Source organism: Adelges cooleyi, unplaced genomic scaffold (genome assembly GCF_023614345.1).
Source record: "Adelges cooleyi isolate 19-005CV unplaced genomic scaffold, UGA_ACOO_1.1 ACOO_flye_CR_arks_rails_tigmint_CR_PRNA_2, whole genome shotgun sequence".
Taxonomy (NCBI): Eukaryota; Metazoa; Arthropoda; class Insecta; order Hemiptera; family Adelgidae; genus Adelges; species Adelges cooleyi.
The window spans coordinates 10,254,222-10,537,613 of record NW_026095860.1 but is presented as its reverse complement, the minus strand read 5'-3'; the positions used below and the strand labels follow the sequence as shown (position 1 = coordinate 10,537,613).

The following is a 283,392-nucleotide window of genomic DNA, read 5'->3' as shown; positions in this document are numbered from 1 at the left end:
TGACATAAACCCCTATTAAAGAGCCACGTCAAATCGACAAAAAGAAAATGTCCAACACCAAATCACCATTTAAAAAAAAAAAAAAAAAGGCACTTACTCGTTTTTCCTTGTACCGTTCAAATGTGGTGGACGATGGTAAACATATCAAACACACAGCGAATTAATTATACCGTTATTAAATGTAATTTTATTGTTTTTAATTTGTATTATAGGAAAATAAGAGGTGATCAATATAGAAAACACTAACGCTAGTTAGTCAAGAAAATAAAGGTACACAACATTTCGAATTTCGTATTGGTTCGTAAAAATGTATTGGAAAAAAAACAAGTTCATAATTGTAAATATAGCAGAGTATTATTTGTAAATATCAAACTCTTTTTTTTTTTTAGCGACGGTGAGAAAGTTTTGTTAAGTCGAAGTCACTTGTACCTAAATTACCGTATCCTACTACCTATATATTCAGCCAAAGCATTACATTCGGAGGTAGAATAAAAACACAATTATATAGGTATGATTTTTATATTATACAAAAATACTATGTTCTAAGGTTATCCTAACATTTGGAAACGACACGAGGACTGACGTTGGAAACTCGTTACATCTGAAGTGTATAGTAATAACCATCGACTCTGATGGTTACTATTTTTTACAACAACATAATAATAAGATGCACACGTACACAATATCATTATTATGGTCAATATGTACTGTCAGCTTATACAAGTTTATTTTTCTATGCTCTAGACCGTTCTATTTTCGACCATAAAAATCATCCAAATCACAAAAATTTGCATTTTATTCAAATTTTCTAGACCGTCCAATTTACACACACAAATAATAATATTGTTATTATTCTATTTTTTAACTTGTTTTTTTTTTCTATTTAAAAGATTATAATATATTTATACTGTTATTTTTGAAGCGGCAACGTGATTCCTTTGTTGCACCTTAAAGGTAATAATATGTAGAAAAAAAACTACCGTCTTCTAACTAGGTTTTGGGCTTCTAATATGATGGCGATCCATCAATATAGGAATACACTACATTAACATAATTATGAGTCTACTTACATTATGCGTACAAGATTATTGGAATTTCATGTTATTTAAATACCCATGTATATTTTAACGCGCAATGCACTAAATTCACAATAATTATTAATAATCTTAAAGTAACAATCTTGAGAAAAAAATGTTTTCAAGCTCTTTAAATCAACTCTCCTTATAAATAATTAACCCGTTTTCAAAGTTTTTTTAAAATTAATTATTCCTACCTGCTAATACGTGTGGTCTTTTTTTATACCTATACCTAACTTACCTTAACCCGTGAGAATTTAATTATATTAAACAAGTTCGGGAAAGTTTGAACCATCCGATACTTGTCTTAACTAATGACATCAACTCACTCCTTGTTCAGTCTCATAGTTCCCGGAAGCTTCAGCTATGATCTCTCCGAGTTACTGATTAGTTAAAAATTACCTTCCCAGTAAAATAATAAAGAAATTATATTTTATGAAAATTATTTTTAGAAATTTTGTCCTACTAAAAATCGCAATTAAAAATTTCAAAAATAATTATTAAAATTCGAAAAATACATTTTTTTATGAAACGCACTATTTACATTTGTTATACATGTCAATAATATTTTTTTTTTAAACTTCTCAATTCTCATTACCTAGTCGTTATAATAAACAAAAAAAAGGTAGATGTGGGGTAGTGTTTCTTTAAAAGCATCCAAGAACTAAAGACATTTAATTTTAATTTTAAAGCTCTTATAACCAACGAATAGACTATTCATTGGTGTTGAGCACAAAGACTACTTGCCAGCTACCACTTTAAGTATAGTAGTGTTATAAATGCATAAGATAATCTATTCTATACATTTTATAACAGCCATAATAAATTATTTCATGTAAATTGTTATTTAATTGAATTTAAACAATTATAATTATATACTTTATACAGTTGATCATAATTAACGGTTAACCATTAGTTTACTATTATAATTATAAAATTAAATTAACATATATTAACAGACATATTATATTTGTAGCCACAGGTCAAATATTATCGTATTTAAAAATTTGGTATTTTTCTTATAAGTAAAATTATGATTGTAATGCAAAAAAAAAAACGAATGTTCGTAATCAATAAATACACCTAATTCGTGCAGTCTATATATCTATTTGAAGCCAAAATGGAAATACTTGTTAAATAATTTCATAAACATTAAAATTTTGTTTTCATTTTGTGAATACACATAATATGTTAATAATCTGTTAGCAAAATATTATAAAATGTTTATTATATTGCTGATTACATTACTTGCAATTAATTTTTCGAGTACGATTTCAAACATCAACATTTTTCTTTTCATTAATTAAGACGCGTAATAACATATTTAGTTATTTAAAACTATATAAATTATGTCATCTAATACGTAAATAACAACTACAATATTAGTTGAAATTAACCATTAAATAACCATAATTTTATAATGTACAAGAGGATGTGGCTGATAAGTACAAAACCAATTATATTCTCATTCATAATTTAATGTTATAATTTACCAAAATGACCTAGTATTCAATAATATAGCGAATTAGGATTTGAATGAACCATAAAATAACATAATTTAATAGAATATAAAATGAAATAAATATTATAATGTGATATCACTGAGTTGGTGAAAACGGGGTAGGATGTAATATTTTTGACTGCATTTCTTTGATTAACGGTACTGTATAAGCGACGCATTCGTCCCATCCAGGTGACCTCCAGGCCGCTTCTCTAGTTTGAGTACGAACTTCTAAATTTTTATAGCCTGAAAACATTGTAAAATAAATCGTTTTGACTTAAATAGAAAACAAATTTTTTCAAAAATACTTACACCAAAAATGATGAACATTATAAAGTCGGCCAACTTGAGAAAAAAAGCCAGCAAATGGCTCATCGTTTGATCGACGATGATTTATAGCTCGTGCCCAATTATTGCCCCATTCAATCATTGTTCCTGGTTTTAAACTGTAACTACGAATTTCGTATATGTTGGAGCCAGATTTTAGTTCAATCGCAGGCCAAAAACTGAAAGCTAACATATACTGCAAATGTCTTGATCGTAAATACCCACCACATTCTCTACGTAGTTTTTCAAATTCCTTAAAGAACATTATTTATAATTATAGTATAATATAACAACCGTAAAACTCAATTCTAAATTTCAAAGCTACTGAACTTCTTACTTTGTTACAAAAAAGAATTTCTTTGGTTTTGTCTATCGCAGCATAACCTCCTTTGTACTTCCACAAATGAACATATTGATCGAGATCACCAACATGAACCGACCACGAACCGACTAATTCATATTTTATACCCGACGTTTTTTTACATAATTCTACCACTTTTTCGCTGTAAAAGTTATCATTTTTCATATAATTCAAACATTTAACATCAATATTTAATGTATTATCAATTATCATGAATAGTTGAATTCATGCCTTACTAATTTTTGATATAACCGTCTACAGAGTCTGGTCGAACATTATGTGTCTGTAATTCATAAACAACTTCCTTGTCAGACAGCATACGGGAATGTTGTTCTTTAGTAGGTTCTATCCGTCTGACGAGTAATTTTTTCAACCAACCCTCATTGTTGTTGGCATCTGAATCTTTTAATACTACAGTGCTTCGAGTGAAACACCTTTGTTTTCGAAAAAACATATTTTAGTTGATATATATATATATATATATATATATAGAGATTTATTTCGTTATTAAATTGTCATAATATTTTTTGTTGTAACGGCCTCACCTGATATGTGATGAAATAGATAGTTGTTTGGTGCATATAATAGCATGTTTTGCTATTGAATTAAACATTTTTGTGTAAGGATACAAAACAAAAACAATCGAATAACTTAAATAAACATAACACACTGACGCCTTAATAAATAGAAAACAAATTAATTAAGCATGTACTTCGATCTGACAGTACCGGCTCCCCTCTGCCAAACTATCAAAGATAATATCTATTTACTGTTATCACCAAGCCGCTGTTATTTGATTTTAAAAGTGATAAGGGACAAGGGTCAATATTATTAATACAACCGACCACGGTCAAGTGCCTCGATACTTATCTCTTTCATGTTTTCCCTAAATTGTTCTACTCTTGTCTTATAGCCTATTATTATTAGAATTAAAAATACGAATGTAATAATTCAATATATTATTATTGTGCACCAATATAATTTAAAGCCAGCAATGTGGTGGCAAGGTTACAGAAATTGAAGCTTTAGAAATTGAAAAACTGAAAGTGATAAAATTACTTTGAAATAAACGCTTCGATTCAATAGTAAAAACAAAAAATACAATGTATTAATTATAAGGACGTATAAATCATTTTTAAATAAAAAAAGTGTTAATAGTAGTAGATAAAATCACTTTCAAATAAACGCTTCGATGCGAATTTGTGGATAGTAAGCTCAAACCAGCACAATAAGAAAGTATTTAAGTGAGTTGCAGTGTCGATAGATTAGCATCGAAACGTTAATTTTAAGTGATTTTATCACTTTCAGTTATAGTAATTCTTGAGGACCTGTGACCTCTCCGTCCCCACTGCATTGGTATTTTTATATTTAAGGTGTAATTATCATAACCAACACATTTTGTATTTATCGTATTATCTTTTGCTTAGTTTAGAATGTACATACGTTTTAAAGTAAAATATTCAATTATTTTTTGTTCGTTATTATTTTTTTATGATACATAGGGCATATCTGTTTAAAAAAATTGTCTACGATTTCTGAAGAATTTGTTGCTGCATAGGCTTACAGCAGATGTTCTTTTAATATTTATTTTCAGACTTTAGGTCCTGTACTAACTACTACACATTTGTTGTAAGATAAACATATTATTGTTTTCGGTCTGAGTTATAATCAGTTGTGCGGTAATTGTTCTCGTCGTTTTCCATGTGTTGTTTTTACTTCTGTTTTAATAAACGTTACTTAAAGTTATAATATTTTAGTTACAGATACAACACCTAAATACATAATAGATGCTGAGAAACTAAAAAAAGGTAGTTTCGCTATATTGAACTAGATTCTAAAACCAAAATACAAACATGTGATGTTTCCACGATTTATTCGTAACAATCGTACACGAAATGAACTTTATTCGGCCAAACATTTTTACAAACAATAATAATAAAAAAAAATAAGCAATATACATTCCAAGTATAAAATGAGATTAACATTTTCCAATTTTATGCAGCACAAACTGTAGTCTGTACCTTATTGCAATGCAAGCAAATGTACTATTTGCTTTAGTATAATATTCAACTTCTGTGGTATTTTACTTTAACTTTAAATACCTACGAAAATTAAAAATACATTTAGTGTTTCCGTTATAAAAAAAAAAACTATAAGAAATCTTAAATATAAATTAAAAAAACATAATTTTGTTTTTAAGAGCAATGTTGTTTATTAATATGTCAGTGTCTACAAGTGCATAAAAAAAATCTTGTGAAAAAATGTAATGATAATAAAATTGTTTTTAATAAAATGGTAAGTTTTGATTCCTTGATTTTTTTGTTATTTTTAAAAAAAGTAAAATTGAGTCGGTATACATTTTGCTTATTCGTTTTTCGAATGACTGTAAGTTGGATGACAATATCAGTTTTGGTGCTTTACTAAGACACTAAAATTATTTTCAATAAAGCTTAAAATGTGTATAACATGCTACAAATGCCTTACATTGTTCAAAATAAGAATAAGTTTGCTATGTTAATGAGATATTATTAAATAAAATTGTGTGTTTAGTTGAAAAATTATTTAAAAACTCATTCGTAGTGAATAAAGTTAAACGCTTTAGATCAACAATTAAAAATACTTATACCAATATAAGTACTTCAAAATAAAAATAAAATAGAAAAAACAAGTTTTTGATTTTTTTTTTTTATGTTTTAGATTCTCTAGGAGGTTAACCAACCTTGATTCCATTAACACATAAAACATGAAAAATAGATTTTTCTAAAAAAGCATCAGATATTTTATTCACGTGGATAGTAATCTAAACATTAAACACAACTTTTTTTAAATTACAAAACAATCAACGAATCAAAACTTAACATTTAATTAAACATTTTTTTAACATAATTTTATTATTATTACATTTTTTTACTAAATTGTTTTTATGTACCTGTAGACACTGACATAATAATGAAAAACATTGCTTTTAAAAACAAAATGGTGCTTTTTAAATTTATATTTTAGATATTTTCTTATAGGTTTTTTTTCAAACGGAAATACTAAATGCATTTTAAATTTTCGGGTTTAAAGTTAAAGTAAAATACCAAGGAAGTTGAATACTATACTAAAACAAACAGTACATTTGTTTACATTACAAAGATAGTTTGTGCTGCTTACAATTTAAAAATATTTATCTCATTTTGTATGTGAAGTGTATATTGTTTTTTGGTTTTAGAATCTAGTTCAGTACAGCGAAACTTTAAACCTAACCTTCTTAACTAAGCAATAAGATAATAAACGAAGTAGGTATCTATAAATGTTCTTTCTGTGTAATAACAAATTTGAAAAAAAATCCTCGTCTTCAATATCATTAAAAATTGTATAGTTATTATTAGTATATTTGTAAAAATTAATACATGTAAATAGAGTTTATGATTAGAATTGTGTTAAACTAAATCGCGCATATGTGTTCCTAAATGTTATCGACGAAATTACATATAGTATTAAATCATTAATATTTAATCCAACATGTTATAGATAATTAATAGTATGTATAGGTAACTATAATAATATATCACTATTCACTATAATAGTGATATAATAATTGTGTCTTACTGTTGATTAACCTTACTATACGTACCCTACTACTTAAGGTAATTTTTTGCTGGCCGATTCTGTTACCACAGCATCAAGACAATATTCAGAAAAATACTTAACAGTCCAATGGGCTCGTTTAAAAACTTTGGTCGCCAAAAGTAAAACAAAAATAGCATCTCGCTGCTCTGCATGGTAGCTAAAATGATATCATTTGTTGGGATAATGTTTATTGTTTATTGTACAATATTCAAAGTAAACCTATGTTAACTAATTAAACATAACACGAAAAACGAATAAGAAGTGTGATCAATAAGTGGCTGCTTTTATCAAGCAGTTCATGATTTTTTTTGTTTTTCTTAGCTTACACTCTTTATGTAGCCTTTATGTGTCTTATGTGCCTGAAGTTTTCTCATTATTTTAAATGCCTACACAGCAATACACATATAAAGTATGTGTAGTATTCAAAGTTATAAAACATAAGGGATATACTATTATTAAGTTTCATTCAATGAGGCAACATAAATAATTGACTGTATGTTTTCACACAATGTTTTCCGAAGCAGACTAAGATTTGAGCAGTTGCCGCCACCACTGCCGCCGCCGCGTCACACCGCATGTGTTTTAAAGTCGCCGCTAGGATCGCCACAAACTGGCACTAATAACTACTAAAATTTGACTAAAACATGTCTCAGAATATGCAAATTTCTGAGAAACTGAGTGGTTTTAGCGCATACTTGCCTATTAACAAAATTAAAGATGAAGAGTTTATCTACATATTAACATAGGTTTTTTTCGATAAAATGTTTTAAAACGAAGATATACGCTATTGAAAAATGAAAACTTCAAAGATCTATAACTCGGTTCCTAGTAACATAATCGAAAAAAACCTCTGTTATTATGTAGATAAACTCTTAATCTTTAATTTTGTTCATTAGCAAGTATACGCTAAACCCACTCGGTTTCCTAGAAAATCGCATATCCTGAGACATGTTTTACGCGCCGAAAAAAAGTGGTGTGACACCCTCTTAATTGATCATTATAGTTGCTTGCGTTCAGTACTACAGTCCTGATGGTTTCAATATTTAGTAAATAACTTAAAACAAAAATTCATTAAATAATCTACGTGATTCAAATTAAAAGCTAGAAGTGCATAAGTTGCATTTGATCCGGTCGCCGGTCGGTATTAAAAGTGACGGATTACAACAAACGATTTACAATGCAAATTTTACGCCTATGGTAAAATGAGAATCACGGCCTAAGAAGATATCTTCGTAATTTTGTAAACAAATTTATGAAATGTGATGTTTTCACCCATCGTTAGTACGTATAACTTATAACCAACTGTCGGTTTCCTTAGGTACCCACACATCACTATTAGTGATGTAAGTCATATTTGCCTAACTTAACCTTAATGTTTACAAATAACAGTTAACTGTTTAGATTTTCTAGTATTTATATTTTATTTCTAATACGGAATACCATTTAGATTTTTGAAATCAATCGTTTAGTTGCTAGTTTTTTTCATTCCATTACGATTTGGTACCTTTTTTTTTTTTAAATTAACTATAGTTTATACAAACACAATAATGGTTTTCATTCATGTTATGTAAGCGACTTATTTGGTTATTATGGTTTAAATCTAATGATTTATCCATATTATTAAAAGTTACACAGACATTTAAGAATGGAAGGTAAAAATCAATTAACTATGTTGTGTCGTTCTCTTTAAGCCTCGTTTATTTGAAAACACATTTGCGTAACTGTATTTCAGTCTATACATATTTCTCCAATTTAGTAAGGTTAAACAACATTAGGACACAATTATTGTAGATATAAATTATATACATACTATTAACTATCTATAAATGGTTTATTATTATAAGTATTTTAGTCAGTAACGCCAAAAACATACAAACACGTTTTAGTTGAGTTCTAATCATAAACTCTATTTACAAATATTAATTTTGATTTTTTTTTTTTACTTATGTACAATTTTTAATAATATATATGGTTCTTCATGATATTATTAAAAACGAAGATTTTTTTGTCATTACTCATTGATCTTAAAATATACAGATAAACGGTGCTGACTGCTGTGCACAAGAATGACTACAGATTTTATGTGGGATGTCTATTGTAAAAATAGGTACTATTGCTATAGTTTATGGACTGGCGGATGGTAAACTATGACCGTTGAGGTGGGTACCCCACATAAAATTGGTTACTGGTCTTGTGTATGGCACTGCTAATCTGTGTATTATAAAACCAATTGGTTTTGTTTATAATTTTTAAAATAAAAACATTTAATAATTTATACATAAAAAAACGGAATACAGAAATTAAGAATGTAAATAAAATTAAAAATCCTAACCTGTCAATTAAGTGTATTAAAACAAAAAGCGTTAACATAAAAAGTTGTGGTATTATATAATTATAATAATAAACATTGTTTGGAAGACATAAAATAAATATACTTAAAAAAAACAATTAAATAATCATAATCATACAAAGTCTATAAATTATCACAGTCATAAACTTATTGCACATTTAAAAAATATAAATTATACATCTTAACATTCAGCCGAAATAGCGGTATAAGTATTTATAATTTTGTACCTGGAAAATTGCATATAAAGTTTTCTAAACCAAATGTACTGAGAAGTATGAGCTTGCATTGCTCTCTGCAATAAATAAAAACATAATGTATTTTAACAAGTAAAAATAACATACAATTTGTATTATATATTTTAATACTGACGTTGACGCAATCTTGTTCCGCTGCTGTTAGTATATACTTCATATCAGAAGTCCTACTGAATAATCGGTCGATACATTTAACATACTTGCGAACTATATTAACTGAATCTAACGTGTACGAACGACAGTCTGTTTATTGATTATTTAATGAACAAACAAAATAAATTAATAATTATTGTTAAACTATTATAAATATTTGAGTTAAACTAGTCATATACTTACAACTTGGAAGCATATTGTGGCACATTAAATGAATAATTGCCATGTAAATAGATACGTGATTACGATGACCGCTCACACCGTAGTTATCAAACGTTAATATGATATTAATATCTAATTGTTCTACGTGTTCAGCAATCTTATCAGATAAAATGCTTGTTTCCCAATAAGCATTTGGGTCATCCAAAAATTGACTATTTCTATAGTAGACACCGTCAATACAAGTTACGCTATAAATACTTATGAAGTAAAAATATGTATTGTAAAATATTTACTTGCAAAGGACAATATTTCCTTCGTTTATTCCGAGAATCTCACAACTTTTGTAAAGTTCTGTTTTGCGGACTTGACCTTGACCTTCGTAATCGCCTAATAATGAAAAAAAATGTAATTACAACTTTTGTATTTTTATTTTTCTATTTATAAACAAAAATGAATGAACACTTTGTGTACACGTTGGCACAGATTAAGTACTTAATCTGTAATATCTAAATAATTAATAATTGTTGTTTATTTGTTTAGAACTATTGCAGAGTCTGAAGAGCTAGGAATATATATGATTGCAGCAAGAAGACAGCAACATTTTGAACATAAACTCTGCAATTATTCTGAAACATCAGTGGAAATCTGAATAGGACTGTTGGCTAGGCTGAAGCGACCGTGATTAGTTTAATTAGTGGATTCTAACGACTAGGCCATCCGTTCAGTTAAATAATTTCCGATCACTTGAAAAAGCTACCTTTAATAACTCTAAAGGATCATTTTGAAATTTAATATATTGCCTGAAAAGCTTAACAGGCGATCATACATTTACTTTACTGGATATCGTTTTTTCCCCCTCCATATTATAGTGTTTTTTACGCTGATTACGAGTCAGAATCAGGCGGACTTTTCTAGTTCAAAAGTTAGAGCTATTTGAGCTCTAACTTTGAAGTTTTCCCCATATAACAGTAGGCAATGGGCAGGGCGGCCGTGCCATGTGGCGGCAACAGCTAGTGGCTAAAGCGACAATGCGTGGTCCATTTTTCTTCGGCCCTTTTTTGAGGGGTAAGTTGAGGCCTAGATATGGTTAAATTAGGTCGCTGACCTTTTCCAAAGCCTGCCGCTAAGGGGGGCTACGGTCGTTTTGCGCAACAATATTCTTAGTAGCTGCAACTTTTAAAAGAGGTGAGTCCGCTAATTTCTGAATTCAGACTCGTAATCAGTGTAAAAAAACACTATGATACGGCAAAAAAAAAGGCATGCGGTAAAGTAAATTTTTTTTAAAAATAAAACTTAAGTGAGCAACGGTTATCAATTTTATAGTCAAGAATATGTATTTATTAAACCTCTATTAGGATCCTAAAGCGTTCTCTGTAATTAGTCCGGGTAATGGCGGTGTTGAAAGGACGAGATCAAAATCCAAAAAAATATAAGTAAAAGAAAATAGTATTATGGTTAAAATAACAAGTTAAAACATTAGTTTTTATTAATGTTATTAATGTTAATTACTGTTTTATACAACAGTATAATGGTAATAATATAAAAATCCATAAAAAAGTAAAATATACAATGAAACCTGTCTAGCATAGATCCTGAAGAAACTGTTTAATGAGACCATATACACATTTTGTCTTGCACAGTTTTCCGGTTTATTCAGGATCTGTCTTGGTCGGGTTTTACATTATAATTAGCTTGAGTTCATTCTTAAACGAATATCTACTTACCGACAGACAGGCACATCAAGTACAATCGTACACCGTCGATTTTCGACAATTTTTGTATAGTAGGTCCGAAAAACATACACTCGTCATCGGGATGTGCTGTAATCAGCAAAACTCTATGTTTCTCGTTAACCAAATCGATCATTTTCCATTTACTGGATGCTCTCAAGTACGTCCAAACAAATGCAACGACAAGAACCGACGCTGTCATCAATACGGCAGAATTGAAATTAAAAGTTTCAACCAACTGTGACATTATATCTATTGAATAAATACATCAATACTCGACGATCGTCGAAAAAGTTCTTCATTAGAACTCGGATGACAGTTTATGTTTAAAAAATCAAATCAAAACGTATTGTAATATTCTATAAATTCCTCTTATTATATTTTTATTTTACTTGTAATATGCGATGACAAGGTAAAAGTTATAGCTAGTAGCTACACTTTTAGGTTTGGCTGAGTGGACTGTTGTGAAGATTTTTTTTATCAATAATAGCTGTTTACATTCTTATCTTCATTTTTCCATGTAATCACATTAAATAAGTAACATTTCTCTTGCAACGACATACGGCCTGATGGTCTAGGGGTATGATTCTCGCTTCGGGTGCGAGAGGTCCCGGGTTCAAATCCCGGTCAGGCCCGTTAATTTTTGCATTGTTTTCCGTTGACTATTACAATTTATCAGAGATTTAAGTATTATACACCAGAGTTGCAAAACTTTAAATTAGAATGGTCCAAATGTCTAAATATTTAGATCTAACAAATTGTTTTACAATGCAACTCAATAAAAGTCAACGACCCAAAAAATAAAATTTATTTTCAGAAGAACACTTCTGGATTTTAATAAAAAAAAAGTGTTAAAGTTTTTCCATTTTTGGTATAAAAAATTATCTTTTATGTAATATTTCTGATCATAGACTTGTTACATGAAAAAATTGAACTAGTGGTTTAAACAATATTGTTAGTTCACAAAAAAAACAAAAAAAATCATTGTAAAACAGTATCTTCTTAGCAACTAAAAAAAAATAACTTTTTATCTGTAAACATAAATAAATATACATATATGATTTATTAAGGATTAGCATAGATTTTAGTTATTAAACCTTTAAAAATAATAATAAATATAAATGATCAAAAACAAAATATATGCAGGTACAAGGCATTAATTTTACAGGTACAAAAAAAAATCTATATGTACCAAAACATTCTGAATAAAACAAAGTGTGTGCTATTTTGTCATAAAATAAAATTTCAAAATCTGAAGTTAATTTTTTAAAAAAATGTGGAACCTCATTTTTGGTATTGTAATTTTTTTTTACTAACGCTTTTGTTTTGTCGTGTTGTTCGCTTAAAAACTTCCACTTCATCACTTTCACTGTCTTCGTTCATTTTAGATTTGAGGACTCTTTTTATAGTACTATTTCTAGTTGTACGAGCTGGTTCCTCTTCTTCATTGCTTCCAACATCATCTTTCTCTTTTTCTTCTTCTTCACTGTTGTCGACCATAAGGCGTCTTTTGACTGTAGTCCGACATCTAGCACTTCGTTTAGTCACAGTTTGAGAAGGTTCTTCGACATCCGTTTCCAGATTAGTACGATTCTTTATTGGATTCTTTTTAACTGTATTACAACCTATTTTTTTAAATAAAAAATATACATCAAATAAATATTGTAAAATTTATATTTTAGATTATAAAATTTATTAAGTTATTTAATTTTAATACAATTTTCTTAAAATGTTTTGTAAACATTTATGCAGTTTATATTATACAATATTGTATTTAAATTGATATAATTACGTTTTACTGGTGTTTTTTGTGATAGTGGAACGACCATATTTTCGTCAATTACTATTTTTTCAATCTTGTCAGAAAGTTCGTTTAAAATGTCTTTGGTCGTAGGTTTTGCCATTCTGGAATTATTGCTGATGAGGATATTAAAATTATTGTAAACCAAAGGATTTTTCAACTTTTCACTGTAATGAGATATGTTGTCCAAGAGCTTAGTCAAGCTTTTGTCTGAATATTTAATAAACATCAAACAAAACGATAAGTAAGAAGCTTGGATATCGTGTGTAGACTCTTTTAGTCGCAAGCATAATTTTTCGACTAATGATTCAAGTTGACGTTCCTTAGTGATAAAGGGAAGTAAAATTCTAGAAAAAAATTATAAAAAAAAAATTATGAGGAAAATGTATTAAGTCTTGAACGTACTTCATAATAGTTTGAAAATCATTTTCTGGTAATAGATCGTCTGGATTTGAAAGTATTGATATAATGTCCGATAAAACGTTATACAAAGAATTTCCCTTTTCAGATATAACTCCAAAAAATTGTTTTGTAATTTCTAGAATTAAATATATATTATATTATTACACACAAGTATTATGAAATGATTTACTTTTTTTACCACTATTAAAAACATACGTTTGATTTTTTCGTCTTCATCCACCAGTAACTTAGCAATACCAGCAATTTGTCCTCTGACTTTGATCATTTCTTGACGTATTAGATCGACGATAGTAAGTAAAGCAGTGTATCGTACCTTGACACAATCGTCTTTTAATCTAACAAAATTATAAAAATGAAACATCTTTAAATATTTATTTATAAATATGAATTCATATGTTTAGTAAATGTATGTACCGAGCATAAAGCCTATCGGTATAAGGTTCCATCAAATTAGGATGCTTGAAAACTAACGAGCCAAATCCAATGACAAGGTCAATACGTGTAGCCGAATCTTCCGACTTTTCCATGAGATCCATAAACATCTAACAGCATGTTAGAAATAATTATTGAACAAAAAGTAAATAATTTAATGTCGGATATATATGTTGTATCGTGACAAAATTTTTTCGTCACAAATATTGTATTTAAATGTATTATGTACCTGTAAATTTTTTTGACAGAACGAACCCGAGACCAACATAAATTTAATCAGCGTTATCATTGAGTTACACTTTAAATTTTGATGTTCTGAATTACATGCATTTAATACATGTTTTCTAAAAAAAAACAATATTAATATAATATTATTTAGCTATAAATCAATGTTTTTAAAAGTCTTACGAAAAATGAGATAACATTCCATTCCCTGTAATTAGCTGTTTATCGCAAATCTGACGAATTTGTTCATTGATAGCTTCAACTTCGGCCGCTTCCGAATCATGAATACTCTATATGATAAACATTATATATTGGAAAACCTCAAAATATTTTTTTTTTTATAAAAACTAAAAGATTATTTTACTTCGTCTTCTTTGGTTTCTTTAGATTTTGTTTTTTTTGATTGATACTTTACCCTTACGCAACAAATTAACTCCTTAGAAACGTAATTTTCCAAATGGTTACACTGCCTATAATTACATAATTAACAATAAATATTTAATGATGTGGGTTCCTCCATGTCACATTCCTATCACATTAGTATAGTGGTAAAAAAATACATACAAATTATTGACAATATACGTGTTATTTAGACAGAGATACTAAAATTTTACTTACTGTAAAGCAGTGTGTCCGACAACAAATATATACTTAGCCAATAAGTCGGCATCTAAGTCAATAGTTTGTTCTTCTTGACCTAAAAAATTAAAGAAAATTAATTAAATTGAACAAACTTTGAAAAGTATGTTGGAAATTGAGAGGAATGTGTAGAATAAAAATAATAACATTAAATTTGAATACCTTGACTTAGGTTTTTCATAATGTCATATAATTTAATTAACAACAATTTACATGTTACGTCTGGTTTTACGGTCAACTGAAAAATAATATTATTAATATTGATTATTTCAAAATATTAATAACAAAACAAACTTTATATATTATATTAATAGCATTGGAAGCGACATCGTTGAATAAATCCACGCCGCAATCGGTAAAACTTTTTTGACACGCTTTTAATATTTTGACAACCAATTCGTGATTGTTTGGTAGTCTAAAATGAACAATGTAGAACGTTGAATATTTATACATTAACTTATATATTATTTCATTTCATCATCATCAATACCTTTTGAATTCTTCTTTGCCAATATTTTCTAAAATTTGACAAGTATATATAAATAGCTGATAATTGTCGTTTAAACCATACTGAATGCAATTTTCAAGATTTCCTTTTGCAATACAAGGTTTTGCACTAAAATATAATAATGATCAATTGACATCAGTAAACATATTTTTTTTTTTAAAATTAAATCAATCTTTAATTAATACCTGGCAAACATAGAAATAAGTAGAGCGGCAACAACTCGATCTTCCCGAGGTATAGAGATGGACTTAGTGAACCATGCCCACAACAGCATGATACAATCATCGTCTATTGTTTTATTTTTAACCCATTCGTACAATAACATTTTAAATGCTTTTCTATTTGTTACATTTAAAGTTTTCACTAAATTCAAAAGTTTTTTCATAATCTAAAAACAGAAATACACTTTTAAAGAAAAGTATTAACAAAGTATTTATTTTTAATAAATATCACTAAAAACTTACAATTTGCGGCTGATTAGTGGACGTCTCGTTATCTTCTTCGATATTTAAGTATATTGTTTTGTAAGAGTTCATCATAGCCTCCTTTATATTTGATTCGTTTGAATATATCAATGTGATCATTGCATCAATCCCTAACTGAGCGTGTGGTACGCCAAACTGATGAGCGGTCGTAAAGAAATCTATAGCCTCTAAACATTCGGATGTAGTATTGCCTAACATCAATTGACTGATAGTTGTCAATGATTTTTTTATGGTACTTAAATATGCTGCACAGTCCTGAAATTGGAAAGATTTTGAAAATCAAAAGTCCAATCAGTCAAATTAATATAGTTTAGTTAAACAAAAAAGTAGTTTTTTTTTATTAAAAAAATTACTTGATTTACTCAAGATTAAATATTCAGCTTAAATAATTTTACTTTTTGTAGTTTTAGTGTAAAATGCAAATACACTGACCGTGAACAAATTTGCAATGCTCTCGCCAATAAAAGGCAACTTTCCACCAACATTTTTGAAAAACATTGTACGTAACACTCTTATCTTATATGAATAAATAAGAAATTTAATTGATTTTGGTTTAAAAAAAATATATCAAAGAACAATAATACAGTGAACCCTATCCATATCTATTCTAGTCTTCACTGTTTCTTATTTTGGGAAGTTTAACTTAATGACACTTTAAAGTTAAAGTTAGTTTAATTTAAAATAAATGGTTCAATTTAGATTTTTCGTCAGTATCACGCTCACTAATAAATACAAATAAAAATGATGAATTACATGAAGATACGTGATCTTGGCCTCAGCAGAATATATTTTGCTGCTCAATTCTTCAGGAGTCATTTGTTCAAAGTTTTCAAAACTACAATTGGATATTGAACTTTTATTCCACCAAATATTTTTCATGCACAAAAAAAACTGTTCTGTAAATGAATTATTATCGTTTGGCAATCTGAAATATTTAAGTAGAATTATAACATGACTCAATAAATTAATTAATAGCTCAATACATTATTTTTAATATTATATCAACGCCTATTGCGAAAAATTAAATGTTCCATTTGCCTCGCAAAAAACTGAAAGTAATAAATAAGGTACTATTGATATTTATTACATAGTAAACGTTGAAATAAAATATTCATATGGTGTATTGACCGGGATTAGGACTTTATAGCTAACAATGCCTATTCGGTCGCCTGGGTGGGCGCATCACCGCATGGCATTTCTGCCATGCATAGCGGGGGGTTAATGGTATGGGTCGCCGCTAAAAATCCCGGGTGGTCACCCATCCGGGATCAAGCAGCAACGGACAAAGCTTAACCTCAGGTGCCACGCGGCAGCTGAGGTGTCCACTGCGCCACACCACGCCACAGTGAAATATACTGTAAAATTAAGTTTTCCTTAGCAACTGAATTGCACTGTTTCCAAAGGCTAATGGAACAGATTATTACTTTGTAACAGTCGCCAATATAATATAACTAATTTTATCAGACACTTTTTTTTTTCCAATGGGATATTATACCTAGAATGAATAAACTGGAAATGCAAAAAAAAAACCATTATACATACTTAAACAGCGGTTGATCTTTGAACGTTTCTCTAGCACGTAATAACAATTTTAAAGCGACTTTGAATTTTCGAAGGGTTATATAACTTTTAATTCTCATCAAAACTTCACTTAAGGGCATATCCTCCAGCGGCTCGAAGCTTTTAAACGAATTTATATTGCGCCCTAAATAAATTTTAATTTTATTTCTTTAATTAAAATGGATATTGACATATTTATCTTTTTATTTCTATATACCTTCAAGTTTTTTCTCCAAATACATTTTCAACTGGGGTTCAATTGTTGGCCACAATTCATCTTTAGAAAGTCCGCCATCAGTTTTCTCCTCTAGTACTTCTTTCATTTTGTCTAACGTATGGTTTTCTATTTCTAATTTTTCCATCAAATTTTTTTCTGTAAACTATAAATTCAAAATGAAATATCAATATTCAATATCAATCATGTTAGGTACATATTTTTTTGAAAAATTAAAAGTACAATAATAATTTATTTATTACATCTGAACTGTAAGGATTTAGTCGAATTAATGTTTTAGTCAAATTAATTGCGCTTTTGGTAACATAAGAACTTTTGTCGCTGAGTTTTTCTTCTGCACAATTCAGAATTTCTTTGTACATTTGTTTTGGCAAACAGTCAGCATTTATTATGGCCGTAAGTAGCTGTAAAGCCTAAAACAATTGATTAGTATATAAATGACAAACCAATTGTTTAAAAGAGTAAATTTTATTACCTTGGATCTCACGTAAGCATTGATGTCAAGTAAATGGTCTTGTATTATTGATAAATAATCGTCTCGTGTTTTACGTCCTAATTCGTCCAATTCGTCATTATTCAAAACATGAATTATGAGTTCTTTTAATACGCTGAGAACACAAATTCTCATAGTGTAGGGCTGTTAAAAAAAAACACCATATAAACATCTGAAATATATAAACGAGTCATAACTTACATCAGATTCCAAGCATGGCAACATATGTTCAATGTTGGACAAAAGTAATTCCGGGCTGTGTTTGGCGATTTCCACAAGAAATGCGCAACAAGACTTGCCTCCTGTTATTTCTTGAGAGTTGGTTTCTTTGATGCCTTCAACAACTCCCGTTTCTGCTATTTCTTTTACAATTAATTCGATTAAAGATGATCGGTTATTACCAGATTCGACAACTTCTAACACTACTTTTGCCATAGGCAATGCTAAATGTTCATACATTTTTAACAACTAGAATAAACATTAAATTAGAAATTAAAAATTACCTCATTAAACAAAAGTTGAATACTATTTACTTGAACTGCTTTGACTTTAAAATGTTGAGAATGATCGTAATTTGTAATTAGTAAAATTAATATCTGCATTACACTGTCCCTAAGAGGTTTGGTACGTACAAAAGCTATGCTTGGATTTTCTAATTGAGAATAGCAACAGGAAGCTAAATACCTGATAAAAATTTACAAAATATAGATTTTAACAATAACTATAAAAAATCATTCTTATAACTTACGATACAAATGTATGATCTATATATGGAGGGTCGTACAATTGAGTAATGTCATTTGTAATAATGGAAAAAATTGCTTTAAATCCAATACTCATTTCTTCTTCCCAATTCCAATCATAATCAGAAGTGTGTTTTTGAATCATGTCTTGTTTTTTATTTCGACCCTAAATATAAAAATTTAAGTTGAAATAATTTTGGTAAATCAATTAGCACTATAATTCAGAATTCAGTAAAAAACACAAGTCAGTACCGTAAATGACCGCGACGCACGAATCAACAGTATTTGTCAGCTGCTCGGCGGCCAGTCATGTCCCTACCTACGAGTTCCGAAATCGCTCGAGTCGGCACAAATTATTTCAGCTTAAGACTATGATGTAGAGGGGGAAGTCATGCGCGAGAAAAACGAGTTTCGGACAGCCGCCGTAAGCGTTCTCTCGTGGCACATAGTATATAATATCTAAGAGCAATAAGGTGAGAGCTGTATTTGCTATAAGAATTTTATAGGGACAGAGAGGAGAGATATCATAAATGTGTGCACTTGAAAAAGCAAAATGTATAAATATGACTGTAGTTCAGGTAACATATAAAATAAGTAACTGGTTTCCAGATCATTGAGAAATTTTAACTAAATAAGTGTTATAATTTTTAAAAAATATCTTTACTTAAAAACATACTTTTGTTTCCAACAGTAATAATTTGTAATCAGTTTCAATTTTTGCATTAAAACTATTCACAAATTCTACAAACAAATAAACAGTCATCTTTATAATGTTTACATATTGTTGTTTCATATCCGTTTGAATGTCTTCAATATTTCCATAATTAAATAAAAATGATGCAATAATATTTAAACCTGAAATATATAAAACAACAAGTAGTTTAAAAAATATAATAAAGCTAATAAATATCAATCAATTTTAAAATGACATCAATTACTACATTTCTATGAAGTGATTTTGTTTTGTAAGAAAAAAACTCACATTGGATTAATATTTCAACCCGTTTTGAAATATTTAAAAATTATTTAGTATCAAAATCCTCAGTTAGTCCCAATTTAATAAAAAAAATATTTAAAAACAATATAACTAAATTAACTATTATAAAAAGTAAACTGAAGGAAAACACAAAAAAAAAAGTGCTATTACCTATGTGAAAAACTATATTATATATGAAGGGCTGCGGGGAAAAAAAGATCAATGTCAATTTTTTTTGAAAATAAAATTTTGGTATCAAATTATTTGTATTGATGTATTGTATCTTTTATGCCCTCGAACCAGGGAAAAAAACAGATAAGTCGAGAGTAACGATCCCCGGAAGTTTAGGCATAAAGGCAAAATGTATTACATTTTGAAATTAAAAGACATGATTTTCTCAGAATGTTAAAAAATTGACATTGATCGTTTTTCCCCGCAGCCCTTCATATAATTATTCGTTACGGTCCAAGTGGACAAATGGCCAATGTAAGCACTAATCATGGTGTGTACCATGGTCTATTTTGTTCAGCCATGTGAATAATTATACACAATGACCAGACATTATATACAACGGCCAGTACTAAAGGTGCCAAGTGAACAAAATAGTTTTTATTGTAATTATTGTAATTATTAAGTTTTTATGATTAATATGTAACATGATTTAAGTTAGTTTTATTTTTTAAACTATTAATTTATTTAACAAATTTTATTGTGAAATATCAAGAGAGTGATTTTAAAGTGTCATACTTCAGTTTTGAAAATGTTTGTTTAAATTGTAAAAAGTTTGATTAGTTTTCAAGTTAGAATGAAATATTAAAATTTTCCATGCTAATCAAATGAAAAAAAAAACATAAGGAAATATTGAAAGTTAAGGATCTGAAATTCTAGGAATTTTTTTATTGAATATGCAAATATCAATTGGAAGGGGGATAAGTAAACAAAAGTATTTTTTAGATAGTCCAATTTATAAACAATAATGAAGTGAGTAATTTTTATCAGTAAAAAACTAAGGAAATAAAATTATTGACGGGTCCTCATTGGAAGGAGAGTCTACAATATGCCGTATATTATATTTATTAAAAAAAAGTGGCCACCAGCAAAGCTAGATAAGTCCAACAATTGGCTGATGATTATGTACTTGTAGGTGGGGGGATATGGGACTTTAAGGACAAACAAATCATATCTTAAATATGTTCTCTGCACCCATTTATTGATCATAAAATCATAAAGAATCAACTCAAAAGAGTCAACTCCAGTAAGGATCTGACAAGGGCACAGTAGAGAATTTTCAGACACAAACAGTTTAAATTCACAGGCAATCTGTTGGACCAAATCATGAGTTTTAAGTGCTTTAGCAATGTGCATTGAGAACTTACAATTTTTGAAAAACAGAAGTCAAGTTTACAGACCTAATCAACAGCGTGTGGGACCGTTAATGATTTAGTTAAACTGGCACTTTTATATATTATATTATACTACTTACTTTTAACAAGTATTTCGTCATAAACATAATGTAAATCTCTGTATTCAAGCTGATCAACATATTCAATAACGGAAAACAATTTATCGAAATTGTTTAAAACGAAAACTGCTCCATCTACATTTAATTCGTTTTTACATGCTGAAATAAAATAATTAAATATTATTACGATTTAAAAATACATGTAATTAATAAAATACTTACATTTTATGGCTGGTTTAAGTTCTTTTGGTTTCAGCAATTTGTCAACTCTATATTCTGTGTTTGACGGCGTACGCAATTTATTTCGATCGGTATAAATGAAAAACTCTTTACAAGCCATTGTGGTAATGTATTGGACAATTTTAAACAAATACTATAACTCCCGCAAAACAATGTACAGCTAGTGAAATACCAAATATTTAAAGCATAAGCTGAATGCGAACAGTGAAATAGAAAAATCCATCAATGAAAAAATTAAATTTATTGAATGCAAAAAAGCCGTTTATTGTTTATTATCATTATAACCGCCATTGTCTTATCAGCATTTATATTTCACTTATCTACAAAAACCGCAGTTGAGGATATATGGTTGCCACAGATATATATAATAAATACTATTATATATATCTATGATGGTTGCCCAGTTCGTGACGCTCTCTCTGTTAGTTGAATTTTGCTATTACCAAATCATTTAGACATATTAGCGCGCCTTATAGTATACTTTTGTGGCCGCTTAAATATTGCCCATTGGGCAACCATATTCTTTAATCGTGACTAAAACCATCATAACACAAACGCGTATCAGCAACTCTTGTTACTGTTCTTAACAATTTAGTTATTCATTTTCTCTCGTAAAAAATGTACTGTCGTCTAGATAAACCGGCATTAATTTTGCTGTTATCAAAAACTTCTGACATACCTGTGTTTTTGTTGTTTATGATCCAAACAACGTTATCAAATAGTGTAAAAATTACTCTTTGGTTTTTAAACCGTGGTCGTACATATTATTTCTTCTGACTTCTCTTGACATTATATTTCGCTGCCGGCTGCCGGACCCAGCCTCCCAGGGCAGGTTGACAACGACCCACTGCCGCTGCCCAAAATCGCTAATGGCAAATTGCGTATTCTGTTAAAGTGGGTTAGTGACAGTGGTTACACGAATTGTAGAGATTTTTTTAAGTCGAGTAGTTAAGAGGTCTCGAGAAAACGAAGCGGTGTAAACTAAAAAGTGAAGCATGTCGCAGATAAATAACCATTATTGGCATACCTAAATTTGTCGAATAGGTTATAACTGGTACGGCAAAAGGTGTGAAACTAAAGAGAACCTCAGTCACTTCTGAATCTAAATCATAGGATAATTCAAACACGAATAATATGATGTTACATATTCATAAGAAATAATTAGAATATCTTGAGCTAAGGTTCAGATAAAATTTGGCAACGGAATTTTTTTGTGCTAAAAGACTTACTAAATCACAAAAAAATTAAACTACCTAGTAAAATTAAAATTTGTAGTCGTTTTGGTAGGTGCTTAATTTGTACGTTTGTAGTCTATTTCTTTAGAAATCAGATTCAGGTGTTGTTTATCATAAATTGAGTATATGTATCAATTTGTATTTTGTATCATAATCATAATTTAAATTATGATAATGTAGTTAAACATTGAGGTTATCGTTTGAATTTGTCCGCTCTAAACATTGATAGTAAATTTGTTTGAAATACATAGCGTTGAAAATTAGTTCAATTTTTTTCAAGAGTTAATCAAACAGTTTTATTACTTTAATAAATGAAGAATACAACACATTATTTTAGTGTCAGTTTTACTTTGTTTAATTTACAATGCTCATACTAATCAAAGTTACTAATGATTGTGTCCGACTAACAATATTTTCAGTGCTGAAATGTGTTTGTTTTTTAATACACACAAGTTGAAAATACTATAAAATAAATATTACAGCAGAAAAGTTATTATGGCAGCTGTTAAAAGTGAAATAGTGTTGGATGAAACTGCAATAATGGAGAAGTATCGATCTGACATAACTATGCTCGCCGATCCAAATGTTGAAGATGAACAAAAATTGAAGATTGTTCAAACTCTCAATGAAAATTTTGAAGTAAACAAAAATAATAACAAAACTCAAAGATTTGATTTTAATACTGTTTTTAATCAACTTTCAAGTTTAGCAGCTAGTCAGAATATTATAAAACTTGAAATTAAAATAAAGGAATAAATGTATTAGTTTGTATACGAAAACATTAACTTTATTACTATACATATATTTCATTTATGAAGTTTAAAGAATTAATTATTACAAATCAAATTTGAACAATAGAAAATGTCTTATTTTTAATTTATTTGTCCTATTACCTACAGCTTATATGTTTGTATAGTTAAAAACAGTTCTTAAACCAAAGAATGACTACTTAACTCATAACATTATTGTAATAACAATTTAATTGTTTACTGAAATATAATTGTAACTAATACACTAAATTTATTCTAAATCAATCTATTTCAATCTAGAACAATATCTAATTCATTACGCTACATAGATTTACATAACTTACTAAAAAAAATTTTCAGATGATTGTATCTTCGCCAAACTATCCTGTGTTTTTGGAGCATATGATTAAGAATTTTGTTCGTATTTTAGTAGATGGAGAACCATATTTTATAGCCGAGTATCATATATTTGTGAGTAAAAAATGTAGGTTAGTTTAAAATTCATTTACATTGTGTTTGTTTAATTTACAGCAAGTACGGAAGGTAGTGTTGGAGATGCTTTATAGGCTACCGTGTAATGAGTATTTAAAACCATATGTCGATCGGCTAGTAACATTATGCATGAAGCTCATTGAAAACGATAATGAACAAAATGGTATCATTTGTATACGCATAATTGTTGAACTATTAAAAAATTTTAGACCTCCGTACAATTCAGAAGTAATTTTCATGTATTTTTTAAATGAACAGCTAATTTTTATATATTTTAATGTTGTTTGTAATAGATAAGCAAATTCCTACAACTAACCAAAAAAATTTATTGGGATATACCTGACAGTATGGATAAAATATTCAGCATGAGAACTCAACAAAAATTGCGTATTAATGATTTATCCACTGTTGATATTAGTGAAATATTGGATAATACCTATTCTACAATAGTCATAAACTGTGAAACTACTGAAAATAATATAGAAACGGTAAATACAATATTATTGTTTCAGATTTCTTTTTTTATTATTTCTATTATTTCTAAATTAGTATTTATTTGGGTTTGAGGTTTATATTTTTACTCACATAAATATCCAGAGATGGACAAAATATTTTAATTATGTATTTGAGCTGAAAATAGTATGATAAAACATACTAAAAATACAAAATACATATTTTAAAAATAAGTTATTTGATTATAAGTGACTTAAATCATTCCAAGTCATTGGCAAATTTCTCCCATTTTTTGTATTCTGTAGCAGTTACATTTATCATCTTTTATGTTTCAATTTTTCCTAATTTTACCTAACTATTTTGTTTAAGGGGGGCGGAAAGCGCTATTTAGTAAGGGGCAAAGAATAAGCAATATTTGACAAAAATTTATCTAGTGGCCATTTTTAGTATGCCGACTATTTGAAGGTGAAAAAATTTGAAGTTTTTCTAGTTATACTACTTTCAAAGTTATTTTTCTCCGAGTTATGGCAAAAGTTTAATCAAAAATGACTTTCGTAGAAGTACTTTTCTGGCGAATCTATTGGACAGATTTTATTTTTATTTTTTTTAAGTGAAGCTTACTATTTTTCTATAGGGGCTAAAAGGCCTATTTTTTATTTAGTAATAAGAAAATTAGCTAGATTAATTTCTGGAGGAAGTGAAGAGTGTGTCTGAGGACAATACTATTACAATTGCAACCTAGGAAATTTGGAATTTTTTATTGTCTCCTATAGTTTATTTTGAGTATTATTACATCAGAAAAAGTTAAATCTTTTTTTAATTGTTATCATTAATTACAGTATATTTTTTAGTAACAATTACCTAATTTGTTTGCTATTATTTATTATTTTAGTATAATGTTATTCCACGCAGTATATCATCATTAAAAATACTACAAGAATTACCAATAGCAATCGTACTCATTTATCAACTCTACAAAGACAACGTAAAGCGCGAACTCAGTGAATACATACCGACTATTATTCGCATCATACCTTTGCAACCGTCTTTACACTACAAGTAATAAATATCTTTAACTACTAAATCTAATTGTTTTGAATTTATATGTATATATTTTTAATTTTTTTAAGATCTCATCCCAATTACAGCAAAGAAATCTTAGTCGAGTTGATATCGGCTCAAATAAAAGTATTGTCGTACTTAGCTTTTGTTATTAAACCGTTTACGGACATAGTAACTCTGCATTCGACACAACTGGTCGAAGGGATGATTGGAATGCTGGAATCATGTCCGATGGAAGTAACACATCTGAGAAAAGAATTACTGATTGCATCCAGGCATATTCTGAATACCGATTTGAGAATAAGTACGCATTTCATAAGGAATAAAAATATCAACAAAAATTATTTTCTTATATTATATTATGAATAATGGATATATTATATCCATTGTTTTTTTAGAATTTATTCCTTATATGGAAAAATTATTAGATGAAGATACTCTTCTTGGCCGTGGGTGGACTACTACAGAAAACTTAAAGCCATTAGCATATAGCACTATTGCTGATCTTATTCATCATGTTCGAGTACATTTATCACTTCCTACTATTGTGAAAGCTATCAACTTATTTGCAATAAATGTTCACGATCATAGTTTGACGCCTAGGTATAACAATAATAATAATAATATACAAAAATCATACATATTTTTTTTAAATTTATAATAAGTTGTTAATATATAAATATTTTTTTTTAGTATTCAGTTAATGTGTTGCAAAATGTTAATGAATTTAGTGGATTGTATTCGACAAAGAAACGGAGAACAAGTTCCTGATTTAAAATTCACAGTGGGAGAGACTGTCAGTTTTGATTTGTTAATACGTATTCTTCAGGTTTATGTGCTTAAACTAAAAGTAGTAGCAAAATTGTATATACCAGCAATACTTTCGAAGAAGTAAGTTGATATGTTAGGTATGTAGTTTTGTTAAACGATAATTTATTTCTTACTTTTCTTTTTGTATATAGCTCAAATAAAGTTTCGCAATTGGATATGTTACAAAGTATCGATAATGAAAGTGAAATTATTGAAGAAAATATAAAAAAAGAACAAAAAGATAACTTGGATAATCCTGTAGAAACAAAGCTAAATGAAAAAAGTAAATATGTGTTCCCATCAACACAAACTGCCCTATTTACTTTACCTGAATGTAGAACATTGGTTAAAGTCATTATATGTGGCATAAAAACAGCAGCTTGGGGCTTAGCAACATTAAAGGTAAGTCAATATAAATAATATAGAATATATGATAAACTATATAAATAGAGCTTTTTTATTCAAGAAAATAAAAAACCAAACTTATTGAATTATTTGTATAATAATCATAAAATTATTCATATTAAGATATTAGTACCGAGCAAATACAACATAATTGTTAACTAATAGTAATAAATAAATACTTTTTGAGGTTTATTTGAAGTATCTTGCCGACATTTGTCATCCTCTTTGAATGCTGGTTTTTTGTTAAACCTTCCAATTTCTATACTTTTTAATACATTAAAATTGTTATCGTAAAAAAACTGTAATAGAATTGAATAACAAGAATAATTTGTTTTAAATGTAATCATTTCAATTTTTTTCTTAAACTTTGTTATTTGTAATTTTTAGACTGCCAAAGAAGAAGACTCTGGAAATGTGCCAAAGCTACCTGCAAAGCCACAAATTGTTAAAATGTATTTAGGGCTTGTTAAGTGGTCTCTGCAAGCAATGGATGTACATATGGTTAATCCGTTGAATAGTCAAAGTACAAATGCCAATGTTGTGAGACCCCGATCGAAAGAAGAAAAAGAAGCAATGGACCATTTAAGTGGAATTGTGAGTACATTATTTTATCTACCATTACTTACTTATACATTAGTCGGGAATATCAACTACTGTCAGGCTACACATAACAACATTATGCTATTTTATTTAAAGCATTTGATAGGTCTTTTAAAAAAATTACTTAAATGATTATTACTTAGATTTACTGTGAATTCAGATATTAGTAATTTAAATAACTTTTTAAATGTATTGCTATGAAAACTAAAAAAGAAATAGCATTCACATAGATCCAACAAACTTTATCTAAAACATTTTTTTCAAAATAGATGAAAACTACAAATTTGAATTTTCATATTGAAGTAATGCTTGTGACCTCTAAATTTTTGTTATATATTCACTAGAGTTTATTTTTTTTTTAAACTATTAACATTCCAAGGATAATTATTAAGAAGGAGGAGTGGCTGATTGGGTAAGGTGTCATTGTGTTTGGCGCTCACTATCACCAGTTCGACCCTCAGTCACGGTAATCTGTTTAATGGGAGAGAAATCGTCTGGTTTAAAAGACATCCTCCTCTCCGGCGACCGGCTGATGGGTCCTCCCTGATAGCGAATACGTCTGGAAATTATTTCATGAGGGCAGCGTTGCGCCTTCAAGGCCCGCTAAGCTACATGATGATGAACAAACTATTAAGATACGGAACAAAAACAAATTAATTTAGACCGTCTTAATATAAATATATTTTTATTATTGTTTTTCACACATATTGTACAATGTATTTACAAAACTGATCACAGGGTAACGTATTTTATCACACTCCTTAGTTGACCCAACCACGAGCTCTCACTCAATATATATAATATACATATATACTATTTTAACACAATTAATTGTTTTGTTTGTTTGTTTTATATAGTTTTCTCTTTTACATCAAAATACATTTAAAGAAATATTTTCAACAAGAATTGCATATTTTGTTGAACGAGTCGAAAAAAATCACGCTTTAATGTATATTAGTGAATCACTTTTAAATAATAGCCTCAATACATCAGATACCGCATCCATATTTGCAAAACTTCTGTTAGAACATTTACTCAATAAAATGGAAGACATGGGCAGTGGAAATGCAGAACGTAGTAATTTATACTTGAAACTTTTCAAACAAGTTTTTGATACAGTAAATCAGTATTCAATTGAAAGTGAACAAACGCTACAACCATATTTAAATCAAATTGTTAACAGGTAAGAATTAATATTTATCTGTAAAATCATTGCATATTATGATATACTTATTTATTATTGTAACATTGTTTTAATCATAGCTCAATGAAAATGGCGTTAACCGCAAAAGATCCTTATTATTATTTTTTGTTGTTACGTCCGCTTTTTCGTTGTATTGGCGGAGGGGCCCATGGTGTTTTGTATCAAGAATTTTTACCTCTTCTACCAAACTTACTTAAGAGTTTAAATAGTCTTCAGTCAGGTCTTCACAAACAAGATATGAAAGATTTATTTGTGGAACTGTGTCTAACCGTTCCCGTACGTTTAAGTTCGCTACTCCCTCATTTACCTTTACTTATGGACCCTTTGGTTTCTGCGTTAAATGGCTCGCCATCACTGATCATACAAGTAAATAATATATTTTAATTTTATATACATTAGAAAACTTGTAGTAATTTGTTGTACTTATATTTTACTTTAGGGTCTTAGAACATTGGAATTATGTGTTGATAATTTACAAACAGATTTTCTTTATGAACATATTCAACCGGTAAGAGCAGACTTAATGCAAGCTTTGTGGCGTTCATTACACAATACAAATGATAATGTATATCCCGTAGCATTTAGGTAATAAACTGTTTAAATCTTCTATATTTATAAATTGTTATAATATATTAAATTGAAGATAACATAACTTATAGGGTATTAGGAAAATTTGGTGGTGGTAACCGCAAAATGATGACTGAACCTCAGCGATTAGATTATTCAATACACAAACAATCAAAAAAGCCAGCTATCATTGTTAATTTTATCGAACACGCCCAGCCTGTAATACTCAATGTCGATATGGTAATATTAAGCAAAATATCTATATCTAGATTTACCATAAGTATTTATTATCTGTATTTTATTAAAAGGCTATTGAAACAGCTGCAGAGTCTCTTAAGTCCTCCACAGATCCTTATTATCGTAAAAAGTGTTGGGAAGTCATTAAATCATTTTTGGCGGCGTCTGTTTTATCAAATGATGATAAATCGCTTTTAATGAAATTTTTTTCTCATCCTAGGTAAAAAAAAAAAAAGGTTCTATTACAAATTAAATTAAATAACAATTGTTTGTTAAATTATGTAATTTTAGTTTTAAAGAAGGGAAAATATCAAATTTTCAATCAACTGTGTACAAATATCCAGATCCAGTCGTACGAAATACTTATGTAATGGCGTTAAACGGTATGAATATTTATTACGTTTTAACACTATCAGAGTTGGCAAAAATAAAAACCAGCTGGTATTATCCCAAAAATATAGGTTATGCTTATTTAAGAAAACTTAATTGGGTCCAGCTTTTTTTTAAAAAAATTTGGGTTATTGTCAACTCTGATTACGGTACATGCTGTTTTTGCATCATGCTGTATGTGTGTGTGGTTCTGAAATAATTGTTTTTATTAGGTATTTTTGTGAGTGCAGCTGTAAAAGAACTTAGGGACACAGCTCTAGGAACATTATTAGATATCGTAATGAGATATACCATGGTAGCTGTTTCACAGCAAGCGGGACCTTTAGTAAATAGTGAAAAAAGTGAAAGATGTTCATTTGGAATGGATCCTTTAGTTTTAATTGATTCAATGGCAACTGTTATGAGTTACCAAGAAAAAGAACTTCTAAAGCCTGCACGATTAGCTCTGACTATTATTCTTAACACGGCGACTATTATTATGGGCTCCAAAGAACGAGTAAATTAAACTACAAACAAATATTGTTAAATATTCAATGGTATTATAATTATTTAATATACATTATTGTAATTTAAGGCTTGTCAATTACCTTTTATGGAATATATGGTAGACAAATTATGCGCTTTGTGTTATGATCGTGCATGGTACACTAAATTTGGAGGATGTTACGCCATACAATTTTTCTACAGCAGTATGTCTTTGCAATGGGTTTTCGAACATTTATACTTGTTTGTTAAAGCCCAACTTTTCGTCATTATGGATTTATCTGGAGACGTAAGTTGTAATAAAATATTAAGTTAAAAAAAAAATACACTCGTTTGTTTATTATAAATAGGTTTCAAATGGAGTTTTGGATGAAGCCAAAAAGAATTTGGAAAATATGTTGAGAAAAGCTGCATCCCCGTTAGATCAAAATGCTGGTTCTCAGCTTCAAGCTTTGCAAAAAAAAGCAATACACGAAGTGACGTACGAGCTTATTCGTCAAGTCACTAGCCCTAATGATCTACTCAGAAATCATGTGTGTATTCTAATAGATTATTAAATCTACAATGTTTTTATCGAGGCCCAAATAGCGAATAAATGTTTGTTTCGGTTATCATTTGAATTTCAAAAGTTTATTAAGTTTCAAAAATAACACTACATTATTTTGAAGATTATCTCCAATTATATTGGAAGACACACTTGACAATATTTATTTATCGCTTATTTTAAATTTCTGGTATCAGTTTTTCACTATTATTGCATTGTTGTTTGTTTTTGTATTCGTTATTTTGGTTGGATCCATGTTTTAACTTTGTTTAATGTCTTTTCTTATTGCGATTTATATAGTCAACTCATTTATTGGGAGTAATTGCTAACGCTCAAGGAACTACCATAACTCAGGTCATGGAACCTCATAAGGAGGGGTTGTCTGAAATTATACCCTTGAGAAAACATTTACTACGACATCAAGGATTTAAAGCCCAAATTGGAATGATGGAAGGAAATACCTTTTGCACGTCTTTATTACCACGATTGTTTACAATAGGTATAATCTGCATAATATTATATTTATTTAACATCTTATAATATCTACATCTAGTAATAAAGACAGGAATGTTTGATCGAGTGTATAGCGCTCACTGGTCACCGGTTCGACACTCTAGCACAGGAACCCGCATTTACTGTGTGAGAAATCATCTAGTGCCATCATCCTGACTGCCAATGTTTCAAACATGCAGGTGGCACGGTAGGTCCTGAGAGTTTGGGCCCTATTTAATTTTGTTAATTGTTCATATTTTTTTATATTCCTTAATTGGTTATTCTTTAAATTAAATTAAAATATCTCATTTTCTCCTATTACACTTGCCAATAATAATAATAACCTATTGATGTTAAGCTAAATAGGTTTAAAAGTTTGGTTTTTTTTTTTTTAGTTTAATACTATCTAACTATTTGGATTACTAATCATAAATCTTACATTAAAGATCTTGGATATTAATATTAATATAAATTAAAAGACATTTAAAATTATCAAGTTTTCCAAATTTTAACCATGATTTTATTGACAAACAATCTTTTACCAAGAAACAATAAGAAACCAAATATTTTTCGAATGGTTTTCCTATAGAATTTTTTTCTTCAATTTTAACAGTATTAATTTTTAAACAAATAATGTGTTTTTTTTTTAAATAATAGTATAATAATTCATTTTTTCCTCTAGATTTAAACATTAAAGAACATAATTTATTCTATCATGAAGTATCCAATTTATGTGAAGCTAGTGATTCTGCAATGTCTAAATTACCTGGTTACAAAACAATGAATCCTGGACAGATGTTATTGTTGCGACAAGCTGGAATGCGAGCGCTTGCCGCGTGCTATTATATTCCTCAGCCTGAAGTTAAAAGTAGAATATTTCATGCTTTATATGCTGCTCTGGATAAAAACAATCAAGATTTGCAAGAGACTGCTTTTCAATGTTTACGAAAATTTGTATCGACATCACAAATTGATATGCCAATGGTAAAAAAAGATTTAATTACGTTTTTGAATTTATGTTGTAAATATCCTACATAAATTGTATTATTATTATTATAAAAAAAAAATGTTTTGTTAAAATAACTATAAATAATAAATACTTTTTTTTCTTTGTTTTCAACAATATTAATCAATGATATATTGTTTTTAATTTTAGGTTCACGAGTTAATGAAAAAGCAATTAGGCGATTTGGGAGATTATAGAAATTTAACATTAAGTGGTACACGTCGCCTATGGTATTTAGTTCAATTATTCCCGACAAGTTTTAGTGATATGTTTTGTACACATTTAATGGAAATAATGAAAAAAATGTTTGAAGTTTTGATTCAAATGAAAAAAGGTAATTTTGATTCCCAAAAAATACCTTTCTACTTAATTTGTTAATACATGTGTATTTTTTTTGATAAATAATTTTCAGGAATTAGTAAAGATGGAAATTATGAATCAATCATGGTAATAATCATTGAGATGTATAGACAACTTCCAGTAGCCAATTATAGACATATCGAGTCTTTGTGTCGTCTAGTATTAGATAGCGAGAAAAGTCTTCAAGTTTGCATATTATCTCCATTTCATATGCCATTACTTGGTTGCTTACTCAAGTATCCGTCTCAAATTCTACAACTCTTTTTACAAGATAACCACATAAAAGTAAGACAAAAATTAAATATCAGCTTATTGTAAAATATTAATTTTAATGTTTTATATTTATACAGGAAGCTAATTGGGTAAAGTATTTACACATGATGATAAACAACGACAAGTGTCAGTCGATTAGAGAAGCATTGCAAAACAGTGGTCGTAGACTTAATGAATTGATAACCATTTCCCATTCCGGTAAGTTTAAAATAAATAAAAAGCTAGCAAAGTAAGGTTGGCCTAGTGAGGATGGGGATGACACAGGTCTTCAGAAAATACTAGATAGATGGTAAAAACCAAGGGTTTGGATAAAGTTCCTAGCAAAAACCACATTTTACTCAATACTAAAAAATTTAATTTTTTTCCAGAACCAGATAATTATTTTTCACATTTATAAAAAAAAAGTTTGAAACAAATATTTTTGACAAATTTATTCTATTCAGAAAAAATTGTATTTAAGTATAAACTGTTTATTGTATAATTAATGAGTTAATTTTTTTTTTTTTTTTTTCTCAAAAACTGTATACATTATATAGCCTTGCTAAATCTACCTTCAGCTTAATTTTCAGTCCTTTTTTCCTAAAACTACACCCAATATAGAAAATATTTTCGACCCTCCAAAGTAAAGTTAATATTTTCTTAGTTTTTTTTTATTATAGGTTTTTCTAAAGAATATGCCACAAATTCAACTATTTCCCAAAAAGTTTTTTTAAGTTGGAAAATGAGTAAATTTTGGATGGTTATTTTTTTTAGTTTTTTAAGGAAAAATGGTAAACTTTTTCTATTTTTAACTTTACAAAGTACCTTACATGTAAGATTTCGGATCTATAGACTTGCTAAATGAAGAAATCGGTGTGGCGTCCTAAAAAGCATGATGGGTTTATAAACAAAAAAAAAACATCATTGTTACAATGATTGAATAATTTCTTTATATTAAAAAATGATTTGCTTTTAAAATTTATTGTAAATAGATCCAACTAAAGCGATTCAATATGAAGCAGTAAAACTTATTTACGTTCTTGTCAGACTGGATAAATCTTGGATAGCAAATCAAACAGATCTAATTATTGCATTATCAGAATTGTGGGCCTCGGACTGCTATCAAGTAATTTTTAATATTTTTATTTCATTTTTTTTTTATATAATTTAATTTTTTTAATTTTTTTGTTAGGACCATTTCCTAAATCCTGGTTATCTTGAATTTGACCATTGGAACGAACCTAAAATGCTAGCTAAAATATTGCTTCAATATTTCATCCATAACCCAAACCAAGTAGATCTACTGTTCCACTTGATAAAAGCATTCTGTTTTAGATTCATATCTGATTTCCAAGTAAGTAAAATATTTATCTTTAAAAGTAAATACTAAATTGAACATTGTTAATATTTTCAACAATTTTTGTTTTTAGTTTTTACGCGTTTACTTGGAGGACACGGTTGCCAAAACATTTTCACCTTTATGGAAAAGAACAGCATTTTTCCGTTTTGTAGAAATATTTCAAGACAACAACATGAGCAACCATTTTAAATCTAAAATTCTCCAATATATTATATTGCCTTCTGTGTCGACTAGTTATGAAAAAAACGAACAACATGCGCTAATACATGGTACATCAGATCCGTCAGATACCTCAGGAAACATAGTAACTTCTTACATATACCAAGTAATAATAAACAAATATTTTAAACATAAATAAATTGTAAATTTGTATTCCATTGTAGTTATTAATTACTATATTTATTTATTAGCTAATTGTACATGAAATACCATCCGGAATCGGTGAAGATAGTATACGGATTCATTTATTACAGTTAGGCTGTATGTTAGTAGATGATTTTCCAGTCAACAAAGACAGTGCATTTAGTCCTGATGGGTTGTGCGAGAACTTAAAAAGAGTAATGAGTTACGCTTGGCCGTGTTTGTTAGAAAAATCTTGTGTTGACCCAACTGCTCGTTACAGCGGACACCTATTACTTTCTTATATAGTAGCTTCGTATCATGTTAATAGCCGTATTATTTTACAAGGTAAAATAATTTCCATGCGCAATTAATATTTTCAAGAAAAGTATCTAATAATAAAATGTATATTTAGTCTTCCATGAGCTACTAAAAGCTTATCACGTCGAAGTTCGCAATGTCGTACGACAAGCTTTGGATTTAATAACTCCAGCGTTGTCTATTCGTATGAATAACGGCAACAAAATGTTATGCCAGTGTACAAAAAAAATCATTGTCGAGGAAGCACATTTAATGCAACAATTATTCCACGTACTACATTTGGTGGTTAGACATTATAAAGTAAGTCATAATACAATTTAGAAAACAGTTTCCTTAAAATGTTATGGTTTATTTTAACAAATGGTGTGATAATAAAACAATATATTGTATATTTGTTTAGGTGTATTATCCAATCAGACATCGATTAATTCAGCACATGCTGTCTGCAATGCAGAGATTAGGTTTTATGTCGTCTGCTACTTTTGAACATAAAAAATTGGCTGTAGAAATGGCCGAAGTCATTATAAAATGGGAACTGCAGAGAATTAGAGATGAAAACAATGCTCCAGAGGTAATTTTTGTATTGTTATAATACAACTTTAAGTTTTTACAAAACTAAGTTGCAACAATCTTTTTTTTTGTTAAAAACATTTTGATTAGGTTAACATTTTTATTTCTTTAAATGATCAAGAAAAATTCATTCTTGTTCCACAAGAAACTAAACTTTTAAAATCATTTTCATTTTTGAAAGTGTGAAAACTAAAATATGTTTGTTGATATCCATTACAAAAACTAATATGCTTCATTTGTGTTAAGAAACGCCATACATTTCATCTTAACAAAGGTCGTGTGAATGCAAACTTATTGCGTTTCAGGGCAAAGAGTGAAAAATATTAGTGTTTTTGTAGCAACTGAGATATTGTACTGTTTTGTAAGGCAAAAGAGAGAAAGAGAGTGCATGGACATTATGTCATATATTAAAAAATGTATTACATAAAAATTATAGTTATTATTAACTGTAAACTGTATGTTATAAATTATTTATAGAGTACAATGGAAGAGGGCATAAAAAAAATTAAACTAGAACCGGCGATTCCTTTGCAGTCTGATGACATTGATAAAGGAGTGCCTATAAACAAAAATGATTTAGGAATAGTTTTCAACTTTTTAGCGAAAATTGCTTGTCAAGTGAGTTCATATTAGAAGAACTAACATTTAGTATAAAATATTGTAACATTTCTTTCAATAATTTTATTAGGTAAATGATGGTGTAGCCGGAGGTATGGCTGAACTTTTATCAAAGCGCTGTATCGCTTTATTGAGGACAGCTTTGAAGTCGGAAGCTATTATGTCCAGGTGTATTGATTTGATGAAATTAGGATGGATGGAAAAAGTATTTTGCACAGTTTCTAGTTTAGAATCAGCTGCTAGTAATCCAGCCACTGCAGTTGCTGTTGCAAATATAGCATCAGCGTTTGATCTGTTAGCATTTTTCTTAACGATTTTACCCAAAGAACAACTGTTGAGTACAATTAAACCTCTTCAAAAATCATTGTTTGACTGCATTAGTACTACTAATATGAAAGTAATTAAATTAAAAATAGTACAACAATTTCACAAATGGTTACTAATGTATAGCTCTTTTTTGGTTTTAGATTGGCAGAATGGCTCATGCATTCCTTAGTCGTTTAATTTTTAATTTCCCAATGGTAAAACCATATCTCAATGAACTGGAAGAACTTTATATTTTGATAAATGTGGTATGTTATTAATTATTGTAAAATATAAAATATAGTTTGTATATACTATCTTTAATCTATGTAATTGTTGAGCTGTTAAATTTATAATAAAGACTATAAAAAAAAATATATATATATAAAATAGATTAATTTTTTTTTTTGTACATTTCAGTTGATCGATGAGAGTTTAAATAATTTTGAAAAAAACATCTCGCAAAATTACAATCGATTTTTAACGTGTGTCATCATGTTAAAAGCGGCTAGTGCAAATAATGCAGCGTTTATTGATAATCTGTCTTCCCGTTTTGTACACGTTTTGCAAAAAGTGTGCCGTGAACAACCACAATCGACTAACACCGAATCTTCATTAGGAATCAGCGAGTTAGTTATACAAAGTTTAGATTTAATGAAGAATAGAGTTACTAACATGCATATAGAAACTCGTAAAACATTTATTGGCACTATTCTTGTTGGACTAATCGAAAAAACTAACGACACAAGAATAATGAAAACAATATTAAAGGTGATATTTTGGTTATTAAAATAAAATATGTGTCATTTAATAAATTGAATAGTTTAACTGAAGAACTTGAGTTATACTTAAATATGGTTTTAGATGCTAGAAGAATGGATGCATAACCCACCTGAAGAAGGACCAAATTTGCGTGAAAAATCTATACTTTTGGTGAAAATAATGCAACATATCGAAAAGAAATTTCCAGATTTGAACGCTCAGTATCTCGATATTATTATCTACATTTATAGGTATAAATATTATGATTTCTCTATAACTACTACTACATGGAAAAATGTAATTTTAGTAACGTTAATAAATTTAAAAATTACTTAATAGTCATTTAAACATAATTAAAAACACAAGTTTTATTTGATACTACCACTAGTATGTTTTTTTACACTTACCGTCCTTTTAAAATAATTAAAAAAAAAAAAAACACCAACCGACCTGTCCGTAAGATAAATTTTTGAAAATATGGTTGCTTTTTTCATATTTATATTTACTGCATCAATTAAACTTGTATTTGAAATACATTATACTGTTTCAAAAAAACTCTTATTTTAAATAAAAATGTATTTGAATTTATTAATTAATATTAAATAAATACTTATGTACTAATTATGTAAAGTAAAAAAATTAAATAGGTGACTATTCATAAAAAGGGACTTATTAAGAGGTCTGTTAAATATTACTGAAATCGTAACGAGGGTGTTCCATAGCTGGAGTTTTATGATTGTATAAATAATTTTTATTATTTTTAATTAATTGTTTAGAGATGAAGAACTACGCAATTCAGAGCTCGGAAGTAAATTAGAAGCTGCGTATTTAAGTGGTTTACGCTGTTCACAACCTGCTGTTCGTGAAAAATTCTTTTCCTTGTTCAATCAGCAACTAAACACTAGACTTCCAGAAAGGTTATTGTACATAGTAAGCTCTCAAAATTGGGAACCGATGATGACACATTATTGGATTAAGCAGTGTATTGAACTTATTTTAGCCACAGTCGACCCAAGTAAATTATACCAAAATTTAACAAAAACAATTTTTTTTATCTAAATACTATACTTTGAATATTTTTCAACTATCAAATAATAATTATATTTAAACAATTATATTTTTTACCTTTTACAGATTTGCCTGTTATTTTAGAAGACGCCAATTCATCAACTTCTTCCAAATTACCAACAATTAGAGAATTGGTCAACAATTGTGATGTTACATTTAGGGATGAAATTCTAAACACCAACGAAGATATCGCAGTGAAATCAGAATTTGCAATGGAAACTGATCAGATGGTGACTGATAATATTGAAGTTGTTGAAGGTGGAAAATTAGAACCATTAATTAGCAGACATATAAAATTTATGGATAATTTAAATACCATGAAAATTGGAGATATTTGTTCAGCTATTGCTCAACTATGTCACATGGATTCGAGTTTAGCCGAAAAAATCTGGCTCGTATTATTTCCGGCTATATGGTTGTCATTGAATTCCACACAACAAACTGTAATTTATACACACACTTTTCAAAGTATCATTTAATTAAATACAAATTAACTATTTTTTTTTTTTAGATACTCCTTCCTGAAATCAATCAATTTATTGTGAGTGGCATTCATGTTGTCCAAAGAGATGTTCATCCGAGTGTGATTTCCACATTTTTTGAAGCATTATTCCAATGTGATCCGAAAATAAATTTTAAACCAAGTGTTATGATGTATATTGGAAAATCTCATAATTTATGGCACAGGGTTACTTTATCTTTGGAAAAAATGATGATCGACAATAACTTTGAAGTTTCCAAACAAGATTGCTACGAGTTTGAACCCGAAATATCTCCTCAAAGGGTAAATTAATTTTTAAAAAAAAAATCATTTAAATGTAATTTTTTTTTTGCTCTTTTAGGATGCAATCGATACGTTAGCCGAAATGTACAAACAACTTAAAGAAGAAGATATGTGGGCAGGGTTATGGCAGAAACACGCTCAGTATCGCGAGACCAAAGTGGCCCTTGCTTTAGAACAACAAGGATTATTTGAACAAGCACTGTCTACTTACGAATCTTTAATTGAAAAGTATCAAAATGAATTTTCTAGTTCTCCAGCGTCAGTTATGGCTTTGAGTGAAGCACGTTTGTGGGAATCGCAATGGATAAGGTCAGTAAATTAACAACACAGTTATAGTAGAACGTCAAGCATATACGGATGAAGCAAAAAACTAAAAATTTTTTTCCCCTACAGGATACTCAAAATATTTTTTAACGGTACTACTTACTTTATTTTAATACATTCTATTTTTCGAAAAAGTCAACAATTTTCCTCATTTTTTGGATTAGATAAATGGATATAGTTTTTCAGAAAATACCCTTATTGCCCAATGTTGTATTACTAGTACAAAATACTACATTTGTCATAATAAAAAAAAGTTCAAAACCGCTTTGTGCCACCTCTAAATATCAACTTATTTCACAAAAAATATGGCGACCCAAATTTTTTTTACCATGTTAGATTTTTGCATAATGTTAATCAATAAGTTTGTAAAATTTACCTAATGTTTGTAATATTGTTTGCCTTTTACTTGTACACAAAATAGATGTTCGAAAGAACTAAATCAGTGGGATATTTTATTGGAGTATTCAAAGCTCAATGGTCATTTGAATCCATTTTTAATACTAGATAGTGCTTGGCGAATACCTGATTGGCACGTAATGAGCGAAGCATTAAGTTGTGTTGACAATACCTGTCCCAAAGAATTTTTATGGAAGGTAATGCAAATACTAATAACAGATTTAAATTACCAGTACCTCATAAAAAATGAATTTGTGTATTTAGATGTATTTATACAGAGGATTTTTGGCAATATGTCATCCAGACGACCCAAATTTACCAGTAGTTGTTCGTAATGTAGAAATGGCTAGTATACACGTGATTAGAGAATGGAGACGATTACCACATATTGTATCTCATATTCATATACCATATCTTCAAGCTGCTCAGCAGGTAAGAAACCTTGTTGTTATAGAAAAAAGGAATAGTGTTCACTCTCATCAGTTTAAAGTTTAATCATTTAAATATTCCTTCGGTGGGAAGACTTTTTATCTGTGACTGTCACAAATGAGAGGAGTGTATGGTGATAGTAAAGCAGTAGTGTTTGACAAGTTTTGGTTACAGTGCAGAAGTCTTCCCTCGCTAGACATAGTGAAGATCATACATTTTTCTTGAAAATACAGACTTTAAACATGAGGAAGTGAGCAAACTTTACTATTAAGTTTTAAGTTAATAAAATGAATCTAGTATTTAAAAATAATTTTTTATATTCATGAAATTTGTTCAATAGATGTTTCAAAACAAAACAAACTTAAAAAATAATTTAAGATAGACAAATTGAACACAAATACATTATTTCTAATACATATATAATTAAACCCTGAATAACTATTTTTACCATAGACACATACATCATACATGCTAACATAATATATAATGGTATGTATTACAAATATAATCAGACTTCTCTTTTATAATTTAACTTTTAATCTAATTTTGTCATAAGTAGAGTAATAGGATTTAAAATGTTACCAAACTTACCAGGTGAATAAACCTTTTTATATTGTTCCAGTGTATTTTTTAGTAATGTTTTCAATTCTCGATTTAAAAACAATTTATATAATTAAAGCTAAAACAAGTAATAATAATTAATAAACATTTTGACTTCATAGGCTTACTAATATTCTAGTGTACAATGGTAATTTTTGGTTCAATATTAATTTGTACGTAACCGAGTTCACTCCATCCGTTTTGAATCGTTGGTAGCCTTTTCTTAGTTGATTCATTCGGTTCTCGTTTGGTGTTTCTTTGCTATGTGCTAACATGGTATACCTGGATATGTACGATTGATATCGGCAAACTTTATAACCTTCATGAAAAACTCTATTGAACATATCATCATCCTCACCACCCCACCCGTAGAACACGTTAGAAAAACCATTAATATTGTAGTATTGGTTTCGTGTTAAAGCAATTGCACCTCCGAATATAGTGCGATATGGTAAAGTATAATTGAAAATGTTAATACTAGTGCTCATGTGTCTGGGGTAAATTGTACAGCCATAAATATTATTGATATTTTCTGGCATCAGGTCGACGTCATGAAAAATGAAACAACCAGCTGACGATTGCATTGTAATTTCACGATAACCGACATTAAATAATTTTCCTCGATTAAACTCTTCATCAAATGTTTGTTCAATAACAAATATTTCATATTGTATATTTTGTTTTTGTAAAAACGAATGCATATGATATAAGAATATGTTGAGTTGTTCTGTTCGATTACGATAGCAAATCACAATTGCTGTATGATGTTGAGATATACAATTGCTAGGAGCCCATTTTCCACCAGGTGAAACCGATTGTGACAGCAAGTTTAATTGTTCTTCACTAACATTGTCATGTACATGTAAAAGTTCGAGTTGATCGTTAATTTGAGCTATTGGACAAATGCTCATGTTCGACATCTCATTTTCACCAGTGTTGGTGTTGACTAAATAATTTGGTATATCATTGGATTTGATGTAAATTATTGCTGGAAAGAACACAATATAAGCGACGATTCCAACTATTAAAAACGCACATAATGCACATATTTTGAATAGCCAATGTAGTAATACTCTTCTTTTTATGTAATGTAAAATTAATTTCATTTTGCATTATTCTATCAACTTTTGTAATTAGTAGGTAATTATAGGAGCATTATATAACTATAGATGTAATTTTGAAGGCTTAAATTAAGCATAATGATTACAGTTACCGGCATAAGGCATTGTTGATGACTGAAAACAATAATAGTTTTACGACTTAATTGAACTAAACAAAACGTAAAACTACTCGCGTAGTCCACAAATTGACAAATTATGCTGAAGTTTGCTCTCTTGACATTTTATTAAGTTATCATATGGTAAATAAATGATAAGATTTTAAAATTTAAACAGGTCTGACAATCGTTTAGAATACAATTTTATCAGTAGAACGACCCCTCTACGAAATTTCAGGGGTTCCCAAATGTATCTAATGGAACACGGAAGAATTCCAAAATTATTGTTGGACCGTTTTCAGGTTTCTCATTTTTCTCGAATAATATTAACTTAATTTTACATGTTTGATGTTATAAGAAGAATAAGATGCATTTCATGTTTCACCATTCAATGAGAAAATTAATAAGTACCAATATGAGTGACAACAATAAGTTTCCACTTTCCAATTTATATGGCTGTACAAAATCTAATCTATGGTACTACCATGTTATAGTCTGAGTCATAGAGTAATAAAAATATGAATTCACTTGTGTAAAAATTAATTAGTCATGATTTATATTTCTTAAATATTAACAATGCTAACTTAGATAATTTATTATCTATGCTTGTAAGAATTAAGATGATAACTTTTGCCGGTGCCGTGTTGCCAATTCACGCCGTTCTGTTTACCTATACTGTCTACAGCAGTCGACAATTAATGACAGTAGGAAAAATTAACAATGTATCTTGAGAGTTGAGTTATTCCATTGTATTCTTCTACAAATGAAATTTTTTTCTAGAATCTAAATTTGCCTTCGACCTTATTTTCGGACTTCGCCAAAAAAGAGCAAAAAATGTATATAGTTCTCACCAGTTTTAACTCTGGGGGAAAGGGTTTATACTTTATGATATTTTTTTGGTTTGTAAACGTTTATCGTTTATTCTATGTCAAGAATGTTCTATACAAATTTGAAACTAATAATTCGACTATTTTTTTAAAAAAATAATAGAGCGCCGCGCCGTAATCTCAAGTTGAAAGTTTTGTACATTTTTTGAGTGTTTTCACGATTTTGAAAGGGAAGGAGTGGGTTAACTTTTTACATTTTTAGCCCATTAAAGGACCTTTTAGGTACAATTACTGTGTCTATAGACTTGCTACTTGAAGAAATCGGTCCAGACATTAAAAAAAAAAAGTTATACCTTCTCTACATTGCATCGGAAAGTTTTCGCGAGCCATCAAATCTGAGTGTGTTATGTACACATTAAATTTTACCAAATAAAATAAAGGCAAGACATTTTTTATTCTTGTCTAATAAGTTAGTTCTCCGGCCGCCATTTGGTTATGACCCTATAGCCTAAAACTGATTTTATTTTTTTTCTGTATTCAAGTCTAGTATACCCATATTTTAGCCCGACTATTATGGCGTTTAATTTTGAATATGAATTTTGTCTAGAGTTTAAAACACAAGAATTAACACAAATATATATTATAGTTTTACAATTCTGGGAAATTTAGCAATTTTAACATTAAATATATATTCTGCAATATTAAATTATGTATTTTATACATTTAATTGTTCAAGATGTTTTATAAAACACAATTGCTTTTAAAATGTTTGGTTTTATGTAACGTTATAATCCTACTGAAAAAACCCTTTTATTAGTTTTTTTAATAATTAGGGACAGTAGGCATTTAAAAAGATAATATTCTTCTATTTTTACGAGTGTACTATACATTTCAAAAGTTGATTAATATTTAAAAAATTTAATTAGAATGCATTATAATTCAATTAATTTTAATTTTTTTAAAACTAATAAGTACTAGATATAAATAAATATATATTTACTATTGCACTAAAATTTGAAAATGTATTTCTATTTTAATTACAATGCACTATTATATATTTTAGATTATGGAATTACACGAGGCTTATCAAATTCATCAAGGTTTACAAGAAAAAGATACAAATAATTCATTACACAATATGAAAGCCATCTTAAAGACATGGAAAAATCGTTTACCAGTCGTAGCTGACGATTTAAGCCATTGGAGTGATGTGTTCGTGTGGCGTCAACATCATTATCAATTTGTCATTGAATATTGTTCCAGACCTGAACAGTCCACCAATGCTGTTCTGGGTGTCCATGCGTCTGCTCAGGTAAAAGGTAAAATTTATTTTTTTGTATTTAATATTTCATTTTTTTTTTTTTTATAGGCAATAATTCATTTTGGGAAAGTTAGTCGAAAACATAATCTTACCGGTGTATGCCTCCAAACACTTTCTCGTCTCTATACAATACCTAATGTACCTGTAGTGGACTGTTTTCACAAAATTAGACAACAAGTAAAATGTTATATGCAAATGGCTTCTATATCGTCAAATAAACATGAAATACAAGATGTAAATATTTTTTAAGAAATAATAATTTAAATCGTAAAAAATTTTAATTGTTATTTTCATTACAGTGTTTGGAAGCTATAGAAAGAACAAATTTAAAATTCTTCCAAAGCGAGATGACTGCTGAATTTTATGCACTAAAGGGCATGCTACTTGGCCAGATTGGTAATTTTTATTTCTAAATCTATGACACATAACTGCACTTTTGTGGTATGTGGGTTTGATATAATGCAACATTCCTATACAAAAACTCTTTACTCTTTAAAAAACATACATTACATTTAAATGTAATATATTTTTTTTTTTTATTGATACAGTGTTAAATAAAAATAAGTTTTGTGCAAACCACATTATAAAATATTAATTTTTGGCTGTGATTGAAGTTTTGTTTGTTCTAAAATGTTGAATTGCTGCCCTATTTAAGTAAATGGCAAGAAGTTTCGACTAGCAAATAAAAATTTGTTTTTTAATTATTATCGACATTTTTGTTATATTAAAGAACTTGCCCTAAAATGCATAGATCTTTTTTTATCGATAACAAATAAAACATAACGCTATTAAATTGATATCTTTGACAGGAAAATCTGAAGAAGCGCATAAAGCATTTTCGGCAGCTGTTCAACTTCACGATTCTATGGTAAAAGCGTGGGCTTTATGGGGTGAATATATGGAAGAATATTTCACCAAGAGTTATCCCAATCAGACAATGCAGACTGGTGTTGCAGCTATTATTTGTTTCCTTCAAGCCTGTCGACAACAGAATGAATCAAAATATCGAAAATACTTGGCTAAAGTTTTGTGGTTATTAACTTATGACGACAAGGAATACTCTTTACTTAGTACTGTAGACACACATTTTAGTGGAGTACCTCCAGCATTGTGGCTACCTTGGGTTCCTCAATTACTGACTACTCTAGCAAGTGATGGTGGTTCGCTTTTACAAAATTTATTAATTCAAGTGAGTTATATATTATTAAAATAAATATGGAAAAAAATATATAACTTATTCAGATCATTAGACAGCTTTACCTAATCCTGATTTACAATTTTGGACCGTAGTCTTGCTTGCTTTTCACTTGTACATACTACTGAGTACTGAACTTTTTCTGCAAATGTTCACAAGCCAATCAGAGGCATAATGTTAATACGCTAGTGTTTTGTGTTTAAAAAACTCCTCAACTGATTTGGGATTTCTTGGTTAACACCATTTATTCTTATTACCAATACATAATATTATATTTAGGTTGGAAGACTGTACCCACAAGCTGTATATTTTCCGACAAGAACACTATACTTTACGCACAAAATTGAATACAGAGAACGTTGCAGAAATGCTGAACTATTAGCAGCAGCCAATAAACAAGGTCAAATGAATGAACCCACGACCCAAAGTATTAATTTAAAAATTCTTTTAAATGTATGAATTGTTTGTGAATAAATTAACTTAATATATTTTAGGTTCTACGAGTACTCAAAATACTGGCATAACTGATTCTTCTTTGAGAGCTACGCCGGCTATGGTGAGGTTCTCGAAAGTGATGCATCAACAACGTGAAGTTCATCCAACAATTGTACTGACATTAGAAGGCATAGTCGATCAGGTAAAATGTCGATTGTGAAATAACAATGTTTTAATTTCTTTGTGAAATAAATTACCTCATCACTCAACTAAAATAATTTAAATTAAATTTTATTATAGATGGTATGGTTCAGAGAAAATTGGTATGAAGAAGTTTTGAGACAACTTCGTCTAGGTTTAGCAAAATGTTACAATATAGCTTTTGACAGTCGAGGTTCGGTTGCTGATGCACAAATAACACCTCATACGCTAAATTTCATTAAGAAATTAGTATCAACGTTTGGAATAGGAATAGGTAATTTGATTATATTAATCATGTTTTTAAAATACTTAAACCCTTTAAAGACAGACCCTTAGGTACTCCAAGATACATGACTTTTTCATAGTATTTAAAAAAATTATTTAAATAATAAAATAAAGGTTTTTTTTAAGTTCTTATATTGTTCTAACAAATAAAATGACTATATCTATGCATAAATTCATATAGTTCACACAAAAATGTTGTGTATTAATAATAATTACAATGGCAATTGTTTTTCTTGTAGAATTATTAGCAAACAATATGGCTGCTAATAGTGCAGCAATATCGACTAAAGGATCTTTCCCAGGCTCTGGGTCTGAGAGTTTAGCTAAACGAGCGCAAACCACTATACAAGACCCAGTTTTTCAAAAAATGAAACAGCAGTTTTCAATCGATTTTGATTTCACATTACCCGGTGCGATGAAACTACATAATATGATTTTAAAAATGAAGAAGTGGATTAAAATATTAGAAACAAAAATCAGACTTCTACCAAAGTATTATTTGTATAATTTTTAAACTTGCTTCATTATATTCATATTATTTTTTTATGTTTTCCCAGATCTTTTTTAATTGAAGAAAAATGTAGATTCCTAAGTAATTTTAGTCTTCAGACTGCTGAAATTGAAATACCGGGAGAATTTCTTCTTCCAAAAGTATGGCCATTTACTTCATAGTCAATCCGTGATTATTTATTATTATTATTTTATTTTACACAGCATTCCCATTACTACGTGAAAATAGCACGTTTCATGCCCAGAGTACAAATAGTTGAAAAACATAATACGTCGGCAAGACGATTAGTTATGAGAGGTCATAACGGTAAACTATATTCCTACCTAGTGATGCACGACGCAGGACTAGGCGATACAAGACGTGAAGAACGCGTTTTGCAACTTTTGAGGATGTTAAATCATTATTTGACTAAACAAAAAGTACAATAATTACTTTCTAAATTTATATTCATAAATTACAACCTTTGTGTTTTTATTTTAGGAAACGTCTCGACGATTTTTATATTATACAGTACCACGAGTAGTTGCTGTTTCACCTCAACAACGTTTGGTCGAAGACAATCCATCGTCTTTATCATTATTAGACATTTATAAATCCATGAGCACCACCCAACCGTACGATGATTGTATTGAACATTATTACCAACGTTTAGCAAATATACAAGTAATGAGACCTTGTACATTAATTAAAAATAAAATATACAATTTAATATTGTGATTATTTTTTCACTTTTTTAGAACCAAGGAACTCAAGCGAATATCCAAATGCTATTAGATGTATTTTTAGAAGTACAAAAGATTTATTGTCCAAGTGATACATTAAAAAATTGGGCGTCTTTAACATATGCTTCACCTACCGATTATTGGACGTTTAGAAAAATGGTAAAAGTTATCAAATTACCTTGTCTTTTATACACTGTACTAATTTTATTTTCATATCTTTTAGCTCACACTTCAGTTATCATTATCATGTTTAGCAGAGTATGTACTACATCTGACTAGACTCAATCCAGACATGATGTATATTCATCAGGATTCTGGTTTGTTAAACGCTTCATACTTTAAGTTTGATGTTGATGATAAAAAAGGTACGAATTACATAAAATTTGAAATAACTGTCATAATATCCAATTAAAAATTATGTTTTTATTTTAAAATAGGCGAATTAGTTTCAAATCGTCCAGTGCCCTTCAGATTAACACCCAATTTTGTTGAACTAATGACAGATATTGGTCAAAACGGCCCTCTCACCGCAAGTATTATGGCAACAGCACGTTGTTTTAATCAGCCCAATAATAAAGTTCAAGCAATTCTTAGAGCGATATTAAGGGACGAAATGATTACGTCTTACAAAAAGGTACACCATAATATTAACTGTTAACTAATTAAATGATGAGTGGTGGCAGTATGTTAAAGTTTATTATCACCACCTTCCTTCTCTCCAGAAACCTACTGATGACCCATTTCGGATACCTAATTCGTTTAGAAACTTCCTCCCTAGGCTTTTTAAACTATATATTTTTTCACCTAAAAATTAATCGGCATATTTAAAATGGCTTTTAGACTAACTTTTACAAATATTGCCTGTCCTTTGCCTCTTAATAAATTGCCCTTTGTGTTCCCCTTAACTAACACGCTGTATTTTTTGTATAGAAACTTGAAGACGAATTATCAACAGATAGAGATGATATATCTGGTGATATAATAATAAGTATGGTGACTAAAGCAGTAAATTCAATAATGCACAGATTGAATAGTTTAGCCAATTTTGATGGAACTGATAATAAAGTGAGTACAATTGTAAGTGCCGCATCTTCAGTGGATAATTTATGTAGAATGGACCCAGCGTGGTACCCTTGGCTCTAATTCTTATATGTATAAAATTAGGTTATGGCTTTTAAACCCTGATCTCTTATATGTTTAGTGCCAACTCAATTTTACTTAAAACTACATGTAGTTAATAAAATATTTTATTTTATATATATATATTTATGATATCAATGTGAATATTGCACATAATTTTAAAATAAATACTTAATTTATAATTAATTAAAAACTTTTTTATTCTTTGTATTATAATTTGACTTTATTGTAATTTCAATTTACTTGAAAGTATTTTAACTACTGTATTTATTAAATATATTTAAAAAAAATAAATACTATGAAAATAAGAAGTTATTTTTTTTTACTACAATAATTTAATTGGATATTATTAGCACAGAATATTCAGTGTTATTACAACACGTGCAGTAGCCATGTGTCTAATAAAATTACATTTATTCGACGGTATTCCCTGCAAAATTCTCTTGGAAATTTATATCGCTTGACATTTTAAAAATTCTTATTTTTTTGAAATTTAAAAAATTTATTGGTGTAACAATTTGTATGTAAGAAGATTTTGCCAAAATGATCGTGAAATTATTGTCACCCTAAGTAGATTTAAGAATATTTTCTAAATTTGATGTATTTTATTGCAAAACTTAAATCGAAAAAAAAATTTATAAAATGATGATCGTGTCAAAATAAATGCTGAACTAATATTATACAATTTGATTTTTCGTTTTGCTCAGAAATGTGGCCACATAAGTATATTGATTGACAATCTGGTGACCGTTTGTGATTAAAATAATAATGATGCAACACATCACTTTAGAAGAGTTTCATACAGAATTTTTTCGGTTTTTTTCATTTAATTTATTAATACTAGAAAAAACTGTTAAGCAAACTTATAGTTAAATATATAGTAAAGATATAAAATCTACTTGAACCTTAAACCATAAAAATTATACACTTCTTGCGTACACGTGTTACGACAACGATGTTGTCATCTTCAGCGCTAACAACAGACTCAACATCGTTGTCGTAACACGTGTATGCAAGAAGTGTATAATTTTTATGGTTTAGGGTTCAAGTAGATTTTATATCTTTACTATAATTTATTAATAATGATCAGTAAGTGATTTTTCAGTTCAAATAGATTTTTTCCCCATTTCAAATATCATTATCTTTTGACTCGGTAAGTATTTATTTAAGGAATTTAAGGGTTGCTGAATGCATTATATAATGAGTGGATTACAAATTTAAGACTAATGAATGTCGTTTAAAAAATAATTGTTTTTAAAACTAATAATATAAGAGAAATAACAATTTTTAAAAAAAATATGTCATTGTTTTAATCTTAAAACTTAATCATAATATTGTGAATTGAAAGTACAAACTTCAAGATGATAACACAACTTATCTATGTATAATCTGTAACTACTACTTAATGATTCTATGTAAGACTATGAGCGCAAGAAAACATTAAAATATATTTAAAATTACCTTTATAGGTAGGAGGTAAATTATTTTATTAGGAAGTATATATATATATATATATATATAAATTAATTGTTTTTATATAAGTACACATAATAAAAAAATTAATTAAATTATATGATTAAGATAGTTCAAAGTTTAAATAACACGTTTAAGTGATTTGATTTATTTTTGTAATTATAGCAAACAAAATATTATTAAGTAAGAATTCTTATTGCCTAATACTTATAATCAAATGGCCTGATGCACACTTTTTTATAACCTTTTTTGTATATAACTAATCAGTATAATTTGATCCGTATATTGATGATGATACATCAACTTTTTTTGTTCTATTATATAACGGACGTCTATTTACGTAAATGTTTATACAATCGTAAAATTATTAATTAAAATTGCAATGATAACCCATAAAGTAAAATATGTATAATAATTAAGGTATAGCGTGAACACCAGACACTAATCACTAATACAGTGATGTTAACCTTTTGATAATTATTGTAATAGCACAATCATAATAGCATTTAATTTATTATTTAATGCCTTATACATTATATATTTCTTGTAACATTAATAATTTAAACACGCTGTTTATACTGAAACAATTATAAAATTCATTATTGTAGTTTATATTTTAAGCAAACAATCTTCGAGTAAATTGTACATTTATGTATTTTTGTTATGTAAAATGTTACTTAAATAATTAATAATACCAAATCTGAAGAAAAATATCCTTCCAAACGAAATTATATAGTAGTCGCTTTTATAATCATAACAGAATGTGTCTCGCGTCAAGGGCGGATACAGAGGTCCTAAACGAGGGGGGCAATATATTATATAAATGAATAAAACAAATTAATAGAAATCGCTAGGCATAGGAATTGTCTTATTATTCAGTCGACATGAAAATTAGTTGTGTACAGAAATCAGTCATACTGGTGAATGTGATGAGTCTTATTGCTTTAGAAGACACCTACTTTTAATTTTGAATGAAAAACTTAGGGGTTAGGGGTAGTTAGGATTTCCAAAAATTCTATTTTTTTATTTGTACTTTCCTAAAGTATGATGTCTCGAAAATATTATCTGAAAATTTCAAGTTAATGAAAGGAATAGATGACTCGATGTAAGTAATTAAATAATTTATTTTCCTATACATAAATCGAGTATAAAACTTTTAAAATGAGTTTTTCTCGAAACTATTTGTTCAAATCGGTGACCACTGTAATTCAAAAACCACTTCACAGATTTGAATGAAATTTAAACAGCTTATTAAAAGCATAAAAAACTAGTGCCTGATCGAGGGTTTTTTTTTTTTATTAAAAATTATATTTTTTATAAACAATAAATTAGTGCTTTTTTCCTTGAAAATCCACGAGTAAATGGTCAGAGGTCACCATTTTGTTTAATTTCAAAAAAAGCTTCGTTCAGGGCTCAGGCACTAGATTAACTATTAAACTAATGATTTTTTTAGGTTTGGTTTAATTTAGATGATTCAGTAAAATTTTATGTTGGTCACCGCAAAACAAAACTTGTGAGATAGGGTCCAACATATATAGCGATAACTTGGTCTACAATACTTTTTTTTTTTAATTCTTGTCAAATAAAGTTAAACCATAATATAATAACTTTATATTATTTGTTTTATGAAATAAATTAAACTACTGTCAATACAAAAATAACGGCAAGCAGTGCGGAGCGGTAAAGCAATTGTAGTACGGCATATTAATTTAAAAATAGATCGAATTAGTGACTGGTGTTATCGCAAAATCGTAGAATATTTCAGGTAATATCATAATATATCTTTGTACTGTGTCAAACCCCAGTAATAACCGGTTGTAGATAAAATGTGGCGCCTCGGATGCCGTGATCACTATTTCAATAAAATAAAAATGGAAAATGTTAAATAATTAAATGTTCATGGTTAATACAATAACGACCCTCTCTCGATAACTTGCATGAACAAAATTTTAGTCACAATTAATTACAAATGGAATATTTGATACTTTTTTTGTGAACGGGAAGGGCAATTACCCCTATTGCCCCCCCCTTGTCACGCGTTATAAGATTAGTTTTAGACGTACAATATTTGTATGATGCTTCTGTAATAGAAATTCTTTCATCTATATCATTCATCAATCTACGGACTTTGAATAGATATTTATTCGCTTATCCGACTTATAGGCAAAGCAATAAATAGCTAACATGTTAAGCAACTAATTAGAGCTAATACGCCATAATAAATAAGTAGGATAAAAAATAAAAGTACGGATGTGAAATTTGAACAATTATGAATGATAATTAGAAAATAATCACGACTCATTATAACAGATTTTATGCATTCTCGACCAACCTGAATACAAGGTTAGCAACCCAACTCGGCCTATAACTTACTGTACAAGTATATTACCGCTATTAATAATTTATGACTTTGTTTTGAATATTATGCATATTACAGAAGAAACCGGTCGTATGATTTATGTTTATAAACACAACTTCGATATGTTTTTTAAACGCTTTACTGTATAATTTACACTATTGAAACTTTAATCTTGATAGTTTTTTTTTACTATATTGTTTTAAAATAAAACTACACGCTTCCGTGTTGTGAAGTCATTTACCAATGTTCAATATCGGGAGCTGTAGTTTTTAAATTACTTAATATTTAACTATAATACAAACCGTAATTAGGAGAACATTTCTTAGATATTACTCATATTCCTAATTACACAGCTCAGAATAATAAACGTACCCAGCTAATTTTTAAAGTATACTTAACTACTTAAATAATTCTAATACTTAGATTAGATTACATATCACAACATTTTGACCTCCTTGTTATTTTTTTATCATTGCTCGAGGTTTTCACTAACCTAGTTATAAAATATGTAACTGAAAAAAAAAAATACTACCCATATTTGGATATTACTTAAACAACTGTCAACCAATTCGAATTATTAAAAATAAATCAAGCAAGCTATTCTTAACGAAACCAAGTGTAAGAAAAATGCAGAAAACTCCGATATTTAAAGATCAAATTTTGTAGAATTTTGCTTAAAAATATACTGTTTTATTAAAAATATTAGTTAAAAAAATAAATTAAACTGACTGAATTCAATACTTGACAAGTACCTACATATTTATAATAGTAGAATGTAAATCGGTGCGTTTTACCATAAAACTCATACCATTTTTTTACTTTATTTGCAAGACATCCGTGCATGACCCTAATAGGTACAGGTCTTGTATTTAACATTGATATAAATCATTCCAAATGATTTTTAGCAAGCATTAAAACAAGTATAGTGTTTATAAACAGCTGTATAATTTATATTAATAAAAAAAAAAACAATAAAAAGCAAATTATAATAATTCTAAGATGCAGTTTATTTTGAAAATATTAAAAAAAAATGTTTCTTTCAATGTAAATAATAAAAAAAATTATTATCTTTTTTGCACACTGATTCATATTTAAAGAAATAATCAGACCAAGAATATAACTGTTTTAGCTTTTATAAATAATTAACATGGTTTTGGTGTTTTCAAAAAAAATAAATGAACATTTCATCAGTCTTGTTAAATTATAATAATTTAGTTACCAAAACTATACCTACTATAAATTGAACTAAAATAACATAAACAAAATTATCTACCACCAATCTTTAAATATATGTAAAATTCATGGCTTAATTAGTTGGAATAAATCCAAACTATTATTTAAAAATAAATAAATATAATAAATTATTGTTCATTTGAATAAAACAAAGAAAATTCATTTGATTATTAAATAGTTGTATAACTACGTAGTATTTAATTACTATTTACAAGTAATTTTTAATTTCAGTTTTAAATTTTCAGCCAGCTTGTCGATAAACTCAAAAGTATTAAGATAATCAGATCTTTGAACCCCGTTCATTCCTTTAATACATATAGCCAAATCCTTAGTCATGAAACCAGCTTCTATTGTTTCAACGCAAACTGATTCCAGTTTGTTGGCGAAATCTTCTAGTTGCTGGTTATTATCTAAATGTGCTCTATGCAACAACCCACGGGTCCAAGCAAATATTGATGCAATTGGATTTGTGGAAGTCTCTTTGCCTTGTTGATGCATACGATAATGTCTAGTAACAGTACCATGGGCTGCTTCAGATTCGACTGTCTTACCATCGGGGCAAATTAACACAGACGTCATAAGACCTAAGGATCCGTATCCCTGTGCGACTGAATCTGATTGGACATCACCATCATAGTTCTTGCATGCCCATACAAAGCCACCTTCAGATTTCATTGCATAAGCCACCATATCATCGATTAGTCGATGTTCATACCAAATTCCCTTAGCTTCATAAAGAGACTTATACTGGGTATCATATATTTCTTGGAAAATATCCTTAAAGCGTCCATCGTATTTCTTCAAAATAGTATTTTTCGTGCTTAAATACATAGGAAGGCCTCTAGATAAAGCAAACTTTAATGACGAATGTGCAAAATCAATAATAGAAGAATCGGTGTTAAACATTCCTAATGCTACTCCGGCACCTTTGAAATTGTTGATGACCTCTTCAATTTTTTCACTGCCTTTAAAAAAAAATATATATATATATATATATAATGTATGTTGTTAAAAAATAATACTTATTGAACTTATATTAATAAGGAAACTTACCATCACTGGAGGTCCACGTTAATGTAAGTTTGCCTGCTCCAGGAACAACAAAGTCCTTGGCCATGTATTGATCGGCGTGAGCGTGACGTCCGATAATAATCGGTTTCTCCCATCCGGTCACCAATCTCGGTATATTTTTGCAGACGATGGCTTCTCTGAAGACTGTTCCACCGAGTACGTTTCTAATGGTGCCATTTGGACTTTTCCACATTTTCTTCAGATTAAACTCTTCCACACGTTTTTCATCTGGAGTAATTGTGGCACATTTAATACCGACATTGTACTTCTTGACAGCTTCGGCACAATCCAGAGTGACTTGGTCGTCGGTTTTGTCTCGGTTTTCCATTCCCAAGTCGTATACGTGCAATTCAATGTCCAAAAATGGCAGGATCAGTTTGTCTTTGATCAAGTCCCAAATAATACGGGTCATTTCGTCGCCCAAAATGTCTACAACCGGTCCCGCGGGGATTTTGGCCATTTTCGACGTTTTACGAATATAAATGTAAAAATAGAATAAAATTAAAAATACTAAACCACAACGTCAATACTAAACGCTCGCGCTACGAGAAATGACTAATGTTATTCGTAAACCGATATATTTAAATAACTAATACGGACGGGCTGGGTAATTAAATCAAATACTGGAATTTGAATACAACACAACAATGTTTTATGAGTTCTGGCTATTGACTACGTGGACGACGCGACTCATTAATAATTATTCATACGAACCAACCCAACATAATATTGGTATATGCCATACGGTAACTTAGATCCCATGCCCCACCGGTCGCCCCCCCCCCCCGAACTACCCTTTATATCAACAACAGACAAGCTTATCAACACTTCTCCCACTCTAAAGACTGTGCCGATTCCTATATAGTGCATTAGGTGTGTTTCTATTCTGTATTCTATTTCCATATTAATTAATTTTGTGGCTTGGAGCAAGAAGAGCCAATGTCACTTTTTGCAACTTTCGGAAAATGAGCTTTGAAGTATTTATTTTCCATTAGGCTTTATGTTAATTTTTTTATCAAACTCTTCATGAGTAATTCATTTTTTGGCCTCAGAGTGTGATTTTTTCACAATATATAAAGAGTTATTAAATTTTTCTTAGCGGACTAATTCGTTTATGCACAAAATTGACATTGGCCCTTCTTGCTCCAAGCCACAAAATTATTATGTAGTGTTTGGAAAGAATGTCCAGGAAGGCATTCCATGGAAATGGAGAGTTCTAATTGAAAACAAGCGGACAATTAAAATATTGAAAAATAATGTCATAAAATCTTTGAACTGTACTTTGAATACTTTTTTAAATATTAATAGCCTAACTATTGACATCAGTACCATATTCAGCACTTTTTTTTATAGGATATGAATTATTAACCGTCAACATTTTAAGTAGAGGCATGTGTCTTTGGTTAGGTTAGGTTTCTAACCAGTTAGGTAAGACCTCCTAGCTATACTACTAGCTATGGCTTACGACATTGCAATTATATATAAATTCACTATACAGTAAACCATAGAAATATATTTGTAATTAAACTGTTATCCAATTTTTTGAAAAATGCGTGTGCAATATAAACACGCATTAATTATATTTTCTTTAAAATTAAGGGATAATTGTGAATACTTGGGGTTAATGAAAATACAAATTTTAAGAGCTTGTCATTATATAAAATATACAATTACTTCAGCAGTGTATTTCAAATGTACACTTCACAAGATTTAAGCTCAAAAATTTCCTATAATGCCTCTCACTTAGTCATTTTTATTTTATTCTAAAAATAATAATCACATTGTTAGTACTTAAAAGTTTAAGATAATAATACGATGATTATTATCTGTGACCTCGGTTACACTGAAATATGTGTATATAGAAGCGTTGAGTTATTATATATTTTTAATAAATTCTATATTACCACCACACACTTTAATTTTTTACTCAAATCTAAATTTGTTTTATTTTGAATGCATTTCATTTTTAAATAAATGAGAATGTTAATACAATTATTGTACAATTTTGAAAAATGACTGTGAATTATGAATGAGTTATGAAAATCATTAATTTTTAAAAATAATTTCCAAACACTGTAATTATGCCAATAATGCTATTTAGGAAGTAAATTATCAATGGTATGCAAATAAGGTTCATTTGCAGTCAGTTTTTTATAAGGAAAGTCGTTTATAAAATGAGACCATTTGGCCCGCTATAACCGCAGGGGCATCTAGCAACTTCTCTGAAAAATATGAATATTAAAAAAATAATTTTGACTTATGTTATGTACAACTATGCTTACATAGAATGAAACATGAAATCATGTTGTTTTTCTTTTTCTTTAATATCTCTATTGTACCAAAAAGTAAAAATTATGTTTTATATTATATTACTGTGATTTTTTTTTTGACACTAGAAAATGTTTAATATTATTAAATAGCGTGACAAAATAAATAGGTATGTCGGTAACCTATGTTATCAATCTTTTCAATATGGTAGTCTGTTTTTATCGGCAGTCATTTGACGGCCATTACAACTTGCTGACTTACCTATCTATTTCATCATGATCAATGGTAAATTTTGATAACAGTGTGTCACGTACTTTGAGTGTGCTATACATTTTGTTCAATAGTTGGAGAAACTGTGTTTAATTTAAAATGGCGTCAGAGTGATTAATTTTTATTACAATAATAATATGATTATGATTATTAAATATCTATGTAATAAAATGTAATATATTACTTTATTATTGTTATTGCTAGAAAAGTGTGTCTGCTTAATGTTTATTCGTAATTCGCCAATTTCTTGTACTACCGAAATTGTTTATATGCGTTCCTTGCATTTAATTTGCAGTGTAGTGTTACATAGGTAGTTATGATCACAGCTAATTATTTTCAACAAATATACACAAACAGGATTAAAATATAAGCGGCACGTTCAGGTATTTAATTCTATAAATTATATTATGTTTATATAAGTTTTATAGTTGGATAGTTACTTATTATTGCAATCTAATCGCTTTAATAAATGCTCGTGTTATTAACATGAAAACTATACTGACTGCATCATTATTTTTAATTTTGTATTAGGTTCAATTAAATTAATCTTCTATAAAAAGGCATCTTAATGTTTTTTAACTGTTATCATTTAACTTGGTACTTTATTAGATACTTGTTTGTTTTAGATAATAATAAATTATCTAATCTTACTTAATATATATACTATATATATATATATATATAATATATAATAATTATAGTATTACTTCTAAACAAAAATCTAAAGAAACTTAAATTATCCAAGGTTTCCATTAAGATTTAATTAGTTAGCTTCATTACTTTAATACTAATTTATATTCAGTTATTATAAGTTTTAAAAAATTGGTTTTAGTAATATGTTATAGTAAAACATGATAATAGTACAAAAGGAAGAATGATGTAGCTTACAGTGGATTTTGAGACATTTTTTTTTTTTTAATAATGTTGAAACACTAAAAATGACCTAAGGTAGTATAAGTTAAAAATCCATTTCTTTCACATAAAATCTAGACATAATTGATATCAAATTTTATAATTATTTTGATAAGTGGGATTATTTAAAAAAATTGCGTACTTGTTATTTGAACATTGCTATGAATGTGTTTTCTGCGTATAATTTCTCAACTGCCAGATATTGTAGCAAAGTTGAGCTCGGGGTATTTTTAAATATTCTAAAAGATTTGAACTTCTTATTAGCTTAATAAGTATTCAACTTTGGCGAATTAACAATAGTTTTTCACAATTAATGATCGGTTACAAGTCTTTAAAATGTATACAAACCTATTTAGCAAATCGCTTTGAATCTCAGTAATATTGCCCTACAAAAAGTGTATATTTGTGGCAAATTAGCAAAATGTTACTTTTATTATTTATGAGTAATTGTTTTTCCTTTTGATTATTATCCTATAATTGTAAAAAACTATTATTATTTTGGTAAAAACTATATAAATACTTAACAAATACCAATTTGTTTCATGTGTCATTTAAAATACTCATCCTTATATATATCCTTATATATCCTAATATATTTAATATATATTTAATGCCCACGGTGTTGTTAAAAATATTATTAAGTTTCAAGTTGTGGCTTAACTTTTATTCCCTACGTACATTAATTGTATTATACGGGTCAATAGATTACCTAGAAATCAAAATTGGAAATTTTACTAATTTTGATTATATTTATGTATAATACATATTTAATGCCCACTAAATATGTATTCACATAATATGTTCACATAATACTGTAACGGTTACATTATCTAACCGTTCCTGTTGACTCCGGACCACACGTACACAGACACTAATTAACCCGTTTAGGGGGGAGAGCAGTGTTGACACACAGAGATGACGGCTAGCGCGTCATCCCATTGCAAGACCAGTTGATAACTACCATCCGTGCTAACACATTTCGCAACGACCTTGTGTTCTAATTCGCGCACCCGCCTACTGCCGTACGCCATCATCTGTGTGTGCACCTCAACTCCGCTCTGCCCCGTCATACCACAATCATCCGGACTCAGGTCAGAGTGTAAATATTTATATATTTATTTTGTGCGTGTACTATAACTTTATTTTATTTAGTAACTTTAATAAATACCTTGTAGCTTGCACTTGAGAGTCGACTACCTTATTAGCGTGACCACCCGTTTAAGCCCTTCGGGCGATATACTAAGTTTTAAAAGGGACTTTAAGGTTATTGCGTGTAGCACACGGCTTAGCCAACCGTTTTCCGTGCCAGGGATCCACATCCTTAGCCTTATCGACGACCACTGCACTTAACCAGACAGTAGGTACGTTACAATACTGAATACAACTTTATCATTGCTATCAATAATCAATATAACAAACTATTTATGTGTTTGGCTCGGAAAGTACTATATTAAATGATAACCTATTACTGTATGTATCATTTAATTGAATAGTAAACATATAAAAGATAGTATTCATGTGATTACCAATTATTTAAATATTTAGTTTTATGACTTAATGGTTATGGAACTAATGTGTTTGGCGAGTTTGTATAATGACATAGTAAACCATCATTAAGTGGGTATTTTATAAATCAGATAAGTTAAATGAACCTATAATACAATTCAAAAAATATTTTTTCAGGAGACTTTAAGTATAACATTAATCTTCAGTGACCCTGCAGTATGATTTAGTAAAGTGGAAACCGTAATAACCCGAATGAACAATGGGCTCGACCCAAGGGGAGATTAGAGTTGGGCCTTCACATCAGGTAATAATATTTTATTCATTTTATTATTCGTTAATTATACATTGTTAATTTAAAACAACTTTGTAAATTAGGCAAGGTTACCAGATTTTCGAACAGCTGGCACGAGTACCAATGGAATAGTCGGAGAAGATCGAGAAGAAGCCCGTTGGGTATCGGGTACCGTTAGAGATAGAGATTTGTTAGTATATTTACGAGCTGCACGTTCAATGGCCGCATACGCTGGTATGTGTGATGGTGGATCAGCTGACGAGGGCTGTATAGCCGCGTCACGTGATGATACTACTATAAACGCTTTTCACATTGTAAGTAAAAACTAAAATTATAATAAGTAATTTTGAATTGCACAATTATTAAAAGTTTAAACCACCATGTAATTCACTATTTCATAAGTTCTTGGAGTTTTATTAAAAATTGGATATTAACTAATCCATGTTAAAATTTGAAAATACTTTAAAAATGGTATTTGCCCAAAATAATTAATTAAAATTTAATTCTGGTTTAAGATAATATACTTAAAAAATACTATTTTATTTAAATAATCTATTTGTTTTTATTTTTTAGTTGCATGATTCCGGTTACGATCCTGGAAAAGCTCTACAGGCTTTAGTAAAATGTCCTATGCCTAAAGGAATAGACAAGAAGTGGTCTGAAGAAGAAACTGTAATAATAATACAATTTAAGCATTGTTCTATAATTATTTTATAATTTTTAAAAATATTTTTTTAGAAAAAATTTGTAAAAGGATTAAGACAATATGGGAAAAATTTCCATAGAATCAGAAAGGACTTACTTCCGCATAAAGATACTGTGAGTGTTAAATGAGATTTTTTTTTAATTTAATAAAAATATCATCTATTTAGTTTTAATTTTAACTTATTTTTGAATCGTAGCCAGAATTAGTGGAATATTACTATTTATGGAAGAAAACACCGGGTGCAAATAATAATAGACCACATCGTAGAAGAAGACAAGGTTCTCTGAGAAGAATCAGAGCTACTAGAGCAACAAGACCTTCAAGTGCACAGAAAGATGATGCCAGTAAGAACTATTACCTATAATAATTATATAAATAATAAACATTTTTAGATTAATGTGGATTGAAAACCATTATTTTTCAGTTTTGTTTTGTATGCTAAATATTTTATAATTTTGTATGTATTATTCTGTATTAAAAAATGATTACTTCATTCAAATTTTCAGGTACAGGACCTCGCCCATCGCCAATCTCAAAAGAAACAGGTATGTTTTCTAACATTTTTTATTAAAACCTTAAAAATTTTAAATTTTAATTTCCCGAAAATGTATTTTAAAGGTGATGGAAGTTCTGGTGTTAGTGAAGACGATGGTGGAAATACTGAAGATGATTCTGACTCAAGAGATAACACTACGTTATTTAGATGTCATCATTGTTTTGCAACAAGTAAATATAAAAATTAGCGTAGTGCATAAATTTTCTTAGTATGAAATTTAATACTTGTTAAAATTTATTTAGGTACCAGGGATTGGCAAAATGCAGCAATTGGACCTAAACAAGGAAATCTACTATGTTTTGAGTGTCGAAGTTACAACAAGAAATATGGGGAATTGCCTCCAACACCACAATCGCCTGCTGAGTGTCCAAGTCCAGCAACTTCTGATGTCACAGTCACTGCTGATTCGCCCAGCAGGATGCGTACACGCAATAAATCAAAAGAAACAGTAATTACTATTCAGAATATTTATTTGTATTATTAAATTTAATTGTGTGTATTTGATTTTTTTGAACAGCCTACTAAAAGTACACAAGGTCGTTCTAAACGCAGTAGAGCTAATACACCTGAAATAAGTCAAGAGAATGAGAAAAAAGAAGCATCCGTGGCGTCACCTTCAACTGAAAAAATAAAAGCCAAAGTAAGTCTGTCCTTAATTTTGTTTACGCTCAAACTTGAGCCAAAACATAATTTTTAGTTTATTGAAATAAAAAAATTGAATCTTTTTATGTTAATCTTATATCGTTATGATCGTAATGATTTCATTATAAAGGTTTTAAATCAATATATTTTTTGAGGGGTTTAGGTTTTGTGGGTACTGATTAGAGTTTTTATTTTTCACTAGATAATACCAGAGTACAAGATTTTTGGGGGGTACCCATTGGGTTCAAATATCTATTATTTTTGTTAATATTTTTTTAAAGCTAACTGTCATAATACCGCTATAATCAATGCGAACAATTTTAGAGTAACATGTCCTTGGTGTATATATTATTGTAAACAGTCAGTATGATCACCATCAGGTATTTGGTGGTTCACATTTTAATAACTTTTATTAAAATGGGTATTTAAACCGAACGGGTAGCTAACACAAAAAGCCCTGCTCATTATCAAGTAACTCAACTTAAATCATTTAAATTTATTTAGGTAAATTTAAATGAAACGCCTAAAAAACGATCATTAGATACTGATGGCGAAGAAGAGAGTCCTATGAAAAGAGAGTCCAATAATTCAGAAAGCACTAGTTCGGATGGTTATTCTGCTAATGATGATGATACACAAATTGCTACGATAGCTTCAAGTGAATCGACAAATCAAGAAGCTGAAGTATCTGAAGCTATGCAAATTGAACCCATTCCCGATTCTGAGCTGTCATCTGACGTTGTTCCTAAAGAAGAACCAATCCAAGAACAAAACACTGAATCTCAACCGGAAGATACAGTTTTAGTTTCAGCCGAAAATGTTAATAAGAATGAAAATGTAGCTATTAAAGATGAAACTAATGAAGAACCAATGAACATCGATGCTCCTGAGGAATCTCAACAATCCGTAACCTCAACTGAAGAAACCGAAAAAGAATCTGCGGAAAAATGTATGTTTAGTTCGCAAAATCTTCATTTAACCTCTGACAACGCAACAGTTACAGATACCAATGTGGACGTGAAACTTGAATTAAATACTGCTAATTCATCTGAAGAGACGTCTCATGTACAAGTAGAGCCACCTATTCAAGAAGATAGCATGAATTCGCCAATTGCTCTAACTTCGTACTCGCCAAGACGATCAGAGCCCACTAAACCTCCTACTCCAAACCCATCTCAAATACTTGTATCAACATATCAACAACCGTTTAATGATTCAGAAAGAGTCAGTGATAAACACCTGTTAAATGTTTCTTCTGGGCCTACTCCGGTCACACAACCTTTTAATTCTTCGTTTTACCCTTATAGCAATCAAATGCCGGACAAAATACATGCACCTATGTATGAAACACAATTAGAACCTCAAAACTTAAAAATTAAGCAAGAAATCTCAGACCCATTACAATCTTTGAAAGAGGTTAAAGTGCCAGGCTACACTGGTGCCGGTTCTGTATCTCAGCCATTACAAGCTACCAACTCTAATATTAGTGTTAATACAGACTTGGCTAACATGTCAGTTGAGAGTATTAAAAAAGAACCGGAAATGAAATCTCCATTGCAGGCTAAAGCGCATACACAAAATTCATCTGCCCCTATGTTTGCTCCCCCGTCATCTGTTCCTCAACCAACTATGCATCCATCTCAACAAATATCTCCCCTCAATCGAATGTCTCCAGCCGGTGGAGTTCCTCCTCACCATCCATTTGCTGCTATGCATCCACACCATCCATTAATGCATCCACATTCGTTAATTGCTGCCGCAGCATTGGGCCATCCACCTCTTCCTTTTCATCCACATGCTCATCCTGCATATGCTGGGTATCCTCCTTATGGTTTTCCATACGCCCCATATCCTATTCCGCCGCCAACCAAACGAGGTCCTGATGAAACTACAACAATGACCGCTCATCATCATCATTCAGTCAGTACGAGCAGCCGTATAGATGAAGAAATAACTCATCATTCAAGTTCGACTTCAGTACAGCATCTTTCGAGTTCAACGGATAAGCACACCTTATCGCATTCTACTACCTCGTCATCACAGTTAGTCCAGCACAAATTGAAAAGAGGGAATAGTCCTCAGTCTGGTTCGAGTCATATATCTGCAACACTTTCCCATACTACCTCTTCGTCTTTATCTACACACGGTGGTACTGGTAACGTGGGTAATGGTAGTCATACACACCATCATCAGCATACACATCATCACCAGCACGCCTCTTCTTCTGTACACGGTAAGTTTTTTTTTGGAAATAATTATATAAATTTAAACATTTAAAAAAATATTTAAAACTATTAATTCAGGATCAAGTCGAAATTTACCTCCTCAAGCTGCTGCTATTAAAAGTATGCCACACCACACACCATTATCTTTGGAAGCTCTTAGAGCTCATACAGCATTACATGGTAAAAATTTAAAACTAGATTATTATGATTTATCTTTTAATATACAAACACACAGTTTTAAGTTTCTTATTTAAACATTTTATAAGTTTTCACTAAGTCAAAATAAAATGCATATTAAAAGATACATAAATCATGTACCGATTAAATGTATATATTTTGTACTCATGTAACATATTTTGTTGTCCCTCAATACAAGGTTACATGGGAGCTATGGAACTAGCTACGGGAATGCCGCCTAGCATGGAAATGATAAAACCAGATCAAATAATGAGTCAGAGTACTGACGATGGAAATAATGATGACGAGCGATTATCAAGCCCAAATGTACATATTCCACGAGGACCGTCACCTGAATCTAAGATAGAGGATAGCGAATGTCATCGTAGTAACAATGCAATGTAAGTTATTTTGTTAATTAATTTATAAATTGTATGTAGTAATAAAGGGATTGGAAATGGTAATTTTCTGTTTTTGTCCAGTTATTTATTATAAAGAGGGAATCAAAAAACTAAGTGAATCTTTAAAAACTGAAATGTTTTGAGACCCTAAACCAGATTATATATATCATATTTGTTATCAAAAAAAAAAAAAAATAGTTCCACTACACAAAACCAAAAAACTCAAAAAGAGTTGTCTATCCAAATCTAGAAAACTTTCCCCAGTTATAAATAAGTTATTTTAGACACGTCACAGACACTTATCTTCTAAGTTCAGAGTTGCCAAAGATTTTCATTTAAAAGTATGTTCACTATTTTCCATCTTCTATAAAATTATGGTTGTTATTATTATAATGTCACCCTGTGGGGCAGGAGTACAGACAAATCTTAAAGTTATACATTACTAAAAACATTGTAAAAAAATTATAAAAATGATTAAATGAACTTAGCGTTCTATCAATCAGATTATTGCAACTATATTTTTGGTGGTGGAATGGAATATAGAAGGGCTTGCTATCATACTGTTAAAACTAGGTACTTTAAATCCTATTCTCATAATTGACTCAGGACAATCAAGATATCTATTTAATAATTAAAAATACACGCAATATCTTAAGTAGTCTTCTAATGGATATAAAATTTAAATAGTTAGTGAAAAAACATGCTGGACGTTTTAAAATAAACAGAACTAATGTCTTGAAAGCTTAAAAAATTATTACTGAACATTACAAGAAATATTATTGAAACCCCAAAAACTTTTTTTTTTATTATTAATCACAATTTATTTAATTCATATATGCAAGGTGTAAAATAATATAAGTTATAACAATACCTATTTATTCATTTCCATTTATTTATAACATATATGAATAGTACTTTTTCACACACATAACCATTTGTTAATTGCTTTTTCATTAAAATGTTTTATTTTAGATTTTTGAGGCATTGGAATAGAGGAGAACACAATTCTTGCTGTCGTACGGACTTAACATTTAAGCCAGTTCCAGAATCAAAACTCAGTAGGAAGCGAGAAGAACGTACCAGGCGACAAGCTGAGAAAGAACGAGATGAACGTGATAAATCACATTCGGTAGTACATTTTAACATTATTAAAACAATAATTAAAATCTTTATAATGTTAATTTAAATCAATATTAAATTTTCTAGAGAAAAAGTTCAAACAGTGATAAACACATGCAAGCCTCTAATGAACAAATATCAAAACCACCTTCTCGAGGAGGTATTGAATCTCTCCAATCACCTTATGATAGAGTGAGTAGTTACCAACATCGTGGAACACCAGCAAATGCACCAGTTTATCCAGATACACCTGCATTGCGACAGCTTAGGTAATACTTTTACTATTTGATAAACAGTGGTGCAACTAGCTAATAAGTTAACAAAGTGAAACTTTGGATTCTCAAAAATGACAACCACAGTACAAGTAAAAAAAAAAAGTAGATAAACATTTTATAATATTATATCAACCTTAAAAATATATATTTAATAATATATATGTAGTATGCCATGCCAAATTGTATTCCAATTGACTTTGCATCTAGGAGTTTTCTGAATTTTGTTTACACCAACATTAAATTTTGTATGCTGTTTTAAACAAATTTAAAGAATGATTTTAAAACATATTTAAATAACATTTTAAATTAATAACTCAAATAATTTTTTTATCCAAATGAAAATTTAAATAATAATTAAGTTATAATAATAATAATTATATATAATAAATATATATTTTAATAAAGTATAATTTGAGTTAAGTAATTAACTATTTTTAATAATTAAATTTCATAATACTATAAGGCCCCCCAGATGTCTAGTAGTGCCACTGTTAATATTATGTTTAAATATTTATTGTGTTATTTCAATTTCAATTTATATTATCATTTAACGATTACATCAATATAGTTTTTTTAAAAACATTTTTGGTTTACTACATGTGAGATATTTTGGAATAAACAACAAAATTAAATTTTACAGTGAATATGCAAGACCGCATGCAGGTTTTTCTCCATTGTCATTACAGCGTTCTGCACCTGGTTTGGGATTACCACCACATTGTATTGATCCCATGTTGCATTACCAGTTCAACATGTATCCAAGAGACAGGTATTTTTATAGTTATATATGTATATTAAAACTGTATAATTATTTCATGTTCTAATTCTGGTTTAGATTCGAGTATGAACAGATGGAAAGAGAAAAACGTGAAAGAGAATTAAGGGAGTTGCGAGAAAAAGAATTAAACGAAAGACTAAAGGATGAATTTTTAAAATCTGGGTCGTCTGGTCCACCTAGAATTGATCCGCATTGGATAGAACTACAACGTAGATACGGAGGTACACCAGGATTACATCCGTTTGGATTATATCCGTCGCCTGGAGCTCCTAGTCAACCTCCAACGCCAGGTAATCTAAATCCAATGGAACGAGAAAGAATGGACAGGCTTGGTATGTAATATTTTTATATACATTATATTATACTTGATAATCAAAAATGTTCACTTTGATTGCTATAGCGAATGGTCCTAATGCAAACCCAAACCAAAATAATTCAAGTGGTGGCCCACCAGGGTCTGCTGCAGAAGAAGCTAATCGTTTAGCGTTGGCAACAGATCCGATGGTGAGATTGCAGCTTGCTGGAATTTCTCCTGAATATCACGCACATACTCATGCACATTCACATACACACTTACACCTTCATCCAGGACAACAAGCAGCCGCTGCTGCAGCTGCCGATAGTGCAGCTGTATCTGCAACTTCACCATCAGTTTTCCCACTTGGCTGTAAGTTTTTTTTTTAGAAACTCCTTATAACTCGTACCCAAAAAGTTAATAAAACAATTTGATCTTAACATATCCCGCAAATTTAAGAAACTCAACAGTGAACTTAATAAAAATTACAGTTATAAAAATCAAATACTTTTCTGTTTTACAGCAAAGCTAATAGTAAATATATTTTTTGGAGGAATTTCCTAAGAGAATATTTTATTATTTTTCTTTTTAATCACACTGTACTCAAAAACATTTAGTGTTCAGCATTTGACCTTTACTAAAAAAAAATTGAATCAATGCTTTTAAAAGAAAAAGTAAACTAAATATAATACATTTTTATACGTTTTTTTTTTTTTAGCTTCTGGTCCAGGAGTATACCCTCGACCTAATCTTATGGCAGGTCGTGATCCTTCGTTAGGTCTTCATCATCCAAGTGATGTTTTAGCTCGGCCATTCGCGGATCAAGTATGAACAACAAATTTAGCATCATCCAAAAAATTGTTTTAAAAAAATATTTTCACTCTTACCTTTTTTTATTGTCATTAGTGAGAACTCCACTTACAATATTATTTTATGTATGTATTAATCATTAATATTGACAAAACAATTTAGGTTGCACATGAACATTTCCAAAGACAAATGATGATGGAACGTGAACGATTTCCACATCCCGCACTAATGGCTCATGAAGAGTTTATTAGGTATAACACAATAATGTAAATATATTTTTTTATTACAATTATTCTCCTCAAATTTTAAACATTTGACTATTAAAATGTTTAATGTAGCGACAGTTGATAATTTTTTTTCATATATATATATAAGTGTTGTGTTTGTAATTTAACCCTCATTTTTTGTCATTAAGAAGACTTAAGTCCAATTATTTTCCTATTTAAGACTAATAATAAATAATTTTAGAATTGGAATCTTTTATTACATCCAAAAAATTTAAATAATAAGACTTATTGCCATTTTCACTAGTGTTATACCATTACACTTGTGATGACGGCTATCAGTGAGATTTTTAATGAGTTTTATTACATTTCTGTATTGAAAAAAAGTTATATAACTCCCATTCAACATTTATTTGTGTTTTTTTAAGAATTAAGCGTGTTAATTTTTGTTTTAAGGCAACAACAACAAAGAGAACGAGAAATGAAAGTTCGTGCTCTTGAAGAAGCTGCCCGCGGTAGACCCTAATTATTTAAGTCTTTATCAATTAACCACAGGTACATGATAAATGAATCTAATTTTAATGTATTCTAAAAACAGAATTTTAAAAGGTATCAATAGTTGTACTGATTTAAAATTTCTAATATAATAATGATTAAAAATACCTGCTTTAGAATAACAAGACTAATAAAGTATAAATTATCTATTCTAATCCCGAGAGTTAGAATATTTTTAACTCGCATGTTGGGCCTTTTAAAGTATTGATCAATATTTTTTTTATGTTAGCTTATAATTAAGCTTATATAATTTATTGTATAGTTGTAACTTATACATTTTCGCATATATCTTTAAAAATATATTGTTTAAAAAAAAAAAAAGTATAATACTTAAATAATTATTAGTTATTTTCTTAATCAAATTTTAAATTAGTTTACTATTTTGTAAAAAATAAATTGCCCAAATTTATAATTACTTTTTATTAATACTTGTTTAAAATTTTTAATTAAAGAAAATATAAATTATTTATATAAATATGTAATTAGCAACTAGATAATTTCTATGAGCAATATACATTTTTGTATTTGCCGCACCCTTATCAAATTTAATCCGTCGCACTTAAAAATTAGGAATGCTTATTTAATTGATGTTTTCAATAGGTCGTAGCATTTTTTTGTATTGTTAGCTCAAAGTTCAAAAGTAGTTTTTTAATTAATTAATTTTTAAATATATAAAACAAACTATTAAGTGTTTTGATGTGGTTTTTTTCTTCGGTTTTATTACCAATTTAAAAAATTGATTTATTAGTATTTAAAATTTTAACACATATATTATAAATATAAATTATTTAATTATGGTATTTTTTTAAAAAAAAATATTAAATATGTATCTTAGATAATTTTCTATTAGTTAAAAGTTTGACCCAATTGTACTTACTTTTTTTTTTATAAAGACTATGCTTGACTAATAATGTATTTAATATATTTAAAAAACTAATCACTAGTTTTTTGATGGATTAATTGATTAATAAATACCGTTGTAAAATGCTTATTTTATTAATTTAGAAGTTTTTTTCTTAAAATCTATGTTCATTTACTTAATTATAACAAAATTTTACTGAATGCTCTTTTTTAACTTGTTTTATTCCTTGTAAAAATTACTCTAAATAAAGTGTATTATTATTAATATATCATATTTGTATAAACTAGTCTATAAAAAAATCTCTTAAGTATAACTAATCGCTATTACAAAAAAAAAAAAAAAACTTTAGAACACTTACCAACAATTTATGGTGCTATTATATTGTAGCGAAATTTTAATTCAATAATCTGCTGTAGTTAAATTAAATATAGCTGTTGATATGCATAATATAATTTCTATTTGCGATTATTTAGATAAATATTATTATTATCACATATAAATTGATTATAAAGAGTTAAAAGTATGGTTTGTTTTGTTTTTCAATTGTTCTTCTTATTGTATTAGTGTAATGGACAAGGAATAAATAAGTAACATACGCAATAATCAGTTTAAATAAAAAAATGTATTTATATTTATAAAGTTTGGTTTATAATTAATTGTGTTTGTTTATTTTAGCGTGGTCTCCATTTTTTTTTTTTTTTTAAATAGTATAAGTTTGGTCTAAATACCTTGCACAGCATTATTTATAATTAATTTTAAAAATAAATAACATAATTTAAACTATATTTTTTTATATAATTTAATGTAAGTGATGTACATACACACATATTTTTTTAGTTTAACATTTGTTTGATTTATGAAGAGTAAAAAAAAATATCGAAAGTGTATCATAATAAACCATTTTTGGTGATTATACATTGTGTATCATTTTGTTCATTATTTGTAATGGGTTTATTTGCTAAGCAAAATATACATATTTCATATGCACTGCAGTCTTCTTCATCATTTCCTACAACATAGGAAATTAATTTAGAACTACAACGTAGTTTAAGGCTTCAATTTTGAGACCAGTTCTGAATTTAGCAAAGAAATAGAATTAAAAACACTACTATTGAAATATCCAAATGTTTTTGACAGTCTAAAATTCCCAGGATAATTTTTAAAGAAAGTTACAGGCTAAAATTATAAAACATGAAACATGTTTTAGTCTGCTGGCTCCTGAATAGTGATTATTTGTGAACTATAATCTCTTTGTGATTTATGAAGATTGTATAGTCTTAGTTATAATATTGTTGTTTAGTTATTGTGCTACTTTAGTGTCGTTTTCGGGCTGGGGGGCCAAGGCTAAAGCATGTTCCATGCTAAAATCGTTTAACTTGTAGAGGGTAGTTTTTAGGGGTGATGGGGTGGTATAAGTCCTAGCTGCAACACTGTGAAATTGCAGTATTTAATAGAAGCCCAATATTTATTAATCATAATAATTACCGCAAGACGAGATTCGAGATAAATGATTTATGTACTTCATGGCCAACTGTAGAGTTTCGATTTTAGAAAGACTGCGATCTGGTGGATCAATGGGTATGGTCGATCGGAGTAGATCAAAGGCCGCATTTACGCTATGGACAATAGTCAATAGTTATAATATTACTTAAAATTCAATAAATAAGTCTGGATCAATACTTACCTTTGAGTCCGGTCTCGTTCTCTGGCATTGGCTCCCGTTCTGATTCTTTTATGTGTAACGCCGCAGTCATTTGTTGGTCTGACTTTAACAATTTATTATTAATCAAATTATTATCTATGTTTATAATTAATACACAAATTATTATTGTAGTTAATATAATAGACCAATTTTACTTGAATCTCCCCGTATGTAATTGTCTAATCCGTCGATAAGTTCTGTGTTATTGTGCATGATGGAATCATCGATGTTTTCGTCTGAAGCATCGCTTGCACACTTTAAACTGAATGATAAACAGATTTGTTTTGTAATAATAATGATAATAACAATAATAATTGTAGTAATATAATGTGTGTAATATATCTTATCTATAGGAATGGTTTATTTTAGGAGCGGTTCAAACGATGCTTAAATCCTACTGATGCTATGTGTCTATACAGTAGAAAACAAAATATATGTATATATGTATGGCTCGCTCTCTTAAAATTGTTTTAATAAATCAACCGTTTTGTTATCGTCGTTGGAATAATAACTGCTCCTCGTGTGTGTGTTATGAGCGTATAATTAATTTTTACAACATTGAATATAAAAATAAGTAAATCACATATATAATTGCACTGTGGTACACGTAAACATAATAACAAAAATGTTTTTCTGACTAATTGGTGTTGTGTCATTATTTGATTATATCTATTCACTATACAGTTTCTTGTTACACATTGCATTTAATATAATATATACCCACCCATTTACGGTCACCTGATACCGTTTTGAAGCCGTTCAAATGCCCGTGTATTTCTGGAGAGAATACACCACCAAAGCTTAGTGTACTCATATAATAATAATAATACTACGAAGCCGAGTAGAGCTTTTGAAAAATACTACTACAAAGTGCTTTTTTTTTTTGAAAAATGGAAAATCAACCAGGTCCTAGTGCACCGTCTAAACCTGAGCCCACCGTGGTCATCCAAAAACCGTTGTACAATTCATCCATTTCACCGGTAAGTCTACTAGGTTTGATGATAATTAAACAATCAGTAATAACATTTATTTTAAAAATGTATTCACAAATAATTTGTCAATGAAAATGTGTTTTTTTTTTACAGGGTATATTAGCTATACTATCGTTATTGCCGTGTATTTTGTCAGGAGCCATTTTGGGATTCACCGGTGTCACACTTTCGGAATTGCCAATTTCTTACAGTAATAAAACATGGTTCGGTAAGATTTTTGTCATTCGTTTATTATCATCACCCCCACACATTAGCTGGTCTAAGCCATAATTAAAATAAAGCCGCCAAAACTAAAATGAAAAACGTTTAACGTAATCATTGTTAGAAAAAGAAATAATTTTGTCTAATGCGTTTAGATTGAAAAAATTACAAAGCTCCCGTCTTTGTTACTATTAATATAAGAAACGCAAACAATTTTGAGGTTGATAATTTAAAAAACTGGATATGCTAAGTAACCACGACAATAGTATATTGATTAAAGTATTAGTTAAGAGTGCTTTAAGGTTCTTTGGATTTTTCATATTTTTGGGAATTAATATTTTCCATTGAAATCAATCGATGTTATCGAAATAAACCTTAAAAAATCTTTCGAACGATTAATTTAAAAATTCATCGTTATAACTATAGTTTTGAAATTTGAATAATTACCATTAATCTACCTCGCCTTCAATAATAACATTGAAAGTACTGTCAAATCGGGTTTATACCCTATCGAAGTCATTATTTGTATTACCTATATCATCATGATATTAGTAGGCAAATCAAATATGCATGTTGCAGTTTGATTTTTAAATGTTTAGAGTAGTCTAAAACTAAACTTTAAAATAATATTTTCAATTTGAACGTTAAGAGGGCGTCGCACCGCCATTTTTAAGGAGTAAAGTATAGGCAATTTTTTACAAAATCTTAATTTAAAGGTTTAACTGTGATGTGTAATTATTAGTTCAACGAGTAAGACTCTATTTTAGTAGTTAATTCATTTTTCGGACTATCACAGCATCCTTGATAGCGATTTAAAAATGTTTTTTCATCTATACATGTTTAAGCAGACTGAAAATAACTCGCTTAATTTTGGTTTTAGAGTAAAAGCACCCATAATAAAATTAAAAGAGAACAATATTCCGGTTGGCACCACGGTGCGTTTTTTTCATTATTCCAAGTATAACGCTCAATACATCGTTTAGAAATAACGAATATTTTAACATTGTTAAATTACTGTAACTTTTCAAAAAATGAATTTTAAAACTCACCGTGGTGCCCTCCGGAATATTGATCTCTTTTAATTTTATAATGGGTGCTTTCACTCCAAAACCAAAATTAAGGGAGTTATTTTCAGTTGGCGTAAACAAGTTTTTACCACTGAAAATCACCGGTGCGACGCCCTCTTATAAGCTATTTTTGATTATAGACGACTTTGTATGTTAAAACAATTTTTTTCATTTATAAAATTACTACAACATGACATTTCCACAACTCTGCACAGTAAGAGTGTCTGAAAACTATGTAACAATAATATGATCGACGTTATATTTTCAGCAAGTCTCGCCGCCCTAGGAGCTGCTGGAGGATGCCTTGTGTGCCACAGCATGATCAACGCGTTCGGACCTCGAGGCACCACTGTCCTCAGTCACGTAGTCGGCATAATCGGCTGGATCCTAACCATCAGCAGTTTGACTACGGTCAATTTCCTCATAGGCCGCTTTCTAACCGGATGCTTTGTGGGCATCACGTCGATATCCGTCAGCGCGTATTGTACCGAGTGTTTTCCCAAACGTCTTTCGGCCCGACCCGTCGTTTACACGGCACTGGGCGTGTTGAGCGTCTACTTTGTCGGTTCACTGCTCAACTACAGACAGACGGCCTTGTTGGCGGTAGTCGGCACGGCCGTGTCGTTTGTGCTGGTCAGAACGTACGTGCCGGAAAGCCCGGCTTGGTTGGAGTCTCGCGGTAGAATGGGCGACGCCGAGTACTCCAAGCTGAAACTCAAAATTACTGAAACGCCGGCGGCGGTCGCAGACTCCAACGACCAGCCCGGACTGAATTTTGTCCGGAACCTAAGGCAGCCCAATGTGTACAAACCGTTCATGGCGTTGTGTCTGCACCTGACCCTCCAACAGTTGTCCGGTCCGTTGGCCGTCCTGTCGTACGCCGTTGACGTCGTCGGTGATTCGGGCGTGAGAATACTGAACTCTTACTTTATCGTCATCGTGCTGTCCGCGTTCATGGTGATGGGAGCTTTGATATCGACCGCCATGGACCATCGGGAATCCACTACCATACTGTCCTCGACGGGCATCCTGATATCCGGCGCCGTCATCGGCTCGTACAACTTGATCAGGCGTCTAGTGCTCAACCGGTTTGGCGCGCAGCTGTTGAGCTTCGTACCGTTGCTGGGCATGTTGTTGTTGGTCACGTCGTGTTGCGTGGCGCTCGTGCCCACCCTGCCGACCAACAACACCAAAGGCGAACACGTCGCGTTGGGTTTCAGCTATCTCGTCGGGTTTGCAGTCGTCAAGTGTTATCCGTACGCGCACGCCTATCTGGGTTGGTGGATATTCGTGTTCTTCGCGTTTATGGCCGCTCTGAACATCATAACGAACGTGCTGTTGTTTTCCGAACAAAAAAAGAAAGTTCAGCCAACAGCTGACATCGACACTAGACCGTCCGTTTAAATTGAACAACAATGCGCATTACAATCATAGTTTTTAATGCACTTTTTATACATGATATTCCTTTTCCCATACATGTTATAATTTTTTACTCTTAAACTATATTGTTTGTATAAACGTGTAATTATATTATTTGCATTTTTCGCTGTTCGTTGTAAAATATAATAAAAGTGTTTTTTTTTTACTATATTAAAATAGCAAAATCTAGCTTGCTCTTTTAAAATTAATTATTATTGTTGTGCTGTGCAACAAAGGCAATAATAAAATGTTAGTGCCTTACATTTTACAGTACTAAACTGAACTGGTATCGAAAAAACAATGACTAATGTATCTTTACACTAATCAATCGTATAAAAATTATTATTTTTTTATTATTAGAAATTAGCATTTATTTATCAAGTTATTATGAATTATGATTATTCAAATATACATTCTGAAAATTGAAATATTTGTTATAACTTAAACAATATCAAACAGTTTGTATCCAAGGCAAGAGTAGTACGGAATATTATATTTGAAGGTTTGGTCCAAATAAAACATGCTATTGATCACTTTTTCGGTTTTTATTTTTTTACGGATTATTGTGCTCCAAACCAAATCATAACACTTCCCAGAATTTTCTTATCGCACATAATTAACGTGCATAGGCATGAAACTATTAATAAAAGTTTTGGCACTATTTGGACTAAACTTTCAACTGTAGAGTTGGTAAATATATTAAAAATGTTGATACATTTAAAATTTAATATTTTTATTTATATTTAGACATATATACTAAATAACATTTGTTTACACAAAATATTACACTTTTTACTTATACTTTCCAAAATAAAAATGGTCGATTCGTTTAATTTTGCGTTGCAAATCATCCATATTGTTTTTTATTAAGTATTCCATCGTGTAAGGATTTTTATTGTTTTCTTCTTTCCATTTTTCATTTGCATTATCCCATTCCAATGTTTCTTGACTAACAGCCTGAGCTTTAAAAGGAAGTTTTTCCGCAATTTTACTTAAAATATCTTTTACCTGTAATACAGAAATATATAAATAAAAAAAAAATGTACAAATTACAGGTCATCTAAAAATTATACGTACTTCTATATACTCGCAATGACCAGCCACTTCAACAATTATTCTTCCAGCCTTAACAGGAGTTACATAATGATCGATGCTTCCCTTGCCGCCGCCCATACGTTGTCCTTGACCCTAATAATATTAATTTTAGAGTTAAAAATTAAGATTTTAATTAACAAATTCAATACAAAACACTTTATTTAGTGCTTCTAATAGGATTTTGTAGTAGGTAGATTTATATAGATTAAAAATACTACCGATAATATTGTTACTAATGTAACAACTGATCCAAAATAAAAAATATCAAATCAATTTTTTTTTTTACTTATATAAAAGTGTTGTTCATCTTTAGTTTATTTTTAAATCTATGATAGAAATACATAATACATATATTACTTAGTTAAAATACTCAACTTTTTTAGTAACTGCTTGCCATGGTGAATCTACCCTCCAAATTGCAAATATTCTAGACCAATCTAATTTTCTTAATATACCCATTCGAATCATTTCAAAGTGAACAAACTTCATACGACCTCCTCCGGTTGCCTAAAATAATTACTTCATGAAGGTTTACTCAATGTAACAGCTAGAATATTAAATATTTTTTGACTTCAACTAAGCATAATTTACAGAAGACAAGTTGCAATGCATTTAGTTATGAGCGGCTCTGTTAGCTGGTTGTGAAATCGTCTCTTTTTTTCTGTCTCACGAGAGACTACAGTACTGCGCAGAAATCAAAACGCATCACTGTCGTAAGCACTCGAGTAGACAAAAGTAAATAGGAATAACAGGAGTTTTAATTTTTACGCAGTACCTTTCTCTCATGAGAGTATATGTTGAATTTATTGCGAATACTTAAAAGAAACATCTTCTTTGGATGATTTTCTAGCCCAGAAAACAGGACTGCCCACATAACTGAACGTCGACCAAGCTACAGTGAGAACTGCACACTGCAACTATATGACCTTCTACACACTCTATGATAATTTAAATCATTATAATATTTATATTACCTGTATCCCATATTGTTTGTGTATTAATTTATTATGAATCAGTTCTGGACCTCTCATTAAATTTAACATTTTATGCATTTTGGGAGGCTTCAAATTGGTATTGTACACAGGATGACGATCAATATAGTGAAGTTTAGGTCTTTCGGGCATCTGAATGTCTATAATTTTAAGTTATATACATTTTAAAGCATATTTTATTCTTAATTATAAGACATACTTACGGTCATATTTTACAGGAGGCTTGAAGTTTTTAAGACCTCGAACGGTGCTTACCAAAGGACTAGCGATACCTGATAATTACCATACATTGTTTACATAATAATAACTTAAAAACTTACATGATTTTATTTTACGACTAAAAACTTACTTTTAACCAATTTGCAAGTCACGTTTTTACTGTGACCCAACATATTTTCTTTTTGTTATTTTTCCAGCTCAATAACCGAAACTGTTTTTAATAAATATTTTTTAACTAATGATCACTTTTCCAAATTATATAAAACTTTTATTGTTCATTGGGTCATTGAAATGATTTTAGTTTAATGATTATACACTATTATTCATTACATATATTATAATTTAGGTAACAAATACAAGAAAATTAATGTAAGAACTAAGAACACCAATTTAAAATTTGTAATCTTTCTATCAAGGTGGAAAATGTCTATTAACAACACAAAATAAATAGGTATTTCAACAGTTCGTGTTATCAATTTTTACAATGGCCGCTAGTGTTCTGTCGGATGAAATACACGTCCGTTGAAAACACCGGCAGCCATTTTTTGGTTACAAGAGTGTCTAATACACCTATTACTTTTGATATGATTCTAAAATACTTTGCTAATTCGAATATACCTTCATACTGTAATATGCTGGCTGAGCACATTTTTACCCACGATGTAGAGAAGATAAGGTGACACCACTCAACTTCTTATCAGTAAAAATCTGGGGTCGAATGCTTCAGGCACTTTGGTAGTTCAGCTTCGCTGTACAGGTGGCGCCACCATTCGCCCGGAGGCCGATATTTTCTATGCGGCTTAGGAACAATAAACGTTTTATTTTTTATTTTTATGTTAATTATTCTTTATTTGGAGTTTTTATTATTTTTATTGTCTTATTTAGTATTAAGTAATTATTTTGTTAACTTTTTAATTGCGAAAACTGTGTTTTTTAACGGCATTAAAGTAAATATTAGCACTAGAATATAGCTTTCATAATTAATTAAATTAAATTTATTCTGATCTAGTCTTTGCCCAGCACAGTTATTTATTTTATTATTTTAGCTACTCTACTAATATAAAGTAGTATTCCAATACTAATTAGTCATTAGTATACATGGTCATAATTTCTAAATTCTAGATCAGAGTAATAGAATAAAACAATAGTAGAGCAAATATTGCCAATAAATTATAAATCTAAAAGAGCTACATTAGTCAATGAATGTTATTTGTAAAAATGAATAAGAACAACAGTATTTTATAATTATATATGCCGCGGTTTATTATGTAGACACAAAATATAAACAATTATTTGTGATGCAAATATCATCTCTAGGAACACAATGCAGGGAATATGTCACTACTTCGTCCCTAGGCATTGCACGTATGGTTGGGCTTGAATTACACGGTAGTCAGGCTTTCGAAGACACTTAATTGGGGTTTATTAAGTAATTAATATCCACCTTACACAAGCGATGCTTATTTTTCGGGGGTAAATTAAAATAATCGGAAAGAATGTATTGTTATGTACAGTGGTGTATTACAGGGGGGGGGGTCGGGTTTTAACCCCCCAGAGCCAAAAAAAAATGTGTTTTAAGTAATATATTATAGGTATTTATTATATAACTGTTACAATGTTACTCTCTGAAGTAATTTAGAACTTGAAGTAAATAAATAATAATTTAATAATTATATTTTAATTATTAAGTGTTAAGGGGAATTGCGGCTACCTAAGTAAGAATTAAAATATCTTCGGAACTATAAGTCCAAAAATTTCGTTATTCTTTATAACGAATTATTCGTTAGACCTTCAACAACTATAAACTCAATTTGAAAAAACTTCTCTGGTGCTTAAAATTCGATATAGGAAGGGGGAGGGAGGGGTTGAAGAAATTTTTTTTCTTGTACATAATACGTGTTATTATATAATATATCGTATAGAATAATTTCATGTATTGTTATAAAAGGATAGTCATCGTTCGACTATAAACGTATTTTGTGGAATAGGAATTAGAATAAATAGTACATTAGATTAGACTACATATACGAATATTGTGGTTTTTAAAATAATATATAATCTATAGTCCTGTAATCAAATAAAATGACATGTAATATATTTTTATTTAGTAATAAAAATGACAGTAACGTATAATAATGTGTAAAAAACCCTATTAGCTCCATGTAAAAGTCGGCCTACGGGCGAATGGTGGCGCTATCTGCGTGACAAAACTGTACTACCAAAATGCCGTAATTTCTTGACCCACTGATTTGGTTGGAGTGGCGTCACCTTATCTTCTCTACATCGTGTTTTTACCTAACCATACCCGCCGGTTAGGTTGTAGGAAATATTGTAAACGTTCCCAACTTCTGTTTAGTTTAAAAGAAACTGTATTTGACGCAGGTCGTTATCAAACGTTCCGACTTGAGTTTTAACTTCTATTAAGCATTATTACTATTTACTTCGGTTCCTCGGAAATTGCAATTTATGTTACTTGACTCATAATACCTACCTATAAGTAAAAATTATTTTGCGTTTGGTTTTTAACGTGTTAATGAATATTTTGCAGACCGAACACAACTGTTATAAACCGTAAGATATACAAGAATTTTTCGTCAACAATAATATTAATATAAATTTATCTTTCAGGAGATTTTGAAAATGATTGACGGTGAGAACATGGTTGTAGACAGTAATAATTATAAGTCAGATGCATTTATATTTCAAACTTATAAACTGAATAAAAGGGATGTAGAATTCGAACAAGATATCTTGAGAAATCCAAATTCCGTAAAATGTTGGATGAGGTACATTGACAACTATAAATTGGGACCTTACAATAAGGTGTGTGTACTTTATGAACGTGCATTAAAACAACTTCCAGGCAGTTATAAACTATGGCACAATTACTTGAAAATTCGTCGCAAGTATTTAAAAAAAATTGATAATCCAGATTATGAAGAGATCAACAATGTGTATGAAAGAGCTTTAGTTTATATGAATAAGATGCCTCGGATATGGATTGAGTTTTGTACATTCATGGTAAAACAGCCAAAACTTACTGTGGCGCGGCGATTATTTGATCGAGCGCTCAGAGCGTTGCCTATCACACAACATGTTCGTATCTGGCCATTGTATTTGAGTTTTATTAAACAAAATCATGATCCTGAAGTTGCTGTCAAAATATATAGGAGGTATTTGAAACTTTTTCCAGAAGATGCCGAAGATTATATTGAGTATCTGACAACCTCTGGTAGGCTGGACGAAGCTGCTGTTCAACTGTCCGAAATAGTCAATAATGATAGTTTTGTCTCTAAACATGGAAAATCTAAACACCAGCTTTGGAATGAGCTATGTAATTTAATTTCTAAAAATCCTCTTGAAATTAAATCCTTAAATGTAGATGCGATAATTCGTAGTGGATTAAGACGTTACACTGATCAATTAGGTCATTTATGGAATTCATTGGCAGATTATTACATACGAAGTGGTTTATTTGAACGAGCCAGAGATATATATGAAGAAGCGATTCAAACAGTTACAACTGTTCGTGATTTTACACAAGTGTATGATGCTTATGCTCAATTTGAAGAATTAAGTTTACAAAAACGTATGGAAGTGGTACACTCTAACCAAAACAGTACGGAAAAAGACGATCGCGAAATTGATTTACGCATGGCTAGATTGGAGAATTTAATTGAAAGACGATTGTTACTTTTGAATTCCGTTCTGCTTAGACAAAACCCTCACAATGTTAAAGAATGGCTAAAACGTGTCCAGTTATACGAAGGCAATGATGTACAAGTAATAAATACATTTACGGAAGCTGTAGAAACAGTCGATCCCCAAAAAGCTGTTGGCCGTTTGCATACAGTTTGGGTAGAATTCGCTAAATTTTATGAAAAAGCTAATCAACTAGAAGAAGCACGATTAGTGTTCAAGAAAGCTGTGTTGGTTCATTATATAAAAGTTGAGCATCTGGCTAGTGTTTGGTGTGAATGGGTAGAAATGGAATTAAGACATGATAACTTTAATGAAGCAATGAAGTTAATGAGACAAGCCACGGCCATGCCGTCTCGCAAAGTTGCTTATCACGACGATACAGAAACTGTACAAATACGATTGCATAAATCATTAAAGTTGTGGTCTTTGTATCTAGATATGGAAGAAAGTTTTGGAACGGTTAAGTCCACAATGGCTTGTTATGATCGTGTTATTGATTTACGAATTGCTACTCCTCAAACTATTATTAACTATGGGTTATTTTTGGAGGAAAATAAGTATTTTGAAGAAATGTTTAAAGCATACGAAAAAGGAGTAGCTTTATTTAAATGGCCAAATGTTTTTGACATATGGAATACATACTTAACAAAGTTTTTGGATCGTTATGGTGGAACAAAATTGGAAAGAGCTCGTGATTTATTTGAAGAATGTTTAGAAGGTTGTCCTCCGCAGTTTGCCAAGTGCATTTTCCTATTGTATGCCAAACTCGAAGAGAAACATGGTTTAGGCAGACGAGCAATGGCTGTCTATGAAAGGGCTACCGAAGCCGTTCTACCAGAAGAGAAGTTTGAAATGTTCAATATATACATTAAAAAAGCAGCTGAAATATCTGGAATACCTAAAACCAGAGAAATATATATGAAAGCTCTAGAAGTTTTAAGTAATAACCAAGCGCGAATCATGTATCAAAGATTTGCAGAACTCGAAACAAAATTAGGTGAAATTGACCGTGCAAGAGCTATTTACTCGCATTGTAGTCAAATATGTGACCCTCGAGTGACTGAAGAATTTTGGCAAACCTGGACTAATTTTGAAGTTGCACATGGTAATGAAGATACACTTCGCGAAATGTTGAGAATAAAACGAAGTGTTCAAGCAATGTACAACATTCAAGTAAATATGATGTCTGCTCAGATGATGTCTGTAATTAACGTTGAGCCAGAAAAGAGTGGAATGAAATTGTTAGAAGAAAAGGCATTAGAAACCAAAGAAAAAACTTTAGAGCCTATCAGTTTTGTTTTGGGTAGTGAACAGGAATGTCTTCCTAAAGCATCAGTGAAAAATCCAGATGAAATTGAATTCAGTGATGATGATGATGATGATAATGATGGTGATGACGAAGAAGCTGACGGAGATAAAGAAAATGAGGTCAAAGATAAAGATCTACCTACTAAAAAAGAAGTACCAGCTGAACTATTCGGCAATTTAGGAGCATTTACTGAATAATACTTATTTTGTTTAATAACTTTATAACTAGGGACATAATTTTTATAAGTGCGATGATTGTAAATAGTTGAATACAATTTTTTTATACTTATATATGAGTACACTTTTATTCAACACCAGTCCGAGAATTGAGTTTTATCCAAACTGTAAAAATATTTTTTTGACATTATGTAATTATATACAATTATACTCTGTTTGCCGGGCGAGCAACGTCCAGTGAAAAGGAACCACAACTCTCCTCTCCGGCGACGGACTGACGACTCGTCCCTGACAGCGAATTCGTCTAGAAACCATCATCTCATGATGATAGCATTGGGCCTTAAAGGCTCGTTAAGCTTGATGATGAAGAATAAATTTTAAGCTATTGTAATTTTTAGATCCATAAAATAATGCTATAATTTCTCATAGTAAAAAAATTAATATTTAAACCCTTAACCATAAAAATAAAAATCTATGCTTATACAAAAACGGTGATTTATATTTTTGTGTGAACATTATAATTGTTTTTGAAACCATTGTGTGTGTGTTTAATCACCAAATTTTTAATAATATAATAATTTAAAAAAAATTATCAACACTGATTATTGTCAAGTTCCATTATTTTATTATAACTCTAATAATAATACTCACAAAATTGTAAGGTATTTGAATAAATCAATTTAAATAGTTTTTAAGTACTATATTAGTATCAAATACTATTTTACTAAAAAATTTGAAAAACAAAGTTCTCTACTAATTACATAAAATATTTTAAATGATCATATATGTTAAACTTAAAAACCTGGCTTTCTTTAAAAGTATTTTTTTAGTTTTTTCTCTATCAGTAATTATTCAATAAACCAATTTTATATTCTTAGTTCATTTTTAAAGTATCAATGTATTTTAATAAACAATTTTAACAATCAATTGGTACTAATTAAATACGTAGCTCAAAAATTTATTTAAATATTATTTTGAAAAATTAAGAGAAAGAATTTACTGACTGGTTTTTTAATTTATGAGATGAGTACCTACAATTTCTTTAGCAGTACAGGTATATGCTATTAATAATATTCATTTTATCACGATAAATAATATTTACAAATTAATATGGTCAAATAAGTAAGATAGATCTTCAGTGTCATATTTTACATATCGACACTGAAAAGCGCTTTTTTGGTTAGTGAACTTTTGTCGAGTATACCTTTTTTTTGGGCGGGGTTTTGAGGTGTAGACATAAAAAAATTATTTGATAATTTATTAACAATAATCATCAGGCTCCGGTCACTGATAAAAATTAACATGGGGAAGATACTTATCACCACGATGTAGAGAAGATACCTTCTCTACATCGTGCTTATCACATAAAAACGCGACGGCCATAGTCTTAGAGCGTCGCAATGTGACCATTTTCGTAAAACTTAAAGCAGAATATAATTTTTATACGAAAGTCCAAAACAATAATTCATTTAATGACTAGAAAAATTGCTTTAAGAGGTTTTAACATGTATTGGCAATTCAAACATTTAAGTTATAACTAATATATATAAAATATATTTTATAAAATACAAACCGTAGTATCAATATTTTAAATTGATTTCAACATGGCCGTCAAGTTTTTGTTTACTTTAAGAGTGACCCTTCTTCTTTTATCTATTCTGTGTTATCATCACTATATTATCACAGAATTGAATAAATTTAGTCTATTCTGTGATATTATGATACCTTCAAAATCCAGCATTAACATGAGGCAGCCGAATTTTCTATTTCGATTTTCGTGCTCGATATAAATTATATATTATATGCTCTATTCTCTAAAGCTTAAACTAATTACAACTCTGTAATTACACTCTGTCACATTTTGTGTATCATATTATAAACATGTTTGCATCTTTTGGAATGTCTTCTTTAAGATGCTCAGTGTTAGTAGAATCGACAAAATTAAATTCGGTGTTTTTCAATTCAATACGAAATAAATGGAATTTCACACACATGGAGCTACCAGATCCAAAATCTAGAAATTTCAGGCGAGAAATTGAATGGCCTGAAAAGTATACTGTCAAACCATTAAACAATAAACATTTAGCAGGAAGAGATCCCGTGACAGGTGTGTTATACATCATAATTTAACACTTTATTTAAGTGAGTATTGTTCTTTAAACGTTTGTATTTCACAGGGAGAGTTGTCGTCAAAGGCCTAGGTGGTGGTATAAAACAAAAGTACCATTGGGTAGATCTTAAACGGTTCGGACCAACTGGCGAGAATGATCCTCCAAAAATTGATAAGGTCATCGAATTATTAGATTGTGGCTGTCGTACAGCCAAAGTTGCCCTAGTCGGAAGTGGAACAAATTTAAAATACATTTTAGCAACAGTGAACATGAAACCAGGAGATTTGTTAGTTACTTCTGGATTTATTCCTCGTATTCCAGGTATCCAGATATATATAACTCATTATTTTTCGATACGTATTTTATTAAAATAATCATTATTAAAGGTATTAACTTTATACCTTTTGTTTTTGTACTCTATGAATTCTAATCACTGAATAGTTTTTTAACTCGTATTCTCCAGTAAATCCAAACGAAGGTGATTGCTATCCACTTGGTGCATTATCCAAAGGAACTCTTGTGCACTGTGTAGAAAAAGTGCCTGGTCAAGGTGGACATTTTGTTATGACAGCAGGATCAGCCGCTACAGTATTGAGACACGTAGATGATAGAGTTATTGTACAATTGCCTTCAAAATTACAAGTCTCACTTCCTAAACACTGTATGGCTACAGTTGGTACGTAGAAGCACACAATATTTGTCTCTTAAATTCCATTATACTTGCCATACAATTTGTACTGTTTTTAGCTGTTAAAAAATCACTCTTGTAATATATATTCTGCTCCATGTGAAAAATAGTACAATTCAAATTGTGTGTTTGCACATTATCACATAAACTGGTTACGTAGCTCTTAAAACAAAGTTCATCAGTATCGGTATTTTGTTTACAGGTCAATTGTCAAATGAAAATCATTTCAAAGAACACATTGGCAGTCCGAATCGTAATCGAGAGTTAGGTAATCGGCCAAGATCAGGACTCTGGCAAAGAAAAACAGGTCGTTTTGGTCGTAAAATTAAACCTTTACCGCCAATCAAAATTATCAACGAGGTCACACAAAAAAAACCACAAAAACTAGAATTATCTATTAGGAGTATCTTTTAAGAAGATTAAGTTATGGTTTTCACTTTACGTTATAGCTATTATAGCATAATATTTCAAATAAACAACTATATTTTGTTAACATTAGTTTAATACTCAACTTACAAGTACTAAAATTGAAAAAATACAGTGTAATAATGTGTGTTACCTAATCCCAAGAATCCATTTGAGCCTAAAATTCGGCATGAGACGAGTCGTTTTTTCTTTTTACACTGTTAGTCATCGTTTTCTAATCAACACACCGGCGCAAGTTTGCAAAAGAAAAATTGCCATAGCCAATTTACCGACCTATTGACTTTCAGTTTTATTTCACTATTGTGTAAATTTTTTAAAATTAAAAAAATATATTATTTCTTTTTATTTAACACCAAATACTGTAGAATATATTATTTTAATTTTCGTAATTCACATCTCACTGTAATTCATTAAATATATTTTTTTTTTATTCGTTTGTCAATAATTTGTACACATTTTCAAATAGGATTTTGAAAGACGAGTTTTTATTTTTGAAAAAAAAAAAAAATTGTCTAGTCTAAACTTATTTACAATATTCGTAGTAAATATAACTAATATTATTATTATAATCGAATGACGTAGATAATGTCGTAAAAACAGGTAAACACACAACAAAGCGAATCACACGAGTAAAACAAAAAGAATTCGGAAAACAAATTATTATTACAATAAAGATGGAAAGGCTCGAGTTTGATTACTTTTTTTTTTTTTTTTACACCTTTAAAATAAGTAAGTATATATTATGTATACAAATACATGTGTATAATGCGACCGAGAGAAAAGTAAATTAATATAACGCTGAGAAAAGAGGACTAATATATTATTCTTATGTACAAATTACGAGGAACAGAAACTTGGTCGACCACTAATCGACGATGCCACACGATCTCCATCGAGCGGTATAATAATAATAATAATAATTGTCATTATACATAATAATGAAAAAAAAAATAATAGATTTACAATTTTTAAAAAAAATGAACAAAATAAATAAATCAAAATTATTATAACCTCAATTGGATCGTTTATGTTTAATATAATCGCGTAATAGTGAACGTGTCGCAATCGCTTATTATTTTTTCTAATTGAGGTATACATTAACGATTAAAGGAAACCTCTTCAGCCTCTTTCCTCAGTTAAGAGTATTCTTAAAAAAAAAAATTATTATTATTTACACCTAAAATATGTAATTATTATTATTATTATTTATGAACACACAAAAGATATTATATAATAATAAAAATAAAACAAATATAGTTAGAATTTAAAAGAAACGGATACTGTCCGTTGTGAAATAGTTTAATGATATTAATCAATAAAATATGACGGGCGTCCATTTTAAACGGTTTCAAAGGGGAAAAAAAATAATTTTTTAAACGACACCTAATTTACTTATGTTAACACATCTAAAGTTTGCTTGTTTTGTTAAAATTGTTTTGCCGGCTTGCATAAAACCAAAAAAAATCAGCCACCGGCTTTTTAAAAACCCGAAAAATTTGACATAAATTGATATATATGTATGTAATTTTTTTATATATTGTTATATTCATATTATAACAAAAATGAACTGAGAAAACCGTTGTCTGTTTTATACTTTTATATAATCATTTTATGCAATTCTCGGCTTGTACACAATAATAATAATAATATACGTAACGATAATAGATAATAGAACTAACTAAAATATAATAGTAATTGTATATAATTATGAATTTATATATAATATTACATAAAATTAAAAAAAAAAAAACGAGGTCTTGGCTGCAAATATCACTCATATCACGTGTGCCGTTTACTAAACAGCCGTTGCCGTTACCTTCTTCTTCTTCATTTTTTTTTTTTTTTTATACAATACATTGTGAGAAATACAAACGTGTCCAAACGCATTACCAGCAAAAACAAATCGCAACTTGCATTTTTTTTTTTATAGGAATTTTCTTATCTTTAGAAATATTATATTTTTATACAAATAAAAAAAATAATAATAATAAAAAAAAAATATTACAATCGTAAGCTTTTTGAAAGAGAAAAAAAAATTATATAAATTTACAAAATGTGTGCCCTGGAAGAGTTTATGGGTGGGGGTGGTGGGCTGGTGAGATCGTAAGTCTGCATCACCGCTGTGGACGGTACGTTGTTTCAGCTTTGTTTAACCCGTTTTCGAGGTGGTCCGATCGGCGGTATTTGCTGTGTGGCTAGCGCACGAAACGCTTCGGCTATCAGGTGCGGATGCGACTGTATCATAGTTTTCCAGCCTGTGGTATCCATCACGTCAGTCGCATGGCTAAACGATATAAAAAGCAAAAAAAAAATTAACACATGAGAAACCAAATCAGAATTTATTTATATAATATGTACGTATAAACATAACAAAATGAATTATAAATTGAAATTATTATAATTTACATATATAAAAACAGTGCTGTTTCAACCGGGATACGTACGTATTTATGAACTCAATCGTTTGTACTTTAAGCTGGTCGGCGCTGTGCAGGTCGGCCAATATCAGTATGTCGGCAGCGTTATCTACCGACAGATTGTTACACAAGGCTTCTTCGCACATCACTTTTAGCCTTTCCAGGGCGTACTAGAATGGAGAAAGAAAACATTAGTAATGACAACTATAACAACCGGCACAGTAGTGGGGTCGAGCTTGGGTTAGGGGAAGGAGGGGAAGAGAAAAAACATATCTACGATTCTGTTTTTCGGTGTAGCAGTGATATCTTTTTTCTTGGGGTTTCATTCATTGTATAGACTCTATAACCATTGAATGTCCCCCCACACCAGCTGTTTGCAAAAGTACCTACTGTCCGACCCGTTAAAATAACAAGTCCATTTGGAAAAACTTACTTTGTCTGCGGCCGCCAACAAGTCGTCAGCCATTCGTTCCAGGTTTGCTGCCCGGCCGGTGTATATAAACCGGAGCATCTCTCTGAGAACTTCGTGGTCTACGTCGGTGATGGCAACGCGATTCTGTTTCCGTTCTTCCATCTCGTGTTCAAACATGGCGGCGAACACAGGACTTCTCGCTGAAGGCAAATAAAACAACACAGTTGAAAATAACGCAATTTCAGAGGGAGACTAGAAATATATGAACCCCTAAAACATTATTTAAAATTGTTCAAGAAGCCTAGGTTATTCAATTGAAAATTTTGATATATTGTTGACTAATTTGATGGTCTAAGGCCTAAGAAGCTAACCAAAACTCACAGAGTTATATATTACAGAGTTTATATAGCTGTATTTTCCGGTAAATAAATTCCAAGTAAATTCCATGGGACTAGTAGAATTCTAGTTTTGAAAGATTTTTAATAAATGCAAGACCAAGACAAATTTTACTCATCATTTATCACTTAGTGAAGACACAGAATAGAAAAAAGCAAAAGGGTCACTCTTAAAGTAAGCAAAAACATGACGGCCATGTTGAAAGGGCATACAATGACCATAACCTTACCTTTTTTTATCTTTTTAGTATTACCAGTTTAAATTATTGATAATACGGTTTGTCTTTTATAAAATATATTTGTTTAAATTAGCTATAACTTAATTTTTTTAATTGCTAATACATATTATAACCTCTTAAAGCAATTTTTCTAGTCATTAAATGAATTATTGTTTTGGACTTTCGTATAAACATTATATTCTACTTTAAGTTTTACGAAAATGGTCACACTGCGACGCTCTAAGACTATGGCCATCGCGTTTTTATGTGATAAGTATCTTCCCTATGCAAAGTGGATTTATAATCCACCTTGTCCCCATGTTAATTTTTATCAGTGTCCGGAGCCTGATGATTATTGATAAGAAATTATCAAATAGTTTTTTTATGTCAACACCTCAAAACCCCGCCCGATAAAAAGCTACTCGACAAAAGTTCACTAACCAAAAAAGCGCTTTTCAGTGACGATATGTAAAATATGACACTGAAGATCTATCTAACTTATTTGACCATATTAATTTGTAAATATTATTTATCGTGATAAAATGAATATTATTAATAGCATATACATGTACTGCTAAAGAAATTGTAGGTACTCATCTCATAAATTAAAAAACCAGTCAGTAAATTCTTTCTCTTAATTTTTCAAAATAATATTTAAATAAATTTTTGAGCTACGTATTTAATTAGTACCAATTGATTGTTAAAATTGTTTATTAAAATACTATTGCCGTCGCGTTTTTATGTAATGAGTTTCTTCCCCTTGTTCATTTTTATCAGTGTCTGGGGCCTGATAAGAGTATTGTAAGCCAATTGACTGAGGGGGAGAGAGGGGATTATTGATAAGAAAATCAGTTGATAAAGAGATTATCGAGGAAAATGAACCTTCTTATATAAGACTAAGTTTTTTTCTTTATAAATGCTCTGACTTTTCACACTTTATTTAAAAATAACCAGGCTTACCTGCAAGTATGGCTTTGTGCGCTTGGAACTCGCGGCCGCTAACCGACAGGGTGACGTCGCTGAACTTTTGTATTTCAAACAGATTGCCCAGATCGTCCGGTAAACGGCACTCGGGAACTTTGAATTGAACCGCGTTGGACTGGCCTGATATGTTGACGCTGTCGGCTACAACGCTAACCTGCAAACGAGCCATCTGTCAAGTCATTACTCGTGCCACTTTTTTGTTAAATTCAATAACCGTTTAGACCATTGTGTGTAAATGTATAAATATAGTATGTTAAGACACAGTCAGATAGCTAACTAGGATACCGAGCAAATTCCGGTAGGTCTTATATTTATAAACTATACAGTGTTTGTTGCTATTAGGGCCCAACCAATAGTAATGCTGTTTTCTGTAAAAATAAATTACCTCGCAGAATATGGTAAGTTTATCGTCGGGCAGTAAGCCGTTGGCTTCGTCTAATAGGAAATCGCGTCTAATGAACTTTTTGAAGCCCCAGTCCTTGCCTTGAACGAATCTGTAGGCTCTTTGGCTTTCTGAAAACGAAAAAAAAACATTTATACACTTTTCTTGTAGGTTGTATCTTGGCTAGATACAGCAGCTAAAACAATTAAAAGTAATTATGTATAGTTAAGACAGTGTTAACTCACCCATCGCCTTAGTTTCTTCGCGTTTGGCGTTCAGTATGGAAAATTTGAATTTCGCTCTGACCTCAGTCTTATTGCACGAGACTAGTAATAAATACAAAGACAGGTAGTCTTTGCTCTCCTCGTCCAAGCCTTTAGGATTAACTCGCAAACACCTAAAAAAAACAACATAAACACCAACTTATAGTCTAGTATAAATACAAAACGCATGTTAGGTACCCGTTTTTACACAAACACAAATCGTTTGCACACATCGTTATCTTAATATATACACGACCATAACCTCCTGTACTAGGAATTAATATTTTTGCTTATTAATACGAAAAAAAATCGTGTAAGCCACTTAAACTGTAATAATATATATTGGTGATTTTAAATGTAAGTATATTATTTAATACTACTTTTTTTTTTAAATTTATGAATTGATGGGTAACTGTTCTGTTAAACCAACTAGCCCGGGCATTTTAGTTGCCAGACAGAAGGTCCTAAAGCCTTTTACAAAAAGATGGATACGCTGTTTTAACCAGGGGTAGCAATAAGTAAAATAGTATTATGAAATAAGCTAAAGGGCGAGCTGCAGTCTGACCAAAATGACGAAATTAAATTTCTCTGGTAAATATTTTCAATTTGCTTCGCTACTGCAACCATGTGATACACAAAAAGCATATAACTTATCAGTTATAGTACTGTCACATTATCATATTATGAAATTAATTGATCAGGACTATACCGTGCAGTGTTTAACATATTATTACAAAAAATTATTTATTTTTATCTAAGTTGGTCACACTGTCGGTCGCCTTCTTCGCCTACTTCGTTGAACTGTATTGTTTATTTTAAATTATTATAATAAACGTTAAATCTACCTAAAAATGGGCGCTACCTAACAGCTATATAATATTTACCTGTGCAAATACTATTGTTCATAATTTAAAATGTGCAAACGAGTCACAATTATTGGCAAATTAGTTGTTTTTTGTTTTTTTTCCTAGTAAATGTGCGCGGCCAAGTGGATGACAACAACCAATTATCATGTGAATTTTAATGAAAGGTGTCAGGTAAAAGATTACTACTATACATACCATTTTAATTTGTCGTTGACTCCGGCGGAGAATGTGGACGATTTCAACACCTCGCCCATCTCTTCGCGGCAAAAGCTAAAATTATTTATCGTCCACATATAGCTAAACTTCACGACCTTCACCTGTAAAAAAAAAAATTAGATTTAATTAAATAAAAATACAATAGCAATAAAATCTAGTGCGAAAATAACCACCACGCACCGTTCGGCTAACGAAACCAATTTTATAAAAAATTGCACGATGCAAAAACTATAATCATCACTGTCGCATATCAAAATATAAAGAAGCATTGGTCGGTGGTGCTAGTGGAACAAACGTTATTTATACTGTAATAATAATATTTGTTAATCGTTTCTAATCACCGACACACCAACACTTAGAATAATATTACACTACTATAACAATACCAATATATCAATAAAACATTTTTGTCGCCTTGACCCAAATGTAATTGCAGTTATTATAATTTTTTTTTTGATATCTGTTTTTTGTTTTAACAGTGCCGATCGGAGTTGGCGATCATTTTCAAAACTGTTTCCAAATTCCAAATTTGAAAATCGCACTTAATGTCGTCGAAAAAAACCACCAAAATGTTGCCACTAATTTCTTAACAGGTAACCGCAAAGTATAAAAATTTGCATAAAATATATTTTTAGATATATCAATTTATTTTGTTCTTGCAAATTTTTAAAGTTTAGGTTTTTTCTGATTTATTAAAAAAATACTTCTACTTAGTTAAATTATTTCAATAGGTTCATTCTGTGGGAAAAAATTATTATTTATATCCTAACCTATCAGCATAAACGTCCACGATTTACATAATTAAATCTCCGCCTAATGTTGGTATAATTTTCGGACACTACCTACCTCAAAAGACACGATAATTATACTAATATCTGTGGGAAATAAAACAGCGTTGTTTCCGTTATAAACACAATAGCCTCAAAATATGTGTATAAAACAATTTTTATACTTATATATATTTATACAAAAAAAAAAAAAATCATCACTGTAATTTTTTATCAATCATTTTTTTTTTTTTGTAACACTTTGGAGTGTGTGTGTGTAACATCATTGTTTCGCATAAGATTATTTTATACCGAAAGTGAACGTGCTAAAATAAAATCATAATATATTAAATAATTTGATCGTTGATAGATACGCGAAAGGTCATAGCCGAAAAGGTCACATCAATAATAATACCACAATACATTGTATATATATAATGATTGTCGTTTGAATCCCAACTGTCGCCGCTTTTTATCAATGGTAAAAAAGATAAGTGGACAAGTACTCGTGTTGTTTGGTCAATAACATTGTACTTGTTAATAAATACTTTACACAAGTGTTTAGGTAAGGTTTGAACGAAAAATATTCAATAATAATATCTAGAAAACAAAATAAAAAACTCTACTACAATAGTATTGGCAAAATCCAATGTGATATGTGTGCGCGTTTCTTGAGCCGCAAGCTGCGGCTGTGGCTGGGCCAAACGCGTTGTAACAATTATTTGGTTTATGTAAAGGGCCCGAAAAACACACGCACCGGCGACCTTGACAGCGGCGCTTGAAACGGCTGCGGCGGCGTGTCGGGGTCATACGCCGCCGCCGTCACATCGCCCGGGACTAACAGTGAGACAGAGAGAGAAAGAGAAAGAGGGAGTACCGGCGGCCCGCGAACGCGCGGCTCTGGGCGCCGGTGACGGAGCGGAGGGGAGAACGCCGGTCATCGGCCCCACCCCCGATCATCGTCGCCGCCAGCGCTTTTTCTTTCGGCCCATTATCTCACACACACACACACACGGTGTCTAACTCTCCAAGGCCAACGTACTCGGTACGCCACTACCGTTGACCTTGCCGGTCGTCACACACACACACACACAGCACAATCGGTCTAATATATCCGGAAGAAGGGAAGTACCGGAAAAGCTATTTAATCAAAATAATACACATCGGAAGTACCTCCTTCTTCTCCTCTTGGACGGGTTCCGTCTAAAACCGAAACTTAAGAGGGGGCAAGCGGGGAGCGATGAACCTCGGAGGCTCCCGGTCGGGCCATAGGCCGGTCTCGAGTCGTTGCCACCCCCAGAACTTGGCCCTCACCGCTGGAATAACACAGTAGTAGGGTGGGGGTCGACAATGTTTTGTTTGAAATTGTTTAAAAGCATATTTGGAAAGAAAAGAACACGTGCTGTAAAAAATGTATTAGGATTTATTTATCCACAACGTAAATTAATTTGATAATAAAACGACGGGAATTTTTTTTTAAACAATAACGCAATGGAGTGTAAGCGATTTATTATGTCACAGCACACTATTAATTTGAGCAATACCACGTTTTTGATAAAAAAAAAACTGCTCAAAATAACAATACATTTTTGAATGATTTAAAAATAATATAATTACTTTGTAGGAAAAAAGTTAAATAGGAAAATAATTGTACAGGTAAAGTGTATAATTGTAAATAAACACTAGCTAATGAGTATTTTGTAAAATCTTAAAATGGTTAATTATTTTTCAAAACAGAAAAAAATATGACTAAAATACACGTATCTAATTGATACATCTAAGCAATTGTATCACGGAAGCGAGCTACATATTTTTATAGGGCTTGACAAGAGATTGACATTGTACAAATTGAATAATAATAAGGGAAAAAAAATCCTCAAATTAATCAAAGAAAAAATTTAAAATATTTTATTTCGGTATGTTTGGTCCCAAATCCTGATCAGGCCTCCTTAAAAAAAAAAAACAAGTCTGGCGCCATTTCACTAGTTAAATTAGGAGGTACATAATTTATATTTTTATGTAATGTTTATTATTATCGCAGAGGTGTTTTTTATTTTGTACCCAGATAATTTTCGGATAGTCTTATCTTTTTTTCATTATTATTAGAGAAAAGACAGACACTTATGTGTGTGTATGTGTAGTGACGCGGGGAGAGGTCGTCGACCGGCGGCGGTCGGTCAGGGGTTCATAAAAACAAGGCCGGCCGTTATAATAAATTATAATAATATATACATTTTAATTATTTTTACAAGCGACGGCGGGGTAGTAGTTGGGATGGTAGGGGTGTGTGTGCGTCTGTGATGCCGCATCTCGCCACCACTGCCGCCGTCCTAGGCGGTGACCCGTTATGGAAAGTGTGCGAACTTTTGAACTCGAACTTTTGGCCTTTGAGCCACCGGCTACCACATTCCGTCCGCCCGGCTGGGCGCGGTTATTGATCGCTACCGCGTTCAAGGGCCGGACGGTCGGCGAGCGGACCGCGGTATCTGCAGAGCGCAAAAACAGCTTCGGCCCAGGTCGCCTCGCCTCGCCTCCGACCGACAAAGGGTGCCTCGTCGCTCAAAAGGTTTGACCCGCAACGCGAGATCGATTCGCCGCTGCCTCTTCTGTCATAGTTTCATCCGCGCACGCACAATTTTACCCAAAAAAATAAAAACGCCCAAGTACACAAAACCTCCCAAGTATAGAAAATACAGCATATTATAAGCGCGCGTCCTTGGGACCTGTGCGAGTAGCGACACATGTGACATCAGCCACAAGAGTGGGCGACAACCACCATTATCGGCGGTCGACCCGCGTACACATAACAATATTCTAATCCAATTGTTTTTCTCGCGTTCTTCTCGATTTGGAGGCATTAAACAAATCCTACCGTGTCCGCCGGACGGTTAAAATAATAATAATAATGTAATATACAAAACGATGACGATGGTACTAATAGGCGTGGCCCCGACCACGTTGTATAGAGGCCAATGGCTTCGGAGGTCCGTACGATGGGCCAACGAACTTTAAATACCGTCGCCGCCCGGGAAGCTGTTTCATACATATTACACACAACATACAGTCGTCCAAACTCCAAGGGTAAGGACGTTCACCTGCTGCTGCTGCTGTTTGCAGTCATAGTCGAGTCTCTTCTAAGAGTTGTATAACGGGAGACCCTCACTAAAATATCTATCTCATAATGTGTGTGTGTGTTTGCAAATAATATATAACGGCCGGGCAACGACACAAACAATGACGACGATGGTAGTGTATGTATAGTAGTAATGGGTAACGTCCGTCCGGGGCAAAAAAAGAAATAAATAATAATAACAACACCGTTACCCGTCAACACGGTTAGGTATAATAATTATTGCTACCTATCATCATCGACGACAACAATTACTATATTATGTGCGAAAATACGTTTCGGCCGGTCGGAAGCAGAAATACTACGGTACCTATTTGTAATGTGTATTATATACATTTAAAATGTTTTTTTTTTACAGTCATCGTTTCCTTCGTCGGTAGACCAGCGACAATGACCTCTGGGGCATTCCGTCGTGGATATCACAACCGCCGTTAGAACTCAGTAACTCGAGTAACTATCCGAATGGTTTATGTGCAATATATAATTATCAGGTCTTTGACTTTAAACAGCGTATAGGGGACACCAAAGTCAAATTTCAGGCTTAATAGTGTAGTAAGTATATGGACTTTACTAACCTGTGTGTAACACCAGTTCTCCGCCACGGGTGTGTTCGCCTCGGACGAAGGAGGCGGGCTGGGTACCCGGGATACGGACATGGTGCTGCTGCTGGGAGCGCCGGCCACGACGGCGGCCGCGGCGGCAGCCGATGCGGCCGCGCTCACCGATCCAGAAGATCCCGCTGCCACCGACACTCTGGCTGTCTGCTGCGGCGAGCACTCACTCACCACTGGCAGCCTAAAAAACAAAACAAAAAAACAAAAGACGTTAACGGGTGACGTAAAGAAGGTACAGAGAGAGTATGAGTAGTAATATAGAGCTAAGGAAAGTGCTACAATCGAGCAATAGGACTCGTGACTTGCCCACGATAGGCTGCCAATACAATCTGCGTTACGGAGTAGGGGAACCCCCTCGGGAAGCCTGACTCGGTTTTGGGTTCTTTTTGTGTGTAAACCGGGCTGCTGTTGGGTTTGGATTTTTTTCCCAAATCTAAAACTCCTCGAGCACACTTCATCAACAACCACCTGTTGGATTTCAATATATTACACTAGAGCACAGAGAAAAATACTTAAAGCGACGTTATAGTAATAATATTCATTCCAACGGCTATACACGACGTTCAAGGGGGTGAGATTTGACATTGGTGTGTATGTATGTAAATCGAGTAAGGTTTTCCGTCGTCAGTGATTTATATAAATATAATATATATTTCTATAGAATACAATACCAGTATGAGCACTACAAGTGATTCTTAATGTACACGCAACAACATATGCGACGTCTAATTTTATTTCCAGTATTATATATTGCCGTGTCTAAGAAATACCTATATAATAATTTATCGTTAAAGGATAATTATGTTTTGTCGTTGGCGAGTGACAAAAACACATACACACACACACAAACTTATGTGTATTTTTAGGACTTCTCATTGTTTCAACCACTTAAAACGGACGGGACCCTTTGAATGACACGAGCGACAACGCCAAAACCGCCGCGACCTATGCTTACAAGAAATGTACCAGAACTCGATTTAGATATTTTCCGGTCGTCCGACATGCAACATGAAATATCACAGACCGGCGAGGCTTTATGGAAATCACTTGGACCGACACCAGTGTTTTCAATTTAACTAGTACAAAGACTTTTAAGGGGACCAGCCAATAGAGACCGTTTTAGATCCGAGTCGACCCGACCCAATTTTTTTGGTGTAGGTATACAAAACCAATATTTAAGGCTCTTTATTGAACGACAGACAGACAAAATACTAGGCTGACGAACGTTTTGGAATAGTTTCAACAACGTCAACCGACCTAAGCGCAAATTGGACACACGACCGATCATCGGCGGATTGCACCAGGAAAGGTTTTTTCAGAGTATTAATAAAATAATCAAGTTGCGTTGCCGTCGTTGGGATGGCGAAATCGGTTTCTTTTGTTCGGAGACTGGCGTAAAATAAAACCTATTTTTCGCGAGCAAAAGTGACGTTTAACAGTGACGGTTTGCAACACACGGCCAAGCGAGTAAACAACAGCAGCAATGGTTACGCGAGCAGCGTACAAATATAATACAAATTATTTTCGCACAAACGCGCTTATAGTTCTTTTCCAACAGGCTCAAAATAGAAAAAGTTCAACACACAAGAAGCTCGTTCCCCTATTTTTCAACGACGTTGGTTGGTAAAATAAACTCAAATAAATTAAAAAATTCCTTCTTCAGTAGGGGTATCCACATTTCGTTTAAATTCTATTTTATTTTACTCTGTCCGCGTGCCAAACTATTCGACAAACGTTCTTCTTATTTAAGACCGACCCGGCCCCTGTTAGAAAAAATATACATATGTATACATATATATATATAATAAAAATATTGGTCCCGGTCCAGAAGTCGTTCACCTCCGTTGTGGAGGAGAAGAGTAGGAGGTGGAGAAAGAGGAGGAGGTGGAGATGACATCCCGATGAACCGGTCGGTCTTTGTCCGCCACCGAAGCCACGCGCCCGCCCGGTCAAAGACATCCGCGGCGGAGGCCGTTTCTCGCTGAAGAAGAAAAGGAGACGAGATGAGAAGTTACATGGGTTCAAGAACGTACGTTCACACACCGCCACTAAAATTAAAAAACTTCCCGTCCCATTCCTACGGTGTATATTATTTTTAATACACACACACACACACACACACACACACTGTGATCCAAGAATATCTATTGTGATCCGACCGAATTCTCTTGTCTGTGCGTTTCTCGACGGCCATCGAGACATCATTGTTTCAAGAGTAAAGCAAAAACACCAAAACCCAAACCACCAACATTTGATATTATTTTTTAACTAAAAATCTGCGCTATATCCTGTGTAAGTGATGCAAACCTTTGAACATTCTTTAATAAAACACAATGTGGCGTACCAAACATTGGCTGGTCAAGTTAGGTAGGATAAAACAGGAGTTATAGGGAACGTTTTGTTGTTAACAAACTTCAGTGGTCAAGCTAACTAGTGTGCCCACCACCCATTAGCAGGTTTGGAATATCACACGATGAAGAGAAACAACACAAGTATTTAGCAAATCGAGAAATCGCGAAATGCTCAGTGAAGAAGAAGTAAGTAGTGACACTAGGGCTTCAGGTGAAATCATGGCGGGGCAGTGTTGTGGCAATGTACACAGCAGCACTTTTCTAATATAATGATTGTGTTATTTTACAAGACAGTAAGAGCAAACGCGGTGAAACCGTTTAGAAAGCGACGGCTGATCACGAAAAACTGTGCGCGTCGCTAATGTCTTCGTTTCGAAATCGCCGGTTAATATTTTATATTTCTACAAAAAAAGAAAGAAAAAAATACATACAAAAAAAAATTGAAACATGACAAATCGACAAATGACGTTTTTATGTTGTGTAATAAATACGAATTAATCACAATTTTTGCAATGTATTACATAATAAAAACTTTGCTGGGGGGGGGAGGGTAGTTGAAGAACCCAAAAGACCTAGTGGTTCTCCGAGGAAAATGGGATTTTACAATTTTTGGCTAGATCCGGCCGATTATGATCTATTATTTTATTCAGAGGGTTTCACACGGTTGAGGAGGTGAGGGATGGTAAAAGGACTTTTGCAACCGTTTTTTTATCCATGTGGTTTACAGGCACAAAACATAAAGGCATTACCGTGAAAACCGAGCGAAACATGTGGCAACTTATGAACGTTGCTCTAGTGCACCCAGCTATAACAATCATGGAACAACCCAAATTCCTATCAGAGAAACTAGTGTTTTTATTTTCCACTTAAACAAGCTACGACCCAGTTCACCTGAAATTTCTTTGTATAGTCCGCCGCCGAGAGCACCTCAATAATGTGTGTGCTCGTGCAAATGGGTACTGCTGTTTCAGATCGGTCAGTTTGCAAAAAAAATTCAAAATTGTCACGACAGGCAATGGCGGCGTAGTGGGGGACACTTGTTGCCATTTCCGTTACACACGCGGATATTAATCGCGACCACATGCCGTTATACTCACGACCGCCGCAGTCAGTCGCGTTTTTCTCCCATACCGTCATGTATATAATACCAAACTATATAGGTATACACAGTAGTAGTACACACACATATGTATTAGAAATGCGAAACCAGATTAACGGTGCACACACACACACGGCCGCTGGAGGCGATGGTAGCCGGAACAAGGGCAATCCTCTCTCGATTACCGGTCACCTCTCGGGTTGTGTGTGTACTTGAGCGAAAACACACACACACACAAGCCATATACGTATAAAAAAACTGAACCGAATGGACACTAAGCTCGAACATGACAAAAGTAGTTCTTCTACCAAAAAATTCTAAGTGGACCCCCGAGTAACTAACAGGGTGATCCAAATTCATTGACCAAAGCAACGTACAACACACAATGTGCGATTATTATCCTAGGTTAGGAGACTTGGAGGCGACATTGGTGGTATTGTTTCAACTCTCTCAACGGTAAACCGATATACACAAACAACCGACCACGGCCAACTTGGCCGGGCGCGTTTTAGGCCACACACATCATGTATGTTTTTTAGGACACAGCGATTAATTATGTATTCTGCCGTTATAATAACACACATACTAGTTAATAATAATAATCAAAATAACAATAGTAAAGCGACCGAAAAAATGAAAATCGAATGAATGGAAAAACCACCGAGAAAAACCCAACGAGTGGCGGGCACGACGTACTTAATCGCTTAGTATTTGTTTATAATTATTTATTATTTTTTTTTTGAAATTGTCTCTTTGTACTTTCGCCGCTGTAAGCGACGCTTTTGGTGGGTGCCCGAGTCCACGCTTTATTATTTTTATAAGTTGTCGAGACGACGGTATTGATATCAAAAATGTTTACCAGACACAACACAATAAAATAACGTGGAAACACAACAAAAAAAAACCCCCATTCGCAGCATATTATTTTATTGTTTCCGATTTCTATGAATTACAAGACTTTTTCTTATTATTATTTACTGCTTAGTCCGACGGCCATTTGCACTAGTGCACAATAATTACAAGTCACACAGATGCTAAAAGTGTTGGGAGTATTTTTTTCTTAACTTAATACAATGTTTTAAAACTGTTACGAGTAAAAATGTTCATTGATAATATTATTTAATTTAAATAAATTCAATTTCTATGCCAAGTGATGATTGTTACAGACTGCTGGGTCAATTTAAGCAACCAAACGTGAATGGGCAGAGCTCGTTCAATTGTGTTTCGCAATAAGGTCGGACGTTTATGTAATTTTGTTTTCGAGTGCCAAAACATTATTTTATTAAGACAAAAAGTATATGTTTAGGCTTGAAACACTATAACAGGAAATTATTAGCTCTATTTGGACAAAAAAAAAATGTGTTTTCATTGATTATAATACTGCAAATTGAACAATAACACAGCGTTTTTCCAAGGGACTTACGGGGGGAGGGGGGAACAAGCTAAAACACAGTAGCGCACCCAATTTCTTTAAACGACCAGCGTTGGAAATTTTTTTCGCAATACCACTACATACTCTAAGACTATTATTATTGGACAAGTCGCCTATAGCAATAAAATACGTCGGTTATATAAAAAGTTTTGGGAAAAGTAGACTATCTCGTGTTCACCGGTCCGTCCATCCATCCATCGACCCGGGGCCGACAATTGCGTAACGCGGACGCGTTCATCAACACACATTATAAACCGGACGAATCACAATTTTGTTTTTTTATAATATTATACATATTATACACCTACTTTCATAGAGCACATTCACTACCTATAAATGATGTTTATCGACTGACAACTGCCGTGTGTGTGAAGAGAATCGGTGAAAATAGTAGCCTACATACATAGTCGGCATAGGTATATATGATAATATGTATTGAGTTTTGTTAAATTGGAACAATGCAATATGAACCGGTTGGCGTGACTGCCTCTTTAGCGGGTCAAGGAGCTGACGGACGGGCTAGGGCGAAAAGAGCGCGTTAGTACACACATTTTTTTTTTTACTCGCACATACATAGGTACTACACTCACACGTTAAAATAGCACATGGCCTCGTCGCACTTAAAAACCTCCTACAATAAACAAATATATACTAACTGCGGCCGATTACTTCCTTCCTTTCCCCAACGTGAATATGAATGAAACACAAGTAAAATCACCTCGGCTCGGATCGGCCCCCAATGGAAAAACAATACTAAAGTAATCAATAACGCCCTAACCTCAAAACGCCGCCGCCGCCGATGTCCATCGGGGCCGTCAACGATGTGTTGTGTTGTGCTAAGTCGTCCCCAACGATTATTATTATTGTTACTATTATTGAAGCGTCTCCGTAACCCGGTCAAACATAATTATATACCGTAATTCGCGCGTTCTATAAAAATCCAAAAAAAAAAACACCACACCAACGCTATAATAAACTGACCTACTATGCACGCACGCACCATGCCATGTCACCGACTACAGCTACAACTACTTCTTCTAGTAAAATAACTTAACCTATACGATGATAAACCCTGACCTAACCCAACTTCCCTAATGGGAGGGTGATAAGGGGTTATTATTTTTTTTTTTGGTAAAAATATTTCAGTACACGCTTTGATCGTTTGTTAACCTCTCGGGATTGATTTACCAAACAACATAACGTTACCGAGCCTCTAATTATAATAAATATTATTATTAATATTGCAAAACACGAGCTGAAAAAGTTGGTCGCCATTGCTACAGTGTAAAAAAATTACGCTACACGTGTGTTATTGCAAAAAAAAAAAATAATAAACCTCTAAGACTTCCGGGTGTAAATAATTAACTGTAGCGTTAGCGGTAAAAAATGGCCGACCGATAAAACACGTTATGAAAACATCACCGATGACGTTGGTAATCGCGATAAAACATTAACACAAGCCAATAATTTTGTCGGAACAATGTCTCATAATGTACTAATTAGTTAATTACAAATTGATACTAATTAAACAAAACAAGCAACCACAATCATGTTTTAACAATTTTTTAAATATTAAATTACCCTTAGTTACCTCTTGCAGATACAAATGAGCAAAACCTAACCTCGTCCAACCTAACCTAACTAAACCTAGAAATATTGCCAACAGTTGTTTCACGTTGGCAAAATGTAATATTGAAAAAAAGCTATTCCAATAAAACAATCGAAACAACATAAATTATCACAACAGTTGTCAATTCACTATTTAATTGGTTTTGTCAATAAATGATTGTAAATTCTAACGGAATGACAATAATTGAAGTATGATTTTCGAATTTTATGGTTTTTACATTTAACTAGGGCAACTGAATACTGAATATCAAGGTTTTTTTTAAAGGATGTTTCACCGCCATTTTACCGGATTTACAACTGGGGATATCATCAGTCGCCCAAGGGTACATATCAAAGACTTCTCAAGGACCAACCGCGGTCTGCCGTCATAGGTACGACACACTAAGACCACCGGCGTTATTATTATATATTATACCTACACCATAATCGTAATAATGATAATATTTATTTTACAACCCTACAGATTTAGCCATAACCCGTTTTGGTAAAAAAACAAAAACGTCGAGGGGGCGGGGGAACGTGAAGGAGGACAAACGTCGAACAGACAGACATATCGGATCAGACACAACCGCACTTCGCAGACGGTAGACGACAAATTAGTTCAAGGCGTATAGGAAGTATGTTGAGATGCATAATAATCAATTAGTAGAAGGAAAAAAAAAACAGTGCATATTTTCTTTATTAGTTTTTAAGTGTACAAAAAAACGCCTTGTACGGCCGCCCGAGCGAACGCTGGTTAAAATGACAAGGGGAGGTGGTGGTAAAGAGGCGGGGGGAAAGAAAGAAGGAGAGAAAATCGACCAATGTCGGTTAATAATTGGAGCCGGTCGTTTGGTTTTTCATAATACGGTTTGTGTGTACGGCGTCCTCTCTTCTTTTATAAGTTGGTTAACAGGTCAAGGAGCAAGAGCGAACGGAACACATTCGATATATAATAATAATAATAATATTTCGGCATCTTTCTAAATGGCATTAATGGCAAACCAACAGCGATGAGCGATGACAAACGATCAAACAATAATAATAATGAATAATAACCGTAGACTTTGTATATTTAAAACGAAATCAACCAGACCGCTTTGTTATATTATGCCAAAGAGTATGATCACAATATCTCGTAGTGACGCCCCTACAGTTCCAAATTTATTATTATTATAGGTATATCAAGAAAAAGTAGGTTTTTTACACACACACCAAAGTAAATCTCTCTCTCCTTTCCTCAGCAGAGGAGATGCAATATTGTCGATTAGTGAAATCATTTCGTTTTATACAAATGATGATGATTTTTCAATTTCTCTTCATATAATAATATAATAATAGTGAAAAAAATCATTCCGTTCCATAACTCGTGTACTCGTTAAACAAACTCAACAATAGGAAAGTACCAGCTTCTCTTCTGTATGGGAACATATCATATTTTATTCGGTACGCTACTTAACTACGAATTTTAGCTTGCTGCGTTAAATGGGAAACAAGCTAATTAAATTAGTAACCGCGATTTTGTTGAATTTCGGGTAAATAAGTCTGGAAAAAGAAATATAAATACCAGTAAAAGTCAACTACAGAATGTATTCGGTTCTTTTTGTATGAAAGTTGACAAGATAAAAGTGAAATGGTTGCTCATGGCCTAGTCCTGGGTAGGTTTTTCGCAATATAGGGACAACCGTCATTAACAGAAGTAGAACCATTCGTAGAACCAACGTAGCTTTATAATAATGAAGAAGGATGAGACATTAATTTGTCTCTATCCATTAGGGCGTTACAAAGCAAGTTAAAAAATGTGTACAACTTTTGGGCGTTTTTCTCGATTTTAAAATGAAAGAAAAATGTTTGGCATTTTTGGCCTTCTAAGCGCTGTTTGTGATCTATCCACTTGCTACATGAAGAAATCGGTTAAAAAGTCATATTGTTAAAATCAATTTGGTATTATGGCTCGTGTACCGACTCCAGTCTCTCTCATTACCAAGTCCATATATAATAGATTTAAAAAAAAACTTATCTTGACCACCGGCTAGTGCTGCCACGTGACCACCACACACACAGTAACCAACACACAATTTTTTATTGTTTTAAGGCAATCCGGTGACCCTCGCGTCTCCGTTGGCCCCGACGCGCGCGCATATTATACAAATAACAAAATTTAGGTTACGGCCTCGTTACACTTTAAATCGTCAACTCGATGTGGTGCGCTAGTACAAATAATATTACAATTAACAATAATAATAATATTAAATAAATTATCGACATCGATAATTACTCGGCAGACGAACGCGATCCCTCTACTATATATATATAATAGCCAAGCCCAAAGTCGTCGCCATCGTATATATAAGAAAATATACAATCAGCAAAACGAGATGCACTCGATACCGATTTTTTTTTTCTCAGACGAGTACCGTGTCAAGGGTAACCCAAACCTATAATATATTCTCCATAGAAGGACTCCCGTGTACTAGTTTGCGGAAATATCATAAAGACCTTTTTCTTCACCTTAAAAACAATAATTTTTTAGTAAAAAATCGTTTAACCCTAGAAATACCAAATAACATTACAACTTTCAGTGAATTTAAAAATTACACTTTGTAAAAACATCATATTTTGACCTATAGGCACCATTTACTCAAGGCGACTTTCGCACAATATTACACAAGTCCCTCAGAAAAAAATGACAATTACTTAACCTCTAATATTCTTATATTCGTGTTGAGCAAAACATTAAAATTATATATTATACATCATTTTTAATTACCCAAAGGAACGCAAAGCAATAGTATCTTTTTTTTGGCATCTCAGTATGATGATCAATATTATGTGCCAAAAATATTTCAATAGTAATTTATGTACAAATATATATGTGGGTGACAAACGGAAGGAAGGCCCGACCTTCCGGAAATAGAGTTTAGCCAAAGAAACCCTGAAACACCTGTTTCTAATTGAAGTAGTTCGTAAGAAGGCTAAAGCATAATTCATTTTATTACACATAGACACTCGCGCAGCAATCGATAAAAGGCCTTGACAGGGTTTTAAGTGGAAAAAAACTATACATATACATATATATTGTAATCTGTTCGATAATAGTTATTTCTGTTAAAGGTTTTTACTTTTGTCGGTTTGAAGAGCTTAAGTACATATTATTGCAAACTCAATTAAAAACGGTATCTATACATATTTTTTTTAACAATTCTTAGAAAATGTCACATTATATTTTTTAATCGAGGAACGACAAAATGATTTGTTTTAATACAGACTATCAAAGTAAATTTCCAATTTATCACACAAAAAACAGGTGCCTCCGACGTTTTTATGTATATTTATGCACTTGAAAAGTAAAGGAATTTTATTACGTCTAAACCAACTAGCCGTAGAAAATATAATAAACCCTACTTATTTGTAATTTATCTTAATTTTATTAATAGCGACTTGTAAGTTGGCCAAAGCGTTTAATTTAAAAATACAATAAAATGAATGATAATAATTTGAAGGTTTGAAAACCAAAAGTTTAGTAAAAGTCATTATTTTATTCATGAAAATTGTTTTGAAATTTCAAAGGAACTATTGAATAAACTAATCAACTTTACCCCCAAGAACAAGTCGGAAGTAAAATTGGTATTTATTTTACTCTCCTGTAAAATTGTATGACAATCACGTGTACCCTCCTTTTGGTTGTCGACGGTTCATTCAAATGCCCAATTGTTTATTTTTTTATATTATATCACATTTTTATTTACCTGTAGAAAACGGTGGCGGCCGTGTTTAACGCTTGTGTCATATTGTACGAACTACGCAACTTCATAATAAAACTGGCGGCAACATATTATTATTAATAATAATACTAATAACGATTAAATTGTACAAACAGTATAAGTATATATATACGACCACAAGTGTGGTAACTACATCAAAGTCACCATCGTGTTAGCAAGGACTGGACCTTAACCGGCTGGTATATACCGTCGATCCGAGCAAATCCCAACGACTAACGTTTACTGAGGACTTACACTAAAACTCCTTTTACAAGAATGCACGACAATATCGCTCTGCCAAACGAGGTTAACATTATGTATAATATTACTACCTGCTGCAGTGGCTTACCTGCGGGGGGACAGACCCTATACATTTGTGTGTGTGTAGTTGGATTTATACATTTATTTATTTTTCGGACAAAAGGTGGATTTATACGAAGCAAGCAAATGGTCGCCGCCATCGTCGTAAAAGCCGAAAAACGATACAAGGCAATGGGGAGAAAAGCACCCCACCTACACACGTGTATCCTATACGGGACAATAACCGTTGTATATATTTTATTTGTCAAAAGAAAGAAGAAAAAAAAGGACTAGTGGCATACTAGTGTGGGTGGAACGTGTGAGAAGCACCGGCAACAGCAGCAGATGAAAAACCAGTGATCTATAAGTAGGACGATGGATCCTTGTGCCACATGCAAGCGACGCCGCCGCCGCCGACGACGACGGTTTCATCACTCTCAAAGAAGTAACGACAACTGCACCACTAAAATATAAATAATGTAACTATTTTTTTTTACAATTATCCGTTTTTTTGTTTACCCAGCGCACGTTCCGGCGTTGTTGCAAATCTCTTATAGGTTAGACAGAATGTCTAACTAATCATAATGTAACCGACAGGGAAATAGTTTCAATGATATTTTAGTTTAGTGATGGGAAAAATACTGTATTGTGTAAAAACCTTGGAACAACACAATCCACAACTTTCAACAGGAACCCCCCAAATGTTTACCCTACCGACACGGGCTGCGAGGTCCCTACTATCCCCTACACCGTGTTTCCTTCCCCACACACAACCGTCATTAAACCACACTCCTGCAGATGTGAACGACACACGGCGGCGTATGGCTGCTCTTTTCACCATAATATTTAGGATCATTATTTAGCCAGGTTCAACCCCACACAAGGGTCGCATGTCCCTCGCTTCGCATTTCAGCCCTAGTGTCAATCAGCACCCAATATTTCCAGTAAAAATTCCACGCATGCGGGCCCTGTGATTTACCAACGCACAAAATAAAATAGCAACCACTTCCGTTTTTTTGTTTTTGGGTCGCCTATACCGTTAATTAAGTATGTTTTGAAACTATTCTAATGATATTGGTTTCCTTTTGTACCGACTACCACACAATACAGAACCCCGGTAGTTCACATAAAAAAGGCGGTTAATTTTAATACTTATAATTCCAAGGACTGCAGGTGAAAAACGACAATAGTAAGTACTTCCAAATTTTCAGTAATTCAAAGTTTTAAAACTCCACAGTAGTAGTAGTAACTCCACTCACAGTAGGTATTTTGTTCGTCTTTTTCATTCAATAGATGGATAGGTTCTAAAGAAAAATATTAAGTGCAACGTCCGTAAAGTATGATTTTTAATTTTACTTAATTTTGTCTTTCTAATGAAATTTTTAAAATAACATTCGGTGTCGATTGGTATAATAATAATTTATCTACAGTATTGTCGTCTACTATTGTAATCTTAGGTCAATATTTTTTTTTCCAAAAGGAATACACAAATCATATTAATAACCTTGAATATAAATTACATATCCGAGAAGGAGAAGAGATTATACCCAATGTAATTTATGTAGTTTACACAAATGTAATTTTATAGTGACAAGATCTGTATAAATAATACTAAAACTTATACTAATGGAGGTCTGCTGTTTACTCAACCGATTAATAGACATATATACATGAATGTATAATTTTTTATAACAATAATAATAATATAATGTTAATGATAAATGAGCGTATACACTGTACACGGCAAGACTATAAATCTTACAGGTAACGGCTCTTTAAACAGATTATAAAAACATTTTAATAAAATAATATCAATTAATAACGTTGTGTTCTACACTTCTACACACAACAATCTCTACAAAATAATAGTATAGAGTATAATAATATAGTGTGGCTTTTGACGGGGACGGGAGGACGTTCATTCGACCACACACCTGTACAACAACTATTATATTTTACATATTATTATGTGTTTGAATATATTAAATGAAAAAAAATCCTAGATTATTTTTTTCGTTTAATAGCGGCAAACCGACCTTGTGGTCAGATGACATTGCTTAGGACTCACTGGTCGTCCTTGTTGGGTGCAATTCTTCCTGCAACGTCCCGACCTCTGTCCGGCCGACATGTCAAAGTGGCGACGGGCACACCACAGTCAATGCAATATAACATTTTTTTTTTTTTAATACAAATTAGAGAACTCTATTGTCACGATAATTTTGGCTAGTTAACTTTATTTTTTCACCACACAGGAGACCCTTGTACGCTCTTCATAGTTTGTCAACACAATAAACTTAATGTACCTGGTATATACCTGGTATGTACCCGGTATTAAACGTCGAGTATGCCGTACGGTTATACATGAAAGATAGATAAGCGCCGGCGGTACATGCGCGGCGTGTAATCGTCATTGTATTGTACACTCTACTAATATGTGGCCTCCAGACGGTATTTAAATTTAACCTCATCGCGCCAGTAAACCTACAAACAAAAACGACCAATAGCGAATATATATATATATATATATATATATATATATGTATATAATAATAATATTATTATATTCAAAATATCTGCACACGGTTTACGCGTTTTGGTTCATTTAGCGCATCTGCGACATCGTCTGGGCTACGCGTGTGTACTCATTATTATAACCTAACCTGGTCTATGTATGTGTGTGTGTGGGAAAAAAACCCAATGATAATCATTTTTTAACATTTTTTTTATTGAAAACGTACATTTGGCTGGCTACGTAACGTGTAAGCGACAGGAAAAGAAAAAAACTACACCCCAACTAGACACACGTGTGGGCGTGTTGGACCGGGAAAAAGGGTAGAACAACCCACCACCACACCGTTTGCTAGAAAAATACTTTCAAAAATTGTTGTACGTAATCTACATATTTGCAACGGTTCAACTTGTAACACCAAAAGAATATCCAAAGATCAAAAGTTCTCGTGGACTACTTGAAAAAAAATATCACAATGAAAACCGAAAGGGGACAAATCTGGAAGGCTGCGGCCTATCGAAATCCTGCGCGAGGGCGTGTTCTATCCCGTGACCTCGTTTCAACCATAATGATATTGCCCCGTTTCTCTTGCCCTTCTCCGCCATCCTACTCGCCTATGGCGAAAACGAACCTTCCTCGGCAAAGGCCTCGGGACACGGTAATTATTAATCCATAATCTTATCGGACTGTGTTACGTGTGTAGTCGGTTGTACATCACACACGAGAGAGAGATTACACACCGGCGCGGCGGCACGGTTGTCATGTAAATGTTTAACCAAAACTAATAATATTGTGTCTTGGGACAGAGAGTTACCACTTACATCACTGAATAAACGAAATAAAAGTACATAGTAACATATTTATAAATGATCAGAAATAACCGTACGACCATTTTGTCGTTGTCACAATAGTTTTTTTTCCAAAAAAACCGACGCCACGGAATTAAAAATTAGATACCGAAACGCGGTCACCGTGGTAACCATAGTGTAGTTAAAAATTTCGGGAGGGTCACATATGTTATCAATATTGATAACGCGGTCGATTATTGACGGTCAAATTTGTACCTACAACGACAATGAAAGTATTACTTTGGATGATGACTTTGGATACCCGAAACGATTTCAAAACGTCATTAATTCGTAAAAACACAACCTTAAGTACGACGACATGTTTTTACCGTAGGCGCGCGCACACACATAAAATCAGTAGTAATAATATGGCAAAAAGATGGAAGGGGAACTCGGGTGATATGACGCAAATTAGAGGCCAATACATAACCTTGATAATGATTGCGACTCCGACGGCTTCAAGTTTATCATAGTCGTAAACGAAAAACATGTACACGTTAACACAATAACTCTTGAGCATAATAATAATAATATGGTAGTGAATAATATAATATAACACAAAACATATACCTACGCCCGTGTGAGAATAAATAGAATTATTTAGTTGTTTTTTTTTAGAAAAACTGCATTTACGTTTGTTTTTTACATATTATTTTTACACACACTAGGTTAACCGGTGAACGACATTCCGAAAGCGGTCGTTAATTATCATACCTAAATTATAATTGAATTGCTGTTATTATCGTCGTTGCATATATTATATAACAATAATAATATCGTTCGGAAGGAATCGATTTGGAGATCTGATAACAAAATATTATATATAGGTATGTACTATTATTTGCACATAACGCGTTACTACGTAATTCGATTCCGACGAAATAGGTTCGAACAAAAAAAACGTTAGCACGAATAATGTATAAAAAAAAAAATATCTAAATAACGCCGTCGAAAAATAATAATAAATATATATGTATATTAAGCAAACGCGTATGGCGGCGAAACGCAGGTTTTTTTTTATCTAGTACATAAGAAATATACAATAATAATATAATATTAACAAAGCAACAATTAGAACAGCTCTTTTTAGAGTAATAGGACTTCGTGTCCAATCGTATGGAAAAACGTCAAACGTGTAAAAAAACTACTTTGGAAAAGGTTGATCGCAGAGATATTGGAGGAGCCCCAAGGGCAACCTTGGCTATGACATTGTATCGTTATGATTGTGTTTGCGTTGTGTTCCTGTACGCCAATTGTATAAATTAAAAAAGCGACATAATATTATTTTATTTGCTATTTTAAATGGCAGAGAGGTCGTCGAAATTGCCACCGGAGCGTCGAGACGGCGATATTATTAATTCATTTCCAACGATATTATTTGCCATCGCGAAACGACAATAATTTAATATGTTAAAACCGTTTAAGGCAGAAAAAGGAGCTGGTACTACCTTGTCAGGAAACGTTTACTATGTACAACAATAATAATAATAAAAACAATAAAAAATTATAAGAATTTTTGCTCACCTGGCTAAAGCCATTCTAAAACATGTATCGATGTTTATGTTTAATTTTACTTTTGAGTAATCCACTTTTGGCACAGCCACTTTACCTACTTTAACGGAATAACAAAATCGACAAATAATGCACACTTTCGAAAAAAAGAAAAAAAAATTATCACACTTTCGTTTCCGTACGATTACGATAGCAATATAATATTATTATGTATTATATATTTTTTTGTAACATTTGGCACGTTTACGGGCGGGAAATATTTGTAACAAATAAATAAACAAATACGCGATTAATTTATTATTTTAAATTTAACAATATTAATATTATATACGTTGTGGTATTTTATACGTGTGAAATGAAACCAAACGACTTGTATTATTATTATTACACATATATAAATATATATTTTATACAAAAAAATAAGCGAATTTTCTAAATGAAAAACAAAATGCAAACGAAATTGACCTTTGACCCGGTGGTTGTTATGCGCGACACGTTTTTTAAATTTTTTTTTGGAAATATCGCACTGACCAGCGTATACCACACCGGGCTGGAACGGAATGAACGGTAACGTATGGCGGAGTGTCGGCCGTGCCGTAGTAGTGCACGAGGTTGCCGTGTTGTTTAGAGGGGCGAACGGCGTACAGTCTGTGCGGGAGTACGGTATTTATCGTTCGCGAGTACGGTATTTATGGCGCAGCCCCAACACCGCACGGCGGTAATTATTCCTTCGTACCCGTCCACGACTACGACATATTATTTTAATTTTTAAATAGCAATAAAATATAATAGAAGGTGAAATATATTAGGTTTTTTTTATTTTATATTATTTTTCCTTGGTTATGTAATTTGGCACGTGTAACAAACGCGAACATACAACACAACTAACCGTGTACATCGTTGGTATAATAAATTATTGTACCGTAATCTGTGTACGATATCTCGTCCCCTTTAGTTAGTTAGTTATTATTATTGCAAAAAGTCAAATGATTTCTGATTCAACCGAAAACTTTCGTTTCATTGAACAAAAAAAAATTGTAAATAATAAATTTTGCTTTTGCTCAAAACTAACTCTGGTATCAAGAAATACCTACAAGTGAGAACAATTTTAAATAATCCATGGTTCGGTAAACTACATTTAAGCCGTTGTCCATTCCAAGTAGTTGTTATTTTCAATATCGATGCAGCCACAGGTCAAAATATGGTACTGTTAATACTAAACTAAGCATATTTTGTTATATAGTATGATATTTTATTTTAATAAAAACAAAAATCAATAATATTCATTTAGATTACATAAATTGGTCAGAAAATAAATCAATTTTATAATTATAATTAACGTGAAAGTGAATAAGACGACCAAGTACACAATATCATTAAACATTTATGCGTCATAATCTATTACATGTAAAATGAAAAACTATTTGTAAATAATAATTATCTACCGTATGTTCTATTTAAATATAAACATTTTTGTTTATTTGTAATATAAAAATTACACCCAAGTACATTACTGCAACAATCATATTAATCACTATCGAAGGGAAATCATTACAACAGTAGTTAATGTTTGGTAACTAATGGCTGAATAAACTTGAAAACCTTTGCGTTTAAGGTATTATTCTAAATTATAATTAATATCGAATTTTTGGAAAAAAGAGAACTGATGATTTTTACCAATTTAACTTACTTTTACGAAATAGTATAAAGTTTTGAAAATAACACCATTTGATAACTAGTAATAGCTCAAAACCATTTTTTTTTATTTATAAGTAGTCTTAGATAAAGTTCCAATAATGATATCTTTTCACTAACCTAACCCACCTACACAATATCAGTTATTCAGAAAAATAAATATTTTTTAAACGTTAAGTGAGAAATGGTAGTGGGTAATAATATATAATAAGAATAATATTCAGGTTTGTAATAAATTCTTATATAATAATATAATTATTGATTTTCGATACATTTGTGTTGTTTATAAAGCGTGATTTTCTGTCTAAAAAATTTGTAGGTACAATTTATTTTGACAATATTTCAAAGAATTTTACTACATTCGGTCATTATACAATTTTTTTTATATTTTCCAATTAAACGATTTTAAAAATATTTAATTGCCGTGTGTGACTGGGATCCCCTTGTGGTAGTATATACAATTCAAAAATAAATAACCTAATATAATACATGTTTCGAACTTTCTAAACCTAACCTGAATTTCTAGAGCGTGTTCTATCAGTGGAAGGCTGATGTTAGGACAGAAGAAACCACACTGTTTGTAGTACATTACAGAACGAATAATTGCTGTTTAATACAATAATTATGGACGTTTGGAATTTGGAATTTTCAATTGGCATTCAATCGCCCATATACAAATCTATATAATGTGTCGTTAACTGCTATTGTTGGAAATATAACAGCAAATATACTTTGTTTGATGTCATATTATGCATGCTATTAGGGAACATAATAAGTAATAGGTAGCTCGTTAGTTTTTTTTTAAATCGTAAAATAATGAGAGTCGTTATTATTATAACCTCTATCTAACATTTATTTATATTTACTATTATTATTCGATAATCTCTTGGCGATTGTAATTTTTGACGGTTTACCATTTTGTTTTTTATCGAGAAGTTGTACAAATACAACAGATATTGCGTAGATAGTTTATTAAATTAAATAGAACGTGCAATTGTTTAAACGCGTGTCCAGATAAAAAAAATAAAACAAATTATCGTTACAGATTTTTGTGGTTGTATTATCTAGTTTGTTACGCGCGGCTATTCATCGCATGATAATTACTCGCATGATAATAAACATTTTTCTCTATAATAATAATAATAAAATAACATGATCTATCTACCGTGTTATCTCTCTGCGGAAAACACTTCATTTGTCATCGATAATCGTTTTTGTTCAAAGGTTAATGTATTCAACACTTGGGTTAGCCATGATAATAGAGTATGGAGATTCTTAAAGTTCTTGTGTTAAAAATATATTAAAAAAACAGTTGGTCAAGAAAAACTTACAGTTGTACTTATTAAGTGGAGTTGTCATACAAACAAAGACTAAAACGCAAAGTCACTATCCAGAAGTCTGTTCTTATTAAACTTAACATTTTTGAAATTTATTTCAAAGTTTATGTTTGTACTTAATAGGTTTTGCAAAATATTTATAATACCTAGTGGTCATTTTACACAATACCATTGAAAAATGTTGGAATATCTCAAATAATATGTCTCCTAGATAAATTGATGCCCACATATGTTGTATGTCTTCTGCCTTTTAATAAAATAGCCATTTCTTTTCATTTACAAATACATGTCTCTATTGACTGACTGTGATATAGTAATTAATAACAAGTCACACAAACAACTTGTTAAACGCATAACGGTTGTGATTAACTGAAGTTAGATTCAGCCTAACCTAATTGAAATACCGTTGTTTATTATGATAGGGAAATGTATAATCCAATATACAAAATAAAAACGTACAACAATAACCGTTAACGTAACAGCGAATAATATATATTTTTTTTATTGGTATGTAATTATTAGATAGTTGAACTGATTTCGCGTTAAAGTGAAAAACCACATGGGATATTTCCTATGCTCTGCTTTCGCCTGGTAATTTTATACGGATATATATATATATTTATATACATACATACATAATGTGTAATAATTTCGTATTGTTGTGCCATTTTAAAGCCTATTACAGACACAGTTCGCATTAAAATATAATATGACATTTTCTTGTTCTCAAAATCGCATTAAACATAGTAGGCAATAATAATATTATTATGCTATTTGGGATTTTGCGCTGTGTGTATTTGAAAATAAAATAGACCTGTTTTGTCAGCCTGTTAGCAGTTAGTACAAAAATACAAACGCCAACCATATATAAAATAACGTAGATCAGTATTATTATCACTCTACTAAACAATTTTAATAATGAAGCATTTAAAATTAATTCGAAAAATTTTTGCGTACCTTATATTTATTTTTTAGTGTTTTTTTAAGGGGGGGGAAGGGGTGGAATAATAGTCATTAGTCATATTTTAATAATTATCAAACAGTATTAATGTAAAAAAATTATAATGCGTTGCTGTATCGTTTTTTAATGCTATTAATAGTCTTGCGGTGTACATATTATAACAACTAAATTTAAGTATTGTATTACTTCTTCGAATCGATTAAAAACCGTTAATGTTAATGTATTGGATAATTCAGAAAGATCATCGCCATCTTATTATGCTCTTATAAGCGATCACTACCAAACCACCAAAAAACCTACGAATTATCATAATCAATTACATATAGAGTGAGTATAATAGTTTATTATAGAGAATAAATAAATACCCTTGAACGGCCAAAACATTGAATATTAAACGATATAGCGACGCACTAGATAATAATTATTGAGCTATAATAATTATATAACGAATTTAAAAAAAAAACGAGGAAATGCTGTGATGCAATAACATAATACTGTAATAATATAGGTTAGACGTTTCGGGCAATGACGATACACAATGTGTGTATTTTATTTAATATGATTTTGGAACATGGACATTTTTAAGTGTTTTAAAAAGAAAAGCAATAATTAAAAATTTACCCGTAAACGCCATCTAATATATATACATAAGATGAACTGCAAATTATCAAAAAATTGTTATTATACTCTTAGTATACCGACACATTTGTTTTAAAAGTCGGTTTTTAAACAAACAAAACTTTGAAATAAACATTTTTGAAAAATGTGATTATTATTTTTTATTTATTTAACCTATTGCATATTATTATTGCACATCCGTATTTGATTAATGTCATACCGTTCAAGTGCTGCCGACGTTAAAACAAATAACAAACTACTGGCGAAAAATTCAAAAATAAAAACAATATCGCCCAACCAATTATAATTATTGTACTTACATTGAGATTTTGTTGAGATTAAAACATTTTAACGCGCCTCGTTTAATCGACCCGGTAAATAAGTATTACGGTAAGTTTTGGTCAACTGAAACGGATGGACTACTTTGCAAACAGCTATACTTTTTCAAGGCACGTTTTTCTTTTCAGATAAATCACGTTTTTTATAATGGCATTCCGACCGCTTTTATTATAAAAAACAATTTTAGAGCTAATTTTTGTATTGCAGGCGTGAATGTATTAAAGTGGAGGCAGCTGGGGTAGTTAGGTGCTAGAGTACCATGAAAGACTTGCTCTCTCTCGTATGAGCACTAGGGATATGCAACTTATCTATATAATAATAATAATAAAAACTTAGAAATTAGAAATATATAAATGTGTAGCAGTGCACAAGACGTAGAAGTGAAATGAATTCATTTGTACCAACAAAAATTCAATTCAAACCTAAAATCAGACTTTTTTAGACATCCGGTGCTGTACAAACGGTGGAGGAACCTTATAGAAATTCTTTGATATTTTAGAGCGGAAAATCATAATCCTAGATCCGTCCCATAGGTCGCCGATTTAACGAGGCCACCTCGCAAAAGTCATCCAGTAGGTTAGGTATGAGAGTATTATAACATACAGCTGCTGCTATGTGTATATTTATACACATACACATAAATTAATATATAGAATTCTAGGTTAGAACGACGGCGGCGGCGCACCGGTGTGGCATAGATGATGGCAATAGCCGGACCAGCTATATTTAACCACAAGCAGCAGCTTAACAACGTGTTAACCTAATATCGAAATCAAACACTACACTAATCATGGTACATAATATCAAAGGTTAGGTTTCTTTATTTTTACCGGTAGGTGGAAAAATAGTATCAACCATATTTTACTGTTCCGTTGGCGCGAATTAATATTATTTTAACACACAACACAAAAGAAAACGCGTCGACTAATGTCTACGATATATTACCTATGTCTCTCTCTCTGTCAATTTATACAAGAGAAGGCGGCGGAGGAGGTACAACAAACGGTAGCCGAGCGAATTTCTCTTTTCACTTTTCCTGTGCACATTATCTTCCTGTTCGACAGCCGCGTGTTGACTATACGACCGATGTTGATTACGGAGAGAATAATATACTACAAATTATAATAATATATAAGTACACTAAACGCACACACATAGGGATAGAGAGACTTCTCACAAAATAGATAAAAGCAGAAGGGTCACTTTAAAAGTAAACGTGACGGCCATGTTGAAAGGGCATACAATGACCGTACCCTTACCTTTTCTTATCTATTTAGTACTATCAGTTTAAAATAATGATATTGCGGTTTGTATTTTATAAAATATTTTTGTTTAAATTAGTTATCTTAAATGTTTTAATTGCTCGTACACATTAAAACCTCTTAAAGCAATTTTTCTAGTCATTAAATCAATTATCGTTTTGACTTTCATATAAAAATTATATTCTACTTTTAGTTTTACGAAAGTGGTTACACTGCGACGCTCTAAGACTATGGCCGTAGCGTTTGTATGTGATAAGTATCTTCCTCGTGTTAATTGTTATCAGTGTCTGGGGCCTGGTATTGGCCAGTGGCGATTTGCTAAAATTACTAAAATGAAGTTTTCTATAGAAAAATAAATACAACTAAATGTTTTAAGAAAAGTTTTTCGCTGCTCAAGTTGTCGTAGTACGCGGCGCGCACAAGTGTAATTATTGCACGGGTTTTTTTTTACATACATAATAATATACTCTGCTGTATGTATAATATTTTATCGGTCTGGCCCCGATACCATGTCAAAACGTCAACTCCTTTTTACTGATATAGCCGAGGCCTTGGCACGTCTACACCAACAACATCCAGACTCTTTATCATTTTTTTTTTCTTTTTAACGATTTGTAGTTAATTTTTATGGCGAGTAATAATAGCGAAAAGGCGCGTACGCCGCAATGCGAAGGATAATAATATTATATTCTTCCCTCCCTCCCCTCCCCGCTCATTTCTCGATCGACCCCACTCGAAAACAAGCCATTTACTATTATCATTATTATTATTATTACATTAGAGATATAATTTTATGCGCGTAGAGACAATTAATCAATTAGCCTCAATATTTGTACTGGCAAGCGGTGGTGGTCATGTACAATAGCGCGTGTGCGTCGTTAGAATTTTTAACAGTGTTAACACTACACCTAGCATATAGACAAAATATAATCATCATAGTACCTAGTATAATATTATCTCAGTTTCGCAGTTGTTTTGGTAAACGTATACCTTAGCTACATACGACCTTGATTTTTTCCTATACTAACGTGCGAATGACTTTTAGGCAATAGTTTTAATCTCATTTTTTTTTTAATTGTTCCCCCTTTATAGTAAAAGTTTACTACGTACTCCAATAATTTTATTGTTAAAATTAAATCAAAAAAAATTCTACACAGCAATTGTATACATTGAACCGCCCATCGTGATGCAAAAAAAATTGTCTTCTTTAAATGCATGGCAGCTGATGGGGATTTCCCAACCTTATCTTCTGATAATTACAAACTTTGATCGTGTTAGGGTTTGGTGTAATAAAATAATTAAAATTCAGGGCCGTGAGAGGGGAAGTCAGGTCTAGATGTAGATAGGCGTAACTAGATCTTCTAGGTCAGGGGGAACTATAATAATATAGTCCCAATAACGTTTATTACTTGAAAACATTTTTTTTACAGAAAAAGGAATTAAAATCCTCAATAATTAATCTTAACCATATTTGTTATGGGGGGGGGGGGCAAGGAAGTAATTATCTAAACATAGATTTACCTTCAAAAAACAATACTAATATTATAATACAATATTTTTTTTTAACATCGACATTTCGTTTGTTTGATAATAATTTGTGTAATATCAACGAGGTTTAATCTAAAATATAATTAATAAATAGCTATATATATATATATATATATATATATATATATATTGTTTTTCTACTATAATTTAAATCTGAAGTATTTAGGTGTTTAGAAGTCGACTAACTTGACTAACACTGTATGTTTTCAAAATAATCTAGTTGGTAAACATGAATTGCTAAAAAAATGTTAAGGATTTGACTATAAAATAGACGGATAAATGATAATCGACCCCCCGTAAATATAAGTGTACAAGGGGTCGGTTATCATTTGCTAATAAACAACGAAGGATATAGTAGTACTAGTTTTGTGGATTATACCCTACACTATGAGCATAATTTTAGTGTTTTCGACCTGCGCTTTCGACTATGTGTTGGACTGTACTCGACAAGACGTCCGAATAATATAATATATAAATATATATTTTAATATGGTAAATAAAAACTTAATTAAATTTGTCGATGTTTAGAACGTCAGGGATTGCCTCCCCCCCACTTTCCCCGTGAAAGTGTAGTATATAATATTATACAAGCAGATGAGGAGAAGAAGAGGAAAAAAAATAAACTAAGCGAAGGAAAACTTCGGACCCCTTTCACCTGCTGTCTCTTTCTCCAAAAGAGATCGACACAATTTCACGAGGACTTATGTAACAATGGTTACGCGTGCTAATGTTAAATCAACTATAATACTCGAACCAGAAACGTGGCATTGTGTATATGTGTGTATGGTATACAAGGCACAAGTCAAATATGTATTATGTTTGTTATAAAATATATAGGTTAAAAACGAGACGGTGGGGTTTGTTTTTTGTATGTATGTATTTGCACGAAACAAAACACCGGATTTCAGGGCTTTACATAAAGTAGACGACGGTAGACACAGTCCAGTGTTGTTAAGTGTTTTTTTTTCTCGAAAACGCGTATTTAAATAATATTATAATATATTCGAGTGAACGTTTTTTTTTTTAATACTTACAAAACTCTTTTTAGACAAACGCGATTTTGAAATACGCGTCCAATAACGTTTTAACTGTTGTATATTCAACACAAATATACCTACTAAAAATCCCATACGGCAAACAAAATATGTATTAATGTTTAAAAAATAATATTCCACTAAATGTTGTTGTTTAAATACTATGCAAATATTTCAATGTTTCATTTATGCTGTGCCATCCTACAGCAACCTACAGTTTTGGCAGCTCGCTTAATTTTTGAAATTAAGTTGTTTATATATTTAAGTATTGTGAAGATATTTTCTATAATATAATATTTAAACAATATTTTTTCAATACAATTTTTTAACACATAATCTTATCCAAAACATGAATTTCAAATATTAACAAACTTTTTGATAGCATAAATTTTATATATAAGTATATTTACTGTATGTAAGATATTCTAATCTATAGTTTCCTAAAATGTCACACTTACATTAATCGTATGCAAACTTGGTCAGTATCAGTGGCGAGGCATGGGTCTTTAGATCGGGGAGACATTGAAAAAAAATGGTGTTACATGACTTGACAGGGGGACTGCGCCCCCTTAGACCCCTGTATATTTTATTTTATCTATACTGTAAAAGATAAATCTTCAAAAACTAATAAACTAAATGGCATAGGCATATTTGAAAACGGTACAACACGACAATCGATACGACGTAAATCGATAACGGATAGCTGATACCGTCTACCAAAACAATAATAATATAAACGGCGGTCGGTGAGAAATGTCTCATAGCGCAACGATAAACCCCCGCCGTTTTCCATTTCCCCCTGCATACCGCGCCCGGCAAAAGAGACAATTTTGAAATTGTCTCATTTATTTTTATACTAAATTTGGATAGACCCGGCGGCCGGCAGCGCGACCGCCCGCTGATCCGCGTCCACAACTACTCTATTCTAAGAATACTATTACAAAAAAAATATACTTTTACATTAAAATTGGTTAAAACATTTTTATACACATAACATAAAACCAAATTTTTTGTCCGTATTATAAGTGGGTAGACATTGTCTCTTTGTCTCCTATGACGCTTCACCACTGGTCAATATTATACAAATTAAAATTAAATTATATGTACTATATCAAAATACTGTGATTCAAAATACATAAGACCTATTTGAGAAATTAAAAACCGTTATTTCCCTTGAGCCGTGGGAAAAAACTACTAATAACTAGAGAAATCATTTTTAAAATATACAATTTTGAAAGCATTTGATTTTTTGGTTCAATAAAATGCAAGTTTTTTTCAAATTAAAAAAAATAATAATTTTAATCACACTTGGTTTTACTGAAAACTTATGTGTTCTTATTTTTCATCTAGAATGTAAACAATTTTTATACTGTAATTTAGAAATTCATTTTTACTATTTTTTCAAATGAATTCTGAAAATGTCGATACAAATATAATTTATTAAATGTAGACAATTTTTAATAACTATTATTTTATAATATGTTAATATTTTTGAGAAAATTAGAAAAATTTAGATTTTTACAGACTATTCTTAAAATTGAATTTAAATTGTTTATTATTTGGGTTGAGTTAGTTAATTATCCAAGTTACATTTTAATGTCATAAAAATAATTTGTTAATTATATATGATATAATATATAATATATAAATATAATTACATTTTTAGAATTCTTATGCTTCAATTTAAATGATAAATTATTGGTTTTTTTTATTTAAAAAAACACATCCACGTACGCCTTTTTTTACTACATTACTTGATGCCTGTAATCATAATATAGATAAGTATAATAATATTTTTTATTATAAGTACTAACTTTCATTAATATTTTAGAAACGATTGTTGTTTAAAATTAATACAAATATTACTTTTTCAGCAACTGGGACCGCAATAAATATATTTTAAAAATATTTTCATTTTTATTTAGATACATTTTTAAAATTGTATTTCGATCACATTTTTAGAATATTTTTAACAAGACTGGTATATTAAATATTAATCGACAAAGCTGCAACTGAAAATATAATATGGCACTTAGTGTATTTACAATGCGGATAACTTCGAGGATTACATTACACTGTATACACATAATATATATACAGCAAACCGTCGAGACGGGCGCCGGCCTAGTCTCTGGTTCTTTTATAGAAATTTTGTACCGCGTTAAATAGAGCATAGACATGCTTACGACACGACAGGAAGAGGATAATAGTGTCAAATCGAAATCTAGTCGTTTTTAGTAAACAAAATAATAATATAAAAAAACAGCAATTACAATCAAACGCGAATAGTTTAACCAAAAAAAAAAAAAAACAGTAAAATTTAAAAAAAAGAGACCTCTACTGGAAAAAACATTTAAGTAACGCTACCAAGTCGATATTACCATAGGCCTTGCGTGTGAGTGAGTCAAGTGTCTGAGCAAAAATAAAAAACGTGCAGCACCGATAATTTATTATCATGGTTATTCGTCATCTCGCACAAAAATCAATTAAATTTCCGTTATTGTAGGAAAATGAAAAAACAATAATATTAACGATAAAACGGAGCACATATGGTCGAAATTATAATTTTGTAACTGGGTCAAGGTGTCTTACAAACATAATATTCAACCGTTTTTCTTTTATTAGCATATACAAGTGCATCATCGCACGTTAAAATTCTGATAGCCCGAACCCGTTAAATACCATATTATATACTATGACCGTTAGTAGTGTGTTGCTGAAAGCCCAAAAATCGTTGAAAAGTTTAATTTAAACGTCTATGTATGCCACTGGGTGGATTCGGTTTATATGTGTCAAGAATGCTTTTGGAAAAAAAAAACCGTTTGGAAGGCGCACTCGGTCGTCGTTATTGATCATTTACTATTTTAGTAAAGTGATAATATAGTAATATCAGTTGTTTATAAATAGATAAAATATGTATGAGCGTACATTGTGGTGCACTATACGCGCATACAGTGTATAATGTGTGTTAAATGTTAATATTATATAGTTTGGAGTCCTTAGAAAGCGGCCTAGAGAGATTTATCACGCTATAGTAAACACAGGGAACTCGAAAAGACCTCTAAACGGAGGAAGAGTTTAAAAGTATAATAATATGAAGGTTGAAGGTGTTTCCTGCTGCTGCTGCTACGATTGTGACGGGGCCGTACACTTTCCATTGCTGTGGATAGGTAAGGTAACCTATACAAAATACATCTGATAATATTATTACACTCTACATGTTGCTGTATACATAATGTTGTGTTCGTTTTTCCAAAATTGATTATTCTCAGGGCTGTTCCGAGTCCGCGCAATACCTAATACGAACATAATAATAGGTAGGTTAATATACCTAATTTATTTAATATTAGCCATCGTCGGTAAATTATGGACACGATCAAACTCAATATTAGTATGGACCAAAGGTCACTTATTAAACTGGTGCAAACGGTCAATCGAGTCGCGCCGTGTACCTCGAGACGGCAAGAAAATAATATGATAATATTAGGCCACGGGATTATGCACCACGTACAATTTCATTTATTATATTCACTTCATTTTAATTGCCTCGTTCGTCTGGTTTATTAAAAGTCTAAGCGCGCAGCGGGTAGACATAGCAGCCGAGTAAATAGATAGAGACATACACGTGTGACCGAATGGCTAATTGAATTTTCCAATCTTCACAATACAACTATCATGACGTTCATATCTAGTATGCTGTTTGGGAGCTTAGGCGAGAAACATTTTTTTTTTTGTAAAATTAAGTGTCAAAAAAAACACACCTTGCAACGATTTGCCGACGACCTCGGGTCTTTCGTTATCGAATATAATATATTGAAATAAAAATTATCTACCTAATAATAACAAAAATGCGAAAAACAAGGTAAAGTCCATTAGGTCTGTTGGTCGGTCGAAGCGGTGATAAAAAAATGCAATTTTTAAACTAATAACTTTTTTTTTTTTTTTTCACTGTTAGACGACCCGACCTGTGCAAAATAGAATGATGAATGGTTCAAAAGGTCCGCTTGAAAATAGTATATTAATATTTGTTTAAGGTTTTGATATCAATCGGTGTACAATTTTTTTAATGATAAATTAGAAATAGTAAATAGAAAATATCGTTGGCGTATTGATGTTGTTACAATATTTGATTTACTCAAATTCTATTTTATTAAATATACACGGTCGTCGGACTTGGCCAAAGGGGCGTGTGTGGCTTTCGCAGGGTCGTCAGGATCGCTTAATAAAGCATTGAAATGATTTTTATTAAAAAAGGGCCAACTCAGCACCGAATTTCTATTTGTTCATCAACCGAACGACACACATAATAAATATTATAATATGTATCGTCGAACGCACATAACAATGATAGCAGTCGGTATCGGTGGTGAGAGTTTCAGACGAATTACAAATATATATTACGTACATTTTTTTTTACAGAGAAAATATTTACCATAGTGTGTACCTACGATAATGACGTTTAAAAATGAGAAGCTGACGGTAGAAATCGGACGTTTACTCGACTTTCCCATCGGGCAGAACACTTTCAGAGACCTCACTCGCCTAGTGGGCGTTTGCGAACTTGTTGCCATAATATATAAATATACATTATATTCCATTTAATCAGGCGTTCCTTTCGAACGGGATACCGGGTTAAATGTCAGAAATTTGATAACACAAACGTGTACCTACATTTTGGTTTGAAAATTGTACTCGTTTTTCAGATTCGTACCCGAAGACTTGCCAAGTGAAAAGGATAATGTTGGTAAATTTGTAAATTGACGAAACAATTTCTGGCATAAAAATCTATAGGGGGCAGAGCCTTGCATTTAAAATTTAGTTCTAAAACTAGAAATTATATTGTTTTATATCGCATAAATTATTACCGTTCACTCGTATGGAACCAAAATTGCATAGATGCTGTTTGCGGTTGACCGTTACCACAGAAAATATTTGATCATTTCTGAAAAACTATGATAATTTTATAATGAGAAACGGAATTGCCGGGGGGGGGGGGCCCTTTTCCAACTCTCCTGCTTTAGAGATACACTCTTGGCATATTTAATATTTATTTCTGTTGTTTCTGGTCCCAGGCTAACAGATATATAGATTATAGGTCAGAAACGGTTCACTAAAGGAGATTATGAGACCAACAATTTTACATAGTCTACCATAACCAAATAGAAAATTAACAAAAAGCTTTTTAAAACTTTCCCAGTTGTATCATTTTTTAACTTTAATGATGTTTTTTTTTAACACGTCACATTTTGTCACCTTTTTAAAAGCTATTGATTTCGTTTAAACATTGCTTTGGAACATTAAGGTTCAATTACACTTTATATGTAACTTAGGAGTGTGTTTTTTTTATTTACCAGTCGTGATATCGACTAAAACCTTTTAGTTTAAGGCCCCTGGATACCGACCGTTTTTTCAGCCAAAACAACATCATTTTTTGTCCATCGCACAGGCCGAACCATTGATCCGATAAACAATCTAAAAACAGATATGAATTCGTCATGAAGTTTACTTGAGATCGATCACAGCACTTTTTTCAATTTTTAATTGTAACCCTTTCCAAATTTGATTTTAAAATTTAAAATTTTATAAAATGTTCAAACGTGTTTTATGCATAGTAGGAATAAGATATCAAAAAAGTACGCTGACCGATCTCAAGTAAACTTCATGACGAATTCAAATCTGTTTTCAGATTACTTATCGGATCACTGGTTCAGTCTGTGCGATGGACAAAAAATGTACTATTATATTAACTAAAATGGCTTTTACTCATAGACAAAATTAATTAAATTAAAAATAATACCACGAAGCTCATATAAATTAACCGGTAAATTAATTAACATGGTCGAAATTTAATAAAACCACTTTTTTCTTAAATATTGCCTATACAAAACTCCTTAAAAATGGTCGGTATCCAGGGGCCTTAACGTCATCTTGTTATGCCATTAAGTTGACCGACTTTCATCAGTTCGTGTAAGAACTCTTTCTATTAAGGTAGAGCGCAAAAAAAAAATAAATTTCGAAAAAACAAATGTACGTTGTTCGTTCCCATTGTGCGCGCGATATCGACGGTTTTCTAGGCGTTTCTATATAATAATAATATTCTGTTTTGTTAAGTAGAATAATAATTGCAGGTGGTAGTGGTCGTCGCATTTAGCCTCTGTTCATTAACAATTGTATTGCGCCATATCTTTACCAAAATGGGTGCATTCATATACATAATTTAAACGAGTAGTCCAAAAAAACCCCCAAGTACATTATCGCTAGTGTGTGCGCCTGTGTAATGGTGTATACTGTTTATTATGTTGATACTGTTTTGCATGTCTATATAGGGTTTTTTGTTTTATTAGTATTATATATTTTTAAGTCACATATTATAAAATGATTATGTAATAGAGAGCCGTTCGCGTGTTTTGTATTATTTGGAGTATAAAACATGTAGGGTTAACCCGGCCTAGGTATACGTGGGCCACGGGTATCAATGGATTCTGTTGTAACGCAATCACTATAATGTTATATTATTATGTAAAATAGTTGAACGAGAAGTTTTTGACAACGGAAAAAGGTCCATTATTATTATTACTATAGCTGTTAATATAAACAGAATAAACCACGTTATTCCGTCGAAAATACAACAACGAAATCGGTTTGTTTGTTTTTATATACAATATAATAATAATATAAAGTATCTAGAGAACCTGTTAGAGAGGGGCAACAGGTAGAGAAATTTAACTGTCTTGGATCAGAGAGCGTTATGCAACAGATTGTAAATATTGAAGAAGATAATATTACCAAGTGTACTATTTGGTGTGATTGAAAGAGGCACACCGTGCGTGTAGTTCCGCTTAGGATAAAAGAAAAATGTAACGAGGCTAGCAATAATGATGTACATGGAAATGAGTGTTGATTATTGGACGAGAAAGCTAAATAGAAAATGTATCTAGCTTAAATAACAATGTCGAGATGGATGTGTGGAGTGACTATATAGACAGAATAAGAAATGAGTGAAAATGTTGACCTTAATATCGAAAAACACATGTGTATCTCTGACAATAAAATCGACAAGATGTGCCTTTTTGAAGCTGGCGTACACACATAGAGAAATGGTGTCAAATGGAGGAACATAGAGAGATGGTAAAGGTGGTAGATTGTATTGGATAAAGCGAAAGATGAAAAGAAAAAGTTAATAATTATTATAGTTTATAATATTTAAATTATTTTTTCCTAAATTTATAATTGTCAATATTTTATTCCACAGTTTTTTTTTTTTGTAAAAAAATAAATCGTTTAGAAGAAAATATAAATTGTTTTTAGAGAACAAACTAAACTTTTTATAATTGTAGGTGGCGTTTAAATCATATGACGAATACCGTTTCGTTATGGATGCTTTTTCCATTAGTCATAAAAAAAACTAATTATGATAAATAATCATATTTTTATTATATTATACTGCCAGTTCAAGTAGATTTATTTAAAAAAAATCATAATTTTTAATTTAATAGAACTTGTATGAAATGAAATGTTAACAACGTAACATATTTTACTTTGTACATATTTCCTTCTCTATTACTATTTTTTTAATGAAATGACAGTAGATAGTGTGTTACAGAATGTTTTCAAGATGTTAACCATGATGATATTCAAATAAATATATTATTTTCATGTTGAAAAAAAATGTTATTAAGTACCTATATTATTGAGATCTTTCCTTTTCCAAAAGGGAATTTTATAAGGAAATGGTATATTTATTTTAAACACTATTACTATTTACTTAGGAACATAATATTTTCCTTAAAATTTATTTTCGTAGCAATCAAACTTAACATACATTTTTTCAGAATTTGCACTTTTTCTAAAACTAAGTTTTCATAAAATGGGGAGTCAAATTTATCAGCTAAACAATTGAACTTAAAAAATATTTTCAAGTTTTTTACCAACATTTATTTTATTTCAGTCACTTCAACAAAAACCACGCTCTACTAAAAGTGCTTTTTGCTAAGTTTACAAAATTATAGCAAATCTATTATTGATGGTTGAACATCAGGTAACTCAATCAGTAGCATATTAATTTAAAATTCATTTTTTATACATATTTTAACTCCGTTTCATGTTTTCTTACTTTCCACGCGACAAACCCTGAACTTGTCAAAGTCAAATTTTAAAATATTAAAAATAACAACAACAAAAAAATCGGATTTATAGCTTAAAAGAAAATTGTCATGCTTAGAAGTGTTAATGGTTATTTTCGATTTGAAGAAAGTGAATGGAGGATAGAACTTAAAATTTAAAAATCTATGCTACAACAAGTAGGTATAATGGTTGGGCTTATTGTCACAACGATTTCGCGTTGGAGGCGGAAGTCTAACCGCATTTAAAAAAATACCATAATAATAAATTTGTTCCTAACCTAGATGCAGCAGCATGCCGGCGCTTGGTGTGATACACTAAACCGGCGGCATGCCCAAAACTCTCTCTGTGTGTGTGTATTATCCGCGGCGCGTCGGCGGTGGTTTGCCGGTGTGCTCACTGCCGGGTATTTCGTAACGTCTGTGCCCAGGCTACCTTTCTTTTTATACAATATTTCGAAAGCTGCTCGCACAGTGCCTTATTGCTTTCACAAAATTAAAACAAAAAAAAAAAAATTGCCGAGCATTTTCGTCGCAACCCTACTCCTCCAAAGGTTTGCCCCTTCGCCCCCGGATTATACATATATACATAAGTATAAGACTTTCGAGATAAGAACGATATACCGTGCAACGGACGACAATGTCGGTTCTATACTACCTATGTGTTTGCGGAGAAAGTACGGTCTAGAAATTTCAAAGACAAAAAAGAAATTAAACAAACAGCGCTCGAGTCTAAATCTACATATATATATATTATAATAAAATATATAATACACGAGCAAGACGACCGTTTTGTAAAAATGTAATTTCATTTAAAAGCACAAGTCCTTGGGGAAGAAATCAATCTGCACACGGGTCGACGGTCATAACGATTTCACTGTGATTTACTTTCCACAACGGAAATGCTTTTACACCATTTGACGCCCCGCGTCAATAAGTACTATTCATATTATTATTTACACGTTTCATCATTTTGGAATGACGATTTCCAAAAACCTTACTACAACTCCTAACTGCCATTCATTTTCCGTCATTTCGGGTTTGGTCTATTTTTTTTTTTTTGGTGATTGAACACAGTTTACATTTTTATAAACGCCCTATCTTAACCAGTTGTAGGTCACTGTATAGTTAGCAATCTAGTTTGTTTGGAAGATATTCATATGGTTGAAACGTCTAATTAAAAACACCCAAATTTTACCAATTCTGACGGTTAGAGTATATTTACATGTATAGGCGATACCAACGATTAACTGGTTATCAGTGTGTAAAATCTCTCTCTACATTGAAAAAAGTCGTTTGTTTGTTCTGCACAACTACTCAATTATAAAATGTAGGTTAAGGTGGCGCAAAAAAAATCGATCTTCGAAATGTTAATGGGCTAACATTTAAATTTGTTCTATACATAAAAAAAGAGACTTGGTAAAAATTTGAGATAAAAAAAAAAAAATTTTCTGGTCGCTCAACGCGTTTTAAGTAAATTGACCAAAATTGTTCAAAAAACCAAAAAATGACTTAAATTATAACATTTTTGGTCAAAAATCCTCATTAGCAAATCAAAATAGTAGTATTTTTCGCGTTGAATACAACTGTTTGAGTTTCAAAATCCTAAGCTAAAAATTAATTACGTAATTAACAAAAATTCATAATTAAAAGGTCAATTTTCAATTAAGCTTAAAGTAACTAAAAAAATTTTTTTTTTAAATTTTTAATACTTTTTTTTGTTGAACGTTATGTAAGTTTCTAGTGAAAAATTTTTTTTTCACTAATGTTAAAAACTTATACCTTTTTTGGTCATTTTTTCGTGCACCAAAATGAACGTTTTACTGAAAAATGTGTATTATGTGTCAAAGAATAAAATACTTATCGTTATGAATTTTAGCTGTTATATTTGATTACAATTTATTTAATTTATATATTTCTAATTATATTTAACACAATATAAACAATTATTTATTGCTTAAAAATGTATATGTTTCAAAAACAATTTAAATTGACAGCTCCTGAATTGAAAGGTATTCAGCAGTTCAATTTGTTTATTTTAAGAGTTTATATTAAATATTGGTTTACTAGTTCATGTGCTAATAAAGCACCTAAAAATGATCTAAATCTATTAATACAATTAAGACAATACAGCGATATTAAAAGTGTACAAGCGCCGAGGCGGTTAAAGCGTTTTCTGGATATTTATGGTATCTAAGTGAAACGCTTATCGGACTTGCATTTTCTGATGACGCGCTATCAAATGAAGACAAAATTAAAACGGTCGAAGCTTTAAATAAAAAAGGTGAAATAAATCCAAAAAAACGATTTTCAGTTGAAACAATAAAAAAAATTATGGTTTACAGCAATTTGTAACTAAAAATACAAAACAATTGTTTTCGGCGCTCAATATTAGTGGCGATTTTTTTAATGACGATCCCAGTACTTGGTCTATAAATAAAAATTATATGTCAGCATATAATAAAGTGCAATCATTATTTGTTGTGAATGATCCAGTCGAAAGAGGAATTCCTTTAATGACACAATTTAACAATTCTTTAAAGACAGATGAGGAACAAAAACAATATATTTTACAAGTAGTAAAAAAACATAGAAACGAGTTTTCTGATTGCAACAAATCAGTTTTAATAAACATTTAGAAAAAGTTGTTTCTGAACTTTTATATTATAATAATAAAGTTTTTTATTAATATTGTGTTATATATAATTGGAAATATATAAATTAAATAAATTGTAATCTAATATAACCGCTAAAATTCATAACGATAAGTATTTTATTATTTGACACATAATACACATTTTTCAGTGAAACGTTCATTTTGGTGCACGAAAAAATGACCAAAAAAGGTTTAAGTTTTTAACATTAGTGAAAAAAAATTTTTTCACTAGAAACTTACATAACGTTCAACAAAAAAAAGTATTAAAAATTAAAAAAAAAAATTTTTTTAGTTACTTTAAGCTTAATTGAAAATTGACCTTTTAATTATGAATTTTTGTTAATTACGTAATTAATTTTTAACTTAGGATTTTGAAACTCAAACAGTTGTACTCAACGCAAAAAAATACTACAATTTAGATGTCCTAATGAGGATTTTTGACCATAAATGTTATAATTTAGGTCATTTTTTGAACATTTTTGGTCAATTTACTTAAAACGCGTTGAGTGACCAGTAAAAATTTTTTTTTTTATCTCAAATTTTCACCAAGTCTCTTTTTTTATGTATAGAACAAATTTAAATGTTAGTCCATTAACATTTCGAAGATCGATTTTTTTTGCGCCACCCTAATGTAGGTATAATCGAATTTATACAACATTGTATATTGGTTTTAATAATAATAACACTTATGCAACGAAAGGCATTAATATTAAATTATGTAAGCATAGAGGTACATATATATAAATTGAATTAAAAATTATAGTATGTACTTAGTGTATGTAATAAAATAAATGACCTACTAGTTACCTACTAGATGTCAGGCTTCCGAAACGTTAGCAAAAGCAATATATAAAATATATAAGTGTAACCGAAAATATTGTAAATAACTTGAATGCGCAACCTATACAAAGTATAACAAATTTATAATTATAATACATATTATATTAAATCTAGATGCCAAACAATGACTGGCCCACTGGGAAAATGTTTATCTTTTACTGAACTTAAGTAAAAACAACATTATAGACTACTAACTTTTAAATTGCTATTTTTTTTTGTTTGAACTATATATCATGATGATTTGTTTGGATCATATTTTACAGATGAACGAATCAATGATAACAGTTGGTTGGCATATTATACTTATATATACTGATGATACACATACCAGTTGAAGGTTTGGAGCCTTGACTCACTTAGTTTAACGTTAGCAGTAATACCATTTTTTTTATATATAATAATAGCGCAGAAGTGTTGTTAAAATATTAGACCTCGAACAAATGATGCGAGGTTAACATAGTATGAGAACAATACAATATAATGATGATAAAGTTTGATTAGCGATTACAATAAAACATTCGAGATACGATTAAAATATAATAAATGAAGTTCAAACGCGGTATGTTTGTATGTACACAAATATACACACCATTGTACGCTTCGAATACGTTTTTATTGTAGCTGAACAGCTACTGTTGTAATCACAAAATTTACAACAGTAAATCTATGAACAAAGTCCTAGTTACAGGCTGGACATAAATAAATCCAAATTTCAATAACCACGCGATGGATAGCTAATGAGTTTTAAAATAGAAATACATACTTGTAATTGAACTGAAATTATCTAAAATTCTATCATTTGACTTGTGTTACTGTAAAGATGTTGACCGATTACATAACTTGGTATTGTCTTACCATTATGTTTCAAATTTAACGAAAAATGTATTCCATTACATTATTGATTATTTTGTATAAAATGTGAATTATTAACAAAATAAATAAACTATTTTATTAAGAAAAATATGTAAAAATACATGTTTCAGTTGATTTCGGTAATGTTCACCGGCCTATCAATAAAACAGTATATAAATTAACATTTTCCGTTAAGTCAAACACAAGAGTCATGATTCATGCATTTTTTTATAGTATTTAAATTACTATAACAATGGTTATTGAAATTATAAAAAGCGTAAAACTACAACAAATAGTTTTGCTGCAACTTAATGAAAATTGAATTAGCGATTAAAGAAGTAAATCAAAACATGATGATTTTAAATAATAACTATGTGAATATGTAATGATTAAAAACTGTATTTACTCGTGTTAACTAGCTCAACTAACCATAAGTTTTAAATTAACCCTATCCCCCCTCTAAAGAAAAAAATATGTTTGACAAAACCAATGTCTAATGTTCGAATTAAACCTTTAATTTGGCGTATTTCGATTACTGACCATTCACGGTAGTTTATATTGAGTAAAGGTTGTGGTCTTCAAAGGCGTCTTTAGGGGGAGGAGGAGCTCAGTCACCCATTCCCTATAGTTTTAACAAACCTAAATTATAATTTTAAAAACAAAGGATCTCGTAGACTAAAATGTCAAAACTTATAATTGGATGATTCTAGAGATCATTTGTAGCCGAACTTGTAGTAAAACAATTTTTCGAATTTCTAATTATTTCAAGAATCGTCCAATTATATGATTTTTATTAATTTACCTCTTTATCCCTACCGTTAGAGTACCTTTAACAACTTCGAAATTATTCATTCCAGAATAAATCTGATTCCATAAATTGAAAAAAACATTAAAATTCATTTTTTTTTTAATTCGGCACTATACAACCAGATTTAGTAAAACGATATTTCTTTATATCAATTCAAAACCATAAATTAGACAACGTCCTGGTTAGGCTAATAATCTAAAATACTTTACTAAAAAAAAACAAACAAAAATATGTACAACCACTATAACTAGTATCATATTGTGGTTATTATTTTGTATCTTATAACTTAAGATCCTATCCCTGACAACGACCCAACAGCAAATGCCATGTTGTGGGAACAACGTACATGATTTACATCCAAAATCGACGATTATTATTATTATTGTTTACCCACAAACGATGGACCATCATGATTGATAATTTTGTTTTATGAATTTTATTATTATTTTGATTAGGTACATTATTCTGTTCTCACACAGATAATGTTAATACTTCAATATAGTAACAAAATGCGTACAAATAGTAGTTGTTGTACATAGTCACACGATGATGATTACAATATTTAAAATGAACCACCATACAATGTGGTAGGTACAATATTATATATGGTAAAATGATATAAGAAGAGGTGGAGTAGTGCTGCGTGCCACGTGTTGTCTTTGAGCCACGTGCAACAACACCACAGTCGACTTGTCCACCTCAGTGCATTCTCAGAGAATAAAAGTCCTTGTAAAGTTCGATCGTCTCCATTGTATTTAGCCTTGTGCACGTCTCTTTCTTCTGGGTTTTTTCATTACTTTTTTTTTTTATTCATTGTTCGTGCGTCGAACCGAACCAGAGTCGTTTCGGCGCCGTCGATGGGAAACAAAAAAAAAAGTAATAATAATAAAGAAAAAGACATCCCAATTCACTTTCACTCTTATGTGTAATTAATCTCTCTCTCACTTACTTCTCCTTCCTCGTTTCACTCTTCGCCCATTCCAACTCCTCTCCTTTGGCCAATCTTATCTACCGCTGTGTCGTGCCGGCAACGCAAGCCTAAGCCTCCATCCTCTGTGCTCTCTTAAAAAGCGTCACACTCATATTATTAACACGACAACACCTTTTAATAAAATGTATGTTACATTACATACATATGTTGCAGCTCATTTTTTGCCCTCACGACAAGCGATTACACCACAATGGTGTTTGCAAGCCAGGACAACAGAATACCAATCAAACACCTACCCTGCTGCTTCCCTTACTTCTTTTTTTTAATTTTAGTTAAGCGGCATTTTTCAAAGTAACACAAATAAATTAAATATTTTTCAAAGAAGTGAACAAAAATTACAAAATAAACTTTTTTGTAAAAATATTTTATCGAAAATAGCTCAGGACAAAATCTTGCCATCATTGTGTAAATGTCATTATAGACGTAAACTGTCTAGTTTATCAGAAAATTGCATCTCCTGATATGGGTTTAGTGTGTTTTTGGTTTTTTTTTATCGAACGCGCACATTGTTTAACCAAACGAAATCGAGAAATACAATTTAAAAAAAAAAACCAGTTTTTGTTGAAATAACCTATTGAGCATAATACCTATTATAATAACGTAATCGCTATACGGAGTAATTTATTCCGAGTTGAGTCGATACATTATCTGAGAAATTAGAAAACCCAACTTGTGAGAGGAAGCGAAAGGAGGGAGGGGTAACGGAAGACACGTACGCCTAAAATTAAAACAGATGATTCATATATTATCTGTTTTATGTTTTCTAAGTGAAATACTCAGGCTCCATTCCGATTCGAAGGTCTGCGGGTGTAACTTTACTCTCTCTCTCTCTCACTGTAGATCTAAAATAACATGCTTGGATTACATAAAATATTATATATTTCTTTTTTGATTCCAAGAAGATACGCGCTGGCCACCATTGTCTATAGAGTTTCGAGTATTTTTTTTTAATAATAAGCAAACATGTTATAAATATACTCATAAAATGAAATCATCGGGTTCCAAGTTTCTTTTTGTTAAACACATAACAATTATTTCACAAAGCACAACGATCAAAAACAAACGTGTACCATAATACGTTCATATCATAATATTTTTCACCAAATATGCAAAAAAAAAAAAACATTTAGAAAATATTAATATTTTTCAATAATTACTGTATGGAACGCATAACATGGTTAAAATTGTATTCTCTATAGATCAGACATTGTCAGTTTCCGACTTGCGTTTGTTATTAATTTGATTTTCTAGCTAAAAATATGTTGACGATATCAAAAGTAATGTGTCAATTAATTACACATAATATGATATAAAAATTAAATTTTTTCAATGAAATATTAACATAATATTTTTTTTCTTCTATTGTATACGGTATATAAAAATAACAAAAATTACATATCCATTAAAAAAAAAATTATGGTTTTATACTATTGTTACCAATATTTTTTTTTTGAACATTTGACAGTCAGGTCAGACTGTAGTCTGCGCTCACTAACGCTTTAGTCGTTTCAAATAAACACTGTAACGCTGCTCGTGCGTTTGTTTTATTTAAACTCCAAGGTTACATCTTTTTTGACTCTGGTTACGTAAGTTTAATTTCTAGTTTCTAATAGTTGTATTGGTAATTACACAGCATTCATCGTCGTTTCCGTCACTATTAATTGGAGGGACATATGGCGTTTGTATTGAAGCCCACGCGCCGTTACAACACAATATTATCTATTAAATACAGCGGCATTGAGTCGCATTTCAATAATTAATTGACTGGGACAAACGAAAACGAGTTTACACAGACTAAAAGCAGGGTGGGGTATATGTTTAAGTCTTGAAAAAGTAAAATATTAATAAACAATTGGCTAAATAGAATTGTAGTATAAAAAAATGTTTAAATTAAAATCAACACTGACCGAGTAGGTGATAATAATAAATCAATGAAACTCATTTTTTTTTTAAGTGTTCCACGACGTTTCATTCGTAGTGTTTTTATACAATGTGCCCCTTCCCAAATTAGTTACTTTTATAACTACTTAATTGGTAACGTAGATTATTTATTAACTTTTTAAAATTATAATAACTTACTGAACATGTTTAATGGTCGATAACCATAGTTTTGGATAATTATTATTCTTAAAGTTATTTATGTTTAAAATATAAGACGGAAGGGGAAATGCGATTCAGTAATGCGCGCAGATAAAAATAACACTACTCACCACCCTTCCTCCCTAAACTTTAAACTTAAATAACTTTAAGAATATTTATCCAAAACTATGGTTATCGACCAGTCAACATATTTAATTAAATGATTATTAATTTGAAAAGTTAATAAAATATATGAGGTACCATTTAAGTTTTAAAAGTTGATGTAAAAATAACTAATTCGAGAGGGAGCTAAAACAAAAGTTCGTGAAAAAATACTGCATCTAATATTGTTATTAATAAGACTTTTATAAGGCTAGAATAATAATTATTGTGAAAATTCGAATTTTCGTGAATCCACCCTAACTGTTTATAGAAAATAAATTGAATGACCCCCAATTGTTAAAAAATTAGGGTTGTTTAATAATGGGGCGTCCAAGCCGGACCCCCTCCCCCACGTCCTAGGGCAGGACACAAACCGGTAGACTTGTAAAAGTGTTGTACATTTCGTTATAATATTATATAATAATATGTATTACCACTTTGCATACACACTGCGGCACAGTCAATATTACAGGAGAAACAAGGTTTTTCTTCTGAGGGGACCGATAAGTGAATATTAGTATGTAATTTGACCTCAGCACTTGGAATGCGAGTACACACAATAAGTATATTTCTCATCAAAGGCCGCCACCACCACCACCACCACCACCCCTCCTATCCACACCCCCACCACTCCCACGACAACAACTACCATCATTGCCGCTCTCTAGACCGGATGATTTAGGACGTCTGAAGCCTTCTTTTATAGCATCTGCAGCTGACCCGTATGACCTCGGCGCGTTATTAGGGTACAGTCGTACTCAACTGCCGTCTGCTCATTGTTGTCTTAAGGACAACGAAATAAAAAATAAACCCTATACACAGTTTCGGTTTTATTGCTTATATTATAATATGTCATAGCAGTTGTTCATAATATACCGGTCGCTGTCGAAATAACGGTTATTTTCAAAGAACCAGGTGGACGGACGTTTCTCCAATGGTGGTTATAAAAAACTAATTTCCAAACCATCTCTCATCGTTAGGTTATTTTGAAAAATTGTATAATAGCAATAATTACTATTAGGTATATAATAACTTTGAATATTTGTAAACGTCAGTTAGGAAAACACCTTACTCTAGTCGTTACGTCCTATCTTACAAAAAAAAAAAAAAAAACTGATAACTGTACGATAGAGTCGATATTATGTTGTGTCAAATAACAAGTCGGTAACGAGTGTGATCATCGAGGTCATACGACATCCTTACAATATACAATAAAGCAAAATGAGAATTAGATACACCAATAATATGTAATGGGTTTGTGTTTTTTTAATTGCTGTCCTGAATACTTGTTGACTTGAGTTTAAGAAGTAATAGTTTTTTATTAACTTACAATTATTACTGCGACAATAGTCAGTGTTTACTTGAACAAATATTGACATAAAAAGTCGGTCAAAATGGGTTCTCTAAAATCAAGAGGATAGTATATTTATGGTCATTAAAAAGAATGTGTTGTGCTATGCTTGCTTTTTAAGTTCACCCGTATGATCGTAATTAATAGATATGCAGGCATATTAAAAAAATGTTAAGTTTAAGAATCCATAAACTTTGTTAAACAGTATATATTATTAAGACGAACAAAATTTGCTGTTTTGTTTCATTTAAGATTAACCTCGGATTTTAAAAATATAGTTAACCTTTTCTTTTTATATTATGCAAATTATTGGTTTTTAAAAAGAGGGTCGTCCAACCGTTTCCCGGTCAATTGTTTTGCGTTTTAATAATAACAACATTGAGGAGTCGATATAGTTTGCTAAACGTGTAATGGGAAGTGTATGAGAACACAATAGAGTGCGCGCACAATAACGGCGAGACAATGTAAAAGGGCTGTGGGTGTTGGGACAGAAAGACGGACCTAGTTAACACCGGTTTCGAGAACGAGGTCATCATTGACTTATGGTAGAGCACCTGGCCGACCCGACACAAATACTCTAAACGGGGCCCCATTATTCTACATTTTCCATCAGCCGCCCGAACTATGTGTAATTTACGATTATTCAAATCTTTTGTCTTTCTGGTGTATTATTTCCCAACTCCGGGTCAGATCGATATCAGAGACGAATGTCCACCGTTTTTGTGTCGTTACATAAAACACCACAATTTTATGAAGATATCACAGCGAATTTCGGTAAAAAAAAACGCACTGTAAATCAAACCGTAAAAATCGTTACACTAAAATACATACACGCTGCTAATGGTCGCTTTTCAGAAATAACAATGAATCACATTGGGACTAAAAATACTTTAGTTAATAGGTTCGCCTTATCCCACTGGCAAAAGTAGCGTGACTCGATTTAGGACAGATTGTCCCGATTTTCATAAGTACATTGGAAAAAGCTACTCAAAAACTTATCAAATAACATTTGGTTGCTCACATATTATTATTATATATTGTTGAAATATATTTACAAAAATTAAATTAACTGTACAATACTTGTTTTACCTGTTACTTTATGAAATGAAGCAAAGGGTAAATAATAGATAATATATATTTTTTTTTACTGTATATTATAGATGGTAACTACTTAAATTATGTAACAATAATACTACTTAACTTAAAATGTTTATAAAAATTGTAATAAAGATAAAAAAAATGAATAAAACTTCGATAAAGATCAAGCGGTGATTATGATAATAAATAAGTATTTAATAACAAAAAATGGCATTTTTCAAACAATGACCTCATGCCACCCTAGTTGAAAACACTGTTATTGACGTTGGCCAATTACACTAATTTAGGTTGGAAAGCATGATAAAAAAAAATACACTTGTACATTCAGTGGGGAAGTAACTAACAACATTTGTTTTAAAAATTTTACCTATTAGGTATCAATTGAAAAATGTATGGTCACACGAAGGAGAAGGCGAAGAAGATATTTAGACAATTTGTGTATTTACGAGTATGCAAAACTAAGTTAAAAATTGGTTAAAATTAAAATCATCAAACTTTGTCTCAAAGTTAAAAGATAACACCTAGCAAATGTTTAGTATTTATCCAAATAGACGAGTTTTCAAGAGTTTTATTTTGGGTCTACGCATACCTAAAAATAAGTAAGAAGTCAAGCTCCTTAAAAAAAACACGAGTTTTTGCCAACTCTGACTTTGATCTATCACTCCCCACAAGTCGTACACCCTAGCTGCGACCTTGTAATTAGTAATTATTCGAACACAGACGGATATACTAATATTAAAGAGGTTAGTTAACAACAAAGGAGCATAATCGATATTTTGTTCAATATGGAAACCAAAAATGTGATTAATTTGGCATCATCGTAGGCCTAAAACGTGAGTTAAGAAAGAAAAAACAAATCATGGCTACCTGTCGCATAAACGTTATCTTTCCGAACGTCTTATATTATATATACAAATTACAAACAAGCTATATTCGTCTTGACTTAACAAAATAGAATCGGCCGTTAACCGACAATACAGATAACGAGACAAAGCGACAGCGTGGCCTCTAAAACGGTTTTTAATACCCGTCAGCTCCTATATTTACCATAGATATGTAAAGTGTGTTCCAGAATAATAGCATCGCTTCATTATACAATATACTTAACCTCGTGACCAGAATTAGTGGGATGGAGTACCCTGACCAACAGATGCTATTAATTTTTTTTATAGTGATCCCGCTTTGGAAACAAACGCCGCTACAATAGTCCAATTGCCAAATAAATTAGAATACAAAATTAGGTTAGATGGAGCAAACATTTTTTAAGTTGGCCATGATAGGGAATTTCAAATTAAGATTTTGAAAAATTACCAAACGTCTTAAAAACTCCAAAAGTATAGCAGGTGGTAACAACAATTTATAGATAGGGTATTTTTGTGAGTGGATTTTAATAATATAATACATTGCAATAAATTATAAAACACAAGACCCAGCACAAACATCAACTAAGCTTTGTCAGCCACGTAGTCTACATAGGTCCATTCCCAGCCTGTTAGTAACTCTTAATTATACTTATGTTTTTGGAAATACACAAGGGTGAACCACTATCAGAATACTATCATAGTATTAACTGTTAATCATTTTAATCAACATTTGTTTATTATTGTATAGTTATAAAAAATCATGTACATTTTTGTTTGGTATTTGTTTGGTTTTGTTTGGAACGATTTCAATTCCTGACTTGATATTTTTTTTAATGCATCGAATTGTTAAATTGATACAGATTTTTTTTTTGAATATTATGTCAATACATTTTATTATAGCTTCGGGGAAAAGCTGTTTTATACACGATGCCTGACACCTTGACATAATATTTTGTACAAGATGATTTGTATTATTATGTTATAGTTTCTTATAATCTTATGAAATTATCTTATAAAAAAAAAACCGTTTTCCATTCTGTTGCCTGGTGGCCCCTTTAAAATATATTTCCCTGTTACAAAAACCAGCTGTATACACGTCACACACAGTAGTTATATATATATATATATATATACGTGTCAGCCGTGTACACGAAATATACTTCCTACGTGCACACGACTCTAGCAGACATTTCGGCGAGAGGTTAACCGAGCGGTTATCTGTACACGCGGGTTAAACGTATCTACATAATAAATAGTACCTTATGTGCTGCGTTTGTGATAAGAAGGCAACGAAGGAATAGGTAGGTACAGTGAGCGAAAAATAAATAAAAAACAAATAAACGAGCAAGCGCTAGCCACGACATGTAAAATACTTTCTAAGAGAAATGCGGTCACCAGCTGTATTGGGAGTAGGGAGGTCGTATGTATGGTTGTGCAAAACACTGTGGGGTTCGATTCGTTCCAAATTTCACGCGCCTGTCGCTTTAACAGCGTCATTTCGGTCAAGCCCCCGTGCAATTGGATTTACGGCCATCTCTCTCCCTTTCCCTCCCCTCCTCTTGTCGTCTCTGCCCTAGCTTGTGTGATCACAGGAGAGAGAGGCGCGCGTACGGGTTGCATAACCGCGCCGGGCGGGGCGGGTCGGAGTCGGCGCGTTTACCGGTTACTGTAAATATAATACACCTAAATATACTTCCTTTTTCCTTTTTTTTTCCAGAGAGAGAGAGAGAGAGAAAGAGAGCGAAATTTGATTAAACCGGGTTGGCGACGAGAAATGACGATAACCCCACAAAACAATGTTAATTTGGGGTTGGCAATAACTCGGTATAAAAACTCCCAGACCCGATTAGGTCAGTTTGGGCTCAAATGTATTCGATTTAATCTGTAAAAATAGTAATTTAAAAGTACAACTTCAGTGTACTTTTAATAATACAGTATAACGAGGAGGAACCTTTAGGAATAGTACATTTTCTTATTTCACTATCATAGCGTCTATTTTCACTATTTCCTTCAAAATTATTGGTCAGCTATAAACAAACCATACTATATTTTAGCTGTATAGTAGTAATATAATTTTAATATTTTTCCGTTACCCTATAAGGCGCAAAGTATAGGCATTAGTTGAGTCACCTTTTCTACATTGTTTTCAGTCTTTTGGTCCTAACGCGCAGGTTAGTTTTAGTTTGGGTTTATTGCCATATTACATATTATAGTACCGTCGATAAGAAGGCCACTACTGTAAAAACGCGCTCATGTTATAATGTTAATGTTTACAGGGCGCCGATCGTGGGTGTTTGCCGTTTCAAGTCGGGTCTTGTAAAAAATATGTTTCGATATTAAAACAAAAAAAAATACCGATTATGTAAACAACTCAAAATCGAGGAATCGAAAAATACAAATTACAGTAATGTTGATATGAAAGCGACATACTGTCATTCAAAAAAATCGTTGTAAAGTACCTTCCGGTTGCTCTCTTCTTAGACTATAAAATATAAACTATGATAATCTGACTATTAAACAAAAAAAAATGTAATTGTCTATATAATTGTTTTTTTTTATAACAGTGACTACAATGAGTTTGGCGTTGACAGCGTAGCGGTCCAATATACATAATACAGGAAATAGTAATAATCGTTAATGTACTTTTATTTTAAGTAGTCGCACGCCCTCATAACTGTATCTGGGAACATTGCCTAGTTACGAGTATAGCGAAGTTTTAACATCGTTTCTATGTACATTAAATGGATGTAAGTACACTACACCACCTAACCTATCATGTGCACAACTATACTGCACAACCAGAAAGTATACAAAATCAATTGGATGCCATTATTAATTATAATATTTATTGACCGACTGCCATTTTTTACAGCTGCAAAAACGGAAATAATAACGTTAACCTGTTTATTTTTTAAAAACAAATCGTCGAATTTCCGTTGTCCAGTGAACGCCGCCTAACTCAACACACATAATACACATAATATGCATATATATATATATATATATAATACAACTGACGTTATTTGATCTCCTAAAGTTTCATTGCGTACGTCCTCTTTGCAACAATGTACCACGACGCACACCCATAAATCCGTGACATTATTTTCGATAAAATATGTATATTGTGTACATATGCATATTATAATAAACAGTATAACGTTTGTCGAGCGTCCCTCATTCACATGCTAATACACAACACGAAAACGGCCACGGACAAAATATAATAGTTTAATAGAAACAAAACACACACACACATATTGACATACTCATTTACACAATCACATAATCAATGCCAATGTTTGCCCAAGAATTACCCAGGGGGTTAACAGATCGGTTATCAACGAAATTGGACTGAGCACGACGTTGACCACTCGATGATATGGTACGATCAATGCCGACTCTAAGCGAAGTTAACCGAACACGGTCACAGCCACACAAATGTCCCAATCGCGAGGCTAAGTAAAAACAAATTGACAACAAAGTATTTCGGTTGTATTTTAAAATCGGAGATAGGCAAAAAGTATCTAAGTACCACCAACAAGCCTCAATTTAAAAAAAAAAACCAGTACAGTGGGGTCGGGGCATAGTTGGGCCGGGGCATAGTGGGGATGGGGAGGTCACAGGTTTACAGGAATTATTAAAAATAAAAGTGATAAAATTGAATAAAATCACTTTCAAATAAACGCTTTGATGCTTATTTGTAAATACAGCACCTCAATTTAATACTTTCTAACTTTGCTGGTTTATACTGTGCTTGGTTTGGACTGTTGAAAATACCGGTGGTACACGATTGCGAACGTTTTACCTTTTTCGCAACACGATGGCGAACGATTGTCGGTAGATCAAAGAAAAACTATTTTATACTCAAAAATCAAACGATTGCCAACGATTTTTCGTGCGACGTTGTCAAATCGAACAACAAAAATTATAGGTGGCACTTTATCGGTCATAATACACAAAAAGTTTTTTATAAATGCAGGGTAATTTTTAAATTGAACCACCTTTTTAATTTTTTACTTCAGTTAAAATAAATTTGTATCTACAGTATCATTCACTAACAATTTTTTTATTTCTTCACAATTTAAAGTACTATCGTGTTGGGGAATTTAAAAAAATTATAACTTTATAAAATAAATTTCAAAATAACAAACATACATACAACCGATCACCAATCGTGATAAACACTAATTAAAGAAAGTTGGTACACATAAAGTTAGAGTAGGTCTATTTTACCGTCGATAGCGACGAAATTATATTGAAAAACACTTTGTTGGTATTGTCAGTTTTAGAAATTTTTGGGAAGATTACAAATATTTATGATTTACTTTTGTTATAATAACATTATTATTTTGTATTCTTTGATAAGACCCATACGGCAACGTTGCATGAGAGATAGCAGGTAAAAAAGTTCGCAATCGTGTTTCACCCGAAAATACTAACTACCGATTTGCATCGAAGCGTTTTTTCGAAAGTGATAAAATCACTTTCAGATTTAAAAATTCCTGTAAACCTGTGACCTCCCCATCCCTACTATGCCCGGCCCAACTATGCTCAACCTTTTTATAGATCCTTAAATTGTAAAGGGTGGGGTAGTGAAAGGGTTTTTACATTTAAATACATTGGCAAATCGTCCGTTTTACTGCCCCACCCTGTATATTAATTTCTTGTTGTTTTCTAAAGAAAAATTGAGTTTCTAACATTTAAATTAAAGTTAAATTTTGTACTGGTACTGTGACGGAGAAAACTATAAATTTTACTTACATATAATTCTTATTAGTTAAATATTACTAACGTTTATAACCACTAGCTGTCGGCTGTTGCCTGTTATTTAACAACAACCTTTTATGGAGATTTTAAAAATTGTGTTTTTTTTAATAATCGTATAGAAGCAGTATGACTAAGTTAAATGTTCACGAGATTTGATCTAGTCATAAAATAAAGTATTATCACTCATGACTTAAATTTACGGCTTAAAACGCCTAAAAACAAAAAAACTTGTACCCCCCCACCCTAGGGGGTTGGAATTTGGTATAATTTAAATTTGATACAACTGACGTGTGCGGGCATACCAAATAAATATTCCTAATAAATTGCAACTCGATCCGACTCTTTTTCTCGAAATTATAGCCAATAAAAGTTGTAACTTAAAAACTCGTCCGTTTTTTTTTGTTTTTCAAATTCGACTGTGAAGAAGTAAACTTTTTCAACTTTTACCCCCCTCAAAGTACCAACTAGATGAAATTTGTGTTTTTAAGAGTTGCTACTCGAAGGAATTAGCCCAGTATTAAAAAAGTTACAGTGTATACAGATAAAAAAAAAGCCCACATCAGAGTAAAACCAATACCTTCGCCGCTCTGCATCGAAGCTAAAATTTATCAATTATTCAAATTAGATACATTGACATTGTAAAAGTACTAAAATGTAATTTTATAGCTATTACTGATTAACAAGGGTAAACATTTACCTCAATCACATAATGTAATTTGTGTGAGTAGAATATTGTACTAGTTGTGTGACTGACATTAAAAGTTCACAAATAGAAACTGACACTCTTATATGACAAACACTGAAACAAATATGAGAGTTTTTTTACAAAACTTGACACATTATGGAAAATAAAACTTCCCAAGTACATGGAAAATTACAGTTAACTTAAAAAAATAAATACGTTGCCCAAATTACACGTCAAATGATTATACAGACAACAACTTTGACCGAATTAAACACATTTTCTTTTTTTTTATAAAAGAAAAAAAACACATCTAACATCAACTACAAGCTTTTACAAGACGTACAAAACCAAAGAACTTGAACAAATAGTAACTGCATTCAAATTATGAATACAATAATTTGTTTAAATACGAGTATTACAATTGTTAGCATTAAAGAAAACTAGCATAAAAAGCTTCTTTTTTGCCCTTTTGGTTAAAAATAAAAATATTTTATTTTCAATCTGTACCTTGGATCTCAATAGACTCATCTCGTTTGTATTAAAAAGTTCTAATTTTTTCATCTTAAGACCCGTGGTTTTTAATTAAATTATAACTTTCTAAAGACTTTATAATTTTAGATTTTTTTTTTACACACAACTAACATTATGAGTTACTTATTTTATCTGTACTGCAATTAGTACCCAACACTTTAATGTATAATTACCTATAAATTTAAATGCCGTACATTTTTTATGTATAAAAACTAAACAAAGCTAATTAGTTTTCAATTGTTTATCCTGTTTTTTTTTTATAAGTGTTATGTATTGAAGGACGTGAGGTTTGGTAGTTGCTATTTTTGCTAATTAAAATTTTAGCACTAACCAAAAAGAAACCCTGGATATGCGCTTCCTTCCAGCTCTTATTAGTCTAATAATCAAAGTATCCCTTTTGGATTCATGTTGCAGTTATAAACTTCCATTTCAATCACAAATCAGTACCCGTTAGTTTTATACCAGAAGTTATTGGTTCGACAATGTGACTATGAATATATTTAATAGTTAAAGCCGTACGCTTGTTAAGTAAACTAAAAAAGTTCATTCAGCAAAACCGTCTTAGACAGTATTATAATATAACAATACAATCGATATTGAATTTTACAACACAAAAAAACAAAATGTAAATACATTTAAATAGTTTTACAACTTTTCGCATAATTCTCGTTAACAAATAAAACTCCTAAACATATTTTAAATAAGAATACTACTATTAAAAGGCGACACGTGTTTAAGTTAGACTAAACAAGAACACAAGGTCGGTAGGTAGACATATATATATCATGTATTTTTACATATTTGTGAATTGTAAAAAAAGTCAATATTTTACTAATACGATTTTAAATGTATAATATAATATTATGCTTTAATAAAACATAAAAGTAGTGTAGTTTATTACTACCTGCATTACACATTTTTAGGTATCATTTATCTTGTAAAGTTCGTTCATAAAATCTTATAATATCTCGGCAAACAATATATTCCATATAGTCGTAAGTTTTTAACTATTAATTAATAATATAAATATATTTCGGTGTTCTATACACTTGCATAGACGACTATAATTGTGTCTATACTAAAAATAATTACACAAAAATATTTGTAGCATTTTATTTAACAAACATGTAAAATAACATTGCAACGTGTAGTAAAAACAAAAAAGATGAATACCGCACAAAATGACCGAATACAGAGATAGATGTATATACATTTCAAGGATTCTAAATGACAAGTGTACATTGGTATACGATAATTTAAAAAAAGTATTAAAACGAAATGGCAAACAGAACCGTCGTACTCATCAAAATTAATTCCAAGGACGAAATGAAATTGAAAAGTGACAGGGTACACCGCTGTTTTCCTAGGGCGAGTAGAAAATCAATTTTGACTACACAGTATATATTGGAATTTGATAGGTTTAAAAATAAAACATTACTTTACATCACAAAATACATGTAAAACCATATTATAGATTCTATAGTTTTACTGGCAATGGCCTCCGAACGGTTAATGTAAATACTAAATATTATTCGCCCACGCAACATATTTTGTCGACTAGCACTTTGCCAATTCAATTAGGCCACCAGCCGATTTCGCCTTTAATACAAACACCAAAATAAAGTTCATGAAAAATATTTGAAAATAATAATATAGTGTACAATATCGTTTATTGGGTTTTTTTTTAAACATTATTGATAGATTTTTGAAAACGTTTTACAATATATTATAGGGTCACCCTAGGATAGCTTCAGTGTGATTTTCAAACATTAAGCACTTAAAAATGCGGAATTAAAGAAAAATGTCTACTCATGCTGAAGGAAAGAGATGTTATTTCAGTAAATCGGTTGAAAGGAAAAAAGTTGTATCTTCAGACACAAAAAAAAACATTAATAATAAAACAAAGCTTAAATTAAGAAAAATGATCAGTATGGGCGATAACTGTTTTATCAAAAAATAATTTCTAAATTTTAAGTATCAGATAACATTTTTTATAATCTTCAATCATAGATTAATCATGAATATTTTTCATCTAATCCCTTATCGAAATAGAATTACACAATAAAGATGTAAAAACCATTTGGGTGCGATAATAATTAGTACTTTAAAAATAAGTCATACTCGACGAATTATTTTTAAACTATGTTTATCATTATAACACATTTAGCATTATATTAATTACATGCCAGTACTTCAAACACAACTATAACTTACATAATATACCTTTTATAGACATTTTCCAAAATTAATAGAAAATTTCTAAATTTTTTTTGAACAATTTGAGATTAAACACTATGAATTTTGGAAATAGGAATTGTTTGTGAATTTGTTGGCGTTTTTCTTGAAATCAGCTTTGCTGACAGGAGGTCCCTTTTCGTTATGCCCATTATATTTATAATTTAGTTTAAATGAATCAAGTGTAATACAAAAGTAGTACACAAAAAACCGATTCGTTAATAAATCGGCACTAACACATTTTAGTCACCGGATATAGAAAAAGGTCAACCGTTTAGGTTAAATGTTATGGTAGAAAAATCAGGTTAATTATAGTGGCTTGCATAAATCCATGCGCTTGGGATTCATAAGGTAATAGATGCGCTACACAATTTAATGTATTAGCCTTATCAAGGTCCAATTTTTTTTTTTTTTTTAATACAAAATATATCCGCACAATAGTGTTTTTACTAAATTAATGTCCCCTACTTTTTCGTTTGTACTATTTAAGTGTTTTTTTTATTTTGATCTTAAGTTCGTAACGACTGACAGTTAACCATGCATAATATATAACATGTGATTCTTTCTCCAACAATACAATTCAAAATTTTAATTCAATTAGTAAGTTGTTTATTATCGTCGATGCCGAGTTATCAAAAAAAAAGTCTTACTAAAAATTTTTGAAAACATTTTTTCAGACTTAAGCCTAAAAACGTTACCTAAAAAAAAGAAATAAAATAAAAGTCTCCAGCCCTTCCGAGGGAAAGAGTTTTTGATATTTATTTGGTTGCACAACCTATATTGATAAAACTACGACTAATTTGGAACTGATCTACTTATTTTTTAAATGTTATGGTGCGCCGTACTTATAATTTGAAAAAGATGTACATTTTTTAAAATTTATTTTAAAGGAGAATGGGCGAACTTTTTAAATTTTCAACCTCGTAAAGTACGTTAAAGGGACGATTTCTGATCTGAAGAGTTGCTAGAGTAAGATATTTATATTATGTAGACACCTATATGACATGGAGGGGAAAGAAACCGGCTCAGCTGTTTAGAAGATATCGTAAGGGTACAGACACAAAAAACACATGATTAATATTTAAAAAAAAGCCAGTACAGGGGGGTCGGGGCATAGTGGTGAAGTGATAAAATCCCTTTTAAGTAAACGCTTTGATGCGAATCTGTGGATAGTATGTTCAAACAAGTTATAGCGGTTTAGAAAATATCGTGGGACCAGCAATAATATACTTAACATTTAATATTTAGTCTTGTGCAGGGTGGATACGAGAAGGGTTGATCATCTGTCTATAAAAATGTACTGTCATAGTTACCCATACATCGTAATTAACAATATAATACAAATATTTTCGTTTCCTGTTGACTGTTGATTCACTCACACATAGCAACCTAGAAACTGACTACGACAAAATTGTAAATTCACCCTATTTTTGGGGTTTTTCCTTAATAAAAAAAAAAATTGACTTCAGATTTTTGAGAAAATTGTACATGTTATAGTTTCATTTTAGATCTACCTTCGGTCTAATTTTCAGATCTAAATCTCTAAAACTTTGCCTGAAAAGGTGAAATAAAGAAAAGAATTCCATCCCTTCTAGGGGAAAGGGTTTATGCTATTTTTTTGGTTTGTAAATGTTTATCGATAGTACTATGTTAATGAACAATTCATATAAATTTGTAACTTTTTTAAATAAGTTATAGAGCATCGTAATTTTAAGTTGAAAAATTTGTAAATTTTTTGGGTGTTTTTCTCGATTTTGATGGGGAAGGGGTGACTTTTTTTAATTTTTGAGCCAATAAAGTACTTTCCAGGTATGATTTCTGATCTAAAGAGTTGCTACACGAAGAATTCGGTTCAGCGGTTTACGAGATACCGTGGGTGCAGACACGAAAATAAAATAAATACAAAATTAAAACACATCATTGTAAAAACAATACCTTCTCAGCTGCGTATCGAAGTTAAAATTAAAAAAATAACACACGGTTATCAACGAATATATAATACTATTATCTATGAAAATATGGTTTCATAGTTTTTTATCGTCTACACTGCGACAAGTTTTACATTTCATACTTTTTGCAGCTTTGAACCGGGGCGTGGTGGACTACGGTAGCCGGCAATCGGTTCAAAACGGGACATAATAATAATAATATCACTATTGCAATAACATTATAATATCATATTATTATAGTATTTGTGTTTCTGGGGCTTTTCTGCTCGACCGTCGGTTCAGAACAATGGACATGGAGACACGGGGGAGGAGGGTAGAGACGTGTAAGCGGCAGATTCTATTACTATACTCGTTGTTCCGTTCCATCATATTGACCTGAAACTGTACAGTGACGGTGTGTACATATAATATATATTTATACATAAATACATTATACTTATGTATAAATATGTGTGCGTACGCGGCCCGTGTTATACTATAACGCCCACTATTGACTGTTTGACCTCTTGAAATCGTTCTTGTTTGCAACAATTATTATTATTTGGGATAGAAAGTGCACGACACACACCATGTGTAGACGATGAACAATATTATTATACGTTTAGAGTAATACAATAGAATGTAAATAGTGCAATGTGTCCGCCATATTCGTGGAGATCGCCCGATGCCCTATATCCGTCCCTCCCCCCCCCCCCGGGTTATTATCAGGTCGGTTTATTTTTTTTTTAAATCGTGTACGGCTTTAAGTAATTTAAAAAATTGAAAAACACAGTCACGGGTCCGAACCAGAACAAAAAATTAATACAAACGTTTAACGCTGAATATTGTAAAGTATCTACATACACACTGAAGCCCTGCAACGCTAGCTCTAAAGATTATAGAACAAAGCATGCAATACTATAAGGGGGAAAGTTACAATTTGGTATTGCCAACGAGGATCTTATCTTTTCTTTTTTAATAATTGTACAGATATTTATTTTTTGAAACTGTATGCTATTATTTAGTAATAATGTTGGATATTCCAAAATAAACGTGAGGTGTACTTTGGTCCAACACTCGTTTGGAATACATAAATTAATATTATCATCATTTTAGCGTTTTAAAAAATTGATACCATCCACAAAATTGCATGATGGCGTTTATTTTTTCATATTATTTTAAGTGATTTCAGACCCACGACAACCCACAACCCATTATTTTTTTTAAAGTGCCTACAATATCATTATATAAAAAAAAAGGAAATATTTGTCATAAACAAATCGATGATGAACTAATCATATTACTAATGGAGCCACATAGGCGTATAGAGATGACAACAAACAGTAGGGAGTACAGACTTGAGTAGGTTAACAGCAAAAACTATAATACATAAAATATGTTAATATATTATAATTATTTGAATTGTATTTACCTTTTGGCTAACTGCCCGTATTTTCAATAAAAAATAAATTTGAAAAAAACAAAATTTTATTTTGTTTACCAATTTTTTAGTTGTTGCGAAAAGCGATAGCTGTAGGTTTGGTTCATTATAAATTACATTTCTTATAAAAAATTAGTTGAAAAAACACTTGTCAAATATTCCTAACATCATAAAAAATATTGACAGGAGCATAACTTGGTGTGTTTAAGTTAGGCTGACAAAATGTTTCAGTTAAAACTGTTTCTTATATTTCATTTATAATATAGAAAGCAAAACCAGCTACTCGACGTGTTTTAGGTCTTATACTTTATAAAATCTTTGTTTTAAAATTTTTATTTTTCAACTCCTCTTTACAAGAGCATGCTTAAAAATAGTCTACAAAAAAAAAACAAAGGCAGTATCTTCTATCGGAAAAAAAAATCAGATCAATATGAGGATAAAATAATTTTTTTAATGACGAACCCAAATTAGAATACTAATGTTTTCGTTTAAAAATCGTAAACATTTAAAATATAAATTGACAAAAAATTGATAATATTAACCAATACGGAATACCTTTTAATCTCAACAAATTATGGTATTTATTTAGAATTTTTTTTATCAATTTTCGAGATGATATCGATAACTAGCAAGTTCAGAGGTCCAATTGTAATCGGGGACTCGCAAACAGTAAGTTAACCTACATTATCATACTTTTGTAGACATACACAAAATAAATTAGAATAAGTAAGATCAAGCTTCTATCAGATTTTTTCAAACCTTATATCTCACCTAAATTCAATTTCCACAGATAAAACAAAATTTGACTCCTGTTTTATTCAACATTTTAATTAACAGTCTCGACAATTTTATTATTTCAAGAATAATTATTTCGAGATCACCTTAACTCGGCATTAGGTGAAGTGTACAAATATACAGTATACCTTTTCTAAACACCATTGCAAAATTCTAATATTCTTTTGGACGTTTATATCTAAAAACAAGACTTGTAGCATATTTTAAATTCTTAAACGATCAAATAATTTAATACGTAAATATATATATATATATATATATATATTATATATAAATAGTGACTCACCAGAGTGTAGAAGATGACACATCAATGGTTGAAATGTTTTGGAACAATCTGAAATACATTTTTAATTATAGGATTAATATCTAGATGAACGTTGTCATATAATATTATACCTATGGTCAAATGTCGATTATTTTGGATCTTAACAGCCATTCAATCATCTATTCCAAATGCCAATATTCAAAACATACCGGGCGACGCTTTTACTTTGCAACACCATCGAAGGGAATTTCTTCAATGTAGATAAAAACCTTGACACTAATGAAAATAAAGTCAATATTTATAGTAATCGTGTATTTTCCCGTCGTTGATAACTTAAATCGAACACTTCTTCACTGTTAATGATCGAAAACATATTGAGAGCATGTAATTAGACCATAGTATAAAAATATGATTTATTACACACATCAGTAATTAGTATAATAATATTGGCAAAGTTTATACTGAAAAATAAACTATAGAATATTGTATTATTTTATTTACACACAATCAGCAAGTGATTGTTCTTATCATACTGATAATACGTTAAAACTAGAACCCTGGTTACGGAAAAGCATTTAATTATTCTGCCATGGACTTGAAACGGAACTATATTATCAATGTTTTATTATTGTTTATACGTTATCAATGTGTCGTGTGCGGTGCGAACGATTAATTTATAAACATTTTTAATTTTTATGTTATATATTACTTAATTCTTACAAGTTTTTGACTTTTGTAAATTTACTCAGTATAACAAACACTATATCGTTTTTTCAATGGCATCAAATTAAAAATAAATGTATAACGATTGCGCTTCGGTACAAACTTCGGATTATTATTAAGAGTTTATTTGTTTTTACTATTACATTAACTGGTTAGTCGAATTCAAATTTGATTTCAAAATGTCCATAGAAATCGAGTCGGCCGAGTAAGTAGTAGACTAATGTGTAAATTTGTCAAGAACAAATATTAAATGTTACCTTTACCGCTTTCAGTGTTATTCGACTCATTCAACAGTACTTGAAAGAATCAAACTTGATGAAATCACTCCAAACGCTTCAAGTAAGAAATTTTTATTAAAAAAAAATAATACAGGATTTATCTCGTTTAAAGCCTCAGATAATTTAAAAAAGTTACTTGTTTTAAAAAGTTTTTTGCTTTTAACTTCAAAATTAAATATTCAATTTTGTGTTAAACACTAAAAAAACTCGAATGGGTTAATTATAAAATAATAACACAAGGGTTTCACATTTTGAAATGATTTTAAATTTTAAGTATTTTTTTCTTTTATAATTCAAAAACCAATTACAAAATTTAAAAACACCATCGTATTCAGCAAAGAACACACATTTTGAAGAAAAAAATCACTTTGGACTTTTACTTGATTTATTTCCAATTTACTAGCTTAACCAAAAAAATCGTTTGAACTAGTAATTTATACAATAAACTATCTCAATTATTGATAAAGTTTACAATTTAGATGTATATAAATAAATATTTAATTCATAATAAAATGTTTTAAAGCAATTTTGATGTTTGTGAGATTTTAATAAACAATATTGAGTCCTGATACAACATAATGTATTGTTTTAATATTCTTGTGGATTAGACAATATACTCTTTATTTCAGGAGGAGACAAGCGTATCGTTAAATACTGTCGATAGTATTGACGGTTTTGTTGCCGACATCCACAACGGTCATTGGGATACAGTACTAAAAGCCGTACAGTCACTGAAATTACCCGATAGCAAGTTGATCGATTTATACGAACAGGTGCGTAATATTTTGGGGTTGCTATTTCATTTGATGAACGTTCATTTAATTTTTAATTTTTAGGTTGTATTTGAACTGATAGAATTAAGAGAGCTTGGAGCAGCACGTTCGCTATTGCGGCAAACAGACCCGATGATAGCCCTAAAACAACACGAACCTGATCGCTATATACATCTCGGTAAATCATATTTTGTTCAGTGTTGTCGAAATTGCAATATTGAATCGAGTGCTACTTACTGTTTTTTTTCTTACGCACAATTTCAGAAAATTTGTTAGCTCGTTCTTACTTTGATCCACGTGAAGCATATCCAGAAGGAACGTCCAAAGAAAAACGGAGAATCGCTATCGCTCAGTCTTTGGCCGGCGAAGTTTCAGTTGTACCGTCGTCAAGATTGCTTGCTCTTTTAGGTCAAGCGTTAAAATGGCAACAACATCAGGGTCTCTTGCCGCCTGGTAAATAAATATTTTGTTGACCACTAATTTATGATTTTATTATTATCGCTCGATTGATTTTTTTTTTTTTTAGGCACATCGATTGATTTGTTTAGAGGTAAAGCGGCCGTTCGAGATTTAGAAGAAGAAACGTTCCCTACACAACTCTTCAAACAGATTAAATTTATCCAAAAGAGTCACGTGGAATGTGCTAGGTTCTCTCCGGACGGACAATTTTTAGTCACCGCCACCGTCGATGGTTTTATTGAAGTGTACAATTTTGTAACGGGCAAAATAAGAAAAGATCTCAAGTACCAAGCTCAGGTATAGGGGGAGAACAAAAATAGTTAGTAATTATATTTCTGCAATGTCATATTAATTTATTTTTTTCAAGGATAATTTCATGTTAATGGAAGACGCTGTGCTGAGTTTAAACTTTTCACGAGACAGTGAAATGCTAGTGTCGGGATCACAAGCGGGCAAAGTGACAGTGTGGAAAATAATGACTGGACAAGTAATGCGTAAATTCGAAAAAGCGCACGTACTAGGCGTTACTTGTGTTCAATTTTCTAGAGATAATTCTCAAATTTTAACTGGATCTTTCGACATGACAATTAGGTTAGTGATATTTAATAACCTGTTTTAAACAGTTTTCTTTTTTTATATGTTAATAAAATTATTTAATTGTGTACGAAACCAATATAGAATTCACGGTTTGAAATCTGGTAAAACGCTCAAAGAGTTTAGAGGCCACACGTCATTTGTAAATGAAGTTGTATACACAGTCGACGGCCATAGCATTATAAGGTGAGACGGATTATTTTATAAACTATTTTGTTAATCTTTTTTTATCTCTGAGGAAAGCTCAAAAAAATAAACTTTTTTTCAGTGCTTCTAGTGACAGTACTGTAAAGGTGTGGAACGTAAAATCGACAGAATGCACACACACGTTTAAATCGATGGGAGCAGCGGATGTAGCTGTCAACAATGTTCACCTGTTTCCAAAAAATCAAGACCATTTTGTCGTGTGTAACCGATCCAACACTATCGTCATCATGAATATGCAAGGCCAAGTATGATAGATTCTAATAGCTGTTATACTGTCAGCGGTCTACTCGTTGGAGTACACGATTCTCATCGTAGAGTCATTTCATATGTTTTAATTTACACGTTGACTGGCCGTGTATCTCTTTAGGTTCAAATATTTTTGGTCATATCATATTATTTACTAATGTTAAATAATAATGGTTGTCAATAACTTAACACCTGACAATGTTACATTTATAACTGCGTTCAAATAATATGAAAGTATCAAAAAAGTGTTTGTGCGTGACGCAAGTTTCAGTATATTTTACCAATCCATAAATATACAATTTTTTTTTTAACTTTCAAAGCATGTAATTATGTTATTTTGATTATTATAAAAATGTAAAGTGGGCACTGGCAGTCTATAATCTTACTACTACATCACTGTACTATTAAAATAGATATTTGACCATTAATTTTGTATTCGTAGATTGTGAGGTCGTTTACGAGCGGCAAACGTGAAGGTGGTAATTTCATTTGCTCCACGGTGTCTCCCAGAGGCGATTGGATTTACGCTGTCACCGAAGACTATAACTTATACTGTTTTTCTCTGGCCAGTGGAAAGTTAGAAAAAACCTTGCAAATACACGAGAAAGACGTCATCGGGCTCACTCATCACCCCCATCAAAATTTAATATGCACATATTGCGAAGACGGAATGGTAAGACTGTGGAAACCGTAGAATGCCTATGCCATTTTTACTGAAAAATATTTTCACGTGTTATAATTTTTATCTCCACACATGTATTTATGTACTTGGACATTTTTTTTAGTAATAAATAATCTAAGAATAAGACTACTTTTTGCCACCTTTTAAGAATTGTCTAATATTTTCATATTATGTTTTATTCTCTTTGTGTAATATTATTTCAAACATTTTGTTTTGTGGATTTACATTCAATTTGAACATATTTTAGTAGATTAAAATAAATTAAAAACTCTGTTATGTTAACACAATAATAATGTTTATTGCCTAAATAAACTTGTTCTAGTTTTAAACTAAAAATAAAATTAAATAATTAATCAATTTTTTTTTTGCATTAAAAATATATACACGATAAAATAATTAATGATTACATTTTATAGGTTAAAGAGAAACCATAATAAATAATAATAAAATATAATATATAATATAAAACTGAAATATGGATACTTCTAAAAATATTTTTATTAAAAAAAATATATATATGTATAATTATTTGATGGTTTTTTTTTTTTAATTTAAATTTTGGAGAAAAAAAAATAGTGAAAAGTGAGATTACAGTTTATTTATCAATTTTGAACACTATTCTATTTTTGACGCACTTAATTTTTTTTTTCTGGGATATTATGGCAATAATAATAGTATCATAAGAACGATGAAGTATAATTAAAAATATTATATAAAGTTGTTTTAAAAAACATAAAATAATATAATTAACGATTAGAAAATATCAAACATATAAATATATAGAATTATAAGTATAATAATTTGTAATTAAATAATGAAGAGAAAGAGCCCCGATGATAAGAAGCACATTAGAACTTTTAACTTTTTAACTTAAATTAAAAAAAAAAAATCTGTATTGCAAAGTAAAGTATGAACAATAAGGACAACGTTTTTATAACCTAATGGTGGACACATTCGAGTTTTGATATTCAAGCCGACGCATTACAGCAAAACTGTTTAATTTGGAATGCAGCCGAATCATTTGTATTGGCCGTAGTTGCGTCTATCCTAATCGGCTTCATACATACTTTGTCGATTTCGTCCCCATCGATATTGTCCATTTGACGAGCCGATACTTTGCGATGGATTTCTACAAATATACAATATATAAAATGTTGATAATTTTAAATTAATTTCTATTTTTGCAAGTACAAATCAAAAATGATGCTATTTACAAATTATTTAATTATTTCCATAAGGCAAACCTGAACGAAACAAACCTAATTTATGACGATTGGCAGCATTGTTTCCTGACGTTATCAGAGTTGACTGTGGGTTTGACGTCAATTGGCTCAATGTTTGTTGGCCGTATTGTGTCACCCTCTGGCGGGTCTCTCATTTGCTTTTGAGATACGATGTTATAGATTTCTGAACAACGTTGAGATACCAAACAAAAAACAAAACTACTCAGTACTAAAATATACAATACTTAGCTAAAAAAAAAAATCAATCCAAAGCAATCTGTCATCACCGTTTGCACGTCTTTCCTTAAAGTATTTTTTTAATAATAAAAAAAACTAGTGAAATACTGATAAGAAATTGGACTATAAATCAGGAAGTCAAAGGGAGTATATTTTGGCAAGGTTTATTTACATGGTTTTTGAATTTTGAGGGTTTCTAGTTTGAAAACATAATTTTTTCCCAATTACCCGGTTTTAATCCCATTTTGACTACCTGCCATAAAACATATTCTAAAATTTAGCCCATTTTATATAATATTATTATGTAATAGTAATATTGAAATACTTTCTACTATGAAATAAAAAAATAATTTTAAAAGAGCGATATTTGTTTACACTTTATAAACCATCGCTTTGTACTATGGAGGGAAAATAATGGAAGATGTAAAAAAAAAAGGCATCATGCAGAATATTTTGAATTAATAAATATAGCCTTGAGAGAAATGTCTTATTTTTACTTTACGTTTAAAGTATTATTTTATTATAATTTATAATTGAGCTAAATTGTGTACTAGAAACACTATTTAAACGTGCCAATACACTACTCGTATCAATGTCGATATCAGCTGCAAACATTAAGATCGATTTGTGGATACATTCTTACCTGTGAGTATATTTTCAAAAGCAGTTTCAACGTTGGTCGAGTCGAGTGCAGAAGTTTCAATAAATGATAAATTGTTTGCTTCGGCAAACGCTCTGGCTTCGTCAGACGGAACAGCTCGTAAGTGACGCAAATCCGATTTATTGCCAACCAACATGATGACGATATTTTGATCGGCGTGATCGCGTAATTCACTCAACCATCGTTCCACATTCTGATAAGTTAGTTGTTTTGCAATATCGTAAACCAATAATGCGCCTACTGCTCCTCTATAGTATCTGAAGGAGGAAAAAAAACAAATTAAAATCTGGTAGAAATTTTAGTATCAAACAAAAAATATTTACGCTGATGTTATTGCTCTATATCTTTCCTGTCCAGCCGTATCCCATATTTGGGCTTTGATTACTTTCTTATTTACCTAAAATTTAATGAAACATTTTTTGAATTGACTTTCTAGAAACATCAATAATCTCAATATTTGGCTATTTGGCCCGGATTACTATTATTCAGTATCGAATACAAACAAGAGACTATTCTTTTCTTTTTACTTTGAGACCATAATACTGAAGTTGTCAGTTTTTATTATTTCAAAACAAATTTTTTTTTATTGTTAACTGAAAATACAAATTTATTACAACCCGTCAAAACTTAATAAGTTTAATTCAAACTTCATTTATATAAATAATGCAAGTACGAATTACTGTATATTATTTTGTCTACTAAAAAATTAATTACTTTACACTTACTGTAAGTACTCAAAGCAATAATGTAGCTTTTAATAAATTTCTGCCTAATGAAGTTTAAAAATTTTAACGAAAGACTATTAGTACATTTTAATTAAATTTAAGGCAATAAAGAAATAATACATTTTAATTGGTATTTATAATTTTTTTTTTTATATTTTTTTAATTTAACATTATAATCTTTAAATAGTTTTTTTTTATATTTATTTATAATTAGGGCAAACAAACTAACAATACATTTTTCAACTAGTCTTCAAAATAAATTACAGTACTTATCATAATAGTATAGCTTAGTATGTTAAGTCCCAACCACAACAATATATACTAGAATAAATATTGTGAAATGAGCACATCTATTTACCTTAATGCTTCTTGTGGCAAACTCTACTCCGATAGTAGACTTTGATTCTAAATTAAATTCATTGCGTGTAAATCTAGCCAATAAATTACTTTTGCCGACACCAGAATCGCCAATAAGAACAACTGAAATATAAATGAACATTATCAGTTTTTCTTTTTAATATAATAATACTAAGTATTACAACACAATTTCTATGACACAGTTTTAATAAACAAATACTTAGAAATCAATGATTTTTAGCTTCAATGTTTACTATCAATGCAAACGACAAAAGAAAAATACAATAGTATTAACTTACAAATTAAATATTTATATTTTAGTAGCTGGTTTTTTTTTTAAATTTAAATTATTATTTATTTTTACTTGGGAAAGGAGGGAACTAAAAACAAAGTGTTTTTGGATAATATCTAAAAGCATTAGATTTTGAATTTTGTTTAAATGTAAAAAATGTTATTGCGAAGTTATAAAAGTTAAATTCAATTATAAAGATATGAAAACAGTAAAGTGTATACAACAAAAATACCAACGAACAAAGAACAAACAATGGAATACTAAAGAAATAAAAGAATACTGAACTGTATAAATGATACGGAAATAAACATCTAAATTGGTACAACAAGCACATTCAATGCCTTCATTGAAGCCAATAAACGAGGCTATTAAGGGGTCAAACAATAAAACAACCAGTATAGGTGGTCTAGTGTAACATCATTGGATATTAATTTAAAAACCATTTCGGCGACTATATAGATAGTTTTTATTATTTTCATGGTCCAAACTATACATTTCATAATTCCATCATTTACAAAGTAACAACGTAAACTGTAACAATATAATAGGAACTTTTCTCGAGATAATTGATAACGTTTATTTTAAAAGAGATCAGAAAAAGATTATTCAAAATATATTTTAACACCAGTCCCCACAATATAAACAATATCAATTGTTTTTTACAACTCATTCTTACCCCAATTAGTTTAAAATTATGTTTTCAACATAAGTTGATAGAAAAAAAAATTTATTAAAAACAACAATATCACATTATCTACTATCTACATTCGGTTGTACAAGAACTGACCGGTGTGCAAATAGAGGCGTCGCAACAAAATATGTAAAATTTAATAGCATTAAATTAGTCATACAAAAATGTCCAACATCCGATTCAATGTTAAAAATAAATACAATCGGTAAAAAACTGTTACAAAGGCTTGAGTAGGTTTTTTTTGTATTGTTCGACCGACACGGTATTACAAAAAATATATCAACGTATCTCATTACCTATTTAATAATACGTATTAGTTATAAATAACAGCAAAATATATATTAAAAAAAAAATGTTAATTTATGAGCAAAACTCTGTGAACAAAAGAGAATATGTAGAACAAAAAAATCGGTCGGTTGTTGTTTTATTTTTACCGATTAAGACAATATTTCGATACCGGACGAAAACAGTAGTAGGATCGACAAAAGGATGTATCAAGTAACAAAATTATATTACCTTTGAATAAATAATCGTATTCTTCGTCGCTAGAACCCATTTTTACACACTTTTTTTTACTATCACCCGAACGTTTACTTATAAAGTTTAATTAAAACAAAATAAAATTTGTCCAGAACACAAAAGATTGCGATAACGTACAAAACGAGAATCCCAAACGCGTAAATACAAAATTACAGGAACATTTTGGTTATCAATGAAAAAAATAAAACTATAGCGAACGGCAGCTGCAGCTGAACATAGTCCTTGGCGGTCCTCACTCTTGTATTATCGTTAATATTAATTAAAATATTATTTTACGATTTCCAATAGCCGAAAATTATGCGTGCAGTTTTTTTTTCTTATTATTATTATTTTATTGAAATGTGTGGTTGCATCAATTTTTTCCCGTGACAATTCATAAAATAAAAAATAATACTCATGACGATTGGATGCTCATGGCCAATCAGCAGTAGACAGTGCGCCAGTATGTGATAAATTGAAAATTCTTTTTTAATCAGCTGGTATACGCCCTAGCTGTTGTAATGTCCTATGGCGGCAAATGTTTTTTTAAATTCGTTGAAGCCGTTTAAGATAGGCGACGAATTTTTAAGATTAAAAATTAATAAAAAACGGTGTTGATAATGTGTTTTTTTTTTAATCGTCTTATCGTTAACTCGTTATCAGTTATCGTTAGACCACGTGAATGATATTTAATAATTTATAGTTTCATTTTTTATCTTCGATGCCGATTTACCGTAGCTGAGCATTGTTTTTACAACGTGTAAACCGATTTCTTCATACTGTAATCAACTCTATATAGATCAGAAGTCGTATCCAAAGGCACTTTTTATTTTTTACTACTTAGTCTGCAAACAATTTGAAAAGTTCACCCCTTCCCTTTCGAAATCGAGAAAAACACCTAAAAATATTTACATATTTTTCAACTTAAAATTACAGCGCTCTATTAACTTTTAAAAAAATAGTCGAAATACTTCCAAACCGGTATGGAATTTTTTTCAGACTTTGTATTACCAATAAACAAAAAAAATATCATTAAACTTTTCACCTAGAAGGGATTGGAAACTTTTTTAGGTGAAGTTTTAAGGTTAAAGATCTGAAAATTATACCGAAGGTAGGTCTAGACTCTAGAATATAAAATGTTCTCAAGAGTCTGTTCACTGTTGTCAAACACTTTAATTTTTTAAGAAAAACCAAAACAACCAATACGGCCAGTGTTGCCAATGCACTGGTATCAAATACTCGAGTACGCTCCAAAGCGAAGATCCTTTTCTGTTAGAAGATGGCATGGCAATGGCCATCAATATAAGTAATATCATGGTCCATACCAGGGTGAAATAGACATGCAGGTTAGGGCGGTAGGTTCCAAATTTCCTTCGTGTCATCCACTCTGTAATGCAGTAGTAAAATACACAATTCCTTTAATACATTTTTTTTAAAAGTCAGAAATTCTCAGGACTCGAAACAGATGGGACCACATAGTATACTTGTCTATGGATGGGGCTACTGATGTATGCGAGGATGACGTGGGAGATTGCGTGAAGTGGAAGTTTAAGACAAGATAGGGACCGACTCCAAATAGTTGAGATGAAAGCGAAGAAGAAAAAGAAATATTCTTGGGAGGCAATTTGGATGAAACATATTAATTACCTAATGCAGGGGGTATGGTTAAGTATAAAAAACATAATTTTGAAGACTACCTGGTGATTAGACTGCAAATTGCAAAAAAACGCTATTACGATTACGGTCACACAAGTCCAAAAGATCATTCCGAAGTTGCACTATGGTGTACTAGTTCTCGGGTTTTTTTTAATGTTATCAAAGTACAAATGACTGATTGAGAAACTTCAAAACAACAATGTTCGCCGACAATAATATGATTATAATTTAACGCAGTAACAAGAAAAATAATTAGAAATATTATGTTACAAAATGAATGCACTACGTCGCGTTGTGTCTAACTAATACCAACAAAACTGAGGCCAACAACAATATCAAATTCGAAAATAGGCGCAGTTTTTTTAATTATTTTTGTCAAAAGTTGATTTAGTTTTTTTTATTGTTTAACCGTTATGACTTATGACTATTAGTAAAATAAGATAGAATTTTGGCCTAAAGACAGACTTGTATGTCCTTATTGAATGTACCTATGGCTCACCAAAAATATTGCAATGAAGTATGGACGAAAAACGGCTTTACGGTTTTACCTACTGCGCTTTATTCACACCATGGGACAAATAATTTTATCAAGATTTTGTCAAGTAAATAAAGTTTCATCAATTGTCATTACAATAATGATTTACGCAGTTTTAAACAAGTTAGTGAACTATTAAAAATAACTTACAGAAATGGTTCTACTAATAATTGATGTAGACACATAAAAAGGAGGTTTAACTTCGGACTATGAGTTTTTAGTGAACTTTGGAAAAGGCCAATTTGAACCTATATAAAGCATCATAAAAATGAATGGCTGTTTTTGTACCATTTAACAAAACCGAAAAATATTACCTACCTGCTTCTACATTTCTAGCCTTGGCTCAAAATGTCATGATTTTGTTTTTTATTTGATTTTAGGAAATATATACACATTCTTTTAGCTTTGTGTTTGATGTACACGCAATACTTTTAGAAGGAGACATTTATAATCAATGATTATCACTATTGGTTAGTGATTAATTTCACATCTAAAGGTGAACTACTAAAACAGGAATTTTATTTTTTTATCGTTGATTACAATAATTAATTAATTCGTTTTTGATCTTCAAAATGTTTTTTCTTAAAGTTTAACAATACTAACTATAGGTAATCTCTGTAATTAATAATTAAATTATTAAATGGCCTTTAAAAATGTTGATGTACGGCCCTCTTGCACTGGCAGTGCGAATTTAATTGACTTTATTGAGTTTTGATACTATGTATATTGTATATATAAATATATATGTATTTCCAGTTTCCACTTTCTTATCTCTATGCCTATGATTTTTTAACCGCTTTGACATTAAACGTTCAATAAACAAAGTACAAGGTTAATTCATTATTTTAGCGACGACGTCTGAAAAAAATATTTATTTCATTAAACGTTTTAATACACTACATGTAATAATTATCTGCTCGACTACTATAACTAAACAAAAACAATGGATAATGAAATATAGTTTAAAACATAAAATAAAATAATATATGTTTAAAATTATTAATAAATTAATATATTATATTATGTAGCTATTGATGTTTTTTTTTAATGAGCAGGTGACTCATAAAATATGTAACTACTAACTTAGTCACTATATATCTTAGTTTCTGTCCACGTCACTTATAAATTAGTCAGAAACAAACAAGAAAATATCAATATTTAATATCGTGTTTAGAATGATGCAGTTAGTAGATTATATCTTATACATTCTTAATGGATAAACGGAAACCTCGACCTTTGTTAATTTATTATTTTAGGAAAGGGGAAGAAACATTATACCTATTTTGATACATTATACCTAGACACATAAGTACTTAGTGACTTAGGACTTGGGCTCTATTAAAAATGTAGTTAGTCTCTTATAACTTTAGGCGAGAAAGGCAAACAAATATTGAGGTGCTGATTTTCAAAATAAGACACTTATAATTTTCTTTTATACCCAAATTTTAAAATATTCACAGACACTACACGTTGAAATACTACAAAACAGTATTTTTCACAACTTTGTAGGCAATTAAGAAATCAACAAGACGTGCTAGAAACGATTTGAGATAACATTTGGATTTAACAAAAAAATTCTACATTAAATATAGGCATCACTTAATTTTGTTGTGTACGTTGTTTTGTTTGTGATGTTTAGATTAAAAAAAAAAAGTTAATTTAATTTTAATGATTTATAAATACTTTTATGTATTGCAATAAACATTTTTTGCAGTTTAAAGTTTTTAAGAAATTGTTTAATAAGAAAGTTAAAAAAAAAATTGTTTAAGTTGGACTAATTATACTTATTCAATACAAATATGTTTAGCGACAAAAAAAGTATAATTACCCTTTCGATGCATACTATAAAGTTTTATTTTAGAGTGATTCCTAAAAAAATATGTGACCTCTCCGACGGACGGAAAACGAATTGGAAATAAAAACTCCGGTCTAGGCGAAAAAGTGTAAAAAAACACAAAAAAATTACCGCCCGGACAGGGACTTGAACCCTGGACCCTTAGGTTAAAAGCCTAATGCTCTACCGACTGAGCTATCCGGGCTGATGCTAACGCTATGCATTTTAATGGTTTTTAAAGCAAACATATTACACAATATTATCGCGGTAATTAAAAAAAATATAGTATTATTCTGTATTCCGATTTTGGACTACCGATGTAATTTTAGTCGGACATATTTTATGCAGACCAACCAAAATGTCCGGTTGAAACGACACATTATATTTTGTACCGTTTTGTTTTTTTTGGTTAAAGAAAAAAAAGGTAGATAGTTTTTACATTGTGTACAAGATAGCGCTGCATACATTTTTGTTGTTGTGATTCGGGCGTGACATCAGCCCAGCCATGTTTCTAAAACAAAACGGAATTCTTCAATCAAAAACTGCGGGGCTATCGTAAACGTTGAACTTGTTTCTGCCGATAGCATTCACGCCCAAGTTAAACATTTTTTTCCACTATTATTTTTTTTCTAATTTCTTTTTTATGAACTTACAATAATATTTATTATGATTTCGTTTTATACGTAACGGTTTTTTTTCCCCGTACAAAATGAAAACGTTCTCAGGTTTAACATATATCGTCCTAACTGTTTTCCATTGTGCTATCGTCAAAACTGGTAAGAAACAAAATATTATATTCCAACTATATCTACGGCCGATTGAAACCTATTGCTAAACTCGAGTATATTGTATTGCTAAATTGTAAGCGCCAAAAAATAATGGATTTTTGTCAGACAAAACTGTGTTTGGATTTCAGAAATGTTGAGTGTATTGTAACACTATATTGAACTCTAGTACGTTCAAATTTGATGACAGCTACCTGTTATGGAATTCTCTTCCATAAAAATGTTATCGTCCATCTAGAATGTGTCCATAAATAATTTCGTAACATTTATATCTAATACAATCGACATGCAAATCGTAATGTAAACAACATTATATTAAATTTTGATTTTCCACAACGCTATATTGATGATGTTAGTTTCACTTAAAGCTCCTTAATAATATGGCCTTCTTAAAAGTGGTATTAAGTTTTGCAGAATTCAGTCTTGCACTTTCGATAATTTATACAGTATTGTAAATTCTCTGTTTTTCTAATTGTGTCGGTTAAACTGATTTTACATTTTTTTATTAATCTACTATTCTGTGAAGGTTTATTTTAGTTTGATTTTATGAGTAAAACAATATTATAGAGAATAATAAGCGAGAATGTTTAATATTAAGTGCGTAAAAATGCAGAGCGTCAACTATTGTTAAAATAGTATTCCTGAAAAAATGTCATTTGAACAAATTATTTAAATTTACCTATAAATAAGTTGGCTTTATCACTTATAGAATAAATATCGTCAATTATTTCTTATATATCACCTCTTAGTATTTGCCTTTAAATAACATTTAAAAATTAAAATAATTATCGTACATTTCTAATTAATACCTAATCTTATTTGTAATTTTTACAGAGTCTGACTGTAATGAACCACTATTAGAAAGAGCTGTACTAAGAGCAACGTCATCATTACCCGATAGAGGACCAGAAAATGCAAGGCTTAACGGTAATTATAACCGGTTTTATTATAAGCATAGATATATATTTCTAAGCTATTATTATATTTTTTAAATGAGTGTCGTTTGATTTCTAGATGGTTGTTTTTTTTGTTAAAACCAATTGTTTGTCATATAGCGTAGTTAGTCAGAAAGAGCACATTTTTATACTAGAATTTGTAAAATTAATGCATTAAATATTACCAAAAATAATAAATGTTTGATTAAAAGTATAGTAAATGAAGGGAATCAGTATGATAATTATTAATTACGCTTTTCTGTTAGCCAATGACCAAAGCAGAGCCCATATTTTTTTTAAACATTAGAAAACTGGGTTATATTGAAGAATGAATTGCCTATTCTAGTTATTGTTAGGAACTTGATTCGGATTAATTAATATCATCACATTATATTTAAACATAAGATTACAATTTTTAACTCGTCACTGAAGTTCATTTTTTTTTTCTTTGTCTAGGTGTTTAAATGTGCCGTAGTAGCCTAAGATTAAATTTGCCTAAAGAAAAATATTGATTTAAATGCACAGCGTACTTAAAACATTTGTACATTCCGCAATGACTTCGTCAAACAGGGTTCGTTGGGTGTTCGACTGTGGTAATTGGTTTCCATCGAAAAACGATTGGTCTAAGATTTCCCGTTCTATTCAACCCGAAGAAAAAGAAAGAATTGGTCGATTCGTTTTTAAACGTGACGCCAAAAGCTCAATCATAGGGCAATTAATGATTATGAAATATTTATCGCAAGTAACGCACATACCTTGGTCAAAAATTAAAATTAAGAGAGACCAAAATAATAAGCCCGTCATTGATGGATTTGATCTAAACTTTAACGTTTCTCACGACGAAAATCTCGTTGTGTTTGCTGGCGAGCAAAATAATACTGTAGGAATCGATATCATGAGAAATCGTTATAAAGGAGGGAAAAGTGTAAACGAGTTTTTTAGAATTATGCATAGAAATTTTAACTCAAAAGAATGGCAAGTTATTAATAAAGGCTGCACTGAAGAACAAAAGATTAACGCTTTCTATAGATTTTGGTGCTTGAAAGAAAGTTACGTAAAAGCAACGGGGACTGGATTGACAGTTAATCTTAAAAACATTTGTTTCGTACCAAAAAGTGATTTGATAAAAAATTATTTTGTAACCAATACACAGTTGTTCGTCGACGGACAACTATTGTCTGATTGGGTTTTTCATGAATATTTGTATGACAACAATTACACCGTTACTGTTTGCTTAAATAAACCAGTCGATCCTATAAATTTCAAATTTTTGACCTTTGAAGAGTTGACGAACAGTGCAGAAATGATTACGGATGTAGATGAACTCTATTGTAATAGTTTCATGGCTAAAAGTGACTGCCCTTAAGGGTGTAGTTAAACAAAGACTTATTATTTATTAGTTCTGCCATTTGTCATCAAACAATATAAGTTTAAGTTATTTTACTTCTTTAGTGGTTATTTAATGTTCATCAAATTTATGTTTTATGTTATGTAATGATTGCTGAACATATTTGTATACAATATATATATATTTAGTTTATTACAAAAAGTTGACGTACAAATGGCATTTAGGGGAAAACATTATTACACTATAATTCACTATTGCATGTGATGTATGTCTTTTGCATTTTAACTTAGTAACTGATTCTTAATATAATATTATGTACGTTGTTTGTTAGAAATTGTAATAAAGGGGTCTTTACGATTATGTGTACCTTGTACAACTCGTTGCCATGCAATAGAAAATGTTTTATTGACTAGTACCAATTATGGGAAGTAACAATAATAATGAATGTATACATATTATTTTATTATACTCCTATTTATAAAAATAAACTAAAATAGTTATGTTAATGTAAAAAAAAAAAAAAACATTTTAGAAGATATTTTAAAACTATGTAGTTATATCTTTATAATAATCATTTTTGGTATTAAAATTGGTTGTAATAATTAAAAAAAAAACATATTATATTAAAAATATATTTTTGATGTGTTTTTGGAAGTACCTTTTTTCCTTGGTAACCTTTTAAAAAAATATTATTGGTATAAAAAAAAATATTTTGATTTGTTTGTATACTATGTGCTCTTTTTGATCATCAATGCTTATTGTCACTTGAACCAAGTCTTTAGGCCTACGCTATAATATAGTATTCTTAGACACTTTTTATATCATAAATGAGCTTATACAATCTTTCTTATTTAATTCTGTAAGTTTCATTTGAAATAGTATAGTTTAACATTGGTACTCCATTGAAAGATTATTGGAATATTTATTTCAGTGATCAGCAATTAATAGGATTTCTGGAACATATTTATTTACTCCCTTTTTTAGTATTCATTTCAGAACAAATGAATTCTATGCTTTCATCAGGTTTCTGAGAAAATAAAATTGTTTCAAATTTTGTGTTATTTGCTTGGATGCAAGTAAATCTATCTGTTTTGCAAGTCATTCGTCCCGGCGTACTTCATCTTTTAATTTAATCAGAGAAATAGCATAAATTTAAACAAATTGTGGAGTAGTGAATTATTTTATTTTTATTATTGTAGTTCAGTATTTAGTATTTGCTTAAGTGTTTTTGATCGCTTTTGTACTGTAGGCCGTAATGCATGGACTGCGTACAGTTCCGATTTCGCTCAGTACCTCATCATTGATCTCGGTCAAACTATGACCGTGACTTCGGTGATGACACAAGGTAGAGCCGAGTCGTCTGAGTATGTTGAAACCTATGGTATTAGTTATGGATCAAATGGTCTCGATTATGCGGAATACAAAGAATCATCTGGAAACACAAAGGTAATTATAAATTGTTTACCATTATTAAATATATATATATATATATATATATATATATATATATATACACACAAAAAGGTAAGGTTTCGACGTTTAAAATTGGTAATGAGACATAGATTTTGTAAAAATTGTACAGATATTATTTAAGAATTTTATTAGGTTACGCAGCGTGGACTCCTTCGTACGATTCTCTCGATCACTCCTTGATAATTGAGTTTTCGGATAGAATGAAAGTGTGCTATGTTGATACCCGAGGCCGGTCTTCTACTCTAGAATTTGTTACTGAGTATTATATACAGTACTCAGATAACGGGCAGGGTTGGAAAAACGTTGAAGATTATCGTGGCGAAACCGAGGTTTGATTCTTACCATCGCCTTGGGTGTTTTTTCTTGTAATGGTAGTCATTAGTGTTGCAACATATAATAATTGTTTGTCTTTTGTAATGTTATTGTGTTAGTTTTGTTTTACATTTTTGTTGCGTTTGTTTTTGCTTGTTGTGAAGCTTTTTGATAGATATGTAAATTTTTCACTAGTTTACAAACATACTCAATTTATAGTAAATTATTTATTTCTATTTTGCTATGAGGATATTGGGTAGTTATCATCACATAGGCATTACACAATCACACAAAAATTGTGTTTATCTTATATAGCATCTTATAATTTAAAGGGGTAATCTGATTTACAAATGTTTCATTTTTCGCCGTTTGGCATACTTAATCTTTTTTTACATTTTATCATCAGCTCAAATTATACATTGTTTTGAAAAATAACTCTTTTTGTCGAATTTATAAGTATATTAGCATCATTGTTTCGTCAACATTCTTATTTTGATTAAAAATATTTTATTCCTTTTAACATAATTTATTATGTAAATTAAAAAAAAAAAATTGTTTCAAAAATGTAAATAGTTAAGCATTAATTATAAGATTTTAATGAGGGTAAAACCCTTTTACTTTTATAAAACCAGTGTAGAAAATAATTTAAAAAAAAAACAAAAATTGTTTAGTTGATTTAATGCAGATTTCTTCTTTTTTTTTTACTGTCTAACAATCACTTTGTTTGGAAACTGTAGTTGTAGTTAATAATAATTGAATAGACAATAAATGTGTTCATAAAAACAAAATATTACTATTATTTTCTAAAATTAATTTGTCTGATGTTAAATTGACTACCATGACCACGTGGTAAAATATTTACCATGTAGTTTTTCTCGAGGGGAAAAGATATACTTATTCTATATTCTTCGTTTAAAGGCACTTTTTTAAGTATTATTTTTAATCTGTAAATTATATAAGTATATAAATACTTATTTTAAAACTTTATATACTCTTTATTTATTTCTTCTGGCATCCATTCATTTAAAAAAAAGAAAAGAAAATGTTGATTTCGTAAACCAGGTTTTTTGAGTTAAGAATCCAAATTCTATGTATCTATTGTATCCGGAAACATGTTTGCCAAACCTTTCTTACCGCTAGATTATATGTATTTTTTTTAAATTGTAAAACAATGTCAATCAAACATCCAATTAAAAATATTCCTTTACGGTCATATCCCGTAATTGAGTGTCAAAAGCATTTAGTAGTAATTAATGATGACAGTCAATTTATTTGTCGTAAATTGGGTTTTTTGTTTACACTCATAAGTAATCTGTCTTAATTTATTGCTTGTTGAAAGTTTGGGTGTGCAACTGATGTACGTATTAACTGAAGGCCAAACCCAAGAATTACTTTAAAACAATTTTAATTAAAAATAACTATAATTAAATACAAACCTAATACAATTGTTTACATAGTATTTATTATTAATAAAATAAAAAATAATGAATTATTTAGAAATACAAATACTACATTATTTGAATAATTGGTTTTTAAATCATGTGATATTTATTAGCATCAAATGTTTTCATGTATTATAATGTGTAATAATCTACATAAATTTAAAAATATTCAAATTACAATATTAGAAGCAGATGTGTAATTATTTATTTGACTTAATTTGTTTACTATTTTTAAACAATCTGTTGAATGAATGTTTTTATAAATATTTTTTTTGATTTATGTTTAAAAAAAAATGTTGTCATTTAAACACATTTTAATTTTTAATAATTATTAAAATTTGTATTGAAATAAAATGCCCAGGAATAATTTCAAGTACACTTAAGTACTAATAAATAATTGTTTAATTACATTTTAAATTTATTTGATACAGTAAATAAAAATTAATTTAATATAGTTACATTATTTTCAAATTTGTGTTTCCGGCAATGAATAAAATACAATTCAAATTATAAAATTCGGTTTATATACTTTGACACTAAGAACGTTTGACAAATTCACTCTTCCTTCAACTATTGTCCCAAATTTTTCTTTTCTATTCGTGTTAAATAAAAGTTTTGAAATAATGCGAAAAAAGCAATTAATTACACTTATTACTTATTTAATCACATTGGTCATTGTTATTTATATTTATCGCCTTTTTTTGTTTAAACACAATGTGCTATATAAATATACTTTTTCAAATTCGTATTGACACTTAGTTTAAAAATCTATTTAATATATTAAAATTTGTATTTAATCAATTTACTGCATTTATTTTACAATTAACTAAAATTTTATTTTATTAATTTTATTTCATTATTTTTTCAGTTATTCAAAGGTAACATTAACGGAGACGATCCTGCACGAAATATATTTGAAGTTCCGATAATAGCTCAATGGATTAGAATTAACCCGACTAGATGGAGAGACAGGATATCGTTGAGATTAGAATTGTATGGTTGCCCTTACGGTAAGTGAATACATAACGCCCTTATACTTATGTATAAAGTAATTTTCCCTTCTGGTTATATTTTAGCATCTGACAGTCTTTACTTCAATGGTTCGTCGCTGGTTCGATGGAATCTACGAGATTCTCCGGTTTCCGCCCATAGGGAGTCCATTAGATTTAGATTCAAGACCAATGTGGCTGACGGTATTTTACTGTACGGTATCGGATCTCAAGGCGATTACATAGCTCTACAACTCCGAAACAATCGATTACTTTTGAACATGAATTTAGGTATGACCATTTGGGATTTTATATAATTAATAATTTATGATGTAACAGTGTATTATTGTATTGTTTTTAAATTTCGCACAGGTTCTCAAATAATGACTAGTTTATCAGTGGGAAGTCTATTAGACGATAACATTTGGCACGAAGTTATCATAATGAGAAATAAACTTGATGTTGTATTTTCGGTGGATCGTGTTACTATCCAAGACAGGATCAAAGGAGAATTTGAAAGACTTGACTTGAATCACGAAGTAAGTAGATTCTTAATTCTTGTTGAAAAACAATTTAAAAACTAAATAATTTTAACTATGCCAACAGATATACATCGGAGGAGTACCACACATGAATAACGGCCTGTTAATCAACAAGAATTTTACTGGCTGTATCGAAAATCTTTACATGAACTCAACAAACATGATATACTTAGTAAAAGAAGCATACAACTCGGGTGATTCGTGGTTAATGCAAAAGTATCAAAAAGTCAACACGTTGTACACTTGTTTGGTGAGTTTTAACTTTTAAGAGTTATTTAAAATTTATGAGTATGTGATACTCATATGGCTTACAAAAAAATACCTCGGCAGTCAACTTGTTAATTTAATTTATTTATGGTATTTATCCTATTCAGGAATCGCCTATTGTTCCGGTCACATTTTTGACTCGACAATCATATGCCAGAATTAAGAGCTATGAAGGAGTTAAGAAAATTAATATTTCATTGTCGTTTCGCACTTACGAAGAACGAGGTCTGTTAGCACATCATAAATTTTTGACAAATGGACACGTCAAAGTAAAAATATAGCGATAACCTTGTTAAAAAATAAATTTGAACGAAGAATACTAAATTATTTTTTGTTTCTTTTATTAAGTTATATTTAGAAAATGAACGTATCAAAGTTGAGTTAGTGACTAAAGATGATACGCGTGTTGTTTTGGATAATTACGAAGAGAGCTTCAATGACGGAAAATGGCATAGCGTTATTTTAGTGTTGAAAAATGATTTTCTTGAGTTGAACGTCGACAACAGACCCATGCAAACGATAAGGAAATTGGACTTTATGACTGGAACTAATTACTTGGTTGCCGGTAAGTTAATGAAAAAATATTCATATACCTAATGTTATTATTATAATTAATTATGCCACAGGTGGTATATATGGGACGGCCGGTTTTGTCGGTTGTATGCGATTGATTACAGTTGACGGCAACTATATGTTACCTACTGATTGGAAACTTGGAGTGAGTTTTGTGACACTAAAAAAAAATAATAAATACATTTCTAAAACTCTTAAAAATAATTGTTTGTTTTATTTTTTTTAGGAAGGTTATTGTTGTGAAAAAGAAATATTATTTGACGCTTGTCAAATGATTGACCGATGTAACCCCAATCCGTGTAAACATACTGGAACTTGTAAGCAGAATGCCGATGAATTTTTCTGTGATTGCAGTAGTAATGGTTATGGTGGTGCCGTGTGCCAAACGCGTAAGGCTTAGTTGCAATTAACTTAGGTAGGAAATAAGTATATTTTTTAAATGAATTACTTATTGTAGCACTGAATCCTCTATCGTGTCGAGCTTACATGAATGTCAATCCAGTCGGGCAGAGTGCTGATATCAAAGTCGATGTAGATGGAAGTGGTCCGTTGAAACCATTCCCAGTCACTTGTCAGTTCTATGGTAAGATAAGTTTATTGATTCAAGCACGTTCATCTGAGTTAGTGATTTTTTTTTTTTAATTTATAAACATAAAACATTCTATATTTTTAATAAAGCAGTAGCCGTATTGTGAACATTAGTGAATGATAACAAAATTTGCTGCCATACACGGCTCTATTTTTATATATTTTATTATTAATTATCCTAAAGTATAAACTTAAAAAACTAATCATTGTACAAGATAATAACTGCCTGTGAAAAAAATTATTAATTTTTGGCATTGAACGTGAACATTCCAAATACTAATAAACATAAAACTTGCTTAGAATTATTTTAATGACACTCGTGTAATATTTCTCAGCTGATGGAAGAATAGTGACAATGGTAAGACACCAGAGCGAAGGCGGTTCGCCGATAGACGGATACCAAGAACCTGGAAGTTATAAACAAGATTTCATATACGACGCAGGCATGTCTCAAATCGAAGCTCTTATTAACAGATCCCATTCGTGTTGGCAGTCGTTGAGTTATTCTTGTAAACAATCAAGATTGTTCAATTCGCCAGGTATTTAATAATAATAATACAAATGCTGTTACTGCATTGCTTTACACTATTTATTTTTAACATCCTTAATTCATGTTAAAAAAAAATAGCAAATGGATTAGATTTCCGACCGTTTGGTTGGTGGGTGTCGAGACACAATCAAAAAATGGACTATTGGGGCGGTTCGATTCCTGGATCGTACAAATGCCAATGTGGCGTCATAGGCGATTGCAAAGATCCCACGAAATGGTGTAATTGTGATTCTGGTAATTAACATTCAAATTTCATGTCTTATGTATGCATTATGAAAATATGACAATTATTCAAATTAAATAAAACATTTTATAGGATTCGATAGTTGGTTGTCAGACACTGGTGATATAAGAGAGAAAGAACATCTCCCAATAAGACAAGTTCGATTTGGAGATACAGGCACTCCATTAGACGACAAAGAGGGCCGATTCAAAGTAGGAGCTCTAATGTGTGAAGGAGATGGTAAGAAAAAAAATAAAACTTTTGACTAATTTTATTAAAATAATTATCATTTAAAATTTGAATTGGCTGTCAACAGATCTCTTTAACAATGTTGTAACGTTCAGAAAATTAGACTCGCAGATTCGTTTGCCCACTTATGATTTTGGACAAAATGGTGATATTTATTTCGAGTTTAAAACGACAATTGAAAATGCTATTATTTTTGAAAGTCACGGACCTAAAGATTATATCAAATTATCACTAATAAGTAAGAAAACATGTTATTATTATTTTTTCATCTAAATACTTAGATGGTCATCTTACTTTGCCAAGGTGGTCACTCGTTACAATTTAGTTACCAAGCAGGCAGTGGACCTTTAAGCGTTCGTGTTGAAACTTCGGACAAACTCAATGACGACAGATGGCATTCGGTTGTGATAGAAAGAAACAGGTTTGTACCAATACTGTTTTTGAGACAAATTTAATTAATATAGTTTTAACGTGGCGGATACTTGATTAATTAATTGTGTTGTGTAACAGAAAAGAAAGTCGTATTATCGTAAATGGCGCTTTGAAACAATCTGTCCGAGAGCCTCCTGGACCTGTCCGAGCCATTCATTTAACGTCGGATTTAATCATAGGTAAATTTGTCTTAAATTTAATATGTTTTTCGGTATAAATCGATAAAACCGGTTTTATTTTTATACAAACTTTATTAGGTGCATCGTCCGATGAACAAAACGGATTCATCGGTTGCATGAGAGCGTTTATGTTAAACGGCCAGTTGGTCGACTTGAGAAAATATGCCGAAAAAGGGCTATACGGCATTTCACCGGGATGTATTGGGAAATGTGATAGTAGTCCTTGCTTAAACAATGGAACGTGTTTCGAAAAATACGACGGCTACACGTGCGATTGTAGGTGGACAGCGTTCAAGGGACCTATTTGTGCTGATGGTAAACACAATTTCAAATTATAAATGTATAATTTTTGTTTTTGAATAATTTTAAGTATTGAGTAATAATAATTTTAAATAAGTACTTAATTAGGTAGTGTAGTCCTAATTATGTTTGTTTTTTTTTTCTCAAGAAATTGGTGTGAACTTAAAAGCTAGTTCGATGATAAGATACGACTTTGAAGGAATTTGGAGATCAACAATATCGGAAAATATAAGAGTCGGTTTTACTACTACCAATCCAAAGGGTTTCTTGCTCGGCTTTTTTTCAAATATTTCAGGAGAATACATGACCATTATGGTATCAAACAGTGGTAAGTATTATATGAAAAAAAAATAGAATAAATTAACGTAACAATGAGCTGAAAAATGTTGTGTACGTCTTAATGTCAATTTTTTTTTTCTAGGTCATTTACGAGTGGTTTTTGACTTTGGATTTGAACGACAAGAGTTAATTTTCCCGGATCAACATTTCGGGCTTGGCCAATACCATGATCTTAGGATTAAAAGGAAAAACTCTGGATCTACTCTAATTATGGAAGTAGGTTTTCAGGTTTCTTATGTGAAGGGGTAGTTGACACATTTATGTTATTATAAAATTATTATATTATACAATAAAACTGTCCAACTTAATTTTAAAGCTAAAACTTAAAAATATACACGCATTTTTTTGCTGAATAAGACTGTGACAATAGACATTGTGGCATGCTTAGTTAATTTTTTAAATTGTCTTCAAAGTAGATTAAAGATTTGTAAATAACTGATTTGTGCCATTTTTAGTATAATTGTAAGTTATAATTATCTTCTAATGTTTAAACATTTTTTTTTTTATATATATAAAAAGGTCGACGGATCTGACCCGAAAGAATTTCATTTCAACATAAAAGATTCTACCGATGCCCAATTCAATAACATTCAGTACATGTACATTGGACGAAACGCGTCGATGGCCGAAGGTTTTGTCGGATGCATATCACGAGTGGAGTTTGACGATATCTATCCTCTCAAGTTATTATTCCAACAGGACCCACCTCCTAACGTCGGTGGATTAAACAGTGAGTAATGGTTATCATTAAAATTAAAATAAATTAACATTATAGTCACTATTTGTATGTTATACATTCAACACGACTGTGAATTATCTAATTTAGCGACAATCAAGGAAGACTTCTGCGGTGTCGAACCTGTTACTCATCCGCCGCCATTGATAGAAACTAGACCGCCACCGATTTTAGATGAAGACAAAGTCAAAGCCGCGTACAACGAAACTAATTCCGCCCTTATTGGAGGTAATAACAATGTTTTAACAGTCACAAGAGATTTTAAATAACTTTTTTGTTTTTCTTAGGAGTCTTCTCATTCATATTATTAGCGATTCTTTTACTTGCATTCTTGGTGGGAAGATACGTTGCACGTCACAAAGGAGACTATGTAACGCAAGAAGATCGAGGCGCCGATATCGCGTTGGATCCGGACGATGCTGTTATACATTCTACAACCGGACATCAAGTACAGAAAAAACGTGAATGGTTCATTTAAAAATACCAAGAGTATTTTAAATGGAAAAAATGGTATTCAATTATTATATCGACTGTTTTATTTACAACTTTTTTTCTATTAACTTTTTTATTATTTTTTTAATCTGATACTTACTCAAGTCTAAGAACAATTGATTGTAATGTAGTTAGGTTTTTCAAGAGTCGACCTCAATTTTGTTAACTTTACAAAAAGGGAGTGAAAACGGTTTAGTATTATTATTACTATTTTTTAAGTGTTGTGATTTTTCATCGATCATTAATAAAACCATCTTTTAATTCTTATTTCTTAACATATTATTTGTCCGTGACAAACATTAACAAAGTTAATATTGGTCAAAAGTAAGTCGATCTCTTTTAGAAACTAAAAACTACAGAATTATTTTTTATTAATTAAAAAAAAAATACACCTAAGTATTAGAACAATATTTTTCGTTAGCTATGTTGCTGTTGACAACAAACTCGTAAATTTATTATTTAATCGGATAATTTTTAAAAGACAAATTATACTCTCAAAAATATTGTCGAATTTAAATTCAATATATAAGTATTTCTCACATTACAGCATCTATATTCAACTAGAATATTTAAATTATTAAATAATTACCACCATGTTTGTTAATTAAGTTTGAATCTCTTGTACGTTTGCTTAAATATTTTATGCACTGACTGCCTTAATGATAATTTTTACAGCAGGGTATTACCATAAATAATAATAATAACGATTACGATCTTAAGGTGAATTTTACTAACTGATATAAATATATTTTGTTAAAGTCAATACAAAGAAATATTTGATTTATCAATATTAAAGAAAAAACATAACGTGCTTTATAGTTTATTAGGTTGTAAATTACATGTTTTTTAATTTTTTTCTTTAAAGTGTGCAATAATTATATTACTTGTCGGAGTATATAACCTTAAATTTTTTAACGGTATTGTACGCAATTTTTTTTGTATTTAATCACCTTCACCCTTATAGTTTGACTTGTTAATATTATTATGGCTTGCCCGAGCGTAAGTTGTTTTTGTATACTATGATAAATGATCCGTCCTTGTATTTTTAGAAACAAATTTATTTAGATTTAAATTTTATATAAGCACACATCAGTGTTAGCAGTATTAATTTTTTAATTGTATTTTTAATATATATATATATTTATATTTATTGTTTATAAATGTGATATTTTATTATCGAAAAATTTAACAATTAAAAATGAATTATATATTTATAATAATAACTATATAGTTAAACGTTTTTTTATATTTTGCACTAAAACTATAGCTATATTATAAGAATTGTTGTATTTTTTTTGCTAGTGTTCAATATATCGTTGCAATCATTTTGTATTTATTGTTTACCAAATATTTGACGTAATGTATAAGTTCATAATGTTCTTCACTTAATAATATTTTGTACTTTTTAGTAACCTATTTCTCGTACGATATACTTTTTAATTATACTATAAATTATTATAGACAATAATAATTGAATTTTGTGTACAATATAATCTTAACATATTTTGAAATTTATTTTGTTATTTGACTACATAATAATATTCACTCGATAATCTTAATGTGTATAGTTTATGGAAAGCTGATAAACTTTTACCAGATTTAGAGCAACCAGTTGCCTATGAATACAATCACAATTCAAGGCAAATATCTCAGATCACGTCCAAAACCATACTTGGTCATTATTTAAAGTAATTTTTATTTATAAAATTACTCAAATAATAAATACAATTTAATTATATATTCTAAATAATTGTTTATTGAAATAATAATTTAAATAAAATAATTAACTGAATAACAAATCATTCTAACTATAGTAAAATTAAAATACATGCCTAACTAGGTCCCTAAACTGGGAGGTGGGGCTCAAATATTTCGTAGGAGGCTCTGGTAGCATAGTGCCGAAGATTTTTATATAAAATCAATTATAAATAGTAACTTTCAAATATGGTTTTGTCATGTACACTATTAATTTTCTTATTATTATTTGTCCGTAAAATAATTTACTTCAGTGAAATTTTCAAAAAGAAAATAATACTGCTGGTTACAGGTTAACGTAAACATAATAACACTTGCTAGAGAAAATTTGAGATTAAATTTTAATTTTAAAAAAAGGATAATATATTTTTCGTTTTTTTTTTAAATAAAAACATCAACAATATATTTACAGTTGTAAATGTATTTTAGGGAATTCATTATTTATCAGGGATAAGACATTAATTTTGTCTTAAGATTATTTTAATTATGCTAGATAATATTAAAAATGTTTTCCTTTCAATTTTTTCCTAGAGCTCTAATAACTTTTCAAACGTGATATGATTGATAACGTATATTATATTTAATTAATTTCTTATATTAAGAATTATTTGCTGAACAATTTAACTGGTCTATAACCAGTTTTGGAGAATTACTTTTAAAGTTTAAAATTTAGGACGGAGGTAGCAGTTGAGTAAACCATGTAGATAAAAATGATATAAACGGCACACCAAACCACCTCACAAATAAAAACGTAATAGTAATTATCCAAAACTGATTATCAACCAGTCAAAATGTTAAGGAAATTTTGAAACGTCGATAGAGCTCTAGAAAATACATAGAATGGTAATCATTTAGTAATTTTTAAATATTGTAAAAAAACACAACTACAAAATTGCAATAATTATGTTTAGAGAAAATGAGTATCACGTCCTTAATGAATCACCCTGTACTATAAAATGTTTTTCTTGGGAAAGAGGGACCAAATTTGTGACACCAGTAGCAATGCTTAGGTAAGAAAATAGATATTATTCATAAACTCCAGACGGCAGACCAAAGTCCAAACCAATCCATCCCTCAATCAGCATCTTTAAATTTTCGTAGGTTCATATTTTATCTTATCACCGGCCGTGATAAGAGGGGAAGTTCGTTATATTGTGCCTTATCAGTTGTTATCACCACGTGAATACCAAGAATCAATCTATGTGTTGCTTAAATACAATTTACAGTGAACGCTTGTTCGACAATATTATTGAAAAGTGATGGCCGTCTAAAGCTGAAACTTAAAACTAATTAGCGGTACGTTTTTTGTAAATGACCAATCAATTTTGTAACTTGGCTCATTACTATGTCGGCTGTTAATGTATTGTAGACATCTGACATGCTCGTTGTGTTCTTGGGATGTTTTTTATTGTACTTTTAAGTATCGACTCGCTATGATATGTGATCGGACGTAGAAAACTTAACGCCAGTAAGTATACAAATTAAACTATACGTCATAAATTATGATATTTTATATTATTTTACATGAATCGTTGACTTTGGCTTGGAGGAGTGGGAAAGGTTACACAATATTGCTCAAAACCGTTGTGTAGTTCTATTTGAATTTAAAATATTATACCTGAAGGACAGGTGAAAGTATTATACCAAAATACAAACATTGATGCAATTAAAAATAACTTTATCACAGTTTGCCGAAGACGAAAGATTCCAAAATAAACAAACTGAGACTTTCCAGTGTTATACCTAAATTATTATTTCGTTTTTAAAAAAATAATTAGAAACTTATTGTTTGTCTTTTGACACTTTCTAGAAATTTTTCAGGAGGCAATACAAAATTTTTACACCAACTACTGTCCTGAATTTTTTTTTTGGACCTACTTTCCCGTAAATAATAATAATATTTTAAATAATCTTAGAACTTTAAGAGTTAAACAAATTCATAAAAAAGTTAGTAGATTTGATAAAAACAATTTTTTAAACTGTATTTTTATACTTTTTTGCCGTCAGAAGCGTGTGATGTACCTAATTTTATGTGTTTCATTGATAGTTTTCCGCATTACTTTGTAAATAAAACTATATTGTTGTCTAAAATATTTTAAGTGGATTCAAATTGCAGGTGAAACATCTCTTGATAATATGAGCGATCAATTTGATCTCAACATCGATGATCCCCGCTTCAGAATTACACCCGTGCAACAAATGGCCGCTTCTTGTACCGGAGCTTTAACCACTTCACTACTGGGTTAGTACACAATTTGAGTATTTTATAAAATGTCTACCCGCCTCTACGGCTAATGAAAATAAGCTCGCCCTATGTATGCATAATTTTTTCAGTTACACCGTTAGACGTCATTAAGGTACGTTTGCAAGCTCAAACTAGAATCACAGCTAAAAAGAAATGTTTCTTTTATTCAAACGGTTTAATGGATCACATTTGTCCGTGTGACATATTAAAAAAAAGTCCCAACAATGGCCCATATTACAGAAATGTGCAATGGTATGACAGACCCAGTCATTTTAATGGTACAATTGTGAGTTAACTTCAGCTATTTTAGTGATTAAATTGTTTTATAATGTTTCATTTTCTTGATTTTAGGATGCTTTCAGACAAATAATCAGAAACGAAGGGACCATGTCGTTATGGAGTGGTTTAAGTCCCACACTAATACTTGCATTACCAGCTACTATTGTATACTTTGTGTCGTACGAACAAATACGATGTCGACTTGTTGATTTGATAAGCTTAAAGTATCAGTCAAATATTGATCAAAACCAGCTATTATGGATATCGGCTGCATCGGGTTGTATTGCTCGGTTTGGAGCAGCCACTACGGTTAGTCCGTTAGAACTTGTGCGCACTAAAATGCAGTCAAAGAGACTTAGTTACCTCGAAGTACACGAGGCGTTAAAAAGTCTTCTACACTACCACGGATATAAAGGTCTGTGGAAAGGTCTCGGGTCAACTTTACTCAGGGATGTTCCGTTTTCTGGTAAGTTTGAGGTGGATCTATATTTACTATTGATATTCTAACATTACAAATTTGTAATTCGTCAGAAAACTTTTTATTTACATCAAAACAAAATGTATCATTGAATATTATATCATCTATTTGATACAAAATTGTAATTATTTATTTTACAAACAATTCTGTGAAATCTTTCTTGAATACCAATGTCAGACACTATAATTAACTACAATTTTTAATTACAGTTACTTTGAAAAACTTCAAATTTTTAATATGATATATTATGATTTTTAAAACTAATCTAGATCTAATACTTGTTTATATGTATTTATATTTCTATACAAACTTTTGTAAGTCTTAATTAAGTTATTTTACATTTGTAGGAATTTATTGGTTGACGTACGAAAAAATTAAACAGTTATCTGGGAAACAAACCACGTTCATGTACAATTTTTTAGCTGGAATGATAGCTGGCGCGGTAATAAATGATTAAATTTATATTAGATGACGACTTGTTTCAGTGTTGAATTATATTAATAGAGAATTATTTTTAACACTGTAGTTTGCTTCAGCAGTAACAACACCTTTCGACGTTGTTAAAACTATTAGACAAATCGAGTTAGCTGAGAAAGAAATCATAGCAGGTTAGTCCTATTGAATAAATCATTGTGCTTATTTTGTTTTGCCGAATCACTTATTACTTATCAGTTACAATAGAGCCACCAGGAAAAGCGCCATATTCAACGTTTAAAACACTTGGAGACATATACCACAGGAATGGCGTACGTGCAATATTTAGTGGCCTAACTCCTCGGATAATCAAAGTAGCACCAGCGTGTGCAATAATGGTATCTACGTTTGAATACGGAAAGATGTTTTTCCAAAATAGAAATATGCAATATTACAGAGGTAATTAATATTTTGTCGTATTTTTTGTATTAAAAATATGATGTGACCAATGCGCCCAACAATATGTTATAGTAATAGAGAAGTAATATTTATTTACCATCAGCGTTGTATTTTATTGTGAAAGTTACCATGACAATGACAATTAAAAAAAAAAAAAAATGTAATATTATTAAAATATTGCGTTACTTATTAGTTATTACACTGATTATTTTGTTTTTTTTAAATTTAAAAACAAAATTATCCTTTAAAAATAGGATCAGCCGCATAATTCTTTGATAAAAAAAAAAAGTTAAAAAAAACCCGAATAAAAGTAATATAAAAATTTCCAGTGGTGTAGTCATACAGCGTATACATAACTGAATATTAATGATGATTTGGGCATCACTTTAAAAACCTTAAGGTCGTCTCGCTCAGGTGTGCATCTTTAATCATTTTCGGGATAATGTTGAGAGTTTTGTTTTAGGTGCTCTTCTAAACCCTTCATTTGTTCCCTGTATTACAAGAAATGTGCATTATTTGTTTTGATCCCTAACACAATGAGTAAATGACGAGTATCGTCATGTAAATTTACGACTTACATAAGATGTTCTGGGAGTTCATCGTAAACATCATAAAACATTTGCCTCCAGTCGGGTTTTTTTTTCTTCGATGCTATCGTGAAAGTTTGCATTAACTTTAGAAGACAAATCATAATTAAAAATAATTGTATAGTTCAAATGTAATTCATAACTGACGTGATAATTTATATTTACCTTCTTTTTAGTATCACTTGCGTACTTTAAATCATCTTGGTCATTCCAAAGGTTTTTTTTTTCTAAAAATAATTTTAATCTCCTGATAGGATTTTTACTTGCCCATTGTTCCATTTCATCTTTAGACCGGTAAGCGGTACTATCGTCTGAAGTACTATGATGACCCCTCCTAAAAATATATATACACATATAACACAAAGATTAAGTAATGTCGATAACATTATAAAAACTGAACTTTATATTTAAAAATGTATATAGTTTGTAAAAACCTGTATGTCATGGCTTCAAATATTAACGGTCTGGTATTAGTCATCACGTATTGTCGTGCTTTCACCATTGCGTTGTAAACTGCCAATATATCGTTTCCATCGACACGTACCGTAGCAATTCCATAGCCGGGTCCATGACTTACGATACCATCTCCTCGAAACTGCTCGTTGGCCGGGGTGGATATTGCGTATCCGTTATTACGGCTGAAAAAAATAGTTATTAAGAATAATTATTGAATGAAATGGAAACACATTACTAGGTACTAGTATTTTGAATTACCAAACAAAAATTACGGGACACTCTAGAGTTGCTGCAAAATTAAACGCGGCGTGTGCGTCTCCTTCACTTGCGGCTCCTTCGCCAAAGTACACGACAGTACATCGACCGTTATTGAGCCTTTTGAACGAATATGCTGAACCCACGGCTAAAAAGCTATATATAATTAGATATGCAATTTAAAAATGTAGTTTTACTAAATAAAAACTGTTGTCAGAAACAACTATACCTTGAGGTAGTTGAGTGGTTAGCGGAGATGATATAGTTACAAAATTCTCCGTTTTTGATCCATAATGTACCGGCATCTGTCTTCCTTTGCCTTCATCGTCAATATTACCGAAACATTGATTCATAAAACGTTCAGGTGTAAAACCTCTGTATAATAACACTCCTAAAATAAAATAAAAACTTGCCTGTATTGTAAAATTGTAATAATGATTGTAAACGAGTACATGTAGCAAATTATAAGTTATATGTTAACTGTGTTCGTACCTGCTTCACGATATTGGCCATATATCAGATCATCGGACAGTAATCCTGCAGCACTGCCAATCTGCACTGCTTCTTCGCCTTCATTAGTCATGTAAAATGATATTCTCCCTTGTCTTTGTGATTCATATAAAAGCTTATCCATGACTGATAGTAAAACCATTGATTTGTACATTTTGAGCAGTTCTTCATTGTTTGGGACCTAAATAATTTTAAATTAATGTATTTACACATATGAATATTACTCAATTTAGATAAACAACATTTAATATACAGTTTACTCACAATAATTGCTTCGGCCGATTTATTCAATTCTCCTGCACAGTCCAAAACTCTAAAAATTGGTGTAGTTTTTAAACTGGACGGCTCAAAAATATCTAATTTATTTGTGTAAGTAACTTGTTTAATTCCTATATGTTTTGGTTGTTCTAAATTAGTTGATGTACTACTTTTGAACTTGATGCATTTCTTCTAAATAAAACAAATAACGCATAGATGAGTATTCAATGGTAATACATGGATAATATAGAGGAAGTGGTTTCATTTCCACTACGAATAAGCAAAGAGTCCGAAACGTAGGTCAACAACCATTAATACGGATATATCTGAAAATCATCCACGTTATTCGACAATTTTTATAAAAGTTATTGAGCGAAGTAATTTTAAGTTGAAAATTAGTACTTTTTTCTCGATTTTGAAGGGGAGGAAGGGGTTACTTTTTAAAATGTTTGGCCGAATAGAGTATCTTACTGGTACAATTTCCGATCTACAGAGTTGCTACACGAAGAAATCAGTTTAGCGGTTTAAACAATTTCGTGGGCCCAGACACAAAAATAAATAAATAAAAATACATCATTGTAAAAACAATACCTTCTCAGTTCTCAGCTCCTCATCGGAGCTACAGAATAAAATTATAATTCTATCATTAATCATATTTTATAATATGATAAAAATAAATTTTAAACCGAAAAAAGGGATTTCCACTTAATATGTATTTACAATAGCTTGGAATAGTAAATAGTAAATTTTCTTTATCATTATTTATTAATTAATAAATCATTTATTTTCGAATGTTGCCTAGTTAAATACTCTTTAAAACTGCAAGAATATATGTGTAAAAAAAATATACAAATAATTTTAAAATCGAGAGAAATAGGGAGGTGTATTCAGCTTTTCACATCTACCAACCTAATTTGTGTTGTAGGTATAAATACACAGACCACAGTTACGCATACAGATAGGGAGGGGTGGGAGTCCGAACCCTTCAGTCTTCATGAGAAAAATTGCCCGGGTATTATATTTATTATAGTTTTAAAACAAACATGAATATTTAATATGAAAATTATAAGTGTTTAATAAAAAAAAGTTAGTTTATTTAGAGCCTAAAGGCTAAAATTGTAAAACGTGGAACATGCTTTAGCCTGCTGGCTCCTGAATAATGATTAGTTCTGACCTATAATCTCCTTGTGATTTATGATGATAATATAGTCTTGATTTAGGGTCGTTTTCGGGGTGGGGGCCATACTAGCATGTTCCATGCTAAAAACATTTAAAACATCATTAGCTGTATTTATATTATATAATTACTCTGAATGGTAAATAATTGAGCTTCAAAAAACGATTAACGTTCATCTTTGGAATATCTCTTTCTCTGCGTTTTATAAACACCCAAACAGTGACATGTAAAAACTACCAAATAAAATTATTTAAACAAATATTTTAGTGGCACGATTTTTGAGTGAACACACCGACTCGCGCACCGTAGTATGAAATATATACACTTTTGATACTAATAAAATATGAATGAAATGATTTCCGACACCTGTTACCTGTCGATTAAAGGCTATCGATACGGTATCTCAATGGCCGATGAACTCTCCCCCCCTCCTTAGCACCATTGTTGCTATACTTTCAAAAACTTAATAATCAATAATCTAACTCTCTGGCCTCTGCTGTCACAGGACACTGATAAGTAAAATATGAGTCTTGTAAAACAAACATTTAACATTATTCTTGTAATTATCATCATGTGGGTATTATGATACTGAATACTGATATTATGAAAATGATAAATCTAACGGTATGTATATCGATACTATTGAAAACATCGACTTCGGCCATTCAAATTTTACCTTGAAAATTAATTTCTGATATAAAAACAATTGAGTATTGCCAGCTTGTATTTAATACTTCATGATTGACCGTAGTATAAGTTACAGTGATAAGTATAATTTTAGTATACAAACCGTGTAACTTATGAAAAAAAAATAAGATAGATTCAAATTAAGTTGGTATTCCTATATATTCGTTTTTGAGGGAGTGATTAAAAATATTTTTTACAATTGAACTTTTTCTTATTGTACTTACTACTTACATTGTAATACAAATTTAGTAATAAACATTAAAAATATTATATAAATTATGGCATTCCATTAAAAATGTTGCTTATTAGTTATTACTAATGTAACTAGAGTCTATGAAAATGAAAGCCCTTCAAATTAGAAAGTTTAATGCACGTTACTGGTGACAATATTCGCAAATTTTATGGTTAATCAAATCGCAACTTACATATATTATATAATCATAATGAGTACCTAATAAAGCTTGCTAAAATTATATACTGGCTTCTAGTAATGTATAGAATAGCCAATAGGTAATTGAAAAAGTAGCATTAATTGTACTACTTAAGGTGCACATCGTGATTTTACTTGTTTTTTTAAACTATTTTTACTATTTTTTTTTAATTGTTCATTGTAAAATTCAATTACATTTATCAAAAATTACTAAACTGACAACATTTTAAGAAAAACGGACTTAGTTGAATAATTGAAAAAATTTGACAATTTAACAAAATGGTTAATAACTGCCATGAGTTGTTTAAAATACACTTTGGAAATTATAAACTTCATAATTCAAAGACATCATAATATTATAGTCATCGATGTTTTTGTTCATGTTTTAGGTATTTCAACAGTTTCAAGGAAATGGTAAGATCTATATTAGTTTGATAGATTTAATTATACAATGTAGTTAGAACTACGTGATGAAATTATACAATTAGGTATCTAATTAAAAAAATATTTTTCCAGGATATTTCATTATTTTCTGAAAAAGATTTTAATCATAATTTAAGTGTGACAAACGTACCGGGAAAACGTTCGGCTGGCCGTGTTGGCTGCACTGATGCCGAACTGACGCCATCGCCTGGCGGTGTCCCGAGAGTCCGGTCGGGTTTGTTGATTCGTTTGTTGTTGTGACTTGTGTTTGTGCGAAGTGAAGTGGCACGATTTAGTGTTGTTTTTCGATACGCGGTCGTCTTGTTTATGTGGTGTGTGTGTGTATACGTGTTTGTGTGTACTGTGAATTATAATAACAAAATTAAAATATAATATACGTTTCGCGTAGGTACGGCGGAAAATAATTTGCAACGTTCGTGTCTTGTATCATACAAGTAAAAAAAAAATTTAAGTAAAATAATCGTCTCTCTGTGCCGAACTTTGGTCGGCGTTTTCATTTACCGTGTGTTATGGGCGGAACGACGCCGAATGATATTGGTCGGTCTAAAGAAGCGGTGCCGAACGTCTGTTGTTGCTGAACGAATCCTAGGTAAACAAGCACTTGGCACAGGCCAAAAGCTGTGTACGATCGCGTTATGCCGTTGATCTAACCGTTTTGCGTCTTGTGATTTGTCTGTTTTTTCCACCCCGTGTCCGTGTTAACCACAATAGGCTCATAGTTTTTTAGGCAACGAAATTGTCGATTTAGTGAAAAAGATCCAGGTCCGCCAATAAGGCGGCCCAGACAGGTAGTTAAAAAACCAACAAAACAACAGTTGTTTATGTTATGTCTACGGTACACCTGTTCTGCCGTCGTTGTGATTAACGACAAATATACACCGAAATTGCTTTTCAATCCCTCGATCACAGACATACCTATCACCAACAAAGATTCAGTAATAAATTGCTTGACCACAGAAGCATTATATATAAATAACATTTTTTTTTTTTTATAATTTAAATATATGTCTTAGATGGCCAGTGATCGCTAAAATAGAAAAATGTTACATTTTCCTTATACTGTGATTGACAAACAATCATATTAGGTGTTAAATGAAACATTAAAATCATAAAAATAGTGACCTATAATTGGTTAATTAACAACCATTAAATTGATTAATTTTGTTTCTATTATAGTGTTTTGTCTATATCACAATAATTTCTTAATGAATTCTGTGATATTGTTTTTTTAGATTGAACTTTAAATATTTAAAATGAACAGTGTTGGTGCTATGAGTTCTCCAGTAAAACAACCATTACCACCTACGGTGTTGGCGCCACCTAATATTTCAACCACAACCACCTCGCCATCCAAAGTACAACCACCGCCAAGTTTAACACCGCTCAACTTGAATACTACGGCCCAGGCTGCTCAACCCTTAAGCTTGGTGAATGAACACAAAACTGCACTGACTGTCGTTCCATCCCCCATAGTGAATTCGGTCGAAACAACTGTTCAAAAATCCTCTTCTTGCAATGGTGTGTCTGAGGCAAAGACAATTGAAAAGAAAGCCGCCGAACCACCAAATGCACATCAACAAACAACTAATACGAATATAGTCACTTTAAAAAACATTATTGAACCGCCGACAGATGTTAAAATAACTGCTTCGGTTCCTGCACCTAAAGCCGAAAATTTATCTCAAAAGAAAGAAGAAAAAACAACGATCTTGCCCCCTAAAAAAGCAGACACGGTATTGCCCAATGTCAAGGCCCCTGTTAATGAAGTGGCCAAATCTGAAAGTGGGTCCGAATCTACAGTCGTGAAACCAGTAGAGAATGAGTCCAAAGTAAGCCAAGAACCAACAGAAGCTCAAACTGCAGCAAAATCTAACCAAGAGCAAGTGTCTTCTGTTACCGTTTCCGCAACACCAGAGAAAATTGAACAGGGATTGCCAAACATTTCAAAAGTCGCAGCGGGAAAACGAAAAAGAGAACACAGAGTAATTGTTTCAGTTACTATTATCCAAATTCACTTACTAATTTTAAGCATACATTTTTTAATTATTTGTTTCCTCATTTTAGCAACTAGAGAGTGAAAAGGAAGAAGTAAAAGACAAAACATCAAATAAAGACAACCCAACCGAAGAGATAAAATCAAAACGTACTAGGCTTCCTACACAACCTTTCCAATTGTCTTTACCACCTGAAATTCAGCTTATGACAAAAATTGCAACAAAATCTGCATCTTCTTCCAAAATAAATAATGAAAAACTTACTGTCTTTTACAAGTAATTAATTTGGTTAATTTGATTATTTGTTCCATACTTGTCACAAAATACACTTTCACATAATCAATTTAACATTACTAATGCGTTTTTAGGAATGAGTTTTTGGCTGTACGCAATGAAGAGGGTGGATTTTACTTGTGTCAAGCCATGCAAAATATACATAGAGCCAGTCGAAGAATACGAATTCGATGGCTAGCACAAATTCCTAATGATGAATTTAAACCAGATTTTTACGACCATACAGGTGAATTATTGTTTCAAAAAGTAATTTCTAGAAGATAAATTTCCACTTAGATCAATATTAACAGTAAAATTACCATATTTTCACAATACATAGAAAAGAACTCTTATTTGTCACAGTTTTTTTTTTAATATTTCTACTCACCAACTTTAAATAAACAAAGAAGAAGAAAAACAATCTTAACGTCCTCTTAAATAGTTTTTAATATATTTATTAATTTAAATTGTTAAACATTTTATTGTAATTGTCAACAGTTTAATATTATTATCATCTTAAGTCCAATAATTATAACATAAAAAATGAAAACATTAAAACAGATATCTATTATTAAGGTCTATAATTTTATGTGTTATCTTGGGCTGTATATTTATATGGCTTTTAACAATGTTATTTATTTTCTAATCTCAAATTTCAAGTAAAAGAACGTTGTCAGAACAACGTGTAGTGCTAGTATTAATCTCGATTTCCTTAAAGGATCATAACACAAAATAATGATACATTTTAATAAATACCGTCATTTTATATCTTATCTTAATTATACGTTAGCAATAATTCTTTATTATTGTTGTTAGCTCATGTAATGCTGTCTGAAAAAACAATTATGTTTCCATTAATCATTTAATTAAAAAAACAGTAATTGCATGGACGCCATTCATTCTTTCTTTTTCTATCTTTTATAAAATCACTATTGATTGTTATGGTTAAACTTAATTAAAATTGTAGTTTTTCTAACTTAAAATGTTATTTTATTGTTAAATAATATCAAAAATAGTAATCTGGGATAAATGAATATTTTTTTATTTTCTAATAGTTTATTTGTTAATAAATGTATTAAACATTTTTTTCATAAAGTGGGTATTTTTCTTTTTTACTCTGAAATGTCTCAACACTGTATTGGTTTAGAACTCACTGGTTTCTTGATGATTGTAATTAATTTCTTTTAGAATTTGATTGTATATTGACCAACATAACATTGAAAAAAGTTCAAAAAGAACAATGGAAACTTCCAGAAAAAGAAAAGTTGAGAATTGAAAACATTCTTAAACGATCAATTGATGTTGAAAAAGGATCTGAAAAACCTTCAGTAACTGAAGAACATCCCGATGGGTGTAAGTGCTGTAGAACTATGATTAGATGTTATTTATCCTTTGTCCCGAGTTATATGTATCGACTGACTTATTTTTATTTTTAGTGGATGTAAGTTTGTATAAAGATGAAGCTCAACTCACAAAGAAAAAGAAAAGCATAACTGTCAAAAGAAAAGTATCAACAGACGAACAACAACCTGTAAAAAAATCGTCCAGGTTGTCCAAGAACAGACCGTCCTATGATTTCGGACATTCGTCATCAGAAAGTGAAGATGAAGAAAGTGACAATGACGATACTAAGGATAATAAATCCAGCAAAACTAAACCTGTACCAAAAAAAGTTGTCAAAAAAAAACCTGCTGTTAAAGAACCACCTAAAAAATCAACTGGAAATGTTTCTAAAAAGTCCGTCCCAACCAAAAAATCTCAAGCGCCCGTGAAGCCTACGTATGTGCTTGCTTCAGTGTCATCAGCATTAAAGAAAAGAGAAATTAGCGCGACAAAACAAAAGAAGGAAGCCGTAGCAGAAAAGAAACCTTCCAAAAAAGTCGATCAGAAATCTCCAGCTGTACCTCTTCCGTCGGAAAGATCTTCAAAAACTAGAAGTAATTATGAATTATTGTTGTCTGTGGTGTAGTCGTGGAATGTACGATGTGTGGTGTACCTGCGTCATAGAGTACACCATAGTAGTAAATGCGTACTTAAAAAAGTAAGAGGCGAGTACAATCGGATTATACCTTCACGAGTATACCACTGGTTTTTGTTTAAGATTTTAATGAAATCTACTAATTTATTATTTTTTCTTTTTGTATCTGAATATGTGTATTGTTTTATATTCTTAGATGCTGGAAATGCAGTCACGGCGAAAATAACTACAGCTGGTATTGGAGTGGTAAAAAGCAACTCGAACAGCAATCTACCTCCTCTTCCTTCGAAGGATCGTAAAGCAAGGAATCGAAAATAACAAACTTCGTTGTATTACACTTTGTAAGTAAAACAAGTCTACTTCTTTGAACAATAAGAATGAAATCAACTAAACTTTTTTTTTTCTAAATTAATAGACTACACTTTTTTTATGTTCGACATATACCATATCACGTTTTGTTTTGATGTGTTAACAATAGACACATTCTTGTTTAACTTTTATAATTTTATATTATTTTTTTTCGTTTATTATGATTAATAGAATTTTTTTTTTTTTTGTATTTAAGTTTTCAGCATGGTAAGCATATTAAATAATTATGGTAGGTAATAAACCACCAGCTATTGATTATTATTAGTCGACCTAAAAATCAAAAGCTGTTAGGAAAATTTAATTTTAATTTTACATGTTCAGTTTTAACTAAGAAGGTGTCAATAAATGTGTTTAAATATTTGGTTGTGACCGCTAGTGTGTGTACGTCTCATTTTTAAACAAATTTTTAACCATAGATGTTGGTTTATATTATTTATTAAAAGCAATAATCCAATTTTATTGCATCTATTTTGTGTACTTTTTTACGGTCATAATTCATAAGACAGTGTTTACATTATGTATATTAATTTTAGTTTTTATTAAGATACTTAAAACGGTATAATTGTTGTAAAATGCTTTTGAGCACAATAATTTGTTTTGAAATAAACTCTGAAAATCGTACCTATAAATAGTTTTCTTTTTAATTGACATCTTTAATTGTAATGTTGAACTAACGTAATGGTTATTTTTATCTTTGTGTTATTGGTTTTTGATTTATAATGATGATATTTATAAAATTAAATATTTGCTGCACTCTTGTTAGGGACATTATTAATTATACAAACTCCTCTCATTTTATGCACTTCAACTTGAATAATATACCTTTCTATTTTAAAAATCTTAATCACTACTAAAAAATGTTTGATTGGCTACACTTATTGTAAATACGAATACATACTATACCTTCTAAACGAGAAGCATTATAAATTAATGTTAGTTTTACATTTTTGAAATTTTATTAGTTTTAATTTCAAATCAATATTACATTTATTTAAACAAATATGTATATCTATATTTTGAGCGACGTGGGTTTGCCATATACTTTCAATTGTATATATTTTTTTTTATTAATTATTAATTACTTTTATTGTCATAAGACTTTTTGTGTGCGCGAGTGCTGTAAATAACCAAGAATTGTAGTGTTCTGGTCTCAGCGTTAACTTGCTTTGATGTTGTTTGTAAATGTATCAATATTTTTTTTATTTCAAATGCCTAATATGTACGCACTAGAAAAAATAAAGTAATTTATTAAATATTTACCAATAATAATTATATTATAAATAAATATATATATATATATATATATTTTAATTATATAAAAATAACATACAAAATTGAAAATGTACAATTTAATTGTATGAGAGAAACTATTATTGTAAATATTATAAGAAATATAATTATATTTTAAGTGAATCATACAATATAATATATGCAAACATTTTATTGTACGTACAAATATTTGTGTTAGTGTTTTTCGGTATTGCTGTTATTTTTTAACAGATTGTTCAAATTAAGTTTGGCCACCTTGGGCACATTTCTAACCGTCAAAGATATGCGTGTATCCCTTGGCAATATTATTTTTCCTTTTTTAGTGTCCAACCCACAAGACTTGATATTCAAAAGTGTTTCATCCACTATATCTTCTTTGATCTCTTCAATGCCGTGCAGATAATCATTGTACATACTTTCTCGCAAAATGAGCAGACTTCTTCTTTCTAAATATATACTGTACACTTTTTTATTTAACAATGTACCATTTCCTCCATCTTGCTGCAAAATGTAATATTTATTAAAAAATAAAATCCCAGTTCGACAAAATATACCTTTGGTGCAGCGTAAAAATTGAGGATGGTGTGAGATCCACAACTGATTGTTGTAACTGTTGGATAAAATAGACTTCCGTCCAAATGAGGCTACATTTTTTGAGTGCAGGAAACATTAACAATAATTATAAGTCGCAGGCTAAATAAGTTATAAATAGTAGGTTAAAGTTCAACTAGCCAAAATTACTGCAAACACATTTAGTAACACATAAAAAAATTGCATTGTTTTATATTGTAAAACATGTTGAAAAAAACATTACCATAATTCCTTGGCCAGGTAAATATTCATTTACTAAAACATGGTTCGGTTGATTGGTCGAGGGAAACACACCAAGTCTATCGATTTGTTTGACAAATCCGTTTAACCACTATATTCAATAAATCAAATGATATTTTATGATTTTTCCTACTGAACTTATACTATGTATTACTCACGTCTGGGATTTTTTCTGGTATCAGTCCCTTAGCGTGAGGTATACCACCCCAATTTTGGAGTCTTCTATTTTTCAACTGAATCCACTTAGGCTTGGGGGCTGAATTTACTTTTTCCACGATATAACTTTCTTGTTCTTCGGTTAAGAAATTTGGCATGTAATAGGCACTATCGCAAGCCTGTAGTCAGAATTTTTTAATTAATTAATGTTGGATTATTTTTGAAAGTACTATGATTCTAAAGTACTCTTTATTCTATTAAAATTTGTGCAAAACTTACATTACATAATTTGTGGTTTTTCAAATTAACAATAGCCATTTCAAAAACAATATGTTAATACTCTTATTTTGATTTTAAAACGCAAGTACTCGATCTACTTGATGCTAGTTTAAAGATTTAACATTTAAGTGTAAACTTTTTTTATTTATTCATTCTTTTTACATAGCTGTCTTTTTTTTGTTATCAATTACAATATTATGATAACGACACATATCAATGTTATTATAAAAAAACACTTCATGCTACCAACCAAAGTTGTAACCGTGTTACCAACCTTTAGATCATATCAATCGGTAATCATAAATATTATTTGAATTCAAATAACTAAAATAAAAATAATATGTTTTCTTCACAGGCCAAAGGGCAAGGTCTTGTTTCCAAGTTGCATCTATATTCTATATTCTATTATATTTCTACTTCCGTATAGTAAAATATATACTGTTTGAAACATTAAATTTTTGTATAAGTTCATTTTAATCAAACATTGATTTTGTAAAACTATAAAATTACCAAAACTAGAATATTCTCAATTTTCAATTACTGAATTACTTACCTATAACCTACTAATTCAAGGTTGTTGATTAAATTCAGTTGCATAAGTTGTATAAAAAATTACCAACAAGTAACAATGGGGCTCTTAACCAAAAAGGTATATATGCTTAACATAGTTGTTTAAATTGTATATTTTATTCTACTTCATTTCAACTATAATATTAATTATTTAAATATTTAAACAAAAATATACTTGACTAAAGATTCATTTTTTTACCTCGATAATCATATAGATTTTCGTGAAGTCTGCTAAAAGATATATATCGACGTCATCAGTCATGTTGAAAGATGTATTTATTGTTAGCGTAGCGCGAACTCCAATTGGCTCTTTCGGAGGGTCTCTGAAAAGTTTGTCTGCTACCAAACTATGCGCTGTAGCAATTCAGGTACTTGACTATGGAAATTACTACAGAGAATTTATCGTTTAATATTATTTTCTACTTAGGCTGCTGTCGAGCGGTCTGGTTTTTCCAAAGACGACATACAAGAAGTATTTTTGGGCAATGTGTGTCAAGGTGGTGTCGGACAAGCACCAGCTAGGCAAGCAACAATATTTGCCGGTAAGTTTACGATGGATGTAATTTGATTTGATTAATAATTAAAACAAAAATATCCTATTTGGTTTCAGGATTACCTAAATCTACCATTTGTACAACCATCAACAAAGTTTGTGCTTCCGGCATGAAGTCCATTATGTTAGGTTCGCAAAGTTTATTGTGTGGCCATCAAAATATCATTGTTGCCGGAGGCATGGAATCCATGTCGAACGTACCATTTTATCTAGCAAGAGGAGATACAAAATATGGCGGAGTTAATTTATCGGTTGTTTTTTCATTAGGTGACATTTATAACATTCAATAGTCGCTTTAATTAAATATTGTCTTTTTATCGAAGGATGGAATAGTTTTCGACGGTTTGACCGATGTCTACAATAAAATACACATGGGAAGTTGTGCAGAAAATACTGCCAAACAATGTGGCATAACGAGAGATCAGCAAGATGAGTTTGCCATAAGTAGTTACAAAAAAAGTGCTGAAGCTTGGAAACAAGGTGCTTTTTCTGAAGAAATTGTACCCGTTAATGTACCTCAGAAAAAAGGTCTGTGTTAAAAGCTGAATGTCTTATGAAAATGTTATACATTTCATTCTGAAACTTTTTTTTAATAACAATAAATAATACTTTTTTTCTTCTAGGCAAACCTGACTTAATCGTATCGGAAGATGAAGAATTCAAAAGGGTTGATTTTGATAAGTTTAAGAAATTAAACACTGTTTTCCAAGTAATTTTAATATCATATCTTTATTTCAATGTTACATCCTAACTGTCATTTTCAGAGAGATAATGGAACGGTAACTGCCGGTAATGCATCGACAATAAACGATGGTGCAGCAGCCTTAGTGTTGACTGACGAAGTGACTGTTGCGAAAACCAACGTGAAACCTTTAGCGAGAATTGTTGCTTTTGAAGACGGTGCTACTGATCCAATAGACTTTCCGATAGCTCCAGCAGTTGCCATACCAAAAGTAAGTTTTGTAGAACCCAAAGAGTCCACATCAGACTTATGTTTTATTCCATGTTATCTTCTTTTTTTTTTTTTTAGTTATTAAGTAAAAGTGGACTGTCCATTAATGATATCGCATTATGGGAAATAAATGAAGCGTTCAGTATAGTCGTTTTGGCTAATATACTCAAACTAGATATTGATCCGACCAAAGTTAATATTCATGGCGGTGCCGTCAGCTTGGGTCATCCTATTGGGTAATTATAAATAATAATGGATACCAAAAGTATTGAACAATTTACTCATTAATTTTTAAATTGAAATTTAGTACACAAAAGTACTGCAGCCCCATCTAATACAGTCTTTAAACGTGTTTATATCAGAATCAAATTTGTCAAAACTGTGGGTGAAATAAAGAAAAAAACCATTTGATCAATTGATTAGTTGAATGAAATTAACTTCTAGTGCTTAAAAACGTATAAAGTCACAATTAATTTTTAAAAATATTTGCATAAAATGTTTTTAGAATTTTAAGTATTTTTAATAAAAAGTAGCATTTTAAAAAAAAAAATTGTAAACACTTTTTTACTCTTTTTGTTTATGTGTATTTAAAATTAGGCTTAAATACTTTTAACTTTTACTGTTAAATTCCCAATACAAATATTTATTTAAACTATTCATTCCTTGGGTTTAGTTTGTAATTTTTTGTTTTGTTATCTGTTAAGAATTTTTAAAACACAACATTGTGCAACTAAAGACCTGTCATGTATTTAAAAAATATTTAAATTAAATTCACTTCTCAACTTAGCATCGTGACTAAAACATAAAATTAAAAAACAAATCTTTTTTGGGGCAAACTTAAAAAATGTTTTTTTAGTATTTAAATATTACAATTTGTATGTTTTACAGCATGTCAGGTGCTAGAATTGTAATACACTTGGCTAAAGCTCTGAAACCCGGACAAAAAGGAGTAGCTTCGATTTGCAATGGCGGTGGCGGAGCATCATCAATTCTCATAGAACGGTTGTAATAAAAAAAAAAAAAATGTTAAAATTTAGTTTAAATTTACCTTTTGGCCTTTACCAGCAATTTTGCCAATGAAGTAATTGCGTGGGACGACTGAGACATATTTTTAAAATTTAAAATCGTGATAAATACGTTATTGATATTATTTTGCAATTATATTTACAAGTATGTAATTTTACAAATAAAAAAATATTATTGTTTTGCACAGATATCTGTTATTTACAATTTGTTTCGAAGGCTTGATTGCGTTTAAAATAATCTTTGGTGTTTCCAACGATAGTATCGATTAATTTGTGTGCTCTACAGCTATCTAACATTCTAATTTTTAATTCCGCAATTTTCAACTGACCTTTATTTCTTAACTTTATCGGTTTTGTTTTTAACATAGTAAATACATTGATTAACCAACTGTCATCATCTGAATACGACTAAATAAAAACCAAACAATTATATTAGATTTACGGTTAAATTAGTCGCTGAAATATAAATACTTACCGCGGGGACATGACAGTACATGAAAATAATTCCATTTTTGTATGCAAAAAGTAAACAAGGGATGTCTCCGTATGTACGGGTTACTTCATCAAAATTAATTCGGTTATCATTAAAGTAAAAATCATTAACGTCCACACTACCGACCACACATTTTTCATCATATAATTTTCTTAAATCATTTTCAAGAAGTTTCCTATAAATAAAAATACATGTTTAAATACTGGGCGAAATTACTAAGACAATATTTTAATATTATGTTGTACCTTTTTTCTTCTTTGAATACATTTTGAAATTTTCTTTCTAAAGACAATATTTTTTTATCCAATTCTATTTTATTTTTTAAAGGTATATGCTTTTTCAAATTTTTTTTTAACTCTAATTTTATATCATTAATTTCCATAACGGCTTGTTGAATCTAAAAAGTTTTTAGATATTTTAATTATTAAATTCTTTAGAAGGATAAATGTTCTATTCAGTACCTTTGATGGTGTTGTGTTGCTTGCATAAATCAAACTCACAAATTTGTCGATTTCTATCAATTTGTTCAACAACTCGACACCGTACGATTTAGCACGAATGCACAATGGCCCGGTCACGCCGACCAAAGTGCATTCCTTATTAGTAGATTTATAATGGACAATACAAAAATCAATCAAGTCCGATGTACTGTTAACATGTGTTCCGCAACAAGCTTCTCTAGAAAAATATGAATCATCTTCATATATGTCTATCACATGTACTTGAGCGTCCGGATAAATTTCTCCCGGAATCAACTTTACGTCAATTTCATTTAAATCGTTTGACGACATTGTAGTTCTTTTAACAGACAAGGCTAATTTTATTATGTCATTGATTTTTTGTTCGACCGCTAAAGCATCTGTGAAGCCAAATTATGTACTATTTAAAAATCAACAAATATACTTTTAAAAAAAAAAATTTACCTTCCGGAGTAAACTTTTGACCAAATAGTTCAAATGTAAATGACATTAAGTCTTTTTTTACACTGCTCGAAGTTTGACAAGTGACGACTAAATATGAATTCAACACAGCATTTAATATGTGTACAGACGAATGTGATCGCATCAAGCCAAGCCGGTGATCAATATCAATTTGGAGGAATAATTCTTCTTCACTAAAATTGTTTTCTAATTAATTATATGTTCATTAAATGTAAAGTTTTTGAACAAATATTCCTAGCAGAGTTGTGTATATATTATTTCTTTTATCTAGGTGAAACAATTAAATTTTTCTAACACTGATTTTTAAAGTAGTTTACTTTATTGCTAATTTTTAAAAAATGAATATCAAAGAGCGTCTTTAAATTTAGTCACTGCGCCACTACAGACAAACTAACTGTGAAGAATGACTCGACAAATAGTTTAAAATTACTACAATATAATTTACTTACCCAAACAGCAGCGGCCAGTCTTTGGACTTGATATAATGCAGTATAACACCATTTTCTTGAATTTTTTCTACATTGATAACATGAAACACAAGCCCACTCTTTGTCTTCACAATGCCAATGTCGTTTTCCTGTCCTCCGGCTTCACAATAAAAGTTGGTTTTGTCAAATATCAAAGAAACAACGTCATCTCTGTTGTGTTCACTAATGTTGTACTCTTTAATGACGATGCCATTTTTATCGATAACTGCTAAAAGTTTAACTGGTATTGCTGGTGAAATATTGTAACTTTGATTATCTTGACAAAATATATTGTACTTCAAGCCATCATCGGTTGCAGGAAAATTGTGCATTAAGTTATTAATTTTACTTGTGTTGCGAATACAATGTTTTGTTTTAGATTTCAATGCTAAAAGCTTATCGTTAAATTCATTCCAATCAACTGGCATGTCTAAATAATAATTTAAAAAAAAAATTGTTTATATATTTATATTCAGTAGGACTTTCGATATTGTATTACCAGTAGCTTTGGCTAACTTTTCTATCGTCTGAACATCTAAACCAAATGCGTCATACATAGTAAAAGCTGGAATTTGCAATATATCGTCATGTTTAACGAGGTAGTTACAAGCAGGAACAAAGCCAGTACACTCCTCATAAGGATTGAATACCGTAAGGTTAGGCAAACGACCAATTACGTAATGCCATTCTTTGGAAACCGATTTCCTCAGATTGTCAAAAACGCTGTATTCGTGTTTGAGTAATTGTTGTACCTAAAAATATAAACATTAATAAAAAATGTATTTTTTAATGTATAAGTTATTCAAAATTAGATTAAAAAACCTTTTCTAAATTTCGTCTTATCTCTGGATACGTATCTCCAAGACAATTCGATACTTCATTGGCGATACTGGACATTAGACCGAATGCAGGTTGAACTTTAAAGTTGTTTTCGGTTAGCAAAAACGATTTGCGCATGATTCTTCGTAATTTATGACTAAAACGTTTGATTAACTATAGTGATGGGCACAAGTAAATAATTTCTACTAAAATTTTTAGTCAGTACTACTGTTTTACCTATTAGTTGATTTATGAATGTAAAAAAATATTTATAAGAATAGTTAAATAAACCATAAAAAATGAATTGATTGTCAACGAGTAAATTTAGTCAAAACTATCTGAAAATATTATTTAGATTAGTAGACTAAAAAATAATTCACTAAATAAGTCGAGCAAAAAATATTTGTAAAATTAGTCAAAGTAGAGGTTATAAAAACCGACTATAAGTTGGTAGTAACAAATTAGTCGGTTAGTAAATATAGTTAATTTAACTTCAATAAAATAACAATCGCTTTAGCTGAACTCAATTGATTGACGTACTTGTGACTAGGAAGCATGTTGTCTGCCAATGCGGTTGTTATCATACGACCGTGATCGACTAATATACGATAATTAGTATCTAATGTATTTGCAGTTTCAAAACACCCCGTGTATTTTGAGACGCCGCTCACCTGTCAAAGTATATAAATATTAAAAATAAATTATTCTCAATTTACTCAGACTTACTTACTTTGAATATTGTGTCAAATAAAGGCAAAAACAAGTCGGTATCGTAAGTAGATTTTTTCCCTTGCAATACCATCGCTAAACGCTCAAGTCCCATACCAGTATCTACAAAACACTTTGGTAGTTTTTGCATCGCTCCATCTATTTCTCTAAATAATATCTGTTTCAATTTTAGTTAACATTGAATGAAATTGATTATTGGTAGATTTATTTACCGAGAATATTGAATAAAAACAATGTTCCATAGTTCTATAAGGTTTTTTCCACCCGATGGCGGATAATCAATATGTATTTCCGTACATGGACCGCAAGGCCCGGTCTCGCCCATTTCCCAAAAATTGTCGTTTCTTCCGCTCATAATTATACGACTATCAGGTATTCTATAAAATAACAATTTAAAATTTGTTCCAAATAAATCAATTTCAACAATGTTTACCCTAACTGCTTCCAAATCCGATAAGTCTCGTCATCGGCTTCTAAATTTTGTTGTTTGTCACCGTTAAATACAGTGATGTATAAATGTTCTGGAGATATATCGTAAGGAGACGATGTCAACAGGTTCCACGCCAAACGACAAGCTACAGCCTACGGAAAGCAATGTCAGTCGTAAAGTATCTAATTGAAATCTAATGTATTGACCTTACTTTATCGTATTGGCCAAAGGACCAGTTTCCGAGCATTTCGAAAAACGTATGATGGGTTCCGTCTGAACCAACTAAACTTAAATCATTGTGTCTGCCTCCTACTCTAATACATTTTTGACTGTTAGCCACACACTTGGCTACCAATGTTTGTTGGCCGAGAAAAACATTTTTAAACTAAAAAGTACAACCAAATTATCGCAAGCGTACAAAACATATTTATTATAAGTAAATCGTAACCTGACACATCCCAGCATTAACAAACGCTATTGAAGGATCATTATAAGGTAAGACTGGACTTGATTTAATGAACTTGTGATCATTTTCTTTTACGAAATAATCGATAAACCGCTGTCGAATTTCGTTCGAAGACAAAAAGTGTTTGTAACGTTTTCCATTTCGCGTTACGATTAACCTATTCAACTTACACCTAATCATCACAGTTCATTAATAATCAAATAACGTAGTATAGAACATTGGAAAATATTAATAATTATTAGTACCTATTTAAAATTCAAAAATATTTTTCACCTCATTATCAGAATGCGGTTCTGATAAGCAGTATCACGTGATAAAAGCTGATAAGAAAAAATATTTGGTTTTTTATTCCAAGGATTTGTTTTCAATTTTGAATTCTGTTGAAAAATAATATTGAAATCGAGTTTAGCCTTTTGGAGAGTTTTCATCAATAATCCCTTTTTATAGTAAATCTAAAACTGAATTGTTTCAAAACAAAAACTCCGACTAATAACATTTATATTAGTTTATTAACTTTAGGAAGTTAAGGAAGGGCATTACATAAAGTACATCAAAATATAAATGTAATTGACAATATTCACAAATTTGGATCAAAATGTTGATATTGTCATTGTCAAATTGATAATGTTGAACATTTGTCAAAAATTTAATTTGTAAAAAAACCTACCGCCACAATTAATTTATTTGAAGTGCTGGTTATCTTTTGATATCTACAGTTACAGGACAGTTAAATAAAGTTTAAGGAAAAACTTAAATATGTTTCTTAGCATAAAATGTAAAACCATAAAATTAAAAAAACTTGGTATCACACTTCCTTCGAAATTTCAATTTTGTTTTAAATATTATAATACACACTTTATTTATGTTTTTGACTGCACATAATAAATATATTTATCTTTATTACATTAAATATATTGCAAATATGTATTACACCGAATGTGTGAAAAATATGTAATAAAAAACTTCAACGGTATTATAAAAAGTTATTAAAAGTATGAGATATTATTATAGTAAAAACTGAATACTTTTAACTCAACTGTTACATTTTTTTAAATTCACTTGACTTTTTAAACTAGTTTAAATAAAGTGGCTTTGCCTAGCTTTGAATAAAATGTAGAAAATCTCTTTTTAATGTAATTTTTAAAAAAAACATTTCTTCATAATAGAATATTTAGAATTTTATATGTAAAAAAAAAAGTAAGTACATTATCAATAGAATGTAAAAAATAGTATTATATAACAAATAAGTATAGTATAGCTATTATATCAATTATGAAGCATAGATCGTAAACCCTTCAAGTGTTAAGATAAAATCGAAACAAAATGTAGACCGAAAACATGCTTATTGCTAAAAATAAGCACAGCATTGTTGATACAATTAAATATGATAATGACTTAATAGTAAACAGTGAGGAAAAAATATATTCAACAATAGTATGTGTAAACAGAGTATGATCTGTAATGAACAGTGATTTATATTGTGTTAGACAAAAATGGATAAGCAGGCTAGGGTTTTAGGAATTAAAGCAACTAGATAAAATAATTGTTTTAATAAATTTAAATATTCTCTGGTACGTACCAAAGGTAATTAAAATGATTTTGTTCTAAAAACATAATTTCATAACTGACAAAAAATGATTTTAATTACCTATTTTGATTATACATACTATTATATAAACTTTGCAAACAATAAAAACAATTATAATAAAAGTTATTTTGGTATTACAATTTTATCGACATAAAACAACATATAATAAAATATTGTGCTTCTATTAAAGAAGTCAAACTTCGATTAAATAAATATGGTTTTTAAAAATCTCCCTCAGTTTTGATCACGATGGTAGAACAAATGAATATAAAATAATTCACGGATATGGTATTTAAATAAATAAAATATAACAAATGACTAAATAATTAAAAACAAAGCTTCTATAATAAAAACTAATAATAAAACAACAAGGTTGAATAGTAAAATTCATCTTTTTAGTGATCCAATATTCTAAGATTGCCAGACACAATTTTGTTTTCGAGCGTAGCATTTGAAGGGATGTCTATTCTGTCACCGTGATTGGCAATAATGATTACCGTTCCCTACAAATAACACCATCATTAAAGGTTAAAACAAGTTCCAAACACGTTATCAAAAGAATAGAAATTCACAATTCATACTTTTAACGAAACATTGCGACCAAACGTAACATCTCCGGACACGGTTAAGTGATCTAACTCTAGTATGTCGGGAATTGTAGCGAAACGAGATAGGAAATCTTTGACTTTAGCAAAATCTTTATCTCCGAGCTTCACCAACGGAGTAGTAGGGAACATCCGTAGTGGACTCATTGACAACGATCCGTTACGCATATGGTACAAGTTACTCATGACCAACAAAAGATCAGAAGTTTTTTTGACAGGCAAGAAACGGCTACGAGGGACATTGATACCTAATGACAAACAATTAAAGTTATTAATAATTAAAGTTAAATTTTTTTTTTTTAACATTTATTTTCATACCGAGTCCTCCACTAAATGATTTCATTGCGGCTCCTACGGCGGTTTCCAGTTGAATAATGTTCAGATTATTATCTAGAGTTTTATTGTTGACTATGATTTCTAAATTTAATGATCCTTCGTTTAGAACTTGTTCAATGGCTCCGAGTTTGATCCATAAGTTGTTGGTATTGAAAAACTTAAACTTTTTCACCGATTTGAACTCTTCAAGATGCTCTTTGGGCACTTGGGCAATTTCCAACAGTCGCAGCTTGTTTTCATATTGAATCAAAGTACCACCTTTGACATCGGCTTTTGTCTTGTTGGTTACTTCCATTACAAATTCCGGAGAATTTGCATCTTGACTTAGTAACATATTTAAGATGTTAAGATCGACAGTTGCGCCCAAGTTATCAATGTTAGAAATAAAACAATAATCTCGGCCCTGAAATATTAATATAATAGGTATTCGACTAAATTTTCAAATACTAAATAAATGAAATGACAATTATTTATAAAAACTATTGCTTACGCTATTAATGAACTTCTGTAACAGTCCTGAATTTTTGAAGCTGTCGTAGAAATCACCGTGACCAGGTGGATACCATCTAAAAAGACGAAAGAAATATTTACATATAAATGTCTACACAATAGTTTTTTAAAGCCCATGAAATTCCTTTTACTTTATTTTAAAATACTTACGCTTCAATATTTCCATCAATGTTGCAGTTTTTAGCAATTGGTAGTAGCGATTCTTTGGAAACTCTTGGGAAACAGCTTTGATTGAAAGTATAGATTTCGACTTGAAGTCCTTTGTATTTACGGATTATTTGTTCAGTGTCTTTGTCGGTGTTGAAAGAATTCATCAAAACCAATGGTACGTTGACATTGTATTTTTTGTTTAAATGCTGTATGGGAATAAAACGGTTAAAAACTATTCCAGTACCTATTTAACATAAAACTCGTCTTACTTCAATTTGTTGTACTGTCAAGTCGAGGAAAGTAAGTTCGTTTCTGACTTGAATAACGGATTTGGGACCACGGCAACCCATGGAAGTCCCAAGACCTCCGTTGAGCTTAACAACAACGAGTTTTTCCAATTTTTTATGAATGTCGTCAGGACCTGGCTTTGGAAGTACATCATAGTCTCGTATCTAGAAAAATAATTTTAAATATAAACGGCGGGTAAATATTAAATTCACAAGTAATTTTATTTTATCTATATAATTCTTTTTAGGTCAACATAACCTAAATAAAAATTACTATAAATGTACGTACCACCTAACTTATTTAATGTGTTTGTTTATAATTTTTTTAAGTACTATGATAATTATTGGTTAACTAGTTAGCAATACTTAGTTATCATTAACTATTGTTACATAACTACTATAGCAATCAATTTTTGTTTTATCTTTAACAAAACATTTTTTTTGGGGGGGAGGCAGTACTAACGAATCAACCAATGTAATTAATTAATAATTAATCTGTTTAAACATTTAAGAAAAACCCGTCTATTTTCATAACAATTAAATTAATAACAAAAGAAAATATTTTTTTTATCTCTTTTATTCTCCACAATTTATAAGAAAAAAATTACTTTAAAATGAAAAGATGAATTTGAAAAAAAGGATATCTAATCTCCTTTTCCCCTTGTTTGTGCTAAGTGTCATAAACGTAGGTAGTCCAAGTAGGCACGTTTCACTCCTCCCTCTTATATGTATTTAGTAACGTCCTAGTCCAAACTGTATTTTTAATATACAAAGTACTCACCACCTCTTTTCATATATTTTAAATGTACTTTAGTTCTAAGCTAATTTGTTTTCTTATTTAAGATGTTATGTAGTCTGACATCTATAGGTACACCCTCAATTAAGCGCCACTGTTTAAATCCACGGGAATCGATTAAAAGGGTTATGAAAGAAGATATACATTTTGACCTACAATGTCTATGCTTGATATTGCAAGTAAATTGAAAAACAACAACTATGTCGACAACAAAAGTAATAATGGAATATAGATGTTTAGGAGATTCGGTGGCTCCAAAAATATAATGGCCTCGAATCAAAAAACCGGATACACTGTACACCTAATAACTTCCTGGAGAGACTGGCCAAGACGCATAAATTAATAAAATTACTCGTTATTGTTGAAAAAATAAAAATAAAACACAAAAATACAGATAAGAACAACAGCTCAGTAGGATCGGGACAAAGCCTTTAAGTTTAATCGGACACGAAGAGACGTGGGAATGGGATAAAGTACACCCGAAACAAAAATGTTATTGCTCAAGTCAAATTACAATAAAATCATGATACCGGGCTGGTACTAAATAAAGACATAAATACCAACAAGAAAAACACCAAGAACGATCAATATAGAATCTATTTGAAAGTACTAACATCTAAGTTAAGTAGATAAAGAATTTGTGATTTGTGAATGAAACCAGTTTACTCTTTTTAATTGGGGGTATTTTTGGATTTCTCAATTCTGGCATAACAACAATTAAGAGGTTCTTAATAGATGGTTTGGCATAATGTTGAGAGTAACTTAACGGCCAAATCTTAACTAAAGTAATATAGCATGTTAAAAATTGATAATAAAATGATTTAATAGTCCCCTCAATTTTTTTCTCCAAATTTGTATTTAATATGATGGTCTTTTCGATTCCTAAAACAATAGACTTCTTTATATCTAGTCCTCCCCGACAGACAGCATTAATTCTATTGTTCTATTACAGTCATTGAAAAGTAGGAAGTAAAAAAAACTTTATTGGTCTACAAACACATACACACATTCAGTGCTGTAAAAAACATGAAAACATAAATATAATACCTATACAACCTAACTAACGATTTAAAATTTAATGAACAAATATAGTATAATTATAATGACAGAAACAACTATGACAAATGCACGTCTTACCGCCAACTACAAACTTAAGAAATGTGTATAAATCATAAAATTACAGTAAATTTATCCTTTGACAATATAATTAATATTGTGGTGACGTCACCGGTCAGCGGCCACGCAACTTTATAATTATTATTTATTAATAATATGCTGTTGTTATTGTTTTTAATCGACGTTACCAACTCAACGTTACAATATTATTAACATGCAAATTGTGTTGTTTCATGGTAAATTTATATAAACTCAGAACAATAACTTATTTTATTGTTCTTATCCCAAAATAGGAGCTTATTATTATTAATAACCTATTTTGTCAAACCCTATACTACTATGATTTTTGTCTGTAATTTTGGCCACCAAGGTTACTGAACCTCACAACAATGTTTTTTTTTTTTAATAACTCAATAAATCCCACAGAATCATTAAACAATCAACTCCAAAAAAAGGTAATACAATTTACAAAATACCTATTTAAACACTAATATGGGGGAGGAGGGGAATCAATTTTTATAATTTTATAAAAATGTTATTTATTTATTTTTATAAAAAAACATTTGAAATGACCAATACATTTTTATTTTTAGTAAAACCGTAACTTGAATTTGTACAACTTTTAACAGATTTCAATAATAGTATATTGTAAAAAAATACATTTACTTTTTTCTACACTAAAAGTAAATGCTCGAAATAGCTGCCGAAATTCTTATACGCTATAGACTATTATTTTTGTGGTTAAGTGTTTATTTAAATATTTAATTATTTTATAATATGAAAGAAGCTTGTGGATTAGGTTTTATGATAATTTAATTAATACCGACATGTAAAGCCGTAGGAAAATTCAATATACAAAATCTATTTTTTTCCTTTGACAACAAATGAAGGTCCATAACATGCATAAGCATTAACCATTTAAATTAGTTTTCATTAACATATAAATATATAATCTATATCTACATATGTATATGTAAATGTATATATTTAAATATATTCTTAAATGTATATATTTTTTTATAGTCATATAGTCTAAAATTAATAAATGGTTCGGACATTTAAAATTTTTTAATCAGCATTTTAAACACTTTTTATAACCTTGCCATAATGGGGACTAATGGGACACGCTGTACGACGTCGTATATTATGTATAAAACAAAAATACAACGCACCTAAAATGTACACGATGATGTGTACGAAATTAATAACAAAGAATAAAAACCGTATTAATATTATCTGACCCACTGATACGGTAGTCATCCGAGGTCAATATACACAGTTTATCACAGGGTTATTACCTTATCACCTTATCGACGGGACCTCCAAAAAAAAAAAAACCTTAACGGACGTTGATATACTCACTGCGTCTGCGGGTAATTTTTCAATACGGTCCCAGTCGACCGACGGTCCAGATTCTTCCAGAAATCGTTGAAACAACCGGGAAAATGCGGTAAACTGCGACTGAGCTAATTCCTTCTTGTCCTCGGGTACGGTTGCCAACAGCGATACGATTTCCTTTTCGAGTTGCACTAACGAATCCCTTTGGGTGACTTCTTTGAACTCGCGTAAGTCCGTTGAAGGTACTCTGCTATGCCCTTTCGTCTAAAACGATAAAAAAAAATTGAATGGTTAAAATTCGATTTAAAAAAAAACAACCTAACCGTTACAGTATTCAAGTAATCTAATATTATACGAGTGAATTAGAATTTAGGAATAATTCCGACTCTCTACCTTTTGTTTTTTTCGGGACTATTAGTTTCTCTAATAAGAAATCAAAAGTAGCCCAACGTCATCATCCCTACATAACGTTGTTGTACGGCCTTTATTTTTTAATATCTTCTACGCCATAGAAAAAATAAAAAAACAAACATCGAATTTTTGTTACTATTACTCAAATTGTCATAACTTAGGTACTTGTCGAAAGTTTTCTTTAATATCACCTTGTTTTCTTTGTAAAAATGCCATCTGTTGATTCAGTAAATTTACGATTTTTATTTTAGTAAGCAAAAATTACTATTTCCCATAATTCGATCGATTGCACATAACTACTGAATCGATTGAACACATTGTGAGACATTTTTGTTTTTTTCAATTACCAATTTGATAGCTTGAGCGACAGATCGGACGATTTCAACTAGATATGTATTCTAAAATAATTGATTGTCATTCATAAATTGATATAAATCATTGATATTCTAAAATCAATGCTAAGATTGCAAATGTAAGATTACCTCCGGAAAAACGAAAAAGAAAAATATTAAACTTAAATTGAACTATTTCATTATTTTCGTGATAGGATGGCAGAAGTCGCTTTTTCCAAAATTTTAGGAAAATAAAATTCACATATCAACTTCTTTCATCCTACCATATGTATTATTACAATAATTTATTAATATATGAATTAATACATTTATGAATATTAACTATTTACTTGCATGACCTTGCTAAAACCTAAAACCTAGTTATGGAAATTAACTAAAAATTAGAACTATTTTACAGATTATGTTCTTTTACGTCGATGATCGATAACGCGCAACTACGTCTTACCTAACTAAATAATAAAACAACATATTACATAAAGAACTTTTATTTTTTTTGTAACACGCATTAGTACCTTTTAATAACGATTTTTAATCGTTTATTTTGTACTAGGTAATTGAGATTGTGCACAAGATTAACAAGTTTCAAGGAAAATGTAATACAAACATTTTATGATCAGGCAAATGAAAATGATTAACGCAAAACGCACTTGAAATTTATTAAGCTAATAAAATTTAGTCGGGTGAATTTGTTACAACCGTTTAATATTTTTACACTATACTTGCCAATAGCTAGAAAGTATATTTTTAAATTCAAGAATAAATCGATTTTAATCGTTATTTCCCATTACCAAACAATAATCTTTAGTTTTATTATTTTTATTTAAATAGTGTTCATCAACTGTCACGAAAAAACGCTTACACTAAAACTCAAATACATATTATGTCAATGAAAGATTTTGAAACAATCAATGGGGGGATCGACTTTAACGGGAATAAATACTTTAGTTTTTGTTTACTATTCCCCCCCCCCCATTAGAAAAGTCTTGAGAATGCTTCTAAAATCAAACAATTATATTATTCTGGTGTAAATTTGAGTCTTGTAAAGACGTCTCTTAGCTTTCTTCCTCCTAGGTTGTATTTTTTAATGGAATGTTATATAAAATTTAAGTTTAAAAAAAGTTATTTTCAAGTATAGTAATAAGTTTGTTTTGAAACTAACGGCTACAAAATTGTATTACAAAATGTTTGGTTATTACTCAACCTAATGCTGTGAATAGCTGTTATTAGTTAATTAACATATTATAATTGTATTTATTATAATAATCACCGTGTAAAAACTATGATCACTTTGAAACAAATCAATAGTAGAACAAAATAGGGTTACGGTAGGAAATGACGCAGACATATAAAAATATAAATCGCATCATAACAGCCTCCAGGCAATTTGTAATTTGTAACGGTTGGTAATATTTCATTACCTTTAACTACATATTTCCATTTTGAAATGTAGACTTACAACCAGCAGCAGAGTTCATTCAATGCATATATAAAATATGTGCACAAATACAACAATTATACTTCCTTATATTTTAAACTCGGCTTCAAGATAAACAGCAATTTATAGTTATTACAAAACGTTGTTAGCTAAAAACTAGTAATATGTATAGCAGCTGTTATGTTATTTTCATTCATCCGTAGTGTACATAAAATAATAAACCCGTTCTTTATTATACTGGTATGCCATAAGTCGTATACGACATTGAACTTTCAACCTGTGACTTTTGGCCCAACTTGTATATTAGTTTGTACCAATAAGTTAAATTCGACACAACAGAACTAACAACTCGTTAGAAGTGTTAAATATTGTTTTTTTTAAATTGTTTTATCTAAAAATATTCAATAGTGTATCATTTAAATGTATAATTGTAACGGTAGCTGATTAAATACTGCTAAGTATTATTGATAATACTCAGGTGCGTATTCTGTCAAATTGTATATGAAAATGTTTGAGTGATTACTTAATAAACATTGTTAGCAAAGATGAAATGTATGGACTTACAAAGTTAAATTATTAAGTCTGTAATTTACACGTTACTATTTCCTGACAGGAATTTTTACTAACAGCATTGATTGTAAGCAAGCAAATTTCTTATTTTTAAAAGATATATGAGGTTTTTTTATTTAAAAATCACATCATAACTACAAGGTACGCGATCACTCCTCAAAGAAACAGCAAATTGAATTTAAAACATTCATTAATTATGGGTTTACTACAATAATATCGACAATTAAAAATCACTCACAAAAGCTCCGTCTGTTTAACATAAAACACCAATTGATGATTTAAAAAGGATTGCAATAAAATTAGTATTCATTTATTGTTGTTGTACCAGCGTCAGGAGAATATACTTATATATATTATTAAAAAATAAACCAAAGGCATAGGGAAGACAATAGAGTAAGTACAATTTTTTCAAACTCGTTATTATAATAAATATCTAAACCTATAAAGTTTAGGAGAATAAAGCTCAAGAAATTTAAAAAATAGAATTACAGCGTTTAGAAAAAATGCATATACACTAAGTTACATAGTTATTGCACAAGTCTGCAAATTTAAATCGCGTGGTTAACAAAAACTATAATTAAATAATGTATATAAAAATACCATTTTCAAATTAAAACTAGAACTCAAGTCAAGACGGGATTGAGTCGTACAAACAAAACTGAGAACACAGAAAAAAATAACAAATCAATGACGTCGTATTAATAATTTGAATAAAAAACTTCAACTATTATTATTCAAAACGATTTTGTCACGCGACGCAATAATAGCTGAAAAAGTTAATATGTAAATTATGTCGACTATTAATATGTGTATATTTTTTTTTCAATCGTTTATGTACCTACTAGTGGTGTGAAACTTTACCTTTGTCGGTTGAACGTTATTGGAAATGTTTATTCCCGAATATCCCAAGTTGGTTTCCTCGACCATGTTTTGTTGGCTTTTTATTTCGAGTTCGGGGTTCAAAAATTAAAAAATAATATAATATAATATAATAAAAATAATAAATAAAACAAGAACGACTTTTACAATCAAATAATATTATAATATTATTCTTTCGATTTTCCTTTTTACGGATCACACGACGGCGGCGGCGTCAAACGAACATCCGTCAATCTGAACATAACACACACGAACTGGCCTTCCCGCACTCATGAAAACCAGTTTTTATAAACGGCTTACCCGTGTATAGATATGTATACACACCGACACACACACAAAATACACACACACTAATACATTTAATATATATATATATATATATATATACATATTAATAAACACAATCATAAGATTTATTTATATATATATATATATGTGCGCACACGTACATACAAGTGTATGTTATATTTCTATTGGCTTTACCTAATCTGGCCGAACGTAATTTTACCGTGTACCCGTCGAAAGCTACTGCTACACCGACTACGTGTTTTCCTCGGCCTATCGATTTTAAATAAAAACCAACAAATAAAAATCTAAAAATCTCAAAAACCTTGTTTGCATATTGTGATGAACAGCCGATCATAAACGCAATATCCGCACACCGCCGTAATTGACACATTAGGACGGACGAATAAAATATTAATATAAACTAAAACGATAATATTATAATTTATAATGCTGTAACAGATTGTTACAATTAAATCAAACCCGTCTTCTCCGGGGACGGGACGCGGTGCCTTCGTCGACAAATGATAATTATTATTGGTAATAAATTTTTTTTTAAAAACCAGCTGGTTACCAAATTTTCAATATTTACTTCTTTTCGTCAACGGATGGTAGAAGTGTTGAAAATCACACTCGTTAAGGGGCCTTTACACTAGAAGTTTTTACAAAGTTTATTTACACATATAAAAGTCTACCTAATATGGCCTAAAACTAAAAAGTTACCCCTACCCTATCAAAATTAAGAAAACCTTTCCTAAGATTGGTATAAAATCATTTTTAACTTAAAAATACGACAATATAAGTTTCCGAAGAATAGTCGAATTACTTCCAAATTAAAAAAGAAGGTAAATTTAATATTAGATACATACATTATTGCAGAAAAGCATAGTAAAAGTTGTATTTAAATGATTTCAATTATATTGATATTCAAAAATGTTTATTATACATAGATCAAAAAACCCGAGTTTTTTTTACAGTGATTTGATTTGACAGTTGTAACCATTTCTATTATTTCACGGTTTGTAATTTTTTTTATCAGGTTTAGAACAATTATTAAAAATGTACAGACATTTATAGTAAAGTTTTTTGGGTCTTGAAACAACACAAGAGTCAAAACTGCTATACTAGTGTTACAAATTGTACATGAGAAAATTTCTATTTTATAGCTAATCTAAATTACCTGAAATAAATCACTATAATCAAAATCTAAATAAACTTTTTTTTTTTAAAATACTGCCTATTTGAAGCTTGTGAGGAGACACTTCTAACTTTTTGTGCTACTGTATTTTTTTTATTAAAACGATACCTATAGCAAATTTGAATGTTTAAATAGGCTTATAATATGATATGATAACCTTCAACCAATATTGGCTTCTATATGTAAAAATTATATAATCTATTTAATTATAGTAGAAATTAAAGACTCATATACATTTGAATTGATTTTTTAAGTTTTTTCATTAGGCTAATTTATAAATTCCGGTCAAAAAAATCATATCAAAAAATATATATTATCGTTTCCACCACAAATGGTAGTATTTTTTATCTGGAATATTAATATATGTTAAAAAACAATTTCCAGTAAATAAAATAAAGTGCGTTGACCCATAAGAGTTAACAGTGGGGTCGGTGCGAGTGCTGATTTTGAAGTCATAAAAACACTTCGCAGTAGGGTTGCCAACCGTCCTACATTGGCCAGGACAGTCCTACATTTGTATGATTTGTCCTACGTCCAACAACGCTTTAAATTTTTTTGTAGGACTATCCTACATTTCAATAAATGTACCCAATAATATAGTTTAGTCTATGAAAAATTACAAAACATTTTTTATATTTCATTATTATTATAAATTATTTTTAATTGTATCTATGATTTAGGTTAATCACGTCTTGTATTATGTATACAAAGGTCATTGACAATTCAAAAATATTTTATCATCTATGCTTGTATATACCACGGTCTTAGACATAATTCTTGAGTCTTGGACCAAGACTCAAGAGTCATGTATATTTTTTTTTATTTTTTTTGTTCTTATTAGTTGCAGTATGCATTTCATAATTAATATTGTTTTTTGTTATGATAATTTATATTAATAAATTTCATTTTCTTATCAACTTAAAATAAGTATTTACTATTTGGGTGAGGCCCTCATTTGGCAGGGGACCATGGGGCCCCGCTGCCGGCTTGGATATGAAAAATATTGTCCTACATTACACAATTTGAAAGTTGGCAACCCTACTTCGCAGAAATATGCTGGAATAATAATGCGTATCTGTGTTTACGTATTGTTAGAAAATCAAGTCAGCAAAACAAAATTATTTGAAAATAGGTATTTTCTAGAATGGTCGTTGTGTTTTCAACACAGTCAGAGCGATTTTATCAATAGTTTGTTATTTGATAATATTAATACCTATAATTAAATAACAACATTAATTTGTGGTTTTCTTATCATATAGAGGCCAGAGTCTATTTCTAAATTAATAAAGTGACGTAAACCCGTTATTTTTACGATTAACGTAGTTTAGAAAAAACAATTTACTTTGCTCATGTCCTACTTAAAATTTAACATTCCAAACAACAAGCAGTTTTATTCTTGCCTACTCTGAACCTCAAGGCAACTTTTTCCGTTATTCCTTCTTAATTCCGACTTCAGACAAGCACACAAGTCCACTTTATATGGTTTGAGGTACCTATAGGGTTTAACTCTTGGGCTCTTAAAAATTGTACGGTTTTTTGTAGTTGAACTATTGAATTTGAATTATTTATACTCTTTGGACATATTGTCTTTGTTCATACGATTCAGTTTTGAACGCGAATTCGGAGATACCCAAAATCACGATTTTGAAAAACATGGACATGGTACTTTTGTGCTTTAAGCCTTAAGGTATTGAATTATTCTAAATAATGCGAAAATATAAACTTCTTACTATGAAGTTATAGTGTTTAAACTCGTAACTACCAAATGCAATGTCACCAGCCATATCAATTTTGTTTAAAACACAAGCAAACAAATTAAAATCAAATAAAAACAAAGTATTTATTACAATAAAACGTTTAAAATAAAACAACAAAGTTGATTTATTCTATACTTATTCATTACAATAACGGTTTATGATACAGTTTAGTATATTTTTAACCGCGTCAAAGACCAAATTTTTAATTGTGTTCCAAAATATTGATAACAAAGGTTATTGTCATGCCAGTTTGCCTACAACGGTTTGACGGGTTTTAAATGAAAATAGGTTAACCTTTTCGAGTATATTTATCATCATCATTTATTATAATGAAAATATTTTCATTACCGCTTTTGACTTTTGATGACCGTAGTCAATTTCCAATTACGGCCAATGAGTAATTTTCCCCTTTTTGGGGTTTTCCTTAATAAAAAAAAGTTATATGTTATGTTAGAACTGTTGTTACATATTATAACCGAGATATTGTAGGGTAATTAAACCCCCCCCTAATCACTGGTGCGGGGTGCCTCCTGTATCAAGAACATGAGAGCACAAAAAAATTATTTTACTAAATCACTCAAGTTTAAATCTTTTACACACACTTTATTAGGACAAAAAATCAAAACAATTGTGAAGGAAAGGGATGATAAACATTATAACCCCTTCCCTAACGTTTCTAACTTTATGAACTTTTAATTGGTAATGTATATATTCAATAAACATTTAAAAATAAGAATAATTTGCTGAACACTTTGACTGGTCGATAACCACTTTTGAGTAATTATTATAACTATGGGGAAACCAATTGTCATATCCGCGGCAACTATCCCAAAATGGAGGGATCGCAAAATAAAGTCCGCTCCACAATACCTATTTTGTTCCAGGACAAATGCTTCAAGGTTTATAAAAAGGTTCATTGTGAAGCAAATAATGGGCAGGGATATGAAATTTAAGTTGATATTACAGTATTCAACCGAATTGAAGGCACATGACTTATCATTGATCCCACTATCCAGTGAAAAACCAATGATGACAATCAAGACGAATTGGTTAACCAGGAAAAATAGGAAATATATTTAGAATGTATACAATAAGTAGAAAAGAAATACGGCATCAAAACTAGGATGTTATTGGTTCATGGTTTGGGAAAAAGGTACAGCGTCTCCTGCTCTAGTGGAGTTCTTCAAGAGGTAAAAACTAGGAAAAACCATTTTATACAAATGTTTATATTATAGATTATGTACTGAGACTGGGTCCTCGTGACAACCCATGAATTGGCCAGCTCGCCAATATTTTATTAATAACGGTTGTATCTCTCTCTTTAAAATTAAAAAGAAGAATAATTTTAAAAAGTCTAATATGTTTTAAGATAATGACTGGGTCATAGTTATCCAATCACTCTGTATACCCAATACACATATAAATGTATCAATAAGCAACTTAAGCCAAGTGTATCTTACATCCTATAGCTATTCAGGTGTCCCACGAGGTTTTAATAATTTATATATCTACAAGAGAAATCGAATAGTATTGTAATGGTATAATAATTAAACAGTTCTTCTTATAACAATTTGAAAAATGATTAAATATTATACTTAAGCTAAATGTCAATTTTATTTATAAATATAAATCATATAAATCACAAATCAATGTTGTGACTTGTATTGCTGTCCGCCTTTACAGTAAATTAAAAAAAAATTTTGCGTACAGTTTTTGTTTTGATGAGCTACACGCCTGAAACTCACAACTCAGTTGTTTACAAATTATAGAATTATTTTGTTTTTTTTATTTTTGCAAAAATGTAATATTTAGTAAGAACTTTATGGCATCAGAAGTCCATTGTAAATTATGAAGGAAACAAAAAGAAGTCATATTAAATTAGGAACTTGACTAAAAGACTTAAGTATTACAATTGAAAATGAAGGGATAAATGTTAATTTTAAAACTATAATCAAAGCAGGACCCTCCTAGTTCCCTTCCTTCATAAATACAATTTAACTGAGTCCTCTATCGCGTAGATATGTTGAATACATTTGTTTTGAAATATTTTTTCCTAGAGCAATCACAGACATTTTAATGAAATTTTATTTTATAATTTAATCTTATGTTTATTTATTAATTCTTATCGTATAACTTAAGAACCTTCTTATAGGTTCTAAAATCGATAAAATGGTTAATGTTTCTATATATATATAAACTACACTATAGATAAAGTGCATAGGATTAACAATATATAGTAATAGAAAATGGTTTAATGAAATAGATAAAATGAACAACCACATTAAAGGTGACCTCAGTGAGAGTGTTTGTGTAAATCAAATATTAAAATGTCGTTATGTGTAAAAATGGTATAAGAAATTAAGTTTTGTATATTATTAATGTGTTGTGTTATTATTGTTATTGTTGTTAGAATTCCGTATGCCAGATACGAGCATAATTAGCTCAATTGGCATATGTATCAGTTGTATTATATTATGTATTATGAAATATAATGAATAAATAAATAAAACAATTTACACTAAAACAAATATTCAAATGCCTACAAACTTATATCACTTAATTTTTATTGCATATTGTACCCAAGCAAAATAATTATGTTAAACACTTAACAGATAAGATTGTTTATTAGGTTTTTGAAAAATACAGCTTTATATATTATAACTCACTAAAAATAAATAATAATAATAATAATAATGTAATAATAATAATCTCATTACAAAATCAAAACATATCAGTTTGTTTCATTCAAAATCAGGGCACATTTTACTAAGCAACGCCAATATTATATACTACAGAAAAGGGGAAAATAAAAATCAATTACTTAAAAGTTAGAAAAGATGGACTACTTATAACAATTAGCTCAGGACTAATGATAATACAAATAATTTAAATAGCAATTCAATTTCTCTTTCATTAACTGTTCTTTTTAACTGTTTCGTGACTAGGTAAAGAGTAATTAAATACTTTCATAAGAAATTAATAAAAGCTCAGTCATACATGAATTTCTTTGTAAACCATTTGTGTATTGATTTTTATGAAATCATTAAGTTTCTCAGATGTAAAATATACTACAATTAGTGTTTGCTAACAACCCAAGCTTGTAATTGTATCAAATTTTGTAGAACAATTATAATATATACTCTAATATACTCTAAATCAAAAAATGTGTACCACACTTGTACATAGTATTATAATATGTTAGCAAACGTCTATTTTTTGTGAGTTTACAATACAATTAAATAAACTAGATTACCTCTTGAGTATCCACAGATAACAATTTTGCAGACATAATTTAGGTGACACAATAGAAATAGGTAGTTGACAAATCGTAAGTTCACATTCGCTCAACGAAACGTTCTAACTAACAACGTCAAATGTGTACTAAATAACACGCCGGAACACGGTTTTTTTTATTAAGATGTAATTTAAGACTAAGTGAAAAAATCCGATGTCCAAATGTCCAATATTATCGTTACTATTTATGTTATCTATTCGCCGCAAGGGAAATTTTCCGTTATCATACTATTTGCCATTTGGCAATGACAACAATAGGTAAACAACAATTTGTAATAGGTATACAAAAATAGCCGTGACAAAATATATTATGAATTATAGTATACTAAAGCCAATAAGATCCCCAATGCCCTTGGCTTAAAGGTTACTGTTTTTACTTTTTACTTTGAATTTATCATCTCGACTAAATGACAGATATTCAGCGAGTAGTGATTCGTTTTATAAATAAATAAAAAATAGCAGAATATACTGAACAGTATTGCTAATCACTTGTAACTATCGACCAAAATGCCGAACTTGCCATAATTTCACCACAGAATAGACTGAAATCTGTTGTTTCACAGTTATTTAATATATTATATATGTTTACATTTACACTTATTACCTATTAAAAGTAGAAACAACAAAAATTCGAATTTCTATCAAAAACATTTTTCTGGCTATGTAAAAGTCTCATTTTAAGTTATTAAAAATTCAAAACTCCATAAAATGCACGATTTACAATTGTAAAATGATACAATTTTCGCTGACACTTTTGTCAATGTAATAAAGGGTAAATTATATTGTATTACAACACAAAAACATAACACATGATTAACATGATTTACAACTAAAGTTTTTAAGAACACAGAGTTTTAATATTACAATATAAATTGGTAAATTAAAATTATAGACTCATCTTTCCTAAAAAGGTAGAATATTAGTTAAATAGGCTGTAGAAAAGTAGTTGTTCAATAAAAATAAGTAACAACAAAACAAGACATTGCTTTGGTAAAAAATAACTACACGAAAACGAGCTAATACAGTGAAAATAGGTTATAAAAAATTTGTTGTAAGCAATGTTTTATTAGAAGTTATTTTGTTTTGTTACAAAGTCGCTCGACGGGACTAACTTTTGTTGTTGATTACGACTAATTTTTAATGAGTAATTTTCATTGTATACTAAATACATTTTATACAACAAAATGTATAAAATCCATATTTAATAATACATTTTTTTTTAAATAAAAAAACTCCGTTACATGTCAAAAGTAAACTTATTTTATACAGTAAATAGTAATAACAACAAGTATAAACACCTAATCTTATACTTAAAAACTTTAACAATAATTACTAATATGTATTTATCAAAATGGTAATCTTATCATTCATTATTACATTTTTTATTACAAGTCTACTTTCATCTATTCATCAATTTGATAGATAAAATGTTATGCTAATTAAAATTATAACATAACATTTATATTGCATGTATTAATTTAATTTTAACAATGCACATTTTCAGTGGTAAAATTTTTAATAGAAGATAATGAGACAATGTCTACTTAATTTTTTTTTTTTAATTTAGATAAATACATATTGTACAAATTTGGTGTACACTATTATTATTATTTATTTTTTTTTTTTGAACTGTCCTCTATTTTATGAAAACACCTCGCTACTGAGTATTTTATAACAATATAACTGTTGTAATGACCTTTTGGGTCTGATGTGAAATCGGCACGTGTGGTACATTCATATTTAGCAATATTTAACAATGAGAAGTTATATAATATAATATATAGATATATGTATATGTTAGTCCTGATAAGTTGTACAATGTAATAAATATATATATATGTATCTATTAGCCCTGATAAGGGTGGGTCCGTTACACTGTGGACACAGAATCAACCTATCGATTTACCTTTTATTATTTCAGGGCTAGTTCTTCTGGTAGCACAAACAAAGTTTGAAGTACTTCGTCAACCATTAGTCCGCACGCTAGTCGAAGACATTGTGAATTGGCAACCGCGTGGGCCTGACAACACCTAAGGTTTTAACCATCGTAGCTAACCCTATTGATTTACAAACTAAATATATGAACTTTTTGAATCGCTGGTTTTCAAATAAAATAAATACATATTATACTTTAAAAACAAAATCATTTAGAAGAGAAGAGAAGAAAGAAAAAGATTAAAGCTTATAATTAATTAATAATTGTATTAATAATATTTAAATATACTTCAGTATCAAGAATTTTTGATACTGAATAATTTTTAGGAATGGATGAGATGAGATTTAGGTCTCCATTGGCGGGAGCCTGATGTGCTGTGTTAATGATAAAATCAATAGTCAGATGGAAATGCTACAGTACTAATAAATTCTGAGTTTTTTTTAACATTGTATTTTGTAATGTAAATAAGATAAATGTGTGTCTGATTTCTCACATTATATTTTGTTAAATAGTTTAATATTAGTGAAGTTTAACGAAATAATGTGTCAACAAAATATTATTTTAAAACTTATTTAGGAAAAAAAACAAACGATTTTGATTTGTTTATTTTTGTAATTGATTTGTTTTTTTTATTCTTCAAACATTGTTATTTTTTTTCAAGTTTAACAAAAAATAATATTGTTGTAATTTTAGCCTGATGTAAAATAATTTTTTTTTTAATTTACTGTTGCAAATTGATGCGAAAGGAGTTAAAACATTAGACAAACATAGGTTATTCGTTTATGTATTTTTTTTATTATAGATACTACAAGAAAATGAATATATAATTATTTCAACAATATTATCAAAATATTTTTTTAATTATTTGGTTTAATAATATGTTTAGACCAATATGCCAACTCAGATGCATATTAAAACAAATATTTTCATGCAATTTTCCTTACTATGTAGATTGAAAAACTCGACAAAATAATATTACTTCTTTTAATTGAATGTTTTATATGCATTGGTTTTGTTTCATGCTTCCAGAAGTGCTTCTATGTTTCGGTTCAGTTCCAAAATGGAATTCTAATAGAGCTAGCGACGAAAAAATGTAGGAAGTTTTGGGTATATCCACTACTGCCTGACTATGCTACTAAAGGTTTATAACATTTATTGTATTATGATTCAGGAAAGTTTAAAGACAATTTTTTTAATTATTTAAGGATGTCTACTAACTCATTTGATGCAGAGTTACATGTTACCGACCTATTTTTAATTTTTGGAATAAACTTTTCTAAATCAAAGTGGCTATACATATTAAAAATATTGACAACGAGGCCAAAAATAACTTCAACACGTGCCACTGGCAGTAGGTCGAGTGAAAAGAATGCGCGTTTTTACATTATAACAATATAAATTTAAATGGCGGTGCTACTGTTCTGGTCACGCGTTCAGCAAGTCTGGTCACTCAAGTTTAAACTATAGAGTATAGTGTATACAGTAATTAGGATACTTTTTTGATTGCCATATTTTTTTGTCAAACTATTACAGTAGTTTCTATAGGTTAAATTAACAGTTTTTACCTAACAAATAAAACTGCTTTGCGCGGGACAAGTAGTTAAGCCAGTACTAACAGTAGATTTACTAAATTTTCACAATGTATAGAAAAGAACTTTATACATGGGAAGCGTTTTTATCTTGTCAATATTTATAATAAATATTTAAAAAAAAAATGAATTTTCACAAATGAATAATTTTGATTGTGCTTAAGTTATCAAAAAACTAAAAACGTTACCCCATAGATAATGTTCATCTCTATCCAATGTAAAAATTGTTTACTAAATACTGCCCTCACATTATTGTCTCCTGCAAAACAATTTTTTGCAGATAAATAACAGGTGGGTAGCGTCCTCTTAAACAATACAACTGTTTAAAATAATTTTTTTTTGTTTATCTTTACAAATCATTATACTTATTTAAATATCAGTCATTTATTGGGTTTATTAATTTTTTATTTATGAAATAAATTAAAGATAGAAATAAAGAAAACATTATCTTTTATACAACATATTTCAAATTATTTGTGGAGTGGTCTATTACTTATTATTATTGTATTCAAAATTTGCCCAACTGCTAACACACAGTTACTATAATAATTACTGTAGGTACCAAAAATAAAATGTTTTTTTTTAACATAAAATATTTTACTTGTTATTTTATAATAATGAAAAGAAGTCACTTCTCCCTTCTACGCTGACAGATTTACAGGCTGTTACAACTAAGAAACTTTCATAAAAGAATAACACATTTGTAAATATAAAAAATCATTATTAGTTTTGTATTCAGTTAAGCTAATATGAGAAAGAGATAAATAATTATCAACAAAACTAAATGTAAAAGTAATTTAGGTCGGATACATTTTTGTAGCAGTAAAACAACTATATTTTTAATTGTAATTTTTATTACTTGAACATATAACAATAGGTTGTGGTATAATGTTGATACAAAATAAACTATGCATATTGGACCGTATTATTTTATTACATACAAATGGGATCTACTTTTAATTTCACATTTTAAGACCAATGCAAATATTTATGAAACATTGTTTATATTCTTTTACATTTTTCACAATTACCTGTTCCTAAAACAGAACTGACTGATATTTAACTTAAACATTTGAAGCTAATGCTTTCAAATCCACCATACATTTCTTGAAACTCTGCTTTTCTTGTTCAGTAGTCAATGATTGTAATACATTTTCTAAAATCCAATTAACCATGTGTCTTTGCTGAACAGTACGCTTTAGGTTGGCCAGTTCCAGTTGGTAATCTAAACGCCTTTTAACCTATAACAAAAACAATTATGTTAACAGTTGTCAATTATGTTTATACCATTGTTGCCGCTAAAAAACCTCATATGTGCCAATTTTCCGATTTTGAGATTTTGGTAATTCTTATATACAAAAAAAAATAAGATATTACATGATAAAATCTCCAACGTGCTATCTCTATTGTAGAATAAATGAAACATAAAACCTATCATGTATTACCTACAATAAATTGTTTAACACGTTTTAGTATATCCTTAACATTTAGGTTTTAAGCACATGGGAGGTTTTTTTCGCGGCAACGACGATATGTTCTTCATTAGTTATTTTTTGTTTGAACTATGAAAATATATTCCATTTGCAATCAAGATGTTGCATAATATATATGATATTTACAAAGATTAATTATCATACTTGTGTGTACACTTGTAGAGCTCGTTCACGGTAAATACTTTCAAGTTGTAATGCAATGTTCTCTCGCTTGGCTTCGTAAATATATTTTTGGGCTTCTGTTCTCCAAACTTCTTTATTCTGTGCTTCAATGTTATCTTTTAATGCATCAAGTTCATCTTGGCGACCAGCATTACAAGATGCTTCGTATTCCTTTACAGAAGTATTTTTTTTTTTAATTAAAAAAATTGTGTGTTCATTCTAATTGATACTAATATTATTTTACATACATCAACTTCTTTATCGAGGTATTCGGCGAAACTTTTACCAAACTTCTTCCATGCCAAATAAACCAAACCACCTGTTGCTAATACATATGGAAATTCGTGTTCAACGACCCATATTTCTTTGCTCAAAAGGTAAGTCGTTAATCCAACGCCAAACATGTATGGTCCTAAAAAATAGCCAAATATGATATCAACCCTTCTTACAAAATATAGCACGTATCAGTTGCTGAACGAAAACCAACACTTCAGCCTTTGTTTAACCCATCTAAAGTGTTGGTTTCGATGAAAATTTGAAACACTGTTTTTTGTTTGGAGCGCTAAAATTACAGGACTTTATAAACATAATATATATTTGTTGTCTCATTGCTCAACAAACAATTGCTTTTGATTATAGTAAATAATAAGTTTATAAATATCTTTTTCTTCTTTGCCTTCATCTAAACTATTGGGGGTCGGCCACCCTTTTCCTAAAATTTCACTTGACACGATTTCCCACATCATTCTCACATACACCAGCAGCCCTCATATCATTCTTAATCGGTTTTATTTAACAAGCCTATAAATATGTCATAAGTATTTTCATTCTGTTTGTATTTACATATTATTACATACACCAAAAATAATACATATTTGTTTGTATTTATATACCTACTAAATGCTTTTTTTCAGTAATTAAGTATTTCTTTTTGGGCTAGGGTTTAGTGCGAGTTGGACAGGCTTAGTAGACAAATTTAAAGGCGGCCTATAAAGTTGATAAAACAGCAACTATATTTATGATAAAATCGACCCACGAGACACAAATGTATAAAAAATTAGGGAGCCATTGGCCATTTTTATATCACACCTATAGCCTGGTCCACCCTTGGTTTTGATACTTTCTAGTTGTTAAGCTATCCAAAAGGTAGGCGGGGGTACTACCTATATGCTACTTTTCTATAATTAAAGTCAATAAATAATCCGTTTTGTAATCACGTTATTACATTATATACATACTAGTTAGCCCGTGCAAATACTTCACACACAAACAACTTTAATAATAATACAAATATATACATTAGAACCGCCACAGTTGAGATCTACCACTACAACAAGCTGTTTATAGGCGGATGGTATCTATCAGCGATTAATTACAAATAAGCGTATAAAAATTATTGCAAGTTAAGGGAAAACGCATAGTTTACTCTAGGCCAAGTTACTGGATGTGTTGCAGAATTGGATTACTGGGATCAAACCGTATTTTATCACTAAATTAGGTGTATTGTATATTTCCGATTAGATTAAAATACAACTGTTGTTACAAGCTAAAGCAAAAACAATTATACATTTTTTTACCTGTGACACCGGTCTTTTTGTAGAAAACTTCAAACCACTCTTCCGGTACAATGAAATACCTAGTCTTTGATGGATGTTCCAACCTGACTAAACGAGGGAAGTTGACCAAGTCTCGTTCAGGTCCTTCGAATGGATTTGGTTGGGGTTTGCCGTTGGGCTTGGGGAAACCGGGCACAATGATTGATTCATTGCCGCTGGTGACCGCTGGTTTAGTTTGGGTCATGCGGACTGTGGCGCTCATGGGCGCCACACGGAATAGCTCTGAAAACAAACGCATTTCAGAATTTCAACTTGCACATGACCGTTTTAAATATAGTTTGAAAGCTTACCAGAACGAAGGGCTAATCTGGACAACATGTTGCCGTGTAAAGAAAACGCTTGGAATTTTTTTTTTAAAACAGCGATTCTATTGATGGTGATTTTTACTTCACGACAATTAGGTATTACAAAGTCGGCAAACGTAAATCGGATAAAGGTTCAACTGGGTAGGTCAAACGATATTGAATGTGATGTAAATTGTGAACAAAACAGCTGTTTTTGTGTTTATCGTGATAAATGATAATATTTTGATTTTTTTTTCAGGCTTGAATTTCAACAGTTATCATATCTGTAGAGTTTGACTATGTGAGGACACTGCAAAGTATTATCATGTTAAAGCGCGGTTTTTGAAATATAAGCTACAACATATTTTTTTTATTTTTTGTAAGTACTTCAACTTTTAAGACAGTGCGATTTTATGTACTCGATTCTTGAAAATCGATAAGAACTTATGTTCTAAAAGCTAACCAAAAAATGCATTCATACATGTGATGTAAAAATGGCATAATGGGTATTAAACAACCAAAAAGTTATAAAAATATATCAAAGTATTATTAAAAAATCGATGTCTTTGAATAAACATAACTGTAAAAAAAAGTACATGAAACTACTACACACAATAATTCACCATCAATATATTTGAGACTAACTAAAAATTTAGTAGTAAACTGTATAATTATTATTTATTCATATATATATAAATAAATATAAAAAAATGGTAATTAAACATTGTACACATATTAGCAAAATATAAAATATTTTTAAAATTTTATTTTAACCCATTTTCCCAGGGAATTAGCAAAAAAAAATCTATGTAAATGCATTCACAGTCACGAGTTATTTGTTAAAAAGCCTTTACAAACATCACTATAGCTATTATTAAATTAATTATGTATATAATTAATTTATTTAAATAAGTATTTTTTAAAAATATATTTCAATTTATAAAAATGCTTATAATGTTAATGAGTTTTAACATACTGAATATGAATTATAATTAAAACCAAATTTAAAAAAATGTATTAAGATGCCCAATTGAAAAATAAAATAAAAGACAATAAGACATAAAAATAATAAGTCAATTCCTATTAATTTAATTAACTTTCACAGTACAAGACAACAAATTAACAAATAATATTATGTTTTTATCCAAACTGTAACTTCCAATTTATATCATAATCATAATTTATAATATTATAATTGGCCAGTAATAAATTACACAATTTTTTGATAAGCTGTGACCAATAACTGATGGTAGTCGACAGATACAGTGAGCAGCTTTAAATTTATTCAAAAATAGATCAATATTAAAATGAGAATTAAATGTTTATGATTTATTGTTTATTGTTTTACCAAAGAATTTTGCTAATCACATTATTATTAAAAAATCCAGTTATCTATTACTGTTCTACAGTGCTAGAGAAGGTAAAATATTGTTAATATTGTAAGACATTATACTTTTTTTTTTTTACAGTATATGTGCAAATAAAAAGAACATATTTCACGTAAATTAATTATTAAAATTATATTCACAATATGTTGTGCACAAATTGTGATATTTTAGTTTTAACTTGTATTACTAATAATTGTTCTAATGTTTTATTTTTTACTATAAATAAATTAAAGTAACAAATTAAAAATACAAATATGTTTATGATTTTCTAGTTATAAACTTTTTAATATAAGCTTGAAGTCCGTCAAAGCTCACCGAAGGATCATTTTCATCTGATTCATCAGGAATGCAATTCAAAGGCTGAAAGAAGAAAAGCGATAATTTTAAATATAAACCTCTTACATTTTGAGATGAATAAAATAACATACCTGAGGGGGTAAAGGAACATATCCTGTACAGAATTTAATTTCAGTCTTTTCTTGCAACTTATAACGTACTAATGGCAAGGTTAATCCAAAAAATAAATCCCCATTGTTATATGATGGCACTAAATCTTCAGTACCGAGCGATTTATTAATTAACGATATGAGATGGCCGTGACATTCATCGGCAGTTAAGCCTGACACTTTAAAAATGTTATCCTGGTCTATTATTTCAAATCTGAAAACAAAACTTATAATAATAAAATGTTTTGAAATTTGGTTGTTACGATATATATCTATCTACAGTCGCTTTTACAGCTTCTAGTCCTCTTATTGAACTAACCTTGGGCACGAACCGGCTTTTGTAATTTTACAATGATAAACGTATTTTAAGTTGACATTTCTGTAATGAGCGTAGGTTCTAGTTGCGTAATATCCAACTGGGTAGACTGCGCAGTCTGTGTGAAAAAATGGTGTATCGTACGTAATCTGAAAGATTGTCATTTTGTCAAAAATGATTACCAATTAAACCTATTGGCTATTCATATTGTAATCATATGAATGCATACTTGACCAAAATTAAAAATTTTAACAAGGCCAATCGACATTGGTTCCTCTACTTCTTCTATATTTTTCTTTCGTTTTGAACTTGGGCGTTTTGGCTTGGGAACACCTATAAAAAAAGTTTTTATTTAGTTAATTTGTTCATAATTATATAAGTAAGAAAGTTATGCACTTGCCATTTGGATTAGTCTTTCTTCTTGCTGAAGGTTTTTTCACGACACTGGAATCGAGATTTGCTGCTTCTAAGTCTGAAACATGTTTATATAAAATTAAATATAAAATTGTATAAAAGGTTTGTCAGAGAAATGGGATTTTTGGTAACGACACAATTCACCCATGTTTATTACCATATCATATGAAGTAAGCCAGAGCGAAACATTTGTATTCCTCCCATCATATTGCAAGTTAAAAAAATAATTATCAAGTACAAATTTACTTTACCGGACACTGTTTTTTTCTAGTTAATTAATGTATTTTTTACACTGATTACGAATCTGAAGTAGATTCAGTTTAGGTAGCTAATTTAACCGTAGATTTCAGACATAATCATCAAAATAAAACTATAATTTGTAAATAAAAAAACTGAGTGTGTCACGGGACACACGGATGAAGTTCAACTTCATTCTTCAATGTGTTATTGACAATATTAAATATTATAAGGTTTAAAAATAATTGAAATATATTTAGTTATACAAATATGCGATGGTAGCCTTAATAAAAAAAATATATGTAATTAAATATTATTATTTACCAAATTGTGGTTCAAACTGCTTGACTTTTTTTACTAAAAATTTACATTCTTCTCGAACAATCAATAAATTTTCTTGGACACGAGCTATTTCATCGCATAAAGCTGCATTTTCCTGCAAGCAATTACAAAATAATTTTGAAAGAAATAGTAGAATATTACACGACGTGTAAATACATACAAATACGGTATCTTTTATGTGTTTTTTCATGTCTTTGCATTTTTTTCTATACAAATTATGTTTGTGCCATGAGTCGGTTTGTGCCGATGATTGAGCGTTATTTCTAGATGCCATTAGTGCGATTAAATAACTTACAATGTTTTTATTCAGTAAAATAAAAAACGCGTCAAGTTAACTTAATAATAATACTCATAGGTATACCGTATAGATAATAATAGTAATATTATTTTAAAATTGAAATTGTAGGAGTTCTTATGGTTTGTATTTTGTTAATTTTTATCTCTTATCAGCACAACTGAAATTATAGTCGAACAGAAAACTAGAAAACAATGACAATTAAAACCAAATATAAACTACAAAATTAAAAATACTCGAGTGGTTTTAATTTTGTTCAATCAAAGTAATTATTTATTATAACTTATATTCTTATGATACTCTGAAATTGCATTGTTTTTCATGTAGTTGTAGTCCAATAGAAACATGGGTTGGAATATTTATAAATTATTCAGTTGTTGCGTCAATTCCGAAGAATCTACTAGAATAGACGTTGTAATATTAAAAAGAAATTATAAAACTTATTTTTGAGTACTTGGGTTTAAAACCGTATTATGGTTTTTTGTATTTTAATTGTTTGTAGGCAATAGTCCGTGAGCAACAGGCGGCAGCTGCAGAGAAGCGTTTAAAAGAACAAGAGAGCCGAGGTGTCAAAAATCCTGAACGCGTAAAACGTATTCAACGTGAACTTAAAAAACGCGATGAAGATGCTGCTAAAGCAGCAGCAACTTCTGGATCGGGTCTAAAGGTACATTTTTTGTTAATATCATTTTTATTTATGAAACCAGAATACTTGGTAGTGCAGCGTGGAATGCGCGAGACGCACCAGATTCCGTCATGCGTTTCTGCTTTCTTATTTGGGATAGAGTATAGTTAACATAGGTTTTCGACACTTATGCATAACTTTTTTCCTACTCTATAGTTCGATTCTACTGAACATGTACACTACACCCAAAAATTCACACCTATCAACATTTTTTCCAAAACATGAAAATTTAATAGAAAATATATTTTTTTAAGTACTGAATGTACATGGGGAATGTCGCTTTGGCCAAAAACCTAATACAAGTATTTGGCCTATGTATATATATATATATATATATATATATATATATTTGTTACATTATACAGTAATAATATATAAATTAGGTCTTTCATTGTTAAAATATTTAATATACTAGCTGAAAAATATTGTAATAGTATTAAATCCAGTTCAATGTACCATACATTGTAAACTATATGTATTAAAATTACGGAACAGTTAAAAATCTGGGTTTCTAGAACCTAAAACATATACTGAAAAGAATAAATAAATACTTATTTTTACCAAATTTTGTCATATATAATACACAAAATATCAAGGTAACTTATGTAAGAAAATGACTCTTCAAATCAGAAATATTTTCAAAAACAAGTAAAGTAAATAAACAAAATTTAATGACCTTGTATTTTTTTTTTTTCAGTGGCAAGTTACGTAATTATTCAGTATACATTTTCCTATTGCAAGAAATATATTAAATTTGTATTTTATTTTAATGTTATAAAATGTATTATATTTATACTCATAATTGTTATTAATCATATAAATACACTTTCATATTTATTTTATTGTGAGCTTTGTTATTTATATATATATATTATTATTATATTTAATACTTATTTAAACAAGTGGTTCTTAAGAACCATAAATTGGTAAATTGTATATTTTTGCTTATATGTTTTATGTTGCATAATCTAAGGTAAATTATATTTTATGATAACTAATATTTAAACAAATTTGAAGGACAATTCAGATAAATAAAATATACGAGTTTTTAATTAAAAATGTTTTTTTTGTTAGTTTATTTAGAAATTTCTGGTAACATTTGATTACAAAAGGGTTATTTATCTACTGTATACATACAAATAGAAATATTTATTGTCAATTAATAATTGAATTACACAAAATATTTGTATTTTTTTTTATCCAGGACTCCTAAAGTCATAATAACACAACAATAACATGTAATAAATAGTATACTTATAGTCAAGAGTTTTTAATTAAATTTATTGGGCGTGTCTGGCATTTGAGTCATATTTGAATTAATTTCAGAAAAGTCGAGCACGAGTCGTTGAACAGATGGAATGTACTGTCTATAGCTTACTCCAGAAGCGTTGAACATCCTTTTGGCTGCAATCATTTCTAGTTTATGAGCATACTTATCTGATAAGTATACCACTTCTTTTATACCAGATTGAATAATTATTTTTGCACATTCGTTGCAAGGAAAAAGCGCAACATACATAATACAATTGCGTACATCTGATGAATTCTTGTTTAATACCGCATTCATTTCGGCATGACACACTGTACATGTAATAAAAGCGATTGATTTTTACAATGTGTAAAAAAACTTAAATTATTTATTATTGTAATAAATAAATATTATTTTTAATTATCAATTACCATAAAAATATTTATTGTCCAATTTGCTATTACTACTTTTACCCCAAGGAAAATTATCGTCATTACATCCAATCGGCATGCCATTGTATCCGGTACCTACAATTTTCTTATCTGGCGTTACAATACATGCTCCTACTTGAGTCACGGGATCTTTACTACGTTTGGCTGCCAAAAATGCAGTAGCCATGAAGAAATCATCCCAACTCAAATATTTAGAACGTTTCCTAAAATAAAACAAACAATTTTTTTATCACACTATACTTTTTATTTAGGTTCAGGAATTAATACTTATTTGATTCCTATCTCCAGCGACAACAGTACCACTACTACTACAATTATAGCAAATACCTTTATCGGGACAGTTAATATGGACAGTATATTGACATATAGGTATATTCCATCTGTGGAATTATACCTAATACAATTTTTGCCATTATTTATTAAAAATAAAATAATCAAGAAAAAACCATTTATTAGTAAACGGTTAAAAATAAAATTATTACTCGTTATGTATTATTTGGCATTCATCAATTCTTTTTGATGAAGTACTAGATTCGGATTTTTCATCATAAATATGATTAGTTGGCGTTTCTTGTAGTTGAGTGTTGATGGTTTGCTCTTCATCATTACAGTTTACTAACTCATTTATTAGACCTGTAATAAAATAACAACATGAAAGACCTCTACGTAATTATCAATAAATTATTTTTATTCTAAAAAAGACAGTAGTGTAGGGTGGGCATGGGGGAGACGGGAAGGTCACAGGTCTACAGGACTTATTATAACTGAAAATGATAAAATCAAATCAATAAATATAGAAATATCGATCATTGTATCTAATGACAATAATGTGCTTAAAAATACATACAACCCTAGCACATTTAGTACTAGGGTTGATCGTCATTCGTCTGTCTTTAAAAATGTATTGCCATAGTTACCCATAGATCGTAAATAACAAAATAATGAACACATTTTCATTACCTGTTGATTCAATCACACATTGCAACCTAGAAATTTTCTATGGTCAAACTGTAATTTTCAATTTTTTGGGGGTTTTTGTTTAATAAAAAAAAGTTTGACTACAGATTTTTGAGAAAATTATATATGTTATAGTTCCATTATATACTTGAGACACACCTTCTCCGGCCCGCAATTAGCACCTAGTGCTACTAGTCGGTCCGCAGTCGTAGCGGATCTCTTCGGGGTAAACCACTAAAGCCAAGGAACATCAGTTCCATTATACATCTACCTTCAGTCTAATTTTCAGACCTATAAACCCTAAAACTTCACCTCAAAAAGCTATAAAAAGAAAACATTTCTATCCCTTCAAGGGGAAAAGGTTTATATTATTTTTTGGTTTGTCAATGTTTATTGGTAGTACTATGTTTAAAAAATAGTCCATACAATTTGGGATTTATATTTAACTATTTTTAAAAAATCTATGGGGCGCTGTAATATTATGTTGAAAAATATGTAAACATTTTTGGGGTTTCCTCGATTTTGAAAGGGAAGTGATGAACTTTTTAAATTTTTGGTCCAATAACGTACCTTACAGGTAAGATTTCTTATCTATAAAGTTGCTACACGAAGAAATCAGTTCAGCGGTTTAAAAGATATAGAGGGTACACACAAAAAAAAAACACATCATTGTAATAACAATACCTTATTGATTCTATTTCGAATTAAATTAAGTTAATACAATACCTTTTTCTGGACCGTCGTCTGGCGCTTGGTCGTTTTGATTTGCGATCAAATTACTTTTTCTTTTTGTCATTTCATATAACTTTTCTAGGCGGTTTTTTTTCGATTTGTCCACAATTAAACAATAATTAGTTATTACAACTATAGTCGAATTTTAATTAATTTTATGTATAAAAATTGTAAGGTCTAATGATATAATTCACAAGTCTTATACCTAATTACTCATCACTCATCAGTGTAAAATAATATTTTATTTTATATTATATAAAATATTAAATGACATGACAATTTAGCACGGTCTTTTAAATCTGTAGTAGGGTACGAGCTTTTTGTATGCTATCTTTACAAACGGGGACTACCACGGGATAGCACCACTCTAACCAAACACCCTTAAAATCCAATAAACAATTGTCCTAATTATAATTTTTTACCTGAAACCAGTTTACCACTGCTGTAGATACTGTGGAGGTTATAGATTTACGTATACCGTAGTGGGGAATTGATAATTTGGCTGTCAAAATATTTTGAAGATTCAAAGAAATAGTGGAGTGATCAAAGCTTTAATATTCTTTCTATGGAGCGAAGGTCCAATTTACTGAACTGCTTAACTATACATTCGGTTGCCTAAAGGGTTTTCCAATTTTGGCGGGTCGATGATGAAATGATAAATGGAATGACACAAGCTGTGTGTGAGGTATTAACGAAATTCTTTATTTATTTGAAAGAGACATGTATGCAATTATGTATGAAATATGACATCGTTCAAATGTCCGCTGAGAGGTTTATTTTTCAATGACTCGATGCCACGATGGATATTCTGCATGAACGATTGAGGGTTTGGTTATCTCTCACAGAGGTGACGTGAATTGGCCACCAAGATCGTACAATTTGACCCCGCTAGACTTTTTCTTGTGGGGGTTTTCCGAAGTCGCAGGTCTATACCAATAAGCCGCAATCGACCGATGCCCTCAAAGTCAACATAACCCAGGCCATCACTCAAATTCAGCTGGATCTATGCGGCAGAGTTGTTGAAAATTGGACCTCTCGGATCTATGCCACCGTGCGAAGCCACGGTGGACATTTGAATGATGTCATATTTCATACATAATTATATAAATGTGCCTTTCAAATAAATAAAGAATTTCTTTAATACCTCACACACAGCTTGTTTTATTCCATTTCAACATTGACCCACCCAAATTAGATATCCCTTTATATCCAGGGGCCTATGTACTGAACTACTGAAATGTGCTAATCTGCTTAACTGTACACTGCATTGCCTATATTAAGGGACATATTTTTTATTTCAAATTAATTAAGGTTAATTCTTCACTAAAAGTTAAAAGTAATGATAATACTATTTATTAAAATGATTTAAAACAAAATTGATTTGAGGTATTTTACGATTTAGATCTTGGAGATTCAAAAAGAACTCAAGCTACAAAACAAAAACATTCAGAATTAGTCTAAGACTTTAAAAGACTAAAATAAAAAAACTATTAAAATTAAAAATATTCAAAACAGGGAATAAAGAAATTTATTCAAAAAATGTACTGTTAAATATTTGGTAGAGTCCAAAACAGCTCTGTTAAAAACTTATATGGCAATTTATTAGAATATTTTAAATAATTTAATTCTTCTTCTTCTTTATCTCCGCCTTACACTCCCAACTACATGGAGTCGGCCACCCTAGTCCTACACCTCCAATTTTAAATAATTTAATTAAAACTATAAAACTAAATGAAAAATTATCCCGAGTAAAAAAAATAAATTTAGAAAAATGTAGAACAAGGTGCATCTAAAGAAGGGTAAACATGAGTTTTAATATTATTATTAAAATAAAATAGAATACTACATTAATTATCCATCAAACTATGTTATATATATATGTGTATTAATATTTTTATTACAAAAACTAAAATACAAATTATAAATTATAAACAAATGTTGCCATTATAAAATTTATAAAATTAAAAAAATCCAATAATAATAAATAAAACCAGTCTATTCAATAGATTCAGGAATTGAGATTTTTTGACACTTAGTTTGCTATAATGACAATAAACAGTATCTGAGTAACTATACAATTTGTTACTATCAAAAAATTTAGTAAATGGTTTAAGGATTCAAATATTTTTCCACTGTGTTTTTTGATATAGTATAAAGTATTTCTTGTATTTTTGCATCATCGGCATACGGTAAGTATTTTGCCGGTTGACAATTCGCATAATAGTATCCACGTCCATCGACTGCATCAGACAAACAAACATACACTATAGACCTAGAGCCTTCTTCTGGAGTCTGAAAAACAAAATATTAAAGGGATAAAATATGTGGAAAATAATATATGACGTAACAGTATTATATTTAGAAACGATTCTCTCAAAAGATGTTTCAGTACTTAATGTGGTAATTTCTATAAAGTTTTATTAAGAAAATAAATAAATTGTAATCTTTGGATCATTGTAAATAGTGTACAATAGATAAAATAGTTAAAATAAGAAGTATATTATTTCAAAGAAAGTTAGTCAGGCTAAGGTACTTCTTTGTGCAATAATAAGTAAATACTTATAAAAACTTGTAAAAATTGTTGTTTTTTTAATACCTTGCAAATATATTTCAAAATCCAAGGAAAAGCTATTTTCAAAAATGTACCATTGAACAACTCTGTATCCACTACACCTGGGTGTACGGCAAAAGCTTTAACAGGAAAGTCGGCCAATATTTTGTTCAAATACTTTGTAAATATTAATTGTGCCAGTTTAGATTTTGCATAAGCTGCATTTGTTATATATCCTTCCCTGTTACAAAATTATAAAACTTAAATAAACAAAAATTATAATTGTCAGGTATAATATGTACTCATTATTTATTGTATCAAAATCAATTGGAGGAGAAGCTTCATGTGCACAAGACGTTACGTTTACAATTCTTGCGTTATCACCCTGTACACCAGTAGATTTCAAAACAGGCAACAACAATTCAGTTAGCAAAAAATGACTCAAATAATTTGTAGTCCAATGAGCTTCATGACCATTTTCACATTTTTCATACGGAACAAACATAACACCAGCTAAATAATGGAAAAAATATATACTTTGTATTTGATTGTTTGACATTATTAAATCTGACTAGTTATACTAATTAAAACATAAATTAGATACCATTGTTAACAAGTAAATGAATTTGATCATATTTTGACAGCACTTGTTGAGCAAAGTTTTTAACAGAAGCAAATGATTTAAGATCAAGTTTGTAAACTACAAATGATCCATTCATTGGAGCGATTTGTTTAATAGCATTAAAACCCAAACTTACATCCCGGCATCCTAAAATAAAAATAAAACAATTATTATTATTTTATTGAGAGTGAAATTGTAATCGGGAATAATCTTTACAAAAAAAGGTAAAAACTAGATGTTGACATTTTGATGCCTAACACAGTAGTTATACTACTTTATGGTAATACAATTAACATTTTGGTGAAAGTGGGTTTTTTTCTAAAAGTTATTTGTATTCCATACTTAATCTTGTGACTATTCTTTTATATTATAAATATATTCATCGGACACGTTTCATCATTCTTAGAACTACCAATATTACCTCTCTTATTGAACCCCATCATACACTTTTACCAAATTTATATGAAAAAACCAGTATAAGAGTGTGAGCAGGTGTGCATCAAGGTTCAGCGTTGAGTCCTTACGTGTTCTCTTTAGTAATGGACGAGATTACGAAAAATATACAGGGGGAGGTGCGGTGCCATGGTGTAAGATGTTTGTGGATGACGTTGTGTTTGTGGGGGAAAGTCCAGAAAGGAGAAAGGACTGAGGATTAATAAGAGTAAAACGGAGACAATCGTGTTTGATTTTGGAGAAAGTTATAGTGTAAGACAGGTAATGCAGATGGGTGATGATGAAGTGTGTGAGGTTGATATGTTTAAGTACTTAGGATCGGTGGTACAAAAAAATGGTAGGTACAAGGAGGATGTGAAAAAAACCATACTTCTATACCACTGAACTAACAGCTTCATACAAAATATTGGCTCAATTTGATTTGATTGTCATTTACTTATGTTTCACTCTTCAACTTTTTTTCTACACATCTTTTCTCTAAACTTTCATTGTGTGCCTCATTAATTGTATACCTTTTCTTTTTTCTTGAATACTATTGTAAAATAACTTCTTATCCAAATATCAGACATTTTCACCTCACACATTAACTTTTGATTCATTAAAACAATATCAGTGTTATAATTCATAATATTATAATAAATAAATGTACTTACCAACTATAACGTGTAAGTTGCATTGTAACAGTTTTTTAACAACTTCTAATCCAATTCCTCGAGCACCTCCAGTAACGACAGCAACTTTATTGTGTTGACTAATGTCTTAAAAAAAAAAAAAAAATAAAACTTAAACTTATTATAACAGTAATACTTGATTAAATACATACCAAATTGATTCTTGTCTCGATTCTGTATATCATCAATTATAGCAAAAGCTCCCAAAAAATAATATATTATCTGATATTTAATTTGTTTAAAAAAATCAATAAAAAAATGAATCATTATTTTAACTAGTTATACTCATTTGACAAACCTAGACTGGATCAAATAATTAACAGTACTGAAGCTGGATTAATAAATAGAATTTCTCTAAATAGCCAATTTCTTTGTACGTCCACTTTCTCTTTCTTATAAAATTTGTCCTTTGGTGTATGCAGGATACACTGTGTTTTATTACATTACTATTTTATCATAAAATACTTATTTTGTGGATCCTAGCAGTAAAAATTATCCTTGATGTATACAACTAAATTATGCAATGCCTACTCATATAAAACTGATATTATACATTAGTGTAGCTTTGTAAATAAAAATTGTAAGTTCAAAGTCCTAATACATTTCAAACTTTCTCCCAATCTTTGATCAAACCGATACATTTTATCACGGTTAGTGTTATCAAATTTCAAAGAGGTTAAAAAACGTTAAACGTAAAATTAATAATTAATAATAATAATAATATTATGATGGCCGGCATTAGACTATTGGAATAATTTTTTCGTTCCTTTATTATAATCGGAGGCATTTGATTGCTTTTTAAATGATAAAGTACGAATAGATTTACGGAGAGAGAAAAATGGTATTTGTCTGTATTATGTTATAGCACTTAACATTTCTAACACTCAAACGGGGATTAAACGAATTTACGAATCGGTGTAGTTTAAATGATTAATTATCCACTTATTGTGGCTTGTAAGATAATTTTCGCGAAAAATATGCAATCTTTACAGATGTTTTGCCTATAGAATTACAGTATCTCAGGTTTAAAAATAATTTTAATAAAAAAACGATACCCGAAAATTAACCATTGTAAACAGTGGTATGTAATTACCGATCGCATCAAACATATTTTGACAACGCTCGTCCTCCGTGTTATCACACGCTGCTCTGCTCGCTAGACGCGTTGTTTGTGAATTGTGTGTGCGTGACCGATCGCGTCCATTTACCCCGAGCGTGTGATCGAATGTTATTCCGGAAAAAGTCATGAGCATTACGGTGACTTCGAACGTGGATAACAACAGCAACGGAACTCGAGACGTTATTCAACCTGTGCACGAGAGCTGTGGCAAATGTAACGGCATCGACATGGCTGTTTTTGACCACGAAAATAATCAACACGAACAGGTAAATATTATAATAATATGCTCAACTGCTCTTGTGATGAACCACAGTCAAATGACAATTATTATTATATTATTATGTAGAATGTGTGGAATTAACATTCCGCACAGTAGGAAGTTTATTTTTTTTATTTATAAAATTATCGTACAATATTTTTTGGACTGTATTAAAAATAAAATTCATCCTGATGTGTAGTCGTATAGAATCATAATATTATGATTGAAGGTAACGTCGTAAATATTGACCGAACGTAGGCGCAAATCTCAGGGACTTTGAGGATGCTTATCCACTCGCAATCATTACATTAGCATCTCGGATATTTGTCTGTATTATTTGACAATATAATATATTGTTGTAGATTAAGGGTATAAGAAAGCCGTATTTTCTATCTGTCCATTTAACTCGCAATATTGAATTTAGTCATATTTTTGTTCCAACGTATCGATCAATTTACTGATGTTAAAAGGATTCTGAAAACAGAGTTGAACTCAGAATCTCTTCTAGGAGATGATATTCCTACTCTTTCATTTGTTTATTTGATTAAGCGTTATTCTTTTTTTAATTGAAAACCGGACAACAAAAATATGGTTATATTCCTATATTGTGTATTAAATGTACAGATGTTCCTTGGCTTTAGTGGTTAGCCCCGAAGGGATCCCCTACGACTGCGCACCGACTAGTAGCACTGCGGGAGCACCCAGTTAGGAAATTAGCAAATTGCGGGCCGGAGAAGGTATGTCACAAGAAGAAGTGACCTGTCAGAAGGGCTGTACGGTGCCTTTTACGACAGGATCGAAGACCTTGGTAGTATTCTTTCTCCCCTAACCACAAGGATAACCACGGCCAGTTTACTGACCGCTTGCGCCTAGCGCACGACCGACCACCCTGAGCGGGCTCAGCAAAGGCCCTCGTGCCGTCCTCGGCCCTGTCAGTCGCCGACCTCGCTGAGCGTTGCCCATTTGGGCGGGTTCTTGCGAACCTTCCGCTCAGTGTTAGAGCACTAACCAGTGCGGTTAAGCATGAGGCACCGGTGTGCTAACGCGCATGACAGGTCGTGGGCCTTCCACCACACGGCTTGAGCGCCATTCCTGTATTATATGTACAGTGACAGGAATTACCCAGCAATCCAACTAGGGGGTAGCTAAAATATTCCTTCATATAGTTCATTATCGCCCTGCAGATGGACCCTGCAATGAGTCCGAAACGTCAACCTATAACTATTGACGTGGATATATCTGAAACTATTCCAAATGATATATCAATCCACAAAAGCTTAAACGCATTCATAAAATATTCCTTGTAGACTTGAATATCAGTTAAATTTTAGTATTTTGTTATTTGAAATATTGAAAATGATTATTAAATGTTATTAAAACTCAAAATATTTTTTTAGTTTAACTATTATAGATTATGTGCGATTTGTAATAAAATATTGATGGATAAAAATATATTTTACACTTGAATCATAGGTTTTTTTCAAGTAATATTATGTGAAATTGTTTTTATTGCCTTGTAAGTATGAAATTGATAATGAAATCGTTTTTTATTGTTAATCTCATGTTACAGGTAAAACAATTTCTATAAAAAATGTGTAATGATATTGAAGGTACGGTATGGAGTGTGAACCTCCTTGGGTTATTTTTAGTCCAAAGTTTTGGTGAGGGCTGTAGCCCCCTAAGATTTTAACCCTAGTAGCGCTTATGAACTTTCCTCTTTACAATTCCCTTCTGATGTGTGATGCATTCACTATTACTGATGCTTCAGCTTTGTCCAAGATTGAAGTTGAATTTGTGATTATGTCTGAGCATATTTAAAATATAATTTCAACTATTACAACTAGTGAAAACCTTTAAACTTCCAACTTGATCAAAATATATCTGTTTCAAATAGGATAGTGTTCTTTTATATATGATTTTTAGGTATTTTTAAAATAGTGTGTAATTCTTTAAATTTCCCAATTCATATTGTGTTGTTATCTCAGATAAGGAGGAGGAGTGGTCGAGTGGGTAAAGCAGCAGTGTGTTAGCGCTCACTGTCGCTAGTTTGACACTCGGTCACGGGTTCTCCGTTTGCCGGCGAGCAATCGTCCTGTGATAAAAAACCGCCATCCCACTCCCCAACGACGGATTGACGACCCATCCCGGATAGCGAATTTGTTAAGAAACCATCTCATGATGGCAGTGTTGGGCCTTCATAGTCCGTTAAACTACATGATGATCTCAGATTTATATATATATATATATATATATATATATTAGTGTCTTATTTTATTATTTTAATTAGGTTTTATGGATATAATTTTTTATAGTAACACAAATTTGTAGGGTTGTTTAAATCTTTAACACCAATATAATCTACTAATCTACAAAGTTATGGACTTCTTCTGGTTTCTTAAAAATGGATAAATTCCAACAGTTTTAACTTTAAACTCATAGATTTGTAATCTATGTATGAGTCAAAACGCTAATTACGAACGAACGTTATCAACGGAGATGACAAAGGTTAGGAAAGAAGTGTGTAGATATCACATCCAGTATAGTGAGTCTTTATTGAAGAGAATGGTATGGTGTTCGATGGCATTTGTAGTCTTAAAATTTAGAGCACTGGGAGAAATTTTGCACTGTAATTGAATTTATGAACTTATTAATTATAAACTTATATTTTGCGTTATACAGCTCAAATTTGTGGATTTTGCAAGCTGATATTAGAATATAAATTGTTCAGTTCAGTTAATGTAATGTTTCTCCATAATTACGTGTAAACATGCTATAATAGACTCATGATAATAATATATATAACAAATTAAAATAGATAACTGTACATTAACATTGTGTTATCTTTACTTTCAGCTTCAAAAAGTGTGTAACCATCATGTTAACCAAAAGGATAAAGATTGCTGCTGTGATCTTTGCGATCTTATGAAAAACAATAATTTAAAGTAATATCATACTTACTGCATCAAAAATTAATTTTTTAATTGTTGTATGTTATTTTTAGTGATGACAATGAAACTCAAAAATGGGAAGAAAAATGGAATGCTCTAATGAGCTATATTCGTTCTGTGTATCGAATGGCCATGGACGGTGTTGAAATTGATTGTTATCCAGCCCTCAAGATATTCAAAGACGCTGCAGAAGAGTAGGAATACAATCTATTTAAAAAAAACTGTTTTTAAGTGGTACTTATGTACTATAAGAGCCCCCCTTCCTATTTTTTCAATATAATAGGGTTATTAGAATAACGTTTGTTATTTGTTAGAAAAATAAAGCGATTACTTGCCCCTCACCAGTCCTTCTATATGACGGCAGATCACTGAGTGTGGCTTCACTCCGCTAAACTAAAAATATTCTAGGTTTGTAGGCTACAGCTAGAAGGAACTCACAGGTCAACTTGACTTAACTTAAAACCTATGACTTCCTCCTAGACAGTGCCCTACAAACCTAGGATATTTTTCGTTTAGCGTAGCAACGAGTGAGTGCCAAAACACTTAGTGACCTGCCGTCCTCTAGGAGGGCAAGCAATTGCTTCATTAGTAACTAAGTTAATGTGTAGTGAATTATTCTATCATATATATATATATATATATATATATATATATAATTATTATAATAATATAAAAATATTGGAGTCCATATAGTACACAAGTATCTTTCAAGTTTATTTATATTACCCTTTAATTTTAGATCGAAAAGCTGTGATTCTTATCATGTTTTCCAAAATGTAGAAAATCTTGTAATGGAATTTGTGTTGGAAGCAAGAATTAAACAATTAGAAATGTTAGAAAAAAAGCCTAAAGAAGCTCCGGAATTGCCTCTAGTTTTTGTTTTTTGTAAGTTAATTTTTTATTTTATTGAACTTATTAAAACATGACGGAATTCTGCTGGTTGCTTAGGTTTGTTAGATAACTATAGAAAACTAATGGCAGCCGCAGATTATTTGAAAGACGTTCTTAGGCCTCTTGAAGAACATCATTTATCAGCATTCAACTTGTCATGGCGAATGATGAATCAGTATTTGTATCATAGTCGACTTTATGCAGATACAACTGTATATCATCTTGTAACTACTTTTATAGAACAAGTAAGTTTTTGGTTACTTATTCGTATTTTTAAGTTATAATTAAAAAATATTATTCATTAGATTTTAGCGTCACCTGTGTTAGCCAATTCCTCATTGAGTTCAAACTTAATTCATGACTATAGTAATTTTGTCAAAGAAGTAAAAATCAATATATCAGAATGGGCTGAAGCGAGAACTTGTATACATAATATAAAGTATGTAATACTTTTATAATTTATTAGTATATTAAAACAACAAATAACAATTTGTAAAACAACAATAACAAAACAATAAAATAACAATTTAATTTTTTTATTTAAATAGGTGTAATGAAGTTTGGGCGTCTGGTGCAAAAAAATATAGAGAATCTGTTCTGAAAGACGAAAATGGAATAGATCTGTCAGTGTATAACTCTATAAATTTGATAAACGGATCTGCTCCTATTACACCACCTCAGTCACCAGCTCCTGAATATCAGTAAGATTAAATCTGTTTTTTAAATATTGTAAAAAATTAACCAACCAATTAAATTAATTTACAAACTTGGTGTAGAGAAAAAATGGAAAACGGTGATTGTGAGAATATTGATGAAGATGGCGAATCCAATTTTTGTGATTGTTTACATGATTCTACACTAACAGTAAGAAATAGTTTAAATCATATTAAAGTTTACTAACTACACAGTATGTTAGGTTGCACCTAGAATAATTGATAAAGTTAATAATTTGTTAGGTATATTCCTATGATTGAAATATACGATAAAACAGTAGTCATAATTTATTAATTTTGTTTTTACCCATTTGTTTTGTTACCATAGGTAGATTCTCGGCAGAATGGTAATTCTGATCCAAATGCTCATAATAGAAAATGTCTATACCAGACAAAAGGGGGTTCAAAGACTTCTCTAGATGCCTTTTCGTATTCTTCACTTAGAGACAAGATGATCGTCATTTATGGTGTAGATAAAAAAACCAAAAAAGATGAAGTACCAGTATTAGTTAAAAATAATATAGTCAAACAATCCGTTCAAAAAGTACTAATTCATTTTTATTTTTTAAATTATAACATATTTTTTATTTAAAAATAAAACCAACATTTCAGGGTCCGATCATTAGCCTAAGACAAGCTGTAGAAGCAGCTAGAGCCGAGTCTCAAGCTAAATCAAATTCTGTGTTAAATTCCAAATGTATATCTCCTAATGACAAAAATGTTGGGAGTAAAGTTGAACAACAACCTAAACGGCGACATCCTTATCCTCAGTGGGTAAAACCACCCATTGAACCCATTGCAACAAAAGCTAATATTAAATCATCTCATGGCCATTCTTGTCTCAAACATACTGAACATGTCAAGAGAATACACCATCATGATGAAATATTAGAAACAAGTTCGGCACGTTCAAGTCAAGATGACAGCTGTTCGGAACGGTCAGCTTCTAGTCCAAGACAATGTGATTGTTGTTATTGTGAAGTATTTGGACATGGAGTGGTAAGTATTTAAAAAGAAAATATCTTTTTAACTTTTATTAAGTGACATGAGTTTGTATTAATCAAAGATAAGAAAATAGAAAATAGAACGCCTCTTCCAAAAAACGTTTACAGTTTTTATGTTAATATGTTTTACTGTTTTACAGTTGATATGATGAGCTTATGTTATTACTTAATAATTTAAAATATAAAAAAATAATACATTTATCATAATAATAATCATAATTAAAATATAATATTTATTATATATACTTTTTAAATTTAGTATCCATAAAGATAAGCTTTCCTATATTGGTCAGATTTTAAATTTATAAAATATGACTGAAACGTTTTCCAGTTACGTATTAGTTACGTTTAGTATAGGTAGCCTTTTTTTTAATTTTCTTGATTTTAATCATTATTTGTGTGTATATGTTAACTACCCAGACTTTTATAATCGATCAGTCGTTTGTACAATTCTGACATCTTCTAAATTTTGTTTAGGATTTTTGTTTGTTTTTAAACGTATCAAAAACCTATTAAGACATCTGTCAAGTGTACATCATAGAGAAACCTAGTGTTCATACGCTAGGTATAAGTTGTTTAATTTATATCAAAAGCAAGTAAAAAATACAAATTAAAATATTTATTAATACTTCAATTTGGTGTTAACACAATCTTTAACAAAACAGAATATTTAAAAAACAAAATAATGGCATAATTAATTTTATTTCTCTCAAATATGTATTCTAAAAAATACTATCAGATTTCTGGTTATGCCACTTTTTATGGTACACCATAATTATTATACCTTGGCATTTACGCACATTATACAAATTTTGTAACCGTTTCAACTGCTATGGTCATTAGCAAAGTTTGTTACGATTTAGTTTTTTTATGGTTCATTATTTATTTTTGGTTTGGACTGGTTTCTAATGGGTGGTCACCCATCTGAGAACTAGCATGGTGTAGCAGTGCAGAACAGCAACTGCGCCTCCTCACCATGCTCCTATACAATATTTTATAATGTATATTTTGTCAATTTTATTTTGAAGTTAAATTTAAATATGAATTTTTTTATGTTTCATTAGCCTTCTATGGCACCAGTAAGTCGAAACTATCAAGAAATGAGAGATAGATTAAGAAATCTTTATCTTTTGAAAAAAGCTAAACAGAATGTTCACCTTCCTCCTAATGATACTGCGAAACAAAAACAAAAAGAATCTAAAGTTCATCAACCTCAAAATGAAAATTTAGTTAATCAACCTTCACAAACAAATGGTAAATCTGGTAAGTTTATTGTTTTTTAATAATTAAAATTTTGAAAAAAAAATTTCATTTTTTGATAAACTATTTTGATAACTTTTCTTTTAAAATAATAACTCTATAAGTTTAGTTTGATATTTTTTGGAAAATTGATAAATTTATTTTTGTTAATTACTTTACCCAGTATAAAGAGTGTTAATTTATATTTTTGATTCTAATGTTTGCCAAAAATGTAGATGTACTCTTTTAGGCTATGTACAAATATAAAAAGCTACTAGAATTCCCTTTTAACCCGTAAATGAAAATCTGTGAAGTTGTATAATCAACATTGATGTGTTTAAGTGCTTAAAAAATGTATTCAATCATTATCAATGTTTACGTGTGTGTATGACATTTTTGTATTGGAATACACATGTAATTAAAAAAATTATTTTGTCAACTTTGTTTGATACATTTTCATAGTTATTGTAATTAATTTTATTATCAGAATATCTTGGATCACTAAATATGTAACTTATATAATTTATTTTATTTTGTATAGGTCCTATTAAAGTTATTACGCCTAAAAAGAAAATAGACGTCCTGTCAAGTAGTATTAAACAAAAGGTAGTGTTGAAAAACGAAAACCAACCAGTATTATTTGATAAGCCCATCGATGAGATAGTAAATTTCATAGAAGGCAATAAAGCCACTAATGAAAAAAGAGCTGCAAAAAAAGCCAGACAACGCGAGAAAAAGGTATACTATATTTTTTAATAAAATATTTACTTTTAAATTGTGTAACTTAAGTAACTAAAAAAAAATTTATGTATGTTCAATGCAGGAAGAAATTGAAAGGAAAAAAAAAGAAGAAGAAGAAGCAGAGAAAAAAAGACTAGAAGAAGAAGAAAAAAAAAAAGAAATGGAAAGGCTTAAGCGTGAAGAGGTATTAAAAAAAGAGAAAAAAAAAATAAAACAACAAAATAAACTACTAAAACAGCAGCAGCAACAGCAACAACAACAACAAAAACAAGTAACAAATTCTAAAAACCAGTTAAAGAAACAAGTTCAACAATTACCAGTTGCTCAGAACACAAAGAAAAAAACTAAACAATTACAGGGAAATGCTAAAGTGCCATCTGTTAAAAAAGGTGAAAAACCTAATGATGTGGAAGGTTCTAAAATGGTGACAATTAAAAGAGATTCAGATAGTTCCAAAGTAACTATAACTTTTAGGGGAGCTGTTGAAGATGATGTTTTATGTACTCTTTATGATAATGAAGGTAAAAATAATTACTATCTATTGTTAAACTTATTCTTAAATCTATGGTTTTTTTTTTAAATTAAAATTCATATAAGCTATTTAAAAAATTGTAATAAAATAAATATAGCAGTATAGTTACTTATAGTATTAAGTATAGATATTATTATTTGGGCCCGGTTTAACGCAGTGGACAGTGATCATGTAGTTGGCTAAAACACGTACAGTTATCGGTTTGATTCTCGGCATATTGCAAACATTTCTTTTGGTATTATACTACAAGTGCCGTAGTCCGATTGCTCTACACTATTTCCCCCGTTAGGGACCTACTCCATTGGTAGTGATTTCCACACACATCTCTCCTAACTTAATGGAAATTGTTTGAACCAGCAGAATAAGGCCAGATCCAATCCGAAATGATTCTACCCAGATACTTGATACTAACATATTATTGATCATTAAATCTTTTAAACAAAATAATCGCCATTAAATTAGTGTTTGCTAAATTGCTATTATGCATCTATTAATTTTTTAAACATTTTTTTAGCTATAAAAGCCATTCAAAGATTGTGTGACCAAGGTAAAAAGGCACAGGATCAGGCAGATGAAAAGCCAGTAAAAAAAAGAACCAGGAACCGCAAAAAGAAACAATCTGATCAAACCGAATCTCAAACTGCTGCTCCAGTTGAAAGTATATTAATCACGAATAAAAATGCTCCCAAATTACCATCAAACATGAAGTGGTATTGCTCACCGGATGTTAATATAACGCCAGTGACAAGTACTGTAAATTCTAATCCATCCCAGCAAAATACTGTTCTTATTCGGCGAACAAATAGTAATCAAGTATTCACACGTCCAATGCCTTTACCATCTCAGCCGTTACCCTTGACCAGCCCAACTGCCATTCAAATAAACGAAGCTGTTAATAAGATTTCTTCGTCTTCAACGCCTATTGATATTGACAAATTACAATTACCTCCAGGGATCACTATTACCAAACTTGATCCTAGTGATTATAAACCACCAAGAGACATTCAACAATCAGTTGAAAAAGTAAGTTTGTAAAAAAAAAAAGAAATAATTATACATATAATTTACAACTAAAAATATTTCAGCCTAAACCATTGCAATTTCCATTTGCGGCACCTGCTACAGTAAATCCATTTGACATGCAACAAAGTTCTCAAAATAATATTGTTGTTGTTAAGACTGATAGATGCAACCGTGAAGAATCTACAGGTATTAATATGTTATATATGTATATCTTCATAGAAGAGGAGGAGTGGCCGAGTGGGTAAGGCGGCAGTGTGTTAGCGCTCACGGTCGCCGGTTCGACACCCGGTCACAGGCACTCCGTTTGCTGGGCGAGCAATCGTCCGGTAAAAAGGAACCGCCATCCCCCTCTCCGGCGACGGATTGACGACCCGTCCCGGAAGCGAATTCGTCAAGAAACCATCTTGATGGCAGCATTGGGCCTTAAAGGCTCGTAAAGCTTGATGGTTTTTTTTTATATGTATATCTTCATAAGTATATATATATACCTTGCGCCACGAGAGAAGTAACCCGTTGCTCGACCGAAACGCGTTCGATTCCGCGCATCACCACCGATAGGCCACACCCACGGTCGGCGGCGCTGCTTATATAGAGTGTATCATAACGTAAACACGATACAGTATGTCACAAGTCACAAAACTCACGTCTTACGTCTTTGAACCACGCACTTGCTTTTATTGTTGAATTATTACATTATTTTATTATTATTATAATAATAATATAACAATATTATTGAAATATGAAATTAAATATAAATATTAAATTTATATTTAATTTAAATATATTTAATTTTCATTTTAATTTTAATATTTTTTAGTTTTAATTTAAATTTAAATATGTTTTAGCTTTATTTTAATTTAAATATTATTTAATTTTAAAATAACCTCTGACCTCACTTGACCTGGTTGTAAAAATATGTTATAATAATAACATATTATATTTATATTTATAAATTAATATAATAAATTATATTAGTTTATAAATATAATAATATAAATATTAATATTAATATTATATTATTAATATATAAATTAATTACCTGTGTTATACTATCGTATGTGTTTTAAATAAATAAATAACTATATATATAATTGATAAATGACAATATAATATAATCATTCACAATTATAATAAATTATATACTCTATATACAATCACTCTGTATATCGCCTGTTTCGCGCTGTATGCACGCCTCAGCGCGACACTGAATGGCACAAAGTGGGGAAAATGGGACCTCGGAACAGTCGCGGCCGTCAGTCGTGATGCGCGAAACGGGTTACTTCTCTCATGGCGCAGAGTATATATATATATATATATATATTTTTTTTTTAATTTCTAACGTACTTCTACATCCCGTATCCTCCCAAAAATAAAACCAGCATATATTTACAAATAGTAATGAGTTTTTGTTACAAAATTATTATTTATAATTAAATTCAAATTTAATAATTATAATCATACAATGTTTATAGAATCCAATGAATCTTCTGATAAACGTACTAGACGTCGTAAAAAGAATGGATCCAATTCAGATGAAACAAATTCTGAAAATATTCAGCCTAGTATAACTATCACTAATCAATCGTTTATAAGGAATTCTCATAATAATGAGAATAAAGTAATCTCAGGACAAATGCCATCTTCAAATTCTTCACGGTCAACTCCATTACCAGTTATAATTCAAAGACAAGGTGGCATAGTGACTATAAGAAATCCTTTGTATCAGCGCAATGATGATACAGTTATAACTGAAACTCACAATTCTAAAGAAATTGCTGATAATGATGAAACGAATTCTACTGGCAAAAAAAGACGTCGTCGCCGTCGTGTTAAGGGCAGCTCTAAACAAACGGATGTTGAGGGTGAGCTTTACTGATCTCTACCCCATTATTTAAGACTTTAAATAATTTAATTTACGTTCTTTTTTCCTGTTATTAGCCTGAACAAACATAATAGTGCTTAAATTATGTACATTTTATAAAATATTAATTTATTATGACAATGCAGAATTATAAAGTTAAAAACAAATTTAGTACCCTACCCTATGAACATTTTTTAACAATTTTTTTTATATTTTTTACTTTAGTTAGCTATTATTTTGTTTAAAGAACTATTTTTTATACATTTTTTAACATAAAGTACAAAAAGGTACATCTTGCTAAAATAAGCCATAATAATTAAAGTTTCATTGAGGCATATTTTAGTTAAATAAATCACAAAATAAAATATTCATACATACTACATATCTGTCTGTTTTGATTTGCTAATTTATTTGTAAACAATTTGATTATTAATTTCTTACATACTACAAAAAGAAGTTTTAATTTAAAAATTCTGCAAAAGTAGTTGTTGGTCAAAAAATCTACAATTAATAAAATGGTAAAACTAAGTTTATTTAAATAAAGATAAATATTTTTTTTTTTTACTACAAATATTATAAACAATTTATTATAGATAAGTGGTTTTTTTAAATGTTTGCAAAATTATGAATTCAATTACCTACACATTAAATACAGTTAATGTATAATAGATTATTTAAAATAACAACTAAAAAATAAGATAATTAATATATGTAGTTTGAACTACACAACCCATTCAGAAATTCGGTTTTACTTATTTTTGTGTAAACGTGAAATAAGAATTTATACTTTACTTATCTATACTTTATTTTCTTTAACTTGTACGTACAATTTTATTGACAAATAATTATTAACATTTTACCTATACTAGATTACCTTTTTGTTATGTTATGGATTTTTTGACCTTAAATCAAAATTTTTATATAAAAGAAATTTAAACCATCGCAGAGAGAAGACGTGATTACCCCTTTGCCAAACACTTAATGTATATGGTATTTTATACAATCACCAAGCAAAATGTTTTTTAAATGAGCAATAGTTCACTTTGCTTCATTCTTGCCTTCGTCGGTATAATAAAATATAACACTTCTATAATAAGAAATAATAGAGCTGAATTTTTTGTAGTGGACCAGATTTATTGTTGTTACTCTAACTCTTGGTTATAGTTATAATGATATTTGAAAACTATAAATTTTCTATAAAATAAGACTAAAATTACAATTTTATTAATTTTGGTTTTATATTTCATGTAAATGGCTTTTTAACGTTAACATATCTCCATGCTTATTTCAACCAACATAAAAAACAAAACATTTGTGTAGGTGCTTAAGTGTCTTGGCAGAACAAGTTATATTAATACCTACCAATTTCTACTAATAAATGAATTTTTAGAGAATGAAAAACATATAATATATACATGCTATACTATATTATTTAAACTCTGATGATTATGATAAAATGCATCAAAAGTTACTTTAAAAGGCTGTATATAATTTATAGAAGTACATAGAAGTTTTTTTAGTGGTGTTGGCATTTTATTTATTAATATATTGCATGTTGTTTTTGCAGCTTCATAATTTTAAAATGGCTTTTACATTTTTAATTTTATTTTAGTTATACAAATTGTACATTGAAGAAATTAACTATACTATAAATAATACTATTCTACATTATTTCTTTAGATACAAACATTATGTTACTCTTTAGGCCAACCAAAAAATTTACATATTTTTTACCTTATCTTAAGAAGTCCAGTTTTTTCATACAAATTATTTTTAATTTTATAGATTATTTCTTACTATATATATTATTCATTATTACTTACAAGAAAACCTTACTATAACATGTTCTTAGGTCAATAAGCCACACTAAAAAATAAATGTATTGTATTTGATTGAACATGATAAAATCTACTATATTTATATTTGACACACGCTCATTACCTAATATTTAATATAACAATTCACAATCCAAGCTAAATTGGAAAAAAAAATAGGATTGCAAAATATAGCCTGTGTTTCTCAAATCTCTGTTTTTAATTTACTGAACAAATTTTGAACCAGATCCAATAGCTCGAGTGTTATAAAAAGTCTGAAATAATAATCAGTAGTTGGTACTAATATAGATTACTTTTTATTTTGTTAATATAATAACATTAAAGTTAATATATTTTTATCTTAAAGGTTTATGAGATTTTACTTTTACGATATTTTTTAATTTTTAAGGCTTGAGAGTAATTAAAAGGGTGTTACCTTATCTAGCAGTTTTATGGCCATTAAAGAGGCTAAGAATTTTTTAGAAATGAGAAGAGAGGCAATAATAAGTCTTGCAAAATAGGGTTTTAGTGAAAGTAGTGCACTCTTTAAAATTTTAATGCTTAAAAAATAAAAAATAATCATATTATACAATATTGTTTGCTTAATGGTTTTGGATTTTACACTCGCATGATTTAATGTTGATATATTTTGTACAGTATTTCAAAGCACATTGCTTTAGTTGAGTTTTTAAGATTTTATTATATCATGTTATTATTAAACTCTAATTTGTTGTATGCCACCATATGTATATTTTATTACAGCAGGGTTGTCTTTAAAATTAAAAAAAAACATAACACATACATATGTTTTTCTATATTTAATATAAAAAAGTAAATCTAAAAAAAAAAAAAAATGAGTGTTTGTGGCCGTTTGCAGAAAGCGTGTTCGAGCCAAAAGATATCGATTTGGAGGATGGAGAGATGGATGATGATGAACGAGAATTAGAAGCATTTAAACGATTTTGCTTACAGTCGGTACCTCCACAACGCAAAGAAAAAGTACATTTGAATATCAAGGACATTGTTTTGAAGAAAAAAAGTTCCGCCTCGGCTGCTGTTGGATGTGTATGATTTTTTTTATTTGACTCCTAAAAATTTTTGTTTAGTTCTTTAGCTACCACTATTATTTTCATACTTTAATTATGACTGTAAAATTTTACTATATTTTATTGCCTCATTTGTGAATGAGTGTCATATGTATATATACATATATATATATGTATAAAAAAAATTATATATATATATATATTTATACGTGTATGTATAATAAATGTATCATTATTCGGAACAAATGAAATGTTTTTTAATTTTAGGTTTTAATTAAATGTTTTAAAATAAAATACAATTAGATGTTCATAAATAAATGTGTGCTCTATTAATAGTACAAATCAATGTATTTTAGAACCAAAACCATTGAGCACATATTATAATTATTGTATAATATAAAAATAAGTAATACTTTTATTTAAGTATCTATTATTTATTAATAATAATATTAAAATTAGCTTTAAAATTGAAATACTTTTGAAGTTATAAATTGTCATACTTATTTGGAACCTATACAAATTTAGAAGATTAGAAGTGCTTAATATAGTATCAAAGTAAAATATTAAGTTGTTTTGTCTGGCCCAACAAGTATATTGTATTTGAAAAAAATTCTGGGCTTCTGTAATTGTATTAGTTTAGTTAGGGACAGAGCAAAATTATCTGTTACAAAAATTAATGAGGACGACTTATCTTTATTACCAATAAAACGTATTGGGATACAGATATAAAGAAAGTTCAATGTCATCCTAAAATAAAATAAAATCGTAAATGTCTCTCTGAAAGAACTTAAATCTAGTTAATTTCTATAATTTGTATACTAGTTTATTTTGCTTTTAACTATTGAAAGTGTGATTCACTGTATTTTATACATCCTGTTGTGTGATAGAAAAATACAGTACTAACTGGGCACTCTCATAGTTTTTTTTAAATATTTAACTGTTTCTAAACTGATATTTATTATTAATAATAATAAATTACTTTAGGTGGCAACAAAATAGTAGAATAATTTTAATTAACTGCAGTTTATAGATCACTAAGTGTTAACTCACAACTTATTTTGTCATCTAGTATTGATAATTTTTTATTTAGGAATGCGACAATTATATTTGTTGTAATGTATTGCGTGGTATTATAACTGGTCATTATAGCTTAATTTCAAGTGTTGAGACTTAAGATTTAGGAAATTTACTGAAAGTAGATAAATAAGGAATGATCTAATTAATCATGAACCATTATTCAATTAATAAAACAAAAATGCAACCATTTAATGTAAATGTAAAACGCAGTTTACAAAGTATGTATGTATTGTTGAATAAGCTAATTGGTATGGCAAGAAACATGTATTTTAACACTAAAATTATTAACTTGAAAAATCATTTTTAAATATTTTGGAATCTAATGAAAGAAGTATCAAATATTATTAAATCTCAACAAAACAATTTTAATGAAATACTAGATGACAGAAAAGATTATCACTTGTAAGTATGGGATAGTCAATGTATTCATGTATTTTTTGTTCATGTTGGAAGTGATATTGCAAGTACATTAAAATCTGACAATTACTAAACTAGTCTATAGAGAGAATATATCAAAACATTATTGACATTTTTAATTTTAGTCGAATTATAAGGATTTGTTGTTTATTATTAGATTTTTAAATATATATCTATGCAAGTATAAAAAAGTGGGGTCGGAGCATAGTAGGGACTAGAGACGGAGAGGTCACAGGTCTACAGATTTTATTATAACTGAAAGTGATAAAATCACTTTTAAATAAACGCTTCAATGCGAATCTGTGGATAGTATGTTGAAACTAGTTATAGTGGTTTAGAAGAAATCGTGGGACCAGCAATAATGTAAGAAATTGTTTTTCTTTATTTCACTTTTTCAAGCAACACATAGCAACCTAGAAACTGACTACGGCCAAAGTGTAAATTTACCCTTTTTACTTAATAAAAAACAAATTTGACTACAGATTTTTGAGAAAATTGTATATGTTATAGTTCTATTTAGATCTACCTTTGGTCTAATTTTCAGATCTAAATCTTTAAAACTTTGCTTGAAAAAGTGAAATAAAGAAAAAAATTGTATCCCTTCTAAAGGAAAGGGGTTATGATATTTTTTTGGTTTGTTTATGTTTATCGATAGTAATATGTCTGAAGAACAATTCATATAAATTTGTAACATTTTCGACTATTTTTAAAAAAGTTATAGAGCATAGTAATTTTAAGTTGAAAAATTTGTACATTTTTTAGGTGTTTTTCTCGATTTTGATGGAGTAGGGGTGACTGTTTTAAATTTTTGGCTCGCTAAAAAGTACCTTTCAGGTATGATTTCTGATCTATAGAGTTGCTACACGAAGAAATCGGTTCAGCGGTTTACGAGATATCGTGGGTCCAGACACAAAAAAAAAAAAATAATAAAAACACATTGTAAAAACAATACCTTCTCAGCTCCGCACCGAAGCTAATAATATTATTTTTACACTTGTTCATATAAAATTATTTTATTTACAGATATCTGTGATTTTACATCTGACGTGTAGTAGAATCTGAGAAGGTAACATTCTATTACATTTTTTATCCGTTCCGAGAATATTATATCGTGAACTAATATTGCGAAGGTAAGTTTTAATCATTTTCAGACTAGTGAATACCAATTAATTTTTACAATATTATTAGCGACATTATTTTTAAATACAAAGCGTGTATGCTGTACAGTGTTTTTAAAATACAAAATGTATATTTATAATTTAGATTTATGTAGTTTAATTATTAGTCTCAGTTAGTGCGAGCTGAGTAGGCATAGCCTCTCCGGCCTCCGCAATAGACATGATTAAAATATATTTGAATCATGGCTATAGACAAGCTCACAGGCCTCAGTTGATCTCCATTCTCGTGGAACAGATTATTGATAAGGTTTATCTTATCCTATGCGAACAGCGCCTTTTTATAGCAAGCGTACCACTACTAATAGCATTGATAAATAAAATGGTTATGCTGACATTGACGACTGCTAGCGGTACCTGTTGTCAATCTATGTTGTTTTAGTATTGTTTAAAAACTGAAATAACGAATTTGTAGGTGTCTGGCCGCTGGTGCCTGGTATCATATTCATTATTCTATACCAAATAATTAAAATGTTCATAATTAAAAACTAAAAGTATCAGTCTTCACTCATCATTCATCAATGGTTACTGATAAATAGACATCAACTTCTAAGATTAGTACCTAATATTTGTATGTAAGTGGTAAGTATCAAACAAAACTGTTATAATATCTAATTGAATATCTGATAATTTTATCCAAACAAAAATTTACTCAAATCGCAAGATTCGTTACTTACTAACTTACAATACTATATATTTCATTAAACATTGATAAAGTAATAAGATACTTGGGGCTTGGTATATTATTTTGTGGTATAAAATATGTATTAATATTTTCTACTATACTTATAAAACCATTAGTAAAACTGATCTTAAATCTGAGGTTTAGTTACAAACATTTAAACGTACGTTAAATTTTAAATTAACCTCTATTTATATGGTCTTTTAGTTAAATTTTGGCGTAATGATTTACAAACGCAAACTATTATAAAGAATAATTTTTAGTATCTAAACTCTCATACTTATATATATATATTGGTATGTAGAAAAATCATTAGAAAAAAAATTAATTGATTTTAGTTAATTGTAACTTTATTTCTTTCAATACATTTTTTTTTTATTTCTTTATTTTATATATCCACAAGTATTGTATACATTTTTTCTAGAGTAACTTTATTTATTAGTAATGTAAAATAGTAACAAACAATACAATTTAATTTATGTATAATTAATTTTAATAAAATCTGAATCAAGTTTTAATTATTAACCTTTATTTAGTTTTTAGCATTATTTTTCATTATGGATTCAGTAAGAGTAGCTATCCGAATACGTCCCCTTGTCAAATCTGAATTGGAGCGTGGATGCTCTAATTGTGTATTAGGCGATCCTATTAATCAACAGATTATAGTTAACAATAATGCTAATTTGACATTTACGTTTAATTATGTGTTCACGCCAGAACACTCACAAAATCAAGTGTATAAATTGGCAGTTGAAGATTTAGTTCAAAAATTGTTTAGTGGTAAGAAATTATGTATAATCACCATGAATACATGGTGATTTATTAAGGATAAGACACCATTTTTTCTTAAAATAATGACAATTTTGTAGTTTATTTTTATGAAAACATTTTTGTTTATGTTTTTTACAATATTATAGAAATACTAAATATTTATCTGTTTTAGTATTTTCGAGAACTCCATCAACTTTTTAAAACTTAAATGACAACGTGTATGTTTAAATATTTTTCTTAAATTAAGAATAATTTGCTGAAAATGTTGCCTGGTCGACTAGTTTTAGATAATTACATTTAATGTTATTAAAGTTTAAAATTTTGAATGGGAGGAATGTTGGAGTGTAGTCATTTTTTATTAGCGCGCATTTCTCCTTCGCATTCCACCTACCGTTCTGCATTTTTAACTTAAGTAACTTTAAATGTAATTATCTAAAACTGTTTGACCAGGAAAAATGTTCTTAATTTAAAAAGTTAAATTCATAAATTTACCGTTATATAAGTTTTGAAAGTTCTGAAAAATTCTAAAAAAGTAAATATTTAGTAATTTTTTGAACATTGTAAACATGGCCGGACTTAAAGGGGGGTGTGGGGGGGTTTGACACCCCCCCCCCCACTCGGAAAACTCAAGTATACCTAGTCGGCACATTCGGAACAAAAAGTCGGTAAATATTATAACCCCCGTAAAATTATACAAATAACATATTTATTATTTTTATTTTATAAAAGTAGGTAGGTACATAATTTTTATTGGAATCTAGCGACGAATAGTGAATAGTCGGCATACGGAAGACCATACGAAAATATAATTTTAGTTTTTAGTAAAATAAAAACAATGCATTTTCGGTTATTCCCGATTTTAGCAGAAGTATTATTATTTGTTTATAATAACTGTGGTGTATATTATTATATCAAACGATGTTCGGTCATGGGACCTATTGGTCTATTGTAAACAAACATTCTATCCCTCTATAAGTATATATTTTTATTTTAGTTTTAAAATTCTAAAAGATTCCCTACTATAAAAAAAAAACCTACTCTTCTGTTTTAGACATATCACATAACCCATAGTATTAAGTCTGCAGGCAAAGAGTTAGCGGGTTTATTTTTGCTTGTCTCGTGTGCGCGTGTAAAATAATAAGTATTGGTTTTAAATGTGTGTAATCTAAAATATATATATGGTTAGAGAATGAATATGAAACACCAAGGAGCTGCTAACAATCCTTTTGAGCCTGCCCGAATAAATTTTGAACAAAAGGTATGAGATGGATACGTATTTAGAATAAATCATTAAGCCAGATTTTTAAGGCCTATGAGAGTTCATTGGTACTACTTCACTATGTCTAGTTTCTTCTTTATTACTATCATTGCGGTGGGATATTACCTACTATAATATCCTACTATACTATATATAGCTAGCAGGGAGCAGACATGGGCATTATTTTTAAATAGTTTACCTAACTAAAATAAAAATAAAATTGTATTTAGATAATAACTCATAAAAAAATACACTTTTGTTTTTATTTCAAAGATTTTAATAATAATTTTTAATACAGTTTCATTATTTTTATAAAATTATTTAAAATAAGGCTATTTGGATTATATCTCGGTTAAATTGCAGTTTCAACTGCAATACGTTATAATTATGTTAAATAAATTCAAACATTTTTAAAGTAAGGCTCAAATTGTTTTAGTATTGGTGACTGAGAACTGAAAATGTAGTAATAAATAAATTTGTTAGCTGCCTAAAATATTTCTATGCTCCAAAAACATTTTAAAAATCAAAAAAATCAAGTCACAATATCACATCATTATCATTTTTCTTCTTCTTATTCTTTCAAAAATAATAAAAAATGACTCCCGCGATTTTAAACTCCACCAGAGATATTCTCGATATAATTGATTTGGAAGAAATAACAAGAAAATAGCCCGCATTAAAACAAAACGCCATATTAAAGTTTAACTTTTGATGGTTTTTTTATTATCTAAATTTGTTTGTATTATTTATACTTAAAAAAATAATAATTCAAAGTTAAAAAAAAAATAATTTTCAACAATTATTAATTCCCATTAATTTTAGCAAAAAATTGTGACTTGTGTTGTAAAATGTTATAAAATATTTACGAAAGTACCCAAATATTTTAGTCGGCAATTAAAATTTTAAAGTCGGCATCTTCATTTTGACACCCCCCCTTGCATATTTCTTAGCACCGGCCCTGATTGTAAAATAACAAACAAAAATGTTTTTTATAAAAAAAACTACAAAATTAAAATTATTTTAACAGAAAATGAGTGTCATATCCTTAGTGAATCACCCTCTTTGTACATATGTTTTTTACTATAAATAATTGTCAACATACTATCCATTGGCTGCCTCCATACCCATAGATACCCAAGTACATACTTTTTTCTGTCATTTTATTTCCCCCCCCTCTATGAATAAGCAGTTCATTTAATTACATTTTTTTATTAACTTATATTTGATTAATATTGCAGGTTATAATGTTACTATCTTGGCATATGGTCAAACTGGATCTGGTAAAACTCATTCAATGGGTACAAATTTTGTTGAAAATAATGAAGAAGAGAAAGGTATTATCCCTCGAGCTATTCAAAACATTTTTGACGAAGTTCAACAACGTACAAGTTCAAATTGCACAATTAAAGCATCATTTATTGAAGTATTGCAATTAGTTGAAAAAATTAGTATTTATATTGTTAAAACTTATGTTTTTATTTATTTTTTTATAGCTTTACCAAGAACAAGTTTATGATTTATTATCTCCTAATCGATCAATTCTCGACATTCGAGAAGATGGTAGAGGAATTTGTATTCCTGGGTTAACTGAAATAAGTGTGAATGATTTTGATAGTACGCTCCAATGTTTAACACTGGTAAATTACTTTATGAACGATAACTTAATGCAGATAGGACTTTAATTTAGCCAAAAATTCAAAGCAAACCTTATTATCTGTCAAGTAGAGATATATTCTAGCCCATTTGCCTCATTTGAAAATAGATGTAATTCATAATAATAAATAATAATGAACACTGAATTTTTACAGGGTTCGAGTGGCCGTGCAACCGGAGCTACTGCAATGAATGCTCAGTCTTCCCGTAGTCATTGCATATTTACTCTAACTATAAGTCAGATGCAAGAAGACGGGTACAAAAATTGTTTTATATTTTTAGTTTTATATATTTTTTTATTTTCTTAAGATTCATGAAGAACAGAATAGCTATTAAAATTTACTCAAAAGCAAAATGTATTTATTAATAAATTGAAGTTTATTACTTTTTTTTTAACCATTATCTATATTTTCATATTAATCTTTTAGTATTAGCTTTATATAAAGGTGAAAGGGTATTAATTTCAAAATAGTGTGATTAAAAAAAAAAAAATGAATGGTAATTCTCTGACTAATTTTAATATTTATTTTTCGTTTAGAAATAATACAACTGCAAAATTCCATCTTGTTGATTTAGCAGGCTCTGAAAGAAGCAAAAAAACTAAAGCTACAGGAGAAAGATTCAAAGAAGGTGTAAATATTAACAAAGGACTTTTGTCCCTGGGTAATGTTATAACAGCCTTGTGTGAAAAATCTGCTCATGTCTCATATAGAGACAGTAAACTAACTCGATTATTACAGGGTAAGCATTTTATGTAACTTATTATCTACTTCTGGTTACAAGATCTATTTTAAGTTATTTTTTACTTGCAAATTGTTTTTACTAAAATCATTTTTTTAACGTTACATAAAATAAAATTTGTTGAGTGTATTATCTACTTAACACTGAGCTCTAGCTTATTTTTAAAAAAAGAATCAGTACAATAAGAAACGTGATGTATTTCTAAAATACATAATATTGCATTTCTCCTAATCAATATACACATAAATATAGCTCCAAGAAATAATATTTTTTAAGTTAATATTGGTAAAAATGTTATTTTTAGATTCATTAGGTGGAAATTCTGTTACTTTAATGATAGCTTGCATAAGTCCCGCTGATTATAATATGGATGAAACAGTTAGTACATTACGTTACGCAAATAGAGCACTACAAATTAAAAACAAACCTGTTGTTAATCAAGATCCAATTACAGCACAATTGACGGCACTTTCAAAAGAAGTAATAAAATAATATTATTTAATATAATATATTTATAGAAATCATCTTATAATGGCAGAGTTGGGTCTTCAAATCCTGTTAATGCTTACATGATGAAGATGATAATATATTTATTGTCATTATATACCAAAAAATAATTTTTTTAGAACCATGAGTTGAGACTAAAGATTGTAGCGATGGAAGCTAATGGTGTCAATAATTGTCCACCTGAACATGATAATTTACAAAAGACTAACAAAGAACTTCAAGATAAATTACGGTCCATGAGCCAAGTATTGAGCGAATATATGACTCAAAGTGCATCACTTAACATGAAAGCTTTAATGGTAAGTGTATTGTTTCGCCTTATTTTACACAAATGTGTAGATCCATATTCCATGCCTCTCTAGTTTTTTTCAGTACTTTATTAATAAATGTATTTATTGTATAATCAAATTAGGCTGAAACTGGACGCGAAACAATGAAAAAACATCTTCATGAACTAATTGTCGATCTTGAAAACGCATTAAAATCAAACAGCATTGAAGAATTTAAAAACATTAGACAAAAACTTAGCTATATACTGGTATTTATAATAATTAATCACCTATAAATATTACATCTTTATAATATACTTGTAGCTTCAATGTAAATTTGAGGTATTAATCGGATTTTGTATAAAGCATATTTTTGTTTAATTTAAACAGGATGAGCATAATCGAACAGAAGTAGAGATATATAGTGACGATTACGTAACTGCAAATGAAGATATAGATGATGAAAATGCCGAAATTGACAATGAAACTGATCAGACTAAAGAACAAATGGTTATGGAAACAATTCAATTAAATCGTGAACTAAATAAACTTAATAAAGAACTAGCTATGAAAGAACATTTAGCTGCAAAACTTATAGAGTCAGTCTCACATATTGGTGAATACTGTCCAGAAGAAGACACTGAAGAACTAAAAAATAAACTTGAACAATTAAAACAAGAACGAGATCAGTTAGAAGAAGCCCTTAAAGCGGCTCATACTAATAATATAAGTACAAAGTTAGTATATAATGTACTTACATAGGGATATCCTTTTTTTTTTAACTGAATATAATTAAGGTTGTAACACACTTGGATTGCTTTAGTCATGAATATGTTCTATTTAATTTTTAGATTGTCTGAACAAAGAAGGAAAAAATTGCAAGAGTTGGAACAAAAAATTGCAAGTTTAACAAAAAAATGTTTAGAACAAGATAGAATTATCAAAATGAAAGCCAAAAACGATCAAAAAGTTGAACACTTGAACAACGAAATAAAAGTTAGTTAACATAGATAAATATTATAAAATACTTATTTGATACATTTAAATATTATGTTTTTAGAGTATTAAAGTGATGAAAGTGAAGTTAATTCAACAAATGAAAAGTGAAAACGAAAAATTTAGACAATTTAAATTAGAACGTGATAGAGAACTTTGCCGACTTCGAGAAAATGAACGTAAGCAAAAAAATCAAATGATTCGTATGGAACGTCTACATGTTCGTCAGCAAACTGCATTAAAGCGTAAACTTGAAGACGCAGCTAATGTTAATAAAAGACTAAAGGTAATAAAATATTTATAATTGGAAAATTCTAATAGTAGAGTGTAGAGTAATTACTTAGTCTGCCTTAAAAACATTCAACCTGATGCAATCATTTTTTAAACAAATCATGACAAATAAATTTTATCCCTTAACATCATTGAAACCTTGAGAAATAAGACTATTCAGTTGTATCTTTGACTTGCATTTCATGGTGTCTATGTGGTTCAGTCCCGCATGACTATGTGTACAATTGTTAAAAAATCATGAAACTCCCTGTGTGTAATTACTATAGTTTCTTACTTATTATTAATTATATTTATATATAGGGATGTCCCACAAAGATATACCCATAGTAATATCTGCTAGGAAAATTGTGATTTCAAAAATTTCCTTAATAATTTAAATGTATTATTTTTTGAAATAAAATAATTTTTTTTCTAATAAAAATTGTAAATGTTGAGACTTAATATCCAATTAAAATACTGTTTTCCCACCCCTTTTTGTAGGACGCCTTAGCTGTGCGTAAAGCTATTGAAGTTAAACGTGATGAAGCATTTATGCCCAAAGCTCAACGTATACAAAAATGGGTTAACGAAGAATTAGATGTTTTAATGAGTACAGTAGATGCTGAAAAAACATTGGAACAATTGGAATTGGATCGGGAGACTATTTACAAAATGATGCAGAGATGTGAAGTAAAACTATTATTTAATTATTATTATTATATTTCTTCGAATGATATTAAATCAGTAAATTTAATTTGTTTAGGAGCAATTAGAAACTACAGGATTAACTGATGAATTTAAATTTGGGCTGAAAATGGATAAAAAAGAAATGACTGAAGAATTGCAGTTGAGATCATCACAAATAATGGATCTTAGACAAAAAATATTTGATAGCAATGAAGGTAAATTTAAAATAAGACATTATTAGTGACTTACAGATTTTCTTTATTGAAGGTTCGTTTATTTTACAAAGCCTTCTATTTTAGTCAATTTTCTTTCTATTTCCTTAACCTTGTTATATATTAATCGTGAAATGTCTATTAAATATTTTTAAAAAAAATTTTTTATCAACATTTTGTTAAAATTATTATAGAACTTATGAAGAAAAACCGGTTTGACCACTTGACAACTGTTGCCGATACTAAAACTGCTTTAAAGCATGCTTTTCATGTAGCTGCTGAAAATCGAAGATCAACATTAGAATTGCAAAATCAAGTGGATGAACTTAAAGTAAGAAAATTGAGTTTAAGATAAAGAAAAATGTAATACATATACAGGGTTATTCAAAGTTCGTGTTACAGTGATTTTCTTTAATGAAATAATTATTTAAGCTAAACAATTTTCTTATAAAAATGTTAAAACTGGTTGTAAAAGTTACCTCTTAATATTACCCTCTAGAATTATATTTCTTACTTGAAATTAACATAATATCTAATCTTTAAATATAATAGTGACTTTATTTTAAACAAAAAAAAATTCCTCTTATTCAACGAGAAACAAAATATGAAAGATGAATATGTTTAACTAAATCCTTCCACTCCTTATCTTAACTGAACATTTTAGACAGTTGAAATGTTTCTCCTTGTTGAAGAACGAGTAAATAAGTTGATATAAGCTTAACATAATGTTTTAATAGGACAGATTTTGATCTAACTGAAAATATTATACAAACTGTAAACTAACACTCTACCTAACATAAAAACCAGTTAACGCCTATTACAAGATTTTATTTATTGTTACATGTATCATAAATTTGTTAAAAAAATACCAATGTGTATTTTAGTTTGCATTACATGAGGCAAAGGACACTATTCAGTATGAAGAGAAGAAAACATTAGACGTAATTTCTAAAAATCAAAAACAGGTCGAACAACTACAAAAGGAATATGAAGATAATGTAAAAAATCTCCAACAATAATTGTTTAATGGTTTCAATAATAGTGTTTAATTTTAGATTTTAGTTTTGTTGAGACAACTGAATGAAAAAGAAAAATCATCTACTCTTCGAGGAGATAACAATGAATTATCAGATCGTTTAAGAATTTATGATGAACAGCTCAGTAAATTTGAACAGTTACGAGAAGAATTGAACCAAAAAGACAAATTGATTTCAGATTTACAAAATTTAGTTAATAATGATTCAAATAAATTGAAATCCAATCATATCAAATCTCCTATTACACCAGTAAGCATAACGATGGTTACACGGCAAAAGTGTCTAAGCGACATTTTATCTATTTTTCAAAAGAGCTAAAACACAATTTTTGGTGATTTTATTAGTTTTAGCCTAATATTGTATATAAATTAATGTTGTATGTATTATGAACCAATCAATTCTAAAATTGTCGTTTAGACCCTATTATTTGAGAAGAAAAAATGTAAAATGTATTTACCGCAAAGTTAAAATTAAAATTGTTTGTTAAATAATAGTCTCAGCTATTTTTGTGAATTGGTTGAAGCCAATTTTACTCTATCTAATAGTAGTTGCCTATTTCGCTTAGAACCTTTTTCCGTGTAACCATCAGGATTACGAAGATAAACAATTATTTTTTTTTATATGTATATATATTAATAAATAAAAATTGTATACATATAAATAAATTATAAATGTATTTAAATCAAATATTTCAACTTATAGACGAATTTTACCATAGAAGAAGACTCCAAGGAAAACTGTGATGTTGAAAGTACTCCTCTAAGAAGACGTTTGGATAAACTAAAAAGAGAAGTAATACTGACAATGTTAGAATTTAATTTTTCTGTTATTAACTGTATATGTGTATTTTTTCCGTCAGAGCCGATTGTTTGATAAGTCTGAAGAACGATTAAACCGTTTGAACTTAAAAAGAAACGCTGATGGACAGCCAATGTGTCTATGTATTAAGAACTGTTTGAAAAATATTTGCATGTGTCACAAAAAGAATATGTCATGTTCGAAATACTGCAAATGTTCGGCGGCAGTTTGTACTAATCGAAGTTCTTCTCCGGTAAGATTTAATTCATCTTAGTATTTTTCAATAGTTTATAACATAAACGTAACTGTTGTATTGAAAAGTATAACATTTTTCATTTTGCTTTTCCTACCAGATTCACGAATCGATTGAAGATTCATCAAGTGTTGTCCTAAATCAAACTTTTAAAAAACCCAAGTATGTATGAATTACGTGTATTATAATTTAGATAACAAAGCTGGGAATTCATGAGATTAGAAGTTAATTGGTCCAAGTTAATACATATACCTCAACTAGTTGTTTTTCTAACGTATTAATGTATAATAACTTTACAAAATACTTTTAACCAATCATGTTTTATTTTTAAATAATATACATTGACATCATATTTTGTAATTAATGGCAAACAGTTGCAACTAGAAACAATAAAATACCACACAAGAATTTATTATATGATATATAATTAGTTTTCATTAATACCTTGCCTAGTGTTGAATTAAAATATGGTTTAATATTACTTTATGTTTTTATTTTTTTAGGACCGAATTATTGCCTACGATACAGGATGTTGGGCAGGAACCGTACGATTGATTTTAGGAGATTGTAAATTACAACGGAATACTTACTTGTTTTTATAAAACTATACGACTCTTTTTGCCGTCTTGACTATATCCTATTTCATCATTATTTTGTGTTTAATTTTACTAATTTAATTACTTAAACCAGTTTTATTATTAACATATTTTTTATACATATTAAACTAGCTAACTTTTGATGATGTGTAACTATTTTTGCAATAAATATTTAACATATGAATTAATGATTGGAATTGCGATTATATATATAATTATATGTTAACTAATGTTAATATAAACAAGACTGTAAGAAGCCAAAGAATACATTCTACATTGTTTTTCTTTGCGCTAAGTATTTTTAGAGTGCATTGCTTGATATTGAAAAAGAAAAATGTGTACTCTTTGTGATAATTTTCCATGGTCTTGCATAATTTATACATAATATCCTCTATTGGTTCAAATAATTAATTTTTACAACTTTGACATGAACTTGATTAACCTATTATAAAACTAATAGAGATCAATAATCAAGACATAATACAGAAATTAGAGTACCATAAAAAGAAAAAAAAAATTTTGAAAACAATTGCTTATAATTTAATTTAAGAAGTTTATAGAAAATACATTAAATTTTTAATGTAGGCTTCGAACCTATGGGGGGCTAAAGTCAAGACTTACAGCTATTCAAAAATGTACCTATACAAAGTGGGTATTGTTCTTTTAGTTTATTAATAGTCCTCTTTAGGATAGATATATTATATTTTCTGGATTTTATAATAAATATTTTTGATCTAAGTTGGTATTATGACGGGTTTAGGCTAGTAAAATAATTTGGTTTGTCTGGTTAACATCTATTCATCTGTTAAACTAAAACTTCGCGAATCGGAAAAATGCCCTTTAATAAATATCGGTGTAGCATTCTTAATAATTATTAAAAAAATGTCTATACTTAAAATATACACTTTGGTAAACAAATAAAAATAGGTACAATGCGACTGTACAACGTTTTCATCATACAATTTTTACTGGAATATTGACATTATAATAATGAATTAATACGATTTTTAAATTGCTAAAACAACTTTTTCTTTATTTGTGAAAATCCGTATTTGTCAAACGTTCCAAGAGCCGGAGGACAAATGTTAAGTTTTATCACTAGATTTTTATTTCACGGATTAACCGAGACAATTTAGTTAGTTTCCAAGGGATAAAAATACTGTTGTTTTTTTTAATAATAATTCCTCACTTGGAAAATATGTTACATTTTTTTCCGGTGGTATATTATGGAATACAAATCAAATGACAAAACTGAATTTTTTTGACAAATGTATTCTTTACAATGTATTCCATAACCAGCTTAGTTATTTTGTAATCTACCGTATATAATAATAATAAAAATTAATGTGTTAATGTGGTGTATCATAAATTATAACTGCCGGTTTATTTTGACCTCACAAATCTTTGGCCGGGCATATCTGTGTAGGACAGTTTCCGACGATGGTACAGAGCAAGTCCATATTATAAGCTGCTGTTTGTACAGTTAATACAAAACGCCCTTTTTACCCGAGGGGAGATGGTCACACGTGCGATCGTATGTTATTATGTCCGGCGATACAACAGGAGAGGGTCGTTTATTTTCTGGACCACGTTTTACGCAAAAAAAAAAAAATTCAAAACCGTTATAAATGGCAATGATTTTACTAATTGAAATCTTAAAATAATACATTTAGTATTAATTTTCCAATCAAATTGCGAAACAGCGTTTATAATGTGTACATGTACCTATTTATTGTTTGTTTCTACACCATTATATACCTACCTAGATTTCTTTGACTTCTTGTATTTAGTTTCTTTAACGTACAGTAAGTAGTTAGGAATATGTGAAAACTCTCCAAAAGAGCATACCATAATAGCACGTTTCCCACTACTATTTGTAATTATTAGTCTGTTACCAAACCATATACTTAAAAAATTATTTTATTAAAATAGAACGTTAATCATTAGAATTTATCCCTCGATATTTATATAGTATTTTGGAATTATGTTGTCTTGGTTTTGGTTTATAACAAACAATTTAATCGACAAAGGCGAAAACTTACAATTTAAATATTTTTTTACGTTTAATGATTATTTTTAATTAATCGGCTATGATTATGATAAATCATGTTTTAAAAATTGTATAGGCAAACAAATGGTTAAAAAAGTATTCAAAGACGAAGGAGGTGAGTGACCCTGTAGTTAATTTACCTAAGTCTCAATAATTTAAGTATCAAAGCATTGATTAGAATTTAACTAATTAAATAAATTTACTGTACTTTAAGGGCCCGGACCTTTTGCGTACAATTTAAAAAGTACAATTGGACTGCCAAAGAAAACCGACCCTTCTCATTGGCAGTCACCAGCATATTCATTAAAATCAAAGTTTAAAGAAATAAACGATTTTACAAGTCCTGGTCCCGTTTACAAAATAGAACATACAACTCGCTATGGTCCCGAAGCTCTTACAAAAATAAAAATTGCTGAAAAGTTGAACATAAGTAAACGTTTTGAAAATAACCAAGATCAGTTTTGAATCACCATAGTATACTCATTGTAATAACTTGATCAACTATACCTGTGTTTAATTTATTAAACAGAAGACATACAGAAGAGTCCGGGACCCGCTGCATATTACCCGTGCTACCCAAATAGGAAACGATCGCCTACACCTAAATTTTTATTTCGTTTCAAAGAGAAAGAAGATATTAAAATTCCTCCGCTTACTATGTACTATTATACTTATAATTTGCAAACGACTTACAAACAATCGGCCGTTAATTGTAGGACAAAAGGTTTCACTTTGTAAGTATTTGCACACGTTATTGTTACAAAGCTATAATATAAGTTCGTGATTAATCAGGTTATAGGTTAGGCTAGTTATTTATGGTCACTAAGGGCCAAGGGGAATGAGGTCAAGTCGCCAGTGAGTGTTGGTACACTTTCATTTTTTTTCTCTAATAAATTTATTAATGCAAGTGCAAGTGTCAAAAAATAATCAACAAGGACCTATATAAACATTTTATAAATGCCTGTTTAGGCATATTGTATAAAATATCTGGACTTACACTAGACGCGTGTGTACCTAGGTACACATAAGCTAATGTTTATAAAATGTTGGTTTCAATTAAATTAAGGAAGTGGAGAACGAAATATGGCGTGAAGGAATTGGGTAGCGAGGGACCTGGACCGGCAGCCTACGATGTCGTAAATATAGATAAATATAAGAGCACCACGCCCGGTAAAACAATTGGATCGTCCAAGAAGATATCAGAGGAAATGACCAACGCAGTCCCGGGTCCAGGGACTTATAATATATCAGAATGTGTCAAAGGCTGTCAGAGAAGGTGTACATTTGGTGTAAAGCACTTGACAAAACATCCGCCTTATGTTACACCAGCAGATAATAGTTTGTAAATAAATATGAACACTTGGGTACTACTTGCGGCTTTTTATTCAACAGTTTTGGGACGACAAATATTATCAATGAATAAAAACAATAACTAAGTAGGTTATACTTTTGACGAATTACATTTTTTAATATGTAAAAAAACCCAAAAGTATCTATAAGAAGTAAAAAAAAGCGTTGATCAGACCGATCCTGCAACTGGTGCGTATTTGGGCTTTCTAAAAACGATTGCGACGATAATATTGCGCATAATATGACAACCGAAGAATAAGTACAATAATACCCCTTGCGGTAGATATCTCGGAAAAAGAATTACAGGATTACTTGTGCAGTTTAAAAAAAAACTGAACAAGTTAGCGGTATTTCACATTGGTCTTGAAATCTCAATCCCCGCAAAGTGTTACACAATAGGAAGGACGTATAGGTGTCGTGTGTACCTATCGAGGTGTGGGAATGAGTTTATATTTATCTTGAAATGAAATAAAAAAATTGCATCGCAGCTTAGTATTTTTATTTGTACGATATACCAACGAATCCGCACTCGAAGTAATCCGGACAAATCCGCCACCGTCTCTCGCAGGTGACGGTCGCTTGTGCACAACAGCAGTCTATAATAATAATAATAATATGACGTGGGCGATGGGTATAGCCAGCCTATAGGTTATACCAGCAATAGCACAACACGGTGTTCGTCGCAATATACTCGAAAAAAAGCGTCGCCGGAGCCTCTTATCCAAATATTATACACAGAGAGAGAGAGACTGGATTTTTTTTCCTTAGATATGTGCGTGTAAAAAAAATACGTGCAAAAACGTGCACGACGAATAGTAATAATAATAATGATTTTAAATCCGTTTGTGACCGCAGAGCCTTACGGATGGTACTCGATATATTATTATTATTATTATTATATTATAATAATAGTCGTATATGGACTCTGGTTGTATGCAAGAGAGCGGTTGATGGATCCGAAATGGACATGACTCCCGTGCGGACAGCCACGGTGATGTTTTCTCAGGTGCGCGCCGAATCGCTGTCACCGTCGCGCCGCTCCTCGTCAAACTGACCACACGCATCCGGCGCATTATGTTCACTGTTCAGCATCACAAACATTTATCCAAGACATTTACACGTTATGCATTCATACACCTATATACTATTATTATTATTGTTAATGCCTGTATACTCTTATTCCGGATTCCGGCCCGTGTGCGGCGAGCACGTTCGTTCGTATACGCATCTATTATAAAAAAAAGAGTTATAATAATATGATATTTTTTTATATGCGAATAAATCCAATTTAAAAATACATAAATAGTTATAAATGTGCCTCTTTCAAAACTATTTGAATAAAGTAAGTTTATATCGATGACCAGAGCGTAGTTCTTTATTGGAATACTCGAACTACACGGGAGACGTTATCGAGATATAAACATGTAACATGTCTTAGGAGTTAGGGTAGAGTATTATCGTCTGCTCTAGGTGTGAGTAGATGACCAATAACGCAAATCAGTGTAGATATAATTATTGCATAAATATTAGTGTGCTTTGCATTTTATATCAGCTGGGAAGAAGCCACTCAAGTACTCATGTACATGGACAAATTGGCGCTATTTGCGGTACAGGACTCGAGTGGGTCTTTTTGTGTGAGCTGCTAAAATGCATTCAGTTCACGTCGACACGTAATTGGCAGCGAATAAAGAGTATGTACTCGGCCTACGTATTATATCGAAGCTATTGGGGACGAAGGCAGCTAAATTAAATCACTGGGTGAATAGGGTGAATAAAGCTCCCGACGACATATTCAACTTTACGGGCCACCGGTTAAAGCTGATCGCGTGGCAAAAGCCATGGATAATTGATGAATGCACAGTTTGTTGTGCAAATGCCGCAATATATACATATTATATAAGGGGGCTTGCCAGCAACGGGTTAACTAACATAATACCGACAAAATATGTTCAATAATTTAGCATAAGGTGGTCTAAGATTTCTATTTATCTAGTGTAAACGCCTCTTAACCTTAGATTGTATGATTACATCATAAACTTTTGATCTTCAGTTATGTATCAGTTATGTGATTGACAAAATATAATAAAAATGTTCTACATAAACAATATATTATGATTGGTCGGTAAACAGTTTAAGCAAATAATGATCACATTCATTATTGTGCCCTACCTAATATATTTATAGAAGTTATATATATAGTAATTAAATGTAGAGATGATCATTTGAAAAATTAAAAAATTACTGTAGAATGCTGCTTAGTAATATGTTTTTAATACAAATATGGAGAACATCGACATCGACTCGTGAAAGTAAAGTTGACTTTTATTATAGAAAATTACCCTGTAAAATAAGGGTAGTTTAATGTACTATTAGTCTGTTTGTGTATTAGAGGAAAAGTACACTTTGTCAAAAAGACAAATAATTCGGTTCATTATAACTAAAATAGATTTTTTATCTGTTGTTATGATATAACCTTCAGTAACCTTCACACAAACCACACAACTACACTAAGCATAATATTACTCATATTATAATGATGGCACTCTGAGTCATGCATTGGCAAACTTATTATACAAATACGAAGGCTGACTCGTGGTCAGTACAAAGCACACCTGCATGGTTATCTGGCGTAGTGATTAACTTAAATTGCAAATATATATATATCAAAACTACTTAGAATCCGTTCCGCTCAGATAAGCTATTTGGGAAAAACATGTTATTGCCATTTTATCGCAAAATAATACCAATTAAAATAATCATACGATGTGCGTCCGCCCATCAATTGAACACAACTTACACAATAACACATTACACAGATTACCATATCCATATAAATAGGAGTAGGACTTAGGGCTACTCCAGACGAATAACTATACTCAAGCAAAATACATCTCTGTAGCAGTTTGTCTACTTATATTTCCATGTACAATAAATTTAAACTTATAATTTAAAAAGTCTTAAATTATTTACAAAATCCATCTTCCTGAATTGGTTTTAACTAGAACAACATACAAATTTCTTAATAGTTTTTGATACTTGTATCAAGAATTATTACACTGTTATAATAATTATATAAACATATTTTACTAAAACTTTTTAGGCTGAAATTTATAGTCAAGATTTCCTCCCCCCCCTTGTTTTTTTTGCTCTTTTCGAGGGACTCGGGCTAGCCATCGGAGCAAGTCGAAACCCATAATAAGCAATTTACAACTTGGAAAGTTGAAATCATTTTGTTGTAAATTTTGTAAATTTTTATTAACTGCAGACCGATTTGTCGTGTAAAAAGCGGCGGCGGCCCCCAAGAAGCTTATACAATATTATATTATAGTCGGACGCAGAAAGCGGTTTTTGTCAATGAGGGGGAAAAAGTCGTTTGTTTAGTATATGCATAAAAAAACGGTATTGTTGTGGAAAAAAAAATAATACGCCAGCAGAGCCGGGTGGGAGATCAATTAAAAATCGTACGTGTTGTAGATGCCGGGCCGAGATAAGTCGACGGGTCGCGTTGAATAGAAGGGCTTGGCGTGTGTGTGCGTGGAGGAGACGTGCCGTCAAACAATAGAAATGCTGGCAGGGCTCTCATATTGCATTGGTGTGCTTATACGTGCAGGAAACACGGCCGGGTTCCTGCCTACAACTGCATTGATTCCGGCCGGAAGTACGGCAGTAGGTACTTGCATAGCGGTCGTCTTGGAAAAAAAAAGAAAATCTGTGAAAAATCTATCCTGCTGGCTGCGCCATATTATTATAGTATTGCCATAACTGTTGAGCTTTAGAATCGATAAATTCTGTAAGTTGTAACTACTTAGTTATTACTTATCTATATGGCCGTCAACATATAGTCAATCTTGCGCCTGCTCTACAACCTAAACCCGAATAAATTACACATTAATTAAAACAGTGAGAGAAAGATATGATGATTATTTTGATTATCGATACTTACCATAATTATTTACAGTGCAGAGATAGAACAATGCAATAATCCTAATTCCTAAGTCGCGCGTTCTTTATATAATAATTTATAGACTTTTAAAAAGAGTTTAACCAAACGTTTCCAGAAGAACTTGAAATATGATCAAAATAATGACTAATAGAAAAGAGATACTATTTTAAAAAAAATTAAGAAGAAGTGAGCCCGTTTATTAGATTATAGTAAGAAATTATCTATATATAATATATAAAACTATATTTGTAAGTGATTTTAAAGTTGTATAGTATTTAATTTTTGTTTTAAGTATATAATTTCAGTTATAAAGATGTTCATTGTCCCCTCATGATTACGGCCTTCAGTCGTTTAACCTAACCTATCGCTTGCGTCCGATTGCTTTGCTTATTTATGAATATATTTTATTTTACAATAAAGTATAGTAGTTGAAGGTAAAATGATGTAATTTGTTTGCAGCCTAATGAAAACTGTACAATATCATAGAATTTTTATATATAGAAATAAATCCGATATTAACCGGTATAGTGCCGTTACGTTTCTGTATACTGTTATAATATATACCTACTATAGGCATTCCAATGAATATAATATTGTCGTTTGACTTTTGAATATAATAATTATTGTACTCTCGATACTGTTATTTTGAACATACTATATTATGTAGTTCGCCTATTATACCTAGTCTATTATCTATTATGAACGCCGGTCGGTGGATTAATTATTGAAAATGTTTAAGTAAACATTAGACGGAAACAAAATCAATACATGCTTTCTGATCGAGAACGGGCGATCGTGCTCTATTCGAGAACGGATTTTTATCCACAGACCTGTCGTCCACCGAACAATGCAATGGAAAACGACGTGTCAAAATCACACTATACCCCGTAGCCCGTGTACACGAGAAAAATAAAATCGGGTGCAAGTCACGTTTGTCCGTGTAGATGCACAATTGTGATTGTATGCGTGTGGCTTTTGCTTTTGTTTGAGACAGACAACGGTCGGCAGACAATGTAGATTTTTGCCATAACTATACTATTATTATTATTATACACTAAAGTATATATTATAATAGTACTATACATTTGAGTATACATCAACAGAGAGATGATATTTTAGTTTTAGTTTCGATGCCATATAGCTGTTTTTTCCTTTACTTTTGCGTTAAAATTAAATGAGTCTGTCGACAAAGTATAAAATTCAATGACGCGATCCGATAAAATACTAATTGTAGGTAAAAACAATTGAGAAATTTACTTGTACTAAGAAAAATACAAGTTTTAATTTTAGTAAGTAGTTAGAAAAGAAAAGTAATAATAATATGTACCTACTAAGCATAAAGTACCTAAAGCCAAATGACTGATGACAACTTTAATATTTGTTTACCGCAAGATTCCCCCGTCTAAATTCTAGGTATAAGGTATAACCCACCGCCATAAATTCATGGCATTATAATGCTGATATAATATTTATGGCGTATACACGTATACGGTATTATGTATAATAATATGAATGAAGACTAAAAAAAAACTTGAAACACCCCTTTGAGCTTTGGCTGTCTTTTGTTCTCGTTTTTTCCAAAAAAAAAAAAAAAATGTCATGAAATGAGTGCTTGAGTCAGTTAGAGCGACGCCATTCCGGTGACGACGTGATGTATTCATCGTCAGTTGTCGAGTGACCTGCAAGAATAAAAAAATAATAATAATAAAAGACTTCATCATCTCTCTAGTGAACTATAGGCCATCAAAGGGAGACCACCGAGCAATCATAATAATAATTATACCTACTGGAAGCACAATGTTTAATTATTATTGCGGGTACGTGTCCAAGGGCATTTTAGTCGGCAGTCACGTATTCGGTATTATGCCTTGGAAGACAAGTGCCACAACGTAATTGGGCAATTTCTCGAGAGCCTATACTCTCGTTTCCTTACTCTAATGCAGTACACTTTGGATCTTTTTCGCCAATAATCTCAAGTACACCGGTAAGGCTCTCGTTTTCCAGTGCACGGCCTACATCCAAGTACCCAAATAGCCTTTACATAATAGTATAATACAAAATCGCGTTGTTTGCAAAACACGTAGTAGATATAAAATGTAAATCGAATATCATTTTTTGTGTAAATCTCTATTTAATAGTTATTTTAACACTATATTAAATTGGTTTGCCTTTCAAAAACATAATATTTTACATTAACGTCGAGTTAAAACTTAAAAGTTAAACACTGGCATTTCTAAATTACTTTTGGCCGTTTCCAATATCTGAATTTATAATTTAAGTATACCTAGTTATTTTTCAGCAATATTCTTAATAGTTAAATTTTATGTATATGTGGTACAAACAGGTTAATTATATTATATTAACGGCCGATAATCATTAATAATGACTAAATATTATGATATGTATTATGTACATATTTAAACAAAATGAATGGTTACATATACATTTTGCATAATATATACTATAGTTACAACTTGCGTAAACCGCTATGATTTAACAGTTAACCTAACTATAGTAACTATTAACGACAGTTTAACTACCTATAGCAAAGTTATATACTCGTATCTATTATCCGCATGTGTTCCAAATCTTTTTTATTTACATAGGAATGGGGAATCTCAATAATATTAAAGTCGACCGAATAAACTTAATTAAAAAAAAAAAATCAAAAATGTAGTTTTACAAGACAGATTTATTTACTAATAAAATACATAGTTGGGCAACTATCTAAACTTTTAGTTAACTATAGATTTAGTTAGTTCGGCAAACTAAATGTTTAGTTGAGCCAACTATATTATGTATTTTTCCGTGCTCTGGCGAATCGTCATAGATATTATGTAAGTAAGTAGTTATTGAACATTACACATAATGTGATAAATGTATATTTGACAAAGTCGCGAATAAAATTAGCATGTTATCAATAACTGGTTTATAAAATTTAAGCTTTTGGTGTCATGTTTAAAGGAGTGTATATAAGTATCGAACGTCTTTAAAAACCGAGTAGATTTTATTGCAAATACCAGATTATCAATACGATTGTTTCAAAAGCACATTTCCTCGGCGTCTTACTGCTGAATGAAAAAAAATTCAAAATATAGATGACAAGGCCAAAAAACCATTTTTCAAGGAGACTCGCTAAGGGTATTATGTGTGCGTGATGCGACGGTGTGTTTGTATTCAATAAAAAATGAACGTTAGACAAAAAAAAAAGTCAAACCAGAGGGGGAGTAAAATTATTAAAAAATAAAACACAAGACCGTATACGGCAAAAGAGGGAGAGGGGGGGAAAGGGCGGCGAAAAAAGAGGTAGGTATGAGAGAAAAGAGAGAAATTGGCAACGACGATCAAGTCGAGTGGTGCCGAGAAAGTTGAGGAAACGACACGGGGAACGTGTGGTGCGGGGTGGGGTTGTGACTCGAGTGCACTTGACCCGGACCGTGGTGCGTGCGTGTGGCCGGCGAATAAATCGCTGTCACCATGGTGACCGGACTACGGTTGCCAGGCGACACGGTGTAACACTGCGGTCTGATCGACCTTTGCGACGCCCTCACGTGCCACCTTACGCCTCGGCGTGCTTTCTGCGCTTTGCCGTGTGCACCTATTGACCGACAGTCAAAGGCCCGCCGTTGTTATCCAAAAGACTTTGGAGCCGCGTGTATTATTAACCTTTGACATGGGCAACTAACCCGTCAAATTTAAAAAAAAGAGAGAAAAAGATGAATTATTCAACACCATCTTCGATTTTATTGTATACACTGTAATATAAACACTGACCTGCAAAATTGTAGTATACACTTTTAATTTTCGAGCAACGCCAAAGTGTATTTTTTTCGACGTCCCGTCGGTTTTTCGTTTAAGTACAAAACATTTTAGGGTGTTAAAAACATTTTCATAGGAACGAAGCATCACGCACGTGCATCACGCTAATTAGATATATCTAACACCCTCACTCATCTTAAGTTGTTTTTATAATTTCTTTCAATAGTAGCGGTAACAAGAGTAACAAATGAGATGTTTTTTTTAAAAATACAATTACCCCAACCCTGGGACAACTCTCAAATACAGTCTGGATAATTTTTTTTTTTTTAGTGACTATTTATTTTTTATAAACCACAACAAGGGTGATATACTGTTTACACGCTTTAATTTAGTCATTTATTTATTTTATAATTCACTATTATAATATTTAAACGATCATTTTGACGCTTAGTATTATTTATTATTAATTGATATAAGTTTTATAATACCATTGGGAAACATTACTTACTTTTTTCCATTTTTTTTATCTAGAAATTGTTTAACACAAACTTAAAAGAATATTATGGACCGCAGGGAAATGTGTACAGGGGAACTGCCAAAATACCTTCTGCACTTATATACTGTTAAGTTGTTATTTAAATAAATCATTTTTTATCGTGGTTTATATAAAAAATAACAAAATGTGTGTAATTCTTTTGGGGGTTGCAAAATGATACTTTTTTTGTGGTAAAAAAAGTATCTCTCGCCACGCCTATACGTTAAAGGTTTATGCATTTGTTTACAAAAATAATATGCATTAATTAAAAGTTTATTTGAGCTTATTTGATTTTTTGTGTTGTTTAATTCGATAATATACCTATTGTCCACAGATAAATAATAATATTATACACCTGATTATACAACAATAATTACATTTTTGCTGGAACAAATATTTGTGTCCCCTTCCTTCACTATCTAGTATCTACTAAACTTCCTTAGTGAACACCTTTATTTATTTTGCATGATATGTTTTTGTATGTCATTTGTTGTTTAACTAATAGTGCCTACTTATAATAATAAGTTTGGCCTACCAAAGTAACAACCGCATACGATTTCGGATAGATAGCAATAAAGATGCTATTTTCAAGTAAATTAGTCCACGGGAAAAAAGTAATCGCGTTTATAGACAAAAAAAACATAAATATAAAACCAATACATCCATAATACAGGGAATTGCCTGCTCCACTCCTTGAAGCTTAAAGATCCAATTTTCAAAATGTATTAAATAACTACTCCACTGCGTTTGGTTTACTTAAAAACGGCAGAAAACGTGTTACTGTCCGTTTTAATTAAATGGGTAAAGTATGTCTTTTGTGACAATTAGGCTAGTACCAAATGTAAGGGTAGGCATTTTGAGTAGATTAAAATATATTTTTTACTCTCGGTTGTTTTTATAAATAAAAATTTGTGTCTACCATAATATCACCTACAATTTGTATTAAAATTGACATTATTGTAAGTATAAATAGTACAGGGGTGGATACGGGGGGGGGGCTATGGTGGCTCAAGCCTCGCTCCCTTATACTTGACCCCATATAATCCAACTCAACCTCCCTTGTATTTAAATTGACTGCATTAAAAGTGTATTATTATGTTTATTTTTTCTTATAATATAATGTAATATTAGAATTATTTGTATTTTTTTTACTATGTAAACTTTAACTCTATGGTTATTATTAAAGTGAATTTTTTTTTCATTCCTAGATCCACCCCGAATTGAATTATACAAAAGACTTCTTTTGCAAGATTCGCATACATTATTATAGTCTTGTCAATGTTACATTGTGTCGGACAAGGTGGCATTTCAACAAGCATCTCGGGCCACCACTATCCCCACCTGTAGCCTGTAGGTACCATCATCGTCTTGGCCGCCACCATTGTGTGTAGCGCTTAGCGCCTCGCGCTGACTACATGTACCATGTATTGGACGTCAGTTCGGATCGTCATGCACCTGACAACGGACCTGGCCGACCACCCACCGGGCACACGAAGATGACTTGCAAGTCGGTTGTTTTTGAAAATTGGCCACAATCTTAAGCCCGAACCGATTGTGTAGAAACAATACAAGTTCGGTGGCGCTTTCACCGGAATGGCGCCTCGGTGCCGCCTGTATAATATAATATTACAGTTTCGGTGGTCTCTGCGCGACGACGCGACGGTTTCGTGGAAATAAAAATAGGGAAAAAACTGAAAATAATAATAATAATAATATGCGCCATCTCGACAAAAATACTTCATACCAAGTTCACTGACCGTAATGCTCAAAGCCATTCATATTCAAATGGCTTTGAACCCGAAGGTCCGGTTTTCGAATTTCACGGTGCCAAAGACATGTGACGGGGGTCGAAGATAAATTCGCGCCAAAATTCTTAACACCCCACACAATTGTTGTCCACTAATGCCGCTGCCGTTGACAGTATCTCCCTCCCCCCACGCGCACACGGCGTTTACCATTTACACTTTTATTAACTCTCGCTCTCTCTCTCTTTATACACACACACACGAGCTGTATATAGATATATTATACATAAATATATTGGATTCACACCCGCGCGTTTAATAGCTCCCTCGCCGAGCGTGTTTATGACTGTCGGTCGCGGTCATCATCATCATCATATTCGCCGTGGCTTCGCCCTCGTCCGGGACCAAACACATTATTATCGTTGTACTTGCCCGCAATAATATAACGATGGTCAGGCGATTTTTATGTTCTATACTATTTTTTACTCCATTCTCACGACACGCGGACATTGCATGACCATGCGTGTGGGAATTCGTCGGCGAACTTTATGTTTGTTCATTTCCGATCGAGTTGTTCCGTCGAATTCCCGAAGTTTCTCACACACACACACACGTGTTGCGCACATAACGGTACGGGACCAACACGTAGGTATAGAGGCATAGAATACAACAATAATATTATAACGCCCGTTTCCGAGTTAACGTGTACCTACCTGTGTAATATTATGCGAGTTCAGTGATTTCGCGGTGGTCCTAATGCGGTGCCCGTGGGACTCACACGAAGAAACAATAGGGCGGCCGAATAAGCGCACCCCCGTACACAGGACCACCGCCGCGCGCGAGCCTGAGTTTTTTTTTGCGTCATATACGGACCAGCGAGCATCGTCGTCGCCAATACCGCCACCGCGACTGTATATTATGGGGGGAATGTCTGGAGTAGTGGGATAATTTCGGGAATAGACGGGACTACTGCGGACTGAATATTTATATATTATTTACTAATCGATAAATCCAACTATACACGGAGTCTTCAGAATAGTTCATGGACCACTAAATGGATCATTTTTCATGATATAGGTACCGAAATTAGAAAAAAAATGACCTACGTACTGCCATATTGGTTTTCATCAAACAATAATAATTGAAAGTTTTTATTTATAAATATATATATTTGGGTGGTCGTTAATTTCGATTTTGTAGAGCAAAGTATAGAAATAGGTTTGAAATGTCGAAAAAAATGCCCTAATTTTTTCAGATTTTTCACTTAAGAATAACAGGTGCCGCACAGAGCCTCAAGATTTGTATTGAAATAACATTATTATTTATTTTCCAATAATTGTTTTATTACAACGACTAATTAACTGCAAAACAATTTTCAACTATGAAGAATTGTTGGGAATTGGTGCTGGGACAAATGAAAATGTAGATAAAAGATAATCCAATTAATTTCTAATTTATACAAGCCACCTATATAACATCTGAAAAATCTGAAAGAATTAGGGCATTTTTTTTTCGACATTTCAACCCTATTTCTATACTTCGCTTCTCAGAATCGAAATTAACGACCACCCTAATATATATACATTAGGGTGGTCCTAAAAAGTTTCTAAATACAATAAAAATAAAAAATATGAACTTTAACCCGTGCCCCACAAGGGTTGAAGTTTAAATTGGATTTAACATAGGATTTCGACCCCAATGCAAAACTTTTTTCCTACTCTTTAGTTTGGTTTGAAGTATTGATGTTTTTATAGCTTGGGGTTTGCTGAGCACGAAAACCATATCAATACCTGTCAAAATTGCTGGCGGAAAATGAAAATTACACAACAAATTAGGCTTTTTTGGGTATATTTTTTCTATTAGTATGAAAACC

The 283,392-nt window shown here is 30.4% G+C and overlaps 32 protein-coding genes and 2 non-coding genes across 50 annotated transcripts; 16 read left to right on the top strand and 18 right to left on the bottom strand.

Moving 5' to 3' along the window:
• Positions 1-2,533: 2,533 nt before the first annotated feature.
• On the bottom strand, positions 2,534-4,017 carry LOC126833300 (protein NipSnap). Its single transcript, XM_050564555.1, has 5 exons — positions 3,811-4,017; positions 3,502-3,699; positions 3,242-3,407; positions 2,890-3,157; positions 2,534-2,823 (listed from the first exon to the last, which is right to left on the bottom strand). Exons 1-5 carry the CDS (start codon positions 3,876-3,878, stop codon positions 2,675-2,677), a joined length of 849 nt encoding a protein of 282 aa, XP_050420512.1. The 5' UTR covers positions 3,879-4,017; the 3' UTR covers positions 2,534-2,674.
• A 4,543-nt stretch (positions 4,018-8,560) lies between these two features.
• Positions 8,561-11,991, bottom strand: LOC126833301 (N-acetylglucosaminyl-phosphatidylinositol de-N-acetylase). The gene is made up of 5 exons (XM_050564556.1): positions 11,524-11,991; positions 10,093-10,186; positions 9,821-10,017; positions 9,600-9,727; positions 8,561-9,522 (listed from the first exon to the last, which is right to left on the bottom strand). The coding sequence occupies exons 1-5, from the start codon at positions 11,774-11,776 to the stop codon at positions 9,412-9,414; spliced, it is 783 nt and encodes a 260-aa protein (XP_050420513.1). The 5' UTR covers positions 11,777-11,991; the 3' UTR covers positions 8,561-9,411.
• Positions 11,992-12,092: 101 nt separating this feature from the next.
• On the top strand, positions 12,093-12,164 carry Trnap-cgg (transfer RNA proline (anticodon CGG)). The gene has a single exon. It is a non-coding gene; the product is annotated as a tRNA-Pro (tRNA).
• Positions 12,165-12,573: 409 nt separating this feature from the next.
• Positions 12,574-22,016, bottom strand: LOC126833299 (condensin complex subunit 1). Its single transcript, XM_050564554.1, has 25 exons — positions 21,734-22,016; positions 21,533-21,670; positions 19,750-19,928; positions 19,079-19,239; positions 18,864-19,014; positions 18,532-18,798; positions 18,313-18,474; positions 18,080-18,250; positions 17,820-17,982; positions 17,585-17,747; positions 16,796-16,967; positions 16,022-16,297; positions 15,743-15,945; positions 15,540-15,665; positions 15,344-15,464; positions 15,212-15,287; positions 15,029-15,107; positions 14,775-14,880; positions 14,594-14,700; positions 14,415-14,529; positions 14,168-14,295; positions 13,949-14,088; positions 13,736-13,868; positions 13,322-13,677; positions 12,574-13,154 (listed from the first exon to the last, which is right to left on the bottom strand). Exons 1-25 carry the CDS (start codon positions 21,849-21,851, stop codon positions 12,814-12,816), a joined length of 4,152 nt encoding a protein of 1,383 aa, XP_050420511.1. The 5' UTR covers positions 21,852-22,016; the 3' UTR covers positions 12,574-12,813.
• A 1,235-nt stretch (positions 22,017-23,251) lies between these two features.
• On the top strand, positions 23,252-48,991 carry LOC126833970 (transformation/transcription domain-associated protein). Its single transcript, XM_050565593.1, has 56 exons — positions 23,252-23,625; positions 24,096-24,206; positions 24,267-24,455; positions 24,521-24,715; positions 25,573-25,739; positions 25,811-26,046; positions 26,141-26,345; positions 26,436-26,633; positions 26,705-26,954; positions 27,345-27,551; positions 28,415-28,740; positions 28,821-29,127; positions 29,201-29,346; positions 29,421-29,568; positions 29,637-29,785; positions 29,857-29,948; positions 30,168-30,451; positions 30,530-30,727; positions 30,789-30,971; positions 31,283-31,481; positions 32,157-32,458; positions 32,631-32,814; positions 32,893-33,125; positions 33,191-33,311; positions 34,085-34,218; positions 34,285-34,446; positions 34,523-34,777; positions 34,863-35,139; positions 35,207-35,412; positions 35,513-35,683; positions 36,160-36,300; positions 36,371-36,697; positions 36,768-36,872; positions 37,024-37,374; positions 37,468-37,616; positions 38,142-38,380; positions 38,500-38,876; positions 38,945-39,217; positions 39,276-39,526; positions 39,963-40,134; positions 40,202-40,369; positions 44,073-44,321; positions 44,379-44,564; positions 44,630-44,726; positions 45,140-45,519; positions 45,805-45,952; positions 46,020-46,162; positions 46,261-46,435; positions 46,686-46,938; positions 47,004-47,097; positions 47,161-47,376; positions 47,438-47,620; positions 47,695-47,838; positions 47,903-48,044; positions 48,117-48,313; positions 48,610-48,991. Exons 1-56 carry the CDS (start codon positions 23,482-23,484, stop codon positions 48,820-48,822), a joined length of 11,352 nt encoding a protein of 3,783 aa, XP_050421550.1. The 5' UTR covers positions 23,252-23,481; the 3' UTR covers positions 48,823-48,991.
• Positions 40,767-42,324, bottom strand: LOC126833971 (beta-1,4-N-acetylgalactosaminyltransferase bre-4-like). Its single transcript, XM_050565594.1, has one exon. The coding sequence runs from the start codon at positions 42,070-42,072 to the stop codon at positions 41,083-41,085; it is 990 nt and encodes a 329-aa protein (XP_050421551.1). The 5' UTR covers positions 42,073-42,324; the 3' UTR covers positions 40,767-41,082.
• A 4,746-nt stretch (positions 48,992-53,737) lies between the features above and the next one.
• LOC126833910 (isocitrate dehydrogenase [NADP] cytoplasmic) lies at positions 53,738-55,684 on the bottom strand. Its single transcript, XM_050565491.1, has 2 exons — positions 54,938-55,684; positions 53,738-54,849 (listed from the first exon to the last, which is right to left on the bottom strand). The coding sequence occupies exons 1-2, from the start codon at positions 55,413-55,415 to the stop codon at positions 54,089-54,091; spliced, it is 1,239 nt and encodes a 412-aa protein (XP_050421448.1). The 5' UTR covers positions 55,416-55,684; the 3' UTR covers positions 53,738-54,088.
• A 1,946-nt stretch (positions 55,685-57,630) lies between these two features.
• LOC126833907 (arginine-glutamic acid dipeptide repeats protein) lies at positions 57,631-69,211 on the top strand. Of its 2 annotated transcripts, none has more exons than XM_050565488.1 (21): positions 57,631-57,876; positions 60,089-60,215; positions 60,287-60,517; positions 60,777-60,875; positions 60,942-61,022; positions 61,106-61,253; positions 61,416-61,454; positions 61,528-61,635; positions 61,708-61,913; positions 61,983-62,105; positions 62,612-64,340; positions 64,411-64,512; positions 64,709-64,910; positions 65,883-66,039; positions 66,117-66,298; positions 66,945-67,073; positions 67,140-67,414; positions 67,483-67,749; positions 68,096-68,202; positions 68,350-68,453; positions 68,868-69,211. In XM_050565488.1, exons 2-21 carry the CDS (start codon positions 60,171-60,173, stop codon positions 68,935-68,937), a joined length of 4,404 nt encoding a protein of 1,467 aa, XP_050421445.1. In that variant the 5' UTR covers positions 57,631-57,876; positions 60,089-60,170; the 3' UTR covers positions 68,938-69,211. The 2 variants fall into 2 exon arrangements, with proteins under 2 accessions (XP_050421445.1, XP_050421446.1); XM_050565489.1 differs by having other exon boundaries at positions 57,632-57,876; positions 68,350-68,438.
• A 1,329-nt stretch (positions 69,212-70,540) lies between these two features.
• On the bottom strand, positions 70,541-72,878 carry LOC126833912 (transcription factor 15-like). Of its 3 annotated transcripts, none has more exons than XM_050565495.1 (5): positions 72,014-72,878; positions 71,686-71,792; positions 71,513-71,594; positions 71,314-71,444; positions 70,541-70,825 (listed from the first exon to the last, which is right to left on the bottom strand). In XM_050565495.1, the coding sequence occupies exons 1-5, from the start codon at positions 72,232-72,234 to the stop codon at positions 70,716-70,718; spliced, it is 651 nt and encodes a 216-aa protein (XP_050421452.1). In that variant the 5' UTR covers positions 72,235-72,878; the 3' UTR covers positions 70,541-70,715. The 3 variants fall into 3 exon arrangements, with proteins under 3 accessions (XP_050421452.1, XP_050421450.1, XP_050421453.1); XM_050565493.1 differs by having other exon boundaries at positions 70,558-70,837; positions 72,014-72,337; XM_050565496.1 differs by having other exon boundaries at positions 70,558-70,837; positions 71,686-72,337.
• On the top strand, positions 71,264-75,983 carry LOC126833908 (uncharacterized). Its single transcript, XM_050565490.1, has 3 exons — positions 71,264-72,510; positions 72,616-72,730; positions 74,059-75,983. Exons 1-3 carry the CDS (start codon positions 72,421-72,423, stop codon positions 75,192-75,194), a joined length of 1,341 nt encoding a protein of 446 aa, XP_050421447.1. The 5' UTR covers positions 71,264-72,420; the 3' UTR covers positions 75,195-75,983.
• LOC126833911 (39S ribosomal protein L16, mitochondrial) lies at positions 75,922-77,920 on the bottom strand. Its single transcript, XM_050565492.1, has 6 exons — positions 77,646-77,920; positions 77,500-77,568; positions 77,279-77,436; positions 76,680-76,811; positions 76,287-76,397; positions 75,922-76,217 (listed from the first exon to the last, which is right to left on the bottom strand). The coding sequence occupies exons 1-6, from the start codon at positions 77,686-77,688 to the stop codon at positions 76,002-76,004; spliced, it is 729 nt and encodes a 242-aa protein (XP_050421449.1). The 5' UTR covers positions 77,689-77,920; the 3' UTR covers positions 75,922-76,001.
• Positions 77,921-79,891: 1,971 nt separating this feature from the next.
• On the top strand, positions 79,892-82,814 carry LOC126833302 (pre-mRNA-splicing factor syf1 homolog). Its single transcript, XM_050564557.1, has 2 exons — positions 79,892-80,086; positions 80,144-82,814. The coding sequence occupies exon 2, from the start codon at positions 80,156-80,158 to the stop codon at positions 82,721-82,723; it is 2,568 nt and encodes an 855-aa protein (XP_050420514.1). The 5' UTR covers positions 79,892-80,086; positions 80,144-80,155; the 3' UTR covers positions 82,724-82,814.
• Positions 82,815-84,415: 1,601 nt separating this feature from the next.
• LOC126833473 (39S ribosomal protein L2, mitochondrial) lies at positions 84,416-86,624 on the top strand. The gene is made up of 4 exons (XM_050564839.1): positions 84,416-84,809; positions 84,880-85,134; positions 85,277-85,489; positions 85,704-86,624. The coding sequence occupies exons 1-4, from the start codon at positions 84,584-84,586 to the stop codon at positions 85,913-85,915; spliced, it is 906 nt and encodes a 301-aa protein (XP_050420796.1). The 5' UTR covers positions 84,416-84,583; the 3' UTR covers positions 85,916-86,624.
• LOC126833472 (protein roadkill) lies at positions 86,444-153,732 on the bottom strand. 3 transcript variants are annotated; one of them, XM_050564838.1, is made up of 10 exons: positions 153,407-153,732; positions 153,297-153,344; positions 96,553-96,772; positions 92,060-92,181; positions 90,981-91,132; positions 90,739-90,866; positions 90,330-90,522; positions 88,778-88,956; positions 88,372-88,514; positions 86,444-88,211 (listed from the first exon to the last, which is right to left on the bottom strand). In XM_050564838.1, exons 3-10 carry the CDS (start codon positions 96,631-96,633, stop codon positions 88,067-88,069), a joined length of 1,143 nt encoding a protein of 380 aa, XP_050420795.1. In that variant the 5' UTR covers positions 96,634-96,772; positions 153,297-153,344; positions 153,407-153,732; the 3' UTR covers positions 86,444-88,066. The 3 variants fall into 3 exon arrangements, with proteins under 3 accessions (XP_050420795.1, XP_050420793.1, XP_050420794.1); XM_050564836.1 differs by lacking the exons at positions 153,297-153,344; positions 153,407-153,732 and adding an exon at positions 112,027-112,591; XM_050564837.1 differs by lacking the exons at positions 153,297-153,344; positions 153,407-153,732 and adding an exon at positions 112,027-112,590 and having other exon boundaries at positions 86,448-88,211; positions 90,330-90,507.
• Positions 147,507-157,366, top strand: LOC126833471 (WD40 repeat-containing protein SMU1). The gene is made up of 12 exons (XM_050564835.1): positions 147,507-147,606; positions 152,805-152,884; positions 153,368-154,203; positions 154,271-154,337; positions 154,906-155,049; positions 155,113-155,227; positions 155,314-155,502; positions 155,576-155,805; positions 155,876-156,099; positions 156,187-156,288; positions 156,371-156,554; positions 156,998-157,366. Exons 3-12 carry the CDS (start codon positions 154,178-154,180, stop codon positions 157,247-157,249), a joined length of 1,533 nt encoding a protein of 510 aa, XP_050420792.1. The 5' UTR covers positions 147,507-147,606; positions 152,805-152,884; positions 153,368-154,177; the 3' UTR covers positions 157,250-157,366.
• Positions 157,367-157,848: 482 nt separating this feature from the next.
• LOC126833476 (ras-related protein Rab-11A) lies at positions 157,849-162,349 on the bottom strand. 2 transcript variants are annotated; one of them, XM_050564842.1, is made up of 6 exons: positions 161,940-162,346; positions 160,442-160,563; positions 159,682-159,755; positions 159,341-159,615; positions 158,497-158,644; positions 158,243-158,366 (listed from the first exon to the last, which is right to left on the bottom strand). In XM_050564842.1, the coding sequence occupies exons 1-5, from the start codon at positions 161,977-161,979 to the stop codon at positions 158,502-158,504; spliced, it is 654 nt and encodes a 217-aa protein (XP_050420799.1). In that variant the 5' UTR covers positions 161,980-162,346; the 3' UTR covers positions 158,243-158,366; positions 158,497-158,501. The 2 variants fall into 2 exon arrangements, with proteins under 2 accessions (XP_050420798.1, XP_050420799.1); XM_050564841.1 differs by lacking the exon at positions 158,497-158,644 and having other exon boundaries at positions 157,849-158,366; positions 161,940-162,349.
• A 3,750-nt stretch (positions 162,350-166,099) lies between these two features.
• Trnak-uuu (transfer RNA lysine (anticodon UUU)) lies at positions 166,100-166,172 on the bottom strand. Its single transcript has one exon. It is a non-coding gene; the product is annotated as a tRNA-Lys (tRNA).
• Positions 166,173-166,486: 314 nt separating this feature from the next.
• LOC126833470 (neurexin-4) lies at positions 166,487-179,841 on the top strand. 3 transcript variants are annotated; one of them, XM_050564832.1, is made up of 24 exons: positions 166,487-166,743; positions 167,587-167,679; positions 170,285-170,481; positions 173,131-173,272; positions 173,339-173,542; positions 173,624-173,790; positions 173,858-174,043; positions 174,168-174,329; positions 174,409-174,625; positions 174,687-174,778; positions 174,860-175,022; positions 175,091-175,216; positions 175,557-175,760; positions 175,850-176,005; positions 176,088-176,234; positions 176,311-176,481; positions 176,547-176,664; positions 176,754-176,854; positions 176,933-177,169; positions 177,303-177,482; positions 177,576-177,709; positions 178,013-178,223; positions 178,320-178,457; positions 178,517-179,840. In XM_050564832.1, exons 1-24 carry the CDS (start codon positions 166,677-166,679, stop codon positions 178,705-178,707), a joined length of 3,804 nt encoding a protein of 1,267 aa, XP_050420789.1. In that variant the 5' UTR covers positions 166,487-166,676; the 3' UTR covers positions 178,708-179,840. The 3 variants fall into 3 exon arrangements, with proteins under 3 accessions (XP_050420789.1, XP_050420791.1, XP_050420790.1); XM_050564834.1 differs by lacking the exon at positions 170,285-170,481 and having other exon boundaries at positions 166,714-166,743; positions 178,517-179,841; XM_050564833.1 differs by lacking the exons at positions 166,487-166,743; positions 167,587-167,679 and adding an exon at positions 170,641-170,837 and having other exon boundaries at positions 170,363-170,481; positions 178,517-179,841.
• Positions 166,714-169,573, top strand: LOC126833475 (L-aminoadipate-semialdehyde dehydrogenase-phosphopantetheinyl transferase). The gene is made up of 3 exons (XM_050564840.1): positions 166,714-166,743; positions 167,587-167,679; positions 168,144-169,573. The coding sequence occupies exon 3, from the start codon at positions 168,205-168,207 to the stop codon at positions 169,051-169,053; it is 849 nt and encodes a 282-aa protein (XP_050420797.1). The 5' UTR covers positions 166,714-166,743; positions 167,587-167,679; positions 168,144-168,204; the 3' UTR covers positions 169,054-169,573.
• A 1,828-nt stretch (positions 179,842-181,669) lies between the features above and the next one.
• LOC126833962 (probable mitochondrial glutathione transporter SLC25A40) lies at positions 181,670-189,338 on the top strand. Of its 2 annotated transcripts, none has more exons than XM_050565577.1 (9): positions 181,670-181,944; positions 182,593-182,718; positions 182,811-183,007; positions 183,073-183,466; positions 183,826-183,920; positions 184,005-184,086; positions 184,160-184,351; positions 189,101-189,125; positions 189,228-189,338. In XM_050565577.1, the coding sequence occupies exons 2-9, from the start codon at positions 182,613-182,615 to the stop codon at positions 189,268-189,270; spliced, it is 1,134 nt and encodes a 377-aa protein (XP_050421534.1). In that variant the 5' UTR covers positions 181,670-181,944; positions 182,593-182,612; the 3' UTR covers positions 189,271-189,338. The 2 variants fall into 2 exon arrangements, with proteins under 2 accessions (XP_050421534.1, XP_050421533.1); XM_050565576.1 differs by having other exon boundaries at positions 184,151-184,351.
• Positions 183,825-189,552, bottom strand: LOC126833961 (2-oxoisovalerate dehydrogenase subunit alpha, mitochondrial). Of its 4 annotated transcripts, none has more exons than XM_050565571.1 (9): positions 189,286-189,552; positions 186,424-186,609; positions 186,142-186,340; positions 185,879-186,040; positions 185,653-185,797; positions 185,373-185,576; positions 185,104-185,272; positions 184,930-185,024; positions 183,825-184,842 (listed from the first exon to the last, which is right to left on the bottom strand). In XM_050565571.1, exons 1-9 carry the CDS (start codon positions 189,337-189,339, stop codon positions 184,776-184,778), a joined length of 1,281 nt encoding a protein of 426 aa, XP_050421528.1. In that variant the 5' UTR covers positions 189,340-189,552; the 3' UTR covers positions 183,825-184,775. The 4 variants fall into 4 exon arrangements, with proteins under 4 accessions (XP_050421528.1, XP_050421529.1, XP_050421532.1 ...); XM_050565572.1 differs by having other exon boundaries at positions 186,424-186,606; positions 189,286-189,354; XM_050565575.1 differs by lacking the exon at positions 189,286-189,552 and adding an exon at positions 187,726-187,986 and having other exon boundaries at positions 186,424-186,606.
• Positions 189,410-194,390, top strand: LOC126833960 (transcriptional regulator ATRX homolog). Of its 2 annotated transcripts, XM_050565570.1 has the most exons (8): positions 189,410-189,744; positions 190,388-191,137; positions 191,220-191,425; positions 191,518-191,669; positions 192,611-192,775; positions 192,859-193,359; positions 193,597-193,741; positions 193,966-194,390. In XM_050565570.1, exons 2-7 carry the CDS (start codon positions 190,409-190,411, stop codon positions 193,716-193,718), a joined length of 1,875 nt encoding a protein of 624 aa, XP_050421527.1. In that variant the 5' UTR covers positions 189,410-189,744; positions 190,388-190,408; the 3' UTR covers positions 193,719-193,741; positions 193,966-194,390. The 2 variants fall into 2 exon arrangements, with proteins under 2 accessions (XP_050421527.1, XP_050421526.1); XM_050565569.1 differs by having other exon boundaries at positions 193,597-194,390.
• A 391-nt stretch (positions 194,391-194,781) lies between these two features.
• Positions 194,782-196,470, bottom strand: LOC126833963 (alpha-ketoglutarate-dependent dioxygenase alkB homolog 6). Of its 2 annotated transcripts, XM_050565578.1 has the most exons (6): positions 196,305-196,470; positions 196,028-196,204; positions 195,853-195,960; positions 195,593-195,682; positions 195,223-195,539; positions 194,782-194,995 (listed from the first exon to the last, which is right to left on the bottom strand). In XM_050565578.1, exons 1-5 carry the CDS (start codon positions 196,341-196,343, stop codon positions 195,234-195,236), a joined length of 720 nt encoding a protein of 239 aa, XP_050421535.1. In that variant the 5' UTR covers positions 196,344-196,470; the 3' UTR covers positions 194,782-194,995; positions 195,223-195,233. The 2 variants fall into 2 exon arrangements, with proteins under 2 accessions (XP_050421535.1, XP_050421536.1); XM_050565579.1 differs by lacking the exon at positions 194,782-194,995 and having other exon boundaries at positions 195,104-195,539.
• A 182-nt stretch (positions 196,471-196,652) lies between these two features.
• On the top strand, positions 196,653-199,593 carry LOC126833347 (acetyl-CoA acetyltransferase, mitochondrial). Its single transcript, XM_050564618.1, has 9 exons — positions 196,653-196,953; positions 197,090-197,242; positions 197,302-197,416; positions 197,485-197,678; positions 197,751-197,955; positions 198,051-198,136; positions 198,192-198,380; positions 198,458-198,615; positions 199,268-199,593. The coding sequence occupies exons 1-9, from the start codon at positions 196,933-196,935 to the stop codon at positions 199,386-199,388; spliced, it is 1,242 nt and encodes a 413-aa protein (XP_050420575.1). The 5' UTR covers positions 196,653-196,932; the 3' UTR covers positions 199,389-199,593.
• On the bottom strand, positions 199,391-204,011 carry LOC126833346 (alanine--tRNA ligase, mitochondrial-like). Its single transcript, XM_050564617.1, has 14 exons — positions 203,732-204,011; positions 203,495-203,668; positions 203,287-203,435; positions 203,066-203,230; positions 202,855-202,999; positions 202,665-202,795; positions 202,128-202,281; positions 201,805-202,057; positions 201,288-201,735; positions 200,821-201,011; positions 200,359-200,756; positions 200,143-200,294; positions 199,880-200,072; positions 199,391-199,812 (listed from the first exon to the last, which is right to left on the bottom strand). Exons 1-14 carry the CDS (start codon positions 203,927-203,929, stop codon positions 199,600-199,602), a joined length of 2,964 nt encoding a protein of 987 aa, XP_050420574.1. The 5' UTR covers positions 203,930-204,011; the 3' UTR covers positions 199,391-199,599.
• A 1,269-nt stretch (positions 204,012-205,280) lies between these two features.
• On the bottom strand, positions 205,281-220,836 carry LOC126833951 (UTP--glucose-1-phosphate uridylyltransferase). Of its 2 annotated transcripts, none has more exons than XM_050565560.1 (8): positions 220,617-220,836; positions 210,500-210,739; positions 207,208-207,390; positions 206,939-207,144; positions 206,769-206,844; positions 206,261-206,681; positions 205,919-206,190; positions 205,281-205,840 (listed from the first exon to the last, which is right to left on the bottom strand). In XM_050565560.1, exons 1-8 carry the CDS (start codon positions 220,650-220,652, stop codon positions 205,733-205,735), a joined length of 1,542 nt encoding a protein of 513 aa, XP_050421517.1. In that variant the 5' UTR covers positions 220,653-220,836; the 3' UTR covers positions 205,281-205,732. The 2 variants fall into 2 exon arrangements, with proteins under 2 accessions (XP_050421517.1, XP_050421516.1); XM_050565559.1 differs by lacking the exon at positions 220,617-220,836 and adding an exon at positions 214,106-214,386.
• Positions 220,837-225,097: 4,261 nt separating this feature from the next.
• LOC126833953 (ATP synthase subunit b, mitochondrial) lies at positions 225,098-227,917 on the bottom strand. Its single transcript, XM_050565561.1, has 5 exons — positions 227,744-227,917; positions 227,415-227,675; positions 226,086-226,249; positions 225,820-226,008; positions 225,098-225,423 (listed from the first exon to the last, which is right to left on the bottom strand). Exons 1-5 carry the CDS (start codon positions 227,769-227,771, stop codon positions 225,247-225,249), a joined length of 819 nt encoding a protein of 272 aa, XP_050421518.1. The 5' UTR covers positions 227,772-227,917; the 3' UTR covers positions 225,098-225,246.
• A 948-nt stretch (positions 227,918-228,865) lies between these two features.
• On the bottom strand, positions 228,866-231,324 carry LOC126833373 (transforming growth factor beta regulator 1). Its single transcript, XM_050564670.1, has 7 exons — positions 231,041-231,324; positions 230,863-230,974; positions 230,288-230,359; positions 230,117-230,220; positions 229,891-230,036; positions 229,554-229,785; positions 228,866-229,485 (listed from the first exon to the last, which is right to left on the bottom strand). The coding sequence occupies exons 1-7, from the start codon at positions 231,152-231,154 to the stop codon at positions 229,384-229,386; spliced, it is 882 nt and encodes a 293-aa protein (XP_050420627.1). The 5' UTR covers positions 231,155-231,324; the 3' UTR covers positions 228,866-229,383.
• LOC126833374 (uncharacterized) lies at positions 231,135-232,835 on the top strand. The gene is made up of 5 exons (XM_050564671.1): positions 231,135-231,235; positions 231,331-231,440; positions 231,503-231,589; positions 231,678-231,842; positions 232,558-232,835. Exons 3-5 carry the CDS (start codon positions 231,521-231,523, stop codon positions 232,570-232,572), a joined length of 249 nt encoding a protein of 82 aa, XP_050420628.1. The 5' UTR covers positions 231,135-231,235; positions 231,331-231,440; positions 231,503-231,520; the 3' UTR covers positions 232,573-232,835.
• Positions 232,836-232,935: 100 nt separating this feature from the next.
• On the bottom strand, positions 232,936-235,807 carry LOC126833444 (deoxycytidylate deaminase). Its single transcript, XM_050564787.1, has 4 exons — positions 235,245-235,807; positions 234,044-234,194; positions 233,541-233,764; positions 232,936-233,441 (listed from the first exon to the last, which is right to left on the bottom strand). Exons 1-4 carry the CDS (start codon positions 235,312-235,314, stop codon positions 233,131-233,133), a joined length of 756 nt encoding a protein of 251 aa, XP_050420744.1. The 5' UTR covers positions 235,315-235,807; the 3' UTR covers positions 232,936-233,130.
• A 1,383-nt stretch (positions 235,808-237,190) lies between these two features.
• Positions 237,191-240,179, bottom strand: LOC126833366 (retinol dehydrogenase 12-like). Its single transcript, XM_050564661.1, has 6 exons — positions 239,700-240,179; positions 239,530-239,634; positions 238,406-238,570; positions 238,104-238,314; positions 237,847-238,042; positions 237,191-237,542 (listed from the first exon to the last, which is right to left on the bottom strand). Exons 1-6 carry the CDS (start codon positions 239,812-239,814, stop codon positions 237,360-237,362), a joined length of 975 nt encoding a protein of 324 aa, XP_050420618.1. The 5' UTR covers positions 239,815-240,179; the 3' UTR covers positions 237,191-237,359.
• A 151-nt stretch (positions 240,180-240,330) lies between these two features.
• Positions 240,331-254,955, top strand: LOC126833365 (uncharacterized). Of its 2 annotated transcripts, none has more exons than XM_050564659.1 (17): positions 240,331-240,933; positions 243,780-243,868; positions 243,928-244,068; positions 244,614-244,759; positions 244,823-245,010; positions 245,071-245,204; positions 245,314-245,466; positions 245,542-245,629; positions 245,807-246,022; positions 246,091-246,477; positions 247,547-247,736; positions 248,263-248,459; positions 248,545-248,983; positions 249,509-250,017; positions 250,080-250,203; positions 251,490-251,879; positions 254,570-254,955. In XM_050564659.1, the coding sequence occupies exons 1-17, from the start codon at positions 240,793-240,795 to the stop codon at positions 254,761-254,763; spliced, it is 3,726 nt and encodes a 1,241-aa protein (XP_050420616.1). In that variant the 5' UTR covers positions 240,331-240,792; the 3' UTR covers positions 254,764-254,955. The 2 variants fall into 2 exon arrangements, with proteins under 2 accessions (XP_050420616.1, XP_050420615.1); XM_050564658.1 differs by having other exon boundaries at positions 240,333-240,933; positions 247,547-247,745; positions 254,570-254,940.
• A 2,820-nt stretch (positions 254,956-257,775) lies between these two features.
• On the top strand, positions 257,776-268,325 carry LOC126833320 (chromosome-associated kinesin KIF4). Its single transcript, XM_050564582.1, has 21 exons — positions 257,776-257,989; positions 258,626-258,869; positions 261,357-261,541; positions 261,612-261,755; positions 261,927-262,027; positions 262,310-262,512; positions 262,817-262,992; positions 263,139-263,318; positions 263,432-263,557; positions 263,679-264,025; positions 264,140-264,284; positions 264,349-264,570; positions 265,056-265,244; positions 265,318-265,456; positions 265,648-265,784; positions 266,338-266,451; positions 266,509-266,739; positions 267,193-267,282; positions 267,350-267,541; positions 267,642-267,703; positions 268,045-268,325. The coding sequence occupies exons 2-21, from the start codon at positions 258,647-258,649 to the stop codon at positions 268,094-268,096; spliced, it is 3,258 nt and encodes a 1,085-aa protein (XP_050420539.1). The 5' UTR covers positions 257,776-257,989; positions 258,626-258,646; the 3' UTR covers positions 268,097-268,325.
• A 1,946-nt stretch (positions 268,326-270,271) lies between these two features.
• On the top strand, positions 270,272-271,533 carry LOC126833860 (outer dense fiber protein 3B-like). Its single transcript, XM_050565418.1, has 4 exons — positions 270,272-270,302; positions 270,402-270,617; positions 270,717-270,921; positions 271,254-271,533. The coding sequence occupies exons 1-4, from the start codon at positions 270,272-270,274 to the stop codon at positions 271,531-271,533; spliced, it is 732 nt and encodes a 243-aa protein (XP_050421375.1).
• The last annotated feature ends 11,859 nt before the right edge of the window (positions 271,534-283,392 follow it).

What these genes read in the sequence shown, in the direction of transcription:
- LOC126833300 (XM_050564555.1), bottom strand. Translation starts at nt 3,878, where the DNA reads ATGTTTAATTCAATAGCAAAACATGCTATTATATGCACCAAACAACTA. An exon ending in GACGGTTATATCAAAAATTA is followed by an intron (nt 3,408 to 3,501) that starts GTAAGGCATGAA and finishes TAACTTTTACAG; the next exon opens with CGAAAAAGTGGTAGAATTAT. An exon ending in TAATGTTCATCATTTTTGGT is followed by an intron (nt 2,824 to 2,889) that starts GTAAGTATTTTT and finishes CAATGTTTTCAG; the next exon opens with GCTATAAAAATTTAGAAGTT.
- LOC126833301 (XM_050564556.1), bottom strand. Translation starts at nt 11,776, where the DNA reads ATGTCACAGTTGGTTGAAACTTTTAATTTCAATTCTGCCGTATTGATG. An exon ending in CTTGATGTGCCTGTCTGTCG is followed by an intron (nt 10,187 to 11,523) that starts GTAAGTAGATAT and finishes TTTCATTATTAG; the next exon opens with GCGATTACGAAGGTCAAGGT. An exon ending in CCACAATATGCTTCCAAGTT is followed by an intron (nt 9,728 to 9,820) that starts GTAAGTATATGA and finishes ATCAATAAACAG; the next exon opens with ACTGTCGTTCGTACACGTTA.
- LOC126833299 (XM_050564554.1), bottom strand. Translation starts at nt 21,851, where the DNA reads ATGGCTTGTAAAGAGTTTTTCATTTATACCGATCGAAATAAATTGCGT. An exon ending in AAAGATCAACCGCTGTTTAA is followed by an intron (nt 16,968 to 17,584) that starts GTATGTATAATG and finishes TAAATATTTCAG; the next exon opens with ATTGCCAAACGATAATAATT. An exon ending in CCACTAATCAGCCGCAAATT is followed by an intron (nt 15,946 to 16,021) that starts GTAAGTTTTTAG and finishes TTCTGTTTTTAG; the next exon opens with ATTATGAAAAAACTTTTGAA.
- LOC126833970 (XM_050565593.1), top strand. Translation starts at nt 23,482, where the DNA reads ATGGCAGCTGTTAAAAGTGAAATAGTGTTGGATGAAACTGCAATAATG. An exon ending in TTTGATTCAAATGAAAAAAG is followed by an intron (nt 32,815 to 32,892) that starts GTAATTTTGATT and finishes AATAATTTTCAG; the next exon opens with GAATTAGTAAAGATGGAAAT. An exon ending in TACAAGATAACCACATAAAA is followed by an intron (nt 33,126 to 33,190) that starts GTAAGACAAAAA and finishes ATATTTATACAG; the next exon opens with GAAGCTAATTGGGTAAAGTA.
- LOC126833971 (XM_050565594.1), bottom strand. Translation starts at nt 42,072, where the DNA reads ATGAAATTAATTTTACATTACATAAAAAGAAGAGTATTACTACATTGG.
- LOC126833910 (XM_050565491.1), bottom strand. Translation starts at nt 55,415, where the DNA reads ATGGCCAAAATCCCCGCGGGACCGGTTGTAGACATTTTGGGCGACGAA. An exon ending in AACGTGGACCTCCAGTGATG is followed by an intron (nt 54,850 to 54,937) that starts GTAAGTTTCCTT and finishes TTTTTTTTAAAG; the next exon opens with GCAGTGAAAAAATTGAAGAG.
- LOC126833907 (XM_050565488.1), top strand. Translation starts at nt 60,171, where the DNA reads ATGGGCTCGACCCAAGGGGAGATTAGAGTTGGGCCTTCACATCAG. An exon ending in GCAATAAATCAAAAGAAACA is followed by an intron (nt 61,914 to 61,982) that starts GTAATTACTATT and finishes TTTTTTGAACAG; the next exon opens with CCTACTAAAAGTACACAAGG. An exon ending in CATCGTAGTAACAATGCAAT is followed by an intron (nt 64,911 to 65,882) that starts GTAAGTTATTTT and finishes GTTTTATTTTAG; the next exon opens with ATTTTTGAGGCATTGGAATA.
- LOC126833912 (XM_050565493.1), bottom strand. Translation starts at nt 72,234, where the DNA reads ATGCAATGTGTAACAAGAAACTGTATAGTGAATAGATATAATCAAATA. An exon ending in TTACATACGGGGAGATTCAA is followed by an intron (nt 71,595 to 71,685) that starts GTAAAATTGGTC and finishes AAATTGTTAAAG; the next exon opens with TCAGACCAACAAATGACTGC. An exon ending in ATCTCGAATCTCGTCTTGCG is followed by an intron (nt 70,838 to 71,313) that starts GTAATTATTATG and finishes CCTATGTTGTAG; the next exon opens with GAAATGATGAAGAAGACTGC.
- LOC126833908 (XM_050565490.1), top strand. Translation starts at nt 72,421, where the DNA reads ATGGAAAATCAACCAGGTCCTAGTGCACCGTCTAAACCTGAGCCCACC. An exon ending in ACAATTCATCCATTTCACCG is followed by an intron (nt 72,511 to 72,615) that starts GTAAGTCTACTA and finishes TTTTTTTTACAG; the next exon opens with GGTATATTAGCTATACTATC. An exon ending in CAGTAATAAAACATGGTTCG is followed by an intron (nt 72,731 to 74,058) that starts GTAAGATTTTTG and finishes TTATATTTTCAG; the next exon opens with CAAGTCTCGCCGCCCTAGGA.
- LOC126833911 (XM_050565492.1), bottom strand. Translation starts at nt 77,688, where the DNA reads ATGTTGGGTCACAGTAAAAACGTGACTTGCAAATTGGTTAAAA. An exon ending in GACTTGCAAATTGGTTAAAA is followed by an intron (nt 77,569 to 77,645) that starts GTAAGTTTTTAG and finishes GGTAATTATCAG; the next exon opens with GTATCGCTAGTCCTTTGGTA. An exon ending in GTCATTGCGAGTATATAGAA is followed by an intron (nt 76,218 to 76,286) that starts GTACGTATAATT and finishes TCTGTATTACAG; the next exon opens with GTAAAAGATATTTTAAGTAA.
- LOC126833302 (XM_050564557.1), top strand. Translation starts at nt 80,156, where the DNA reads ATGATTGACGGTGAGAACATGGTTGTAGACAGTAATAATTATAAGTCA.
- LOC126833473 (XM_050564839.1), top strand. Translation starts at nt 84,584, where the DNA reads ATGTTTGCATCTTTTGGAATGTCTTCTTTAAGATGCTCAGTGTTAGTA. An exon ending in AGGAAGAGATCCCGTGACAG is followed by an intron (nt 84,810 to 84,879) that starts GTGTGTTATACA and finishes TGTATTTCACAG; the next exon opens with GGAGAGTTGTCGTCAAAGGC. An exon ending in ATTTATTCCTCGTATTCCAG is followed by an intron (nt 85,135 to 85,276) that starts GTATCCAGATAT and finishes CGTATTCTCCAG; the next exon opens with TAAATCCAAACGAAGGTGAT.
- LOC126833472 (XM_050564836.1), bottom strand. An exon ending in AGAACTGGTGTTACACACAG is followed by an intron (nt 92,182 to 96,552) that starts GTTAGTAAAGTC and finishes TTTTTTTTACAG; the next exon opens with GTGAAGGTCGTGAAGTTTAG. An exon ending in ACGATTGAGTTCATAAATAC is followed by an intron (nt 88,212 to 88,371) that starts GTACGTATCCCG and finishes TATATCGTTTAG; the next exon opens with CCATGCGACTGACGTGATGG.
- LOC126833471 (XM_050564835.1), top strand. Translation starts at nt 154,178, where the DNA reads ATGTCCATAGAAATCGAGTCGGCCGA. An exon ending in TGATCGATTTATACGAACAG is followed by an intron (nt 155,050 to 155,112) that starts GTGCGTAATATT and finishes TTTAATTTTTAG; the next exon opens with GTTGTATTTGAACTGATAGA. An exon ending in TCTTTCGACATGACAATTAG is followed by an intron (nt 156,100 to 156,186) that starts GTTAGTGATATT and finishes AAACCAATATAG; the next exon opens with AATTCACGGTTTGAAATCTG.
- LOC126833476 (XM_050564841.1), bottom strand. Translation starts at nt 161,979, where the DNA reads ATGGGTTCTAGCGACGAAGAATACGATTATTTATTCAAAG. An exon ending in TTGCCACAAGAAGCATTAAG is followed by an intron (nt 159,756 to 160,441) that starts GTAAATAGATGT and finishes ATTAAATTTTAG; the next exon opens with GTAAATAAGAAAGTAATCAA. An exon ending in TATAGAGCAATAACATCAGC is followed by an intron (nt 159,616 to 159,681) that starts GTAAATATTTTT and finishes TTCCTCCTTCAG; the next exon opens with ATACTATAGAGGAGCAGTAG.
- LOC126833470 (XM_050564832.1), top strand. Translation starts at nt 166,677, where the DNA reads ATGAAAACGTTCTCAGGTTTAACATATATCGTCCTAACTGTTTTCCAT. An exon ending in AACTAATTACTTGGTTGCCG is followed by an intron (nt 174,626 to 174,686) that starts GTAAGTTAATGA and finishes ATTATGCCACAG; the next exon opens with GTGGTATATATGGGACGGCC. An exon ending in GTTGTGATAGAAAGAAACAG is followed by an intron (nt 176,665 to 176,753) that starts GTTTGTACCAAT and finishes GTTGTGTAACAG; the next exon opens with AAAAGAAAGTCGTATTATCG.
- LOC126833475 (XM_050564840.1), top strand. Translation starts at nt 168,205, where the DNA reads ATGCACAGCGTACTTAAAACATTTGTACATTCCGCAATGACTTCGTCA.
- LOC126833962 (XM_050565576.1), top strand. Translation starts at nt 182,613, where the DNA reads ATGAGCGATCAATTTGATCTCAACATCGATGATCCCCGCTTCAGAATT. An exon ending in CAGGGATGTTCCGTTTTCTG is followed by an intron (nt 183,467 to 183,825) that starts GTAAGTTTGAGG and finishes TTACATTTGTAG; the next exon opens with GAATTTATTGGTTGACGTAC. An exon ending in TGAGAAAGAAATCATAGCAG is followed by an intron (nt 184,087 to 184,150) that starts GTTAGTCCTATT and finishes ATTACTTATCAG; the next exon opens with TTACAATAGAGCCACCAGGA.
- LOC126833961 (XM_050565571.1), bottom strand. Translation starts at nt 189,339, where the DNA reads ATGGCGTCAGTTCGGCATCAGTGCAGCCAACACGGCCAGCCGAACGTT. An exon ending in TGGCCAATATCGTGAAGCAG is followed by an intron (nt 186,041 to 186,141) that starts GTACGAACACAG and finishes ATTTTATTTTAG; the next exon opens with GAGTGTTATTATACAGAGGT. An exon ending in AACCACTCAACTACCTCAAG is followed by an intron (nt 185,798 to 185,878) that starts GTATAGTTGTTT and finishes ATAGCTTTTTAG; the next exon opens with CCGTGGGTTCAGCATATTCG.
- LOC126833960 (XM_050565570.1), top strand. Translation starts at nt 190,409, where the DNA reads ATGAACAGTGTTGGTGCTATGAGTTCTCCAGTAAAACAACCATTACCA. An exon ending in AAACTTACTGTCTTTTACAA is followed by an intron (nt 191,426 to 191,517) that starts GTAATTAATTTG and finishes ATGCGTTTTTAG; the next exon opens with GAATGAGTTTTTGGCTGTAC. An exon ending in AAGATCTTCAAAAACTAGAA is followed by an intron (nt 193,360 to 193,596) that starts GTAATTATGAAT and finishes TTATATTCTTAG; the next exon opens with ATGCTGGAAATGCAGTCACG.
- LOC126833963 (XM_050565578.1), bottom strand. Translation starts at nt 196,343, where the DNA reads ATGGCTATTGTTAATTTGAAAAACCACAAATTATGTAAT. An exon ending in TACCTGGCCAAGGAATTATG is followed by an intron (nt 195,683 to 195,852) that starts GTAATGTTTTTT and finishes CAAAAAATGTAG; the next exon opens with CCTCATTTGGACGGAAGTCT. An exon ending in ATTTTTACGCTGCACCAAAG is followed by an intron (nt 195,540 to 195,592) that starts GTATATTTTGTC and finishes TACATTTTGCAG; the next exon opens with CAAGATGGAGGAAATGGTAC.
- LOC126833347 (XM_050564618.1), top strand. Translation starts at nt 196,933, where the DNA reads ATGGGGCTCTTAACCAAAAAG. An exon ending in TGGGGCTCTTAACCAAAAAG is followed by an intron (nt 196,954 to 197,089) that starts GTATATATGCTT and finishes ATAATCATATAG; the next exon opens with ATTTTCGTGAAGTCTGCTAA. An exon ending in ATGGCGGAGTTAATTTATCG is followed by an intron (nt 197,679 to 197,750) that starts GTTGTTTTTTCA and finishes TTTTTATCGAAG; the next exon opens with GATGGAATAGTTTTCGACGG.
- LOC126833346 (XM_050564617.1), bottom strand. Translation starts at nt 203,929, where the DNA reads ATGATTAGGTGTAAGTTGAATAGGTTAATCGTAACGCGAAATGGAAAA. An exon ending in TTAATGCTGGGATGTGTCAG is followed by an intron (nt 203,669 to 203,731) that starts GTTACGATTTAC and finishes TGTACTTTTTAG; the next exon opens with TTTAAAAATGTTTTTCTCGG. An exon ending in AACATGCTTCCTAGTCACAA is followed by an intron (nt 202,282 to 202,664) that starts GTACGTCAATCA and finishes CAAACGTTTTAG; the next exon opens with TCATAAATTACGAAGAATCA.
- LOC126833951 (XM_050565559.1), bottom strand. Translation starts at nt 214,171, where the DNA reads ATGGTCGAGGAAACCAACTTGGGATATTCGGGAATAAACATTTCCAAT. An exon ending in TACAGAAGTTCATTAATAGC is followed by an intron (nt 206,682 to 206,768) that starts GTAAGCAATAGT and finishes TTAATATTTCAG; the next exon opens with GGCCGAGATTATTGTTTTAT. An exon ending in ATCATTTAGTGGAGGACTCG is followed by an intron (nt 206,191 to 206,260) that starts GTATGAAAATAA and finishes GTTTGTCATTAG; the next exon opens with GTATCAATGTCCCTCGTAGC.
- LOC126833953 (XM_050565561.1), bottom strand. Translation starts at nt 227,771, where the DNA reads ATGTTGTCCAGATTAGCCCTTCGTTCTG. An exon ending in ACCTCGATAAAGAAGTTGAT is followed by an intron (nt 226,009 to 226,085) that starts GTATGTAAAATA and finishes ACTTCTGTAAAG; the next exon opens with GAATACGAAGCATCTTGTAA. An exon ending in CTCTACAAGTGTACACACAA is followed by an intron (nt 225,424 to 225,819) that starts GTATGATAATTA and finishes TTTTTGTTATAG; the next exon opens with GTTAAAAGGCGTTTAGATTA.
- LOC126833373 (XM_050564670.1), bottom strand. Translation starts at nt 231,154, where the DNA reads ATGGCATCTAGAAATAACGCTCAATCATCGGCACAAACCGACTCATGG. An exon ending in GCAGTTTGAACCACAATTTG is followed by an intron (nt 230,360 to 230,862) that starts GTAAATAATAAT and finishes AACATGTTTCAG; the next exon opens with ACTTAGAAGCAGCAAATCTC. An exon ending in ATGTTCCTTTACCCCCTCAG is followed by an intron (nt 229,486 to 229,553) that starts GTATGTTATTTT and finishes TTCTTCTTTCAG; the next exon opens with CCTTTGAATTGCATTCCTGA.
- LOC126833374 (XM_050564671.1), top strand. Translation starts at nt 231,521, where the DNA reads ATGGGTTGGAATATTTATAAATTATTCAGTTGTTGCGTCAATTCCGAA. An exon ending in AATCTACTAGAATAGACGTT is followed by an intron (nt 231,590 to 231,677) that starts GTAATATTAAAA and finishes AATTGTTTGTAG; the next exon opens with GCAATAGTCCGTGAGCAACA.
- LOC126833444 (XM_050564787.1), bottom strand. Translation starts at nt 235,314, where the DNA reads ATGACAAAAAGAAAAAGTAATTTGATCGCAAATCAAAACGACCAAGCG. An exon ending in AGACGACGGTCCAGAAAAAG is followed by an intron (nt 234,195 to 235,244) that starts GTATTGTATTAA and finishes ATTTTATTACAG; the next exon opens with GTCTAATAAATGAGTTAGTA. An exon ending in GGACAATAAATATTTTTATG is followed by an intron (nt 233,442 to 233,540) that starts GTAATTGATAAT and finishes TTACATGTACAG; the next exon opens with TGTGTCATGCCGAAATGAAT.
- LOC126833366 (XM_050564661.1), bottom strand. Translation starts at nt 239,814, where the DNA reads ATGATTCATTTTTTTATTGATTTTTTTAAACAAATTAAATATCAGATA. An exon ending in CAACTTACACGTTATAGTTG is followed by an intron (nt 238,571 to 239,529) that starts GTAAGTACATTT and finishes TTTTTATTTTAG; the next exon opens with GATGCCGGGATGTAAGTTTG. An exon ending in TCATTTACTTGTTAACAATG is followed by an intron (nt 238,315 to 238,405) that starts GTATCTAATTTA and finishes TCCATTATTTAG; the next exon opens with CTGGTGTTATGTTTGTTCCG.
- LOC126833365 (XM_050564658.1), top strand. Translation starts at nt 240,793, where the DNA reads ATGAGCATTACGGTGACTTCGAACGTGGATAACAACAGCAACGGAACT. An exon ending in GCCTCTAGTTTTTGTTTTTT is followed by an intron (nt 244,760 to 244,822) that starts GTAAGTTAATTT and finishes CTGGTTGCTTAG; the next exon opens with GTTTGTTAGATAACTATAGA. An exon ending in TACTCTTTATGATAATGAAG is followed by an intron (nt 248,984 to 249,508) that starts GTAAAAATAATT and finishes ACATTTTTTTAG; the next exon opens with CTATAAAAGCCATTCAAAGA.
- LOC126833320 (XM_050564582.1), top strand. Translation starts at nt 258,647, where the DNA reads ATGGATTCAGTAAGAGTAGCTATCCGAATACGTCCCCTTGTCAAATCT. An exon ending in ACTAACTCGATTATTACAGG is followed by an intron (nt 262,513 to 262,816) that starts GTAAGCATTTTA and finishes TGTTATTTTTAG; the next exon opens with ATTCATTAGGTGGAAATTCT. An exon ending in TGGATAAACTAAAAAGAGAA is followed by an intron (nt 267,283 to 267,349) that starts GTAATACTGACA and finishes TTTTTCCGTCAG; the next exon opens with AGCCGATTGTTTGATAAGTC.
- LOC126833860 (XM_050565418.1), top strand. Translation starts at nt 270,272, where the DNA reads ATGGTTAAAAAAGTATTCAAAGACGAAGGAG. An exon ending in AGTATTCAAAGACGAAGGAG is followed by an intron (nt 270,303 to 270,401) that starts GTGAGTGACCCT and finishes CTGTACTTTAAG; the next exon opens with GGCCCGGACCTTTTGCGTAC. An exon ending in TGCTGAAAAGTTGAACATAA is followed by an intron (nt 270,618 to 270,716) that starts GTAAACGTTTTG and finishes TTTATTAAACAG; the next exon opens with AAGACATACAGAAGAGTCCG.